Here is a 202580-nt window from a genome sequence, read left to right on the forward strand (position 1 = left end):
ATTAGAAGAGAGATAGACAGCACAGATAAATCTAGTTAGAGAGTGACAATTGAGTCAAAGCTAAATGGTGGAAAAGTAAGATTAGAGTGTGGGCACGTGAGCAAGTTAGTTGTTGCGCACGTAGACGCAACAACCAGCTTTGGATAAAAAAAATAAGGATAGAGAAAGTAGGAAGAAACAGAAAAGAGGTTACTGTCAGTTGCCTCAGACAGCTGTGTTTCAGTGAGGAAAAGATGAACTTAAGTAGAGGAGAGGTGGTGTTCTACAGATTCAAAATTAGATCAAAGACCATGAATGTTGCAGAAGTTAATGAAGCAAAAGTCAAGGGAGGTGTCAAGACATTTTGGGTCGTGACTAGGAGAGCAGTCCGACCTGGGGACACTTCTGGTTCCCTCCCCAGAAGGGAACTCCGAGGCTGGATTTGGAGTCACCATTTTGAATTTTGAATTTTAAGTGAAGGTGTGTGTGTGTGTGTGTGTGTGTGTGTGTGTGTGTGTGTGTGTATTTACCTAATTGTATTTACCTAATTGTAACATACGGGAAAAGAGCTATGCTCGTGTTGTCCCGTCTCCATATCTATTAATGTCCAGCTTTTTCTTAAAATCATGAATATTCCTTGCGTTGACCACTTCCACGTCTAAACTATTCCATGCTTCCACCCTTCTATGAGGGAAGCTATATTTTTTCACATCTCTCCTATAAGTGGCCATTTTTAGTTTTTTCCCATGCCCTCTCGACATTCTTTCATTCCACATACACAGATCTTCCCTATCCATTTTTTCCATGCCAATCATCACTCTGTATATTGCTATCAGGTCTCCCCTTTCTCTTCTGTTTTCCAGGGTCGGAAGTTGCATTCTTTTCAGTCTGTCTTCATAAGTCAAATCTCTTAAGTCAGGCACCATTTTGTTGCAGCCCTCTGTACTTTCTCTAGTTTCCTTATGTGTTTCTTTAATTTCGGAGCCCATTGTATTGTTGCATATTCAAGCCTCGGTCTTATCATTGCAGTAATTATTTTCTTCATCATTTCTTCATCTAAATATACGAACGCCACTCTTATGTTCCTCAATAAGTTCAATACTTCTCCAATTATTTTGTTTATATGTCTCTCTGGCGATAGGTCATTGGTAATTGTCACCCCAAGGTCTTTTTCTTCATGACTGGTTTTTATGTCTTCATTTCCTATCTTGTACATACTCCTGATTCTTCTTTCACTCTTGCCAAACTCTATTTTCTTGCATTTTGTCGTGTTGAACTCCATTTGCCATGTACAGCTCCATTTCCATATTCTGTCCAAGTCTTCCTGGAGTAGTTCGCAATCTTTGTCACATCTCACTTTTCTTAACAATTTTGCATCGTCTGCAAATAGGCTCACATAACTGGACACCCCATCCACCATGTCATTTATGTAGACCGCGAACATTACTGGTGCCAACACTGATCCCTGTGGAACTCCACTCTCCACCAAGCCCCATTCTGATGGTCTGTCCTTAATTATTGTTCTCATTTCTCTTCCTACCAAAAGTCTTCCATCCATTTTAGTAAACTGCCATGCACTCCTCCTACCATTTCAAGTTTCCAGATCAGTCTCCGGTGTGGTACCTTATCAAAGGCCTTTTTTAAATCCAGATATATTCCATCAGCCCAACCATCTCTTTCCTGTATTACATCTATCACCCTCGAATAGTAACATATCAGGTTTGTCGTGCATGAACGCCCTTTTCTAAAACCAAATTGACACTCACAAAGTATGTCATTTTTCTCCAAGAAGTCTGTCCATCTATTCTTCACCACCCTCTCACACATCTTAGCTACCACACTTGTAAGTGACACTGGTCTATAATTCAATGGGTCTCTCTTGTTACCTGATTTATAGATTGGGACAATGTTAGCTCTTTTCCAGTCTTGGGGCACTACACCTTCCCTTAATGAGGCATCAATTACTTCACAAACTTTTTCTGCCAGTTGCTCCCTGCATTCTCTTAAAATCCATCCTGATACCCCATCAGGTCCCACAGCTTTTCTCACTTCTAAACTCCCCATCATATTCTTGATCTCCTCCACAGTTACTTGAAACTCCTTCATAATCCCTTTCTGTTCCATTACCAGTGGTTTGTCAAAAGCAGTCTCCTTTGTGAATACCTTCCGAAAGCATCCATTCATAGCCTCTGCCATTTCCTGGGATCTTCACTGCATACTCCATTTACTTCTAAACTTTCAATACTTTCTCTATTTTTGATGTTGTTGTTCACATGTCTGTAAAAAGCCTTGGTTGGTCTTTACATTTATCAATTATATCCTTTTCTTGTTTCTTTCTTTCTTCTCTTCTAATCAACACATATTCATTTCTTGCTCTTTTGTAACTTTCCACTGCTTAATCCGTCTTTTCCTTCTCCACCTCTTCCATGCATCCTCTTTTCTTGTTCTAGCCTTTTCACATCTATCGTTAAACCAGTCCTGCTTTCCAACTTCTCTATGTTGTCTTATTGGTACAAATTTTTCTCACCTTCTTTGTATATATTTATAAATTCCTTCCACTTTTCATTTGCTCCTTAGCACTCTTGAATTTCATCCAATTTGTCTCTTGAAAGAATTTCTTTAGGTTTCCAAAATCTGTCTTGGCATAATTCCATCTTCCCACTTTATATTCTTCATTTCTTCTAGATTTCTCTTCATCTATCACCTTGAACTCCAAAACTGCATGATCACTCTTTGCTAAAGGGCACTCCACCCTCATCTCCTCAATGACCATTGGCTCTGTACTAAAGACCAAGTCCAGTCTTGACGATGCTCCCTCTCCTCCAAACCTAGTATCTTCTTTGACCCACTGAGTTAACACATTTTCCATTGCCAGTGTCAATAGTGTATTTCCCCATGTTGTCTCTGATCCTTCCATTGACCAGTCCTCCCAACACACCTCTTTACAATTAAAATCTCCCATCATTATAGTTCGTTCACAGCCACCCAACATTTCTTCCAGACATGTTCCTGTATCACTTATCATTTCTTCATATTCCTGTACTGACCATGCATTTGTCTTAGGTGGTACGTACACCACTATGTAGTGCCTCTTTTTCCTTCATTAGTTTCTGCTCTGATCTTTAGCACTTCTGCCTTTCCCATACCTTCTTTCACTTGATCCACCTTTATATCTTTTTTGACCAGCAACATCACTCCTCCTCCCATCTTACCTACTCTATTTCTTTTCCAAACATTATATTTCCCTTCTCCAACCATCATCAGGTCTTCTCCTCTCTCAGTTTTGTTTCAGTAAGACCCACAATATCTGGGTTCTTGTCCCTCAAGTAATCGTTGAGTTCTAAAATCCCGATATCACTCCATTTATGTTGGAATACATTACATTCCGCTCATACGTAAGTTTCTTTAGTCCTTTCTTGCTGTACTTTTCTGGGTTATGAACCACTTCCTCAGTCTCATATCCAAGATTCTCCAGAAAACTCTTTCTTCTCCTCTTCTGTCCTCTCTTCATTTTTTTCAAAGCCTCCTTTCTCAACTCATTTAACATTTCTCTTTCCTTTTCACCGAGATCTCTTCTCAACCAAATCTTCCTTGTTGTTTCCTGCTGGGCTAGCCTCCATGACTTCTCCACCAATTCATCTACATCCTTTTGTGACTTAAGTTTGATTCTTATTGGCCTCATACCTTCTCTTGTGAACTTTCCAATTCTATGGAAGTCCTCTATTTCTTGTACTAGGTCTTTTCCTCCTCCTGCACCACATTAATGATATTATTTATCACCTTTTTATGTTTTTTCTCTCTCCATTTTACTCGGTGTCTTATCCTCCTCCACACCAAATATCACCACACATCTCTTTTTGTCTACAGTTTCCCTCACCAATGTCTCATTTGATTTAATAACCTTCACCACTTTCTCAGCAATCTTCTCTTCTATGATCTGTTGATCTATAATTTCAGCAAGGCCCAAAGTTTTCTCCCCAGACTCTTTGATTTCCTTTTCCAGACTTGCAACTTTGTAATTTACCTCCTTTCTTTCCACTTCCTGACTTTTTTTCCATTCAGCCTGCTTCTCCATCACTTTTCCTAGAGATTCTCCACATTTTTCGCAATTCACTTTAATTAGCTTAACTTCCTCTTTCAGTACTTCATTTTCCTTCTTCATATCGGCACACTCTTTCATTACATTGTCATAACTCGTTTCCAGGCCCCCATACTTTTCAAACAGTTTTTCAATTTTACCTTCCAACTCCAGAATTTTCTTCACATAAGCGCTCTTCTCCATTATTCCTTGAAATCCTGTGAAGTCTGATTCATCTTTCGAGTTCACGGCCGCCATGTTGCGCAGATGTAAACAAACCAGCTGATGGCTCAAACGCAGGCTACAGTCTATATTCACCTTCCCTGGACATTATTTTGCTAATCAACAGTTAACATGACTATATGGAGACGGGACAAACATTACCAGCTCCTTTCCCACCTTGGTTACTCTTAGGCAATGGTAACTGTAGAATTAGAGATGATTGCTCTGGAGCTCAGCGACCACATCCGCCATCGACGATGTCCCGTGTGTGTGTGTGTGTGTGTGTGTGTATTCACCTAGTTGTATTCACCTAGTTGTAATTTTATAGGGCCTGGGTATCATACTCGTGTGGCCCCGTCTCCATATCTACACACATCCAACTTTCCTTTAAAACTATGCACACTCCTTGCTGACACCACCTCATCACTCAAACCATTCCACACCTCCACACATCTTTGTGGGAAACTATATTTCTTCACATCCTTCAAGCATATTCCCTTGGCTATCTTTTTACTATGCGATCTTGTAGTTCTACTTAAGTTTTCCTCTCTCAACATCATTTGCTCATTATCCACTTCATCCAGTCCATTCAACAGTTTATAAACCTGTATTAAATCTCCTCTTTCTCTTCTTTGTTCCAAGGTAGGCAAATTCATTTCTTTTAATCTCTTCTCATAGGTCATTTCTGCCAATTCCGGAACCATTTTTATTGCCATTCTCTGCAATCTCTCCAACTTCCTTATATGCTTCTTTTTATAAGGGGACCAAACCACTCCAGCATATTCCAATCTTGGTCTAATTACCATACTAATTAATTTCTTCATGATATCTTTATCCATATAATGGAAGGCTAATCCAATATTTTTTTATCAAATTATACGTTTCTCCAAACATCTTATCAATATGAGCCTCAAACTGCCCATGGTCTTGTATTATCACTCCCAAATCCTTTTCCTTTTCCAACTTTTTCAACACTACTTCTTCACCCATCTTATATGACCCTCTTGGCCGTCTTCCACTCTTTCCCATCTCCATCACATGACTTTTGCTCAGATTAAATTCCATTTGCCACCTCTTGCTCCACTCCCAAATCTTATCCAGGTCTGCCTGAAAAATTTCACAATCTTCTTCACTCTTCACACACCTACACAACTTCGCATCATCCGCAAACAAATTAATATAACTGTTTACTCCCTTTGGCATGTCATTAATATATACCAGGAAAAGTATTGGTGCCAGCACTGAGCCTTGTGGGACTCCACTCTCCACCACCAACCAGTCCGACTTTTCATCCCTTATTACCGTTCTCATCTCCCTCCATCTCAAGTAGTTTTCCATCCACTTTAACACTTTTCCTTTCAGTCCTCCATAAATCTCTACTTTCCATAACAGTCTCTTGTGAGGTACCTTGTCAAAAGCTTTCTTTAAATCCAAATATACACAGTCCATCCATCCCTCTCTCTCTTGTATTTTGTCAACCACTATTGAATAAAAGCTCAGTAGATTTGTTACACATGACCTCCCTTTCCTGAAGCCAAATTGATGATCCGATAATAACTTATGATCCTCCAGGAACCGTATCCAATATTTCTTTATCACCTTCTCACAAATCTTACCGACCACACTTGTTAGAGACACAGGTCTATAGTTAAGAGGCTCTTCCTTACTGCCTCCCTTATAAATGGGCACCACTTCAGCTCTCTTCCACTCTACTGGTACTTCCCCTGTTTCTAATGAACTCCTTATAATATCATATAATGGATCAATCAATTCTTCTCTACACTCCTTCAATAATTTTCCTGAAACTTCATCTGGTCCCATCGCTTTATCATCTTTAAGTTCCTCCAACATTTTATATAACTCCTTTTTAGGTATCTTAATGTCCTCCATGTGCACATTTCCTTGTACATTCTGTGGCTTTACAAACATTGTTTCTTCAGTAAATACTTGCTGAAACCTATTATTTAGCAATTCCGCTGTATTCTTAGGGTCATCTACTATCCCTTGCTCTCCTTTTAATCTTTCAATGGACTCTCTCTTTTAAGTTTACCATTTATGAACCTGTAAAACAATTTTGGATGTTCCTTACTCTTGTCTACAATATCTTTTCAAATTTTCTTTCTTCCTCCTCCTTACCCTCACATACTCATTTCTCGCCACTCTATAATTCTCCTTATTTAGTATATTCCTGCTCTTTTTCCATCTTTTCCAAGCCACATCTCTCTTTTCCTTAGCCTTAACACAAGTTGCATTAAACCAATCCTTTCTTCCTTCCTCTCTCGGTTTATACTTTGGTACAAATATTCATAACTCCTTCTTTATAATATTTCATAAAAATCTCATATTTCTTTTGCACTTCTCTGATTTGTAACATCTCCTCCCAATCTAATTTTCTGAAATAATTTTTCAAACTTTCTGTGTCCATCTTTCTATAATTCAATCTACCACTCCTGTATGTCTCGTCCTTCCTTCGCTGTGTTGTTGCTATCTGCAGTTCCATAACCACATGATCACTCCTTCCCAAAGGACACTTGTATTGTATATCTCCACACAGGTACACTTCTCTTGTTAACACCAAATCCAGTCTAGCCGGTTCATCATCTCCTCTATATCTAGTATTTTCCTTCACCCTCTGTTCCATCATATTTTCCATCATTAGATTAAGAAATCTCTCTCCCCATGCTTCCTCTCCAACACCACTTACTAGATTTTCCCAATCCACCTCCTTACAATTAAAATCTCCTACTAGTATCACCTTTCTTTTTCCAGATAATACACTTTCCAAACTCTGTAAAGTATCCTTGATCATATTGTCGTATTCCCTTAATGTCCAAGAATTTGTTTTAGGAGATACATAGGTCACCATGACTATTAATTCTTTTCCATCACTTTTTATCCTTATGCTTATCACTTCTGCGTTGTTCTTCCCATACCAAACCTTATCCACATTTATTTATTTATTCGTCATAATCATAACTCCTCCTCCACCTTTACTCTCCCTATCCTTTCTCCATATATTATATTTATTATCCAAATTTATCTTTGTTTTTTCATGCAATTTTGTCTCAGTCAAACACACTATATCAGGCTTCTCCACCATCATATAGTCTTGCAATTCCAATCTACTTGACAGTATCCCATCTATATTAGTATACATTACGGTCCACCCACTGCTCCCTCTAGGAGTTCCTCCGTATTCCTTCTTTCCACATACCACTTTCTGACTCTCTCTCCTATAAATCTCCAAAAAAACTTTCCTCTTTCTTCCTCAGACCGCTCGTCATTTTTCCTTCTCGCCTCTTCCACCAATTCCTTATATCTTCTCCTCTCTTCCTCATTTCTATTCTTTCTCACAAACACCTCTTTACAACCTTCTATCTCTCTTAACTTTGATGTTCTGTATAGGATATCCTCCGCAGATTGTTGTGACTTCAGTACTACTTTAATCGGTCTGCTCACTCCCTTCTTATACGGACCCAGTCTATGGATCTCTTCCACTTCTTCTTGTAGGTCTTTTTTTTCATCATCATTTAGATTTTTGAACAGATCTCTTACCGTTTTTAATTCTTCCTTAATTCTCTTAGGCTTATATGTTATATTTTGTTCTTTCATCCCAAATATTAACACACTCTTCTTCTTTTCTGCTATTTCCCTTATCAATGTTTCCTTATTCTTCATTACATTAACCAGTTCCTTAGACCTTTCTTTTTTGTCTTCCTTCAACTGATCTTTAATTATTTCTTGTAATCCAACCATCTCTGCTTCCCTCGACTCAGTCCATTGTGTTTTCTTCAGTTCCCATTCCCTTTCAAGCCTTTCATTCTGCTCACTAATCATTTCCTTAAAGTTATCTTTCTCCTTTACTACTCTATCCATTTTCTCCTCCAACCGTCTCTTGTATTTTTCAACCTCCACTTTCAAGTGCGTATTCTCATCCACCAATCTTTTTTCATTTTCCTCCAGTCTCTTAACTCTTTCCTTCAAAGCCTTGCGGAATTCTCTATCCTGCTCCTCCTCACTCCTCTGAACTTTTAATTCCTTCATTAACTCCTCAAATCTCTTCTCCAACATTACCAATCTGCCTTGCAATGTTGCCCCTGTTGAAGCTGGACTCATGCTTTGACTGGCCACTTTCGACTTTGCTCCCTGGGCCTCATCAACATATTTTGAATTTGGTAATTTATTCCTTACCGGTCTATCCATTTTTTCTTACTCTTCCTGGGAACATGTGGGTGTGTGGTCACTGGGGGCCAGGCCTGGTAGCTACGTGTGTGGTTGGATGCGTTGGCGGCTGCTATGGCTGGCCTTTGTGGGTTCCCGCTCTGTCGTTTGGAGTGTGGAGGTTCACCCACCTCCGATCACTCCCATGTACACGCCACCAGGCTACGTTCACTCTGTACACTCGTTCACTCTCTCTGGTCGCCCCTCAATAGTAATAACTATTCTCACTAAAAGCACATTGCTTAACAACGTGTGGAGTGTTAGTTAGATGCCGCTCTTGCGCAGGAGGCACGTCCGCTCTCCATGGAGCGTGTGTGTGTGTGTGTGTGTGTGATAGGTGCATGTAGTTGTATGTGAAGGAGAGTTGTCTTTACAGGGCAGGCAATGACTGCCACCTTGAGTTGTGAAACACAAAGGGAAATGTTTAGCGAGATCATAACTAGCTTTAATGAAAAGTTCACACTACTAGTACTGCTGTCTCACTCAGAGTAAATTATCGTTTCAGTAGATGTCTACTACCTCCATGTAATTTTACCTAGCCACACACATTTCAATGTTCCTTTTCGATCTATCTAATCCTTCTGTTTCTAATTTTGTTGTGCACTTGATCTAAAAAAATAGTTTTGATTCCTCCTTATATTTTTCGTAACATCTTTCTCATAACTTTCTTTTTATTCTCTAATAATGCTAATTTCTTACAGTTGTGAAATTTTGCTTCATATTCTGTGTATTTTCTCCTCCACCTTTCTCATATCTTTTCGCACATTTCTGATGCTACTTTGCATTTTCTATTACACCAGCTTTTGTACTTACATTTGTTACATATCTTTTCACTCCCTCTTTGTATTTACTGATGAATCCTTCCTACTTCCTTTGCAAACTTCCTGCTGCAATAAAAGTGCTCCAGTCCATTTCACCTGAGTATCTCCACATTTGTTTGAAATTAGTCTTACCTTGGTTAGATATGTTGTAGCTATAAATTTCACATATTCTTTCCATTTTTTTTTTTTTTTTTAAACATGACCACTTTTCCCTACTGAACAATCATAGTTCATATCTTCAACAAGTTCTAGAGAGAGAAACTAAAGAAATGTATAAAACTAATGTATTTTTACACAGCACCAAACTCAAGATCCCACACTATAATACAAAAGGTGAATGTTATAGTACTTAGTCAAAAGGTAACTGTGCCAACTGATGGAGATAAGTGTGTGAAATATCTTATGATTATTACATTGGCATTTGGATCTATCCTAAATGATGACTGTAGAGCTTTCTCTGAAATTTGATGAAATTCAATAGAGGTACATTTCACACACCAAAATTAGTGTCTTCTTTATTTCTTCTTTCAATACATTTCAGCAAAAATATAAAGAAATGACTCATACATCTTGCATAAACTCCTGAACTAAAGCAATTTAGCACTAATGATTTCATAAACCATTCTTCTTCGGAAGTAAGGCATGTGTTGTTGATCAAACATAATCTTAGCTCGGCGAGACAGGTAGTCAGCAAACTTGCATGCAAACATGCCACAATCAGAGCCATTCATCTGCTGTGGGATATCCTGTAAACGAGTAAAAAATAAATCAATAAATCACCACAAGCAACAAGGAAATAAAAGCAACAATGCAAGAAAAATCCTGGGTTCATATACAATAATAAGAGGGAAAATTTTTCCAAGCTGATCATGAGAATATAGTATATTTAGTCACCAAAACATTTTTTACTTTCATATACCTGAATCACACATAGCTCTGGCTTTGTTTAATCAGTGAGTCATACTCACAACACAAAAATAGATAACACAAACATACACCTTTAAATTGAATGTAACAGCTGCTCTTGGGTACAGCAGCCATCTTAGCCGTGCCAGTACACTCCAATGCTTATTACGAAAGCTTATGCTCATTACAAAATTATGGGAAATAGTTATGTCTATGAGGGAAATGAGGTGTACAGGTGAAGATGATATATACACAAAACATAATGTATTACCATGATTATTAACTTGTGCTATGTACTGGGATACAGTATCCTGAAGTGCCTATTCAAAACCCAAACTCAATGCAAAGTAACCTTGAGTAAAGGTCTTGCAAAGATTGGAATCCTGTGACTAAGTTATGTTCTATTGGGGAAACTAGACCATATCCATTATGGCCACTTCTTGGCCCAAAACAAAGATGTAACCATTTTGGCATTGAATGTTTTCGAAGAAGTGATTGGCAGGCAGATTCTGAAAAGTCTTTCAACTAGCTGCCATCAAAATGGCTGAGATATATCTTGTAGAAGCTTTTCAGATCTTATCACTCGCCCTCCTATATCCCAGCTAATGCAAACACAGATAATGGATAACTTACATGTGGAGTATGAGGTTAGCTAGGAGTGTTAGTTTTTTTTTTTTTTTTTTTTTTTTTTTAATGTTATGGCCTATAACACCTTTAGGTATACTTGACGAGTATGGGAAGTGCTGTTCAGCTTCGACCTATTAATGGCGCAAGCAATTTTATCTATAGTGGTACACATATTAGAGCCCATATTACCACTCAAGCTCATCTTTGGTGTAACCACCAAGAACCTGGGTACCATAGTGACATGCAGGTAACTTTAAACACTTGAGAAATGACGATGTTTCTCTTGATAAAAGACGTTGGTATGATTCATACCTACGCATATATGTAAAATACAAAAGTAAAACAGGGTAGTATCATCACCGTAGGAGTGTATAGGACAAGGAATTTGGTTAAGAGGGTCAATAATGAATAATAGGAAGAGGGTAGGTGATAGGAGAGAACCTTGAAAAACACCACTTTTAACAGATTTACGAGAAGAACAGCGACCATCTACCATGGCTGCAATAGAACGAACGGTTGGAAAGAAAACTTGAGATAAAGTTGCAGAGAGAAGGATAGAAACACTAAGACGACACTTTTGAAATCAAAGCTTTGTACCAGATTCTATCAAAAGCTTTTGATATGTCTAACGTGACAGCAAACAGCAACCTTGATGGAAGCCATACTGGAGTTCAGATAGAGAATTGCAGTGACAATTGTTTAAGAATCTTCCTATTGATGATAGATTAGAAAACTTTAGACAAGCAAAATATTAAAGCTATAGGACGGTAGTTTGAGGGATTAGAACGGTCAGCCTTTTTAGGAACAGGCTGAATGTAGGCAAACTTCCAGCAAGAAGGAAAGGTAGAGGTCGATAGGCATAGTTGAAAGACTTTAGCCAGGCAAGGTGCAAGAACGCAAGCACAGTTTTCGAGAACAATAGGAGGGACCCCACCAGGTCCATATGCCTTCCGAGGGTTTAGGCCTGCAAGCATGGAAAACATCTTTACGAAGAACTTTAATTGCAAGCATGAAATAGTCTGAGGGAGGAAGAGAGGAAGGAAAAGCCAGAATCATCCAAGGTGGAGTATTTAGCAAAAAATTGAAAGAAAAGTTCAGTTTATGAGACAGATGAGATGGCAGCAGTGCCATCAGGATGAAATAAAGGAGGAAAAAGAAATAAAGTTATTGGAGATATTTTAGGCCAGATGCCTGAAGTCATGAGTGAAGTTGGAGTTTCTGACATTTTCTATTTATGAAAGAGTGTTTGGCAAGTTGAAGAACAGACTTGGCATGATTCCAGGCAGAAATATAAAGTGCATGAGATTCAGAATACGGAAGCCTCAAGTACCTTCTCTAGGGTAACCTCTCAATCATGTATAGCACGAGAACAGGCTGTGTTAAACCAAGGTTTAAAAGGATAAGGTTGATAAAAAGAATGAGGAATGTACGCCTCCATTCCAGACACTATCACCTCTGTTATGCGTTCAGCACACAGAGATGGGTCTCTGGTACAGAAACAGTAATCATACCAGGGAAAATCAGCATAATACCTCCTCAGGTCCCCCCAACCTGCAGAGGCAAAATCGCCAAATGCACCTCTGTTTTGGGGGATCCTGAGGAAGAATTGGAGAAATAGGACAAGATTCAGAAATAAGATTGTGACCAGAGGAGCCCAATGGAGAAGATAGAGTAACAGCATAAGCAGAAGGAATAGAGGTAAGGAAAAGTTCAAGAATGTTGGGTGTATCTCCAAGACGGTTAGGCATACGAGTAGGGTGTTGCACCAGTTACTCTAGGTCATGAAAGATAGCAAAGTTGAAGGCTAGTTCACCAAGATGGTCAGTGAAGGGAGAGGAAAGCCAAAGCTGAACAGTGAACACTGAAATCTCCAAGGATGCAATCTTTACAAAAAGGGATGAGGAACAGAATGTACTCCACTTTGGAAGTTTAATAGTCAAAGAATTTACTATAGTCAGAGGAGTTAGGGGAGAGATGGACAGCACAGATAAATTTAGTTAGAGAATGACTATTGAGTCTAAGCCAGATGGTGGAAAACTTGGAAGCTTCAAGAGCATGGGCACAAGAGCAAGTTAGGTCGTTGCACAAATAGATGCAACATCCAGCTTTGGAGCAAAAATGAGAATAGAGAAAGTAGGAGGGAAAAGAACACGGGCTACTGTCAATTGTCACAGACAGCTGTGTTTCAGCGAGGAAAAGAAGATCAAGTTTAGTAGAGGAAAGGTCGTGTTCTTCAGATTGTAAATTAGATCTAAGACCATGAATGTTGCAGAATTTAATAAAGAAAAAGTCCAAGGAAAGCTTTGAGAAGCTTCTTGGTGGTAGGTGGAAGCATGATAGAGATATCCTTCGTCTTATCATGTTGAGGCCGAAGGTTTGTACTGTCGACGATGAATCCGAGGTAGTGGATGGAGGATACACCAAAACGACACTTAGATGGCTTGATGGTGAAATGATGTTCTCTCAGCCGTTGAAGAACACCTTCCAAAGCCTGAAGATGTGTAGGCCAGTCTTTTGAGTAAACAAAAATATTATCAAAATAGAAGGAAACGTTGGATAGTCCAGTGAGTACAAGGCGCATGAGGCGAATGTAGGTAGCACAGGAAGTAGAGAGCCCGAAGGGCATACAACGAAACTCCATTAACCCAAGGTGGGTTGGAAAGGCAGTGAGAGCTTTGGCCCTGTCGGTAAGAGGTACTTGATAATAAGCTTTACACAGATCTAACTCGCTGAAATACTTGGATCCCGAGAATTTATGTAAGTCTTCAGTAATGTTGCAAGTGGGTTCTGCATGGAAAACAGTGATGGAGTTTAACTGACGATAGTCAATGGCCATATGGTAGGACCATTAGAACAGGAGAACAGTGGGGAGAGGATGAGCATTGAATAATCCCCTGTTGAAAGAGTGTCTCAACTTCCTGTCTGAAAGATGGCTGGATATTAATAGGGATCGGATACACCTTACTCTGCACTCGGTCGGTCGTGGTAAGAGTGATGTCATGTTCCAAGGTAGTGCAGTGACCTGGAATATCGAAAAATACATCCGTAAACTCACCCAAAAGGTCTTCAATACTGAAATCCTGTTCCAAGGTGAGGGCTTCTATATGAGGCCGAAGATCAAAGAAGTCCGAGGAGCTCTGTGTCGTCAGGGTGTGGAACACTTCATCGGGAAGCGGGTCCTCATAACGGCTGGTCCATCCTTCCCGGGTGCTGAGAGTGCTTCTAGCGTAGTAGCTTCATCCAGGACCTTAACACAATGAACTTTGGGGTCGGCGATGGTATTTCTTTAAAATATTAACGCGGAAGACTTTAGGCCCTTGGGGAACATCAACAAGATAGTCAACCTTACCCCTTTTCTCCATGATCGTATAAGTGCCTTTCCAGGACACAAGGAGCTTGCTGGTATCACTGGGTAGCAGGATAAGGACCTCTTCTTCTGGCTTGAAGTTCCTATCTTGTGATTTGTGGTCGAAGTAGGTCTTGTATAGGCGGCTGCTTACCTCTGCGATCTGAACAGCAATCTTGCTGCACTCCTCCAGTTTCTGTCGAAGCTCTAGAACATACTGGAAGCTGGTCCGTTCATCTTGTGGGAGTGTCTCATTTTCCCAGAGGTCGCGAAGCACAGAGAGAGGACCACGGATGCTGCATCCATAGAGTAGCTCGAAGGGTGAGAATCCTCTCCTGTCACTGGGAGTTTCTCTAAGGGCAAACAAGATTGGTATTAGATATCTATGCCAATCACGTGGTCTCCCACTGCAGAGCTTCTTTAGGATGGATTTCAAATGACTGTGCAGCCTTTCGATGCGACCATTGCCACTGGGATGATAAGGAGTAGTAAACACGGGTTTGACTCCGAGTAGTCAATGTAGTTCCTCAATCAAGGCCGAGGTGAACTGCGTTCCACGGTCAGACAGGACAGTATTTCTCTGAAGAAGACTTTTGTCAAAATGTTAGTGTAATAAAGTGCTCCTGGGTCAGTCTGAATTTTGTCTACCACCCTCATCACTCATATATATATATATATATATATATATATATATATATATATATATATATATATATATATATATATATATATATATATATATATATATATATATATCAGATCACATAGGGACATCACAGAACACCTGATTTCTGATCTTTCTAAGATTTTTCATCGGGGCAGAGAAAACTTAGTTGTGTTCAATGACTCAAAAACTCAATTCTTTCACACATCAACTTGACACAACCTTCCATACAAGTATCCCCTCTTCTTCAGTGACACTCAACTGTCTCCCTCTTATGCACTGAATATCCTCGGTTTGTCCTTCACTAATAATCTTAACTGTAAACTTCACATCTCACCTTCTTGAGAATTCCTTCATAAAAGAAATCATGTCGTAGGAAGATGGAAATACAGCAGCAGGTAGGGAGTTCCAGAGTTTACCAGGGAAAGGTATGAATGATTGAGAATACTGGTTAACTCTTGCTTTAGAAAGTTGGGCATAATTCGAGTAAGAGAAAGAAGAAAGCCTTGTGCAGTGAAGCCACAGGAAGGGAGACGTGCCCTTAGCAAGATCAGTAGAGAAGTTAACATGAAAATAGCGATAAAAGATAGAAAGAGATACAACATTTTTGCGGCGAGAAAAAGGCTGAAGACTGACTAGTCAGTCAGACGAGGGGCGTTGATGAGACGAAAAGCTTTTGTTTCCATCCAATCAAATAAAACTGTGTGATTAGAGGCCCCCTAACGTGCGAAGAGTACTCTATACAAGGACGGCTAAGGCCCTTGTACAGAGTTAACAGTTGGAGGGGTGAGAAAAACTGGCAGAGACGTTGCAGAACGTCTACCTTCATGGAAGTTGTTTTAGCATAGGGTTGCCATACATCCGGATTTTCCCGGACATGTCTGGAATTCAGATAAAATCTGCGTCTGGGGGGATTTTTGAAAATCCCTCGAATGTCCAGAATTTCACCTTCCATCAATAACTGTTAAAAAATCACATTTATTACATTTTCTTGGGTTGAAATGATGGAGAGAGAGAGAGAGAGGGGTTCACCGAGTGGCAGCTGCTTTGGTTTGGATTCAGTCAAGACTCTGACATGTATGGGTCCTGTATGAAGTCGGTGCTCGTAGCATTCCCAACTCCGCCTCACGTCGTGCCCCAGTCTTTAACCAGCTCTGATAGGGGTCAGTTTGGATTACTGTTTGTGGACTTGTGACCTTGTTATTACAACTATTACTTGTTCTTGTCAAGATGCCCAAACGAAAGTGTAAATTCGCTGCAGAGATGCAAAACAAACTCTCGTGCTTAAAAAAAAGGCAGGGATGAGTGGGAAGCTGAGTGTTTGGTGGGTAAACAAGGAACATTTATCTCACTGGCACATAAAGGCATTAATGACTTGCAGTCACATGTGAGATCTGAGAAACATAAGATAGCAGTGCAAGAAGAGGGTTCATCAATGAAGATGACACATTATTTTGTTCAACCAGGAAGTGAAGCTGAAGATGTCAGTGCTGCAGAAGGTGCTTATGCATTTCACACTGTCAAACATTACGGTAGTTTCTTATCTGTTTTGCTGAAAAAAAAAACTTCTCCTTATTCTGAGGTGGAAAGAAAGTTTTCTAGTGCTCGAACAAAGACAGCAGCTATTATAAAAGCTGTGCTTGCACCTCATTTTGTTGATGTTGCCTTAAAAAGCCTCAAAGAAGATGAAGTAGTATACTGTGGAATTGCTACAGATGGTAGTAATCACGATGCATTAAAGCTGTTTCCTGTAATCATTCAGTACTTTGACTGGAAGAATGGTGGTTTACAGTCAAAACTGATTGAGTTTAAGAACACCCCAAATGAGACTGCAGACATTATTGCCAAATATGTAAAAGAAACCCTAGATAAACATGGACTTAATAAAAACTGTGTGGCATTTACAGGTGACAACTGCAATTTAATGTTTGGAGGACTCAAGTGTAACGAAGAAGGGATTAATGTGTTTGCAAATCTGAAAATGTTGGAAAAGTCATTAAATGGAGTAAGTTGCCCAGCACATATTCTGAATAACTGTTCATCATGGAGCAGAAAGAATGGATATTGATATTGAAAAAATTATCAATAAGATTTATCAGTATTTTCATATCTACACAGTTCGCACTGAAAAACTAAAGGAGTATTGAGAATTTGCTGAGGTTGACTACAGGAAACTTCTCTCTCATACTAAGAGTCGTTGGCTGTCACTATTTCCTGGCATCACAAGGCTGATAGAGATGTTTCCTGCTCTTAAGTTCTTCATTCTTTCACAAGAGCAACCACCAACAGTAATCAGAAAATTCTTTGAAAATGAAATGAGCAAGATTTACCTCTGGCACATGCACTCTTTAATGGCTGTATTTCACACACATATTCAAACAATTGAAAAGGAAAGTAACTCTGTTGTAGAAGTGCTGACAAATTTGGAGTCTGTGTGTAAAGTACTTACAGAAAGAAAGATTTACCAGCATTTCATGTCTTTAAAAGTTAAAGGACTAGCTAATTGCTCAGAAGCACACAGAAAGAAAAGAAGAAGAGTCTAACAGGTTCCGTGTTGAAGTAGTTAACCTGTACAACGATTGCTCAGAGTACTTAGTTAAGCGGATGAAACTAATGGAAGAGTTCTCTTGTTTCAAGTGGATGGTCTTGAGTCAAATACCAAACTGGACTAATGTGGAACCTTGTATTGTATGTATACTTGATAGACAAGGGAGTAGAGCTTGATGATGTAAAGTGTTTTGACCAAGTTTGTAACTTGAGGCAGTTTGTAGAAAGGAACAAGAAAGATGAAGACTTCAGTAAATTACCAGCACATAAAAAATGGACCAAATACTTTGAAGCATCAAAGAATATTGAATGCCACTCAGAACTGCTCAGAATTGCACAATTCTTTTTTGCTGTAACATCCCACAATGCTAATTTGCGATTATTTTTGCTGGTACAGTCAGTGGACGAAGGAAAGGAACAAGATGAGTGTTGATACAATGAAAGGTATTCTGACTGTACAGTACAATGACCGAGATCTCTCTTGCGTTGACTTCAACTTTTTAAACTCTAACAAGGAACTACTTAAAAATATAGATCTACAGAAAAATATGCATTGGCACATCAAGCAACACATGCAGTGGTTGAAGAAGAGTTAGAAGACAGCAACTAAAAGCTACGTGGAGAAACAGAATTCAAGATTATCAGCCATATGCAAAGGTAAATAAGATGAGTTTCTTTTAATTAATTTACATGTTTTCCAGTATCATATCAGGACCATAATCAGGTGTTAGTGAAAGTGTCCGGAATTTTGATAGTTCATATATAGCAACCCTATTTTAGCAAGAGATGAGATGTGAAGTTTCCTGTTAAGATTTTGAGTAAAGATCAGGCCGAGGATATTCAGTGTGGAAGAAGGAGACGGTTGAGTGTTATTGACGAAGAGGAGATAGTTGCCTGGAAGGTTGTGTCAAGTTGATAGATGGAGGAATTGAGCTTTTGAGGCATTGAACACTACTAAGTTTTCTCTGCCCCAATCAGAAATCTTAGAAAGATCAGAAGTCAGGTGTTCTGTGGCATCCCTGTGTGATCAGAAGACTTCTTGAAGGGTTGAGTGTCTCTGAGAGGACATGGAAAGATGTAGGGTGGTATCATTAGCGTAGGAGTGGATAAAGAAGTTTGGTCATTAATGATTAATGTAAATAGAGTGGGTGACAGGACAGAACCCTGAGGAACACCACTGTTAATAGATTTAAGAGAACAGTGGCCATTTACCACAGCTGCAATAAAACAGTCGAAAAGCAAACCTGAGATAAAGTTGCAAAGGGAAGGATAGAAACTGTAAGAGGTCACTTTTGAAATCAAAGCTTTGTGCCAGAATCCATGAAAAGCTTTTGATATGTCTAACATGACAGAAAAGTTTCAATGAAATATTCGTAAAAGTATGACCAAGACTCAAGTAAGGAACACCAGAAGATCACCAGTAAAGCGACCTTAATGGAAACCATACTTACGATCAGATTGAAGATTGTGATATGACAGATGTTTAAGAATTTTTCTATTGAGGATAGATTAAAAAACTTTAGACAAGGAAGAGATTAAAGCTATAGGACGGTAGTTTGAGGGATTAGAAAGGTCACCCTTTTTAGGAACAGGCTAAATGTAGGCAAACTTCCAGCAAGGAGAGGTAAAAGTCGTTAACCATAGTTGAAAGAGTTTCGCTAAGCAAAGTGCAAGCATGGAAGTGCAGTTTTTGAGAACAATACGTGTGACACCATCAGGTCCATAACCCTTCCGAGGATTTAGGCCAGCGAGGGAATGGAAAACATCATTACGAAGAACTTTAATTGTGGCCATAAAATAGTCAGAGGGAGGAGGAGACGGAGCAAGCCCAGAATCATCCAAGGCAGAGTTGTTTGCAAAGGTTTGAGAGAAGAGTTCATGTTAAGAGACAGAAGAGATGGTAGTGGTGCCATTAGGATGAAAGACAGGAGGGAAAGATGAAGAAGTAAAGTTATTAGAATGCTTTTGGCCAGATGCCAGAAGTTACGAGAGGCGTTTGAGTTTGAAAGTTTCTGACATTTTCTATTTCTGAAAGAGTGTTTGGCAAGTTGAAGAACAGACTTGGCATGATTCTGGGCAGAAATATAAAGTGCACGAGATTCAAGAGATGGAAGGCTGAAGTACCTATTGTGGGAAACCTCTCTATCTTGTATAGCACAAGAACAGGCTGTGGTAAACCAAGGTTTAGAAGATTTATGTTGAGAAAAAGAATGAGGAATGTACGCCTCCATGCATTCAACACACAAAGATGGGTCTCTGACACAGAAACAGTAATCATTCCAGGGAAATTCAGCATAATACCTCCTCAGTTCCTCCATCTGTCAAAGGCAAAACGCCAGAAGCATCTCTGCTTTGGGGGATCCTGAAGAGGGATTGGAAAAATAGGATGAAATACATAAATGAGATTGTGGTCAGAGGAGCCCAACGGAGAAAATAGGGTAACAGCATACGCAAAAGGATTGGAGGTAAGGAAAAGTTCAAGAATGTTGGGCGTACCTCCAAGAAGGTCAGGAATATGAGCAGGGTGTTGCACCAGTTGCTTTAGGTCATGGAAGAGAGCAAAGTTGAAGGCTAGATCACCAAGATGGTCAGTGAAAGGAGAGGAAAGTCAAAGCTGGTGGTGAACATTGAAATCTCCAAGGATGGAGATCTCCGTGAAAGGGTAGAAAGACAGAATGTGTTTCGCTTTAGAAGTTAAATAGTCAAAGAATTTATTATAGTCAGAGGAATTAGAAGAGAGATAGACAGCACAGATAAATCTAGTTAGAGAGTGACAATTGAGTCAAAGCTAAATGGTGGAAAAGTAAGATTAGAGTGTGGGCACGTGAGCAAGTTAGTTGTTGCGCACGTAGACGCAACAACCAGCTTTGGATAAAAAAAATAAGGATAGAGAAAGTAGGAAGAAACAGAAAAGAGGTTACTGTCAGTTGCCTCAGACAGCTGTGTTTCAGTGAGGAAAAGATGAACTTAAGTAGAGGAGAGGTGGTGTTCTACAGATTCAAAATTAGATCAAAGACCATGAATGTTGCAGAAGTTAATGAAGCAAAAGTCAAGGGAGGTGTCAAGACATTTTGGGTCGTGACTAGGAGAGCAGTCCGACCTGGGGACACTTCTGGTTCCCTCCCCAGAAGGGAACTCCGAGGCTGGATTTGGAGTCACCATTTTGAATTTTGAATTTTAAGTGAAGGGTGTGTGTGTGTGTGTGTGTGTGTGTGTGTGTGTGTGTAATTGTATTTACCTAATTGTAACATACGGGAAAAGAGCTATGCTCGTGTTGTCCCGTCTCCATATCTATTAATGTCCGGCTTTTTCTTAAAATCATGAATATTCCTTGCGTTGACCACTTCCACGTCTAAACTATTCCATGCTTCCACCCTTCTATGAGGGAAGCTATATTTTTTCACATCTCTCCTATAAGTGGCCATTTTTAGTTTTTTCCCATGCCCTCTCGACATTCTTTCATTCCACATACACAGATCTTCCCTATCCATTTTTTCCATGCCAATCATCACTCTGTATATTGCTATCAGGTCTCCCCTTTCTCTTCTGTTTTCCAGGGTCGGAAGTTGCATTCTTTTCAGTCTGTCTTCATAAGTCAAATCTCTTAAGTCAGGCACCATTTTTGTTGCAGCCCTCTGTACTTTCTCTAGTTTCCTTATGTGTTTCTTTAATTTCGGAGCCCATTGTATTGTTGCATATTCAAGCCTCGGTCTTATCATTGCAGTAATTATTTTCTTCATCATTTCTTCATCTAAATATACGAACGCCACTCTTATGTTCCTCAATAAGTTCAATACTTCTCCAATTATTTTGTTTATATGTCTCTCTGGCGATAGGTCATTGGTAATTGTCACCCCAAGGTCTTTTTCTTCATGACTGGTTTTTATGTCTTCATTTCCTATCTTGTACATACTCCTGATTCTTCTTTCACTCTTGCCAAACTCTATTTTCTTGCATTTTGTCGTGTTGAACTCCATTTGCCATGTACAGCTCCATTTCCATATTCTGTCCAAGTCTTCCTGGAGTAGTTCGCAATCTTTGTCACATCTCACTTTTCTTAACAATTTTGCATCGTCTGCAAATAGGCTCACATAACTGGACACCCCATCCACCATGTCATTTATGTAGACCGCGAACATTACTGGTGCCAACACTGATCCCTGTGGAACTCCACTCTCCACCAAGCCCCATTCTGATGGTCTGTCCTTAATTATTGTTCTCATTTCTCTTCCTACCAAAAGTCTTCCATCCATTTTAGTAAACTGCCATGCACTCCTCCTACCATTTCAAGTTTCCAGATCAGTCTCCGGTGTGGTACCTTATCAAAGGCCTTTTTTAAATCCAGATATATTCCATCAGCCCAACCATCTCTTTCCTGTATTACATCTATCACCCTCGAATAGTAACATATCAGGTTTGTCGTGCATGAACGCCCTTTTCTAAAACCAAATTGACACTCACAAAGTATGTCATTTTTCTCCAAGAAGTCTGTCCATCTATTCTTCACCACCCTCTCACACATCTTAGCTACCACACTTGTAAGTGACACTGGTCTATAATTCAATGGGTCTCTCTTGTTACCTGATTTATAGATTGGGACAATGTTAGCTCTTTTCCAGTCTTGGGGCACTACACCTTCCCTTAATGAGGCATCAATTACTTCACAAACTTTTTCTGCCAGTTGCTCCTGCATTCTCTTAAAATCCATCCTGATACCCCATCAGGTCCCACAGCTTTTCTCACTTCTAAACTCCCCATCATATTCTTGATCTCCTCCACAGTTACTTGAAACTCCTTCATAATCCCTTTCTGTTCCATTACCAGTGGTTTGTCAAAAGCAGTCTCCTTTGTGAATACCTTCCGAAAGCATCCATTCATAGCCTCTGCCATTTCCTGGGATCTTCACTGCATACTCCATTTACTTCTAAACTTTCAATACTTTCTCTATTTTTGATGTTGTTGTTCACATGTCTGTAAAAAGCCTTGGTTGGTCTTTACATTTATCAATTATATCCTTTTCTTGTTTCTTTCTTTCTTCTCTTCTAATCAACACATATTCATTTCTTGCTCTTTTGTAACTTTCCCACTGCTTAATCCGTCTTTTCCTTCTCCACCTCTTCCATGCATCCTCTTTTCTTGTTCTAGCCTTTTCACATCTATCGTTAAACCAGTCCTGCTTTCCAACTTCTCTATGTTGTCTTATTGGTACAAATTTTTTCTCACCTTCTTTGTATATATTTATAAATTCCTTCCACTTTTCATTTGCTCCCTTAGCACTCTTGAATTTCATCCAATTTGTCTCTTGAAAGAATTTCTTTAGGTTTCCAAAATCTGTCTTGGCATAATTCCATCTTCCCACTTTATATTCTTCATTTCTTCTAGATTTCTCTTCATCTATCACCTTGAACTCCAAAACTGCATGATCACTCTTTGCTAAAGGGCACTCCACCCTCATCTCCTCAATGACCATTGGCTCTGTACTAAAGACCAAGTCCAGTCTTGACGATGCTCCTCTCCTCCAAACCTAGTATCTTCTTTGACCCACTGAGTTAACACATTTTCCATTGCCAGTGTCAATAGTGTATTTCCCCATGTTGTCTCTGATCCTTCCATTGACCAGTCCTCCCAACACACCTCTTTACAATTAAAATCTCCCATCATTATAGTTCGTTCACAGCCACCCAACATTTCTTCCAGACATGTTCCTGTATCACTTATCATTTCTTCATATTCCTGTACTGACCATGCATTTGTCTTAGGTGGTACGTACACCACTATGTAGTGCCTCTTTTTCCTTCATTAGTTTCTGCTCTGATCTTTAGCACTTCTGCCTTTCCCATACCTTCTTTCACTTGATCCACCTTTATATCTTTTTTGACCAGCAACATCACTCCTCCTCCCATCTTACCTACTCTATTTCTTTTCCAAACATTATATTTCCTTCTCCAACCATCATCAGGTCTTCTCCTCTCTCAGTTTTGTTTCAGTAAGACCCACAATATCTGGGTTCTTGTCCCTCAAGTAATCGTTGAGTTCTAAAATCCCGATATCACTCCATTTATGTTGGAATACATTACATTCCGCTCATACGTAAGTTTCTTTAGTCCTTTCTTGCTGTACTTTTCTGGGTTATGAACCACTTCCTCAGTCTCATATCCAAGATTCTCCAGAAAACTCTTTCTTCTCCTCTTCTGTCCTCTCTTCATTTTTTTCAAAGCCTCCTTTCTCAACTCATTTAACATTTCTCTTTCCTTTTCACCGAGATCTCTTCTCAACCAAATCTTCCTTGTTGTTTCCTGCTGGGCTAGCCTCCATGACTTCTCCACCAATTCATCTACATCCTTTTGTGACTTAAGTTTGATTCTTATTGGCCTCATACCTTCTCTTGTGAACTTTCCAATTCTATGGAAGTCCTCTATTTCTTGTACTAGGTCTTTTCCTCCTCCTGCACCACATTAATGATATTATTTATCACCTTTTTATGTTTTCTCTCTCTCCATTTTACTCGGTGTCTTATCCTCCTCCACACCAAATATCACCACACATCTCTTTTTGTCTACAGTTTCCCTCACCAATGTCTCATTTGATTTAATAACCTTCACCACTTTCTCAGCAATCTTCTCTTCTATGATCTGTTGATCTATAATTTCAGCAAGGCCCAAAGTTTTCTCCCCAGACTCTTTGATTTCCTTTTCCAGACTTGCAACTTTGTAATTTACCTCCTTTCTTTCCACTTCCTGACTTTTTTTCCATTCAGCCTGCTTCTCCATCACTTTTCCTAGAGATTCTCCACATTTTTCGCAATTCACTTTAATTAGCTTAACTTCCTCTTTCAGTACTTCATTTTCCTTCTTCATATCGGCACACTCTTTCATTACATTGTCATAACTCGTTTCCAGGCCCCCATACTTTTCAAACAGTTTTTCAATTTTACCTTCCAACTCCAGAATTTTCTTCACATAAGCGCTCTTCTCCATTATTCCTTGAAATCCTGTGAAGTCTGATTCATCTTTCGAGTTCACGGCCGCCATGTTGCGCAGATGTAAACAAACCAGCTGATGGCTCAAACGCAGGCTACAGTCTATATTCACCTTCCCTGGACATTATTTTGCTAATCAACAGTTAACATGACTATATGGAGACGGGACAAACATTACCAGCTCCTTTCCCACCTTGGTTACTCTTAGGCAATGGTAACTGTAGAATTAGAGATGATTGCTCTGGAGCTCAGCGACCACATCCGCCATCGACGATGTCCCGTGTGTGTGTGTGTGTGTGTGTGTGTATTCACCTAGTTGTATTCACCTAGTTGTAATTTTATAGGGCCTGGGTATCATACTCGTGTGGCCCCGTCTCCATATCTACACACATCCAACTTTCCTTTAAAACTATGCACACTCCTTGCTGACACCACCTCATCACTCAAACCATTCCACACCTCCACACATCTTTGTGGGAAACTATATTTCTTCACATCACTCTCCACCAAGCCCCATTCTGATGGTCTGTCCTTAATTATTGTTCTCATTCTCTTCCTACCAAAAAGTCTTCCATCCATTTTAGTAAACTGCCATGCACTCCTCCTACCATTTCAAGTTTCCAGATCAGTCTCCGGTGTGGTACCTTATCAAAGGCCTTTTTTAAATCCAGATATATTCCATCAGCCCAACCATCTCTTTCCTGTATTACATCTATCACCCTCGAATAGTAACATATCAGGTTTGTCGTGCATGAACGCCCTTTTCTAAAACCAAATAATGCCTCCTCGTCCCTGCTAACATGAATGCTTCCTGTATTTATTTATTATATATCTGAACTTTAGCAGTTTCTGCTGCCTTCAGCTCGGTGTAGCGGGAAACTGACGCCTCAACTCCGCTATTATGATCTCAGCGTAATTTCCATTACTTACTCTTACCATTTCAGATGTTTTTGGTAACTGTTATATTGTGGTAGTGAAAACTTTGTATGACAAATAAGAATTTCCCAATCGCTTTGTTATAAGGAAAAACAAGTACATATTACTCGGAAAATATTTGCACCCCGAAAGGCAACTCCATCATGGTATCTCGTGTCTATTTTTAGCCACAAACACTCCCAAACAGCAAAACATGACATATTGTTTTTCTTTCAACTCAGGAACGATATCATGCATGTGTCCAACTCGGGGATCAACTGGTGAGAAACGAGGAAGCGAATAAACTAGTCACATAAGGCTTTGCTAAGTCACTAACCTTAGCGCAAAACATCTCGCACCAATTAATACCACTCCCAGTCAGTTCTGGGAGGAACGACTGTCATTTTCATTTGTTTCACATCATTTAAGACTGGTTTAGGATGGCCAGCAAAATCACAAAATCTCAGATCTGCTGACGCTGTATGGGTTAAGTCAAATGAGACATTGGTGAGGGAAACCGTTGACAAAAAGAGATGTGTTGTGATATTTGGAGTTAAGGAATATCATTAATAAAGAGGTGGTAAATAATAGCATTGATGTGGTGCAGGAGGGAAAAGACTTAGTACAAGAAATAGAGGACTTCCATAGAATTGGAAAGTTCACAGGAAAAGGTATGAGGCCAATAAGAATCAAATTTAAGTCTCAAAAGGATGTGGATGAATTGGTGGAGAAGTCATGGAGGCTAGCCCAGCAGGAAACAACAAGGAAGATTTGGTTGAGAAGAGATCTCGGTGAAAAGGAAAGAGAAATGTTAAATGAGTTGAGAAAGGAGGCTTTGAAAAAAATGAAGAGAGGACAGAAGAGGAGAAGAAAGAGTTTTTCTGGAGAATCTTGGATATGAGACTGAGGAAGTGGTTCATAACCCAGAAAAGTACAGTAAGAAAGGACTAAAGAAACTTACGTATGAGCGAATGTAATGTATTCCAACATAAATGGAGTGATATCGGGATTTTAGAACTCAACGATTACTTGAGGGACAAGAACCCAGATATTGTGGGTCTTACTGAAACAAAACTGAGAGAGGGAGAAGACCTGATGATGGTTGGAGAAGGGAAATATAATGTTTGGAAAAGAAATAGAGTAGGTAAGATGGGAGGAGGAGTGATGTTGCTGGTTAAAAAAGATATAAAGGTGGATCAAGTGAAAGAAGGTATGGGAAAGGCAGAAGTGCTAAAGATCAGAGCAGAAACTAATGAAGGAAAAAGAGGCACTACATAGTGGTGTACGTACCACCTAAGACAAATGCATGGTCAGTACAGGAATATGAAGAAATGATAAGTGATACAGGAACATGTCTGGAAGAAATGTTGGGTGGCTGTGAACGAACTATAATGATGGGAGATTTTAATTGTAAAGAGGTGTGTTGGGAGGACTGGTCAATGGAAGGATCAGAGACAACATGGGGAAATACACTATTGACACTGGCAATGGAAAATGTGTTAACTCAGTGGGTCAAAGAAGATACTAGGTTTGGAGGAGAGGGAGCATCGTCAAGACTGGACTTGGTCTTTAGTACAGAGCCAATGGTCATTGAGGAGATGAGGGTGGAGTGCCCTTTAGCAAAGAGTGATCATGCAGTTTTGGAGTTCAAGGTGATAGATGAAGAGAAATCTAGAAGAAATGAAGAATATAAAGTGGGAAGATGGAATTATGCCAAGACAGATTTTGGAAACCTAAAGAAATTCTTTCAAGAGACAAATTGATGAAATTCAAGAGTGCTAAGGAGCAAATGAAAAGTGGAAGGAATTTATAAAAATATACAAAGAAGGTGAGAAAAATTTGTACCAATAAGACAACATAGAGAAGTTGGAAAGCAGGACTGGTTTAACGATAGATGTGAAAAGGCTAGAACAAGAAAAGAGGATGCATGGAAGAGGTGGAGAAGGAAAAGACGGATTAAGCAGTGGAAAGTTACAAAAGAGCAAGAAATGAATATGTGTTGATTAGAAGAGAAGAAAGAAAGAAACAAGAAAAGGATATAATTGATAAATGTAAAGACCAACCAAGGCTTTTTACAGACATGTGAACAACAACATCAAAAATAGAGAAAGTATTGAAAGTTTAGAAGTAAATGGAGTATGCAGTGAAGATCCCAGGAAATGGCAGAGGCTATGAATGGATGCTTTCGGAAGGTATTCACAAAGGAGACTGCTTTTGACAAACCACTGGTAATGGAACAGAAAGGGATTATGAAGGAGTTTCAAGTAACTGTGGAGGAGATCAAGAATATGATGGGGAGTTTAGAAGTGAGAAAGCTGTGGGACCTGATGGGGTATCAGGATGGATTTTAAGAGAATGCAGGAGCAACTGGCAGAAAAAGTTTGTGAAGTAATTGATGCCTCATTAAGGGAAGGTGTAGTGCCCCAAGACTGAAAAGAGCTAACATTGTCCCAATCTATAAATCAGGTAACAAGAGAGACCCATTGAACTATAGACCAGTGTCACTTACAAGTGTGGTAGCTAAGATGTGTGAGAGGGTGGTGAAGAATAGATGGACAGACTTCTTGGAGAAAATGACATACTTTGTGAGTGTCAATTTGGTTTTAGAAAAGGGCGTTCATGCACGACAAACCTGATATGTTACTATTCGAGGGTGATAGATGTAATACAGGAAAGAGATGGTTGGGCTGATGGAATATATCTGGATTTAAAAAAGGCCTTTGATAAGGTACCACACCGGAGACTGATCTGGAAACTTGAAATGGTAGGAGGAGTGCATGGCAGTTTACTAAAATGGATGGAAGACTTTTGGTAGGAAGAGAAATGAGAACAATAATTAAGGACAGACCATCAGAATGGGGCTTGGTGGAGAGTGGAGTTCCACAGGATCAGTGTTGGCACCAGTAATGTTTGCAGTCTACATAAATGACATGGTGGATGGGGTGTCCAGTTATGTGAGCCTATTTGCAGACGATGCAAAATTGTTAAGAAAAGTGAGATGTGACAAAGATTGCGAACTACTCCAGGAAGACTTGGACAGAATATGGAAATGGAGCTGTACATGGCAAATGGAGTTCAACACGACAAAATGCAAGAAAATAGAGTTTGGCAAGAGTGAAAGAAGAATCAGGAGTATGTACAAGATAGGAAATGAAGACATAAAACCAGTCATGAAGAAAAGACCTTGGGGTGACAATTACCAATGACCTATCGCCAGAGAGACATATAAACAAAATAATTGGAGAAGTATTGAACTTATTGAGGAACATAAGAGTGGCGTTCAGATATTTAGATGAAGAAATGATGAAGAAAATAATTACTGCAATGATAAGACCGAGGCTTGAATATGCAACAATACAGTGGGCTCCGAACTTAAAGAAACACATAAGGAAACTAGAGAAAGTACAGAGGGCTGCAACAAAATGGTGCCTGACTTAAGAGATTTGACTTATGAAGACAGACTGAAAAGAATGCAACTTCCGACCCTGGAAAACAGAAGAGAAAGGGGAGACCTGATAGCAATATACAGAGTGATGATTGGCATGGAAAAATGGATAGGGAAGATCTGTGTATGTGGAATGAAAGAATGTCGAGAGGGCATGGGAAAAACTAAAATGGCCACTTATAGGAGAGATGTGAAAAATATAGCTTCCTCATAGAAGGGTGGAAGCATGGAATAGTTTAGACGTGGAAGTGGTCAACGCAAGGAATATTCATGATTTTAAGAAAAGCTGGACATTAATAGATATGGAGACGGGACAACACGAGCATAGCTCTTTCCCGTATGTTACAATTAGGTAAATACAATTAGGTAAACACACACACACACACACACACACACACACACACACACACACACACAAAAGGATGTAGATGAATTGGTGGAGAAGTCATGGAGGCTAGCCCAGCAGGAAACAACAAGGAAGATTTGGTTGAGAAGAGATCTCGGTGAAAAGGAAAGAGAAATGTTAAATGAGTTGAGAAAGGAGGCTTTGAAAAAAAATGAAGAGAGGACAGAAGAGGAGAAGAAAGAGTTTTTCTGGAGAATCTTGGATATGAGACTGAGGAAGTGGTTCATAACCCAGAAAAGTACAGCAAGAAAGGACTAAAGAAACTTACGATGAGCGAATGTAATGTATTCCAACATAAATGGAGTGATATCGGGATTTTAGAACTCAACGATTACTTGAGGGACAAGAACCCAGATATTGTGGGTCTTACTGAAACAAAACTGAGAGAGGGAGAAGACCTGATGATGGTTGGAGAAGGAAATATAATGTTTGGAAAAGAAATAGAGTAGGTAAGATGGGAGGAGGAGTGATGTTGCTGGTTAAAAAGATATAAAGGTGGATCAAGTGAAAGAAGGTATGGGAAAGGCAGAAGTGCTAAAGATCAGAGCAGAAACTAATGAAGGAAAAAGAGGCACTACATAGTGGTGTACGTACCACCTAAGACAAATGCATGGTCAGTACAGGAATATGAAGAAATGATAAGTGATACAGGAACATGTCTGGAAGAAATGTTGGGTGGCTGTGAACGAACTATAATGATGGGAGATTTTAATTGTAAAGAGGTGTGTTGGGAGGACTGGTCAATGGAAGGATCAGAGACAACATGGGGAAATACACTATTGACACTGGCAATGGAAAATGTGTTAACTCAGTGGGTCAAAGAAGATACTAGGTTTGGAGGAGAGGGAGCATCGTCAAGACTGGACTTGGTCTTTAGTACAGAGCCAATGGTCATTGAGGAGATGAGGGTGGAGTGCCCTTTAGCAAAGAGTGATCATGCAGTTTTGGAGTTCAAGGTGATAGATGAAGAGAAATCTAGAAGAAATGAAGAATATAAAGTGGGAAGATGGAATTATGCCAAGACAGATTTTGGAAACCTAAAGAAATTCTTTCAAGAGACAAATTGATGAAATTCAAGAGTGCTAAGGAGCAAATGAAAAGTGGAAGGAATTTATAAAAATATACAAAGAAGGTGAGAAAAATTTGTACCAATAAGACAACATAGAGAAGTTGGAAAGCAGGACTGGTTTAACGATAGATGTGAAAAGGCTAGAACAAGAAAAGAGGATGCATGGAAGAGGTGGAGAAGGAAAAGACGGATTAAGCAGTGGAAAGTTACAAAAGAGCAAGAAATGAATATGTGTTGATTAGAAGAGAAGAAAGAAAGAAACAAGAAAAGGATATAATTGATAAATGTAAAGACCAACCAAGGCTTTTTACAGACATGTGAACAACAACATCAAAAATAGAGAAAGTATTGAAAGTTTAGAAGTAAATGGAGTATGCAGTGAAGATCCCAGGAAATGGCAGAGGCTATGAATGGATGCTGGAAGGTATTCACAAAGGAGACTGCTTTTGACAAACCACTGGTAATGGAACAGAAAGGGATTATGAAGGAGTTTCAAGTAACTGTGGAGGAGATCAAGAATATGATGGGGAGTTTAGAAGTGAGAAAGCTGTGGGACCTGATGGGGTATCAGGATGGATTTTAAGAGAATGCAGGAGCAACTGGCAGAAAAAGTTTGTGAAGTAATTGATGCCTCATTAAGGGAAGGTGTAGTGCCCCAAGACTGGAAAAGAGCTAACATTGTCCCAATCTATAAATCAGGTAACAAGAGAGACCCATTGAACTATAGACCAGTGTCACTTACAAGTGTGGTAGCTAAGATGTGTGAGAGGGTGGTGAAGAATAGATGGACAGACTTCTTGGAGAAAATGACATACTTTGTGAGTGTCAATTTGGTTTTAGAAAAGGGCGTTCATGCACGACAAACCTGATATGTTACTATTCGAGGGTGATAGATGTAATACAGGAAAGAGATGGTTGGGCTGATGGAATATATCTGGATTTAAAAAAGGCCTTTGATAAGGTACCACACCGGAGACTGATCTGGAAACTTGAAATGGTAGGAGGAGTGCATGGCAGTTTACTAAAATGGATGGAAGACTTTTGGTAGGAAGAGAAATGAGAACAATAATTAAGGACAGACCATCAGAATGGGGCTTGGTGGAGAGTGGAGTTCCACAGGGATCAGTGTTGGCACCAGTAATGTTCGGTCTACATAAATGACATGGTGGATGGGGTGTCCAGTTATGTGAGCCTATTTGCAGACGATGCAAAATTGTTAAGAAAAGTGAGATGTGACAAAGATTGCGAACTACTCCAGGAAGACTTGGACAGAATATGGAAATGGAGCTGTACATGGCAAATGGAGTTCAACACGACAAAATGCAAGAAAATAGAGTTTGGCAAGAGTGAAAGAAGAATCAGGAGTATGTACAAGATAGGAAATGAAGACATAAAACCAGTCATGAAGAAAAGACCTTGGGGTGACAATTACCAATGACCTATCGCCAGAGAGACATATAAACAAAATAATTGGAGAAGTATTGAACTTATTGAGGAACATAAGAGTGGCGTCAGATATTTAGATGAAGAAATGATGAAGAAAATAATTACTGCAATGATAAGACCGAGGCTTGAATATGCAACAATACAGTGGGCTCCGAACTTAAAGAAACACATAAGGAAACTAGAGAAAGTACAGAGGGCTGCAACAAAATGGTGCCTGACTTAAGAGATTTGACTTATGAAGACAGACTGAAAAGAATGCAACTTCCGACCCTGGAAAACAGAAGAGAAAGGGGAGACCTGATAGCAATATACAGAGTGATGATTGGCATGGAAAAATGGCACACACACACACACACACACACACACACCGTGGAGAGCGGACGTGCCTCCTGCTCGAAGCGGCACCTAACTAACACTCCACACGCTAAGCAATGTGCTTGAGTGAGAATAGTTATTGCTATTGAGGGGCGACCAGAGCGAGTGAACGAGTGTACAGAGTGAACGTAGCCTGGTGGCGTGTACATGGGAGTGATCGGAGGTGTGAGAACCTCCAAACGACAGAGCGGGAACCACACAAAGGCCAGCCATAGCAGCCGCCAACGCATCCCACCACACACACGTAGCTACCAGGCCTGGCCCCCAGTGACCACACACCCACATGCTCCCAGGAAGAGTAAGAAAAATGGATAGACCGGTAAGAAATAAATTACCAAATTCAAAATATGTTGATGAGGCCCAGGGAGCAAAGCCGAAAGTGGCCAGTCAAAGCATGAGTCCATCTTCAACAGGGGCAACATTGCAAGGTAGATTGGTAATGTTGGAGAAGAGATTTGAGGAGTTGGTGAAGGAATTAAAAGTTCAGAGGAGTGAGGAGGAGCAGGATAGAGAATTCGCAAGGCTTTGAAGGAAAGAGTTAAGAGACTGGAGGAAAATGAAAACGATTGGTGGATGAGAATGCACACTTGAGAGTGGAGGTTGAAAATACAAGAGACGGTTGGAGGAGAAAATGGAGAGAGTAGTAAAGGAGAAAGATGACTTTAAGGAAATGATTAGTGAGCAGAATGAAAGGTTTGAAAGGGAATGGGAACTGAAGAAAACACAATGGACTGAGTCGAGGGAAGCAGAGATGGTTGGATTACAAGAAATAATTAAAGATCAGTTGAAGGAAGACAAAAAGAAAGGTCCAAGGAACTGGTTAATGTAATGAAGAATAAGGAAACATTGATAAGGGAAATAGCAGAAAAGAAGAAGAGTGTGTTAATATTTGGGATGAAAGAACAAAATATAACATATAAGCCTAAGAGAATTAAGGAAGAATTAAAACGGTAAGAGATCTGTTCAAAAATCTAAATGATGATGAAAAAAAGACCTACAAGAAGAAGTGGAAGAGATCCATAGACTGGGTCCGTATAAGGAGGGAGTGAGCAGACCGATTAAAGTAGTACTGAAGTCACAACAATCTGGAGGATATCCTATATAGAACATCAAAGTTAAGAGAGATAGAAGGTTGTAAAGAGGTGTTTGTGAGAAAGAATAGAAATGAGGAAGAGAGGAGAAGATATAAGGAATTGGTGGAAGAGGCGAGAAGGAAAATGATGAGCGGTCTGAGGAGGAAAGAGAAAAGTTTTTTTGGAGAGTTATAGGAGAGAGAGTCAGAAAGTGGTATGTGGAAAGAAGGAATACGGAGGAACCCCTAGAGGGAGCAGTGGTGGACCGTAATGTATACTAATATAGATGGGATACTGTCAAGTAGATTGGAATTGCAAGACTATATGATAGTGGAGAAGCCTGATATAGTGTGTTTGACTGAGACAAAATTGCATGAAAAAACAAAGATAAATTTGGATAATAAATATAATATATGGAGAAAGGATAGAGAGTAAAGGTGGAGGAGGAGTTATGATTATGACGAAGAAATAAATAAATGTGGATAAGGTTTGGTATGGGAAGAACAACGCAGAAGTGATAAGCATAAGGATAAAAAGTGATGGAAAAGAATTAATAATCATGGTGACCTATGTACCTCCTAAAACAAATTCTTGGACATTAAGGAATACGACAATATGATCAAGGATACTTTACAGAGTTTGGAAAGTGTATTATCTGGAAAAGAAAGGTGATACTAGTAGGAGATTTTAATTGTAAGGAGGTGGATTGGGAAAATCTAGTAAGTGGTGTTGGAGAGGAAGCATGGGAGAGAGATTTCTTAATCTAATGATGGAAAATATGATGGAACAGAGGGTGAAGGAAAATACTAGATATAGAGGAGATGATGAACCGGCTAGACTGGATTTGGTGTTAACAAGAGAAGTGTACCTATGTGGAGATATACAATACAAGTGTCCTTTGGGAAAGAGTGATCATGTGGTTATGGAAATGCAGATAGCAACAACACAGCGAAGGAAGGACGAGACATACAGGAGTGGTAGATTGAATTATAGAAAGATGGACACAGAAAGTTTGAAAAATTATTTCAGAAAATTAGATTGGGAGGAGATGTTACAAATCAGAGAAGTGCAAAAGAAATATGAGATTTTTATGAAATATTATAAAGAAGGAGTTATGAAATTTGTACCAAAGTATAAACCGAGAGAGGAAGGAAGAAAGGATTGGTTTAATGCAACTTGTGTTAAGGCTAAGGAAAAGAGAGATGTGGCTTGGAAAAGATGGAAAAGAGCAGGAATATACTAAATAAGGAGAATTATAGAGTGGCGAGAAATGAGTATGTGAGGGTAAGGAGGAGGAAGAAAGAAAATTTGAAAAGATATTGTAGACAAGAGTAAGGAACATCCAAAATTGTTTTACAGGTTCATAAATGGTAAACTTAAAAGAGAGAGTCCATTGAAAGATTAAAAGGAGAGCAAGGGATAGTAGATGACCCTAAGAATATAGCGGAATTGCTAAATAATAGGTTTCAGCAAGTATTTACTGAAGAAACAATGTTTGTAAAGCCTCAGAATGTACAAGGAAATGTGCACATGGATGACATTAAGATACCTAAAAGGAGTTATATAAAATGTTGGAGGAACTTAAAGATGATAAAGCGATGGGACCAGATGAAGTTTCAGGAAAATTATTGAAGGAGTGTAGAGAAGAATTGATTGATCCATTATATGATATTATAAGGTGTTCATTAGAAACAGGGAAGTACCAGTAGAGTGGAAGAGAGCTGAAGTGGTGCCCATTTATAAGGGAGGCAGTAAGGAAGAGCCTCTTAACTATAGACCTGTGTCTCTAACAAGTGTGGTCGGTAAGATTTGTGAGAGGGTGATAAAGAAATATTGGATACGGTTCCTGGAGGATCATAAGTTATTATCGGATCATCAATTTGGCTTCAGGAAAGGGAGGTCATGTGTAACAAATCTACTGAGCTTTTATTCAAGAGTGGTTGACAAAATACAAGAGAGAGGGATGGATGGACTGTGTATATTTGGATTTAAAGAAAGCTTTTGACAAGGTACCTCACATGAGACTGTTATGGAAATTAGAGATTTATGGAGGACTGAAAGGAAAAGTGTTAAAGTGGATGGAAAACTACTTGAGATGGAGGGAGATGAGAACGGTAATAAGGGATGCAAAGTCGGACTGGTTGGTGGTGGAGAGTGGAGTCCCACAAGGCTCAGTGCTGGCACCAATACTTTTCCTTGTATATATTAATGACATGCCAGAGGAGTAAACAGTTATATTAATTTGTTTATGGATGATGCGAAGTTGTGTAGGTGTGTGAAGAGTGAAGAAGATTGTGAAATTTTACAGGCAGACCTGGATAAGATTTGGGAGTGGAGCAAGAGGTGGCAAATGGAATTTAATCTGAGCAAAAGTCATGTGATGGAGATGGGAAGAGTGGAAGACGGCCAAGAGGGTCATATAAGATGGGTGAAGAAGTAGTGTTGAAAAAGGTGGAAAAGGAAAAGGATTTGGGAGTGATAATACAAGACCATGGGCAGTTTGAGGCTCATATTGATAAGATGTTTGGAGAAACGTATAATTTGATAAAAATATTGGATTAGCCTTCCATTATATGGATAAAGATATGATGAAGAAATTAATTAGTATGGTAATTAGACCAAGATTGGAATATGCTGGAGTGGTTTGGTCCCCTTATAAAAAGAAGCATATAAGGAAGTTGGAGAGATTGCAGAGAATGGCAACAAAATGGTTCCGGAATTGGCAGAAATGACCTATGAGGAGAGATTAAAAGAAATGAATTTGCCTACCTTGGAACAAAGAAGAGAAAGAGGAGATTTAATACAGGTTTATAAACTGTTGAATGGACTGGATGAAGTGGATAATGAGCAAATGATGTTGAGAGAGGAAAACTTAAATAGAACTACAAGATCGCATAGTAAAAAGATAGCCAAGGGAATATGCTTGAAGGATGTGAAGAAATATAGTTTCCCACAAAGATGTGTGGAGGTGTGGAATGGTTTGAGTGAGGAGGTGGTGTCAGCGAGGAGTGTGCATAGTTTTAAAGGAAAGTTGGATGTGTGTAGATATGGAGACGGGGCCACACGAGTATGATACCCAGGCCCTGTAAAATTACAACTAGGTGAATACAACTAGGTGAATACACACACACACACACACACACACACACACAAGTAATAGAGAAAAAATGTACATAGATAGTCACTAGCACTGAAAAGATAGACAAAGAAAATCTAATGCTGTTGATAGAAGAAGATGGACAAGAGGTCATATAAAAAAAATCAGGGTGAGGCAGTGTTTGAAGGATATTGGAAAATACAGTTTTCCAAACAGAACAGTGGAGAAGTGAAATGCATTCAATAATGAAGTTGTTACAGCACATAATGAGCATAACTTTAAGGAAAAATTGGATAAATGGAGATATGGAGACAGGATACTATGAGCCCTGCTCAAACCCTGTACAGGCAATCCCACCTTAACGAATGGGTTATGTTCCTAAAAAAACGTTCGTTGCGTGAATTTTCATTAAGCGAACAAATCATAACAAGTTTGACCCCTGACTTGAACTTCCATTGAGAATAAACAAAGCGAGAGTGCATCATAATACAGTAAAAGATTTAATGAAAATAAAAATTATGAAGTTAAACATTTGAGCAGTTTGATTTAAGTCATTATAATGTACACAAATGTATGTATGTAGCTTTATAATATTGATCATATTAAATTTATGAAGGGAGGGAGAGTGGAGCGAGAAAGATGCTAGCCGGCAACCTGTGGAATGTAAAGAGAGGGTGCATCATTGTACCGCATACAAAACTTATGTACCACATTTCCACAAGGCCTTCTATTTCATCCATTGCAGAGTTACAAGTTCGGGTGGTTCTTTTAGCTTGCAAGGATGATTTGGTCTCACCAGCCTTCTTAATAGAGTCAGATGACTTGAAAATAGTAGAGACAGTAGGTGGAGTCAAGCCATGGTGGCGAGCAATGCTATTAGTTTTCTCGCTTCTCTTGTGTCTGTGAATAATATCCCGCTTCACTTTGAGAGTAAGAGACTTCCTGGTCTTCTTAGCAATGCTAGGCAACATAGCAGGGTTGGTTGCAGGGCGTTTTGGTGGCATGTTGAGCAAGGGAAGACAAGCTGCTGCTGGACACTGTTATTATTTTGAACTAAGAGTGGGGAAGGGAGTGGTGTGTGTTTTGTCCACGAGAGGCGCTGGTGTATTCAAAAGCCTGTTGGCTTGCACAATACGGCGGGGCTCTCAAACTTGGAAAAAATTACCTGGATAAAATTTCGTTAAAGTGAGTTTGGTGTTCATTATACGAGCAGATGGTAGTAAAAGGAAATGTTCGATGTAGCAAAATTTAGTTGTGTGAACATTCGTTAATTGGGAGTTGCCTATACATTACAACTAGGTAAATACAACTAGGTAAACACACACACACACACACACACACACACACACACACACACACACACACACACACACACGAGACGCGGTTGAGGAAGGACGCAATACCGTCACTCCCGAAAATCAGCTGATCTTCGCTACCTTTGTTTGGGTTTGCAGTGGCCTGAGCGATTAGTGTGGACTCGTTTTTTTCCATGAATACAGTGTTACAAAATCATGAGTGAAAAAGAGATTCCATCTAAATGCAGGTATGTGACACAGGAAAGAATGAAAGCTGATGATGACTACGTTAGTGAGGGACAAAGAGAATTTGAAGGCTTTGATACGGCACAAACTTCACTATTTGATAGAGTCTTGACTATCGAACGTAAATTAGATAAATTGATAAAGGAGAGTATGGGAATGAAAGAGAATGAAGAATAGGATAAAGAGCTCCAGAAACTAAAAGAAAGGATAAAAAGAGTGGAAGAAAACGAAACTAGGCTAAGAACCGAAAATGAAGAATTAAAAGTCCAAATAGCTAACTACAAGAAAATGACGGAAGAAGGACTCGATAAAGCCGAGAAAGAAAAAGAGAAGCTAAAAGATCTAGTTAACAAAGAAGAAGAAAGAGTACAAGACGTGATTAAAAAAGAAGTGCAAGCATGGAGAATCCAAGATAAGAAAGACAAGGAATCATTTCAAGAAGTATTTCAAGAACAGTTAAAAGAAAAGAGATGAAAATATGACAAGCAAAATGATAGGAGTCCTCAAGAAAAAAGAAAATTTAGTAAGAGAAATTGCAGAAAAGAAAAAGAGTGTAATTATTTTTGGACTGAAAGAAAAAAATGTTAAATATAGACCAAGAAGGGAAAAGGACGAAATAAAATCAGTAAAAGACCTACTAAAACATCTTAATGACGAAGATAGACAGAATTTAGAAGAGGAAGTACAAGAAATCCATAGAATGGGACCATATCAAGAAGGAACAGTGAGACCAATTAAGATATTACTAAAATCACAAGCAGCAGCAGAAGTACTATATAGGAAAACAAAACTCAGAGAAACAGAAGGTTGCAAAGATATATATATATATATATATATATATATATATATATATATATATATATATATATATATATATATATATATATAAAGAAAATAGAAACGAGGAGGAAAGGAAGAGACACAATGAACTGGTGACAGAAGCAAGAGAAAAAAATAATGAAAGGTCAGAGGAGGAGAAGGCATTTTTTTGGAGAATTATAGGAGACAGGACAAGGAAATGGTACATAAAAGAGAAGGAAGAGAAAAAAATGGAGCAAGTTTAACTAAAAATGATAAGAACAACAGATTAAAAGTGATGTATACAAACATAGATGGGGTTTTATCTAGTAAATTACAATTAAAATATTACATAAAGAAAGAAGAACCAGATATTGTATGCCTGGTGGAAACAAAGTTAAATGAGGCAATAAAAATAGACATAGATAAAAGGTATAATATATGGAGGAGACACAGAGTGGGTAAAGGAGGAGGAGAAGTCATGATGATGTTAAGGAAGGAGATAGTGGTAAATCAAGTAGAGTTTGGGGAAGGAAAATCAGAAATACTGTATACTAAGATACATATTAATAAAAAGGAGTTAACAATCATTGGAACATTTGTGCCACCAAAAACAAACTCATGGACTAACCAAGAATATAAAGACATTATAAATGACATAATAAGGAGTCTTACAAGAATCATTAAGGAAAGAAGAAAAGTGATATTGGTAGGAGATTTCAACTGTAAGGAGGTGGACTGGGAAAATTATGAAAGTGGTATGGGGGAAGAAGCCTGGGGATATACATTCCTGAACCTAGTGATAGATAATTTGATGGTCCAAAGAGTAAAGGAAAACACAAGATTCAAAGGGAAACGATGAGCCGGCAAGATTGGACCTAGTTTTTACAAGGGATATACAAATTAACGATGATATAAGATATAAGTGCCCATTAGGAAAGAGTGACCATATAATATTAAAAATGGATATAGAAGAAGGAAAGGAAGATAGAGATGAATCATACAAAGGAGACCGATTAAACTACAGAAAGGGTGATATTGAGAACCTCAAGAGCTATTTTAAAAACATAAACTGGGAGGAGATGGAAAACTCAGAAATGGTTCAAGAGAAATATAACTTATTTTTGGAAATATACAAAACAGGAGTCAGGGAATATGTCCCGAAATATAGACCTAAAGAAGAAGGAAAGAAAGATTGGTTTAATGCAAGATGTGCCAGGCAAAGGAGAAACGAGATGGAGCATGGAAAAGGTGGAGAAGAAAAGAAATCCAAAAAATAAGGATAACTTTAAAACAGCAAGAAATGAATATGCTAAGGTGAGAAAGGAAGAAGAAAGGAACTATGAAAAGGACATTGTCGAAAAATGTAAGGAACAACCAAAATTGTTCTACAGATTCATAAATGGAAAAATAAGACAAAAGAAACAATAGAAAGGTTAAAAGGAGAGAACGGAATGGTGGAAGACCCAAAAAGTATGGCAGAACTGTTAAATAGTAAATTTCATGAGGTCTTTACTAAGGAATCCAAATTTGAAAGACCACAGGGTAATAGAGAGACTGTCCATATGAAAGAGATTAAAGTAACCAAGCTTGAAATAAAAAAGTTGATGACGGAACTAGATGAGGAAAAGGCAATGGGACCGGATGAAGTCTCAGGCAGAATACTGAAAGAATGTAGGGAAGAACTAGCAAGTCCTATATACATCATAAAATGCTCAATAGAAAATGGAACAGTGCCAGTGGAGTGGAAAAGAGCTGAGGTGGTTCCCATATATAAGAGCAGAAGGAAGGAAGAACCTTTAAATTACAGACTGGTATCACTAACTAGTGTAATATGCAAGATGTGTGAAAAAGTAATAAAGAAGCAATGGATTGAGTTTCTTGAAGACAACAAATTATTATCAAATAGCTAATTTGGTTTTAGAAAAGGTCGGTCATGTGTAGCAAATTTACTGAGTTTCTACTCTAAAATATTTGATAGAGTAAAGGAGAGAGAGGGATGGATTGACTGTATTTATTTAGATTTAAAAAAAGCGTTTGATAAAGTGCCACATGAAAGATTACTATGGAAGCTGGAGGAGAAGGGTGGCTTAAAAGGAAGTACATTGAGATGGATGAAAAATTACTTAAGGGGGAGAGAAATCAGGACGATAGTTAAAGATATGAAGTCCAAGTGGAGAACAGTAGACAGCGGAGTGCCACAGGGGTCAGTATTGGCGCCAATACTTTTTCTCGTATATATAAACGACATGCCAGATGGAGTGAACAGCTACATAAATCTGTTTGCGGACGATGCGAAACTGTGCAGAGTCATTAAACAAAAAGAGAATTGTGAAATACTACAGGAAGACTTAAACAAGATCTGGAAATGGAGTAAAAAATGGGAGATGGAATTCAATGTGGACAAAAGGAAAAGGACTTGGGAGTGACAATGGAAGAAAGCAATCAACCGGTAAGCCATATTGATAAAATTTTCAGAGAGACGTATAATTTGCTAAGGAATATTGGAGTAGCATTTCACTATATGGACAAGGAAATGATGAAGAAATTGATAAGTCCTAAAATAAGACCTAAATTGGAATATGCAGGAGTTGTGTGGATCCCCCATAAGAAGAAACACATAAAGAAATTGGAGAGATTACAGAAAATGGCTACAAGAATGGTTCCAGAATTTAAAAGGATGACATATGAGGAGAGACTAAAAGCTATGGATCTACCAACCATGGAACAGAGAAGAGAGAGGGGGGATCTGATACAAGTTTATAAATCGATTAACGGAATGGATCCAGTGTATAATGAGAATCTAATCCTGAGAGAAGAAAATGACATTAGAAGCACAAGATCGCATAGTAAGAAACTGAGGAAGGGAAGATGTCTGAGAGATGTTAAAAAATTTAGTTTCCCGCAAAGATGTGTTGAGACTTGGAACAGTTTGAGTGAGTAAGTGGTGTCAGCAAAGAGTGTACATAGTATTAAAGAAAAATTGGATAAATGTAGATATGGAGATGGGGCCACAAGAGCATAAAGCCCAGGCCCTGTACAATTACAACTAGGTAAATACAACTAGGTAAATACACACACACAAACACTCCACATGAAGCTCCATGGCGAGCGGACGTGCCACCTGCTCAGAGTGGCATCTATCTAACACTCCCCACGCTAAGCTGTGTGCTTGGAGCGAGAACCGTTATTGGTACTGAAGGGCAACCAGAGCGAGTGAACGAGTGTACAGAGTGAACGTAGCCTGGGCGTGTACATAAGAGTGATTGGAGGTGTGGGAACCTGCGCACTCCAAGAGACAGAGCGGGAACCACACATAGGCCAGCCATAACAGGCGCCAACGATCCCACTACACACACGTAGCTACCAAGCCTGGCCCCCAGTGCACACCACCACACACCCACATGCTCCCAGGAAGAGTGAAATAAAATGGATAGACCGGTAAGAAACAAGTTACCAAATTCAAAATATGTCGATGAGGCTCAGGGAGCAAAACCGAAAGTGGCCAGTCAAAACATGAGCCCATCTTCATCTTCAACGGGAACAACGGTGCAGGGTAGACTGGTAATGTTGGAAAAGAGATTTGAGGAGTTTGTGAAGGAATTAAAAGTTCAGAGGAGTGAGGAGGAGTAGGATAGAGAATTCTGCAAGGCTTTGAAGGAAAGAGTTAAGAGACTGGAGGAAAATGAAAAACGATTGGTGGATGAGAATGCACACTTGAAAGTGGAGGTTGAAAAATACAAGAGACGGTTGGAGGAGAAAATGGAGAGAGTAGTAAAGGAGAAAGACAACTTAAGGAAATGATCAGTGAGCAGAATGAAAAGTTTGAAAGGGAGTGGGAATTGAAGAAAACACAATGGACTGAGTCGAGGAAAGCAGAGATGGTTGGATTACAAGAAATAATTAAAGATCAGTTGAAGGAAGACAAAAAAGAAAGGTCCAAGGAAATGGTTAATGTTATGAAGAATAAGGGAACATTGATAAGAGAAATAGCAGAAAAGAAGAAGAGTGTGTTAATATTTGGGATGAAAGAACAAAATATAACATAAGCCTAAGAGAATTAAGGAAGAATTAAAAATGGCAAGAGATCTGTTAAAAAATCTAAATGATGATGAAAAAAAAGACCTACAAGAAAAAGTGGAAGAGATCCATAGACTGGGTCTGTATAAGAAGGGAGTGAGCAGACTGATTAAAGTAGTACTGAAGTCACAACAATCTGCGGAGGACATCCTATATAGAACATCAAAGTTAATAGAGGTAGAAGGTTGTAAAGAGGTGTACGTAGGAAAAAATAGAAATGAGGAAGAGAGAAGGTATAAAGAATTGTTGGAAGAGGCGAGAAGGAAAAATGATGAACGGTCTGAAGAAGAAAAAGAAAAGTTTTTTTGGAGAATTATAGGAGAGAGAGTCAAAAAGTGGTATGTGGAGAGAAGGAATGTGGAGGAACCCCTAGAGGGAGCAGTGGGTGGGCCATAATGTATACTAATATAGATGGGATACTGTCAAGTAGATTGGAATTGCAAGACTATATGATGGTGGAGAAGCCTGATATAGTGTGTTTGACTGAGACAAAATTACATGAAAAACAAAGGTAAATTTGGATAATAAATATAATATATGGAGAAATGATAGAGAGAGTAAAGGTGGAGGAGGAGTTATGATAGAGAGAGTAAAGGTGGAGGAGGAGTTATGATTATGACGAAGAGAGAGATAAATGTGGATAAGGTTTGGTATGGGAAGAACAATGCAGAAGTGATAAGCATAAGGATAAAAAGTGATGGAAAAGAATTAATAATCATGGTGACCTATGTATCTACTAAAACAAATTCTTGGACATTAAGGGAATACAACAATATGATCAAGGATACTTTACAGAGCTTGGAAAGTGTATTATCTGGAAAAAGAAAGGTGATACTAGTAGGAGATTTTAATTGTAAGGAGGTGGATTGGGAAAATCTAGTAAGTGGTGTTGGAGAGGAAGCATGGGGAGAGAGATTCCTTAATCTAATGATGGAAAATATGATGGAACAGAGGGTGAAGGAAAATACTAGATATAAAGGAGATGATGAACCAGCTAGACTGGATTTGGTGTTAACAAGAGAAGTGTACCTATGTGGGGATATACAATACAAATGTCCTTTGGGAAAGAGTGATCATGTGGTTATGGAAATGCAGATGGCAACAACACAACGAAAGAAAGACGAGACATACAGGAGTGGTAGATTGAATTATAGAAAGATGGACACAGAAAGTTTGAAAAATTATTTCAGAACATTAGATTGGGAGGAGATGTTACAAATCAGAGAAGTGCAAAAAAAATATGAGATTTTTATGAAATATTATAAAGAAGGAGTTATGAAATTTGTACCAAAGTATAAACCGAGAGAGGAAGGAAGAAAGGATTGGTTTAATGCAACTTGTGTTAAGGCTAAAGAAAAGAGAGATGTGGCTTGGAAAAGATGGAAAAAGAGCAGGAATATACTAAATAAGGAGAATTATAGTGGCGAGAAATGAGTATGTAAGGGTAAGGAGGGAGGAAGAAAGAAAATTTGAAAAAGATATTGTAGACAAGAGTAAGGAACATCCAAAATTGTTTTACAGGTTCATAAATGGTAAACTTAAAAAAGAGAGAGTTCATTGAAAGGTTAAAAGAAGAGCATGGGATGGTAGATGACCCTAAGAATATCGCGGAATTGCTAAATAATAGGTTTCAACAAGTATTTACTAAAGAAACAATGTTTGTAAAGCCTCAGAATGTAGAAGGAAATGTGCACATGGATGACATTAAGATACCTAAAAAGGAGTTATATAAAATGTTGGAGGAACTTAAAGATGATAAAGCGATGGGACCAGATGAAGTTTCAGGAAAATTATTCAAGGAATTTAGAGAAGAATTGATAGATCCATTATATGATATTATAAGGTGCTCATTAGAAACCGGGGAAGTACTGGTAGAGTGGAAAAGGGCTGAAGTGGTGCCCATTTATAAGGGAGGCAGTAAGGAAGAGCCTCTTAACGATAGACCTGTGTCTCTAACAAGTGTGGTCTGTAAGATTTGTGAGAAGGTGATAAAGAAATATTGGATACGGTTCCTGGAGGATCATAAGTTATTATCGGATCATGAATTTGGCTTTAGGAAAGGGAGGTCATGTGTAACAAATCTACTGAGCTTTTATTCAAAAGTGGTTGACAAAATACAAGAGAGAGAGGATGGTTGGACTGTGTATATTTGGATTTAAAAAAAGCTTTTGACAAGGTACCTCACATGAGACTGCTATGGAAATTAGAGATTTATGGAGGACTGAAGGGGAAAAGTGTTAAAGTGGATGGAAAACTACTTGAGATGGAGGGAGATGAGAATGGTAATAAGGGATGCAAAGTCGGACTGGTTGGAGGTGGAGAATGGAGTCCCACAAGGTTCAGTGCTGGCACCAATACTTTTCCTTGTATATATTAATGACATGCCAGAGGGAGTAAACAGTTATATTAATTTGTTTGCGGATGATGCGAAGTTGTGTAGGTGTGTGAAGAGTGAAGAAGATTGTGAATTTTACAGGCAGATCTAGATAGGATTTGGGAGTGGAGCAAGAGGTGGGAAATGGAATTTAATCTGAGCAAAAGTCATGTGATGGAGATGGGGAAGAGTGGAAGACAGCCAAGAGGGTCATATAAGATGGATGATGGAGTAGTGTTGAAAAAGGTGGAAAAAGAAAAGGATTTGGGAGTGATAATACAAGACCATGGGCAGTTTGTGGTTCATATTGATAAGATGTTTGGAGAAATGTATAATTTGATAAGAAATATTGGATTAGCCTTTCATTATATGGATAAAGATATGATGAAGAAATTAATTAGTACGGTAATTAGACCAAGATTGGAATATGCTGGGGTGGTTTGGTCCCCTTATAAAAAGAAGCATATAAGGAAGTTGGAGAGACTGCAGAGAATGGCAACAAAAATGGTTCTGGAATTGGCAGAAATGACCTATGAGGAGGGATTAAAAGAAATTAATTTGCTTACCTTGGAACAAAGAAGAGAAAGAGGAGATTTAATACAGGTTTATAAACTGCTGAATGGACTGGATGAAGTGGATAATGAGCAAATGATGTTGAGAGAGGAAAATTTAAATAGAACTACGAGATCGCATAGTAAAAAGATAGCCAAGGGAATATGCTTGAAGGATGTGAAGAAATATAGTTTCCCACAAAGATGTGTGGAGGTGTGGAATAGTTTGAGTGAGGAGGTGCTGTCAGCGAGGAGTGTGCATAGTTTTAAAGGAAAGTTGAATGTGTGTAGATATGGAGATGGGGCCACACGAGTATGATACCCAGGCCCTGTAAAATTACAACTAGGTGAATACACACACACTTGCAAGACCCTGTGCTGTCAAGATGCCTCTGAGGAACTCACAGGAAAAAGTTACAACAGGAGCTGGAGCCTGACCTAGACGTATGTACAGGGGGGAGGGGGCCATAGTTCTCCTGTCTCCATAACAAATAAGTTTAGGATTGTACAGACGGAAAGAGAAGGGAGAGAGAGAGAGAGAGAGAGAGAGAGAGAGAGAGAGAGAGAGAGAGAGAGAGAGAGAGAGAGAGAGAGAGATGGAACAGAGTAGTGCTGCCAGATGTATGACAGAATCAAAACATCTGCCACCTTGTGAATACCAGTGGTACATTGAAACACCTGTTGGACTAAGGAAACTAACTGAAGATATTATGGATGAGGATTTCTCTGGATTTAGGGACGAAAGAGGTAGTATGAGGAGGATAATCAACATAAAAAGGGAGTTAAGGTACACCTTGGTCCTGCTATAAACGTGTTTGCAATGAACGACTCTCACAATGAACGAGTGACCGAAAATATTCAGTCCAATATTTTCGTTATAATCGAGCACGTTCACTATGAACGAATCGCTTCCGAAAGTGAAGGAAATCCGAGGAGTTCTTGCTATGAACGGCGTTCGCGTCGCTTTGAACAGCGCGCGCGTGACGTCGATGCTCATTGTGACGTCATGACTGTCTGCGCCGCATGCGGATGCACTTGTTAAGGCTACCTTGAGGCATGCATGGGAGAAGCTTACTCCCTACCTGGTTATCAGGGTGGAGGGTGCCCAGAGGTTAACCGACACTGTTGAACAAGCTGCCACAGAAGCGAGAAGAGTTCCAGGGTTCAATAATGTTACAGTTGAAGACATAAGAGACGTTAATAAGGGCGGAAACGAGCAGACAGCTGAAGGAATCGTTCAGGAAATCACTGTAGAAGACAATTTAGTGAGGGAGCCTGCTGTACTATAGGAAGAAGATATGGCTGAGAAACCTTTAACAATGCAACAATTCAGTGCAATTCTTGCTAGTGCTGAAATTTTTAAACACACAGTCCTTGAGGTTGAGCAGTCTAAGTTAAAAAGGGACGAGTTTTGCTTTGACTTAGAAAAACTTGTCAGAAGTTATCGAGAGTCACATGTGGTGAAAATTAATGAAAGAAAGCAAACTTTAATAGAATTAAGGTAAGTGACAGCAAAGTTACCCTTTATTACCATTTTCTTTATGTGTGCAATGTATTCCATAAACATAACATAACATAACATAACATAAATAATAGGATAACAAAGGGCCACCAGGGCCCATCTAGGTTATCCTGTATCCGTCGCACAGCGACCTCGTCATCAGTACTTAAAGATACACTTACAAGTACACAATACATTATATACTAATTCTAAATATTTGGCCCATTAACAGGGCTAAGTCCTGCAGCGAAATCCTCTACAATTTGTGGTCCCCATACATGGAGATCATGTCTTATTTAACTATAGTAAATTTCTTATAATAACTATCATGCAGTGCTATACATAATTATAAATCTAATAAATTTAAGTGCTTATCTAATCTGTTTTTAAACATTGTCAAACTAGTGCTATTTACAACCGTCTCTGGCAATGCATTCCAGAAGTCTACCACTCTATGACTAAAGAAATATTTTCTTATATCTAACCTGCAGCCTTGCTTTCTAATCTTCCTGCCATGATTTCTAGTCCTATTTCCCTCCTCTAAGGTAAAGAAAGATCTCACATCTATGTAGTTTGTATCTGAGAACATTTTAAATAACTCTATCATATCCTCTTATACATCTCCTCTCAAATGAAAACATGTTTAATTCCTTTAATCTATCTCTATACTCCAGGCGCTTTAATGCTGGTATCATCCTAGTTGCTCTTCTCTGAACTGCTTCTAACATGTTGATATCCTGCCTATAGTGGGGTGACCAGGCCTGTATGCAATACTCTAAATGGGGCCTAACATAAGAATTATATAAGCTACGCACCACTTCCTTACTTTTATAACTAACATTTCTATTTATAAAACCCAGGATCCTATTTGCCCTATTTCTTGCTTCTAAACATTGCTTTGAAAATTTCATAGTCCTGTCTATCACTACTCCTAAATCCTTTCCTTCCTCTACTGCCTCTAGCCAACATCCCTCCATCTCATAGTTAAAGTTTGTGTTGTCTTTACCTAAATGCATAACCTGACACTTATCAGGATTAAACTCCATCTGCCACCTGTCTGCCCATGCTATCAGCCTGTCCAGGTCTCGTTGTATTCTGTAATTGTCCTTTTCACCCTGTACTGCACATGCTATCTTAGTATCATCTGCAAACTTTGATACTTTGCTACTAATTCCTATATCTAAATCGTTAATGTACACCAAGAAAAGAAGAGGTCCTAGCACTGATCCTTGGGGTACCCACTAACCACTTCCTTCCACTCAGACATTGCCCCATTTAATACTACTCTCTGTTTCCTATCAGAAAGCCATTCACTAATCCAATCAACTAACCTACCCCTATCCCATGTAGTCTCAATTTGTACACTAGCCTCCTATGCGGTACCTTATCAAACGCCTTGCTAAAATCTAGATATATAACATCTATGCTATTTCCATCATCTAACTCCTTGGTAATATATTCTAAGATATCGAGCAAATTTGTAAGACAGGACCTCCCTGATCTAAAGCCATGTTGGGTATCTCTAATTAATCTATTCTCATTTAAATGCTCCCAAATACTATCCTTAATGATTTTCTCTAGTATCTTACATACTATACTAGTTAAACTGATCGGTCTATAATTATTCGCATCATCCTTCCTACCTTTTTAAATATTGGAGTAACATTAGCTAACTTCCAGTCCTGAGGTATCTCAGCAAACCTAAGTGATCTTTCAAAGATTAACTTAAGTGCTTCAGAAATACTGTCTACACCCTCCTAAGTACTCTGGCATGTAGCTCATCAGGACCACTGGCTTTCCTATCGTCTAGTTCAAGAATAAATTTCCTAATAATTCCTGGTTTTATATCAATATTTTCTAAAGCTCTTAAACTACTCGTCGCACTGTTTGTAACAGGATTTCCTATTCTTTCCTAGTAAATACTGAAGAAAATTGTTCATTCAATAATTCTACTATGTCTTCATTTTGATCCACTACTACACCATCTTTTCTGAGTGGTCCAATCCTATTCTTATTTCTTTTATCACTGACCTTGTAATAACTATATAATTTTTTGGGATCTTTACTCCCAGCTCTAGCTAGTTTTATCTCTGCCTGCCTTTTACTTTTTTATAACCTTACTCAAATCATCCCTGACCTGTCTGTACCTAATCAAATCTACATCTTCCCACTTTTCTGCAACTCTCTGTATGCCCTCTTCTTCTCTCTGATCTGGCTACCTATCTCATGAGTCCACCATAATGGCTTCCTGCTTCTCTGCCTTATATCTTTGTAAGGGATACACTGCATCACTATACCCTTTACTACAACCTTAAAAATATCCCACATCTCCTGTGCAGTTTTATTTCCAAAACTATCTTCCCAGTTTACCTCTCCTAATAACTGACGTAACCTACCATAATTGCCTTTCTGATAGTTTGGGACTCTAGTCTTATTCACTATATTATCTCTACTGGAATTAATGATAAATCTAATTATATGATGGTCACTGTTTGCTAAAGTCTCTCCTACCTCAACTTCCTTTAAACAATGCTCAATATTTGTTAGTACTATGTCTAAAACCTTCCTCCCCCTAGTAGGTTTAACTACCATCTGCACTAAATAGTTATTCTGAAAACTTTCCATAAACTTATTTTCACTAGCATCTCCTACCATCCTCTCCCAGTTTACTGACTTAAGATTAAAATCCCCTAAGATAATTGTCTGACTAGTATACCCCCTATTTATCTCATCTACCATAAGGTTGTCTACATCTGCTGACTGGTTAGGTGGCCTATAAAAAGCTCCTACTCTAATAACCTTACTTTTGTGTACTCTAACATCCAGCCATAAGGACTCTACTCTGTTATCTACCTTAATACCATTAACCTGACTGGAAATGAAGGATTTTTTTTACATAAATAACTACTCCTCCGCCTATCCTACCAATTCTCTGGTGTAAATACATAATGTATCCATCTACTTCATATTCTTTCCTATTTTCCCTAAACGTTTCCTCATTTACCCATGCCTCTGTGACACATACAACATCTAGGTCCTCCTCAACTATATAACTAGATAACTCGTCCTTCTTGTTCCTAAGACTCCTGGCATTTACATAAAAACATTTAAGTCCTGCTACCTTCCTAGATGCTGTCTCCTTATTTGGAATCCTAATCTTATTCTCTCCTATTTGCACCTGGAAATCTTTCCTAATCTTTTCACTATCTCTGTTTATCCTATCTAATTTATGTCTAGCATCTTTCTTCTGGAATGCATTTGCTACCTCACCCCCTACACTCCATCCCAACTCCCACCTCCAGACATCCACTCAGCACATCCACACCCTTCCTACTCAGATGCACACCATCCCTAGCATCCATGCATCCATGTTTAACCCCATTTTTTTTTCCCGGGAAAACAGGTAAAATAGGGCTGAAAGTTAGGTTTAGGAGAGGGCTGATCGACCTATTAACCTTTTTTCCCATAGGATACATTATTCACTATGAACGAATTCGCTATGAATGACCCCGTTCACCAACCTATTAGACGTTTATAGTGGGACCGAGGTGTACATGAAGGAAGTGATGTCGAGTTTAATGGACAAGCAGGACAGCCTGACAACGGAAAACACAGCTGAAATTGAGATAGGTAGAATGTGAGGTCAGTGCAATCAATCAGGGATTAAATGAGGAGATACAAGAAATAAAGAAACAAAATGATGTAATAAAAATATGTCAAGACTATGAAAACTCCTTAAGGAGCTTACAGGTTAAAGTACAAGATGGGACTGTGAACAGGGTAGAAGGTGGATTGGGTGAAAACAAGCTGAAGGAACTACGAAATGCATGGAAGCAGGAACAGGAAGAGGAAAAAGTCAAATTTTTGGAGATTGTAAAGAGACAAATTCAGTAAAATAGGAAAGTCACTGTAATTCAAGTAATTAAATAGAAAGAAGATCTTGCGAGTGATACAGTGTATAAAAGAAAACGTTTTGTGATTTTTCGGATGAAGGAAATGAAAAATCCAAACAAATACTCTCATACCTCACCGAACACGAATTCGCCAAACACTAATCTCGCGTATACACGAGTCGGTAAAATATACTATATTTCGCCGAGCACAACTTTGACTCACGATTGCATGATTTGGTCTCCATTTGAATCTCCCGCTGGTCCTGTGTTACTGTCTTATACAGTAAGTCCTCGTTTTACACTAGAAATGCGTTCCTCAAAAAGCTATTGTAAACCGAACCCGTATTAACATGTATTAGATATCTAAGGAATACGTTCCAGCTCAGTATGAAAGTCAATCGAAAAAAAGTAAACAAACATCCATCTCCGTCTATTGAAACCTTCAAGGTTTCAGTAGACAGGGCCTTTTCTGAAATGAGGCTCAACGAGAGTGGGGCACTCGTTGGGGCATGCTGGCGTGTTTGGCTGCCTACCCAAATTTTAAGTAAACCCTCCATCCAATCCATAATGGGTTCCCAATGTTTTGTGAGCAATTTTACCTGCAGGCTTGAAGCATTAGCTGCTGTCTCCTTAACACTTGAACCATTCCTCAAAACAGTAGTAACTGTTGACTGTGGTAAATTCAGGGAATGGCTTATAGCTGACGAACCTTCCCGAAGTTCTTTTCTCTTGACTATATCAAGCTTCGTTTCCAATGTTAAACTTTTCCTGGCTCGTTCAACCTTACCCATTTCTTCACCAAGATCCAAATTACGTTTCGGTGACATTTTGGACAGGAATTGGTCTTAAATGCAGAGAATAATGTAAGTAAATCATTGAGCACAGTCTCACCATTATTCGTCGTGATGGCGTGAAAGTGACTGGTTTGTTGATGGTCTGACTTGGTTGCAGTGCAGCGCCACAATCACAGGCGGCGGGAATTTTAAATATCGTAAGTGCGATTTTTTTTTATCGTAAATTGAAAAAATGGTAGTAATTGTCAATTATCGTGTCTGCGAATTTATCATATACTAAACTAGTGTAAAACGAGGACTTACTGTATATGCATATATGTTCACAAAACATTTCTATTAGGTTTTTGCAAACCTTGCCCCACATTATGTTTCAGATTTATGTAAACGACATTCACATTGGGGTAAACAATTATATTAATTTATTTGTTGATGTAAAGCTAGTAAGATTTATCAAAACCAGGGAGGACTGTCTATTGTTACAGGAAGGTATAAACAAGATCTATGAGTGGAGCAGGAAGTGGAAATAGGAGTTTAATGCTAAATGTCACATAATGGAACTAGGAAAGAGCAAAAGAAGATTGGTAAGGAACTATTTGATGGGAGAGGAAAAAATAATGAAGATTAAAGAGGAAAAAGATCTGGAGTGATTATACAGGAAAATCTGAGCACCCAAAAAACACATAAGTAAGATATTTGGATTATCATATAAAATGTTAACTAATATGAGTGGTATTTCAATACATGGACAAAGATATGATGAAAAACATCATCACAAGCATGATATGTCCAAGGCTGGAATATGCAGCAGTGGTGTGGTCTCCGACCTCTAAAAAGGATACTGTAAGGCCTCTCGGACAGCGTTTTTATGCATAGCAATTTCGTGGGTAGCAACCAAGTGGCGATGTTCTCGTAGCAATTACCGCTGCACAGGTAGCGATGCTTGATGATTGAGTGTGCGAGTGGGCTGCAGCGATGCCAAGTGAAACGTTGGCAATACTGACTCAGCGCGTGGCGATACTCATACGTTAGTTTCCTTCCCATGCCACTCAACAACAAACCACAACACCTGCTTCATTGTGATTTTTTGGCTCCTTGGGGCTACATTTTCTAGCCAAGTGACCATGGCATCTACCTCTGGATTACCTGCGAGTGGTGGGCGAGATGGTGGGATGAACTGGACAAGAGGCAGGGTAAGAAAGCAACAAAACCGAGGGAATTTACTATGCGGTGTAAGCCTAAGAAGCACTGGAGTGTTGAGGAAAAAAGAAGATAATCAAAATGATTGAAGACGGAGCTAGAACCTGTGAAATTGTGAAAGTGATGGGTGTACCAGAGTTGAATGTGCGTAACATGAGAAAGAAAAAAAGATGAAATAAAGGCTTCCTTGAAAGTTACTGTGAAGTATTTTAGTGGTGGAGCAGGTGCAGCGCCAGTAGGTGTAACCCACCTCACTTTTTTTTGGCACTGTTCTTTCAATAAACTGCACTTCATAGCCCTTAAAAGTGAGTTTATGTATCCTATTGTATTAATATAAATTAGTAGTAGTAGTAGTTCTAATCTTGTATTAGATAGGTGGTTATACATGAAAAAATAAGGGGGGTCAGACTTGGAGTCTCACACTATCTTTATTTTTTTTAGGTAAGAAATTAGCCTCTCGGATAGCAGTTTCACAGGTAGTGAGGGTTTTGTCAGTCTATAACACTCGCTATCTGTGAGGACTTACTGTACAAAAAAAAAATTGGAAAGGATACAGAAAACTGATACAAAAATGGTGCCGGAATTAAAGGAGCTAACATATGAAGGATGAGTGAAAGAAATTAATTACCAACCTCACAAGATAGAAGACAACATGAGGACCTAATAACAATGAACAAGATAGTCAATGGCATTAAAAAGATAGATATGGAAGACCTGGTGCTGGTGACAGAAGATTGAAGGACAAGAAGACATGTAAAGAACATCAGGATGAGGCAGTGTATGAAGAATATTGGAAAAAAAAAAAAACAGTTTTCCACACAGAACAGTTGAAAAGTGGAATGCATTGAATAATGAAGTTGTTACAGCACATAATGTGCATAATTTTTAAGGAAAAATTTGATGAGTGGAGATATGGAGACAGGACACTATGACCCCTGCTTGAACCCTGTACAATACAATTAGGTAAATACAAACACAAAAATGTGTTCACTGAAGAAGAGGAATTTGTAGAACCAAACGGGGACATTGCATTGCTGACAACTGCAGGAAATCATAGTGTACAAAGAAGATATTGGAAGACTACAATGTAAAGAGCAGCTGTTACATCCAATTTGGGAAATGGTTACAAGATCATTAAAAGAGGAGAGTACCACTAGAATGGAAGAGAGCCAACATAATCCCAATATTCAAAGGAGGAAAGTCAACTGAGCCATTAAATTACAGACTGGTATCACTTACAAGTCTTGTGGGGGAAGATATGTAAAATTGTTATCAAAGAAAATGGGCTAAATATCTGGAAGAACAAGTTACATCAAACAGACAATTTGGGTTCAGGACAGGACGGTAATGTGTGTTAAATTTATTAAGTTTCCACTCAAAGAGTAATAGAAGGACTGGAGAGCAGAGATGAATGGGTAGATACAGTACACCTGGAAATAAAAAAAAAAAGGCTTTTTGATAAAGTCCCTCATGGCAGACTACTTTGGAAGTTAGAAAGCATACGAGGACTGAGAGAAACTTTGCTAGATTGGACACGGGATTACTTGAAAAACAGTGAGATGAGAACTGTGATAAGAGATACACACTTATCTTCAGGTAAAGTAACAAGTAGAGTGCCAAAAGGGTCAGTATTAGCCCCCCATTATGTTTAATATTATCAGCACCAACCTTGGCAAAACACTTATTTTTGCACTTACAATCTGGGCCAACCTTTCGTGCCGCCACAACCTTCCCTTCCTGACTCACATACTCCTCACCTCAGCTTCTCTTCGCCTTCCTCACGTTTTTTTTTCCATGTCTCTGGCCATCTATGCTTACTCGCCCTAAGCACTGACACCTCCCCTCCACTCTGGTCACTCATTTTGGAAGGTAAATCCACAAGAAAAATGGCTAAAAGAATGGTAGCTGCGGTGGCGAGTGGATGTGTTGTGTGTGCGCTCCGTCTTTGGCTGTGGTTTTTATAGTTAGCGAGTGGTGCTTGTGCTTGGTATCTGTGTGTGGTGCTTTTGAGTGTTAGTGAAGTGAAAGTGTGTACTGCGTGTTAGATTAGAGTGAAATAGTGGTTAGAATCAGTGTTTGTGAGTTAAAAGTATTTTGGTAGAGCGAGGAGACTAGGCTTGTAACCGTCAAGTTGACCTTGAAAGAGGATTAGTTGACCTCACTTAGGCCCCCCCCACCACCGCGGTTTCCCCACCCTGCTGTCACCAAGTATTTTTATTTGTTTGTGAGTTAACAGATTGTAAATTAGTATGGCGGTAGCTACTGAGGTATATCAGAGTGTGATTGAGTGCGTGAAAGAGAGTGTTGAGATGGGTTTGGGAGAGTTTGTTGTGTGTGAGATGTGTGGGCATGACAGGAAGGTCGTTGATTTTTCTGAGTGTATGGTGTGTAGGCTCAAGAGCGAGAATTTAGTTCTTTTTCTTGAGCACCGAGAATTGCGAGAGGAAATGAGAAAGCTAAGTGAGGGGAAAAGTGCGAACGAAGTTCTCATCTTTGAGTTGAAGGAGGAGGTTAAGAGGCTTGGGGAGGCACTGGAAAAAATTAGGCAGGAGATCAGTGTTAGGCCGAAGGTTGGACCTTCTGAGGGCGACAGGGTGGCTTGGCCCTCTGTCGGGAAGAGCAGAGTGGGGAAGAGGGAGCAGGCGAGCCAGACTGGGAAAGATAGTAGTCAGGATGGGCAGAGATGGCAGGTTGCAAGGGAAGAAAGCGGAGGCAGTTAGGACTTAGGGAGGATAGGACTAAACCTGTTGAGTGTGAAAATAGGTTCGGTTTGTTGGAGGGGGAGGGGGAGAGTGAGAGTGAGAGTGGAGTGAATGAAGTGGTTGTGGTGAGTGAAAGAAGAAAGAAGGGGGTAGAGGAGAGGAGGAGGGTTGTGCCTAGCACACCTCAGGTGTGTGTGGTGGGTGACTCTCAGGTTAGGTATTTAGATAGCACTTTCTGTGGGAAAGACAGGGATAGGAGGACAAATGTGTGTATGCCTGGTGCAAGTGTGAAGGCAGTGAGTGAGGAGCTGCAGAAGAGGGTTGGGGGGATGGAGAGGGAGGGTGTAGTAGTTTTGCACGTAGGTGGGAACGATGTCAGAGCAGGTGGGTCGGAGGAGTTAGTGGCAAGATTTCGGGAAATGTTAGGCAAGATAAGGGAGAGTGGTAGGAGGTGTGTAGTGTTAGGAATCTTGCCTCGTGTGTATGTTAGCAGGGAATGGTTGTCTAGAGCCATTGGTGTGAATGATCGGGTAAAAGGGATGTGTAAGGATGTGGGTGTCAGCTTTGTGGATGTATGGGATAGGTTCTATGGGCGAAGGGGATTTGTATGCTAGGGATGGTGTGCATCTGAGTAGGAAGGGTGTAGATGTGCTGAGTGGATGTCTGGAGGGGGGAGTTAGGATGGAGTGTAGGGGGTGAGGTAACAAATGCATTCCAGAAGAAAGATGTTAGACATAAATTAGATAGGATAAACAGAGATAGTGAAAAGATTAGGAAAGATTTCCAGGTGAAAATAGGAGAGAATAAGATTAGGATTCCAAATAAGGAGACAGCATCTAGGAAGGTAGCAGGACTTAAATGTTTTTATGTAAATGCCAGGAGTCTTAGGAACAAGAAGGACGAGTTATCTAGTTATATAGCTGAGGAGGACTTAGATGTTGTATATGTCACAGAGGCATGGGTAAATGAGGAAAAGTTTAGGGAAAATAGGAAAGAATATGAAGTAGATGGATACATTATGTATTTACACCAGAGAATTGGTAGGATAGGTGAAGGAGTAGTTATTTATGTAAAATAATCCTTCATTTCCAGTCAGGTTAATGGTATTAAGGTAGATAACAGAGTAGAGTCCTTATGGCTGGATGTTAGAGTAAACAAAAGTAAGGTTATTAGAGTAGGAGCTTTTTATAGACCACCTAACCAGTCAACAGATGTAGACAACCTTATGGTAGATGAGATAAATAGGGGGTGTACTAGTCAGACAATTATCTTAGGGGATTTTAATCTTAAGTCAGTAAACTGGGAGAGGATGGTAGGAGATGCTAGTGAAAACAAGTTTATGGAAAGTTTTCAGGATAACTATTTAGTGCAGATGGTAGATAAACCTACTAGGGGGAGGAAGGTTTTAGACATAGTACTAACAAATATTGAGCATTGTTTAAAGGAAGTTGAGGTAGGAGAGACTTTAGCAAACAGTGACCATCATATAATTAGATTTATCATTAATTCCAGTAGGGATAATATAGTGAATAAGACTAGAGTCCCAAACTATCAGAAAGGCAATTATGGTAGGTTACGTCAGTTATTAGGAGAGGTAAACTGGGAAGATAGTTTTGGAAATAAAACTGCACAGGAGATGTGGGATATTTTTAAGGTTGTAGTAAAGAGTATAGTGATGCAGTGTATCCCTTACAAAGATATAAGGCAGAGAAACAGGAAGCCATTATGGTGGACTCATGAGATAGGTAGCCAGATCAGAGAGAAGAAGAGGGCATATAGAGAGTTGCAGAAAAGAGGGGAAGATGTAGATTTGATTAGGTACAGACAGGTCAGAGATGATTTGAGTAAGGTTATAAAAAAAGTAAAAGGCAGGCAGAGATAAAACTAGCTAGAGCTGGGAGTAAAGATCCCAAAAAATTATATAGTTATTACAAGGTCAGTGATAAAAGAAATAAGGATAGGATTGGACCACTCAGAAAAGATGGTGTAGTAGTGGATCAAAATGAAGACATAGTAGAATTATTGAATGAACAATTTTCTACAGTATTTACTAGGGAAAGAATAGGAAATCCTGTTACAAACAGTGCGACGAGTAGTTTAAGAGCTTTAGAAAATATTGATATAAAACCGGGAATTATTAGGAAATTTATTCTTGAACTAGACGATAGGAAAGCTAGTGGTCCTGATGAGCTACATGCCAGAGTACTTAGGGAGGGTGTAGACAGTATTTCTGAAGCACTAAGGTAATCTTTGAAAGATCACTTAGGTTTGCTGAGATACCTCAGGACTGGAAGTTAGCTAATGTTACTCCAGTATTTAAAAAAGGTAGGAAGGATGATGCGAATAATTATAGACCGATCAGTTTAACTAGTATAGTATGTAAGATACTAGAGAAAATCATTAAGGATAGTATTTGGGAGCATTTAAATGAGAATAGATTAATTAGAGATACCCAACATGGCTTTAGATCAGGGAGGTCCTGTCTTACAAATTTGCTCGATATCTTAGAATATATTACCAAGGAGTTAGATGATGGAAATAGCATGGATGTATAGATGTTATATATCTAGATTTTAGCAAGGTGTTTGATAAGGTACCACATAGGAGGCTAGTGTACAAATTGAGACTACATGGGATAGGGGGTAGGTTAGTTGATTGGATTAGTGAATGGCTTTCTGATAGGAAACAGAGAGAAGTATTAAATGGGGCAATGTCTGAGTGGAAGGAAGTGGTTAGTGGGGTACCCCAAGGATCAGTGCTAGGACCTCTTCTTTCTTGGTGTACATTAACGATTTAGATATAGGAATCAGTAGCAAAGTATCAAAGTTTGCAGATGATACTAAGATAGCATGTGCAGTACAGGGTGAAAAGGACAATTACAGAATACAACGAGACCTGGACAGGCTGATAGCATGGGCAGACTGGTGGCAGATGGAGTTTAATTTTAAAAAGTGTCAGGTTATGCATTTAGGTAAAGACAACACAAACTTTAGCTATGAGATGGAGGGATGTTGGCTAGAGGCAGTAGAGGAAGGAAAGGATTTAGGAGTAGTGATAGACAGGACTATGAAATTTTCAAAGCAATGTTTAGAAGCAAGAAATAGGGCAAATAGGATCCTGGGTTTTATAAATAGAAATGTTAGTTATAAAAGTAAGGAAGTGGTGCGTAGCTTATATAATTCCTATGTTAGGCCCCATTTAGAGTATTGCATACAGGCCTGGTCACCCCACTATAGGCAGGATATCAACATGTTAGAAGCAGTTCAGAGAAGAGTAACTAGGATGATACCAGCATTAAAGTGCCTGGAGTATAGAGAGAAATTAAAGGAATTAAACATGTTTTCATTTGAGAGATGTATAAGAGGGGATATGATAGAATTATTTAAAATGTTCTCAGATACAAACTACATAGATGTGAGATCTTTCTTTACCTTAGAGGAGGGAAGTAGGACTAGAAATCATGGCAGGAAGATTAGAAAGCAAGGCTGCAGGTTAGATATAAGAAAATATTTCTTTAGTCATAGGGTGGTAGACTTCTGGAATGCATTGCCAGAGAGGGTTGTAAATAGCACTAGTTTGACAATGTTTAAAAACAGACTAGATAAGCACTTAAATTTATTAGATTTATAATTATGTATAGCACTGCATGATAGTTTTTATAAGAAATTTACTATAGTTAAACAAGACATGATCCCCATGTATGGGGACCACAAATTGTAGAGGATTTCACTGCAGGACTTATCCCTGTTAATGGGCCAAATATTTAGAATTAGTATATAATGTATTGTGTACTTGTAAGTGTATCTATAAGTACTGATGACGAGGTTGCTGTGCGACTGATACAGGATAACCTAGATGGGCCCTGGTGGCCCTTTGTTATCCTATTATTTATGTTATGTTATGTTAAAAATAGGGAGAGTTCCCAGGGAGATGCAACACGTGTTGTAAGAATGCCGCCACCTGACTGAAGAAGCGGGATGGTAACGTGGCTATGATTGGCTGAGCGGTGGCTTTTTCCGCAACCCGCGCTCCCATTGGCTAGCTCGCGGTGGCTCATAAGCTACTTCAACTCTGAAATTTCAGGCCTCCTCCTGTTGGTACCTGACTCTAAACCCTCTGCCTTGGGTTCATAGAGGTGGCTATTGGGTGTTTCTTTGTTGTCATGTGGCGTACGAGACTGCCATCTACCGGGAACTGGTTACACTACTTCAGCACGAGACTCCTCATATATTCATCACAGGAGGCTCCCTTGTACTTCATCTGTTAGTCTTTTACTCTTGTATAAAAGTTTAGTAAGTTTGTTATGCACGATTTTCTTTTTTTGAAATTGAATTGTGAGTTTTTTTTTATTATTTCACTTTCCTCCAGATATTCTAACCATTTTTCTTTAATTATAATTTCACATATCTTTCCCACAACACTAGTCAGTGACACTGGTCTATAATTTAGGGTCACGTTCTTTTTTCCTCTGTTATATATTGGGGACTGTGTTTGCTCTTTTCCACTCCCTTGGTATCTTCGCTTCTATCAGAGAGATGTTGATCACATCCCAGATTGGCTTCACCAATTGTTCTCTACATTCCCTCAGTAGGCATCCTCACATACTGATTATATATATATATATATATATATATATATATATATATATATATATATATATATATATATATATATATATATATATATATATATATATATATATATATATATATATATATATATATATATATATATATATATATATATAAAGCACACATACATACATGTACATAGTGAATTTATATTCTTTTCCTGTTCCAGTATTCATAACAGGAAACGAAACAGGCGAAAGTGGACCAGCCAAACACCAACAGAGTCTACAACACCCACATGGGCAGTGCAGGCCTCCTAGATAATATAGTGATGTGCTATGCCACCAGAACTCACAATTTAAATAGGCACCAGGTGCTGCATAACTGGTTCTATGAATGTCTTTTTTGTCCTGTCCTGGCATCTTTATCACAAGGTGGGAATGGTAATATGCATAAAGGGCAATAAAAACATACCTCCCTTAAAGTTTACTTGGTCATGTGTAGAAATTAACATATTCCTTATTTGTCAGATTCATGATGAAGTTCAATCTAAACTAAAATTATTTCACAAAAAAAAAAAAAAAAAAAAAAAAAAAAAAAAAAGTTTGTGATTTTGTTAAATCATATTTCTTAAAGAGCAAACATTTATTCCCAAACAATTATTAAGGTTTAATAAATATCATAATACATACAAATTTCCAGCATTTTCTTTCAGTTTTCCTACTTTGTATATTTTATAGGTTTCTTCTATGGGTTGTTACAGCCCGCCCGTAACATACTCCACTACCATCCCCTCCTCCACTTGTTACCTCGTTCGCCACCTCTCCGCCTTCCCTTCCACGTCACCGTCTCGTGAACCTTCCATGCCACTGTCTCATGAACCCTCCATGTCACCGTTTCATGAAGCCCCGCTACTGTCCCGAAGTTGGATTCACGCGGCCCCATTCGACTCCAGCAGAAGTGTTAAAGCAAGCTCGGCTTTCTGGAAAGAAAAGTCGAGGTCCAGGCCTCAACCAGTGAACACAACGCCTCTTGGGACTACCGTGGGATCAACCATCACCCAGCACTTCACCACTGAGACATCGCATAAGTATCACTTCCCCTCGTCCCATGTTTTCCACATTGCCTCCATATAAGATTAAGATTATTGTTAGGTATTAAGTTGGGTTCTTTATTGTTGTATTCATTTCTGTGTTATATGCATATGTGTATGTCATTTTCCTGTGTTTCATGTTATATATCTGTGTTTCATGTTTCATGCTATATCTGTGTGTCAGTTTCATTATGGGTTATTAAAATAGCTTTTTGAAGTGCCCCCTCTGCATTTCCTCACCAGTTGAACCTGCAGTGTTTTTTTTTTTTTATTGTTATTGTTCACCGGCTCCCCGATGCCAATCTTACCCGTTTAACCGGTGAATGTAACAATTGGCAACCGTGACAGGACCATTATAACCCTTGTTCAGTGTTCCATTTTTTCAGTGACTTTTTTTCTGTGATTACATTATTTTTTTGTTTCTGTGATGTTGTGACTTCGATGTGTTTTTTTTCTGTGACTTACTCTGCGTGTGGTTTAAATTTACCTTTGTGCGATCAAGTGGCTCCTTTTGGGTTAAAAGTGCTTCGTGACTTTCATTGGTATCGCATTGCAGTGGTAGAGCAGGAAACCAGGTAGAAAGGCGTGTTCACCGATAGCACTTATCTCTATTTTTTGCACATAGGCAGGTGTGTAATAAGTGTTATCCAAGTGTTATAATCATCATATGTTCATGCGAACCCTCAATCCCCTCACTTCGCGGATCATTTTTCTCGCTAGTTAGAATCGGCCATATTAACTAGTCTCTCAGACTAATCTGCCTCCTTATCAATAACAAGTCTCAGTACAATTCGCTCCTCACTCTCAAGTCTCGTAACTAGAGTAATCCGGATCCCTCTTAATGCCGTAATTCTCTAGTTTACCCCCCTCATTAGTGATTGTACTCATAAGTGTTTACTTAAGTATAATCTAGGTAATTTCCAAGGTTGCCTTTATTATCACTCTGCCAAGTTCCTCACTTAAGTAATTCGCTTATCATTTTTTGCTGTTGTTGTTTAACATCTATTTAATATGGCTTCCGCTCAGTTTAATGTTAAAGATTTTTGTGCCGACCCTTCTCTGGAACAACTTAAAGGTGCTAATATAAAGAAGGTCCAATGGAAAGCCATCGCTAAACATTTTGATGTTCCCATCACGTCTCAGATGACTAAAGAGGTCATTAAGAATGTAGTTGTTGAACATCTAGTGCAAGAAGGTCAGTTGCTAGGAAATGCCATAGAAGAGTTAACTCCCATGACAGCCTCTACGAGGACTATAATACACAGTCCCCAGGAAGAACAGAATAAGAGTAGGATAAGTCAGTGGGAAATTGAGAAGCTTAGACTAGAATACCGGATGCAGGAAAAACAAATGCAACTACAGGCAGAAAAAGAAGATAAAGATAAAGAGAGAGAACTACGGGAATAAAAAAGAAGAGAGAGAATTTCATTTACAACTTACAAGGCAGGAGAAAGAGTTAGAAATTCAGGTGTTAGCCCTACGAAATGACGCTAAGTTTAGAGGGGAAGAAATAGATATAAAAAAAAAGTTAGCAAGCTTTAATCCCGCTACAGCTGCTCTGCTAGTTCCCCCTTTTGATGAATCTGATGTTGACGGGTCATTTTGCGCTTTTGAGAGCATTGCTATTAGGAATAAATGGCCCAAGGATCAGTGGGTGTCTCTCCTTGTCCCTAAGCTAGTAGGAAAAGCTTAAAGGGTATACAACGGCCTTAGTGATGAGGTAGAATATGAAGAGATGAAAGGTAACATTTTGGACGCTTACTCTATCACTTCTGACTGATACAGACAACAGTTCCAAAAGTATGTAAAACCAGACTCTCACACCTATGTTGAGTTTGCTAGTACGAAACTAAGACAATTTAAGATATGGTTAGCCACCCTTAACATTACCACCTTTTCGGAGTTGCTCAATCTAATGGTCCTGAAAGAATGGAAGAACAAGTTACCCTTTAATATTCTGAGGCATGTGGAAGAACGGGGAGAGAGTGATCTTATGTCTGCCGCTAAAGTGGCTGATGCCTTTGCTTTGTTGATGGGATCCCTGGGTAGTAGAGGTCGTGGTTCACTATCTAATGTTAGGTCCTCCTTTGAGGAAGGTTTTGGGGGCATGGGTGGTAAGCCGACCGGATTCTCGCCAAATGCATATAATTCCCCCTGGTGTACATACTGTAAATAGCCAGGTCACACGATCCAGAAATGTAGACACTCAAATTGCAAGGCCTCTCAACGTCAACTTTCTTTTGTGGCCCCTAAACCTAACACATTTGAGAACAAGAAACCAATGGCCCTAGCTAACCCTGTCAACTCTCCTCTAGAACTTTATGACTCGTACATATATCAATGTAAAGTGTCCCTGACTGATGGTAAAGACAAGGCAATAAATGTCAAGGTTCTGCGTGATACAGGTGCTGCCCAATCCATCTTAAGGGAAGATGTCATCCCTAACATCAAACAGGCTTTCACTGGGGAGAAGGTGATTCTTATAGGTCTCGAATCACAGCTCTCTTATCCCTTGGCTAAAATTAGCTTACAGTGCCCTTTCATTTCAGGAGAGGTTGTGGTAGCCATTAAACCTGGTGAACTACCAGTAACGGGGGTACATCTTGTACTGGGTAATGATCTTGCGGGTAACTTGGCTGTCCCAAACTTAATTGTTCTTGATTCTCCCTTAACAGAAAGTCCCACTAAGACCCTGGATGAAACATCCCCTCACTTCTTCCCAGTGTGTGCAGTCACCAGGTCTCAGTCCAAGTCCCCTGCCCTTTCATCACCTCCTCCACCAATGATTGCCTCTACTGACAACTTGTACAATAACATCATTTCAAAGGAGAATTTGATTAATGCTCAGGAACAGGATCTCACTTTGGCTAAGATCAGACATGTTGCCAGTGAGACAAAGGATATGTCTAAATTGCCTTGTTTTTATTATCAGGAAGGAGTCCTGATGCGTGCCTACAGACCTCCTGAACTGAAACAACTAGACACGTGGTCAGAAACACATCAAGTTGTCATCCCCCTTGTCTGTAAGACCAGCCATTATAGAACTAGCACATGATGGATTGTCAGGTCATCTAGGCATCCAAAAAACCTACAAGAAGGCTCTTCAACATTTTTTTTGGCCAGGAATGAAAAAAGGATGTGTCACACTATGTAAAAACATGCCACATATGTCAAATTGTGGGTAAGCCTAACGAACACCTTGTGCCAGCTCCTCTGACGCCTATTCCAGTTCAGACGGAGCCCTTCAAAAAGATCGTTCTAGACTGCGTAGGGCCCTTACCCAAAACCAAATGAGGGATTCAAGTATTTGTTAACCCTCATGGATCCCACAACCAGGTACCCTGAAGCATTCCCTCTTAAGAACATCACATCAAAGACCATTGTAAAACATCTAATACATTTTTTTACCTCGGTAGGAATTCCAAAACAAATTCAGTCTGACATGGGTAGCAATTTCACTAGCAATTTTTTCCAACAGATAGTGAATGAGCTAAACATCGACCATGTTACCTCCTCGGCTTACCACCCCCAATCCCAAGGCTGTCTGGAGCGGTTTCACCAAACATTAAAATCCATGATGAACAGGTATTGCTTGGAGCATCAAGGAGGCTGGGATGAAAGTATCTCTTTCCTTCTCTTCGCTTTAAGAGAATCTCCTCAAGATTCTTTAGGTTACTCCCCTTTTGAATTACTCTATGGTAGACAGATCAGGGGGCCTCTCAAAATATTAAAGGATCAATGGTTTACTCAAAATACTCCTTCAAGCCCCAGTGTGTCTGACTACATCAGTAACCTTAAGAATAAAATCAGTGAAGTCAGATCTTTTGCTAAATCAAACTTCCTCAAATCTCAAACTAAAATGCAACAGAATTCTCTTCCCAAATCTGTCATGAGAAGTTTCAAACCAGGAGACAAGGTTTTACTTTTCTCCCACTCCAGGCAATGCTCTTCACAGTAAGTTCATGGGACCTTATGTTGTGGCTCAAAAACTAAGTCCATTAAATTATGTGGTCCACACTCCTGACCGTCGTAAGGATTCCAAACTAGTTCATATCAACCTAATGAAACCTTACCACTCCAGAGAACCAGAGGACGACTTGTCTCACACTGTACCTGTATGTCTGGTAGGGAAGGAGTCTTGTCCTGTGCCCCCCGAGGAAGAGTCCGACATCGAATTCCTCGTCTCGTCACCTAAAGGACGCCCCTCAAACAGTCAAATCATGTCCAACCTTGAGGTTTTTCTTTCCTTAACACCTTCATAACAGTCTGATCTTAAAAAGTTATTGCTAGACTTTTCAGAAATCACAGGTGACCTTCCAGGACTTTGTACTACTATTCAACATGACATAACATTAATATCTAATGACATCAAGCCTATAAGACAACCAGCCTATCGCATTTCACCCATTAAGAGAGACTTGATGAAAAAAGAGGTAGACTATCTGCTCTGTCATCACCTTGCAGAACCTAGTATATCCCCCTGGGCTTCTCCCTGCCTGTTAACATCTAAGCCAGATGGTAGTAGTTGATTTTGCACCGACTACAGGAAATTAAATAAAGTGACGGTGCCAGACTCCTAACCATTGCCCTTCATAGAGGACCTTATAGATAGTATAGGAGTAGCCAAATTTGTAACCACCATAGATTTACTTAAGGGTTACTACCAGATTCCCCTCTCGGACGAAGCCTGAATATTATCCGCCTTCATCACCCCCTTCGGACTATACCAATACACAGTGATGCCCTTCGGCTTGTCTAATGCTCCCGCCACCTTCCAGAGGGCTACAAATTACATCACCCAGGACTTGGAGGGAACATCTGCATATCTGGATGACCTGGTGGTGACTTCGGATGACTGGGTGACACATCTGACCCGTCTTCGGAGGCTGATGGGTCGGTTGCAGGAAGCCGGGCTTACAATCAACCTGGCTAAGTCCACCTTTGGGAAGTCTACGGTGGTCTACCTGGGACATGTGGTGAGGAACGGCAAGGTTCGCCCCAAGAGAGCTAACGTGGAGGCCATCCTTGGCTTCCCTGTTCCTACCACCAGGAAAGCTCTCATGAGGTTCTTGGGAATGGCTGGTTTCTACAGACGATTCTGTAGGAACTTCTCCACCCTGGCCGCCCCCCTAACGGACCTTATCAGCACTTCCGTCCCCTTTCACTGGACCCCGACCTGTGACCAAGCCTTCCAACATCTCAAGGCGTTCCTCTCCTCGGAGCCAGTGGTCTGGACGCCAGATCACTCCCGCCCCTTCCATCTACAAGTGGACGCAAGTGGAGTTGGAGTGGGTGCTGTCCTACTACAAACGGGCCCCACAAGCAGCATCCTCCATCCCATCACCTATCACTCCACCAAGCTAAAGAAACATCAACTCAACTACTCCACCATCGAGAAGGAGGCTCTGGCACTCGTCCTGGTGCTCCAACGTTTTGAGTGCTACCTTCATCCTGGTCCTCAAACTACGAAGGTCTTCACCGATCACAATCTTCTGGCCTTCCTTCACGCCATGAAGAACCGAAACCAATGCATTCTTAGGTGGGCCTTTTTAACTCAACCCTTCAACTTGGAAGTCCACCATATCAAGGGGGTGGACAACATCATCGCCGATGCCTTATCAAGATCTCCCGTCTCACATCCTTCATGAGCCCATTACGGAGGTCTTAGGGAGGAGGAAATGTTACGGCCCGCCCGTAACATACTCCACTACCATCCCCTCCTCTGCGTGTTACCTCGTTCGCCACCTCTCCGCCTCCCCTTCCACGTCACCGTCTCGTGAACCTTCCACGCCACCGTCTCATGAACCCTCCACGTCACCGTCTCATGAAGCCCCGCTACTGTCCCGAAGTTGGATTCACGCGGCCCCATTCGACTCCAGCGGAAGTGTTAAAGCAGGCTCGGCTTTCTGGAAAGAAAAGTCGAGGTCCAGGCCTCAACCAGTGAACACAACGCCTCTTGGGACTACCGTGGGATCAACCATCACCCAGCACTTCACCACTGAGACATCGCATAAATATCACTTCCCCTCGTCCCGTGTTTTCCACATTGCCTCCATATAGGATTAGGATTATTGTTAGGTATTAAGTTGGGTTCTTTATTGTTGTATTTATTTCTGTGTTATATGTATATGTGTATTTCATTAACCTGTGTTTCATGTTATATATCTGTGTTTCATGTTTCATGTTATATCTGTGTGTCAGTTTCATTATGGGTTATTAAAATAGCTTTTTAAAGTGCCCCCTTTGCATTTCCTCACCAGTTGAACCTGCAGTGTTTTTTTTTTTTTATTGTTATTGTTCACCGGCTCCCCGATGCCAATCTTACCCGTTTAACCGGTGAACGTAACAGGGTTGTGCCCAAACGTATTTTAAAGGCCAGGCATGTTTTCCTAATTTCTCAATGCAATTTCAAAAATATCTGCTTTTGATTTGTATTCCTTATCCCATAGAATATTATTTGTACCAAATTTCATAAAAAAAAATATTGAAATGGAATCTATGACTGGCCACTAATAATTCAGACACATTTGTCTGAATACTGATGACACCAATTCTTGAATATCTGGACAGTGGAAGGACTACTGCATAAATAGTCTTCTTGAAGTCTACAGCATTAACTGCACTGTATAATTTGTGGCATCTTCACATCATTTTGCAGTCAAAGTATTTGGAAACAATGCTCAACCTTATTGTATCAATAAAACACAGAATATAATTTATTTCTTGATTCACAAAGATATCAAAGCAAACATACCTTCTTGTTTTGTAGTTTCCAGACATCTGTGTCATATGGTAAGCCTTTTTTGTCTTGGTGCTCTGCTTTTAAGTATTCCAGTAAGGACTGAAAAAAAAAAGAGAGATTCAAAACTTACTTTTATCTTATGCATCTCATTTATTTTTCACCATAATATTTTAACTCAATAGATATTTTTAGGAACAGAAACTTAATACATAACAAAAGACATCATACGTTAATTTGGTGATGGAAAACAACTTACTATTACAATTTGAATTTAATTAATTAAAGAAACACCAATAATCTAGAGGCTGAAAATACTCAGCATATAAGTATGAATACCATGTGGTCACAACAGATCTACTTAGACTTCCAACACAGCAACACCAGCCAAAATCTCTTCACTCCATTCCACACAAATGAACTCCAGCTATGTAGCCTACCACACACCAAGTACTCAGGCACTGTTAGGTTACTTCAGAAGACTCCAAATATACTCATTCAAGGGGAATTCACTATCTACTTCTAACATAGAACTCCTTATCAATAATCCAGGGTAGTTTTTCAAGGTATATTGTGCAAAATTTTATGCAAAATGAATAAGTGAGGAAGAGTCCCAGGTCTGACTGCTCTTCAAGTAGCAATCCAAAATGTCCAGAAATGTCACTCAACTTTTTCTTCATTAACTTCTGCAACAATTGCAGTCTTAGATCTAATTTTCAATCTGTAGAATACCACCTCTCCTCTATTAGACCTCATCTTCTTTTTCTCACCGAAACACAACTATCTGAGACAACTGACAGTAGCCCCTTTTTTGTTCCCTCCTACTTTCTCTATTATCATTTTCATTCCAAAGCTGGATGTTGTGTCTATGTGCAAAACAACGTAAGTTGCACTTGTGCCCACGCTCTTGAATCTTCTGAATTTTCCAACATGTGGCTTTGACTTAATAGTCACTCTCTAACTAAATTTATCTTTTTTTATTTTGTAGAAAGCCAGCCAAGGGCAATGCAAAGTTAAAAAGAAAAAGGCCCACTTCATGCTGGTTCTCTAAAAGGTAAGAAGGGTTATCCAAAACTATGGAGTAAATGTCTTGACACCTCCCTCTTAAAAGAAGTCAAGTCATAGTAAGATGGAAATACAGAGGCAGGCAGGGAGTTGCAGATTTTACTAGTAAAAAGTATGAATGATTGAGAGTAATAATAATTAACTCTTGCATTAGAGAGTTGGACAGAAAAGGGACGAGAGGAAGAAGAAAGCCTTGCCAGCAAGACCACACAAGGAAGGGAGGCATGCAGTTAGAAAGATCAGTAGAACAGTTAGCATGAAAGTAGCAATAAAAATTTGAAAGAGATGCAGCATTTTGATGGTGAGAAAGAAGCTGAAGACAGTCAGTCAAAGGAGGAGACATGATGAGATGAAAAGCTTTTAATTTCACCCTATCTAATAAAACTGTGTGAGTGGAACCCTCCCAAACATGTGAAGTGCACTACATACAGGGGCGGATAAACCCCTTGCACAGAGTAAGCAGTTGGAGGGACGAGAAAAACTGGCAGAGACGCTGCAGAATGCCTAATTTCAAAGAAGCTGTTTTAGCAAGACATGAGACGTTAAGTTTCCAGTTAAAATCATGAGTAAAGGACAGACCGAGGATATTCAGTGTGGAAGAGGGAGACAGTTGAGTGTCATTGAAGAAGAGGGGGATAATTGTCTGGAAGGTTGTGTTGAGTTGATAGATGGAGGAATTAAGTTTTTGAGGTATTGAAAACTACTAGATTTTCTCTGTCCCAATCAGAAATCTTAGAAAGATCAAAAGTCAGGCATTCCATCAGCTGTCAAACACTCTTTCTTTAACAGAAAATGTCAAAATTTTTTGAGATCTAACTCTCCTCAGGACTTCTGGCATCTGGCCCAAAGCATCTCCAATAACTACTACTTAAACTTTTCTTCCTTCATCTGTTTATAAAGCTTAACTCTTTTCATCAAATATTTGCTAAAAACTCTACCTTGAATGATTCTGGGCTTGTTTCTCCCTCTTCTCTTCAAAAAGTCAACAAATCATGCAGGAAATGCTGAACTTCAGATGGGGCCAGAAGACACTCAGTAGTGTTTAATGCCTCAAAAACTCAATTCCTCCATCCATTAACTTGACACAAGCTTGCACACAAATATCTCTCTCTTCAGTAACACCCAACTGTCACCCTCTTTTACATTTAATATCTTAGGTTTGTCCTTTACTTATAATCTAAACAGGAAAATTCACATCTCTCTGACTAAAACAGCTTTTATGAGTCATCTCTGCCAATTTTTGTCAACCACCTTCCTCATCTGCTAACTCTGTACAGAGGACTTATCTGCCCATGTATGAAATATTCTTTGCATGTATGGGAGGGAGAGGGGTTCACTCATACCATTTCATTAAATAGGATGGAATCAAAGTTTTTTTTTTTTTTATCAATTCTCCTCTGACTGACTATCTTCGGTCTCTTTCTCGTGTCTGCAATGTTGCATCTCTTGCTTTTGTCTACCACTATTTTCATGCTAACTGCTCTTCTGATCTTGCTAACTGCATACCTCACCTCCTCCCATGGCCTCGCTGCACAAGACTTTCTTCTTCCTCTCACTCCTGTTTTGAGCCCCTTTACTGTAAAAGTTGACCCTTGGTAAATCGGATGATTAGGGGGAAAGGTTGGTCTGACAAATGCGAATGTTTGACTTATATGAATCCACCACCTCCACACACACACACACACACACACGGGACATCGTCGATGGCGGACGTGGTCGCTGAGCTCCAGAGCAATCATCTCTAATTCTACAGTTACCATTGCCTAAGAGTAACCAAGGTGGGAAAGGAGCTGGTAATGTTTGTCCCGTCTCCATATAGTCATGTTAACTGTTGATTAGCAAAATAATGTCCAGAGAAGGTAAATATAAACTATAGCCTGCGTTTGAGCCATCAGCTGGTTTGTTTACATCTGCGCAACATGGCGGCCGTGAACTCGAAAGATGAATCAGACTTCACAGGATTTCAAGGAATAATGGAGAAGAGCGCTTATGTGAAGAAAATTCTGGAGTTGGAAGGTAAAATTGAAACACTGTTTGAAAAGTATGGGGGCCTGGAAACGAGTTATGACAATGTAATGAAGGAGTGTGCCGATATGAAGAAGGAAAATGAAGCACTGAAAGAGGAAGTTAAGCTAATTAAAGTGAATTGCGAAAAATGTGGAGAATCTCTAGGAAAAGTGATGGAGAAGCAGGCTGAATGGAAAAAAAGTCAGGAAGTGGAAAGAAAGGAGGTAAATTACAAAGTTGCAAGTCTGGAAAAGGAAATCAAAGAGTCTGGGGAGAAAACTTTGGGCCTTGCTGAAATTATAGATCAACAGATCATAGAAGAGAAGATTGCTGAGAAAGTGGTGAAGGTTATTAAATCAAATGAGACATTGGTGAGGGAAACTGTAGACAAAAAGAGATGTGTGGTGATATTTGGTGTGGAGGAGGATAAGACACCGAGTAAAATGGAGAGAGAAAAACATAAAAAGGTGATAAATAATATCATTAATGTGGTGCAGGAGGAGGAAAAGACCTAGTACAAGAAATAGAGGACTTCCATAGAATTGGAAAGTTCACAAGAGAAGGTATGAGGCCAATAAGAATCAAACTTAAGTCACAAAAGGATGTAGATGAATTGGTGGAGAAGTCATGGAGGCTAGCCCAGCAGGAAACAACAAGGAAGATTTGGTTGAGAAGAGATCTCGGTGAAAAGGAAAGAGAAATGTTAAATGAGTTGAGAAAGGAGGCTTTGAAAAAAATGAAGAGAGGACAGAAGAGGAGAAGAAAGAGTTTTCTGGAGAATCTTGGATATGAGACTGAGGAAGTGGTTCATAACCCAGAAAAGTACAGCAAGAAAGGACTAAAGAAACTTACGTATGAGCGGAATGTAATGTATTCCAACATAAATGGAGTGATATCGGGATTTTAGAACTCAACGATTACTTGAGGGACAAGAACCCAGATATTGTGGGTCTTACTGAAACAAAACTGAGAGAGGAGAAGACCTGATGATGGTTGGAGAAGGGAAATATAATGTTTGGAAAAGAAATAGAGTAGGTAAGATGGGAGGAGGAGTGATGTTGCTGGTTAAAAAAGATATAAAGGTGGATCAAGTGAAAGAAGGTATGGGAAAGGCAGAAGTGCTAAAGATCAGAGCAGAAACTAATGAAGGAAAAAGAGGCACTACATAGTGGTGTACGTACCACCTAAGACAAATGCATGGTCAGTACAGGAATATGAAGAAATGATAAATGATACAGGAACATGTCTGGAAGAAATGTTGGGTGGCTGTGAACGAACTATAATGATGGGAGATTTTAATTGTAAAGAGGTGTGTTGGGAGGACTGGTCAATGGAAGGATCAGAGACAACATGGGAAATACACTATTGACACTGGCAATGGAAAATGTGTTAACTCAGTGGGTCAAAGAAGATACTAGGTTTGGAGGAGAGGAGCATCGTCAAGACTGGACTTGGTCTTTAGTACAGAGCCAATGGTCATTGAGGAGATGAGGGTGGAGTGCCCTTTAGCAAAGAGTGATCATGCAGTTTTGGAGTTCAAGGTGATAGATGAAGAGAAATCTAGAAGAAATGAAGAATATAAAGTGGGAAGATGGAATTATGCCAAGACAGATTTTGGAAACCTAAAGAAATTCTTTCAAGAGACAAATTGGATGAAATTCAAGAGTGCTAAGGAGCAAATGAAAAGTGGAAGGAATTTATAAAATATACAAAGAAGGTGAGAAAAATTTGTACCAATAAGACAACATAGAGAAGTTGGAAAGCAGGACTGGTTTAACGATAGATGTGAAAAGGCTAGAACAAGAAAAGAGGATGCATGGAAGAGGTGGAGAAGGAAAAGACGGATTAAGCAGTGGGAAAGTTACAAAAGAGCAAGAAATGAATATGTGTTGATTAGAAGAGAAGAAAGAAAGAAACAAGAAAAGGATATAATTGATAAATGTAAAGACCAACCAAGGCTTTTTACAGACATGTGAACAACAACATCAAAAATAGAGAAAGTATTGAAAGTTTAGAAGTAAATGGAGTATGCAGTGAAGATCCCAGGAAATGGCAGAGGCTATGAATGGATGCTTTCGGAAGGTATTCACAAAGGAGACTGCTTTTGACAAACCACTGGTAATGGAACAGAAAGGGATTATGAAGGAGTTTCAAGTAACTGTGGAGGAGATCAAGAATATGATGAGGAGTTTAGAAGTGAGAAAAGCTGTGGGACCTGATGGGGTATCAGGATGGATTTTAAGAGAATGCAGGAGCAACTGGCAGAAAAAGTTTGTGAAGTAATTGATGCCTCATTAAGGGAAGGTGTAGTGCCCCAAGACTGGAAAAGAGCTAACATTGTCCCAATCTATAAATCAGGTAACAAGAGAGACCCATTGAACTATAGACCAGTGTCACTTACAAGTGTGGTAGCTAAGATGTGTGAGAGGGTGGTGAAGAATAGATGGACAGACTTCTTGGAGAAAAATGACATACTTTGTGAGTGTCAATTTGGTTTTAGAAAAGGGCGTTCATGCACGACAAACCTGATATGTTACTATTCAAGGGTGATAGATGTAATACAGGAAAGAGATGGTTGGGCTGATGGAATATATCTGGATTTAAAAAAGGCCTTTGATAAGGTACCACACGGAGACTGATCTGGAAACTTGAAATGGTAGGAGGAGTGCATGGCAGTTTACTAAAATGGATGGAAGACTTTTGGTAGGAAGAGAAATGAGAACAATAATTAAGGACAGACCATCAGAATGGGGCTTGGTGGAGAGTGGAGTTCCACAGGGATCAGTGTTGGCACCAGTAATGTTCGCGGTCTACATAAATGACATGGTGGATGGGGTGTCCAGTTATGTGAGCCTATTTGCAGACGATGCAAAATTGTTAAGAAAAGTGAGATGTGACAAAGATTGCGAACTACTCCAGGAAGACTTGGACAGAATATGGAAATGGAGCTGTACATGGCAAATGGAGTTCAACACGACAAAATGCAAGAAAATAGAGTTTGGCAAGAGTGAAAGAAGAATCAGGAGTATGTACAAGATAGGAAATGAAGACATAAAACCAGTCATGAAGAAAAAGACCTTGGGGTGACAATTACCAATGACCTATCGCCAGAGAGACATATAAACAAAATAATTGGAGAAGTATTGAACTTATTGAGGAACATAAGAGTGGCGTTCGTATATTTAGATGAAGAAATGATGAAGAAAATAATTACTGCAATGATAAGACCGAGGCTTGAATATGCAACAATACAGTGGGCTCCGAACTTAAAGAAACACATAAGGAAACTAGAGAAAGTACAGAGGGCTGCAACAAAAATGGTGCCTGACTTAAGAGATTTGACTTATGAAGACAGACTGAAAAGAATGCAACTTCCGACCCTGGAAAACAGAAGAGAAAGGGGAGACCTGATAGCAATATACAGAATGATGATTGGCATGGAAAAAATGGATAGGGAAGATCTGTGTATGTGGAATGAAAGAGTGTCGAGAGGGCATGGGAAAAATTAAAATGGCCACTTATAGGAGAGATGTGAAAAAATATAGCTTCCCTCATAGAAGGGTGGAAGCATGGAATAGTTTAGACGTGGAAGTGGTCAACGCAAGGAATATTCATGATTTTAAGAAAAAGCTGGACATTAATAGATATGGAGACGGGACAACACGAGCATAGCTCTTTTCCCGTATGTTACAATTAGGTAAATACAATTAGGTAAATACACACACACACACACACGAGTGAATTGCGACAAATGTGGAGAATCTTTAGGAAAAGTGATGGAGAAGCAGGCTGAATGGAAAAAAAGTCAGGAAGTGGAAAGAAAGGAGGTAAATTACAAAGTTGCAAGTCTGGAAAAGGAAATCAAAGAGTCTTTGGGCCTTGCTGAAATTATAGATCAACAGATCATAGAAGAGAAGATTGCTGAGAAAGTTGTGAAGGTTATTAAGTCAAATGAGACATTGGTGAGGGAAACTGTAGACAAAAAGAGATGTGTGGTGATATTTGGTGTGGAGGAGGATAAGACACCGAGTAAAATGGAGAGAGAGAAAAACATAAAAAAGGTGATAAATAATATCATTAATGTGGTGCAGGAGGAGGGAAAAGACCTAGTACAAGAAATAGAGGACTTCCATAGAATTGGAAAGTTCACAGGAGAAGGTATGAGGCCAATAAGAATCAAACTTAAGTCACAAAAGGATGTAGATGAATTGGTGGAGAAGTCATGGAGGCTAGCCCAGCAGGAAACAACAAGGAAGATTTGGTTGAGAAGAGATCTCATTGAAAAGGAAAGAGAAATGTTAAATGAGTTGAGAAAGGAGGCTTTGAAAAAAAATGAAGAGAGGACAGAAGAGGAGAAGAAAGAGTTTTTCTGGAGAATCTTGGATATGAGACTGAGGAAGTGGTTCATAACCCAGAAAAGTACAGTAAGAAAGGACTAAAGAAACTTACGTATGAGCGGAATGTAATGTATTCCAACATAAATGGAGTGATATCGGGGATTTTAGAACTCAACGATTACTTGAGGGACAAGAACCCAGATATTGTGGGTCTTACTGAAACAAAACTGAGAGAGGAGAAGACCTGATGATGGTTGGAGAAGGAAATATAATGTTTGGAAAAGAAATAGAGTAGGTAAGATGGGAGGAGGAGTGATGTTGCTGGTTAAAAAAGATATAAAGGTGGATCAAGTGAAAGAAGGTATGGGAAAGGCAGAAGTGCTAAAGATCAGAGCAGAAACTAATGAAGGAAAAAAGAGGCACTACATAGTGGTGTACGTACCACCTATGGTACAGTACAGGAATATGAAGAAATGATAAGAGATACAGGAACATGTCTGGAAGAAATGTTGGGTGGCTGTGAACGAACTATAATGATGGGAGATTTTAATTGTAAAGAGGTGTGTTGGGAGGACTGGTCAATGAAGGGATCAGAGACAACATGGGGAAATACACTATTGACACTGGCAATGGAAAATGTGTTAACTCAGTGGGTCAAAGAAGATACTAGGTTTGGAGGAGAGGGAGCATCGTCAAGACTGGACTTGGTCTTTAGTACAGAGCCAATGGTCATTGAGGAGATGAGGGTGGAGTGCCCTTTAGCAAAGAGTGATCATGCAGTTTTGGAGTTCAAGGTGATAGATGAAGAGAAATCTAGAAGAAATGAAGAATATAAAGTGGGAAGATGGAATTATGCCAAGACAGATTTTGGAAACCTAAAGAAATTCTTTCAAGAGACAAATTGGATGAAATTCAAGAGTGCTAAGGAGCAAATGAAAAGTGGAAGGAATTTATAAAAATATACAAAGAAGGTGAGAAAAATTTGTACCAATAAGACAACATAGAGAAGTTGGAAAGCAGGACTGGTTTAACGATAGATGTGAAAAGGCTAGAACAAGAAAAGAGGATGCATGGAAGAGGTGGAGAAGGAAAAGAAGGATTAAGCAGTGGGAAAGTTACAAAAGAGCAAGAAATGAATATGTGTTGATTAGAAGAGAAGAAAGAAAGAAACAAGAAAAGGATATAATTGATAAATGTAAAGACCAACCAAGGCTTTTTACAGACATGTGAACAACAACATCAAAAATAGAGAAAGTATTGAAAGTTTAGAAGTAAATGGAGTATGCAGTGAGGATCCCAGAGAAAATGGCAGAGGTTATGAATGGATGCTTTCGGAAGGTATTCACAAAGGAGACTGCTTTTGACAAACCACTGGTAATGGAACAGAAAGGGATTATGAAGGAGTTTCAAGTAACTGTGGAGGAGATCAAGAATATGATGGGGAGTTTAGAAGTGAGAAAAGCTGTGGGACCTGATGGGGTATCAGGATGGATTTTAAGAGAATGCAGGGAGCAACTGGCAGAAAAAGTTTGTGAAGTAATTGATGCCTCATTAAGGGAAGGTGTAGTGCCCCAAGACTGGAAAAGAGCTAACATTGTCCCAATTTATAAATCAGGTAACAAGAGAGACCCATTGAACTATAGACCAGTGTCACTTACAAGTGTGGTAGCTAAGATGTGTGAGAGGGTGGTGAAGAATAGATGGACAGACTTCTTGGAGAAAAATGACATACTTTGTGAGTGTCAATTTGGTTTTAGAAAAGGGCGTTCATGCACGACAAACCTGATATGTTACTATTCGAGGGTGATAGATGTAATACAGGAAAGAGATGGTTGGGCTGATGGAATATATCTGGATTTAAAAAAGGCCTTTGATAAGGTACCACACCGGAGACTGATCTGGAAACTTGAAATGGTAGGAGGAGTGCATGGCAGTTTACTAAAATGGATGGAAGACTTTTGGTAGGAAGAGAAATGAGAACAATAATTAAGGACAGACCATCAGAATGGGGCTTGGTGGAGCGTGGAGTTCCACAGGGATCAGTGTTGGCACCAGTAATGTTTCGGTCTACATAAATGACATGGTGGATGGGGTGTCCAGTTATGTGAGCCTATTTGCAGACGATGCAAAATTGTTAAGAAAAGTGAGATGTGACAAAGATTGCGAACTACTCCAGGAAGACTTGGACAGAATATGGAAATGGAGCTGTACATGGCAAATGGAGTTCAACACGACAAATGCAAGAAATTAGAGTTTGGCAAGAGTGAAAGAAGAATCAGGAGTATGTACAAGATAGGAAATGAAGACATAAAACCAGTCATGAAGAAAAAGACCTTGGGGTGACAATTACCAATGACCTATCGCCAGAGAGACATATAAACAAAATAATTGGAGAAGTATTGAACTTATTGAGGAACATAAGAGTGGCGTCAGTATATTTAGATGAAGAAATGATGAAGAAAATAATTACTGCAATGATAAGACCAAGGCTTGAATATGCAACAATACAGTGGGCTCGAACTTAAAGAAACACATAAGGAAACTAGAGAAAGTACAGAGGGCTGCAACAAAATGGTGCCTGACTTAAGAGATTTGACTTATGAAGACAGACTGAACAGAATGCAACTTCCGACCCTGGAAAACAGAAGAGAAAGGGAGACCTGATAGCAATATACAGAGTGATGATTGGCATGGAAAAATGGATAGGGAAGATCTGTGTATGTGGAATGAAAGAATGTCGAGAGGGCATGGGAAAAACTAAAATGGCCACTTATAGGAGAGATGTGAAAAATATAGCTTCCCTCATAGAAGGGTGGAAGCATGGAATAGTTTAGACGTGGAAGTGGTCAAGCAAGGAATATTCATGATTTTAAGAAAAAGCTGGACATTAGTAGATATGGAGACGGGACAACGAGCATAGCTCTTTTCCGTATGTTACAATTAGGTAAATACAATTAGGTAAATACACACACACACACACACACACGTATGACGGAATGTAATGTATTCCAACATAAATGGAGTGATATCGGGATTTTAGAACTCAACGATTACTTGAGGACAAGAACCCAGATATTGTGGGTCTTACTGAAACAAAACTGAGAGAGGGAGAAGACCTGATGATGGTTGGAGAAGGAAATATAATGTTTGGAAAAAAATAGAGTAGGTAAGATGGGAGGAGGAGTGATGTTGCTGGTTAAAAAGATATAAAGGTGGATCAAGTGAAAGAAGGTATGGGAAAGGCAGAAGTGCTAAAGATCAGAGCAGAAACTAATGAAGGAAAAAGAGGCACTACATAGTGGTGTACGTACCACCTAAGACAAATGCATGGTCAGTACAGGAATATGAAGAAATGATAAGTGATACAGGAACATGTCTGGAAGAAATGTTGGGTGGCTGTGAACGAACTATAATGATGGGAGATTTTAATTGTAAAGAGGTGTGTTGGGAGGACTGGTCAATGGAAGGATCAGAGACAACATGGGGAAATACACTATTGACACTGGCAATGGAAAATGTGTTAACTCAGTGGGTCAAAGAAGATACTAGGTTTGGAGGAGAGGAGCATCGTCAAGACTGGACTTGGTCTTTAGTACAGAGCCAATGGTCATTGAGGAGATGAGGGTGGAGTGCCCTTTAGCAAAGAGTGATCATGCAGTTTTGGAGTTCAAGGTGATAGATGAAGAGAAATCTAGAAGAAATGAAGAATATAAAGTGGGAAGATGGAATTATGCCAAGACAGATTTTGGAAACCTAAAGAAATTCTTTCAAGAGACAAATTGGATGAAATTCAAGAGTGCTAAGGGAGCAAATGAAAAGTGGAAGGAATTTATAAAATATACAAAGAAGGTGAGAAAAATTTGTACCAATAAGACAACATAGAAGTTGGAAAGCAGGACTGGTTTAACGATAGATGTGAAAAGGCTAGAACAAGAAAAGAGGATGCATGGAAGAGGTGGAGAAGGAAAAGACGGATTAAGCAGTGGGAAAGTTACAAAAGAGCAAGAAATGAATATGTGTTGATTAGAAGAGAAGAAAGAAAGAAACAAGAAAAGGATATAATTGATAAATGTAAAGACCAACCAAGGCTTTTTACAGACATGTGAACAACAACATCAAAAATAGAGAAAGTATTGAAAGTTTAGAAGTAAATGGAGTATGCAGTGAAGATCCCAGGAAATGGCAGAGGCTATGAATGGATGCTTTCGGAAGGTATTCACAAAGGAGACTGCTTTTGACAAACCACTGGTAATGGAACAGAAAGGGATTATGAAGGAGTTTCAAGTAACTGTGGAGGAGATCAAGAATATGATGGGGAGTTTAGAAGTGAGAAAAGCTGTGGGACCTGATGGGGTATCAGGATGGATTTTAAGAGAATGCAGGAGCAACTGGCAGAAAAAGTTTGTGAAGTAATTGATGCCTCATTAAGGGAAGGTGTAGTGCCCCAAGACTGGAAAAGAGCTAACATTGTCCCAATCTATAAATCAGGTAACAAAGAGACCCATTGAACTATAGACCAGTGTCACTTACAAGTGTGGTAGCTAAGATGTGTGAGAGGGTGGTGAAGAATAGATGGACAGACTTCTTGGAGAAAAATGACATACTTTGTGAGTGTCAATTTGGTTTTAGAAAAGGCGTTCATGCACGACAAACCTGATATGTTACTATTCGAGGGTGATAGATGTAATACAGGAAAGAGATGGTTGGGCTGATGGAATATATCTGGATTTAAAAAGGCCTTTGATAAGGTACCACACGGAGACTGATCTGGAAACTTGAAATGGTAGGAGGAGTGCATGGCAGTTTACTAAAATGGATGGAAGACTTTTGGTAGGAAGAGAAATGAGAACAATAATTAAGGACAGACCATCAGAATGGGGCTTGGTGGAGAGTGGAGTTCCACAGGGATCAGTGTTGGCACCAGTAATGTTCGCGGTCTACATAAATGACATGGTGGATGGGGTGTCCAGTTATGTGAGCCTATTTGCAGACGATGCAAAATTGTTAAGAAAAGTGAGATGTGACAAAGATTGCGAACTACTCCAGGAAGACTTGGACAGAATATGGAAATGGAGCTGTACATGGCAAATGGAGTTCAACACGACAAAATGCAAGAAAATAGAGTTTGGCAAGAGTGAAAGAAGAATCAGGAGTATGTACAAGATAGGAAATGAAGACATAAAACCAGTCATGAAGAAAAAGACCTTGGGGTGACAATTACCAATGACCTATCGCCAGAGAGACATATAAACAAAATAATTGAGAAGTATTGAACTTATTGAGGAACATAAGAGTGGCGTTCGTATATTTAGATGAAGAAATGATGAAGAAAATAATTACTGCAATGATAAGACCGAGGCTTGAATATGCAACAATACAGTGGGCTCGAACTTAAAGAAACACATAAGGAAACTAGAGAAAGTACAGAGGGCTGCAACAAAATGGTGCCTGACTTAAGAGATTTGACTTATGAAGACAGACTGAAAAGAATGCAACTTCCGACCCTGGAAAACAGAAGAGAAAGGGAGACCTGATAGCAATATACAGAGTGATGATTGGCATGGAAAAATGGATAGGGAAGATCTGTGTATGTGGAATGAAAGAATGTAGAGAGGGCATGGGAAAAACTAAAATGGCCACTTATAGGAGAGATGTGAAAAATATAGCTTCCCTCATAGAAGGGTGGAAGCATGGAATAGTTTAGGCGTGGAAGTGGTCAACGCAAGGAATATTCATGATTTTAAGAAAAGCTGGACATTAATAGATATGGAGCGGGACAACACGAGCATAGCTCTTTTCCGTATGTTACAATTAGGTAAATACAATTAGGTAAATACACAAAAAAAAAAAAAAAAAAAAAAAAAAAAAAACTGACTTGGTGCAAGATTTATTTTGGGATTAAGATTAAGATTGTCTCTTCAAAACCTTCAGACCTTAAATTACCTGACGGTATGTATAGTTTACTTTTTGATAATTAAATTCCCTCTCCACTAGGAAGCCATTTTAAATGTCTTGTTCAATTGTGTCAGCCTGACTCATGCCCTACACAGTTTGTGGCCAGGTGTTAGAAACAATTTCCTTAAACACATAAACTGATGAGGATTAGCATCAGAAACTTCAAGAAGAGAAGACAACAAGAAACAAATAAGTAAACTATCATTGGAAGATAGCTAGACCTTGAATTCTGACCTCTCCTCTCCCCTCAGTCATGCGTGTTATCTCCCCTCTCCAAGACACCTGCCTCCTCTCTACATCATAAGACTGCTATTATCCTTTCAAACACTGTTTTTTCTCACTACCTTCATCATCACAACTATACATCACATAACTCTTACAATAACACTATTACAAAAGATTATGTTGCAACAGAGGTATAAAGCTGGAGCACATGAGTAATAAATACTTCACTATATCATTATCTCACTTCAGCACACTAATAACGATTCAGAGTGTCCAGTTCAGTAGTAAAACGGCAGATTGCCATGACACTGCTGGTGGTGCCTTGACTGCCTTCCCAACCCTCAGAAATGAGTGAATAATATTATCATTTTATCATGATCCAAGAAGCCACTATTGCATCCACAATCATGTGTGAAAATTTTATGTCAATCAAATGAATACAAATAGCAAAACAAAGACAAATTTATGGAAACTCATTATGATCGAATATTTCAAAGTGGTTCATTACACTTCAAAAGTTTTAACAAAATTACTGAAGTACACAAAACTTACTGTAGATCAATTGAAATGTGCCTCAGAATTTGTGAGGTAAATCACCTTTGCTGAATGGGAGCTTTCACATAAGACACGGTGCACTTTGCCACACTGTCAGTATTTAAAGAGTACAACCACACACGTGAATCATCACCTTCCAATCATTCAAGTCTGGAAAGTGTCATTAGAAAATCCAAGATCCACCACTTAACAAAGGGAGGGAGTGGAGAGCATGTGAAAGCTCCCATCTAGCAGAGGTGATTTGCCTTGCAAAATCCGAAGTACATTTCAATTGACCTACAGTAAGTCTCATGGACTTCAGTAATTTTACTTCAACAAATCACCTGTCTGCTAGATGGCACTGTCACATGAGATCTTAAAAGTCATGTGGGTGTTATATCCATCTAATCCTGTCAAATGCCACATCATGTAAACAGGTGTAAAGAAAACTTCCTAGAGCCCAATCTTCATTATGGAAACATAACATTACCCTCACTGAACTATATAATATAGGCAATCCCCATTTAATGGAAGGTTCACACAACGAAATTTCGCTACAACGAAGGTTTCATTTTACTACCATCTGCTCGTTTAACGAACACCAAACTCGCTTTAACGAAGTTTTATCCAGATATTTTTTTTCAAGTTTGAAAGCCGACAGGCTTTTGAATACACCAGGAGCTGCCGATACTAAGGCCTGCCTCAGGAAAAATCCTGGGACACGTGTTCAAAAGAATAACCACATCAGCAAAAGCTCGTCTTCCCTAGCTCAACTTACCACCAAAATGGCCTGCAACGTGGCCTAGCGTTCCTAAGAAGACCAGGAAGTCTCTTACTCTCAAAGTGAAGCTGGATATTATTCACAGATACGAGAAAACTATAGCATTGCTCACCACCATCTTGCCTCCATTTACTGTCTCTACTATTTTCAAATCAGCAGACTCTATTAAGATGGCTGGTGAGATCGTATCTTCCTTGCAAGCTAAAAGAACCAACTGAATTCGTGACTCTACAATGGATAAAATGGAAAGCCTTGTGGAAATGTGGTACACAAGTTTTGTATGTGATACAATGATGGGCCCTTTGTTTACATTCCACAGGTTGCCAGTTAGTGTCTTTCCTATTTCACTCTCCCTCCCTTCATAAATTTAAGATCATCAACATTATAAAGTTACATACATGCATATATTAGTGTACATTATAATGACTTAAATTAAATTGTCTAAATGTTTAACTTCATAATTTTTGCTTTCATTAAACCTTTCACTGTACTATGATGCACTCTCGCTTTGTTTACTCTCAATGGAAGTTCAAGTCAGGGGTTAAACTTGTTATAACTGGTTCGCTTAATGATGTTTCACTTAACGAAGTGTTTTTTAGGATCGTAATCCCTTCGTTAAGCGGGGGTTGCCTGTACATCAAAACATGTAAAACCCAACATAATATATACATAAACATGAATTACACAGAACCCAGCACGGCCTCTTGAAATGGGTCTGTGTCTCAGAGTATATCCTTATTATAATGCCTAGCGAACGTGGCTTCCTGCATCCAACCAGCCTTGGCCATGATTGTAGCAATTGTCATGGACAGCGCCTTGGCCATAGATGCCGAGGCAGGTCTAACACTACCTGCAGTGAACCTCTTGGTGTCAACCCCACACCTATCTAACATTGTCTTAAGCCACCTGGCCACTGTGTTTTTAGAAACATTCCTATGAGGTTTTATGTAACTGATAAGTATTTTCCTGTTTGCATTCCCAAATTCTGTCTGGAGCTTCTCAGTTCTCTCTGGCTGACACATCACCTGTGGACCAAGGTACTGAAGGAGGAAGACGTCCACAAAAAATGCCGGAACTACTTCACCACCACAATGGAAGCCTTCCACCACTACTTCCCCACCAAGAACATCACAGTGGACCCATCTGATACCACTTGGATGACGCCCTGCATCAAACGACTCCTTCGTCAGCGTGACAGGGCTTTCCACTCTAGCCCTGACCAGTGCAGGAGATTAAGGAACAGAGTTATCAGGGAAATTAAAAAAGCCAAGGCAAGCTACTACCCAGACCAAATTCACCATCTCAAGCTTGCTAACAACAGACAGTGGCACGACAAGATTAAGTCTTTGTGTGGTTTACAAAAACAAGCCTCTTCTCTTCCCTGTGTTTCACACCTTTCACCTGACAACGCGGCTGAAGAGATTAACGGTCACTTCGCTGCGATCTGTCAGACACTTCCTCCCCTTCACTCTACTACTCTCCCAGCCTACCTCCCTGCCTCCTCCCTCCATGTCCAGGAGGTTGATGTTTACAGGAAGCTTCTTAAATTTAAACTAAACAGAACCACCACTCCCACTGACCTCCCCATCAAAATTTACAGAGAATTTGCCCCAGAACTTGCCACACCATTTGCTCTATCATCAACACCTCCTTTCTCAACATTCCTGCCCCGATGACTGGAAGACATCTTATGTCACCCCCCTCCCCAAAATTTCCAATCCACAGTCACTGAATGATCTAAGACCAGTCGCCATCACCCCTATACCCAGCCTTATCTGTGAAGATTTTGTGTTCGACTGGGCCTATAACAAAATTTGTAATTCTATTGACACACAACAATCTGGCAATATTAAATCCACCTCCACATTTCACTACCTTGTCAGCTTCTTGGAATTCGTCCACAGCCACCTGGACAAACGCAACACTTCTCTAGCTATTGCTTTTGTGGACTTCAGAAAGGCCTTTGATCTTGTTGATCACACTGTTGTGATAAATAAAGCCATCACTCTGTGTTACAGCCTGCCCGTAACATGCATTACTACCATCACCTCCTCCGCTTGTTACCTCGTTCGCCACCTCTCCGCCTCCCCCTTCCACGTCACCGTCTCGTGAACCTTCCACGCCACCGTTTCATGAACCCTTCCACGTCACCGTTTCATAAAGCCCCGCTACTGTCCCGAAGTTGGATTCACGCGGCCCCTTTCGACTCAACCGAAAGTGTTGAGCCAGCTCTTGGCTTTCTGGATTGGGAGTTGAGATCCAAGCCTCAACCAGTGAACGCAACGCCTCTTGGGTCTACCGTGGGATCAACCATCACCCAGCATTTCACCACTGCGACACCACATAAGTATCACTTCCCCTCGTCCGTGTTTTCCACATTGCCTCTATATAGGATTAGGATTATTGTTAGGTATTAAGTTGGGTTCTTTATTGTTGTATTTATTACTGTGTTATATGTATATGTGTATGTCATTTTCCTGTGTTTCATGTTATATATCTGTGTTTCATGTTTCTTGTTATATATGTGTCAATTTCATTATGGGTTATTAAAATAGCTTTTAAAGTGACCCCTTTTGCATTTCCTCACCAGTTGAACCTGCAGTGTTTTTTTTATTGTTATTGTTCACGGCTCTCCGATGCCAATCTTACCAGTTTAACCGGTGAACGTAACAATTGGCGACCGTGACAGGACCATTATAACCCATGTTCAGTGTTCCATTTTTCCAGTGACTTTTTTCTGTGATTGCTTGTGTTTCTGTGGTGTTGTGACTCTGATGTGTTTTTTCTGTGACTTACTCTGCGTGTGGTTTAAATTTACCTTTGTGCGATCAAGTAGCTCCTTTTGGGTTAAACGTGCTTCGTGACTTTCATTGGTATCGCATAGCAGTGGTAGAGCAGGAAACCAGGTAGAAAGGCGTGTTCACCGATAGCACTTATCTCTATTTTTGCACATAGGCAGGTGTGTAATAAGTGTTATCCAAGTGTTGGGATCATCATATGTTCATGCGAACCCTCAATCCCCTCACTTGGATCATTTTCTCGCTAGTTAGAATCGGCCATTTTAACTAGTCTCTCAGACTAATCCGCCTCCTTATCAATAACAAGTCTCAGTACAAGCTCCTCACTCTCAAGTCTCGTAACTAGAGTAATCCGGATCCCTCTTAATGCCGTAACTCTCTAGTTTACCCTCATTAGTGATTGTACTCATAAGTGTTTGCTTAAGTATAATCTAGGTAATTTCAAGGTTGCCTTTATTATCACTCTGCCAAGTTCCTCACTTAAGTAATTCGCTTATCATTTTTTTTGTTGTGGTTTAACATCTATTTAATATGGCTTCCGCTCAGTTTAACGTTGAAGTTTTTGTGCCGACCCTTCTCTGGAACAACTTAAAGATTCTAATATCAAGAAGGACCAATGGAAGACCATCGCTAAACATTTTGATGTTCCCATCACGTCTCAGATGACTAAAGAGGTCATTAAGAATGTAGTTGTTGAACATCTAGTGCAAGAAGGTCAGTTGCTAGGAAATGCCATAGAAGAGTTAACTCCCATGTCAGCCTCTACGAGGACTATAATACACAGTCCCCAGGAAGAACAGGATAAGAGTAGGATAAGTCAATGGGAAATTGAGAAGCTTAAACTAGAATACCGGATGCATGAAAAACAAATGCAACTACAGGCAGAAAAAGAAGCGAAAGAAATGCAATTACAGGCAGAAAAAGAAGCAAAAGAAATGCAACTACAGGCAGAAAGAGAAGCGAGAGAACTACAGGAAAAGAAAGAAGAGAGCAAATTTCAATTACAACTTAAAAGGCAGGAGAAAGAGTTAGAACTTCAGGAGTTAACCCAACGAAATGACGCTAAGTTTAGAGGGGAAGAAATAGATGTAAAGAAACAGTTAGCAAGCTTTAATCCAAGTTTAGAGGGGAAGAAATAGATATAAAGAAACAGTTAGCAAGCTTTAATCCTGCTACAGCTGCTCCACTAGTTCCCCTTTTGATGAATCTGATGTTGACGGGTCATTTCGCGCTTTTGAGAGCATTGCTAATAGGAATAAATGGCCCAAGGATCAGTGGGTGTCTCTCCTTGTCCCTAAGCTAGTAGGAAAAGCTTATAGGGTATACAACGGCCTTAGTGATGAGGTAGAATATGAAGAGATCAAAGGTAACATTCTAGACGCCAACTCTATCACTTCTGATGGATACAGACAGCAGTTTCGAAAGTATGTGAAACCAGAGTCTCACACCTATGTTGAATTCGCTAGTGAGAAACTAAGACAATTTAAGAAATGGTTAGCCGCCCTTAACATTACCACCTTTTCGGAGTTGCTCAATCTAATGGTCCTGGAAGAATGGAAGAACAAGTTACCCTTTAATATTCTGAGGCATGTGGAAGAACGGGGAAAGAGTGATCTTATGTCTGCCGCTAAAGTGGCTGATGCCTTTGCTTTGTTGATGGGATCCCTGGGTAGTAGAGGTCGTGGTTCACTATCTAATGTTAGGTCCTCCTTTGGGGAAGGTTTTGGGGGCGCGGGTGGTAAGCCAACCGGATTCTCGCCAAATACATATAATTCCCCCTGGTGTACATACTGTAAGAAGCCAGGTCACACGATCCAGAAATGTAGACACCCAAATTGCAAGGGTTCTCAACGTCAATTTTCTTTTGTGGCCCCTAAACCTAACACATTTGAGAACAAGAAACCAGTGGCCCTAGCTAACCCTGTCAACTCTCCTCTAGAACTTTATGACTCGTACATGTATCAAGGTAAAGTGTCTCTGACTGATGGTAAAGACAAGGCAATCAATATCAAGGTTCTGCGTGATTAAGGAAGATGTCATCCCTTTTTTTTTTTTTTTCACATTACAAGGGCACTGGCCAAGGGAAAACAAAGTGTTGGAAAAAAAAATCTTGTACTGGTTGCCAGGCCCTGTTAAGAGGAAAGTAGGAAAAAGTGTTGAAAAAAAAAAACAAAAATCTAAAAGGAGGGTCCAGTTAACGTAAGAGGTGTCTTGACACTCCTCTTTTGAAAGAGTTTAAGTCATAGGCAGGTGGAAATACAGACACAGGTAGAGAGTTCCAGAGTTTACCAGTGTAGGGAATGAAGGAGTGAAGATACTGGTTAACTCTTGCATTAGGAAGATGGACAGAATAGGGATGAGAAGAAGTAGAGAGTCTTGTGCAGCGAGGCCGCAGGAGGGGAAGGCATGCAGTTAGCAAGTTCAGAAGAGCAGACAGCATGAAAACAGCGGTAGAAGACAGATAAAGATGCAACATTGCGGCGGTGACTTAAAGAATCAAGACAGTCAGTTAGAGGAGAAGAGTTGATAAGACGAAAAGCTTTAGATTCCACCTTGTTTAGTAAAGCTGTGTGTGTGGATCCCCAGACATGAGAGCCATACTCCATACACGGGCGGATAAGGCCCTGTACAGAGCAAGCAGCTGGGAGGAGAGAAAATGGACGAAGACGCCACAGGACACCTAACTTCTTGGAAGCTGATTTAGCAAGAGTAGAGATGTGAAATTTCCAGTTTAGATTTTTAGTGAAGGATAGACCGAGTGTGTTTAATGTAGAGGAGAGGGAAGTTGAGTGTTATTGAAGAAGAGAGGATAGTTGTCTGGAAGGTTATGTCGAGTAGATAGTTGTAGAAATTGAGTTTTGAGGCATTGAACAAAACCAGGTTTTCTCTGCCCCAATCAGAAACAAGTGAAAGATCAGAAGTTAGGCGTCCTATAGCATCTCGCCTTGAGTCATTTAATTGTTGTTGGGTTGGGCGTCTGTTGAACGCTGTTGAATAATGCAAGGTGGTATCATCAGCATAGGAGTGGATAGGGCATTGAGTCAGATTTAGGAGATCATTGATGAATAATAGAAAGAGAGTGGGTGATAGGACAGAACCCTGTGGAACACCACTGTTGATAGTTTTAGGGAAGAACAGTGACCGTCTACTACAGCAGCAATAGAACGATCGGAAAGGAAACTGGAGATGAAGGTACAGAGAAGGATAGAATCCGTAGGAGGGTAGTTTAGAAATTAAAGATTTGTGCCAGACTCTATCGAAGGCTTTCGATATGTCAAGGCCGACAGCAAAGGTTTCACCGAAGTCCCTAAAGAGGATGACCAAGATTCAGTTAGGAAAGTAAGAAGATCACCAGTAGATCTGCCTTTACGGAAACCATACTGGCAATCAGAGAGAAGGTTGTGAGCTGATAGATGCCTCATTATCTTCCTATTAAGGATAGACTCAAAGGCTTTAGAAAGGCAGGAAATCAAAGCTATAGGGCGGTAGTTAGAAGGATTGGAGTGGTCACCTTTTTAGGGACAGGTTGAATGTGAGCAAACTTCCAGCAAGAAGGATAAATAGAAGTAGAGAGACACAGATGAAAGAGTTTGACCAGGCAGTGAGCGAGTTCGGAAGCACAGTTTTGAGAACAACAGGAGGGACTCCATCCGGACCGTAAGCCTTCCGAGAATCAAGGCCAGAGAGGGCCAGGAAAACGTCTTTATAAAGAATTTTAATTTTAGGGATGAAGTAGTCAGAGGGTGGAGGAGTAGGAGGAATATGCCCAGAATCATCCAAAGTTGAGTTGGTAGCAAAGGTTTGAGCGAAGAGTTCAGCTTTAGAAAAGAAGAGACAGCTGTAGAGCCATCTGGATGAAGTAAAGGAGGAAAGACGAAGAAGTAAAGTTGTTAGAGATATTATTGGCTAGATGCCAGAAATCTCGAGAGGAGTTAGAATTGGAAAGACTTTGACATTTTCTATTGATGAAAGAGTTTTAGTAAGTTGGAGAATAGATTTGGCATGATTACGGGCAGAAATATATAGGGCATGAGTTTCAGCAGTTGGATGGCTACGGAACCGTTTGTGAGCCGCCTCTCTATCATTGACAGCACGAGAACAAGCAGAGTTAAACCAAGGCTTTTTAGCTTTAGGGTTAGAGAAAGTATGAGGAATGTATAGCTCCATGCCAGAGATAATCACCTCTGTTATGCGCTCAGCACAAAGAGAAGGATCTCTGACATGAAAACAATAATCATCCCAAGGAAATCAGAATAGTACTGCCTTAGTTCCTCCCACTTAGCAGAGTTAAAATGCCAGAAGCACCTCCGCTTAGGCGGGTCCTGAGGCTTAACAGAAAGTCCCACTAAGACCCTGGACGAAACATCCCCTCACTTCTTCCCAGTGTGTGCAGTCACCAGGTCTCAGTCCAAGTCCCCTGCCTTTTCATCACCTCCTCCACCAATGATTGCCTCTACTGACAACTTGTATAATAACATCATTTCAAAGGAGAATTTGATTAATGCTCAGGAACAGGATCTCACTTTGGCTAAGATCAGACATGTGGCCAGTGAGACAAAGGATATGTCTAAATTGCCTTGTTTTTATTATCAGGAAGGAGTCCTGATGCATGCCTACAAACCTCCTGAACTGAAACAACTAGACACCTGGTCAGAAACACATCAAGTTGTCATCCCCTTGTCTGTAAGACCAGCCATTATAGAACTAGCTCATGATGGATTGTCAGGTCATCTAGGCATCCAAAAGACCTACAAGAAGGCTCTTCAACATTTTTTTTGGCCAGGAATGAAAAAGGATGTGTCACACTATGTAAAAACATGTCACATATGTCAAATTGTGGGTAAGCCTAACGAACGCCTTGTGCCAGCTCTTCTGACGCCTATTCCAGTTCAGACGGAGCCCTTCGAAAAGATCATTCTAGACTGCGAGGGCCCTTACCCAAAACCAAACGAGGGAATCAGTATTTGTTAACCCTCATGGATCCCACTACCAGGAACCCTGAAGCTTTCCCTCTTAAGAACATCACATCAAAGACCATTGTAAAACATCTAATACATTTTTTCACCTCGGTAGGAATTCCAAAACAAATTCAGTCTGACAAGGGTAGCAATTTCACTAGCCATTTTTTCCAACAGATAGTGAATGAGCTAAACATCGACCATGTTACCTCCTCGGCTTACCACCCCCAATCCCAAGGCTGTCTGGAGCGGTTTCACCAAACATTAAAATCCATGATGAAGAAGTATTGCTTGGAGCATCAAGGAGACTGGGATGAAAGTATTTCTTTCCTTCTCTTCGCTTTAAGAGAATCTCCTCAAGATTCTTTAGGTTACTCCCTTTTGAATTACTCTATGGTAGACAGATCAGGGGGCCTCTCAAAATATTAAAGGATCAATGGTTTACTCAAAATACTCCTTCAAGCCCCAGTGTGTCTGACTACATCAGTAACCTTAAGAATAAAATCAGTGAAGTCAGATCTTTTGCTAAATCAAACTTCCTCAAATCTCAAACTAAAATGCAACAGAATTCTCTTCCCAAATCTGTCATGAGAAGTTTCAAACCAGGAGACAAGGTTTTACTTTTTCTCCCACTCCAGGCAATGCTCTTCACAGTAAGTTCATGGGACCTTATGTTGTGGCTAAAAAACTAAGTCCATTAAATTATGTGGTCCACACTCCTGACCGTCGTAAGGATTCCCAACTAGTTCATATTAATCTAATGAAACCTTACCACTCCACAGAACCAGAGGACGACTTGTCTCGCACTGTACCTGTATGTCTGGTAGGGAAGGAGTCTGGTCCTGTGCCCCCCGAGGAAGAGTCCGACATCGAATTTCTCTTCTTGTCACCTAAAGGACGCCCCTCAAACAGCCAAATCATGTCCAACCTTGATGAGGTGTTTCCTTCCTTAACACCTTCACAACAGTCTGATCTTAAAAAGTTATTGCTAGACTTTTCTGAAATCACAGGTGACCTTCCAGGAGTTTGTAATACTATCCAACATGACATAACATTAATATCTAATGACATCAAGCCTATAAGACAACCAGCCTATCGCATTTCACCCATTAAAAGAGACTTGATGAAAAAGAGGTAGACTATCTGCTCTGTCATCACCTTGCAGAACCTAGTATATCTCCTTGGGCTTCTCCTGCCTGTTAACATCTAAGCCAGATGGTAGTAGTCGATTTTGCACCGACTACAGGAAATTAAATAAAGTGACGGTGCCAGACTCCTACCCATTGCCCTTGATAGAGGACCTTATAGATAGTATAGGAGTAGCCAAATTTGTAACCACTATAGACTTGCTTAAAGGTTACTATCAGATTCCCCTCTCGGACGAGGCCCAAATAATATCCGCCTTCATCACCCCCTTCGGACTATACCAATACACAGTGATGCCCTTTGGCTTGTCTAATGCTCCCGCCACCTTCCAGAGGGCTATAAATTACATCACTCAGGACTTGGAGGGAACATCTGCATATCTGGATGACCTGGTGGTGACTGCGGACGACTGGGTGACACATCTGACCCGTCTTCGGAGGCTGATGGGTCGGTTGCAGGAAGCCGGGCTTACAATCAACCTGGCCAAGTCCACCTTCGGAAGTCTACGGTGGTCTACCTGGGACATGTGGTGGGAACGGCAAGGTTCACCCCAAGAGAGCTAACGTGGAGGCCATCCTTGGCTTCCTGTTCCTACCACCAGGAAAGCTCTCATGAGGTTCTTGGGGATGGCTGGTTTTACAGACGCTTCTGTAGAACTTCTCCACCCTGGCCGCCCCCCTGACGGACCTTATCAGCACTTCCGTCCCCTTCCACTGGACCCCGACCTGTGACCAAGCCTTCCAACACCTCAAGGCGTTTCTCTCCTCGGAACCAGTGGTCTGACGCCGGATCACTCCCGTCCCTTCCATCTACAAGTGGACGCGAGTGGAGTTGGAGTGGGTGCTGTCCTACTACAAACGGACCCTACAAGCGGCATCCTCCATCCCATCGCCTATCACTCCGCGAAACTGAAAAACCATCAACTCAACTACTCCACCATCGAGAAGGAGGCTCTGGCACTCGTCCTGGCGCTCCAACGTTTTGAGTGCTATCTTCATCCTGGTCCTCACATCACGAAGGTCTTCACCGATCACAATCCTCTGGCCTTCCTTCACGCCATGAGGAACCGAAACCAACGCATTCTTAGGTGGGCCTTGTTAACTCAACCCTTCAACTTGGAAGTCCACCATATCAAGGGGATGGACAACATCATCGCCGACGCCTTATCAAGATCTCCGTCTCACCTCCTTCATGAGCCCATTACGGAGGTCTTAGGGGAGGAAATGTTACGCCCGCCCGTAACATGCATTACTACCATCACCTCCTCCGCTTGTTACCTCGTTCGCCACCTCTCCGCCTCCCCTTCCACGTCACCGTCTCGTGAACCTTCCACGCCACCGTTTCATGAACCCTTCCACGTCACCGTTTCATGAAGCCCCGCTACTGTCCCGAAGTTGGATTCACGCGGCCCTTTTCGACTCAACCGAAAGTGTTGAGCCAGCTCTTGGCTTTCTGGATTGGGAGTTGAGATCCAAGCCTCAACCAGTGAACACAACGCCTCTTGGGTCTACCGTGTGATCAACCATCACCCAGCATTTCACCACTGCAACACCGCATAAGTATCACTTCTCCTCGTCCGTGTTTTCCACATTGCCTCTATATAGGATTAGGATTATTGTTAGGTATTAAGTTGGGTTCTTTATTGTTGTATTTATTACTGTGTTATATGTATATGTGTATGTCATTTTCCTGTGTTTCATGTTATATATCTGTGTTTCATGTTTCTTGTTATATATGTGTCAATTTCATTATGGGTTATTAAAATAGCTTTTTAAAGTGACCCCCTTTTTGCATTTCCTCACCAGTTGAACCTGCAGTGTTTTTTTTTATTGTTATTGTTCACCGTCTCTCCGATGCCAATCTTACCAGTTTAACTGGTGAACGTAACACTCTGGGTCTCTCTCCCTACCTGATAGCGTGCCTGGCAGACTTCTTCACGGGAAGGCGTCAGGCCGTTTGTTATAAGGGCTCTGTCTCCTCTTTCCAACAGCTCACATGTGGGGTCCCTCAGGGGACCAAGATGGGTCCTTTGTGCTTCCTCATCCTTATTAACGATGGTCTCGTCCACACCCCCCACCGCTGGAAGTATGTGGACGACTACACCGCGTGCGTACCCGTCAACAACACCAACCCAGACTTCTCAGCACTTCAGTCCACTCTTAGCCAACTACAGACGTGGACGGAGGACAACAAAATGACCATCAACCACACCAAGACCGTGGTGATGCACATTTGTACCTCCACAGCAGCAGTCCCCCCTCCCCAGCTATCTGTGGGCCCTCACTCCCTCCAGGTGGTCCGCAGCACCAAGCTTCTAGGTGTCTTGGTGGATGATCAATTATCATGGAAGCAGCATATTTCCAACATCATCAGGTCAGCCTCATACAAAATCTATTTGCTGCGCTGACTCAGGTCCCTGGGAGCACCAGCAGATGAGCTGAGGGGAGTGTACCTCACCTTTATACTCCCTAAGCTCATGTACGCCGCCCCAGCATGGTCCTCCTCCCTGAACCTCACACAACGACAACAGCTGGAGAGGGTTCAGAGGAGGGCATTCAGGGTCATCCTTGGGCCTGCCTACAGGTCCTACGAGGACGCCCTGACCTGCCTGAGTCTGCCGAGGCTTGCCACAAGACACCAAGAAGCCTTGGAAAAATTTGGGGAAGGACTGCTGCGTCATCCACGTCTCCGCCACCTGCTACCCCCAGATGTGCCTCCCCCTGCTCGCGCCACCCAACACCAGAATTGCGTGGCGCCCTTAAGAGCACCGCGCACTGATCGGTACCGACTTAGCGCGGTTGCCTACTATTGTGCGAGCCTTAAATAAGTAAATTAATAAGTGAATTCTTGGTTAAGTTAGATCCATAGTTAGGTTAAGCATTTCATTTCATTGTTTTAATGTCCTCCCGCCATGAACATTTTCAGTGTAATTTTTTTTTTACATTGCCAAATTAATAAACCATATATTATTATTATTATTATTATTATATATTACTTCATGGTCATCAATACAAACAGCCTGTCATCCTGTCACCAACTTGAGTGACAGGTCCTTCAAAGAAAAGCTGTGCAATGGGTCCATGGTCCTTACCCTCTGCAACACAGGTTTCATATCCCAGGTCGCCGCATACCTGGACATAGAAGGGAGCAAGTTGAAAACCCAGTGCAGAAACCTTTTCACGAGAGGGTGATTCCCTGCCCTACATCCTTCCACCATAATGCCTAGGGCAGAGGGAGCCCACCTCGCCGTGTTAATACTCTCATAGCCCACACCACTGTGAAAAGTACGAGAAAAAAAATTAAAGATGTTGGCAACAGAAGGTGTAAGGGGATTAATGTTCCCTCGACTACAAAAGTGTGACCACCTCTTGATGTGAGGACTGTATTGTCTTTCAGTCCCTGGTTTCATGATAATTTCCGTATCCTCTTCAGATACTCCATGTGCTCCAAGTTGTGTCCTGACAGCTGCCATGGTACAGTAAAATAATGTGTGCTTTGGGATCCGAGGGCTCTCCAAGCTCATGGGTTCGAATCCTGTCCATGGTCTGAGTGTAGGTTGTGCTTCCTCACTCAAGGCAACGGCTTCCTAGTGGTGGGCTTTGAGATAGGAGGTACCCCAAAAATATCTCCTTCAGCCCATAAATTCCCGCAAAAAGCTCACTTGGTAAAAAAAGTAAAAAAAATTGGCGTGCCTCATTATTAGGTGCTCCTCTGCAGAGGACAGATACAGTAGCACATTCCTACTGCTCTATATGAGCCAAGGGTCCTCCACCAGCAGCCGAAGGAGCACGCCCATCCAAGGTTATGACAGCCAGAGTGGGATGACAATCCAACCTTGAGCCCTTTCCTTCCCTAACTTCTGTAGACATCTAGGGATCAGAGAATGGAGGGAAGAGGTAAACTAATTCAAACTGTGCCCTTGGAATTGTAAAAGCATCAACATAGACAGTCTCTGGGTCTGATGTCCACGAATAGAATTGAGCAACTTGCTTGTTTAAACAGGAAGCAAATAGGTCTATGCTAAGAGTCCCAAAGATATTACACAACTCCTGGAATATCATCTTCTTTAGCTGCCACTCATGCCTGTCATTAAAGGAATGGGACACAGTGTCTGCCAACACATTGCACTTGCCCGGTATGTGAGAAGCTGTAATCCAGGCACCATTCCTAATGCACCAATCCCATAAATCAAGACAAGTGTCATCAGAAACCAGTGACTTAATGCCATCCATCTCATTCACATAATTAATTGCCATAGCGTTATCACACAGCACCTTGATGTGCAATCCTCTGAGGAGATGGGTAAAAGATTTCAAGGGGACCATCTGCCATTAGTAATTAGGCCATTGAGGCAACCTGTGATGCATTTATAAACATCTCAATATCTGATGCCTTTCTGAACATCTTTCTGTCCTGAGTCTCTAGTTCCTTAATCCATCAATTAAAATCTGTCCTAATCTCATCAGTAATATCCATCCATCCATCCATTAAAATTTCCACACATCTCTTCCAAAGCCTTGATGTTCACCCTTTCTATCCTCTTATAATACAGCTTCCCCATCTCTACAGCTAGGATTGCTGTCACCAGGAGTCCAACCACTCTAGCCACTACTCTAATTTTCTCTTTCACTTTAATAACTAAAGGAGAGCAGTGTTGCAAAATCTTATCCCACCTACACTCAGGCAGGGTAACTATCATGGCCACCGAATCTATCACATTGCCTTACTAATCTATACATGTAGTGGGAATCAATACAGATATCTCTACATTTCTCTTCCACGTCTTATTCTTCCTCAAGAAGATGGGTGAAAGGATTTGATGATCTTGTCTATGCATCACCTTGATTGCCTTTAAATCTAACAACTTAACCTCCTGATGCATAATAGCTGTCTCTTCCTCACTAAATAAATGTCCAATTCTAACCTCATCTATATCAAGATGGCAGTGTACCACTATATCTATAATTAACAGATCACTCGTAAGCTCACACCACTCACAGACAAACTTGTGAAGTTGACCAGCCTCAAACTTCTGGCTCACCTGAGTTAACGCCGAGAATTGTGCTGACCCTGGCCTTGCAAGCTTTTTGACGTTGAAGCTTGACTAGGGTAGGAGTGCCTGGAATCACCTCTGGTGGTTGTCCAGCTAAAGCCATAAGGCTGAAATCTGGAGGAGAAACCACGGGAGTGGGGCCATTGCCAAAAAAGTTCTGCTGCCTACCCCCCCAAATCTGCCAGAGCTGGAAGTCCAAATTGGGGAAGGCTTCTTACTTGTGAACTTGCTTTTCAGCCTCTCTGCCTCTTGAATTTGCCTGGTGGCTTGAGAAAGGTCACTCCCAAACAGGAGTTCAGTCATGGGAGCCTTGTCTGAGCACAAGTGGGAATACTTGGGATTAATGTCCCACTTGATGACATAGTGCCAGGTCAAGTTGTTTCGGAAGAGGGCATTACCTCGTAATATCAAGGCACCAATAAGCATGGCCACCTCATGGGCCACAACTGGATGGTCTTCATCATGAGCTACCATGTCCAGGGCTGTAAGGGACTTAACATCAATCATGGCAGCCTTGGTGGTGTCCTTTCCCACTTCACATAAGCGAAAGTCGGCTGTCCTCGCATCTGCTGGCAACACATCCAGCACCTGTGCGTTGCATTTCACTTGTGTTAATGTGTGGCAGTTACTGGGTCTCAGTGTCACATCATCCTCTATAATGGCCTTATAGTTCTCCTCTCTCATGCCACTGACAAACTGGTGGTTCATCATTGCAGCAACCTCCTTGTCAAGTTCCTTCGAGACATTTTCCGTGGGTCTATAGTTCTTGGCACTTTGTAGTAAAACACTTCCACGAGGAACATCCCCTGAACCTCCTCCTCCGCACTGCTGGCCTCCTACCTGGGCGATCTAAACCCAGAACACCCTCCTGGTGACACCTAAGAAACATGCGCTGCCTGAGAAAGTTGCCAAATCAGTAGACAGAGGCGGGGGAGCAGCATGTTGAACTTCATTAGTACTCACAGCCTTACTCTCCTTCTTAAGTTTGTCCATGTTACTCCTCAATGCAGCTAATCCAAAATCAAGGCCAGATTAGGAGCACTGCTATCTTCACTGGTAGAAGCCGGGGAGGGGAGAGATGACCAAGAAAAGCTGTTCTGCTCTTGGTGGAAATATGACTCCTCATGCAAACTCAACTGCTCATGATGGTTAGAATGGCTCCTTGACCTGGAATGGTCCATACCATACCTACTGCCCTTGTGAAGGTCCTTGACATTTGAGGAGGAGCAGTACATGCCTATAGGTCTATCTCTGTCAGGACTGTGATTAGCAATAGAAGGCGACTGAGACATGATGGCGAGACGAACACATAAACAATGTTGCTGCAAGACATTACCTCTTCAAACAGCTGTTACTCTGCCTTCCAAACAGACCACTTTAACCACTCTCTCAGGATAATGGGAAATAAAGTATTACAGGCCACAGTTAACAGGGAACCCAGTCACCCCAAATATGGAAAATAAGCTTGTAATCTGCCCACCTTTATACATGATTAATGGGGGTAGCAACAGCCCACCCCAATCATGGATAATTGGAGTGGCAACAGCCCATCCCTATCATGGGGTAATGGGTATTCACAGCCCAAGCCAAAACTGTGATAGGTTATAACCCACTCCTTTCATGGATAATGGGAATAGCAACAATGGACCAGCAGGTGGCAGGCCCAACATCCAATCAGTGTGGTGTCCATGTAGCTACTGACAGTGTGGTGAAGCGCAGCGTGTCTCATGTGACAGCACCATCTAGCAGACTGATGACTTGCTGAAGTGGAATTGGTATAAACTCTAATTGACTCTTGTTTGGTATCATTTTAAACTTTAACTAAAATTAATTCTTAGTTGATACTAGATTTTTGATAATGTCAATTGAAAATGAAAATAGGAAAGTAAAAAAAAAAAAAAAAACTGGGCGAGCAGTTCAACTTGGACTTTAGTCCCTGGGCCGGTCAGAGTCCAACTTATCGCAAAATCCAAATTATCGGGGTCCAAGTTATTGAGTTTCAATCATTCATCCCTTTCTCTGGTAAACTCTGGAACTCCCTACTTGATTCTGTATTTTCATCTTTCTAAGACTTGGACTCATTTAAGAGAGAGATTTCAAGACATTTACCCCATCCTTTTGGCTGACACTTCTGGGCATGCACAGTGACTGGCATCTAAGAGGGCAATTTTGTTTAGTTGTTTTTGTTGCCCTTATCTGGATTTCCCCTCTTACTTAAAAGAAAAAAATGTGTTGTGACTATGTGTTGAACTACATCTATTTATAGAAATTATGTTTCTAAATATGCAAACAAAAACACTCATGTACAGATGATTACTTATAAGTTATCTGATCTGAAAGACTGAGATAGCCATCCTCTATTTTCTGTCTTTTTTATTCAGTCGTGTTTTATCTTAAACCTTATATGTACATATATATATATATATATATATATATATATATATATATATATATATATATATATATATATATATATATATATATATATATATATATATATATATATATATATATATATATATATATATATATATATATATATATATATATATATATATATATATATATATATATATATATATATATATATATATATATATATATATATATATATATATATATATATATATATATATATATATATAGAGAGAGAGAGAGAGAGAGAGAGAGAGAGAGAGAGAGAGAGAGAGAGAGAGAGAGAGAGAGAGAGAGAGAGAGAGAGAGAGAGAGAGAGAGAGAGAGAGAGAGAGAGAGAGAGAGAGAGAGATGCTGAAAAAAAGTGAAGATGCTTTCATTTTCTGAAAATATTTTACACTGGCCAGCTTATACAAATTGTTTTAAAATAGGTTTGTTGTTAACCTTGAAAGTTTTTACTGACCCATGGCAAATTTTCACAGAAATTTGGAATTTGAGAGATTTATATTTCCAACCTATACAATTACAGAAGAAGCAATGTAGGAAATATTCACAAATAGAGTTTTACATCTGCAAAATATGATATGCCAAATGCTAAAGGATGCCAGACATAATAAAGAACTTGTCTGTGGGACCCACATGTTTTGCACATTCATAATCTAACATTTCACAAGATCAAAGCAAAATTCAAGACTTATGAAGTTCTTTTACATATACTGAGAGTAAAATACTGTTGTAATGTCCTTCACATGTAAAAAAAAAATGCTTAACAGAGATATAATCTTACCTCTAAACACCACTGATTGTTGTGCAGCATTGAGTCATAGTAGCTAATGCATTTTGTTTTGAAGTCCACAACAGACATGCACCAATGCATTCCCAAATGAATAGGTACAAGAAGCATGTCATAACTGAATAGGTCCACCTAAAAAAAAAAAAAAAATAGGATTAGATCCCATCAAGTGGTAAAGATATAGTAGACAAGGTATAGACTGACAATTCTTTTGACTTCAGAAATCTAGACCTACTTTAAAATGGAGCATATAATGACCATACAGCTGTTATCCCAAAAGCACAATATTTAAGTGATTAATTCATTTCATTCCTACTATAATTCTCAGTGTTACATAATTTTTTTGTTATAATTTGGATTTGTTCGTAAGGAGGAACTTTCCACTACTAATTTTTAATCTTTTCACTATAAATATGCTATGTATACCAGCAGCACAGTACCATGAACAAGCCACTATCACTTAGCATAGTGTGTAATTACTTTTTTTTGGGGGGGGCATCTTTTCATGGACTGTTTTGTCTACTTTGTTATCCTATTTCATTATATAATTGATTTCCTGTAAGAAAGCTGTGCACCAAATAATACCGTTCACAAAACTAATTATCTTGGGGTGATAGATAAAAACCAGGCAGATCACTCATAAATTGTTAACCAGCTCATCATCTAACAAAAAAATATGAAGATGTCTGAGAAAGATACATGTGATGAGTCCCAAAGAAAAAGATTTAAAAGAGAGAGAGAGAGAGAGAGAGAGAGAGAGAGAGAGAGAGAGAGAGAGAGAGAGAGAGAGAGAGAGAGAGAGAGAGAGAGATCGACGGATCAGCCATGGTTTGGCTACCGTTGCCGTGTTGCTGCCGAGGCAAAGTATGCTGCCTGGCTCCGCTACAAGAGGAACCCGACTCGGCGCAACAAGGACCTGCACAGGGCTGCATGCAGGAGGATGGTGGTAACCAGCAAGTGGGCCTTAAAAAAGTGGGAGGAAAGCCTGCGCCGGAAACTGTGTGGCACTGGCGTAGGAAACAAAACTTGGTGGTCTCTTGTTAAGGACAAACAAGGAACTGGCCACCAAGAATCCATCCTCCCTCAGCAAGCAGGACGGTACTGTCGCCACCAGCAGTAAGGAGAGGGCACAGTTGCTGGCTTCCTTGTTTGCTGGAAAAATGAAGGTCGGTAATCCACAGCAGCCACCGCCTCAGCTGGTCCAGCAATGTGAGAAGACTGTCACCATGGTGGAGGTGACGCATCAGCAGGTGAAGCGATTATTGCGGGGGCTGGACACACAGAAAGCCACCGGCCCTGATGACATCAGCCCGCACCTGCTGAAGCGATGCTCCCAGGAACTGGCTGCCCCTCTCACCCAAGTCTTCACAACTTGTGTACGGAAAACGTCTGGCCTTCAGTGTGGAAGGAGGCTCGAGTAGTTCCGTACACAAAAAGCTCCAGGACGGACCCAAAAACTACAGACCCATATCCCTGTTGTCAGTGGTGGGTAAAGTGTTTGAGAGGGTCGTGGCAGAGGTGGTGTGTAGCCATCTCAAGGACAATGCCCTCCTCTCAGACCAACAGTTTGGGTTCAGACCTGGAAGGTCAACCTCCGACCTAATGATGCTTCTCACCAGGCATTGGCAGGACGCCCTCGACGACGGCAAGGACACTATAGTGGTTGCTTTGGACATAGCAGGAGCTTTTGATAAAGTATGGCACAACGGATTACTAGAAAAGCTTCGTGCTAAAGGCATCCAGGGTGGCTTGCTACGACTCTTGGGAAATTACCTGCAGGACAGAAGCCTCAAGGTGGTTGTCAACGGGCAAACATCTGAGTCCCTGCCTGTGGAGGCATCAGTGCCACAGGGTTCAATTCTTGGCCCACTCCTGTGGAATATCTACGTGGATGATCTTCTCCAGCTACTGCCAGGAGTCATGGCCTATGCTGATGACTGCACCCTCTCCTATACCTATCCACGCCAGGACAGTGGGCGGGCTGCTGAGGCCATCAATCAGCAGCTACGAGTGATAAAGGAGTGGGGTGCTCGCTGGCAAGTGACATTCGCGCCGGAGAAGACACAAGCAATGGTTGTCTCTCGGTCCCCAGCCGCCATGGCAGCAATGGCAGGAAAGTTGTCTTTTGGCGCTGCTGCTCTCCCACTCCAAGATGACGTCAAGATACTTGGAGTGGAGGTGGATCGAGGGCTGAGGTTTGACAGGCATGTCAAAACCATTGCCAAGAAAGCCTCTCACAGGATCTCCGCTCTCAGAAGGATCGCCAGTTTCCTCGACAGGAAGGGAGACTGCTGCTGTACAAGGCACAGGTGCGGCCCCACCTTGAATACGCAGCTCTCTCCTGGATGTCCTGTGCCGCCACACACAGAAGGAGACTGGACAGCATCCAACGCCGCGCCATACGGCTAGTAGATGCTGCACTACCACCTCACCCAGAGCCTGAGCGTCCCCTTGATTCACTGGAACACCGCAGAGACGTGGCGGCGATCGTAGTGTTCCATAAGGCACAGGTGCAAAGAGTGCCACATCTGGCAGGGCTGCGTCATCCTCTAAGAGTCACCGCACGGAGCACGAGAACGGTGCTCAATGGTGGTGACGCCGTAGAGGTGCCGCGATCCCACGGGTGTCAGCATCAACGCACCTTCGCAGGACGCGTCTCCAGGATGTGGAACTTGTTCACGGCCGCGGTGCCTCACGTCCAGGAGATGAACACTCACAGTGTCAAACTGATGGCACATAAGTGGAGACAGACACTGCCAACTCCTCTGACACTCTTTGTGACGTGACACTCAGTGTAGTGCAGTGCGTGAATAGTGCTAGTGAAGTGAAACGAATAGTGCTCCATTTGCATGCTGACCATCTTGTATATTATCTATTTTTAAGTCTTGTAAATATTGTAGAGAAATAGATTGTAGTACCCTTAGAATAGGTAGCACACGACAGTGCGCCTTTGGGTACATGTTCCTTTGTATTAAGTTTTGTTTAAATAAAAAAAAAAAAAAAAGAGAGAGAGAGAGAGAGAGAGAGAGAGAGAGAGAGAGAGATGGGGGAAGGGGAGAAAAACTGTTACAGTCCACATAACAGGCAGTATGTTAATTATGGTGGGGCAGAGGCCATTAAGACCACAGATTATATCAGTCTTTAAGGGGAGGCGACGGTTTTTACTTGAGAGGTGTAATTTTTTTTCGTCAGATTCTCATGAGGTATTAGTACCTCAATTACAAGAATCCCAAATATTATTGAAATATGATCATTAGTTTCAGAGAAAAAAAAAAATATAATACACAATGAAAACGGTAATAAATAGCATCAGCATTCTTTGCTATTTCTCGAATGTTTTTCAACCTACTACAACAATACTCCGCTCAATGAACGTTCGTTTAATGAATTTCCGGTTTAAAGTACTATATAGTTAGACCAAAAATCCGCATAACATACAACCACATCCGTTTTAGCGAATTTTCTGGGTTTGAATTTGCTGAGTGAGTGACTGACCGAACGTGGTAGTTTCGTTGCGATTGGCTGGCTCCCTGCCTCTGTCTCTAGCACCCCGGGAGCTGGATCCAAGATCCTTTAACATCAGAGCAACCTCTTGCAGCGAAATGGCATCCATGAACACGTGGAGGGACGGTGAGAAGGTTGCTCTGAGGTTGCTGGGAACACCACTTCTCCAGGTGGTACTACTGTCTTATATAATGCATTTATGTTCACAAAACAACATTTCTATTAGCTTTTTATGATCCTTGCCCCGAAGAAAGGATTGTTTTGTAATGCATAAAGTGAAATCTTACATGGAATACCAAAAAATAACGCAGAGATGAGATGAGCCACAGACGAAGAGGGAGACTCGCCGCCACTCGGCTGCTTCTTCTTCTTCTCGTGACCTTTTTGCTTGCGTGTTATTTTCATCGTGTTGTTTGTGTTTTCACTCCTCTATTGCCTGCTATAATGGATATCATATTTTAGTATTCATATACGCTCATGCCACGAGGATAACCTCAACTCCGTGGCACTGAGTGATAGTGAATTACTAATGAAATACTGCAGTATTTAATTAATAATTCACTATCACTCAGTGCCACGGAGTCGAGGTTATCCTCGTGGCATGAACGTATATGAATACTAAGATATGATATCCATTATAGCAGGCAACAGAGGAGTGGAAACAAATGTCATGGAGAAAAACAACACGCAGGCTAAAATGGTCACAAGAAGAAGAAGCGGCTGAGTCGCCGTGAGTCTCCCGTTTCGTCTGTGGCTCATCTCATTTCTGCTTTATTTTTTGGTATTCCATGTAAGATTTCACTTTATGCATTACAAAACAATCCTTTCTTGGGGACAAGGTTTGTAAAAAGCTAATAGAAATGTTGTTTTGTGAACATAAATGTGAGAATGTGAGAGAATTTGTATGTAGCTCCTCTAACTTCCAATGACTCATATGACATCATAAAAGTAGTGGTACGCCAGTGGCCCAATGTGCTGCCAAACATATATATATATATATATATATATATATATATATATATATATATATATATATATATATATATATATATACAGTAAGGTCCCGGGTTACGTCGGTCTCGAGTTACGTCAAACTCGTAGTTACGTCAGTCCACTATAAGGCAATTTAAGATAAAAAAATTGAAAATTTATAAATCGTAAAGTGCGGTATTTATTGTTATTGTTGGCCGCCAAGCGTCACTAGTAGTTACCCGTCACACCGCCAGCCTCACGCTTGAATACAATAACAATTATAACACCCTGCCTCAGTTCCACCACACCGTCGCCCCTGGCAAGAGTGTTTTCCTATTTTTGCGTTTACTGACTCTTCTTAGTATTTTGCTCAATGGAACCAAAGAGAAAACTTAGTGACAGCAGTGATGCTAAGAAAAGGAAAATGGAATGAGTGAGCGAGTGAAGCAGCAGGCAGTTGTGTGTGAGGGAGAGAAGAAGAAAATGGGAAGCCCGTTACCATGACAACAGGGAGGTTGACGACCTTGAGGGCTCGTGCACCTATCACAACAATAACAACTCCCGGAGCCTTCGCCTGGGCCACACGACACTCGCAGCTCACTTGCACTGTCTGCGCCTGTCTGCTGATCCCTATTGCCCTTTCCTATTGCATTTCCTGCTCCACTGCCCACGCTTCTACTCCCACCACACTGCACTAAGCTCCCAGCTGTCCACCCTGGGCATCACAACATTCGACCTGCCCACCGTCCTGGTGGCCTCAGGTGTCCACCCCTCTTGGCAACATGCCGACCTTCGCGTTCGCGGCCCTAATCAACAACAAAAACAAGCTTGTGTTTCACATTCCTACATAGTTGTAAATAATATAACAATATAACCTTTTACATACCTGAATGACCATAAACAATGATCTGTTGAAAACTCAATAATATGCTTTGAAATGTACGGAAACTCGTGTTACGTACAAAATCGACTTACGTCATGTTTTAGGAACGTAACTGACGTAAACCGAGACCTTACTGTATATATATATATATATATATATATATATATATATATATATATATATATATATATATATATATATATATATTTATCTATTTTTTTTTTTTAACCCATGTGGTATGTTGGGGACCAGCCCAGAACACATTCCCCCCTATTTCCATTATTTCCTATGGGAAAATTACATCTGCTTAACAAATTTTTGTTAAGAGGAGTATTACTGTACAGTACTCTGAAAATAAGTGTACATGCTGTAGATGTATGTAGCTTTTTTTTCCATCATGAAACATTTTGATTATCGTAATTCATATATGAAAAAAAGAAAAAATTAATATCCATGACAAAAAACTACCTTCTTTTTTTCCTTTTTAAATTTTTTCAGAGACATACCTATAGATTTTTTCAAAATGCCTCACGATGAAAAAAATTTCCTATATTTCCCCTTTCCACTGATACCTTTATATCTGAAATTACTTAAATATTAACAGAGATATTGAGCTTGAAATATCAGTAACTTTAGTTTTGAGATATGCGCCGTTTTCTGTTGAGCAGTGCATGTCACATGTTTGCTGGCTACATGCTTAGTTCCTGGGCAATTATGTTCAATCCTGCACAGCTAAGGTCATTTATTACCTCATATACAAGCTTGTAGTTTATATAGAAGCTTGCCGTTCAGCTCAGTGAAGTCTCTTTCCTTCCCAGCATCATCTACCAAGTGACGTGGTGTTACTGGCATGTCACTGTCACTGCATGTTGAACACGTGACAGTGACGTAGGTGTCATTTGTTATTTGTTGCCTCTATTGTCTTGGTACCCCAGCATTTGGTACATGTTCTTAATACCAGACTTTCAAGTTGTGACAGAAAAATAATGCATTTTTCATCTTCACAAGGAAGAATCTTTCTTTTCATAAGATGAAAACGTGTATCCATCTTTGTTGTTTTTCATGACTCGGTTGTTGTTTGTGATGGTGAAGCTGAAAGATGTGAGGTTGAGGGAACAAGCTGAGGTGGTGGTGGTGGAGAGGACACATGTGTGACCAGGGTCAGGTCATGAGTGGGTGGTGGCGGATGTCACTGCGATGAGCGATTGAGATCTTTGCCTTCTTCCTCTCTTCTCCAGTCATTCAGCTTCATCCTTTCTTCCTGGTTGGTCTTCATCTTTGATTGATGACCCATGACTTTCAATGTTCTAAAGTGCAAGGAAAGTGTGGAAAATCAAAAGACGATTAGCTGCAGAACACTACATATCTACATTCTAAGACATCCAGCAAGACACTGCCTATGACTGCTGACCTCACAGCGTACTACAAAGTACATAGCCTCCCTCCCGCTCTGTCCTGATGTTACTATATGAAGGTCTATAACATAAATACACTAGAAAATAACAAAAAAAAAAAGAAAAAAAAAAAAAGAAAAAAAAACTACAAAATCATAAGCAATGACAAATCATGCTGCCTACCTCTACCTCTACTAAACCTCATCTTCTCTTCCTAACCGAAACACAGTTGTCTGTGACTACTGACAGCAGCCCCTTTTCTGTTCCCTCCTACTTGCTCTATCCTCATTTTCAATCCAAAGCTGGATGTTGCGCATACGTGCGTAACGACACCACTTGCTCTCGTGCCCACAATCTTGAATCTTCAGAATTTTCTACCATCTGGCTAAGACTTCAATGTCACTCTCTAACTAAATTCATCTGTGCTGTATACCTCTCACCTAATTCCTCTGACTATGTAAAATTCTTTGACTATTTGACTTCCAAGGTGGAGCACATCTTATCTCACTTTCCTTTTGCTGAGATCTCCATTTTAGGGATTTCAATGTTCACCACCAGCTTTGGCTTTCATCTTCTTTCACTGACCAACCTGGTGAACAAACCTTCAACTTTGCTATCCTTCATGACCTAGAGCAGCTAGTGCAGTTCCCTACCCGTATTCCTGACCGCCTTGGAGACACGCCCAACATTCTTGATCTTTTCCTAACCTCCAACCCTTCTGCTTACTCTGTTAAACTTTCCTCTCCGTTGGGCTCCTCCGACCACAATCTAATTTCCGTTACCTGTTCTATCACTCCAGTGCAGCCTCAGGACCCGCCTAAGCGGAGGTGCTTCTGGCATTTTAACTCTGCTAAATGGGAGGAACTAAGGCAGTACTATTCTGATTTCCTTGGGATGATTATTGTTTTCATGTCAGAGATCCTTCTCTTTGTGCCGAGCGCATAACAGAGGTGATTATCTCTGGCATGGAGCTATACATTCCTCATACTTTCTCTAACCCTAAAGCTAAAAAGCCTTGGTTTAACTCTGCTTGTTCTCGTGCTGTCAATGATAGAGGCGGCTCACAAACGGTTCCGTAGCCATCCAACTGCTGAAACTCATGCCCTATATATTTCTGCCCGTAATCATGCCAAATCTATTCTCCAACTTACTAAAAACTCTTTCATCAATAGAAAATGTCAAAGTCTTTCCAATTCTAACTCCTCTCGAGATTTCTGGCATCTAGCCAATAATATCTCTAACAACTTTACTTCTTCGTCTTTCCCTCCTTTACTTCATCCAGATGGCTCTACAGCTGTCTCTTCTTTTCTAAAGCTGAACTCTTCGCTCAAACCTTTGCTACCAACTCAACTTTGGATGATTCTGGGCATATTCCTCCTACTCCTCCACCCTCTGACTACTTCATCCCTAAAATTAAAATTCTTTATAAAGACGTTTTCCTGGCCCTCTCTGGCCTTGATTCTCGGAAGGCTTACGGTCCGGATGGAGTCCCTCCTGTTGTTCTCAAAAACTGTGCTTCCGAACTCGCTCACTGCCTGGTCAAACTCTTTCATCTGTGTCTCTCTACTTCTATTTATCCTTCTTGCTGGAAGTTTGCTCACATTCAACCTGTCCCTAAAAAGGTGACCACTCCAATCCTTCTAACTACCGCCCTATAGCTTTGATTTCCTGCCTTTCTAAAGCCTTTGAGTCTATCCTTAATAGGAAGATAATGAGGCATCTATCAGCTCACAACCTTCTCTCTGATTGCCAGTATGGTTTCCGTAAAGGCAGATCTACTGGTGATCTTCTTACTTTCCTAACTGAATCTTGGTCATCCTCTTTTAGGGACTTCGGTGAAACCTTTGCTGTCGGCCTTGACATATCGAAAGCCTTCGATAGAGTCTGGCACAAATCTTTAATTTCTAAACTACCCTCCTACGGATTCTATCCTTCTCTCTGTACCTTCATCTCCAGTTTCCTTTCCGATCGTTCTATTGCTGCTGTAGTAGACGGTCACTGTTCTTCCCTAAAACTATCAACAGTGGTGTTCCACAGGGTTCTGTCCTATCACCCACTCTCTTTCTATTATTCATCAATGATCTCCTAAATCTGACTCAATGCCCTATCCACTCCTATGCTGATGATACCACCTTGCATTATTCAACAGCGTTCAACAGACGCCCAACCCAACAACAATTAAATGACTCAAGGCGAGATGCTATAGGACGCCTAACTTCTGATCTTTCACTTGTTTCTGATTGGGGCAGAGAAAACCTGGTTTTGTTCAATGCCTCAAAACTCAATTTCTACAACTATCTACTCGACATAACCTTCCAGACAACTATCCTCTCTTCTTCAATAACACTCAACTTCCCTCTCCTCTACATTAAACACACTCGGTCTATCCTTCACTAAAAATCTAAACTGGAAATTTCACATCTCTACTCTTGCTAAATCAGCTTCCAAGAAGTTAGGTGTCCTGTGGCGTCTTCGTCCATTTTCTCTCCCTCCCAGCTGCTTGCTCTGTACAGGGCCTTATCCGCCCGTGTATGGAGTATGGCTCTCATGTCTGGGGGATCCACACACAGCTTTACTAAACAAGGTGGAATCTAAAGCTTTTCGTCTTATCAACTCTTCTCCTCTAACTGACTGTCTTGATTCTTTAAGTCACCGCCGCAATGTTGCATCTTTATCTGTCTTCTACCGCTGTTTTCATGCTGTCTGCTCTTCTGAACTTGCTAACTGCATGCCTTCCCCCTCCTGCGGCCTCGCTGCACAAGACTCTCTACTTCTTCTCATCCCTATTCTGTCCATCTTCCTAATGCAAGAGTTAACCAGTATCTTCACTCCTTCATTCCCTACACTGGTAAACTCTGGAACTCTCTACCTGTGTCTGTATTTCCACCTGCCTATGACTTAAACTCTTTCAAAAGAGGAGTGTCAAGACACCTCTTACGTTAACTGGACCCTCCTTTTAGATTTTTTTGTTTTTTCTCTTTCTCCTACTTTCCTCTTAACAGGGCCTGGCAACCAGCGGGATTTTTTTTTTTCCAACACTTTGTTTTCCCTTGGCCAGTGCCCTTGTAATGTAAAAAAAAAAAAAAAAAAAAAACACATGGAGGGGCATTTAAAGAGACTTTTAAAGTGTGTATATAAAAGGCAATTTAAACAAGATAGGAACTTGCTGTTTTCACAGAAAATTGTAGACATTTCAAGGGTAACAGTAGTATTAATAACTCAATTTTGAGGTTTGGGTAAAAAAAAAATTGCATATTTTTTGCCGTCACCTCCCCTAAGTTGCATATTTCATGGTCTATTTTCTCCTCAATTACAACACCATTTGCTCTGAATATATCTATTTTATATTTGTCAAGTACAGTTTCTAAGTTTGCATTCTCTTCCCCATTAAACAGTTCAGTGAAATAATGCTGAAACTCCATCAAGATCACAGGTTCTATCAATCTTCAAGTTGACCATTTCATGGTCTATTTCCTCCTTAGTTACAACACTATCTAGTATGAATACATTTATTTTGTATTTGTTAAGTACACTTTCCAAGTTTACATTTTCTTTCCCATTAAACAGTTCAGAGAAATAATGCTGAAATTCCATCAAGATCACAGGTTCTGTCAATCTTCAAGCTTCATGGTGGGGGTTGACAACTGCTACTCAATCACAGACTACCTTTCAAACCTAGCTTTGGAAGTGACTAATGATTGTGTACTGCAGCCTATTTGGGGAAATGATTACCCTAAACTTTTTGCAATGTACGAGTGAATAATATTTTCTAGAGAAGCAGGGACCTGATGCATTATCATCCTATTCTGCTCCAGGTGGTCACCATTGAATAAACAATCATGTGTGAAAATTTCATGTCAATCAGACGACAAAAACAAGTAGGAAACCAAGAATGAAATTATGAAAAAACTTTTCGAGCGAACATCTCGAAAAGTGTTTTTTACACTTCAAAAATTTTCACAGAATTGGTATAAACTCAGACTGACTTTTGTTTGGTATCATTTTAAACTACAAAAAAAAATCCAATTTTTTTTTTTGTTGGAATCAGATTTTTTATAATGTCAATAGAAAATAAAATAAAAGAAAGTGGGAAAAAAAAAATGGGCGAGTAGTTCAACTCAGACTTCAGTCCCTGTATCGGTCAGAGTCCAACTTATCAATGACATTTTTATAACTAAAATGTATTTTTTCACTTATCTGTTCCTTCTATTATAGGCAATGAATGCACTGTCTCCTTGTGTCTGTCAGTGACTAAAAATCAATCCCCCCCCTGTGTGCAAGTCAATGTGCTGTTTCCCTTATTCCTCCCTGTGGTAGCCATCTTCACACCCCACTCCTCTATGACCTCAAGAAAAAACTCAGCAGAGAAGCATTACATGGGGAGGAAGGGTGGGAGTGTGTGTAGAAGGAACAGGTAAGTGAAACAATCAATACATTTTAGTTATAGAAATGTCATTTATTTCACATAAGACCTGTTCCTTCTACTACAGGCAGATTCCCACACTTGACCCTTAAAGTATGGTGATCGTATAGGTATGACTGTAGCATCGTATGTGGAGAGGTGGGGATCGTACCGATAATCATGATTTTTCCGCGCTAAATGTTAGAATCTCTCCCCCTCACTATTGGTCCTGGGGTAAGTGGAGGTATCTGGCATCTTTTCTCACTCACCTGCTTGAGCCTTGAGACATGTTCCCTCACACTAGGTCATCTTTTCCCATTTTGAGGCGACATCTGGCAAACCCCATGACCCGGGGGGAGGAATCGGTACTCCAAGTGATGTTATGTCAGTGTTACTCAGTAATGACATTGAGGAGTGATGAAAATGAAGACAGTGATTTTTCTATTGAGACCGAAGAAAGTGAAGACTCCAGTAGTGATTCTAATAGTGATCCGGGAGACAGAGACCAACCCTCACAGCGACGTTCATAAACCTCCTCAAGTAGCCTATTCCCCTTGAGCAATGCACCGATGTGTGTCACCCATTGTTCTAATTATTATATTATCATCATTATTATAGAAATCCACAATACTTGTAATATGTGGTTTCTTTTTCTTTTCCTGTTTTACATCATCATTTTCTTGACATGAAAGTGCAAAAGTTCCTCCTCATACATCAAACTAAAATGCCCAGAGAGAGAGAGAGAGAGAGAGAGAGAGAGAGAGAGAGAGAGAGAGAGAGAGAGAGAGAGAGAGAGAGAGAGAGAGAGAGAGAGAGAGAGAGAGAGAGAGAGAGAGAGAGAGAGAGAGAGAGAGAGAGCGGTATTCTCGGAATTTGGTGGGTATTTTTTAGCGGTGGGTTCTGCCATGAATTTTTTTATATGCAATAACTTTGTTCTCAGAGGTCATAACATGTTAAAAACTACATAGTTGTACTCAGAATAACACAAAGAAATATGTTTTTATAAGGAAAAAATATTTTTAGCAATTTTGACAGGTGTGATTTTTCCCCATTGTAACAGACGAAAAGTAAATCAACCCCCCCCTACTTTAAGGCCGGGAGCACACGAGCCACTCTACAGCGCCACGGCATAGCGGGGATGTGGTTTCCTATAGGTTTTCATCGTTTTGTGGCTTTCCCGCACACACGAGCGTCTGTGGTCAGCGGATGTAGCAGGCTGTCACTGATCCCCGCCACGGCGTGGCACGTTTTGACCACAAAGACCCGCGCACACGAGCCAAGCCACAAAGCCACATGCTGCCACTATCAGTCAGTCTGCATTTGCTTGGGGACCGAGTGGCATTTTTTTTTTATCTGCTACCATGAATACACTCGACGTTGATCGCTTTATAATATAAATTGAAGATAGACCAGCAGTATGGGACGTAAGCTGTGGTCTCAAAGGGGACGGGGCGTGGCGCAGAAAACGCGCCATGGTGAAGCGCCACGCCCTGGCGACCACAGAGTGGCTCGTGTGCTCCTAACACACCACGCCGAAGCGCCACGCCGTGGCGACCACAGAGTAGCTCGTATGCTCCCGGCCTAAGGGTTAAGCAGAGGGGCATTGCCAAGTATGCGGTTGACCATGGGTGATAATGTCTACAAGATGCATGACTTTTACCAGGCATATGTGGAAGTCACACAGGGAAGAACGCTGGGCAGTGCCATCTTAGTGCCATGACCCTTAAACTGATTTGGAGTGTAGGATGGTGTGGCATGAAGCAGCAGACGTCAAGGGACGAAGCTGCCAGCTGCCATGACAGGTCCCAAGGAGAAGATCCCATCCTGGACCTTGTGGACTGCCTTAAGGTAGTGAGAGGCAAAAATAGAATGCGTTTGCCAGCAGGCCATTACCATTACATCAGCTAATGTCTTGTTAGTGGACCACAGTAGTGACATTGCCACATACATCATGTTCTCTTACCTGGAGGTCAGCCCCAGATGATCAGGGAAATCCTCATGAACAGTCTGTATTAACTGCCAGAGGAAGTAAGAGATAGCCATCTTGGAGAGGGTACATGGGGTCCCAGACCGAGAGAAAAAGGTGCCTAGGCCTAGATGGGGACCATGTCCAATGAAGGTAACACCGCAGAGCATGAACAGGACAGAGGAGCCGTTCATTGTCATCAGAGCAGACAGCCTACGAAAGAATTGTCAGGACGAACTTCCGGGGAAGTGGATTAGATAGAGTCTCCATTTTGACCACAAAAGTCAGGAAGATAAGACAGCACCATGTCATCATCCTAAGCCACAACTTGAGCAGAGAGAGCCTGAATTTCCCCAACTCTCTTGGCTGCTGCCAGAGCCAAGAGAAAGAGAGTCTTCTGGGTCAAGAGCCAGAAAGAGGACTGGTCTAATGGATTGAAGGGAGAGCAAACAAGGTGTTGTAAGACGATGTCCACATTCTATGGGAACACTATGGGCATTAGCCTGCGTGCCCTCTGCCCACAGGCATGAATGACCTCCCATAAGACCAGTTGAGAAGAGGTCAAAACTTTTCAGGTGGAAGACGCTGTTAAGCATAACCTTGTATCATTTCACCAAAGAGAATGAAAGGTGACAGTCCTTGTGCAAATAGAGAAGGAAGTCACCAAATTTTTGACTGGAGGGTGTCAATGCACCACTGACAGTTATGGTTCTACTTATACTGGTAGCTCACAATGGTTGAATGCTGTCGAGATCCCACCAGGAACTTTGCAACTTTTTGGGAATAGCCTTGGTAACGGAGTTGCTGGACAGTTTCCACGCAACCAGCCAAAGTGTGTGGAGACTGGCGTGGAAGCGATGGAAGTGAGACTGCTGCAGAAAATTTGTCTGTGCTGGGAGGAGGTGGGAGTGTCGATGGTCGCCTGTAGCAGATCTGGGAACCATTCCCTGCATGGCCAGAACGGTACAATGAGGATGATGGATGTCCCCCATGACAACCAGAACTTGGAAAGAAGTTGCCTGATTGCCAGAAACGGTGAAAAGGTGTATAGATCCATGTGATCCCAAGGATGAGAAAGGCATCTGTTGCGATGGCCATGGGATTTGGGAGCAGAGAAACAAATGCAGGGAGCCTGAAGTTCTGGCTGGTGGTGAAGAGATCCACTAGAGGCATCCCCCAAAGTTGCCACAGAGTCCACTCCATGGAAATGACCTGCGACTCCTGGCTGAGGGAATCCGCCACCGTGTTGTGAGACCCACTGATTAATTGAGGCCTGAGAACAATAGCTCTGTCCTCTGCCCAACGCAACATCCGTTGCACCTCATCATTGAGTGTCAAAGAGTGAGTGCCCCCATGGTGAGAGAGATAAGCCAGAGCCGTAATATTGTCCATAAATACTCCCACCATCTTACCCTGGAGCACCAGGTCCTGGAGATCCCCTGCCAGTGAGAAGATTGGATTCCATAGTCCACCACTGTAAGTCCACCAGATTGTCAAGAGTCCAGCTGATCCAGATCGAGTTGTCTTGCATTGAGCTGGACCATTGAGATTGAAGGCAAAACTGCAGGCTCTAGATTTGTAACTGAGCCCCTGGAACCAGGTGAGTGAGGGATAAAATGTGACCCTGTAGGATAAACTACTCTTTGGCAGTCGGGAGTCAGGAATCCATGAAAGTTTGTAGATGAGAGAGAGGATTGCCCACCCGAGCCTATGTCAGGAAAGCTTTTAAAAGAGGAGTCCGAATGCTGACTCCCAAGTAGACAATTTCCTGGGCCGGCCTTAACAAGATTTGTCGTAATTGATGCGGATCCCTAGGTGGGCACAAAGCTAAAACAGGACTTGGGCTGAGTTAAGAGCCTCTTGGTAAGACAAAGCCAAGAGAAGCCAGTCATCCAGATACTGTAGGATGTGGATGTCCCACCTGTGTAACTCTGTGAAAACAGGTGCTATAATCCTGGTGAATAGCTGGGGCTGTATACAGGCTAAAGCACAATATTTGAAACTGGGGTGTAGATCTGCCCCAATTAAAATTAAGGAACCATCTGCTCTGGGAATGGACAGGAACTTGCAGGTAAGTGTCCTTCAGGTCAATGAACACCATCCAATCGTTGACATCCAACCGCACGCAGCTGGTGATAAATATAACACTGTCTGTTAGGTGATCTGCACCTTCCCTCAGTACTAGTACGTCACTTTCAGCAGGGGATGCTGGAAAAGAAGCCACGTGAAAAGACATTTAGATGGAAAAAAAAGCACTGACAGCAGAATCAAAACATGGAGAGCAGTACAGGCAACCCCCGCTTAACGAAGGTTCGAACAACGAAATTTCGCTACAACGAAGGTTTCATTTTACTACCATCTGCTCATTTAACGAATACCAAACTCGCTTTAACGAAGTTTTATCCAGGTAATTTTTTCCAAGTTTGAAAGCCCTGCCGTATCACGCAAGCCGACAGCCTTTTGAATACACCAGCGCCTCTCGTGGACAACACGCGCACCACTCTCACTCCCCTTCCCTTCCCCGCTCTTGGTTCAAAACAATAACAGTGTCCAGCACCAGCTCATCATCTCACGCTCAACATGCCACCAAAACGCCCTACAACCAGCCCTGCAATGTCACCTACCATTGCAAAGAAGAAAAGGAAATCTCTTACTCTCAAAGTGAAGCTCGATATAATTCACAGACACGAGAGAGGTGAGAAAACTACTAGCATTGCTCGCCACCATGGCTTACCTCTATCTACTGTGTCTACAATTTTCAAGGCAGCAGATTCTATTAAAAGGCTGGTGTGACATTAACTTCCTTACAAGCGAAAAGAATCACCCGTACTCGTGACTTTGCAATGGAGAAAATGGAAAGTCTTTTGGAAATGTGGATTAATGACCAGGTACGTCGCCGCATGGCTGTATCTACCGCGCTCATCACTGCCAAGGCACACTTACTCTGGGAAGATATCAAAGCACAATTACCTGAGGAGGAAAAAGCAAAGACTCCCTTTGGTGCAAGGTTTGATTGTTTCCGTGAGCGAGCTGGTTTACACAACATACAGATAACAGGTGAGTCTGCCAGTGCTGATCGTCCTGCTGCTGATGCATTTCTGTTTGTCTTAAAGCAACATATCTCAAGTGGTGGCTATTGTAGTAAACAGGTAATTAATCTAGATGAAACTGGCCTGTATTGGAAAAAAAATGTCATCAAAGACCTTCATCTCCCAGGAAGAAGAGAAAGCTCCAGGATTTAAGGCAGCCAAGGATAAGCTAACTCTCACACTCGGTGGTAATGCTGAGGGCGACCTTAAGCTGAAACCTCTCGTTATTTACCAGTCAGAGAACCCTAGGGCACTGAAGGGCTTCACAAAGGCACAACTTCCAGTTATTTGGAAATCAAATAAGAAGGCCTGGCTCACTTCGTCCCTTTGCCAAGATTATGTGTGTGAGTATCTCTCACCAACATTAAAGGAATATGCAGCAGCAAATAACATAGCTAACCGATTCCTGCTGCTCATTGATAATGCACCAAGCCATCCACGTGCCATGGAAGATTGGGCTGATAACATTGAAGTCCTTTTTTTGCCACCAAATACTACATCCTTAATCCAGCCCATGGATCAGACTGTCATCGTTACCTTTAAAGCCTATTACCAGCGACACACTATGGCTCAGCTGGTGCAGGCACTGGACAGCAATCCTGAGCTCACCATCCAGCAATACTGGCAGAATTATAACATCAAGAAAGGGATTGATAACATCACAACGGCATGGAATGAGGTGGATAACAAAACTATGAATGCAGCCTGGAGTAAAGTTTGGCCTGAAGTGGTCGCTAACTTTACTGGATTTGTCCCTGTCAGCGTCACCGACCTCCGTAAAGACATTGTTCGGCTGTCACACCGTGCTGGCTTTGAGGAGGTGGATGAAGAAGATGTTCAGGAGTTGCTGGACAGCCACAGGAAACCCCTGACTAACAAAGAACTTGAGGAAATGTTAAATGAGCGAGCTTACCAGGAAACGACCGAACCTGAGAAAGAACGAGTGCTAACAATTAACTTTTTGCAAGAATTTTTTTGCAAAATAGAGAGTGCCATTGATTCATTGAAAGAAGTGGATCCAAATTATGCCAGGAGTTCTACTGCAGCCCATGAGATAGAAAAAGCACTCGGTTGTTACAAAGAAATATTGGCTGCGAAGAGACGCAAGGCTCCATCAATCGAGTCTTACTTCAGGCCATCCACTCCTTCCACCAAATCATCAGTGTCACCAACACCTTCACTCTCAAGAGATATTGCTCAGTCCATCTCTTCAAGGTCATACACGCCCTCCTCTCCTATGGCGTCCACTTCATTCCCCCGTGACCAAGACTCACCAGCTGCTGACTCACCAGACATCATAAGCATCAGCTACTCATCAGATTCTGACTGAATGTGTAAGTAATATTTGCACTACTACTTATAATTTGTTGTAAAATAAGATGCTTAAATGGTGCGTAAGTTTTGTATGCGGTACAATGATGCGCCATTTCTTGACATCCCACAGTTGCCGGCCAGTGTCTTTCCACTCTCCCTCCCTTATGTCTCAGTGTCGCCTGCAGGCCACCGCATACTGCACTTTTGAGGCACTAGAGGCTGTGACATATAGCCTGCACGGCCCCAACCTACCTCCAAGAAGAAGACGACTCTCCCTCCCTTCATAAATTTAAGATAATCAGCCATAAAGTTAGTTACATAGATACATTAGTGTACATCATGATTAAACTGCTTAAATGTTTAACTTCATAATTTTTACTTTCATTAAACCTTTCACTGTACTATGATGCATTCTCGCTGTGTTTACTCTCAATGTTAGTTCAAGTCTAAAAAAAAATAAATAAATAAAAAAAAAAAAAAAAAAAAAAATAAGGGGTCAAAATGTTATAGTTGCTTCACTTAACGAAGTTTCGCTTAACGAAGTGTTTTTCAGGAACGTAACCCCTTTGTTAAGCGGGGGTTGCCTGTACATGTAAATGTGATGAGTGTTAGAAAAGAAGTGGAGTGTGAAGATGGCTACCACAGGAAGGAATAGGAAAAACAGCATATCGACTTGTGCACAAGGAGACAATGCATTCATTGCTTATAGTAGAAGGAAATTATCTCATGTAAAATAAATCCAGGTTATCGGGATCCGAGTTATCGTGGTTCAACAGTATATATATATATATATATATATATATATATATATATATATATATATATATATATATATATATATATATATACAGGCAACCCCCGTTTAACGAAGGTTCACACAACAAAATTTTGCTACAACGAAGGTTTAATTTTACCACCATCTGCTCGTTTAACGAACACCAAACTCGCTTTAACGAAGTTTTATCCAGTTAATTATTTTCAAAATTTTAAAGCCCCACCGTATCACGCAAGCTGACAAGCTTTTGGATACACCAAGAGCTGCTTGTACTAAGGCCTGCCTCAGGAGAAATCCTGAGACACCTGTAGAATAAAGATCAAGATCAAGATCAAGCCTCTCGTGGACAGCCTGCGCAGCACTCTCTCTCCAATCAAAACATAAGAGCATCAGCAGCAGTTTGTCTTCCCTAGCTCAACTTACCCCCAAAATGCCCTGCAATGAGGCCTAGCATTCCTAAGAAGACCAAGAAGTCTCTTACTCTTGAAGTGAAGCTGGATATTATTCACAGACACGAGAGAGGCCAGAAAACTAAAAACATTACTCGCCACCATCTTGACTCCATCTACTGTCTACTATTTTCAAGTCAACAGACTCTATTAAGAAGGGTATTGAGACCATATCTTCCTTGCAAGCTAAAAGAACCACCTGAACTCGTGACTACAATGGATAAAATGGAAAGCCTTGTGGAAATGTGGTATATAAGTTTTGTATGCAGTACAATGATGCGCACTTTGTTTACATTCCATAGGTTGCTGGTTAGTGTCTTTCCCGTTTCACTCTCCCTCCCTTCAAAAAGTTAAGATCATCAACATTATAAAGTTACGTACATAGATACATTAGTGTACATTATAATGACTTAAATTGTTGAACATATATAAACATACATATAATGTATACACGGTGGTGCCTTATGATAACAGAATTCACAGTAACAGATTTTGCTGAATAACAGACTGGTCAGATACTAACCAGATTTTTTTTTACCCTAGCAGCAGTTTGTTATTTCATGAATCTACAGTTCCCATGCCGCCACATAGATGAATATACGTATGACACGATAAAGGAGTAAAAAAATGCCCACGTTTATCTACTTCTACATACTGGATACCACTGTAGCTCCTTTGGTTTAAATATGATTTACATAACCTTCAATAAGGTGGGGAGTAGTGACTGCTTGCCTGTGGGTCACTACAGTGACACTCATGGTGAACTGGGGCCTTGGGCTGGTTGGACCTGTGGCCTGTCAGTGTGAATTGCTAGTTAAGCATTTCCATTTGGATGTTGTTTGGTAAGTGAGGATAATGATACTACCACACTGGGCAGGAATGGAGAGAGAGAGAGAGAGAGAGAGAGAGAGAGAGAGAGAGAGAGAGAGAGAGAGAGAGAGAGAGAGAGAGAGAGAGAGAGAGAGAGAGAGAGAGAGAGAGAGAGAGAGAGAGAGAGAGAGAGAGAGAGAGAGAGAGAGAGAGAGAGAGAGAGAGAGAGAGAGAGAGAGAGAGAGAGAGAGAGAGACTTTACTCCCAGCTCTACTCAAATAACAATGAGTGAAACAATAACACCATTAGAAAGGATAAGGATAAACAGATTTAAAAAAAAAAAAAAAAGGAGAGAGAGATGATTCCTGTACTAAAAGCCCATTACTAAGAGGTTGAAAGACTTTCCCAGGGGTTTCACAAGGCATAGAAATTTTTCCTTTCTAAAGTCTCAATATAAGTATGGAAACCAAGATGCACTCACCTTCTTAGTCCATCTGCGAACAGAGTGATATCCACTCTTGGATAGCTTAGGATAGAAGAAAGTGTTGAAGGCATATACTCTTGGGTAGTTGACATTTTTCTGACTTCGCTCCATTAACAAATTCATATAAAAGTTGATAACCTGGAAAAATCAGATCTTAAAAAAAAAACATGAATAAAATAAAGAAAACACAATGTCATAAAATAGTCTATGAAAATCTATATATTAGGCAGTAGCTGATGTAAAGTGACTACAGGTATGCACTCAATAACAGTTATATTCACAATAATTTCTCAATATACCATCTTATCATCAAAACAAAAGAATTCTATGTTTTTTTTGTCATGTGTTGTTTATAAATGCCATTCGATGTCTTGCTTGTACAGACTCGGATACCAGAGGTCTATATATGCATATTTGTCATTGTGTAGTGGCATATGCATTCTCCTCTGTTCCAGCAAAGGGTAGGAAGCTGGTATTGTCATCTGGGAGACTGTACATGACACTGCTCAACTAAGGGGCTGCAATAGTCTATGGGCATGGGTGACGTGTCTCGTTCTCATGAGGGCAGAAGTCCACAGAATATTATAATCCTCATAATTATATGTTATGTAATATAATTGTTTCCTAGCAAGGAGTGGTGTGTGGAGGTGTTAATATTCCTAAACTGTTGGTAGGTTAAACAGGGTGGTGACTTCGGTGTGTTATATGATTGTTTGTATACCACACTTAGCTATGTAAGAGGTATTTCAGAGAGGTTGGCTAAGGGTAGTGACAACTATAGAGTGGGGGAGAGCCTGGCCTGCAACCATTTTGTACATCCCTACAAGAGGTTAGAAGCCACTGTAGGTATATATTTACACTTTGCACCAGACTGTTGAGGTGACAGTCTGAGCAAAGATAGTCCAGTTGAAACAGCTACTTAAAGAAGACCAGTGTATGATCATAACAGTATGTTTCCTATTTTTCAAAGCTTTACAAGAGCATTCTTCACCAAAATTGTAACATAACCATCAACCCCTCGGCACCATCACATGCACATGCACATGATAGAGAATGCACTACAATATACTCTCTTATACATGTGTACGTGAAACTATCCTTTGTTTCAAAAGGCTGGTAAATAGAGGGATTTCTAGATCTACATGCAGGATACATTCCTCAAGTGATTGTGTAATTGTGGGATACAATACCTATATCAAAATGTAATATAAAAAGGAACAAGAATTTTTTTTTTCTGTTTTTTTGCAGGAGGGGTAACTGGCCAAGGGCAATAAAAAGAAAATGGAAAAAAAAAGACCCACTTGGTTGCCAGTTCCCTTAAAAGTCAAGAAAGTTAACCAAAACTCAAGGACAAATGTCCTGAGACCTCCCTCTTAAAAAGTCAAGTCATAGGAAGATGGAAATACAGAAGCAGTCAGGGAGTTCCAGAGTTTACCAGAGAAAGGCATGAATGGCTGAGAATACTGATTAACTCTTGCATTAGAGAGTTGGACAGAATAGGAATGAAAGGAAGAAGAAAGCCTTGTGCAGTGGGGCTGCGCTGCAGGAGGGGAGGCATGCAGTTAGCACCATCAATAGAGCAGTTAGCATGAAAATAGTTAAAAAGATAGAGAGATACAACATTTCAGCAGTGAGAAAGAGGCTGAAGACAGTCAATCAGAGAAGGGGAGTTGATGAGACAAAAAGATTTTTGTTCCATCCTATCTAATAAATCTGTTTGAGTAGAACCCCCACAAACATGCAAGGAGTACTTCATGCAAAGACGAATAAGGCCCTTGTACAGAGTTAGCAGTTGGAGGGGCGAGAAAAATTGGCAAAGACGCTCCAGAACGCCTAACTTCATAGAAGCTGTTTCAGCAAGAGATGAGATGTGAAGTTTCCAGTTAAGATTATGAGTAAAGGATAGACCGAGGATATTCAGTGTGGAAGAGGGAAACAATTAAGTGCCACTGAAGAAGAGAGGATAATTATCTGGAAGGTTGTGTTGAGTTGATAGATGGAGGAATTGAGTTTTTGAGGCATTGAAAACTACTAAGTTTTCTCTGCCCCAATCAGCAAGAAGTTTGATTGTCAAGATCATTAATGAAATAGAGTGGGAGACATGAGAGAACCCTGGGGAACACCACTGTTTCGACTTCTACCTTTCCTTCTTGCTGGAAGTTTGCCTACATTCAGCATGTTCCTAAACAGGGTGACCATTCTAATCCCTCAAACTACCATCCTATAGCTTTAACCTCTTGCTTGTCTAAGTTTTTTATGTCTCCTGAATAGGAAGATTCTTAAACATCTGTCAATTCATAATCTTCTATCTGATCACCATTATGGCTTCCATCAAGGTCACTCTACTGGTGATCTTCTAGAGTTCCTTACTGAGCCTTGGTCATCCTCTTTTAGATATTTCGGTGAAACTTTTGCTGTCGCCTTGAACATATTGAAAGCTTTTGATAGAGTCTGGCATAAAGCTTTGATTTCAAAACTGCTCTCCTACGGTTTCCAACCTTCTTTCTGCAACTTTATCTTAAGTTTCCTTTCTGACCATGGTAGACGGCCACTGTTCTTCTACTAAATCTTTTAACAGCTTATTAAGTAAAGTCCAATTCTGATATCTCAGTTTGGATTATTTGTTATAGAAAAGTTTCATGTTCTTGTGAAGGAAAAATGCTAGATAATATAGTTTTTTTTTTTTTTACATGAATTAGAAAAAGAAAAAAGTATTTTTCAGTTGATTTTTATCATAGATATTTTTCATTTATTCTGTTTTGTTTCTTTATTTATGTTTATTTATATATGCAACTCAAAAGGGTCACCAATGGCAGCTTTTTTACAATGTCCAAATAATATCAGAAAAAAATATAAAAAATCAATAAAAAAAATCAGTGAAGCTTGTCAAGGAAAGTCCAATTGTGATATCTACTTCAATTATTTGTTAAAGAAAAGTTTTGTTCTTCTGAAGGAAAAAAATGTAAGATGATGTAGTTTTTTACATGTATTAGAAAGAAAATATGGAAAGAAGAAAACTATTCTTCATATAGTTTTTATAACACTAAAAATTAAATAAGCTTCATATTATTTATCAATAAGTGTTTATTATGCCCTCCTATACATACTGTTTTTTGCAATTTTTCTATATAATCCTATTTCTTTTAATAGTAAGATTAAAATATGATGTATGTGAAAATTGTTGCATGACCCACCGATGTATTGCATCACAACAGTGGATAGTAACTGATGACCAACTGGTGGATTGTATTGCAAGGAACATGTTAGTGGCATTTCAATGCATTGTAAGGAGAAAAAATGTTTTGAGATATGAGCTCTGTTATGAAATGAATTAAACTTGTATCTTGAAGTACCACTGAATACTGGGTGGTGGCAGCACTACCATTATAGTCTTTTCCATCATTGAAGTCCATTCTAGGTGTGGCAGATTCCGGAATTCCCATGAATGCAGCAGTGCCATTTCGACCATCAATTAACAGATTAAAATTATCTTCCTACGTGCCTATCTGCAAGCTCTCTCTCTCTCTCTCTCTCTCTCTCTCTCTCTCTCTCTCTCTCTCTCTCTCATATACTATATATAATTTACATTTCATTTATTTTGTATTTATTCATTATTCATTTTCAACTTTTTCCACACCATCTATACGTATAAGGTAAAAGTTGGGATAGCTTTCATCTCGCCTGGTAGCCTGAGAGGAAATGAGGCGTGAGCAGTGACACTTTACCTGACTCCAACCGGGTAAGGGACCCCAGATGGACACGCTGACCACCACCACCACATTGTGGCAACATTTGAAAAAAAACCCTGCCACATGTCATAGAATTTATATAAATTGTTGTTATAATCTTAAACATCAACACTAACTGTAATATGTAGCAGCCTTTACTATATACAGCATACATAATATATAACTTTCAAATAGCACATGGATGGGAAATATGTGAGGGATGGACATAAGTTTATTGATTTGGCAATATGGCTTGAGATAAACGTGACCTACCACACCCTGAACAGACTTTATAGATGGAACTGACTATAGCATAGTCAGTTTGTTCTATGTGGATTCTTTGTTTTATGTGGTACACATTGTCACTACAGTAGTTAAGAAATATTTTTGTTAGTTACATGATCAATGTATTTATGTAAAATATTGCTCAACATCTTACCTGGTTAAGTGACTCTGATCAAGTGGAAAACTGATCAAATGTCCTGACCCTAGCTAGGAGCATGGCAACAATCCAGATTCAAAACAAAGTGAGAATAGCTGATGTTTATCCCTTGCCAACAGTGCTAGCATCACTTGAATTTGTTAAATCTGGATGCCTTTGGATTGTTCCAAGTCCAAAATTTGTTCCAATTTAGCTATACACATATTTGTTCCAACTCAAAGGGTCCAGTGTGTGTGTGTGTGTGTGTGTGTGTGTGTGTGTGTGTGTGTGTGTATTTACCTAATTGTATTTACCTAATTGTAACATACGGGAAAAGAGCTATGCTCGTGTTGTCCCGTCTCCATATCTATTAATGTATAGCTTTTTCTTAAAATCATGAATATTCCTTGCGTTGACCACTTCCACGTCTAAACTATTCCATGCTTCCACCCTTCTATGAGGAAGCTATATTTTTCACATCTCTCCTATAAGTGGCCATTTTAGTTTTTCCCATGCCCTCTCGACATTCTTTCATTCCACATACACAGATCTTCCCTATCCATTTTTTCCATGCCAATCATCACTCTGTATATTGCTATCAGGTCTCCCCTTTCTCTTCTGTTTTCCAGGGTCGGAAGTTGCATTCTTTTCAGTCTGTCTTCATAAGTCAAATCTCTTAAGTCAGGCACCATTTTTGTTGCAGCCCTCTGTACTTTCTCTAGTTTCCTTATGTGTTTCTTTAAGTTCGAGCCCACTGTATTGTTGCATATTCAAGCCTCGGTCTTATCATTGCAGTAATTATTTTCTTCATCATTTCTTCATCTAAATATCTGAACGCCACTCTTATGTTCCTCAATAAGTTCAATACTTCTCCAATTATTTTGTTTATATGTCTCTCTGGCGATAGGTCATTGGTAATTGTCACCCCAAGGTCTTTTTCTTCATGACTGGTTTTATGTCTTCATTTCCTATCTTGTACATACTCCTGATTCTTCTTTCACTCTTGCCAAACTCTATTTTCTTGCATTTTGTCGTGTTGAACTCCATTTGCCATGTACAGCTCCATTTCCATATTCTGTCCAAGTCTTCCTGGAGTAGTTCGCAATCTTTGTCACATCTCACTTTTCTTAACAATTTTGCATCGTCTGCAAATAGGCTCACATAACTGGACACCCCATCCACCATGTCATTTATGTAGACCGCGAACATTACTGGTGCCAACACTGATCCCTGTGGAACTCCACTCTCCACCAAGCCCCATTCTGATGGTCTGTCCTTAATTATTGTTCTCATTTCTCTTCCTACCAAAAGTCTTCCATCCATTTTAGTAAACTGCCATGCACTCCTCCTACCATTTCAAGTTTCCAGATCAGTCTCTGGTGTGGTACCTTATCAAAGGCCTTTTTAAATCCAGATATATTCCATCAGCCCAACCATCTCTTTCCTGTATTACATCTATCACCCTCGAATAGTAACATATCAGGTTTGTCGTGCATGAACGCCCTTTTCTAAAACCAAATTGACACTCACAAAGTATGTCATTTTTCTCCAAGAAGTCTGTCCATCTATTCTTCACCACCCTCTCACACATCTTAGCTACCACACTTGTAAGTGACACTGGTCTATAGTTCAATGGGTCTCTCTTGTTACCTGATTTATAGATTGGGACAATGTTAGCTCTTTTCCAGTCTTGGGGCACTACACCTTCCCTTAATGAGGCATCAATTACTTCACAAACTTTTTCTGCCAGTTGCTCCTGCATTCTCTTAAAATCCATCCTGATACCCCATCAGGTCCCACAGCTTTTCTCACTTCTAAACTCCCCATCATATTCTTGATCTCCTCCACAGTTACTTGAAACTCCTTCATAATCCCTTTCTGTTCCATTACCAGTGGTTTGTCAAAAGCAGTCTCCTTTGTGAATACCTTCCGAAAGCATCCATTCATAGCCTCTGCCATTTCCTGGGATCTTCACTGCATACTCCATTTACTTCTAAACTTTCAATACTTTCTCTATTTTTGATGTTGTTGTTCACATGTCTGTAAAAAGCCTTGGTTGGTCTTTACATTTATCAATTATATCCTTTTCTTGTTTCTTTCTTTCTTCTCTTCTAATCAACACATATTCATTTCTTGCTCTTTTGTAACTTTCCCACTGCTTAATCCGTCTTTTCCTTCTCCACCTCTTCCATGCATCCTCTTTTCTTGTTCTAGCCTTTTCACATCTATCGTTAAACCAGTCCTGCTTTCCAACTTCTCTATGTTGTCTTATTGGTACAAATTTTTCTCACCTTCTTTGTATATTTTATAAATTCCTTCCACTTTTCATTTGCTCCTTAGCACTCTTGAATTTCATCCAATTTGTCTCTTGAAAGAATTTCTTTAGGTTTCCAAAATCTGTCTTGGCATAATTCCATCTTCCCACTTTATATTCTTCATTTCTTCTAGATTTCTCTTCATCTATCACCTTGAACTCCAAAACTGCATGATCACTCTTTGCTAAAGGGCACTCCACCCTCATCTCCTCAATGACCATTGGCTCTGTACTAAAGACCAAGTCCAGTCTTGACGATGCTCCCTCTCCTCCAAACCTAGTATCTTCTTTGACCCACTGAGTTAACACATTTTCCATTGCCAGTGTCAATAGTGTATTTCCCCATGTTGTCTCTGATCCTTCCATTGACCAGTCCTCCCAACACACCTCTTTACAATTAAAATCTCCCATCATTATAGTTCGTTCACAGCCACCCAACATTTCTTCCAGACATGTTCCTGTATCACTTATCATTTCTTCATATTCCTGTACTGACCATGCATTTGTCTTAGGTGGTACGTACACCACTATGTAGTGCCTCTTTTTCCTTCATTAGTTTCTGCTCTGATCTTTAGCACTTCTGCCTTTCCCATACCTTCTTTCACTTGATCCACCTTTATATCTTTTTAACCAGCAACATCACTCCTCCTCCCATCTTACCTACTCTATTTCTTTTCCAAACATTATATTTCCTTCTCCAACCATCATCAGGTCTTCTCCTCTCTCAGTTTTGTTTCAGTAAGACCCACAATATCTGGGTTCTTGTCCCTCAAGTAATCGTTGAGTTCTAAAATCCCGATATCACTCCATTTATGTTGGAATACATTACATTCCGCTCATCGTAAGTTTCTTTAGTCCTTTCTTGCTGTACTTTTCTGGGTTATGAACCACTTCCTCAGTCTCATATCCAAGATTCTCCAGAAAAACTCTTTCTTCTCCTCTTCTGTCCTCTCTTCATTTTTTTCAAAGCCTCCTTTCTCAACTCATTTAACATTTCTCTTTCCTTTTCACCGAGATCTCTTCTCAACCAAATCTTCCTTGTTGTTTCCTGCTGGGCTAGCCTCCATGACTTCTCCACCAATTCATCTACATCCTTTTGTGACTTAAGTTTGATTCTTATTGGCCTCATACCTTCTCTTGTGAACTTTCCAATTCTATGGAAGTCCTCTATTTCTTGTACTAGGTCTTTTCCTCCTCCTGCACCACATTAATGATATTATTTATCACCTTTTTATGTTTTCTCTCTCTCCATTTTACTCGGTGTCTTATCCTCCTCCACACCAAATATCACCACACATCTCTTTTTGTCTACAGTTTCCCTCACCAATGTCTCATTTGATTTAATAACCTTCACCACTTTCTCAGCAATCTTCTCTTCTATGATCTGTTGATCTATAATTTCAGCAAGGCCCAAAGTTTTCTCCCCAGACTCTTTGATTTCCTTTTCCAGACTTGCAACTTTGTAATTTACCTCCTTTCTTTCCACTTCCTGACTTTTTTTCCATTCAGCCTGCTTCTCCATCACTTTTCCTAGAGATTCTCCACATTTTTCGCAATTCACTTTAATTAGCTTAACTTCCTCTTTCAGTGCTTCATTTTCCTTCTTCATATCGGCACACTCTTTCATTACATTGTCATAACTCGTTTCCAGGCCCCATACTTTTCAAACAGTTTTCAATTTTACCTTCCAACTCCAGAATTTTCTTCACATAAGCGCTCTTCTCCATTATTCCTTGAAATCCTGTGAAGTCTGATTCATCTTTCGAGTTCACGGCCGCCATGTTGCGCAGATGTAAACAAACCAGCTGATGGCTCAAACGCAGGCTACAGTTTATATTTACCTTCCCTGGACATTATTTTGCTAATCAACAGTTAACATGACTATATGGAGACGGGACAAACATTACCAGCTCCTTTCCCCCCTTGGTTACTCTTAGGCAATGGTAACTGTAGAATTAGAGATGATTGCTCTGGAGCTCAGCGACCACATCCGCCATCGACGATGTCCCGTGTGTGTGTGTGTGTGTGTGTGTGTGTGTGTGTGTGTGTGTGTGTGTGTGTGTGTGTGTGTGTGTGTGTGTGTGTGTGTGTGTGTGTGTGTGTGTATTTACCTAGTTGTAGTTTTACAGGGCCTGGGCTTTATGCTCGTGTGGTCCCGTCTCCATATCTACACTTATCCAATTTTTCTTTAAAACTATGTACACTCTTTGCTGATACACCTTCCTCACTCAAACTGTTCCAAGTCTCAACACATCTTTGCGGAAACTAAATTTTTTAACATCTCTCAGACATTGTCCCTTCCTTAGTTTCTTACTATGCGATCTTGTGCTTCTAAAGTCATATTCTTCTCTCAGGTTCAGTTTCTCATTATCCACTTCATCCATTCCGTTAATCAATTTATAAACTTGTATCAGATCCTCTCTCTCTTCTCTGCTCCAAGGTTGGTAGATCCATTGCCTTTAGTCTCTCCTCATATGCCATCCCTTTAAATTCTGGAACCATTCTTGTAGCCATTTTTGTAGTCTCTCTAATTTTCTTATGTGTTTCTTTTATGGGGAGTCCACACAACTCCTGCATATTCCAATCTAGGTCTTATTTTAGTACTTATCAATTTCTTCATCATTTCCTTGTCCATATAGTGAAATGCTACTCCAATATTCCTTAGCAAATTATACGTCTCTCTGAAAATTCTATCAATATGGCTTACCGGTTGATTATTTTCTTCCATTGTCACTCCCAAGTCCTTTTTCTTTTTTACTTTCTCTAGTTCTACTCCATCTCCCATCTTATAGATTCCCACTGGTCGTTTTTCACTTTTTCCCATTTCCATGACATGGCTTTTGTCCACAATGAATTCCATCTCCCATTTTTAGCTCCATTTCCAGATCTTGTTTAAGTCTTCCTGTAGTATTTCACTATCCTCTTTTTGTTTAATGACTCTGCACAGTTTCGCATCGTCCATAAACAGATTTATGTAGCTGTTCACTCCCTCTGGCATGTCATTTATATATACGAGAAAAAGTATTGGTGCCAATACTGACCCCTGTGGCACTCCGCTGTCTACTGTTCTCCACTTGGACTTCATATCTTTAACTATCGTCCTTATTTCTCTCTCTTGCTAGTTCTTCCCTACATTATTTCAGTATTCTGCCTTAGACTTTATCTGGTCCCATTGCCTTGTCTTCATCCAAATCAGCCTTTCTCTAATTTAATCGGTCTCCCTTGTATGAATCGTCTCTATCTTCCTTTCCCTCTTCTATATCTATTTCTAATATTACATGGTCACTCTTTACCAATGGGCACTTATATCTTATATCATCATTTATTTGTATACCCCTTGTAAAAACTAGGTCCAATCTCGCCGGCTTGTCGTTTGCTCTGAATCTTGTGCATTCCTTTACTCTCTGGTCCATCATATTGTCTATCATTAGGTTCAAGAATCTTTCTCCCCAGGCTTCTTCCCCCATACCACTTTCATAATTTTCCCAGTCCACTTCTTTACAGTTGAAATCTCCTACTATTATAACTTTTTTCCTTTCTTTAATGATTCTCGTTAGACTCCTTATTGTGCCATCTATCATGTCTCTATATTCTTGATTGGTCCATGAATTTGTTTTTAGTGGCACAAATGTTACAATGATTGCTAACTCTTTTTTATTAATATGCATCTTAACATACAATACTTCTGCTTTTCCTTCCCCACATTTCACTTGGCTTATCACTATATCCTTCCTTAACATTATCATGATTCCTCCTCCTCCTTTAACCTCTCTGTCTCTTCTCCATACATTATACCTATTATCCAAGTCTATTTTGATTTCCTCATTTAGTTTTGTTTCAGCCAGGCATACAATATCTGGATTTTCTTTCTTTATGTAATCTCTTAATTCTAATTTACTTGATAAAACCCCGTCTATGTTCATTTACATCATTTTTAGTCTCTTGCCTTTATCATTTTTAGTTAAACTTGTTCCACTTTATTCTCTTCCTTTCCTTATCCTGTCTCCTAGAATTCTCCAAAAAAATGCCTTTTTCCTCTTCTGACCTTTTATTATTTTTTTCCCTTACTGCTGCTGCCAGTTCATTGTATCTCTTCCTTTCTTGCTCATTTCTATTTTTCTTTATATATATATATCCTTGCTGCCTTCTGTTTCTCTAAGTTTTGTTGATCTATATAATATTTCTTCTGCTGCTGCTTGTGATTTTAGTAATATTTTAATTGGTCTCGTTTTTCCTTCTTGATATGGTCCCATTCTGTTTATTTCTTCTACTTCATCTTCCAAGTTCTGCCTATCTTCATCATTTAGATTCTTCAGTAGGTCTTTGACTGATTTTATTTCTTCTTTTTCTGTTTTTGGTCTATATTTTATATTTTTTCTTTTACTCCAAATACGACTACACTCTTCTTTTCTTTTGCAATTTCTCTAACTAGATTTTCTTTTGTCTTGAGGACTCCTATCATTTTGTCATATTTTCTTCTTTTTTTTTAAGTTGTTCTTGAATCACCTGAAAATCAGCCTTATCTTTCTTATCTTGGACTCTCCATGCTTGTACTTCTTTTTTAATCACGTTCAGTACTCTTTCCTCTTCCTTGTTTACTAAATCTTTCACCTTCTGTGTGTGTGTATTTACCTAGTTGTATTTACCTAGTTCTAGTTTTACAGGGCCTGGGCTTTATGCTCGTGTGGCCCCGTCTCCATATCTACACATATCCAATTTTTCTTTAAAACTATGTACACTCTTTGCTGACACCATTTCCTAACTCAAACTGTTCCAAGTCTCAACACATCTTTGCAGGAAACTAAATTTTTTAACATCTCTCAGACATCTTCCCTTCCTCAGTTTCTTACTATGCGATCTTGTGCTTCTAATGTCATATTCTTCTCTCAGTATTTGTTTCTCATTATCCACTTGATCCATTCCATTAATCAATTTATAAACTTGTATCAGATCCCCTCTCTCTCTTCTCTGTTCAAGGGTTGGTAGATCCATAGCTTTTAGTTTCTCCTCATACGTCATCCCTTTAATTTCTGGAACCATTCTTGTAGCCATTTTTTGTAATCTCTCCAATTTCTTTATGTGTTTCTTCTTATGGGGAGTACACACAACTCTTGCATATTCCAATCTAGGACTTATATTAGTACTTTAGTACAATTTCTTCATCATTTCCTTGTCCATATAGTGAAATGCTAATCCAATATTCCTTAGCAAATTATACGTCTCTCTGAAAATTCTATCAATATGGCTTACCGGTTGATTGCTTTATTCCATTGTCACTCCCAAGTCCTTTTCCTTTTTTTACTTTTTCTAGTTCTACTCCATCTCCCATCTTATAGATTTCCACTGGTCGTCTTTCACTTTTTCCCATTTCCATGACATGGCTTTTGTCCACATTGAATTCCATCTCCCAATTTTTTACTCCATTTCCAGATCTTGTTTTTAAGTCTTCCTGTAGTATTTCACAATCCTCTTTCTGTTTAATGACTCTGCACAGTTTCGCATCGTCCGCAAACAAATTTATGTAGCTGTTCACTCCCTCTGGCATGTCGTTTATATATATGAGAAAAAGTATTGGCGCCAATACTGACACCTGTGGCACTCCGCTGTCTACTGTTCTCCATTTGGACTTCATATCTTTAACTATCGTCCTTATTTCTCTCCCCCTTAAGTAATTTTTCATCCATCTCAATGTGCTTCCTTTTAAGCCATCCTTCTCCTCTATCTTCCATAGTAATCTTTCATGTGGCACTTTATCAAATGCCTTTTTAAATCTAAATAAATACAGTCAATCCATCCCTCTCTCTCTTGTACTTTATCAACTATTCTAGAGTAAAAACTCAATAAATTTGTTACACATGACCGACCTTTTCTAAAACTCTTCAAGAAACTCAATCCATTGCTTCTTTATTACTTTTTCACACATCTTGCATATTACACTAGTTAGTGATACAGGTCTGTAATTTACAGGATCTTCCATCCTTCCGCTCTTATATATGGGAACCACCTCAGCTCTTTTCCACTCCACTGGCACTGTTCCATTTTCTATTGAGCATTTTATGATGTTGTATATAGGACTTGCTAGTTCTTCCCTACATTCTTTCAGTATTCTGCCTGAGACTTCATCTGGTCCAATTGCCATTTCCTCATCTAGTTCCGTCATCAACTTTTTTATTTCAAGTTTGGTTACTTTGATGTCTTTCATATGGACAGTCTCTCTATTACCCTGTGGTCTTTCAAATTTGGATTCCTTAATAAAGACCTCATGAAATTTATTATTTAACAGTTCCGCCATACTTTTTGGGTCTTCCACCATTCCGATCTCTCCTTTTAACCTTTCTATTGTTTCTTTTTGTTTTATTTTTCCATTTATGAATCTGTAAAACAATTTTGGTTGTTCCTTACATTTTTTGACAATGTCCTTTTCATAGTTCCTTTCTTGTTCCTTTCTTACCTTAGCATATTCATTTCTTGCTGTTTTAAAGTTATCCTTATTTTCTGGATTTCTGTTTCTTCTCCACCTTTTCCATGCTCCATCTCGTTTCTTCTTTACCCTAGAACATCTTGCATTAAACCAATCTTTCTTTCCTTCTTCTTTAGGTCTATATTTTGGGACATATTCCCTGACTCCTGTTTTGCATATTTCCAAAAATAAGTTATATTTCTCTTGAACCGTTTCTGAGTTTTCCATCTCCTCCCAGTTTATGTTTTAAAATAGCTCTTGAGGTTCTCAATATCAGCCTTTCTGTAGTTTAATCGGTCTCCTTTGTATGATTCATCTCTATCTTCCTTTCCTTCTTCTATATCCATTTCTAATATTATATGGTCACTCTTTCCTAATTGGCACTTATATCTTATATCATCATTAATTTGTATATCCCTTGTAAAAACTAGGTCCAATCTTGCCGGCTCATCGTTTCCTCTGAATCTGGTGTTTTCCTTTACTCTTTGGACCATCAAATTATCTATCATTAGGTTCAGGAATCTATCTCCCCAGGCATCTTCCCCGATACCACTTTTCATAATTTTCCCAGTCTACCTCCTTACAGTTGAAATCTCCTACCAATATCACTTTTCTCCTTTCCTTAATGATTCTTGTAAGACTCCTTATTGTGTCATCTATCATGTCTCTATATTCTTGGTTAGTCCATGAGTTTGTTTTTGGTGGCACATATGTTCCAATGATTGTTAACTCCTTTTTATTAATATGTATCTTAATATACAATATTTCTGATTTACCTTCCCCAAACTCCACTTGATTTACCACTATCTCCTTCCTTAATATCATCATGACTCCTCCTCCTCCTTTACCCACTCTGTCTCTCCACCATATATTATACCTTTTATCTATGTCTATTTTTATTGCCTTATTTAACTTTGTTTCCACCAGGCATACAATATCTGGTTCTTCTTTCTTTATGTAATCTTTTAATTCTAATTTACTTGATAAAACCCCATCTATGTTTTTATACATCATTTTTAATTTGTTGTTCTTATCATTTTTAGTTAAACTTGCTCCATTTTTTTCTCTTCCTTCTCTTTTATGTACCATTTCCTTGTCCTGTCTCCTATAATTCTCAAAAAAATGACTTCTCCTCCTCTGACCTTTCATTATTTTTTTCTCTTGCTTCTGTCACCAGTTCCTTTTGTCTCTTCCTTTCCTCCTCATTTCTATTTTTCTTTATATATATATATATATATATATATATATATATATATATATATATATATATATATATATATATATATATATATATATCTTTGCAACCTTCTGTTTCTCTGAGTTTTGTTTTTCTATATAGTACTTCTTCTGCTGCTGCTTGTGATTTTAGTAATATCTTAATTGGTCTCACTGTTCCTTTTTGATATGGTCCCACTCTATGGATTTCTTCTACTTCCTCTTCTAAGTTCTGTCTATCCTCGTCATTTAGATATTTTAGTAGATCTTTTACTGATTTCATTTCATCCTTTTCCCTTCTTGGTTGTTAACTAGATCTTTTAGGTTCTCTTTTTCTTTCTTGGCTTTAGGGAATCCTTCTTCCATCATTTTCTTGTAGTTAGCTATTTGGACTTTTAATTTTTCATTTTCGGTTCTTAGCCTAGTTTCGTTTTCTTCCACTCTTTTTATCCTTTCTTTTAGTTTCTGGAGCTCTTTATCCTGTTCTTCATTCTCTTTCATTCCCATACTCTCCTTTATCAATTTATCTAATTTACGTTCAATAGTCAAGACTCTATCAAATAGTGAAGTATGCGCCGTATCAAAGCCTTCGAATTCTCTTTCTCCCTCACTAACGCAGTCATCATCAGCTTTCATTCTTTCCTGTGTCACATATCTGCATTTAGATGGAATCTCTCTCTCACTCATGATTTTGTAACACTGTATTCATTAAAAAAAAAGGAAAAAAAAAACAAGTCCACACTGATTGCCCAGGCCACTACAAACCCAAACAAAGGTAGCGAAGATCAGCTGATTCTCGGGAGCGACGGTATTGCGTCCTTCCTCGACCGCACGCGCGTGTGTGTGTGTGTGTGTATTTACCTAGTTGTAGTTTTACAGGGCCTGGGCTTTATGCTCATGTGGCCCCGTCTTTATATGTACACTTATTCAATTTTTCTTTAAAACTATGCACACTCTTTTCTAAGGAATATTAAAAATTCTATCATTAATATGGCTTACTGGTTGATTGTTTTCTTCCATCGTCATTCTCAAGTTCTTTTCCTTTTTTACTTTCTCCAGTTTTACTCCATCTCCCATCTTATGGATTCCCACGGGTTGTCTTTCACTCTTTCCCATTTCCATGACCATTGAATTCCATTTCCCACTTTTTACTCCATTCCCAGATCTTATTTAGGTCTTCCTGAAGTATTTTAGAATCCTCTTTTTGCTTTATAACTCTGCACAGTTTCGTATTGTCTGCAAACATATTTATGTAGCTGTTCACCCCTTCTGGCATGTCATTTATATATACAGTAATACTCCGCTTAACGAACAGGATAGGGGGTGTAAAAGCTGTTCGTAGAGCAAAAATTCGTTAAGTGGACATAATTTACCCATAGGAAATAATGGAAATAGGGGGAGATATGTTCTGGGCTGATTCCCAACATACCACATGGGTTAAAAAAAAAAAAAATTAAAAAAAATTAAACATATTTTTGGCAGCACATTGTGCCATACTCCACTTAACGAACAAGATAGGGGGTGTCAAAGCTGTTCGTAGAGCAAAAATTCGTTAAGTGGACATAATTTACCCATAGGAAATAATGGAAATAGGAGGAGATATGTTCTGGGCTGATTCCCAATATACCACATGGGTTAAAAAAAAAAAATTTAAAATTAAACATATGTTTGGCAGCACATTGGGCCATCGGCGTACCACTACTTTTATGATGTCACATGAGTCATTGGAAGTTAGAGGAGCTACGTACAAATTCTCTCACATTCTCTCATTTATGTTCACAAAACAACATTTCTATTAGCTTTATTCAAACCTTGCCCCCAAGAAAGGATTGTTTTGTAATGCATAAAGTGAAATCTTACATGGAATACCAAAAAATAAAGCAGAGATGAGATGAGCCACAGACAAAACGGGAGACACGTGGTGACTCGGCTGCTTCTTCTTGTGACCCTTTTAGCCTGTGTGTTGTCTTTCCCCATGTTATTTGTTTCCACTCCTCTATTGCCTGCTATAATGGATATCATATCTTAGTACTTATATATGCTCATGCCACGAGGATAACCTCAACTCCATGGCACCGAGTGATAGTGAATTACTAATGAAATACTGTGGTATTTCATCATTAATTCACTATCACTCAGTGCAACAGAGTTGAGGTTATCCTCTCATCTATATACTAAGATATGATATCCATTATCAGGCAACAGAGGATCTTCATAAACATCATGATGAAAGTAACACGCAAGCAAAAGGGTCAAGAAGAAGAAGAAGCGATCGAGTGGCAGTCTCCCTTAGTCTGTGGCTCATCTTATCTCTGCTTTATTTTTTGGTATTCCATGTAAGATTTCACTTTATGCATTATGAAACAATCCTTTCTTGGGGGCAAAGTTTGTAAAAAGCTAATACAAATGTTGTTTTCTGAACATAAATGCATTATATAAGACATTAACACCACCTGGAAAGGCAGTGTTCCCAGCAACCTCAGAGCAACCTGATAGCAACCTTGTCACCGTCCCTCCACGTGTTCATGGATGCCATTTCGCTGCAAGAGGTTGCTCTGACATTGTTAACGAATCTTGGATCCAGCTCCACGAGCGCTAGAGACAGAGGCGGGCAGCCAGCCAATCACAGCGAAACTACTGCGTTCAGTCCCTCACCCGGCAAATTCAAACCCAGAAAATTTGCTAAAAACGGATGTGGTTGTAACGTTATGCAGATTTTTGGTCTAACTTTATATAGTACGTTAAACCGGAAATTCGTTAAACAAACGTTCGTTAAGCAGAGTATTACTGTATAAGGAAAAATATTGGCACTAATACTGACCCCTGTGGCACTCTGCTTTCTACTGCTGTCCACTTGGACTTCATATCTTTAACTACTGTCCTTATTTCCCTCCACCTCAAATAATTTTCAATCCATCTCAATGTGCTTCCTTTTAAGCCACCCTTCTCCTCTAATTTCTACAGTAATCTTGCTTGTGGCACTTTATCAAATGCCTTTTTTAAATCCAAATAAATACAGTCAACCCATCCCTCTCTCTCTTGTACTCTATCAACTATTCTAGAGTAAAAACTCAGTAAATTAGTTGTACACGATCGTCTTTTTCTAAAACCAAATTGGCTATTTGATATTAATTTGTTGTCTTCAAGGAACTCGATCCATTGTTTCTTTATTATTCTTTCACACATCTTGCATATTACACTAGTTAGTGATCCTGGTCTGTAATTTAAAGGCTCTTCTTTTCTTCCGCTCTTATATATGGGAACCACTACTGGTACTGTTCCATTTTCTATTGAGCATTTTATGATGTTGTATATAGGACTTGCTAGTTCTTCCCTACATTCTTTCAGTATTCTGCCTGAGACTTCATCCGGTCCCATTGCCTTCTCTTCATCCAGTTCCTTCATCAACTCTTTTATTTCAAGCTTGGTTGGTGTGTGTGTGTGTGTGTGTGTGTATTTACCTAGTTGTATTTACCTAGTTGTAGTTTTACAGGGCCTGGGCTTTATGCTCGTGTGGCCCCGTCTCCATATCTACACTTATCCAATATTACTTTAAAAGTGTGCACACTCGTTGCAGACACTACTTCTTCATCTAAACTGTTCCACGTCTCAATACATCTCTGCGGGAAACTATATTTTTTAATATCTCTCAGACATCTTCCCTTTCTCAGCTTTTTACTATGCGATCTTGTGCTTTGGGTGTCATATTCTTCTCTTAGGATCAGTTTCTCATTATCCACTTGGTCCATTCCGTTGATCAATTTATAGACTTGTATCAGGTCTCCTCTCTCCCTTCTTTGTTCCAAGGTTGGTAGATCCATAGCCTTTAGTCTCTCCTCATATGTCATCCCTTCAAGTTCTGGAACCATTCTTGTAGCCATTTTTTGTAGCCTCTCCAATTTCCTTATGTGTTTCTTTTTATGAGGGGTCCACACTACTCCTGCATATTCCAATCTGGGTCTTATTATAGTATTTATCAATTTCTTCATCATTTCTTTGTCCATGTAGTGAAATGCTACTCCAATATTCCTCAGCAAATTATATGTTTCTCTAAAATTCTATCAATATGGCTTACTGGTTGATTGTTTTCTTCCATCGTCACTCCTAAGTCCTTTTCCTTTTGACTTTCTCCAGTTCTACTCCATCTCCCATCTTATAGATTCCCACAGGTCGTCTTTCACTCTTTCCCATTTCCATGACATGGCTTTTGTTCACATTGAATTCCATTTCCACTTCTTACTCCATTCCCAGATCTTATTTAGGTCTTCTTGCAGTATTTCACAATCCTCCTTTTGCTTTATAACTCTGCACAGTTTCGTATCATCCGCAAACAAATTTATGTAGCTGTTCACTCCTTCTGGCATGTCGTTAATATAAATGAGGAAAAGTACTGGTGCCAATACTGACCCCTGTGGCACTCCGCTTTCTACTGCTCTCCACTTGGACTTCATATCTTTAACTACCGTCCTTATTTCTCTCCCCCTCAAATAATTTTCTATCCATCTCAATGTGCTTCCTTTTAAGCCACCCTTCTCCTCTAACTTCCACAGTAATCTTGCGTGTGGCACTTTGTCAAACGCCTTTTTTAAATCCAAATAGATGCAGTCAACCCATCCTCTCTCTCTTGTACTCTATCAACTATTCTAGAATAGAAACTCAATAAATTAGTTACACAAGACCGTCCTTTTCTAAAACCAAATTGGCTATTTGATATTAATTTGTTGTCTTCAAGGAACTCGATCCATTGTTTCTTTATTATTCTTTCACACATCTTGCATATTACACTAGTTAGTGATACGGTCTGTAATTTAAAGGTTCTTCTTTCCTTCCGCTCTTATATATGGGAACCACCTCAGCTCTTTTCCATTCTACTGGCACTGTTCCATTTTGTATTGAGCATTTTATGATGTTGTATATAGGACTTGCTAGTTCTTCCCTACATTCTTTCAGTATTCTGCCTGAGACTTCATCCGGTCCCATTGCCTTCTCTTCATCCAGTTCCTTCATTAACTCTTTTATTTCAAGCTTTGGTTACTTTAATCTCTTTCATATAGATTGTCTCTCCATTACCCTGTGGCCTCTCAAATTTGGATTCTTTAGTAAAGACCTCCTGGAATTTTTTATTTAATAGTTCTGCCATACTTTTTTGGGTCTTCCACCATCCCGTTCTCTCCTTTTAACCTTTCTATTGTTTCTTTTTGCCTAATTTTTCCATTTATGAATCTATAGAACAATTTTGGTTGCTCCTTACATTTTTCGACAATATCTGTGTATTTACCTAGTTGTATTTACCTAGTTGTAGTTTTACAGGGCCTGGGCTTTATGCTCGTGTGGTCCCGTCTCCATATCTACACTTATCCAATTTTTCTTTAAAACTATGTACACTCTTTGCTGATACCACTTCCTCACTCAAACTGTTCCAAGTCTCAACACATCTTTGGAAACTAAATTTTTAACATCTCTCAGACATCGTCCCTTCCTTAGTTTCTTACTATGCGATCTTGTGCTTCTAAAGTCATATTCTTCTCTCAGGATCAGTTTCTCATTATCCACTTCATCCATTCCGTTAATCAATTTATAAACTTGTATCAGATCCCTCTCTCTTCTCTGCTCCAAGGTTGGTAGATCCATTGCCTTTAGTCTCTCCTCATATGCCATCCCTTTAAATTCTGGAACCATTCTTGTAGCCATTTTTGTAGTCTCTCTAATTTTCTTATGTGTTTCTTTTTGGGAGTCCACACAACTCCTGCATATTCCAATCTAGGTCTTATTTTAGTACTTATCAATTTCTTCATCATTTCCTTGTCCATATAGTGAAATGCTACTCAAATATTCCTTAGCAAATTATACGTCTCTCTGAAAATTCTATCAATATGGCTAACCGGTTGATTATTTTCTTCCATTGTCACTCCCAAGTCCTTTTCCTTTTTTACTTTTTCTAGTTCTACTCCATCTCCCATCTTATAGATTCCCACTGGTCGTTTTTCACTTTTTCCCATTTCCATGACATGGCTTTTGTCCACATTGAATTCCATCTCCCATTTTTTGCTCCATTTCCAGATCTTGTGTGTGTGTGTGTGTGTGTGTGTGTGTGTGTGTGTGTGTGTGTGTGTGTGTGTGTGTGTGTGTGTGTGTGTGTGTGTGTGTGTGTATATATATATATATATATATATATATATATATATATATATATATATATATATATATATATATATATATATATATATAAATGTGTGTTTACAGGTTTTCCTTGCTATTCAATGGTTCACTATCCAATAATTTGATCATCCAATTGTCATCCCTTTTATCCACTTGTCCATTTTCCAATGTCAAGGCTTGTTTATCCAATTATTATCCAGTCACCAGAATGTAAACAAACACACCATGATCGCAGCGCCACCCATGCCACAGCAGCCATCCATCATAACTTATTCCTGCTAGTCTTTAAGCTATGTTGACTCAGCCAGCCAGTGTTTGTGTTTTGCTAAAATTCACACTTATGGTGGGTATTATGAATGATACAAGCATGATGTCTTCCAAGTGGAGTACAACACCTACTGCCGGTGAATTGAAGGCCAAAAGACAGAGGAAAACCCTATCTTTAGAAAAAATGCTTGAAACTGTACAGTTCTATGAGGGACCTGAATGTGCTAACTTCATTGCAAGAACCCTGCAGTTGTCCCAATCCCTTGTCTCCATCATTATGAAACAAGCAGCAAGTGTGAAGAAAACAGGGGAGACAGCTTCTACATTAGTGGCAAAGAAGTTAATGAGGAAAAGGGAGCCAGTAATGGAGAAAATGGAGAGACTCTTAGGCTGTAGATTGATGATAAGACTCACTGCAGCATGCCTCTTTCTTCCTCCTTTGTGATAAGAAAGGCCTGTTCCATTCACTTCAGATGACGAGAAAAGTTTTTTTTATAGATTTTACAAAGAATTCAGCTACTCTAAGTACAAGTAATACCTGCTAACTTAACTGAAGCTAATTTTTCTTCTTTGCCAGTGGATATAGGCCTATAGGGGAAACCACTCTTTAAAAGAAATAATGAGTCTATAACACTACTTCTTTGGGTGGCACAGAAAAGTGTTCTGTATCTCTAATACAAGCTAGGCCAAGTCTGCTCTTTCCATTAAATCAAATCCTATTGAACCTTAAGTTCGCTATTCGATCCCTTATAAAACGAGGGAAACCTGTTAGTCATGAAATGAAAAAAAAAAAAAGAAAAAAAAAGCCTGTCATCTGTTGCAAGCAGGACCAAACACATGAGTTTGTAATAGTGTCATCAGAACATAAGCCCACCAGAAAATATTGGCACACTAACATGGTATGTTAAAATAGGTGCTCTGACATATTGGAAAACTTATGTTTCTGGTATATCAACACACAGATTTTTTAGTCTACTGTATTTGCCAAGTGTGAAATTATAGTTACCAAATAAAAATTACACTGACATTCTATGGTAATCACCAAAGAAAATGACCATGGCATGAGCTTCCAAAAAGAAAGAACTAAAAAAAAATCTGAGATCAGTTCAAGCACAATTACTTACCTCATCATTGAGCCAATTTAATCCATCCAGAGTTTTAATATCTCGTTGGGTGATTTGAATGTGGAACTTTTCAATCAAGACTTCAGATTGTGGAGTTTTGTTCAGGGCATCATTAATCTCATCCTGAAAATCATCTTTCATTTAATGTTTGGTGATGTAATAATTGCTAAACATGAAAAATGTTTGTTTCCTACTGTAGATACATTGCAAATGAAGGAAGGTAATCTGCCTATTCATGCCTGACACCTATTTTTAGGCTATCTCTCTCAGGATAATACAGTAAGTCCTCCTTATACGGTACTTCCTTATCCGGTAAATTCACAGTTATGGCGTTTGGTAATTACTACTCTCAATTCTAATTACGGGGTAATTTTGATTTGTGGTAAGGTTTTCAGGAACGCACATGTACCATATAACGAGGACCTACTGTAGTTCTGAAAAAAGGCTCCATCAATGGTTCTTTCACACCTGCTTTAATCCTCACTCTCACATACAGTACATCTTTTTCTTTCCCACACACTCCAACATTGTCCTCAAATTTCTTTCATAGCAATTCATTTGCACCAAATGCATTTTTGGTACCTAACTCATTTCACTTCCAGGTTTTCTTTCTATACCAGGAGTTCTCAATCTTTTCTCATTAAGAACTCCCCTGAGTTATAAGACCATCTACCAGAACCTCCAGTAATCTGACATCGAAGAAAATAATCAGATCAGCCATCTAAATAACCCTGGAATGTTAATTGAGTGACTGACACTAACTCAATATACAATGGTATATTGCAAAGGATATCATTAGATCAGCCATCTAGGTACTCCTGGCAATCTTCTTGTGAAACCCTGGGAGTTTGCAAATCCCAGGTTGAGAACCCTTGTTCTACTCGTATATAGTCAAACAATCTTATGGTGCTACACCTGATCTTCACAATCATGTCACATTTAAAAGCTAACTTTACTTCCTAGTAAAACTTCATTATTTTCATCATCCATGTTTTGCATATCACAGGTAGTTTTGAAGGATATAACTTATTTCCTTTGTTTAAGATGCATACTAATGGCAGAAAAGCCTGAAAATGAGAGCAGATAGGTCTCTATCCTTACTGCTTCCACACATTTGAATTCAATGGCTGAATGATATAGGATGATATATTATAAAGACAAACCATTTACTAATTCCAATTCATTAATTTCTCAACGGCCACCGTGGTACAGTGGAACTATGCGTGCTTTGGGGTCCGAGGGGTCTCCAAGCGCACGGGTTCGAATCCTGTTCACGGTCCAAGTGCAGGTTGGGCTTCCTCACTCGGGGCAACGGCTTCCTAGCGGGTGGACTTTGAGATAGGAGGTACCCAAAACAAGTATCCCCTTTAGCCCATAAATTCCCGTGAAAAGCCCACATGGTGTAAAAAAAAAAATAAATAAATAAATAAAAAAAAAGGATTAGTCACCAGTTATGCAGCCATCTACTGTCTGTTTCTGGAAGTGTGCAAAACACACAGTTTGAATAAAATTTTTGGCCGTTTGACTCAAATTATTAAATTATTATCTGGACACTGTCCGGATAAACTGAAATTTGGATAAACAAGGTCTGGATAAAAAAGAATTGAGTGTGTTTTGCTTTGGTATTACTGGTAATACTGGTATCAGAAAGGGACATTGGTGGAATTGGGAAAGGAGAGGCCAGAGCTTTATTCATAACTATGTATGCAGCCGTTCAATTACCAGATATTTTCACCACTAATAAGCCTTTGGTGTTAATGTAAGGGTTCACAGGAATCACACCAGATGTTTTCATGGATAGTGACTCATCCTCCGATGACTTCCCTCCTCCTCCCCTCCTCTTCTACATTATCCATCACCAGCCTTCATTTACAGTATGTACAAATAAAAAATGTAAAAAAAAAAATATTACATTGAATTTTTTTTATAAACTTGAGGTTTTGCTAAAATTAAAACGAATGACCTCATTTATAGGTATCGATAGTCAAACCTTTTGATACTTCAACAGTCATTTGGAATTAAATAACTTTGAGTATTGAGTCTCCACTGTATTCTATACAGTGATTATTGCAAAGGCTGTACTGGAACTTTGAACCTTGGATTGGCAGCTCCTGCAGAGGACAAGCACAAGATAAGCAAAAAAAAAAAAGAGCAGTATCCTGTTTACTAATTTGACTTCAGCAAGCCACAATGCCTGCTAGGGGGTGCAACACATGAGATAACACTGCGTTGCTCCACACAGTCAGTTGCTACGTAGCTTTCACACAAGTTGGAAGTGGTTCTGATTCACTCCTGCTGACCTGTGATCCAAGATAGGAGCGGGCCTGTCACCTGTCCATGATCCATGATAGGAGCAGAAGGTGCAACGACTTCCCTTCACGTGTTTTTCTTGCCTTTTCCCATTATCCCTGCTAGTGAAGCGGGTTACACGTGTCCTGTTGGTAAGCAATCAGCTGCTGCTTATGCTGTCACCGCGCCAGCTGATTCGGCGGTGTTGACATCACGCGTGTCGGTGGCGGCTGCCAGGTATGTCCTCCTCTGATGATCATCGCCACTCCGGCGTGAATGAAGGCAGGAAACGCCATGCTTCTCATTCTTCTGATGTCCCTAGACGATCATCTGGGCATGGCAGGACTATGTCGAGGTCCAGGAGCCCTTCTGTCCGCCGTGATAGGTCGGAGCGAGGAGATAAGGCTGGCCACTTCAACGAGCGGGAGGGAGGCAGGAACTAGTCTACTCCTGCTTCTACCCCTACACATCACAAAGGTAATGATGACCCATGGACTGTTGTTATGGATGCTACTGCCAAACTTAGGCATGATATGGCTTTGCTTAAAGGGGAGATATGGGCAGCAGGAGCCGGCTCGGTTTTGGGGGCTGACTCACCTCCCCACGATTCACGGATTGGCACGGCGGCGGACACGGCTCACTCTGTATCCTTTAATGTCCCGCCTCCACGGCCTCGGGGCTCGACTGGGAGGTTTTCTGGTTTCAGGTCTGACCCAGCTGTTAGTGATGAGGAAAGGGAACTGGTTGAGGAGGCCCAGTCAGGTAGTGTGTTACTTCAGGCTGCTAAATCCTTTCGCCCTACTGACGATGTCTCCGAGGATGTGGACAAGGACGTGGCAGGTATAGTTAACTATCTGTTCACTAATGGCATGTGGACAGTGGATTACAAAGATATATTGGATGATGACATCACCAAACGACCTAGTAATTGCCAGGCGCTTTCCCCTGTTGAATGCAATGTGCAGGTCTTGGATGCCTTGAACTCTGAGGCTACGAAATCAGACTTTCGCCTGAAGGAGGTTAGCAAAGACATTGTTAAGGCGGCTTCTATTGTGGTGAAGTCTCTGACTATCCTGGACCATGTTGCAAATGATGAAGGACACTCTGTGGTGGCACAGGGGGTCGCCAGGCTCAATGGGGCCCTAGCACTGATTGGCAACGTCAACTTCAGGAATAACTTGACTCGACAACACATCATTAAGAGAGAAATTAATCAAAAGTATGCTCATTTGTGTTCTTCCAAGCTACCCATAACCCAGCTGTTGTTTGGTGATGATATCTCACAATCTGCCAAGCAAATCGAAGAAGCGGAAAATCTTCGCAGCAAGTTCTCCTCCAAGAAGCACCACCCGATTTGGACCTTTGGCTCTAGGCAACCTGGTGGGGTTAGACCTCGGGGTTTCTTCGGGAAAACTCCTTTTCACGGCTCCTCATCGAGGTATCATCCCTATGGACAACGCAGAGGCAGCCCGAGGGGAGACAGCCAGCAAACCACTCCACGCCCAGCCTCAATGTCAAAAAATTCAAGGGGCCGGAGACACAGCAATCCCCAGCACTAATCCAGGTGGGCCTACAGTTTGAGGCAGGTCAGCTCCAATATTTTCTACATGAATGGTGCAAACTTACACATGACCCTTATATTCTAGACATCGTGAAATACTGCCATCTTGATATTGATGAGTCTCAGATAGACCATTTATTTTCAGATGACATTGTATACAATTTTAGCAAGGCGGAGCATATCATTGATCGTGAAATTCAAAAGTTACTTACCCCTAAAGTCATTAAGCTTACTCAGAGACAGGATCAGCAAATTCTCTACCCCATTTTCTTAACCCCTTCGCGCCGGATGTTAAAAAAGCCCGCCTGTATAATATACGGGTGGTAGTGCCTTCAGGAAACTCGTGCAAGCTTGTCATACTTGTCGTCTTTGTGTATTATGCTGCTATTTTTAGTCACTATATCGCCTTGAAGAGGAAAGTGGACGCTTCTCTCTCGGAGAAAGAGAGAGAGAGAGAGAGAGAGAGAGAGAGAGAGAGAGAGAGAGAGAGAGAGAGAGAGAGAGAGAGAGAGAGAGAGAGAGTGACATTTGCTAATATTTTAGACACAAGCGGGACGCATGTAGCTTATCTTCGAGGGAAGAGGGGGGAGGGAGGAAAGGATACAGAGAGAGAGAGAGAGAGAGAGAGAGAGAGAGAGAGAGAGAGAGAGAGAGAGAGAGAGAGAGAGAGAGAGAGAGAGAGAGAAATTAGAAAATTTTGTTTTTGTATTTGTGTGTATTTACCTAGTTGTATTTACCTAGTTGTAGTTTTACAGGGCCTGGGCTTTATGCTCGTGTGGTCCCGTCTCCATATCTACACTTATCCAATTTTTCTTTAAAACTATGTACACTCTTTGCTGACACCACTTCCTCACTCAAACTGTTCCAAGTCTCAACACATCTTTATGGAAACTAAATTTTTTAACATCTCTCAGACATCGTCCCTTCCTTAGATTCTTACTATGCGATCTTGTGCTTCTAAAATCATATTCTTCTCTCAGAATCAGTTTCTCATTATCCACTTCATCCATTCCATTAATCAATTTATAAACTTGTATCAGATCCCCTCTCTCTCTTCTCTGCTCCAAGGTTGGTAGATCCATTGCCTTTAGTCTCTCCTCATATGCCATCCCTTTAAATTCTGGAACCATTCTTGTAGCCATTTTTTGTAGTCTCTCTAATTTTCTTAAGTGTTTCTTTTTATGGAGAGTCCACACAACTCCTGCATATTCCAATCTAGGTCTTATTTTAGTACTTATCAATTTCTTCATCATCTCCTTGTCCATATAGTGAAATGCTACACCAATATTCCTTAGCAAATTATACGTCTCTCTGAAAATTTTATCAATATGGCTTACCGGTTAATTATTTTCTTCCATTGTCACTCCCAAGTCCTTTTCCTTTTTTACTTTTTTCTAGTTCTACTCCATCTCCCATCTTATAGATTCCCACTGGTCGTCTTTCACTTTTTCCCATTTCCATGACATGGCTTTTGTCCACATTGAATTCCATCTCCCATTTTTTGCTCCATTTCCAGATCTTGTTTAAGTCTTCCTGTAGTATTTCACAATTCTCTTTTCGTTTAATGACTCTACACAGTTTCACATCGTCCGCAAACAGATTTATGTAGCTGTTCACTCCCTCTGGCATGTCATTTATATATACGAGAAAAAGTATTGCTGCCAATACTGACCCCCGTGGCACTCCGCTGTCTACTGTTCTCCACTTGGACTTCATATCTTTATTTATTGTCCTTATTTCTCTCCCCCTTAAGTAATTCTTCATCCATCTCAATGTGCTTCCTTTTAAGCCATCCTTCTCCTCTAACTTCTATAGTAATCTTTCATGTGGCACTTTATCAAAAGCCTTTTTTAGATCTAAATAAATACAGTCAACCCATCCCTCTCTCTCTTGTACTTTATCAACTATTCTAGAGTAGAAACTCAATAAATTTGTCACACATGACCGACCTTTTCTAAAACCAAATTGGCTATTTGATAATATTTTGATGTCTTCAAGAAACTCAATCCATTGCTTCTTTATTACTTTTTCACACATCTTGCATATTACACTAGTTAGTGATACCGGTCTGTAATTTAAAGGTTCTTCCTTCCTTCCGCTCTAATATATGGGAACCACCTCAGCTCTTTTCCACTCCACTGGCACTGTTCCATTTTCTATTGAGCATTTTATGATGTTGTATATTGGACTTGCTAGTTCTTCCTACATTCTTTCAGTATTCTGCCTGAGACTTCATCCGTCCCATTGCCTTTTCCTCATCCAATTCCGTCATCAACTTTTTATTTCAAGCTTGGTTACTTTAATCTCTTTCATATAGACAGTCTCTCTATTACCCTGTGGTCTATCAAATTTGGATTCCTTAGTAAAGACCTCATGAAATTTACTATTTAACAGTTCTGCCATACTTTTGGGTCTTCCACCATTCCATTTTCTCCTTTTAACCTTTCTATTGTTGCTTTTGTCTTATTTTTCCATTTATGAATCTGTAGAACAATTTTGGTTGTTGTGTGTGTGTGTGTGTGTGTGTGTGTATTTACCTAATTGTATTTACCTAATTGTAACATACGGAAAAGAGCTATGCTCGTGTTGTCCCGTCTCCATATCTATTAATGTCCAGCTTTTTCTTAAAATCATGAATATTCCTTGCGTTGACCACTTCCACGTCTAAACTATTCCATGCTTCCACCCTTCTATGAGGAAGCTATATTTTTCACATCTCTCCTATAAGTGGCCATTTTAGTTTTTCCCATGCCCTCTCGACATTCTTTCATTCCACATACACAGATCTTCCCTATCCATTTTTCCATGCCAATCATCACTCTGTATATTGCTATCAGGTCTCCCTTTCTCTTCTGTTTTCCAGGGTCGGAAGTTGCATTCTTTTCAGTCTGTCTTCATAAGTCAAATCTCTTAAGTCAGGCACCATTTTGTTGCAGCCCTCTGTACTTTCTCTAGTTTCCTTATGTGTTTCTTTAAGTTCGAGCCCACTGTATTGTTGCATATTCAAGCCTCGGTCTTATCATTGCAGTAATTATTTTCTTCATCATTTCTTCATCTAAATATCGAACGCCACTCTTATGTTCCTCAATAAGTTCAATACTTCTCCAATTATTTTGTTTATATGTCTCTCTGGCGATAGGTCATTGGTAATTGTCACCCCAAGGTCTTTTCTTCATGACTGGTTTTATGTCTTCATTTCCTATCTTGTACATACTCCTGATTCTTCTTTCACTCTTGCCAAACTCTATTTTCTTGCATTTTGTCGTGTTGAACTCCATTTGCCATGTACAGCTCCATTTCCATATTCTGTCCAAGTCTTCCTGGAGTAGTTCGCAATCTTTGTCACATCTCACTTTTCTTAACAATTTTGCATCGTCTGCAAATAGGCTCACATAACTGGACACCCCATCCACCATGTCATTTATGTAGACCGCGAACATTACTGGTGCCAACACTGATCCCTGTGGAACTCCACTCTCCACCAAGCCCCATTCTGATGGTCTGTCCTTAATTATTGTTCTCATTTCTCTTCCTACCAAAAGTCTTCCATCCATTTTAGTAAACTGCCATGCACTCCTCCTACCATTTCAAGTTTCCAGATCAGTCTCCGTGTGGTACCTTATCAAAGGCCTTTTTAAATCCAGATATATTCCATCAGCCCAACCATCTCTTTCCTGTATTACATCTATCACCCTCGAATAGTAACATATCAGGTTTGTCGTGCATGAACGCCCTTTTCTAAAACCAAATTGACACTCACAAAGTATGTCATTTTTCTCCAAGAAGTCTGTCCATCTATTCTTCACCACCCTCTCACACATCTTAGCTACCACACTTGTAAGTGACACTGGTCTATAGTTCAATGGGTCTCTCTTGTTACCTGATTTATAGATTGGGACAATGTTAGCTCTTTTCCAGTCTTGGGGCACTACACCTTCCCTTAATGAGGCATCAATTACTTCACAAACTTTTTCTGCCAGTTGCTCCTGCATTCTCTTAAAATCCATCCTGATACCCCATCAGGTCCCACAGCTTTTCTCACTTCTAAACTCCCCATCATATTCTTGATCTCCTCCACAGTTACTTGAAACTCCTTCATAATCCCTTTCTGTTCCATTACCAGTGGTTTGTCAAAAGCAGTCTCCTTTGTGAATACCTTCCGAAAGCATCCATTCATAGCCTCTGCCATTTCCTGGGATCTTCACTGCATACTCCATTTACTTCTAAACTTTCAATACTTTCTCTATTTTTGATGTTGTTGTTCACATGTCTGTAAAAAGCCTTGGTTGGTCTTTACATTTATCAATTATATCCTTTTCTTGTTTCTTTCTTTCTTCTCTTCTAATCAACACATATTCATTTCTTGCTCTTTTGTAACTTTCCCACTGCTTAATCCGTCTTTTCCTTCTCCACCTCTTCCATGCATCCTCTTTTCTTGTTCTAGCCTTTTCACATCTATCGTTAAACCAGTCCTGCTTTCCAACTTCTCTATGTTGTCTTATTGGTACAAATTTTTCTCACCTTCTTTGTATATTTTATAAATTCCTTCCACTTTTCATTTGCTCCTTAGCACTCTTGAATTTCATCCAATTTGTCTCTTGAAAGAATTTCTTTAGGTTTCCAAAATCTGTCTTGGCATAATTCCATCTTCCCACTTTATATTCTTCATTTCTTCTAGATTTCTCTTCATCTATCACCTTGAACTCCAAAACTGCATGATCACTCTTTGCTAAAGGGCACTCCACCCTCATCTCCTCAATGACCATTGGCTCTGTACTAAAGACCAAGTCCAGTCTTGACGATGCTCCTCTCCTCCAAACCTAGTATCTTCTTTGACCCACTGAGTTAACACATTTTCCATTGCCAGTGTCAATAGTGTATTTCCCCATGTTGTCTCTGATCCTTCCATTGACCAGTCCTCCCAACACACCTCTTTACAATTAAAATCTCCCATCATTATAGTTCGTTCACAGCCACCCAACATTTCTTCCAGACATGTTCCTGTATCACTTATCATTTCTTCATATTCCTGTACTGACCATGCATTTGTCTTAGGTGGTACGTACACCACTATGTAGTGCCTCTTTTTCCTTCATTAGTTTCTGCTCTGATCTTTAGCACTTCTGCCTTTCCCATACCTTCTTTCACTTGATCCACCTTTATATCTTTTTAACCAGCAACATCACTCCTCCTCCCATCTTACCTACTCTATTTCTTTTCCAAACATTATATTTCCTTCTCCAACCATCATCAGGTCTTCTCCTCTCTCAGTTTTGTTTCAGTAAGACCCACAATATCTGGGTTCTTGTCCCTCAAGTAATCGTTGAGTTCTAAAATCCCGATATCACTCCATTTATGTTGGAATACATTACATTCCGCTCATACGTAAGTTTCTTTAGTCCTTTCTTGCTGTACTTTTCTGGGTTATGAACCACTTCCTCAGTCTCATATCCAAGATTCTCCAGAAAACTCTTTCTTCTCCTCTTCTGTCCTCTCTTCATTTTTTCAAAGCCTCCTTTCTCAACTCATTTAACATTTCTCTTTCCTTTTCACCGAGATCTCTTCTCAACCAAATCTTCCTTGTTGTTTCCTGCTGGGCTAGCCTCCATGACTTCTCCACCAATTCATCTACATCCTTTTGTGACTTAAGTTTGATTCTTATTGGCCTCATACCTTCTCTTGTGAACTTTCCAATTCTATGGAAGTCCTCTATTTCTTGTACTAGGTCTTTTCCTCCTCCTGCACCACATTAATGATATTATTTATCACCTTTTTATGTTTTCTCTCTCTCCATTTTACTCGGTGTCTTATCCTCCTCCACACCAAATATCACCACACATCTCTTTTGTCTACAGTTTCCCTCACCAATGTCTCATTTGACTTAATAACCTTCACCACTTTCTCAGCAATCTTCTCTTCTATGATCTGTTGATCTATAATTTCAGCAAGGCCCAAAGTTTTCTCCCAGACTCTTTGATTTCCTTTTCCAGACTTGCAACTTTGTAATTTACCTCCTTTCTTTCCACTTCCTGACTTTTTTCCATTCAGCCTGCTTCTCCATCACTTTTCCTAGAGATTCTCCACATTTGTCGCAATTCACTTTAATTAACTTAACTTCCTCTTTCAGTATTGCATTTTCCTTCTTCATATCAGGCACTCTTTCATTACATTGTCATAACTCGTTTCCAGGCCCCCATACTTTTCAAACAGTTTTCAATTTTACCTTCCAACTCCAGAATTTTCTTCACATAAATGCTCTTCTCCATTATTCCTTGAAATCCTGTGAAGTCTGATTCATCCTCCGAGTTCACGGCCGCCATGTTGCGCAGATGTAAACAAACTTCAGCTGATGGCTCAAACGCAGGCTACAGTTTATATTCACCTTCCCTGGACATTATTTTGCTAATCAACAGTTAACATGACTATATGGACACAGGACAAACATTACAAGCTCCTTTCCCACCTTGGTTACTCTTAGGCAATGGCAACTGTAGAATTAGAGATGTGTGTGTGTGTGTGTATTTACCTAGTTGTATTTACCTAGTTGTAGTTTTACAGGGCCTGGGCTTTATGCTCGTGTGGTCCCGTCTCCATATCTACACTTATCCAATTTTTCTTTAAAACTATGTACACTCTTTGCTGATACCACTTCCTCACTCAAACTGTTCCAAGTCTCAACACATCTTTATGGAAACTAAATTTTTAACATCTCTCAGACATCGTCCCTTCCTTAGTTTCTTACTATGCGATCTTGTGCTTCTAAAGTCATATTCTTCTCTCAGGTTCAGTTTCTCATTATCCACTTCATCCATTCCGTTAATCAATTTATAAACTTGTATCAGATCTCTCTCTCTCTCTGCTCCAAGGTTGGTAGATCCATTGCCTTTAGTCTCTCCTCATATGCCATCCCTTTAAATTCTGGAACCATTCTTGTAGCCATTTTTGTAGTCTCTAATTTTCTTATGTGTTTCTTTTATGGGAGTCCACACAACTCCTGCATATTCCAATCTAGGTCTTATTTTAGTACTTATCAATTTCTTCATCATTTCCTTGTCCATATAGTGAAATGCTACTCCAATATTCCTTAGCAAATTATACGTCTCTCTGAAAATTCTATCAATATGGCTAACGGTTGATTATTTTCTTCCATTGTCACTCCCAAGTCCTTTTCCTTTTTACTTTTTCTAGTTCTACTCCATCTCCCATCTTATAGATTCCCACTGGTCGTCTTTCACTTTTTCCCATTTCCATGACATGGCTTTTGTCCACATTGAATTCCATCTCCATTTTTGCTCCATTTCCAGATCTTGTTTAAGTCTTCCTGTAGTATTTCACAATCCTCTTTTTGTTTAATGACTCTGCACAGTTTCGCATCGTCCGCAAACAGATTTATGTAGCTGTTCACTCCTCTGGCATGTCATTTATATATACGAGAAAAAGTATTGGTGCCAATACTGACCCCTGTGGCACTCCGCTGTCTACTGTTCTCCACTATGACTTCATATCTTTAACTATCGTCCTTATTTCTCTCCCCCTTAAGTAATTCTTCATCCATCTCAATGTGCTTCCTTTTAAGCCACCCTTCTCCTCTAACTTCCATAGTAATCTTTCATGTGGCACTTTATCAAAAGCCTTTTTTAGATCTAAATAAATACAGTCAATCCATCCCTCTCTCTTGTACTTTATCAACTATTCTAGAGTAGAAACTCAATAAATTTGTCACACATGACCGACCTTTTCTAAAACCAAATTGGCTATTTGATAATATTTTGTTGTCTTCAAGAAACTCGATCCATTGCTTCTTTATTACTTTTTCACACATCTTGCATATTACACTAGTTAGTGATACCGGCCTGTAATTTAAAGGTTCTTCCTTCCTTCCGCTCTTATATATGGGAACCACCTCAGCTCTTTTCCACTCCACTGGCACTGTTCCATTTTCTATTGAGCATTTCATGATGTTGTATATTGACTTGCTAGTTCTTCCCTACATTCTTTCAGTATTCTGCCTGAGACTTCATCCGTCCCATTGCCTTTTCCTCATCCAATTCCTCATCAACTTTTTATTTCAAGCTTGGTTACTTTAATCTCTTTCATATAGAGTGTCTCTATTACCCTGTGGTCTTTCAAATTTGGATTCCTTAGTAAAGACCTCATGAAATTTACTATTTAACAGTTCTGCCATACTTTTGGGTCTTCCACCATTCCGTTTTCTCCTTTTAACCTTTCTATTGTTTCTTTTGTCTTATTTTTCCATTTATGAATCTGTAGACAATTTTGGTTGTTCCTTACATTTTTCGACAATGTCCTTTTCATAGTTCTTTCTTCTTCCTTTCTCACCTTAGCATATTCATTTCTTGCTGTTTTGAAGTTTTCCTTATTTTCTGGATTTCTGTTTCTTCTCCACCTTTTCCATGCTCCATCTCGTTTCTCCTTTGCCCTAGCACATCTTGCATTAAACCAATCTTTCTTTCCTTCTTCTTTAGGTCTATATTTCGGAACATATTCCTGACCCCAGTTTTGTATATTTCCAAAAATAAGTTATATTTCTCTTGAACCGTTAATGAGTTTCCATCTGTGTGTGTTTGTGTGTGTGTGTGTGTGTGTATTTACCTAATTGTATTTACCTAATTGTAACATACGGAAAAGAGCTATGCTCGTGTTGTCCCGTCTCCATATCTATTAATGTCCAGCTTTTTCTTAAAATCATGAATATTCCTTGCGTTGACCACTTCCACGTCTAAACTATTCCATGCTTCCACCCTTCTATGAGGGAAGCTATATTTTTCACATCTCTCCTATAAGTGGCCATTTTAGTTTTTCCCATGCCCTCTCGACATTCTTCCATTCCACATACACAGATCTTCCCTATCCATTTTTCCATGCCAATCATCACTCTGTATATTGCTATCAGGTCTCCCTTTCTCTTCTGTTTTCCAGGGTTGGAAGTTGCATTCTTTTCAGTCTGTCTTCATAAGTCAAATCTCTTAAGTCAGGCACCATTTTGTTGCAGCCCTCTGTACTTTCTCTAGTTTCCTTATGTGTTTCTTTAAGTTCGAGCCCACTGTATTGTTGCATATTCAAGCCTCGGTCTTATCATTGCAGTAATTATTTTCTTCATCATTTCTTCATCTAGATATACGAACGCCACTCTTATGTTCCTCAATAAGTTCAATACTTCTCCAATTATTTTGTTTATATGTCTCTCTGGCGATAGGTCATTGGTAATTGTCACCCCAAGGTCTTTTTCTTCATGACTGGTTTTATGTCTTCATTTCCTATCTTGTACATACTCCTGATTCTTCTTTCACTCTTGCCAAACTCTATTTTCTTGCATTTTGTCGTGTTGAACTCCATTTGCCATGTACAGCTCCATTTCCATATTCTGTCCAAGTCTTCCTGGAGTAGTTCGCAATCTTTGTCACATCTCACTTTTCGTAACAATTTTGCATCGTCTGCAAATAGGCTCACATAACTGGACACCCCATCCACCATGTCATTTATGTAGACTGCGAACATTACTGGTGCCAACACTGATCCCTGTGGAACTCCACTCTCCACCAATCCCCATTCTGATGGTCTGTCCTTAATTATTGTTCTCATTTCTCTTCCTACCAAAAGTCTTCCATCCATTTTAGTAAACTGCCATGCACTCCTCCTACCATTTCAAGTTTCCAGATCAGTCTCTGGTGTGGTACCTTATCAAAGGCCTTTTTAAATCCAGATATATTCCATCAGCCCAACCATCTCTTTCCTGTATTACATCTATCACCCTCGAATAGTAACATATCAGGTTTGTCGTGCATGAACGCCTTTCCTAAAACCAAATTGACACTCACAAAGTATGTCATTTTCTCCAAGAAGTCTGTCCATCTAGTCTTCACCACCCTCTCACACATCTTAGCTACCACACTTGTAAGTGACACTGGTCTATAGTTCAATGGGTCTCTCTTGTTACCTGATTTATAGATTGGGACAATGTTAGCTCTTTTCCAGTCTTGGGGCACTACACCTTCCCTTAATGAGGCATCAATTACTTCACAAACTTTTTCTGCCAATTGCTCCTGCATTCTCTTAAAATCCATCCTGATACCCCATCAGGTCCCACAGCTTTTCTCACTTCTAAACTCCCCATCATGTTCTTGATCTCCTCCACCGTTACTTGAAACTCCTTCATAATCCCTTTCTGTTCCATTACCAGTGGTTTGTCAAAAGCAGTCTCCTTTGTGAATACCTTCCGAAAGCATCCATTCATAGCCTCTGCCATTTCCTGGGATCTTCACTGTATACTCCATTTACTTCTAAACTTTCAATACTTTCTCTATTTTTGATGTTGTTGTTCACATGTCTGTAAAAAAGCCTTGGTTGGTCTTTACATTTATCAATTATATCCTTTTCTTGTTTCTTTCTTTCTTCTCTTCTAATCAACACATATTCATTTCTTGCTCTTTTGTAACTTTCCCACTGCTTAATCCGTCTTTTCCTTCTCCACCTCTTCCATGCATCCTCTTTTCTTGTTCTAGCCTTTTCACATCTATCGTTAAACCAGTCCTGCTTTCCAACTTCTCTATGTTGTCTTATTGGTACAAATTTTTCTCACCTTCTTTGTATATTTTTATAAATTCCTTCCACTTTTCATTTGCTCCTTAGCACTCTTGAATTTCATCCAATTTGTCTCTTGAAAGAATTTCTTTAGGTTTCCAAAATCTGTCTTGGCATAATTCCATCTTCCCACTTTATATTCTTCATTTCTTCTAGATTTCTCTTCGTCTATCACCTTGAACTCCAAAACTGCATGATCACTCTTTGCTAAAGGGCACTCCACCCTCATCTCCTCAATGACCATTGGCTCTGTACTAAAGACCAAGTCCAGTCTTGACGATGCTCCTCTCCTCCAAACCTAGTATCTTCTTTGACCCACTGAGTTAACACATTTTCCATTGCCAGTGTCAATAGTGTATTTCCCATGTTGTCTCTGATCCTTCCATTGACCAGTCCTCCCAACACACCTCTTTACAATTAAAATCTCCCATCATTATAGTTCGTTCACAGCCACCCAACATTTCTTCCAGACATGTTCCTGTATCACTTATCATTTCTTCATATTCCTGTACTGACCATGCATTTGTCTTAGGTGGTACGTACACCACTATGTAGTGCCTCTTTTTCCTTCATTAGTTTCTGCTCTGATCTTTAGCACTTCTGCCTTTCCCATACCTTTTTCACTTGATCCACCTTTATATCTTTTTAACCAGCAACATCACTCCTCCTCCCATCTTACCTACTCTATTTCTTTTCCAAACGTTATATTTCCTTCTCCAACCTTCATCAGGTCTTCTCCTCTCTCAGTTTTGTTTCAGTAAGACCCACAATATCTGGGTTCTTGTCCCTCAAGTAATCGTTGAGTTCTAAAATCCCGATATCACTCCATTTATGTTGGAATACATTACATTTCGCTCATATGTAAGTTTCTTTAGTCCTTTCTTGCTGTACTTTTCTGGGTTATGAACCACTTCCTCAGTCTCATATCCAAGATTCTCCAGAAAAACTCTTTCTTCTCTTCTTCTGTCCTCTCTTCATTTTTTTCAAAGCCTCCTTTCTCAACTCATTTAACATTTCTCTTTCCTTTTCACCGAGATCTCTTCTCAACCAAATCTTCCTTGTTGTTTCCTGCTGGGCTAGCCTCCATGACTTCTCCACCAATTCATCTACATCCTTTTGTGACTTAAGTTTGATTCTTATTGGCCTCATACCTTCTCTTGTGAACTTTCCAATTCTATGGAAGTCCTCTATTTCTTGTACTAGGTCTTTTCCTCCTCTTGCACCACATTAATGATATTATTTATCACCTTTTTATGTTTTTCTCTCTCCATTTTACTCGGTGTCTTATCCTCCTCCACACCAAATATCACCACACATCTCTTTTTGTCTACAGTTTCCCTCACCAATGTCTCATTTGACTTAATAACCTTCACCACTTTCTCAGCTATCTTCTCTTCTATGATCTGTTGATCTATAATTTCAGCAAGGCCCAAAGTTTTCTCCCTGACTCTTTGATTTCCTTTTCCAGACTTGCAACTTTGTAATTTACCTCCTTTCTTTCCACTTCCTGACTTTTTTTCCATTCAGCCTGCTTCTCCATCACTTTTCCTAGAGATTCTCCACATTTTTCGCAATTCACTTTAATTAGCTTAACTTCCTCTTTCAGTGCTGCATTTTCCTTCTTCATATCGGCACAGTCTCTCTTTACATTGTCATAACTCGTTTCCAGGCCCTCATACTTTTCAAACAGTTTTTCAATTTTACCTTCTAACTCCAGAATTTTCTTCACATAAGTCGCTCTTCTCCATTATTCCTTGAAACCCTGTGAAGTCTGATTCCTCTTTCGAGTTCACGGCCGCCATGTTGCGCAGACGTAAACAAACCAGCTGATGGCTCAAACGCAGGCTACAGTTTATATTTACCTTCACTGGACATTATTATGCTAATCAACAGTTAACATGACTATATGGAGACGGGACAAACATTACCAGCTCCTTTCCCACCTTGGTTACTCTTAGGTAACTGTAGAATTATAGATGATTGCTCTGGAGCTCAGCGACCACGTGTGTGTGTGTGTGTGTGTGTGTGTGTGTGTGTGTGTGTGTGTGTGTGTGTGTGTGTGTGTGTGTGTGTATTTACCTAGTTGTATTTACCTAGTTGTAGTTTTACAGGGCCTGGGCTTTATGCTCGTGTGGTCCCGTCTCCATATCTACACTTATCCAATTTTTCTTTAAAACTATGTACACTCTTTGCTGATACCACTTCCTCACTCAAACTGTTCCAAGTCTCAACACATCTTTATGGAAACTAAATTTTTAACATCTCTCAGACATCGTCCCTTCCTTAGTTTCTTACTATGCGATCTTGTGCTTCTAAAGTCATATTCTTCTCTCAGGATCAGTTTCTCATTATCCACTTCATCCATTCCGTTAATCAATTTATAAACTTGTATCAGATCCCTCTCTCTTCTCTGCTCCAAGGTTGGTAGATCCATTGCCTTTAGTCTCTCCTCATATGCCATCCCTTTAAATTCTGGAACCATTCTTGTAGCCATTTTTGTAGTCTCTAATTTTCTTATGTGTTTCTTTTATGGGGAGTCCACACAACTCCTGCATATTCCAATCTAGGTCTTATTTTAGTACTTATCAATTTCTTCATCATTTCCTTGTCCATATAGTGAAATGCTACTCCAATATTCCTTAGCAAATTATACGTCTCTCTGAAAATTCTATCAATATGGCTAACCGGTTGATTATTTTCTTCCATTGTCACTCCCAAGTCCTTTTCCTTTTTACTTTTTCTAGTTCTACTCCATCTCCCATCTTATAGATTCCCACTGGTCGTCTTTCACTTTTTCCCATTTCCATGACATGGCTTTTGTCCACATTGAATTCCATCTCCCATTTTTGCTCCATTTCCAGATCTTGTTTAAGTCTTCCTGTAGTATTTCACAATCCTCTTTTGTTTAATGACTCTGCACAGTTTCGCATCGTCCGCAAACAGATTTATGTAGCTGTTCACTCCTCTGGCATGTCATTTATATATACGAGAAAAAGTATTGGTGCCAATACTGACCCCTGTGGCACTCCGCTGTCTACTGTTCTCCACTTGGACTTCATATCTTTAACTATCGTCCTTATTTCTCTCCCCTTAAGTAATTCTTCATCCATCTCAATGTGCTTCCTTTTAAGCCACCCTTCTCCTCTAACTTCCATAGTAATCTTTCATGTGGCACTTTATCAAAAGCCTTTTTTAGATCTAAATAAATACAGTCAACCCATCCCTCTCTCTTGTACTTTATCAACTATTCTAGAGTAGAAACTCAATAAATTTGTCACACATGACCGACCTTTTCTAAAACCAAATTGGCTATTTGATAATATTTTGTTGTCTTCAAGAAACTCGATCCATTGCTTCTTTATTACTTTTTCACACATCTTGCATATTACACTAGTTAGTGATACCGGCCTGTAATTTAAAGGTTCTTCCTTCCTTCCGCTCTTATATATGGGAACCACCTCAGCTCTTTTCCACTCCACTGGCACTGTTCCATTTTCTATTGAGCATTTTATGATGTTGTATATTGGACTTGCTAGTTCTTCCCTACATTCTTTCAGTATTCTGCCTGAGACTTCATCCGGTCCCATTGCCTTTTCCTCATCCAATTCCGTCATCAACTTTTTATTTCAAGCTTGGTTACTTTAATCTCTTTCATATAGACAGTCTCTCTATTACCCTGTGGTCTTTCAAATTTGGATTCCTTAGTAAAGACCTCATGAAATTTACTATTTAACAGTTCTGCCATACTTTTGGGTCTTCCACCATTCCGTTTTCTCCTTTTAACCTTTCTATTGTTTCTTTTTGTCTTATTTTTCCATTTATGAATCTGTAGAACAATTTTGGTTGTTCCTTACATTTTTCGACAATGTCCTTTTCATAGTTCTTTTCTTCTTCCTTTCTCACCTTAGCATATTCATTTCTTGCTGTTTTGAAGTTTTCCTTATTTTCTGGATTTCTGTTTCTTCTCCACCTTTTCCATGCTCCATCTCGTTTCTCCTTTGCCCTAGCACATCTTGCATTAAACCAATCTTTCTTTCCTTCTTCTTTAGGTCTATATTTCGGAACATATTCCTGACCCCAGTTTTGTATATTTCCAAAAATAAGTTATATTTCTCTTGAACCGTTAATGAGTTTTCCATCTCCTCCCAGTTTACGTTTTAAAATAGTTCTTGAGATTCTCAATATCAGCCTTTCTGTAATTTAATCGGTCTCCTTTGTATGATTCATCTCTATCTTCCTTTCCTTCTTCTATATCCATCTCTAATATTACATGGTCACTCTTTCCCAATGGGCACTTGTATCTTATATCATCGTTAATTGGTATATCCCTTGTAAAAACTAGGTCTAATCTTGCCGGCTCATCGTTTCCTCTGAATCTTGTGTTTTCCTTTACTCTTTGGACCATCAAATTATCTATCATTAGGTTCAGGAATCTATCTCCCAGGCATCTTCCCCATACCACTTTCATAATTTTCCCAGTCTACCTCCTTACAGTTGAAATCTCCTATCAATATCACTTTTCTCCTTTCCTTAATGATTCTTGTAAGACTCCTTATTGTGTCATCTATCATGTCTCTATATTCTTGGTTAGTCCATGAGTTTGTTTTGGTGGCACATATGTTCCAATGATTGTTAACTCCTTTTTGTTAATATGCATCTTAACATACAGTATTTCTGATTTTCCTTCCCAAACTCCACTTGATTTACCACTATCTCCTTCCTTAACATCATCATGACTCCTCCTCCTCCTTTACCCACTCTCTCTCTCCTCCATATATTATACCTTTTATCTATGTCTATTTTATTGCCTCATTTAACTTTGTTTCCACCAGGCATACAATATCTGGTTCTTCTTTCTTTATGTAATCTCTTAATTCTAATTTACTAGATAAAATCCCATCTATGTTTGTATACATCATTTTAATCTCTTGTTCTTATCATTTTAGTTAAACTTGCTCCATTCTTTTCTCTTCTTTCTCTTTTATATACCATTTCCTTATCCTGTCTCCTATAATTCTCCAAAAATGCCTTCTTCTCCTCCTCTGACCTTTCATTATTTTTTCTCTTGCTTCTGCCACCAGTTCATTGTGTCTCTTCCTTTCCTCCTCGTTTCTATTTTTCTTTATATATATATCTTTGCAACCTTCTGTTTCTCTGAGTTTCGTTTTTCTATATAGTACTTCTTCTGCTGCTGCTTGTGATTTTAGTAATATCTTAATTGGTCTCACTGTTCCTTCTTGATATGGTCCCATTCTATGGATTTCTTCTACTTCCTCTTCTAAGTTCTGTCTATCCTCGTCATTCAGATGTTTTAGTAGGTCTTTTACTGATTTCATTTCGTCTTTTTCCCTTCTTGGTCTATATTTAACATTTTTTCTTTCAGTCCAAAAATAATTACACTCTTCTTTTTTCTGCAATTTCTCTTACTAAATTTTCTTTTTCTTGAGGACTCCTATCATTTTGCTTGTCATATTTTCATCTCTTTCTTTTAACTGTTCTTGAAATACTTCTTGAAATGATTCCTTGTCTTTCTTATCTTGGATTCTCCATGCTTGTACTTCTTTTTAATCACGTCTTGTACTCTTTCTTCTTCTTTGTTAACTAGATCTTTTAGCTTTTCTTTTTCTTTCTCGGCTTTACCGAGTCCTTCTTCCATCAATTTCTTATAGTTCGCTATTTGGACTTTTAATTCTTCATTTTCGGTTCTTAGCCTAGTTTCGTTTTCTTCCACTCTTTTATCCTTTCTTTCAATTTCTGGAGCTCTTTATCCTGTTCTTCATTCTCTTTCATTCCCATACTCTCCTTTATCAATTTATCTAATTTACGTTCGATAGTTAAGACTCTATCAAATAGTGAAGTTTGCGCCGTATCAAAGCCTTCAAATTCTCCTCCTCCCTCACCAACATTGTCATCATCAGCTTTCATTCTTTCCCTTGTCACATACCTGCATTTAGATGGAATATCTTTCTCACTCATTATTATTTAACACTGTATTCATGAAAGGAAAAATGAGTCCACACTTATCGCCCAGGCCACTGTAAACCCAAACAAAGGTAGTGAAGATCAGCTGATTCTCATTGGGGAGCGACATGTAGCTTATCTTTAGTGATGGAGACAAGGATGGTGGGAGGAGCGTCCTTCCTCTGAACTGAAGAAATCTCGTACGTGTGTGTGTGTGTGTGTGTGTGTCAGAATTCATTAGTCAAGGTGACTACATGGCCTCCACTGATCTCTGCCATGCTTACTATTCGGTGAAAATTGCAGAACAACAACAAAAGCATTTATGCTTCAGATGGTCAGGTAAAATTTATCAATTCACTTACCTTGCTAATCGTGTCGCTGATGGGCCGCGCCTCTTCACTAAACTTATGAAACCCATTTATTCAAAGCTTAGAATAATGGGACACAATATCACTAGTTTTATTGATGATTCATTCCTGTGCAGTAATTCTGTGGCAGGGTGCTATGACTGCATACAGGACACCCTTCATTTGCTTCAGAAAGTGGGATTCTGCATTAATCAGGAAAAATCTGTTTTGGTTCCCACTACACGTATTGAGTACCTAGGCAATATTATTGACTCAGTGCACATGACAGTTACTCTACCAGAACATAGGAAGGAAAAAATTTCACAGAACTGCTTGCTTCTGATTCAGAAAAAGAGAGCAAAAATCAGAGAAGTAGTGAGGGTTACTGGACTGCTGGTTGCTGCCATCCCAGCAGTGGAATTTGGAAAGTTGCATTACAGGAAGATAGAAAAGGCTAAGATTAAGGCATTAGAACATGTGAATGGCAACTTTGATACCTGGATGGCTAATCTAGATGAGATTAGGATGGAGTTGCATTGGTGGATCAATGAACTTGACTCTCAGGACAGGAAAATTTTTAGACCAGCACCTGCAATTGTCCTCTTTACTGATGCATCGACCTTAGGTTGGAGAGGATGTGTCAATGAAGTTACTACCAACGGCAGGTGGTCGGATGAGGAGAGTACTCTGCACATTAATGCGCTGGAACTCAAGGCTATCTTGTTTGTGCTGTGATCCTTTACTTACCATCTTAGAGGGCAACATATTAAAGTTTTGTAAAATAACACTACTGCTATTAATTATGTTCATGAAATGGGAGGTATTAAGTCCCCTGTTTGTAATGACATTGCCTTGGACATTTGGGATTGGTGCATCAGGAACTCTGCGTGGATTATTGCAGCCCACATTCCTGGTCGGCTGAACACTCCAGCTGACACAGCGTCACGTACCTTTAATGACAGGCACGAATGGCTGCTTAACGTCGAAATTTTTCAGCAGTTGTGCCTCATCTTCGGTACACCTTGTATTGACTTATTTGCCTCTCACCTAAACAAACAGTTGAACTGTTTCTGCTCCTGGAGGCCGGACCCTGAGGCAGAGCATGTTGATGCTCTTAACCTGAATTAGGCACATTTTCAGCTGGTTTACCTTTTTTCTCCCTTCTCTCTGATCCCTAGATGCCTCCAGAAGCTGCGGGAGGAGGAAGCGATTGGATGGATGGTAGTGCCCCTTTGGGTATCACAACCTTGGTGGGACACCCTTCTTCGGTTGCTGGTCGACAATCCTCGTGTCATCAGATACCAGGAGAGGGTCCTTGTGCACTCTTCGTCAGCAGAGGTGCATCCAATCCTGAGGCACACAGAACTGATGGTTTGCCAGCTCTCCGGAGACAGCTGCAAGAACGAGGCATATCGGAAGAGGGTACATACATCATTTTGGCCTCCAGGAAACCAGGGACCGAGAAACAGTACCGTCCCCAGATCAACAGGTGGAGAAACTTTTGTTGTGGTAGGAACCTCAATCCCTTTAATCCCTCTGTAACAGACATAATCAACTTTCTGTCTGACACCTTTCACAGAGGGGTTGGCTACGAGTCCGTCAACACGACAAGGGGAGCACTCTCAGCCCTCGGCATTGTGGTGGACGGATGCAGAGTAGGCAACCATCCATTAGTTAGCAGATTTCTGTGAGGGGTCTTTAACTTGAGACCGCCCAAACCCAGGTATGCTGAAACCTGGGATGTATGGCTGACGTTACAAAAACTTAGGCACATGGACTTAACACTCAAGTTGATGGTGTTGATGGCGCTGACTCAAGCCGCCTGGGTGCAGACCTTGCATTTATTATTGAGGGATGCAATTGGTTTTGGTAAGGCCTCTGTTTCAGTCCATTTAGGTGGCAATATAAAAAATGGACGGTATGAACGGTCATCTCGCGTAATATAGTCTCGCGAATTTAGCATCTCACGCCTATTTCAAATTTCCTGCCTTCTGCCATCTAGCGGTGGTAAATGAACATCTCGCGCATGTGTATAGGCTGGAGCGCCAGTTTAATGGTTGGCTTGGGTCGGTCACATCAGGACAGAAGCTGGGTCAACAACAATTTTGCAATTTTGTTGTGTTGTGATGCATATTTACTTTTGTTGTTATAGTGAAAACGTTCTAGTGGAAGTACAATAACTTGAAATAACAAGTAACATGAATTCTGTGAGTGGTAGTGGCGGAAATCATGGTGGAAACTCTGGTGAAAACGTGGTGGACGTGAGAAGCGTGAATATCGAAAGGGAGTGAAGCTCAGAAAATATACACTCCAGGAAAAGGAAGATGAAGCTCAAGATGATCCTGAAGAGGATGGACAGCAGGAGCAAAATGTTCAGCCAGGCAAACCGACAACTCGGCAACTGACGGAGATTCTCACCACCTTCTCATGGCTGACTGAACAACTGAAGGAATATGACAGGCGCCTATATCCACACAGCATATTACAGCCATCTCTTGATCAAGTGATGAACATTTATACAGACTTCTACATGTCTCGTGTTAATGCTCGCCACCAGTCACTGATCACAGGATACTGCAGTCAATCACAGGCTGCCAATGCTATGGCTAACGTAACAGCAGAACCAGGTAAAGATGAAGAGGATGTCAACAACCTGCTGGGCTTTTAACAGGAAGATGACATCGCTCTGGATTTTGATGGCTTTGAAGCTGAGATTGCATTCAGTGCTGGGGGTGATGCACAAACAGTGGAGGAGGAAGCGAGTAGCCACCACTACTACGCCAGGCCACTCAAGCCAGTCACAGACTCTCGTAATGTAAGTAGAAAAATATTCTAATCTTTATTATTATGTTGAAAAGTGTTTAATATTGTTTATTAATATACAGATTATGCATAACCTTGTTTATGTGAACAATTTTCAGCAAAATATTTTGTGTTTTTGGAGGGTTATTTGGAGTTATAGGATGATCATGTATCATACCTAAGAACCAATTATGTTATTTACATGTATTTCAATATCGCTCATCTCGCGATTTTTCATCTTGCGGCCAATAGTCCAGTACCAATTTACCGCGAGATGACCAATCTTACTGTAGACCCAAATTCAACATTCAACTAGTTCGGTTTCATGCTTACTTACAGGATGTGAGATTGTGTGTGGTCATGACTCTGAAAAAGTATATTGAATACACTGACAAACTAAGGAAGGATTTTGGTAATGACCATGGCAAACTTCTCATAAGCTGCATCAGGCCTCATAAGTTTGTGTCAAAGGACACTGTGGCAAGGTGGCTAAAGGTTATGTTCGGCATTTGTGGGATTGACACCACAAAGTTCACAGCAGGCAGTGTGCGCCCAGCATCCACCTCCAAGGCCAAAGCCTTAGCAGTGCCCATTTCTACCTTCATGGCCAAGGCCAGCTGGACACAGGAGACCACTTTTGCACAGCACTACAACAAGCACATCATTCAGGAATCTGATGCTTTCCAACAGGCAGTTCTTGGTTCTGTGTAAGTTCAGTATGTATTTGTGACTTAAATACATGTTACACTAAGTTTTTGTTTCTTTAATGAAGGTGTAAGCTACTTGACATGCGACTTTTATTTTCATGCTTTCCAGCGATGGGAAAGTTTATTAGAAGGTTCAGTACAACACCCACATAGCTCTAAAATCTCATGTGTTGCGCCCCCTAGCAGACATTGTTGCTTGCCGAAGTAAAATTATGCAAGTGCATGAGACTTACCTTCAGTCAGTTGAAATGTGCTTCTGGTTTTATGAGGCAAGCCACGTCTGCTAGAGGGGTGCTTTTACATGCCCTCCTTGTCCCCCTTTCGTAAAGCAGCAGTATTTGCTATTTCATCTGGCTTCCTTTACGACAGGATTTCTTCTTACTATAACATACACATTCATGTAGGTGCTTGTCCGCTTCAAATTCTGACTGTGTGGAGCAATGCGGCATTATCTCAAGTGAAAGCACCCCTCTAGCAGACGTGACTTTCCTCGTAAAACCAGAAGCACATTTCAACTGACCGAAGGTAAGTCTCATGCACTTCCGTAATTATCCCCTCTTATAGAGAAAATGAGCTTTGATGGATGGTGGCTCTAGTGTGGGAGGCAATATGATTGCAGTGTGCTTGGTTTGTTTACAGTCTGGTGATCATTTGAAAAATTGGATAAATGAACCCACACAACAGAAAACAAAAGAGTGAACATAATCTATAACGATCGGAAAACAAAAGTATTGAAAAATGAGGCATCGAATAGCGAAAAAAACCTGTATAGAGAAGTTCTGGAAGACAACAACACCAAGAGGCCAGGCCATTGCCCTACACTGCACCCTGTTGAGTGTAACTCACATATTAGAGGTGCTAAAATCAAACACCAACCGGATTGATTTTTGCACAAAGGAGGTTGGTACAGATTTAATCAAGGCAGCTACTATTATTGTCAACTCGTTCACTGTGCTGGACATCTTCACACAAGTAGAAAGAAACTCTGTGGTAGCTCAGGAAGTTAGTCTCCTCAATATGGCTTTAACCTTGCTAGATGATGCCAATCATCATAACAACCTGGCAAGATGCTTTATCATCAAGTATGAAATCAATCATATGTATGCTCACTTATGCTCAGACAAGGTTCCAATGAGAAGGTTTTTGTTTGGAGATGATGTCTCGCAGTCCGCCAAAAAAACTGAGGAGACATAAAAGACTCTGTTAGGGAACAAACGTATCAGTAGGCTTTTTCTTTCTTTTTGTTGCAATTTCTTGTTGATCTTGGCCAATGTCACTCCTAAATAATAAAAAATAAAGAAAAAATTGATAAAATTTCTCCTTCTCTATTATAAACTCTGGAATTCTCTGTCTGCTTTTATACTTCCTCCTTCCGATGACTTGAAATCCCTCAAGGAGAATGTTTCAAGAAACTTATCATCTCATTTTTTTTTATGATCATTTCTGACTCTGGAGACCAGCACATCAGTAAATCTTTTCCTTTTTTTTTTTCTTTTTCCTTGCTGTCTTTGACCAGTGCTTCTTGAACACACAAGAAAAATGAAGCATAAAAATATCAACAACTTTGACATGTTTAGCCTGCCTACTCCTTTTCTACCTATTTTCAACAATTTCTTTAATAAATATTCACTCTCCATCCTTACCTCATTTATACTGTCCAATACTGCAAGTTCTGCTGTCTTTAATTTCATTAAATATTCAAAGTTAAATTTCCATGAACTCTTTACTTCTTTCTTGCTACTTTAAACGGCACCTTCTGTTTACTCTTGTACATCTCTCTCTCTCTCTCTCTCTCTCTCTCTCTCTCTCTCTCTCTCTCTCTCTCTCTCTCTCTCTCTCTCTCTCTCTCTCTCTCTCTCTCTTCCTTTTATAATAATAATGTGAGATTTCTTTTTCTCTCTTTTCTGTAATAAATATCTCATGATGACAAGTGAAAGTGAGGTTACAACAAGTAATCATACTGTACCTCCATCTCTGGAGTTAGAGGCACAAGTATATCTTCTTCTTCCTCATCTGGAAGCTGTACTTCAGTATACTTGGATGGATAGGTGAGATCAAGGAGTTTCAGTCCCTGTGTAACTTTCTCATGCAGAGAGACTTTTTTGCTCCTTCTTTGCTGCAATTCCTCAATAAGTTCTGATGCAGCGTCAGCATTCTTCTGAGCAGTATATGCCCTATCTTCATATTCTTTCTGCCTGGTGTAGTAAAGAAATATGAAGTTAGTAATTTACTCTGTATTAAAAATAAATAATCTCCAGCTTTGGATCTAAAGTCAACCAAACAATGGTCTTCAAGTAAAATGGAGATTAAATCATATATTGAGTATAAATGGAATGCAAAAATTGTCACTTAGGGAGAAGAAAGGAGGTGGATGAACATTCAGTAAAATTTTCCAATAGTCTGAGTTTTTTAAGGTGGGGTGCATAAAATAATTCATGGCCAATATTAGGTCTCTGCTCTAATTCAAACCAAGTACCAGAAGCATCCTAGTGGTTACTGATGACTCCTGCCTATAAGTCCATAACAATAGACAATGCAGTACAGTAATGAATTTTTATAAATAACTGTGTTACTTGAGAGAGAGAGAGAGAGAGAGAGAGAGAGAGAGAGAGAGAGAGAGAGAGAGAGAGAGAGAGAGAGAGAGAGAGAGAGAGAGAGAGAGAGAGAGAGAGAGAGAGAGAGAGAGAGAGAGAGAGAGAGAGAGAGAGAGAGAGAGAGAGAGAGAGAGAGAGAGAGAGAGAGAGAGAGAGAGAGAGAGAGAGAGAGAGAGAGTGTGTGTAGAGAAGAATGAGTGAGATCAGTGCAGTTAGGCTTGGAGAAGCAGCAGTGTTGATATTTGGGTTTCCTTTTTGCCGCTATTATAGTGGTTTAACCCACTATAATGGATGGTAACTGCATGAGCAGTAGTGGGCTAATCGAAGGCTCAGCATGGCTGTAAACAGGTGATGACACAACGCAATTACTTGCTAATGTTTCACATTTACTTACTTCAAATTAACACATTTTTTCACAACTGGGCACAAGTTCATGGTACCCACAAACTTTTATGCACTGTACATTACATGGGATGCATGTTTATGGTACTCAACACCGCCAACACATGCACACACCTAAATAAACATAACCAATCCTTCTTATATGGTGACACCCAATCCTGTGCAACTCAAAACCACTACAAGGGATTTACCTAATGTGGGTCAAATTTACCTCTGCAAAGAATAAATCCCCTATACTAACTCAATCTTACACCATAAGTATAGTTATGGTATAAGCCTCCCCATGCTTCTTCTCTACTATGTTACCCTATTTCAATCACCTCACTAGGGTTTTAGTAACATATTTTCACTATCTCTTCTTCAAAGTGCACAGACATTTCTAAAGTACAATACTTGGTGAGAGGGCAAAGTCCAGCAGGGATAGAACTGGTAAAAGTAAGTGGAACTGATGGTGTCTTTTCTGTAATAGCAGGTGGCATTATGTTCCATGCCTCCTCAACCTGCTACCTTGCAGAGATTCCCATAAGTTACAAACACATAGTTTGAATTATGAATCCAAAGAGGAGTTCAAAATGTTTCATGGAACAATACCTTGATGTTTCACAGTTGTTACATAGCAACCCTACCTGGGGAAAGCATTTCAACTTGTCTTCGATTGAAAAATTTTGCATTTACTCATTCTAACAATTCAATTACAACATGATGTTTTGAACTTCATACGAGAGTCATAGGTGACTTGGCTCTAGACAAGAATAACCCTAGCTCACAAATCTGTCACTGGTATTCTGACAGTGAACAACTAACTATGGTAAACATCACTCTCTCAAAGGGATTTCATTTACAGAGTACATCTGTGATATTTCATTCATATTTTACCAAAGGAAAAAAAAATACAGAACAACACACATCCAGCATTTAACCTCAGGTAGTACATCTGGTTAAGAGATTTCCACTTATGGTCCTAAAGTGACGCAGATTCTTGCTCAGTGAGATTAGTCATCCTTACAAGACACCCTATTCTTGGATCAATGTCAAAGTGCTTATGACACTAAGCACATACATTTCACATTATTCGTCCAACATAACACAAAACCAGAAGTAAAATATTCCAAAAAAGAACAACCAAAAAGAAAGTAACAAAAAAATACAGTAATACTCCGCTTAACGAGCATTTGTCTAACGAATTTCCGGTTTAACGTACTATATAAAGTTACAACAAAAAGTCTGCATAACGTACAACCACATCTGTTTTAGCGAATTTTCTGGATTTGAATTTGCCAGGTGAGGGACCAAATGCAGCAGCTTCGCTGTGATTGTCTGGCTCCCCGCCTGTCTCTAGCACTCCTGGAGCTGGATCCAAGATTCTTTAACAACCTCAGAGCAACCTCCTGCCGTGAAATGTCTTCTATGAACGCTTGGAGGGACGGTGACGAGGTTGCTCTGATATTGCTGGGAACACCACCTCTGGAGGTGGTGTTACTATCTTATATATGCATAGGGAGTGAAGTACAGAGGTCCACTTTAGTGCACACCTTGGTTAATGCATTTCCAGCTTTATGCACACCCTCATTTTGTTTCCATCACTTTTAAATGCGCAAAATTTCTGACTTTATGTGCACTTAACAAAAGAAACTTTCATTTGAGAACAAAATATATTTGCTGAAAATTATTTATTTCTGCAAAAAACAATAAAATAAATTAAAATAAATTAAGAAATGATATTTTAGCAACAAAAATAATAATTTGATGTCAAAATCTAAATTAAACACTACATAACGAAAAACCAACAAGACAGTTCGATGCCATGCTTATGTTTTGGTCCAGCCACACTGCTCCAGCTTGCATGTGTTGCAGTTTCATATTACAAGTTTAACATAATGATATTTTTACCTTTGTAGGTTGGTGATATGTGACATTTGTGATTTTTAGTATTTTCTGCATCTTTGATCATTGGATGATTCACCAAATCTTTGTCGGTGAACTGGTGCATAGTCAAACCATTTTTTATGTTAGTATACTCACTGTACTTCACATCTATGTATTTTTTTCTTTTTTTCTTTACGCTCAGCATTACTGTTAAGTTAGTTTTAGGGTTAGGTTAGTTAAGATTACGTTTGTTTTGGTTTAATTGGTCGAAGAAACCATAATAGACTAAATTTCACATTTCCTTAAAATGTCTAAGGAGACAAATGTCCATATTTGATAAACAAGGGACCCATTAATTTTAACTGTACTATTTCAATATCCATACTAGTGCTTGCACCATTTAGTCCAGAAAAATGATGGTCAAGTCCATATACAGAAATACCTTGAGATACCAGTTTTTTGAGATACGAGCCACAATTTGGTCCTTTTTTTTTTTTTTTTTTTTTTTGAGATATGAGTCGTGCTAGGGGACGCTGCCACTAGTCGGCGCATTACCCCAGCATCAGCTGAGCCAGTATCTACCTGTTTCGCGCTGAGCTCATGCATTGTGATTGTTCTTTCATTATTTTCACACTATTTACTTACTTTGTTTTAATAAATTGCAGTTTTAGTTTACGTTTGATGTTTACATGTGAATAATTCCTCCATCCCTTCCTCCCTCCCTCCTCCTCTGCCATTTACCACTATTAGCTGAAAACATGTCTCCAAAGTAACAACACTAAATTAAACTTTTGCTTTTATTTTACATATTCTTTATGAATTGTTTTTTTTGTTTTTTTTCAAGCAGGAAAGATGACAGCCAAGGCCAACATAACATAAAAAAAATAACAAACCAATTAAGTGCTGGTTCCCTAAAAGAAAATAAAAAGTTAGCCAAAATTAAGGATTAATGTTATAACACCTCCCTCTTATAAGAAGTAAAGTCGTAAGAAGACATAATAAATTACAAAAGCAGGTATGGAGTTCCAGAGTTTACCAGAGAAAAGTATAAATGATTGAGAGTACTGGTCAACTCTTGCATTAGGGAGTTGGACAGAATAGGGATGACAGGAAGAAGAAAACCTTGGGTAGCATGGCCTCAGGAGGAAGGGAGGCATACAGTTAGCATGAAAATAGCAATAAAAGATAGAAAGAGATGCAACATTTCAGTGGTGAGAAAGAGGTTGAAGACAATCAGTCAGAGGAGGGGAGTTGATGAGATGAAAAACTTTTGATTCCACACTATCTAATAAAACTGTGAGTGGAATCCCCTCCAAACATGTGAAGAGTACTCCATGCAGGAGAGGAAAAGGCCATTCTACAGAATTCGCAGTTTTAGGGATGAGAAAAACTGGCAGAGACACCTAAGAACACCTAACTTCAAAGAAGCTGTTTTAGTAAGAATTGAAATGTGAGGTTTTCAGTTAAAATTAGGAGTAAAGGTAAGACCCACAATATGTAGTGCGGAAGAGGGAGACAGTTCAGTGTCATTGAAGAAGAGGGGATAGTTGTCTGGAAGGTTGTGTCAAGCTGATAGATTAAGGAATTGAGTTTTTGAAGCATTGAAAACTACTAAATTTTCTCTGCCCCAATCAAAAATCTTAGAAAGATCAGAAGTCAGGCGTTCTGGCTTCGTTGTGTGACCTGTTGATTTCCTGTAGGGTTGGTCATCTCTGAAAGGATGTGGAAAGATGTAGGGTGGTATCATCAGTATAAGAGTGGATAGAGCAAGAAGTTTGGTTAAGATCATTAATGAATAATAGAAAGAGAGTGGGTGACAGGACCGAACACTGAGGAACACCACTATTAATAGATTTAGGAGAAGAACCGTCGGAAAGGAAACTTGAGATAAAGGAGAGAATCCGTAAAAGGGCAGTTTGGAAATCAAAGCTTTGTGCCAGACTTTATCAAAAGCTTTTGATATGTCTAATGCGACAGCAAAAGTTTCACCGAAATCTCTAAAAGAAGATGACCAAGACTCAGTAAGGAAAGCCAGAAGATCACCAGTAGAGTGACCTTGATAGAAGCCATACTGGCAAACAGATAGAAGATTGTGAAGTGACAGATGCTTAAGAATCTTTCTATTCAGGATAGATTAAAAAACTTTAGACAAGCAAGAGATTAAAGCTGTAGGACAGTAGTTTGAGGGATTAGAACAGTCATTCTTTTAGGAACAGGTTGAATGTAGGCAAACTTCCAGCAAGAAGGAAAGGTAAAAGTTGATAGACAAAGTTGAAAGAGTTTGGCCAAGCATGGTGCAAGCATGGAAGCACAGTTTTTGAGAACAATAGGAAGGACCCCATCAGGTCCATAAGCCTTCTGAGGGTTAAGGCCAGCAAGGGCATGAAAAACATCATTATGAAGAATTTTGATTGAAGACATGAAATAGTCAGAGGGAGGAAGAGAGGGAGGGATAAGCCCAGAATCATCCAAGGTGTTGTTAGAAAAGATTTGAGAGAAGAGTTGAGCTTTAGAGATAGAAGAGATGGCAGTGGTGCCATAAGGATGAAACAAAGGAGGGAAAGATGAAGAAGTGAAGTTATTGGAGATGTTTTTGGCTAGATGCCAGAAGTCTTGAGGGGAGATTGAGTTTAAAAGATTTTGACATTTTTTATTTATGATGGAGTGTTTGGGAATTTCTAGGAACTGACTTGACATGATTCTGGACAGAAACATAAAATAAAGTGCATAAGATTCAAGAGATGAAAGGCTCAAGTACCTTTTGTAGGCAACCTCTCTATCATGCACAGCACAAGAACAACCTGTGTCAAAACAAGGTTTACAAGGCTTAGGTTGAAAGAAAGAATGAGGAATGTACGCCTCCATGCCAGATATTATCACTTCTGTTATGCATTTAGCACAAAGAGAAGGGTCTCTGATATGGAAACAGCAATCATTCTAGGGAAAATTAGCATAATACCTCCTCAGGTTCCCCCATACTGGCAGAGGCAAAAGTTTGGATGCCACTGCCTTTCCAAGAAAACAACAAGGTAAAATGATGCAACAAAATTTATTACTGAACATTTACTCCTTTTTTAGTACTAGGTGACATTTCCCTTCTGTTTAGTGATTTCCTTCAGTCTGCTTGGGGCACTATCTGTGAGATTGTGAAGTTTTTCTACTGAGAACTCTGCCCATATTACGCGCAGTGCTGCTTCCAACTTTGGGAGTGATGAGGTGTCATACTTCTCCAGACCTTTTTCATCAAACTCCAAAGGTTCTTAACCCCTTCAATACGGTGACGCCTATGTAGGCGTCATGAAGCCCCAGTAGCAAATACGGTGACGCCTACGTAGGCGTCATATTTCTTTTCTGAGCTTTCTTCAGTTCAGTTGTCCCGTATAGTGTGTTGGATACCAACTACACACGCCGTATGCTGTCTTTGAAATCCTAGTGCTCCTCCCACCATCCTTGTCTCCACCAATCACTAAAGATAAGCTACATGCATCCCATCTTGTGTCTAAAATTATCCAATGGCATAGACTGTTCCCATCTCTCTCTCTCTCTCTCTCTCTCTCTCTCTCTCTCTCTCTCTCTCTCTCTCTCTCTCTCTCTCTCCCTCTATCCCCCTCTCCCTCTCGAAAGATAAGTTACATGCGTCCCGCCTTGTAACATTCGTGAAAACACACACACACACACACACACACACACACACACACACACACACACACACACACACACACACACACACCCGAAGCACAAGATCGCATAGTAAGAAGCTAAGAAAGGGAAGATGTCTGAGAGATATAAAAAAACATAGTTTCCCGCAGAGATGTATTGAGACGTGGAACAGTTTAGATGAAGAAGTAGTGTCTGCAACGAGTGTGCACACTTTTAAAGTAAGATTGGATAAGTGTAGATATGGAGACGGGGCCACACGAGCATAAAGCCCAGGCCCTGTAAAACTACAACTAGGTAAAACTAGGTAAATACACTCACACACACACACACACACACACACACACACACACACACACACACACACACACACAAATACAAAACAACAAGTTTTCTAATCTCTCTCTCTCTCTCTCTCTCTCTCTCTCTCTCTCTCTCTCTCTCTCTCTCTCTCTCTCTCTCTTTCCTCTCCTTCCCTCCCTCCCCCTCTTCCTCTCGAAAGATAAGCTACATGCGTCCCGCTTGTGTCTAAAATATTAGCAAATGTCACTCTCTCTCTCTCTCTCTCTCTCTCTCTCTCTCTCTCTCTCTCTCTCTCTCTCTCTCTCTCTCTCTCTCCGAAGAGAGAAGCGTCCACTTTCCTCTTCGAAGGCGATATAGTGACTAAAAAATAGCAGCATAATACACAAAGACGACAAGTATGACAAGCTTGCACGAGTTTCCCGCGCTCGGGTGTGCGGCACTACACTATCATACAGGCGGGCTTTTTTAACATCCGGCGCGAAGGGGTTAATAGGCTTGAGGTCTGGAGAGTTGCCAGACCAGTCTTCAAAGTACTTTACTTCACAATTTTCCAATCATTTTGTTACACTTTTAGCAGTGTGGCAGGAGGCACTGTCCTGCATAAAAAAAAATCAGCCTCGCACCTATCGAACGAGTCAGGAAGGTAATCACAAAACAACTTTAGGTAATTGTTCTGATTCATTTTCTCATTTTTAGGTAGCACTACAAGATGCTCCACACCACAGTATGTAAAACACCTGCATATCATTAGCGAATCAGGGTGCTTCACAATAGAGGTGATGTACTGTGCCTGAAGAGGACCTCTGCCAGGCTGGCGGTACATGCAACCAGGTCAATTGCTGGTTACAGTGAAGGTACTTTCATCACTCCAAAGTACCTTCCTCCGCTGTTCAATGCTCCATTCTCCATACCTCTTTGTGAAATTCATTTGCTTAAGTTTCTGTACTTCAATAAGGAGGGGCTTCCTTCTCCCCTTAAAATGCTGGACACCGATGTCTTCATGCAAGCAGCGTTGCACTGTTTAAAGAGACACACTGCCTAATAACCAAGGGTTTTCCTGCTGAATTTGCTTAGCAAATTTATGAGGAGACTTGCCTATGTGATGCCTAATAACATTCAAAGTGTGTGGTGTAAGTTTTCTGGGTCTGCCACAGTGCTAAAATGGGGTAGGTAGTGATGCCCTGCCACCATCCCTGAAACGTTTCAACCAATGCTGTACTAATTGCACTGTAACTCCAGTATTTTCAGAGATTCTCTTCACAGAATGCCCTTCCTTAACTCTTAAAGTATGGGGGATCAATTTACTTTCCGTCTGTTACAATGGGAAAAAATCACCTGTCAAAAATGCAAAGATATTTTTTCCTTATAAAAACATATTTCTCTGTGTTATTCTGAGTACAACTATGTAGTTTTTAACATGTTATGACCTCTGTGAGTAAAGTTATTGCATATAAAAAAATTCATGGCAGAACCCGCCGCTAAGAAATACCCCCCAAGCTTCGAGAACACCGCGTGCATGCGTTCTCTCTCTCTCCTTTTGGGCATTTGAATTTGATGTAAAAGTAGGAACTTTTGCACTTTCATGTGAAGAAAATGCAAACTCAGATATATGAAATGATGTGTAAAACAAGAAAAGAAAAGAAACCACATATTACAAGTAATTGGAATCTGGCAGCTCTTATTAGCAATGGGATTCACATGACTTGGACAACAAGCACAGTCCTGTAGAGGCAACCATGGGTGACACACACCAGCGCATTGCTCGATGGGAATAGGCTAGGTTTATGAACGTTGCTATAAGGGTTGGTCTCTGTCTCCCAGATCACTATCAGAATCTATATATATATATATATATATATATATATATATATATATATATATATATATATATATACTCTGCTTAACGAACAGGATAAGGGTGTCAAAGCTGTTCGTAGAGCGAAAATTCGTTAAGCGGACATAATTTTCTCATAGGAAATAATGGAAATAGAGAGGATGCATTCTGGGCTGGTCCCCAACATACCACATGGGTTGGAAAAAAAAATATATATATATATATATATATATATATATATATATATATATATATATATATATATATAAACATTTTTTTTTATTTATTTTTTTTTTCAACCCATGTGGTATATATATATATATATATATATATATATATATATATATATATATATATATATATATATATATATACAGGCAACCCCCGTTTAACGAAGGGGTTACGTTCCCGAAAAACACTTTGTTAAGCGAAACTTCGTTAAGCGAACCGATTATGACAAGTTTAACCCCTGATTTGAACTTCCATTGAGAGTAAGCAAAGCGAGAGTGCATCATAGTACAGTAAAAGGTTTAATGAAAGTAAAAATTATGAAGTTAAACATTTAGGTAGTTTAATTTAAGTCATTATAATGTACACTAATGTATGTATGTATGTAACTTTATAATGTTGATGATCTTAACTTTACGAAGGGAGGAAGAGTGAAACGGGAAAGACACTAACTGGTAACCTGTGGAATGTAAACAAAGTGCGCATCATTGTACTGCATACAAAACTTATGTACCACATTTCCACAAGGCTTTCCATTTTATCCATTGTAGAGTCATGAGTTCAGGTGGTTCTTTTAGCTTGCAAGAAGGATACGGTCTCACCAGCCTTCTTAATAGAGTCTGCTGACTTGAAAATAGAGACAGTATAATATGGAGTCAAGATAGTGGCCAGCACTGCTATAGTTTTCTGGCCTCTCTCGTGTCTGTGAATAATATCTAGCTTCACTTGGAGAGTAAGAAACTTCCTGGTCTTCTTACGAACACTAGGCCAATTGCAGGGCATTTTGGTGGTAAGTTGAGCTAGGGAAGACAAGCTGCTGCTGACACTATTATGTTTTGACTGGGGAGTGAGTGTTGCGCGTGTTGTCCACGAAAGGCTTGATCTTGATCTTTATTCTATAGGTGTCCCAGGTTTTTTCCTGAGGCAGGCCTTAGTACCAGCAGCTCCTGGTGTATTCAAAAGCCTGTCAGCTTGCGTGATATGGCGGGGCTTTCAAATTTGGAAAAAAATTACCTGGATAAAACTTTGTTAAAGCGAGTTTGGTGTTCGTTAAACGAGCAGATGGTAGTAAAATGAAACCTTCGTTGTAGCGAAATTTCGTTGTGTGAACCTTCGTTAAACGCGGGTTGCCTGTATATATATATATATATATATATATATATATATATATATATATATATATATATATATATATATATATATATATATATATACTGTATCTCCTGTCTCATAAGATGCACTTCTTTTTCCTGAAAAATGTCCCCAAAATCACCCTGGGTCTTTACACTGGAAGGTCAAGTTGATAAGGGTGTCTGACAAGCCTCCAACGCCCCAGGAATGACATAGAAACACTCACACTCAACAAACATACAATGTAATCCTACAATTATCATTTACTTTGATACTACACTTTGTTTAATGAAGGTACAGTATACGAAGACATCTATTTTAATACTGCAATTTTTATGATAAAGGTAACAAGATATTTACTATACTGATTGTTATGAAGTGAACTGGTTGTTTTGATGACTCACCAACGCCATCTACACACAAATATGCCAACTAACGGTATCCTAGCAGACGTCGCAACTCCCCTTGCCTTCCCTGTTATTCAGCAGACAATACTCCTCCAAGAATGGCATCAAAGCAGAGAAGGAAGGCCTATACTGTCGGTTACAAGCTATTTTAGCAGTATTTATTTTGTAAGATTTTGTTGATATTTTGTAATAAAGCAATATCTTGATGCTGTTATTGGTGCTGTAGGGTCGCCGACTTGGAAATGATGCTCAGGTAAGTTGTAAAACCCTAAAAACTTTCTTTTCCAAAAATTGCTTAGCTAATTATAAGGTGCGTTTTACCACTTGTAGCGTCCTATGAAACGGGAAATACGGTATATATATATATATATATATATATATATATATATATATATATATATATATATATATATATATATATATATATATATATACACGTTTGGCTGCATATTGGGCCACCGGTGTACCACTACTTTTATGATGTCATATGAGTCATTGGAAGTTAGAGGAGCTACGTACAAATTCTCTCACATTCTTGCATTTATGTTCACAAAACAACACTTCTATTAGCTTTTTACAAACCTGGCCCCAAGAAAGGATTGTTTTGTAATGCATAAAGTGAAATCTTACATGGAATACCAAAAAATAAAGCAGAGATAAGATGAGCCACAGATGAAGCGGGAGACTCATGGTGACCCAGCCGCTTCTTCTTCTTGTTGTGACCCTTTTAGCCTGCGTGTTGTCTTTCTCCATGATATTTGTTTCCACTCCTCTATTGCCTGCTATAATGGATATCATATCTTAGTATTCATATACGCTCATGCCATTAGAATAACATCGACTCCGTGGCACTGAGTGATAGTGAATTATTAATGAAATACCGCGGTATTTCATTAGTAATTCACTATCACTCAGTGCCACAGAGTCACGGTTATCCTCATGGCATGAGTGTATATGAATACTAAGATATGATATCCATTATAGCAGGTAATCGAGGATTGAAAACATAAACATCACGATGAAAGTAACACGCAAACAAAAGGCTCACAAGAAGAAGAAGCGGCCGAGTGGCCGCGAATCTCCCGGTTTGTCTGTGGCTCATCTCATCTCTGCTTTATTTTTTGGTATTCCATGTAAGATTTCACTTTATGTATTACAAAACAATCCTTTCTTTGGGGCAAGATTTGTAAAAAGCTAATAGAAATGTTGTTTTGTGAACATAAATGCATATACGAGTATAAGACAGTAACACCACCTCCAGATGTGGTGTTCCCAGCAACCTCCGAGCAACCTGATAGCAACCTTGTCACCATCCCTCCAAGCTTTCATAGATGCCATTTCGCTGCAAGTTTTTTTTTTTTTTTTTTTATGCAGGGAAGAGGGCCAGCCAAGGGCAAAAAAAGAAAGTTAAAAAAAGGCCCACTTGAGCGCTGGCTCACCAAAGAGTTAAAAAAAAAGCCAAAACTGCCAGCCAAAATTAGGAGAGCAAATGCCTCGATACCTCCCTCTTAAAAGAAGACAAGTTGTAGGAATTCGGAAATACAGATGCAGGGAGGGAGTTCCAGAGTTTACCAGTGAAAGGGATGAATGATTGAGAGTACTGGTTAACTCTTGCATTAGAGAGTTGGACAGAATAGGGATGAGAGGAAGAAGAAAGCCTTGTGTAGTGTGGCCGCAGGAGGAGGGGAGGCATGCAGTTAGCAAGATCAGTAGAACAGTTACCATGAAAATAGCAATAGAATATAGAAAGGGATGCCACATTTCGGCGGTGAGAAAGAGACTGAAGACAGTTAGTCAAAGAAGGGGAGCTGATAAGACAAAGAGCTTTCGATTCCACCCTATCAAGCAAAGCTGTGTGACTGGAACCCCCCCAAACATGCGAAGAGTACTCCATACAGGGACGGATAAGGCCCTTTTACAGAGTAAGCAGTTGGAAGGGCGAGAAAAACTGTCGGAGACGCCTCAGAACACCTAATTTCATAGAAGCTGTTTTAGCAAGAGATGAGATGTGAAGTTTCCAGTAAAGATTATGAGCAAAGGACAGACCAAGGATATTCATTGTGCAAGAGGGTGACAATTGAGTGTCATTGAAGAAGAGGGGATAGTTGTCTGGAAGGTTGTGTCGAGTTGATAGATGGAGGAATTGAGTTTTTGAGGCATTGAAAACTACTAGATTTTCTCTGCCCCAATCGGAAATCTTAAAAAGATCGGAAGTCAGGCGTTCCATGGCGTCCCCGCGTGATCTGTTAACTTCCTGAAGGGTTGGACGTCTCTGAAAGAATGTGGAAAGATGTAGGGTGGTATCATCAGCATAAGAGTGGATAGGGCAAGAAGTTTGGTTAAGATGGTCATTAATGAATAATAGAAAGAGAGTGGGTGACAGGACAGAACCCTGAGGAACACCACTATTAATAGGTTTAGGAGAAGAACAGTAGCCGTCTACCACAGCAGCAATAGAACGGTCGGAAAGAAAACTTGAGATAAAGTTGCAGAGAGAAGGATAGAAGCCGCAGGAGAGCAGTTTTGAAATCAAAGCTTTATGCCAGACTCTATCAAAAGCTTTTGATATGTCTAACGCAACAGCAAAAGTTTCACCAAAATCTCTAAAAGAGGATGACCAAGACTCAGTAAGGAAAGCCAGAAGATCACCTGTTGAGCGACCTTGACGGAAGCCATACTGGCGATCAGACAGAAGATTGTGAAGTGACAGATGTTTGAGAATCTTCCTATTCAGGATAGATTAAAAAACTTTAGACAAGCAAGAGATTAACCCTTACACCCCGCCATAAAATGAGTGGGCAATTCAAAAATACATAGATAAAAATGGGTTGCAAATTGCAAAAAGATTTTCCTTGATTCCTTTAGTGTTCAGTCTGATTATTTTAACAAACACTGCCACAATTATATATCATTAGAAAGCTTCGAAGTTGCTCTTTCTTGTGGTACAAAAAAATTAGTGACCAAATTTAACTTATACATGTATGAAAAAATCAAACAAAAGTGAAAAAAATTGAGGGCAAGATAAAATTATAAAGGTATTCTTTTATTTCCTTCAGCAAAGCTCATGATTTCTGTATCATTTTGAAAAATAATGAGTTTCCTTTCATATAATGTATTCATTATGAAAAATAAAGCAAGCAGATATGCATAATGTAGTATAATAAAAATGAAGACTTGGAGGAGAGAATGAACAAAGAATGCTAAGAGGTTTCTCTCTCTTACCAATTGGATTCACTAATTTTTCAAAAATTTAGAAGGTATAAAATGCTTTGTGACATGACTTATTCAAAATACAGAAAATAAAGAACAGGAACTATCCAAAAAATTAGCATTTGAGAATGGTAAACCAATTGGAAAAAAAATGTTTTCAAAACTTCCCAACAAAAATAATAATACTAACATTTCAAGCTAATCATGAATGGTGCAAGAATGTGGAAAAAAAGGTCAAGTGAAGTGTGCAGCCTACCTATTCCTGTAGCTTCTTATGGTAGGATGGGAAGCATTCTGGGCAAAATTCCTTGTTACACTTGGGGCACATGTAACAAGTTCTGACACGTTTTGCATGAGGAGCAGCACAGTCTCTCTTCTTGCCTACAGGTAACCTTTTCATATCATGATCAATATCTAGTGGTGATATTGCATGACTAGGACCTGCTGCTGGCTGGGGTGAGAGTCTGCTGGCTTGGATTTGCACCTGAGTGTGGCGAACCTTGATAGGCTTTGGTGTAGAGTATTTGTCAGCAATTGATTCAATAATGTTGACCATGAACTGGTATCTTGAAAGAATGGGTTTATGAGATGTGTTTTATTTTATATATTATGTAACTGTTGAGACAAGCTGTACCAAACAAGGAAAAAGCACTCTTTGTTGTCCATTTCAGTGTTTTTCTTTCACTAAGGTATGCATACAGCTTTGTGTCTTTCAGGTCGACACCTCCCATTACCTTGTTATAGTCTGCAACAATGCAAGGTAATTCCTTGTTTCCTTTCCATGGCCTTTCCACAGTAGTGAATCCTACTTTGGCCACTGTAGGGAGAAGCACAGGGGTCTTTTTGCCATCCCTGTATGCTACACAGAGTAAGGGTCCTTTTCTTCTCTCTGAAACCTGATGTTGCCCTAACTTCACACGTACAGCTTCATCAGGCAGACCTTTCCTGTTCACCTTAACTGTGCCTGTCGCTGTAGTATGTTTCTGCCACAAGTCCTCAAACAATTTAGGTGAAGAAAAGTAATTGTCTAAGCCAAGGTGGTAACCACGGTAAAAGACATCTGCCTTACCTAGAAGTCTCATCACAAGATCATACGTGACACCCTCTTCACTAACTGGTAAATATTTTTTTCCTTTGTACACCTCAAAGGTTACAGTGTATCCTGAATCAGCTTCACACAAACACCACACCTTCAACCCAAAGCGTGCGTGATGCTTATTAGGCATATGCTGTCTCAAATTAGGGGTTTTACCCCGGAACCCAATGATGCTTTCATCAATAGAAATTTTGCGTCCTGGGATATAATTATCCTTGAACACTTTCTGAAAATTATCTATAAGGGGTTAAATTTTGTATAAAAATGCCTCTTTTGGAGGCATTTTTCTGTTGTCATTGAAATGAATAAACTTTAGCAGCAGCTCAAACCTTTCCCTGCTGAGGTGGGCACTGAACCAGGGAGTTGACTGACTAGTGTTAGAGCAGTCCCAGTATGAACTGAGAGTTGGTTTCCTAATTAGTCCCATATTCATTATGACTGCTAAAAAAGTCATAAACTCTCCTGGCTCTGTCTTACCTTGTTTGATCCATAAATGGACCAAAGACCTCGGCTTTTCACGTAGGTACGTGGCATTTTCGTGAATCCACTGTTCTGCATATCTGTTCGTTTCCATGACCATCTTGTCTATTATATCACTAGTAAAATACATTCTGGAATACTCAGTAGGCATGGCATCACTCTTGGGTGGATGTTTGAGTCCACTGGCTCCTGTAAAAGGAACAGGAGGAGGCCCAACATCACCTTGCACTGACGCCCACCCTCCCGTCTGCACAGTCTGTGCAGACGACGCATCAGCTGACTGGCTTGCCTCACTATCACTACTATCACTGCCACTGCTTGTTGTGACAGTAGCAGAATCATCATCACTTTCTACTTCCCTGACAGCTAAGTCGTCTAAATCTATTTCTTCCTCACTGGTGTCGGCATAGTCATCAAATTCAACTTCTTCTAGGTCAGAAACACAGAGTCACCACTCCCTCCTCATCCACCTCCATCATGCCAGCTGAACCTTGCCCTCTTATCTAAGCCAAGAAAAATACAAAAATAACAAATCTCAGTCTTGTCATGCATTGTAAAATGTTACTGCAGTACTTATCTACCAATGGAAATGCATGTCTATCCTCTGTCTCGCCTAGAAATTGGTAAAAATTTATATAACACAGCAAACTCGCGATGGCGTACTTGCCTGAATCACGCCTGCCGCCTGCAAAGCTTCATAAACAAATGCTTGTAAAAGCTGACCCGTGATTGGCAAAGCATCCAACATCTTGAAAACAATAGGCCAATCACAGGCCTTGATGTATGAAAGATAGACTCAAACATAAACAAACTCTACGTCATAAAATACGCGCAGAATTTGAAACGCGCCACGATCGTGCCTACTGGGGTCTACCCTAAAAGCCACGAACGTGCCTACCGGGTTATAAGGGTTAAAACTATAGGACGGTAGTTTGAGGGGTTAGAACGGTCACCCTTTTTAGGAACAGGCTGAATGTAGGCGAACTTCCAGCAGGAAGGAAAGGTAGAAGTCGATAGACAAAGTTGAAAGAGTTTGGCGAGACAAGGTGCAAGCACCAAAGCACAGTTTTTGAGAACAATAGGAGGGACCCCATCAGGTCCATAAGCCTTCCAAGGGTTTAGACCAGCAAGGGCATGGAAAACATCATTACGAAGAATTTTGATTGTAGACATGAAATAGTCAGAGGGAGGAGGAGAGGGAGGGACAAGCCCAGAATCGTCCAAGGTGGAGTTGTGAGCAAAAGTTTGAGAAAAGAGTTCAGCTTTAGAGACAGAAGAGATGGCAGTGGTGCCATCAGGATGAAATAAAGGAGGGAAAGATGAAGCAATGAAGTTACTTGAGATGGTTTGGCTAGGTGCCAGAAGTCATGAGGAGAGTTTGAGTTTGAAAGATTTTGACAATTTCTATTTATGAAAGAGTGTTTGGCAAGTTGAAGAACAGACTTGGCATGATTCTGGGCAGAGATATAAAGTGCATGAGATTCAAGAGATGGAAGACTCAAGTACCCTTTGTGGGCAACCTCTCTATCATGTATATCACGAGAACAGGCTGAGTTAAACCAAGGTTTTAAAGGTTTAGGTTGAGAAAAAGAATGACACTAACACCTCTGTTATGCGTTAAACACAAAGAGATGGGTCTCTGACACAGAAGCAATAATCATTCCAGGGAAAATCAGCATAATACCTTCTCAGGTCCCCCCAACTGGCAGAGGCAAAATGCCAGAGGCACCTTCTCTTTGGGGGATCCTATGGAGGGATTGGAGAAATAGGACAAGATACAGAAATGAGATTGTGATCGGAGGAGCCCAAGGAAGATGAAAGGGTGACAGCATAAGCAGAAGGGTTAAAGGTGAGGAAGAGATCAAGAATGTTGGGCGTGTCTCCAAGACGGTTGCTCTGACGTTGTTAAAGAATCTTGAATCCAGCTCCAGGAGCGCTAGAGACAGAGGCGGGGATCCAGCCAATCACAGCGAAACTACAGCGTTCGGTCCCTCACCCGGCAAATTCAAACCCAGAAAATCCACTAAAACAGATGTGGTTGTATGTTATGCGGACTTTTAGGTCTAACTTTATATAGTACATTAAACCGGAAATTCGTTGAACGAAAGTTCATTAAGCAAAGTATTACTGTGTGTGTATATATATATATATATATATATATATATATATATATATATATATATATATATATATATATATATATATATATATATATATATATATATATATATATATATATATATATATATATATATATATATACGGTCACGGCTGCGGCTGCGGTTAACTGCTACAGCTCACTAGAGTGTTATCCTGGCGAGGTCGCCAACTTTGTTACGGTCAGTACAGTGGGGAATATAACACTCCACAGAGTCCCCACTACTATAACTCACAGTAGCCGTAACACTCAGGAATCTCCTCAGCAACTCCTTCTCCTCCTGTACCCAACCAAGTACAATTTATAAATGGTAGATGTTATGTTTAACAGGGCGAGGCCTTAATACCCCCTAGAGAAACTGCCCACAAGGACAATTCCACCCACTTCTCTATGAAGTAGTAATGCCTCTCCACACGCCTTGCCCACAGACTGTGATAAATCACAGACTGGGACAACACGTGCAGTATATTACTATACTATCCTACTACGACAAGTGCTTCCTAACACCTGTCAGACTGACACCCCTAGCCTACGACTACTACAATACATGATGTGTACAGCACATCTGGTGGTGTACACACAAGCCCAGACACCACCTACGGGTAACAACAGCCATACAAGGAGTCCAGATACTCGTCACAGACAAGTCTGACGGATGAGAACCACGTACAAACTGGCCAACAATACGAAGCTTCTCAGCTTTCACTAGCGTGCGTGGCTACAACCACTACAATACAGTATACTACTGAAGCTATACAAAAGATGATGGGGGCACACAGCCGCCCACCAAACCCCACTGGTGACTACAGCCACCAACAGCAACAACGGGACGCAACACCAACGCGTTCCTCCGCGTCACCACATCCGAGTGGACGAACGCACGAGAAATGCAGCCAACTTGCCATGCTTCTCTCAGAACAACAAGCCCGTTGCTCTAACAGTCACGGTCTACCAGTAGCAAGCCAGCTACTCAAACAGGAGGGCACAACTCCCAGACCAATGACTACTGAGTACTTCTTAACACACAGCCCAGCCACACGTTGTCTCTACACTGTGCCCCGAGCGTACGTGTTAACTCCGCTGAAGACTGGCCGGTACTATAAACAGTATACTACTGATACTACACAACAGATGATGGGGGCACACAGCCACCCACCAAAACACACTGGTGACTACAGCCACCAATAGCAACAACGGGACGAAACAATAACGCGTCCCTCCGCGTCGCCACACCCGAGTGGATGAACGCCAAAACAGAAGCGCAGCCTTTGCCATGCTTCTCTCAGAACAACAACCCGCTGTTCTACAGCCACGGTCTACAAGTAACAAGCCAGCTACTCAAACAGTAGGGCACAACTCCCAGACCGATGACTACTTGAGTACCTCGAAAAGCCCAGCAAACATGTAGCTCTCTACCCTGTGCCAGAACCATGAGCATCTGTGTCCACCTCAGCTGAAGACTATCTTGGTACTGACTCGCTCGCCAGACAACGAGAAACAGGGAGAGGGAGGCGGGTTGTCTGCTCAACAGAACAGGCCGAGGGGCCTGCGCTGGGTGGCGTCACACATACGCATATAATGTAATTAAATAAAGGGGAAAATAATGCGGTGCCCCTCACATATATATATATATATATATATATATATATATATATATATATATATATATATATATATATATATATATATATATATACAGTAAAGTCCCGGTTACGTTGGTCTCAAGTTACGCCAAACTCAGAGTTACGCCAGTCCACTATAAGGCAATTTAAGATTAAAAAATTGAAAATTTATAGATCGTAAAGTGCGGGATGTATTGTTATTGTTGGTGGTTGCCCGCCACACCACCCGCCTCACGCTTGAATACAATAACACCCTGCCTCAGTTCCACCACACCATCGCCCCTGTCAAGAATGTTATCCTACTTCATGTTTACTGACTCAAGTTCTTAGTATCTTGCTCAATGGCACCAAAGAGAAAACTTCTTAGTGACAGCAGTGATGCTAAGAAAAGGAAAACCATTATGTTACAAGAAAAAGAGGACATAATTAAAAGACATGAGAAGGGAGGCAGCAGCTGTGTGTGAGGGAGGGAAGAAGAAAATGGGAAGCCCGTTACCATGACAACGGGGAGGTTGACGACCTTGAGGGCTCCCACACCCATCACAACAATAACAACTCCGGAGCCTTCGCCTGGGCCACACGACACTCACAGCTGACTTGCACCGTCTGCGCCTGTCTGCTGATCCCTATTGCCATTTCATATTGCATTTCCTGCCCCGCTGCCCACGCTTCTACTCCCACCGCACTGCACTACGCTCCCGGCTGTCCGCCCTGTGGGCGTCACAACATTCGACCTGCCCACCCTCCTGGTGGCCACAGGCATCCAACCCTCTTGGCAACCTGCAGTCCTTCGCATTCGTGCCCCTAATCAACAACAAAAACAAGCTTGTGTTTCATATTCCTACATAGTTGTAAATAATATAACAATATAACCTTTAACTTACCTGAATGACCATAAACAATGATTGGTTGAAAACTCGATAATATGCTTTGAAATGTACGGAAACTCGAGTTACGTACAAAATCGACTTACGTCATGTTTCAGGAACGTAACTCTGACGTAAACCGAGACCTTATTGTGTATATATATATATATATATATATATATATATATATATATATATATATATATATATATATATATATATATATATATATATATATATATATATATATATATATATATATATATATATATATATATATATATATATATATATATATATATATATATATATATATATATATATATATATATATATATATATATATATATATATATATATATATATATATATATATATATATATATATATATATATATATATATATATATATATATATATATATATATATATATATATATATATATATATATATATATATATATATATATATATATATATATATATATATATATATATATATATATATATATATATATATATATATATATATATATATATATATATATATATATATATATATATATATATATATATATATATATATATATATATATATATATATATATATATATATATATATATATATATATATATATATATATATATATATATATATATATATATATATATATATATATATATATATATATATATATATATATATATATATATATATATATCTATCTATCTATCTATCTATCTATCTATCTATCTATCTATCTATCTATCTATCTATCTATCTATCTATCTATCTATCTATCTATCTATCTCATCTATCTATCTATCTATCTATCTATCTATCTATCTATCTATCTATCTATCTATCTATATATATATATATATATATATATATATATATATATATATATATATATATATATATATATATATATATATATATATATGTCTTTGCAGGATGTCTTAGGACTAGGTATCTGATAAACATTCATATATAAAAATAAATGTCTTCCAAATGTTACATTATAGAAGATTTATTTTTTCCCCAGTGCAACAAAAACTACCTGAGTCATCATCCCACTATTTCCAATAACTAATCTCTGTTATATAAACATGTCTAAGGTTCATTAAAAAATAACATCAATTCCTTGATTAACCCCAATTAATTTTTGGATAATACCACATTTCCTTTCAGTGGCATACAAAAATGTAACTGAAGAATTCTACATGTGATCTTCATATGAAAAGCATTAGCTAGGAACTAAAGCACTTACATAGTTTTGACCCACTCAAGATCATAAGTTGGATGTTCTTTGAGTCTTTCCTCAAGGGAGTTCCTTTGGTCTTGGGGTGAAAGCAACTCCTTGATCATTATCACACTGTCTCCATCAGAATCTGCCAACAAAAGAAGAGTGAACAATATGAAAACACTTCCACTGTATATGACAAACTAAGACTCATTTACATATACAAGACATGATGAGCACTAGATAAACTATATAAAATTGAAAGCTGGCTAGATGGGCTACTCAATAAATAACTCAGTTTTGTCCAGTACTGAAATCAAATGCAAGATACGTATAACCAATTTCAGGTAGTTGCTAATTAGATTAGGACCATAATTCAGTATATTAATTGAGAAAATGAGAAAATAATGCTGTTGCTGGTCTCAATTGCTCATATAATATAATGTTTTAAAATCCATGAACATTCTGAGTATACACTGTACAGAGTTCCTTATATATATATATATATATATATATATATATATATATATATATATATATATATATATATATATATATATATATATATATATATATATATATATATATGGGGTTTCCACTCACAGTTTTGTTAGATAAGGTAGAATCAAAAGTTTTTCATCACATTAAGTCCTATCCTCTGAATGAGTGCCTCTTTCTCACCAATGGAATGTTGAATGCCTTGCCATCTTGTACTGCTATTTCTATGCTAACTGCTCATTTGATCCTGCTAACTGCATGCCTCCCTTACTCCTACAGCCTCACTGTATAAAGCTTTCTTCTTTCTCCCACCACTATTTTGTCCAACTCTCTAATGCAAGAATTAAGCAGTACTCTCAATCATTCATACCTTTCTCTGGTAAATTCTGCAACTCCCTACCTGCTTCTGTATTTCCAGCTTCATATGAATTGACTTAATTTAAGAGGAAGGTTTCAAGACCTTTATCCTTACATTTTGGCTAATTCTTTCAGACCTACAAGAGGTATACTTTTTTTTTCATTTCATGTTGCCCTTGGCAAAAAATGAGAAAAATTATAGATTGCCTACTTTTGGCCATTTTCTGAAGATGACAAATGACAGAAAAATGTTCATTTTCATGATAAACTAATCTACTTCTTCATTAATAAAAAAAAAAATCACATTAAATTATTTCCAGGAGGGTGCATCAGTACATAATGATGAAAGTGAAGTAAGCCATCGAATCATATATGCACTACATTCTAAAACATCTCATTTAGGACGCAGTATGAGTGTCATCAGATATGTCATGAGTGCTCTGAGAACGCAAAATACACATCCTCGTGTTGAAGAGTTTAAGTGTTTTACTAATGCCACAATAGACGCACAGTAATTATCAGTTTTCTTTTAATTAAGAATGTTTAATGCACAAGAAAATACAGCACTTATGAGTTACAACATACACCAACAAATTGGTTTACAGTGCACTGTAGGTACTCCAAACTAAGTCAAGGACCCCTTGTATTTTAATTAAACTCTATTTGCCACAATGTCCAGTCCGTCAATTTGGCATTTCTTCCTATAATTTCTACCAGCAATCTCTATTTATAATTACAGGGTCAAAGAATGACTAGAGAATATAATTTTACACTTACCTCTATCAGTGGTGTTTTGTTCTTCATTGTCTTCTTTGGACAAATCCACCAAAGGCACATGAATGGAGTTGCTCTTCCCTTGGTTCTCATATTTTCCACAATTTTCATCCAAGCTAATTATTTTCTTACTTCCCAAAACTTCCTCTAACCTAAAGCATTGTGTTTTGTATTAGTTGTACATTAGCAATAATGATGATTAAATGATTAAATTTAAACACTGTTGAATCTGTAAATATGAAACATGATTAAGTCTTTTAATACCAACAAAATAAAAATAAAAAATGGACAGTACTGTGGTAATAAAACTAAAGCACACCTTATTTTGGCCATTAGCCTCTTTGTGGCAATAATAATATGTTATCACTTCTCTATATCTGCTATAGACTTCAAGAAATTAAAAATTAAATTCTACATCCAGGATCTTGATACTAATTCTTCAAGTTTTTACGTAAGAAGGAAAGCTGTCCAAGGAAAAAAAAAAAAAAGTAAAAAGCATTCAGGATCCTATTAACACAAAAGCCTTTTTACAGATTCCAAACAAGGTTTGAATTACAGAGACTATTATGTATCAGACTTGATGATATGAACTACCACTTTTATGAAAGATAATAAGATTTGTACACAAGATGTATGAATACTCAGATTTCAACACTCTAGAAATTGTAGTCTAGTATATATATAGTGATAATTCAGTCGATGCAATCCTGAAAAATACAAATGTTTAAGTTATTTTATATATGGCAACTATTTGCATGAAGTCAATACCAAAATAGCTTCACTCTTGGCAACTTAGAATCAGCATGTGATATTAAGGCCAAATTAGAGCAGAGTGCACCAGTTAGTAAGTAATTTGTAAAATAAGTTGAGCCCTGAGAAAATTTTTGCCACATTTCAAGAGAGGAAATACACATTACAAGCCTGATTCATTGACACCACTAAGCTGGCACATTTCCCAACAAGCGTGGCCTCCGCTCATTCATGTCGTGTGGATATCTCATTGTGGAAGAATCTCCATTGTGTTTTCCCAGTGTTTATTTGGCTTTTATCTATTTTCTAATTAATAACATTTTTCTATGTTCTATCCCAATAGTACCACAGAGCATTTTTTGCCCTTTCATAGAGTAATGTTAAGCCATTAGGCTGAGAGTCTTGATAACTATAATATCATCCATGTCATCTGATGAGTTGTCTGAATCATTAAACACAAAACAGCTCATTAGCCAAAACACTACCAACAAATATATCGATATTTACACAGCAAACAGCAACCAGGAGGTAGTGTCTACCACAGCTAAAATTAGCATAGGAGATATTTTGTTCAATGTGTGTATTTACCTATTTGTGTATTACAGGGCCCGAGCTAAGCGCTCTGTGTCCTGTCTCCTTGTCCACTCCTGTCATATCTCTCTTTCATCTGATTGACACAGACCGTGTCAACGACATCACTGCTCAGTTTATTCCACTTATCAATACTACGATGCTGGAAACTGTACTTTCTCACGTCATTTAGACAGATGTCCTTTATTAGTTTTTTTCCATGCTCTCGGAGATAATTACTTGCGGTCAACTTTATCAATTCTCTGTCCAGTATGTCAATCTTGTTCACCAATTTATACATAGTTATCATATCTCCTCTTATTCTTCTCTCCTCTAGTGTGGTCAACCCCAGCTTCCTCAGTCTTTCCTCATAGTCTAACTCCCTGAGTACCATCCTTGTTGCCAGCCTCTGTACCCTTTCCACCTTCTTCACATTATTCTTCATATGCGGTGACCAGACACAAGCTGCATATTCAAACTGGGGTCTTATTAAGGTGCATAATATCTTCTTCATCATTCCTTCATCTAGGTAGTGGAATGCAAGGCCAATATTTTGGAGCATGTTATATGTTTTCCTAAATATCTTGTTAATGTGTTTCTCCGGTGATAGAGAGTTTTGCACGGTTACTCCTAAGTCTTTCTGCTCATTGGTCTCTTCAATCTTCTCATCACCCAGTCTGTAATCCCTGTTTGGTCTGTATCTACTTCTTCCCATTTTCATAACATGGCTCTTGTTTATATTGAATTCCATCTGCCATTCTTTACTCCACTCATATATTTTGTCAAGATCTTCCTGTAGCTTGTTACAATCTTCCACATTCTTTACTCTCCGCATAATTTTGGTATCGTCCGCAAACATATTCATAGTCTTCCCACACTATTTCCTTACAATTAAAGTTCCCGACTATCATCACTCTGTCCTTTCTGGTGAGTTCCTGCTTCATTCTGTCTACAGTATTTCTCATCACCATTTGATACTGTTCATATTCCCAGGCACTGGTTCTGGGTGGTATGTATACTGTTATAATATTAATGTCTCTCTTACCATCTGTTATAAGTATACTTATCACTTCCTCATTTCCCTTACTATAGTTCACCTCCTTCACTATCAGATCTTCCTTAGTAAGAACCATTATACCACCACCTCCTTTGTTTTTTCTATAATTTCTCCATACTCTGTAGTGTTTTACATCAAACCAATCTAGCTTTATTTCAGGCCTTAACTTTGTTTCCACCACACACATTATGTCAAGTTCATTGTTTCTTAGGTACTCCATAAATTCTAGCCTCTTAGACAGAAATCCATCTATATTCGTGTAAGTCACTTGAAGTCCATTCCTAATCTCTTTCTTCGATGTTTCTGTCAGTGTAATGTCTATTCCGTCTGTTTTATCCACCACTTCTTTAGCCTCCCATTTCTCATCCTCCAAAAAAACTTAGTCTTTTCCTCCTCGGTTCTTACGTCATTCCTCTCCCTCACCTCAGTTACAAGCTCTTTCACTTTCATCTGTTCATCTTGTGACATATTTCTTCTTATGTAAACTATTTTTGTCTCCTCAGAGTCCTTAAGTTTCAAAGCCCTCCTCAGCAAGGCCTCAGCTGCCACCTGAGACTTTAATTTCAATTTCAATGGTCTACTTTTGCCTTCCTCAAAAGCTCCTAGTCTAACACTTTCTTCAACCTCAGCATATAGGCACTCTTCCTCTTCTGAGATCTTATTCAGTAAAGACTTAATCCTGTCATTTTCCTTATCTCTCCTATCTTGCCAGTTCCTGTTAGTTTCCTCCCTCAATCCTGTTATGATCACGCATTTTTTTTCTTTTCAGCAATGTCTCGCTTCATATTCATTTTCTTTTAATGCCTTTACCATTTCACTCTGTTTAATCACTTTATTTTCTTCTTCCTGCTTTTTCACTATTTCCCTAAAGGACTTTGTACTTCCTGGTGTTCTTGCTTCACTTCTTTCATTTTAGTATCTATTAGGTTAAGGCATTCCTCCTTCCCCAGGTCCCCTTCAGCTATTTTCTTCTCCATTTCGAGGAGTTTAGCCTTCATCTTGTCACATTGTTTCCTTAGCTGTTTGTTTTCTTTCTCCATTTCTACTTTTTCCCTCAACAACTCTTTGTTTTCTATCATTAACAAATAGATTTCATTCTTGAAGGACTCATTTTCTGCTATGACTCTATCCAGTTTTTCTTCTATGGAACTAATGCTTAGAAACTTACTTTCCAATGCCTGAATTCTTGCGTCCATGTCAAATTTTTCAAGCCCTCTTGGAGTGGTAACAAAACCTTCAAAGTCTCTTTCAAATTCTATGGATGGAGTGGACGCCATGGTATTTATTGCCAGCTGTTGTTGTCCAAAACAAACACCGTGTACAATCTCCACTCAGGGACCACCCCCCTTATCCCGCTTGAAATGTTCCACTTTTTGCACTTTGCGACAGTAGGACATTAATAGGACATTAACACAGAGATACCCGTGGCCTATAAACACCATAGGTATTTTCTCCTCTTCCCCGTCCACAGTCAGAGACGAGACGTCCTCAGACCACCTGCTTCGGCTGTGGCTAGTGAATGTATTTACCTAATTTACCTAATTGTATTTACCTAATTGTAACATACAGGAAAAGAGCTATGCTCGTGTTGTCCCGTCTCCATATCTATTAATGTCCAGCTTTTTCTTAAAATCATGAATATTCCTTGCGTTGACCACTTCCACGTCTAAACTATTCCATGCTTCCACCCTTCTATGAGGGAAGCTATATTTTTCACATCTCTCCTATAAGTGGCCATTTTAGTTTTTCCCATGCCCTCTCGACATTCTTTCATTCCACATACACAGATCTTCCCTATCCATTTTTCCATGCCAATCATCACTCTGTATATTGCTATCAGGTCTCCCCTTTCTCTTCTGTTTTCCAGGGTCGGAAGTTGCATTCTTTTCAGTCTGTCTTCATAAGTCAAATCTCTTAAGTCAGGCACCATTTTGTTGCAGCCCTCTGTACTTTCTCTAGTTTCCTTATGTGTTTCTTTAAGTTCGAGCCCACTGTATTGTTGCATATTCAAGCCTCGGTCTTATCATTGCAGTAATTATTTTCTTCATCATTTCTTCATCTAAATATCTGAACGCCACTCTTATGTTCCTCAATAAGTTCAATACTTCTCCAATTATTTTGTTTATATGTCTCTCTGGCGATAGGTCATTGGTAATTGTCACCCCAAGGTCTTTTCTTCATGACTGGTTTTATGTCTTCATTTCCTATCTTGTACATACTCCTGATTCTTCTTTCACTCTTGCCAAACTCTATTTTCTTGCATTTTGTCGTGTTGAACTCCATTTGCCATGTACAGCTCCATTTCCATATTCTGTCCAAGTCTTCCTGGAGTAGTTCGCAATCTTTGTCACATCTCACTTTTCTTAACAATTTTGCATCGTCTGCAAATAGGCTCACATAACTGGACACCCCATCCACCATGTCATTTATGTAGACCGAACATTACTGGTGCCAACACTGATCCCTGTGGAACTCCACTCTCCACCAAGCCCCATTCTGATGGTCTGTCCTTAATTATTGTTCTCATTTCTCTTCCTACCAAAAGTCTTCCATCCATTTTAGTAAACTGCCATGCACTCCTCCTACCATTTCAAGTTTCCAGATCAGTCTCCGTGTGGTACCTTATCAAAGGCCTTTTTAAATCCAGATATATTCCATCAGCCCAACCATCTCTTTCCTGTATTACATCTATCACCCTCGAATAGTAACATATCAGGTTTGTCGTGCATGAACGCCCTTTTCTAAAACCAAATTGACACTCACAAAGTATGTCATTTTCTCCAAGAAGTCTGTCCATCTATTCTTCACCACCCTCTCACACATCTTAGCTACCACACTTGTAAGTGACACTGGTCTATAGTTCAATGGGTCTCTCTTGTTACCTGATTTATAGATTGGGACAATGTTAGCTCTTTTCCAGTCTTGGGGCACTACACCTTCCCTTAATGAGGCATCAATTACTTCACAAACTTTTTCTGCCAGTTGCTCCTGCATTCTCTTAAAATCCATCCTGATACCCCATCAGGTCCCACAGCTTTTCTCACTTCTAAACTCCCCATCATATTCTTGATCTCCTCCACAGTTACTTGAAACTCCTTCATAATCCCTTTCTGTTCCATTACCAGTGGTTTGTCAAAAGCAGTCTCCTTTGTGAATACCTTCCGAAAGCATCCATTCATAGCCTCTGCCATTTCCTGGGATCTTCACTGCATACTCCATTTACTTCTAAACTTTCAATACTTTCTCTATTTTTGATGTTGTTGTTCACATGTCTGTAAAAAGCCTTGGTTGGTCTTTACATTTATCAATTATATCCTTTTCTTGTTTCTTTCTTTCTTCTCTTCTAATCAACACATATTCATTTCTTGCTCTTTTGTAACTTTCCCACTGCTTAATCCGTCTTTTCCTTCTCCACCTCTTCCATGCATCCTCTTTTCTTGTTCTAGCCTTTTCACATCTATCGTTAAACCAGTCCTGCTTTCCAACTTCTCTATGTTGTCTTATTGGTACAAATTTTTCTCACCTTCTTTGTATATTTTATAAATTCCTTCCACTTTTCATTTGCTCCTTAGCACTCTTGAATTTCATCCAATTTGTCTCTTGAAAGAATTTCTTTAGGTTTCCAAAATCTGTCTTGGCATAATTCCATCTTCCCACTTTATATTCTTCATTTCTTCTAGATTTCTCTTCATCTATCACCTTGAACTCCAAAACTGCATGATCACTCTTTGCTAAAGGGCACTCCACCCTCATCTCCTCAATGACCATTGGCTCTGTACTAAAGACCAAGTCCAGTCTTGACGATGCTCCTCTCCTCCAAACCTAGTATCTTCTTTGACCCACTGAGTTAACACATTTTCCATTGCCAGTGTCAATAGTGTATTTCCCCATGTTGTCTCTGATCCTTCCATTGACCAGTCCTCCCAACACACCTCTTTACAATTAAAATCTCCCATCATTATAGTTCGTTCACAGCCACCCAACATTTCTTCCAGACATGTTCCTGTATCACTTATCATTTCTTCATATTCCTGTACTGACCATGCATTTGTCTTAGGTGGTACGTACACCACTATGTAGTGCCTCTTTTTCCTTCATTAGTTTCTGCTCTGATCTTTAGCACTTCTGCCTTTCCCATACCTTCTTTCACTTGATCCACCTTTATATCTTTTTAACCAGCAACATCACTCCTCCTCCCATCTTACCTACTCTATTTCTTTTCCAAACATTATATTTCCTTCTCCAACCATCATCAGGTCTTCTCCCTCTCTCAGTTTTGTTTCAGTAAGACCCACAATATCTGGGTTCTTGTCCCTCAAGTAATCGTTGAGTTCTAAAATCCCGATATCACTCCATTTATGTTGGAATACATTACATTCGCTCATACGTAAGTTTCTTTAGTCCTTTCTTGCTGTACTTTTCTGGGTTATGAACCACTTCCTCAGTCTCATATCCAAGATTCTCCAGAAAAACTCTTTCTTCTCCTCTTCTGTCCTCTCTTCATTTTTTCAAAGCCTCCTTTCTCAACTCATTTAACATTTCTCTTTCCTTTTCACCGAGATCTCTTCTCAACCAAATCTTCCTTGTTGTTTCCTGCTGGGCTAGCCTCCATGACTTCTCCACCAATTCATCTACATCCTTTTGTGACTTAAGTTTGATTCTTATTGGCCTCATACCTTCTCTTGTGAACTTTCCAATTCTATGGAAGTCCTCTATTTCTTGTACTAGGTCTTTTCCTCCTCCTGCACCACATTAATGATATTATTTATCACCTTTTTATGTTTTCTCTCTCTCCATTTTACTCGGTGTCTTATCCTCCTCCACACCAAATATCACCACACATCTCTTTTTGTCTACAGTTTCCCTCACCAATGTCTCATTTGATTTAATAACCTTCACCACTTTCTCAGCAATCTTCTCTTCTATGATCTGTTGATCTATAATTTCAGCAAGGCCCAAAGTTTTCTCCCCAGACTCTTTGATTTCCTTTTCCAGACTTGCAACTTTGTAATTTACCTCCTTTCTTTCCACTTCCTGACTTTTTTTCCATTCAGCCTGCTTCTCCATCACTTTTCCTATAGATTCTCCACATTTTTCGCATGTGTGTGTGTGTGTGTGTGTGTGTGTGTGTGTGTGTGTGTGTGTGTGTGTGTGTGTGTGTGTGTGTGTGTATTCACTAGTTGTATTCACCTAGTTGTAATTTTACAGGGCCTATCATCTCTGTGGCCCTGTCTCCATATCTACACACATCCAACTTTCCTTTAAAACTATGCACACTCCTGCTGACACCACCTCCTCACTCAAACCATTCCACACCTCCACACATCTTTGTGGGAAACTATATTTCTTCACATCCTTCAAGCATATTCCCTTGGCTATATTTTTACTATGCGATCTTGTAGTTCTATTTAAGTTTTCCTCTCTCAACATCATTTGCTCATTATCCACTTCATCCAGTCCGTTCAACAGTTTATAAACCTGTATTAAATCTCCTCTTTCTCTTCTTTGTTCCAAGGTAAGCAAATTCATTTCTTTTAATCTCTCCTCATAGGTCATTTCTGCCAATTCCGGAACCATTTTGTTGCCATTCTCTGCAATCTCTCCAACTTCCTTATATGCTTCTTTTTATAAGGGGACCAAACCACTCCAGCATATTCCAATCTTGGTCTAATTACCGTACTAATTAATTTCTTCATCATATCTTTATCCATATAATGGAAGGCTAATCCAATATTTTTATCAAATTATACGTTTCTCCAAACATCTTATCAATATGAGCCTCAAACTGCCCATGGTCTTGTATTATCACTCCCAAATCCTTTTCCTTTTCCACCTTTTTCAACACTACTTCTTCACCCATCTTATATGACCCTCTTGGCCGTCTTCACTCTTCCCATCTCCATCACATGACTTTTGCTCAGATTAAATTCCATTTGCCACCTCTTGCTCCACTCCCAAATCTTATCCAGATCTGCCTGTAAAATTTCACAATCTTCTTCACTCTTCACACCTACACAACTTCACATCATCCATAAACAAATTAATATAACTGTTTACTCCCTCTGGCATATCATTAATATATACAAGGAAAAGTATTGGTGCCAGCACTGAGCCTTGTGGGACTCCACTCTCCACCACCAACCAGTCCGACTTTGCATCCCTTATTACCGTTCTCATCTCCCTCCATCTCAAGTAGTTTTCCATCCACTTTAACACTTTTCCTTTCAGTCCTCCATAAATCTCTAATTTCCGTAACAGTCTCATATGAGGTACCTTGTCAAAAGCTTTCTTTAAATCCAAATATACACAGTCCATCCATCCCTCTCTCTCTTGTATTTTATCAACCACTCTTGAATAAAAGCTCAGTAGATTTGTTTCACATGACCTCCCTTTCCTAAAGCCAAATTGATGATCCGATAATAACTTATGATCCTCCAGGAACCGTATCCAATATTTCTTTATCACCCTCTCACAAATCTTACCGACCACACTTGTTAGAGACACAGGTCTATACTTACGAGGCTTTTCCTTATTGCCTCCCTTATAAATGGGCACCACTTCAGCTCTCTTCCACTCTACTGGTACTTCCCCTGTTTTTAATGAACACCTTATAATATCATATAATGGATCAATCAATTCTTCTCTACACTCCTTCAATAACTTTCCTGAAACTTCATCTGATCCCATCGCTTTATCATCTTTAAGTTCCTCCAACATTTTATATAACTCCTTTTTAGGTATCTTAATGTCATCCATGTGCACATTTACTTATACATTCTGAGGCTTTACAAACATTGTTTCTTCAGTAAATACTTGCTGAAACCTATTATTTAGCAATTCCACTATATTCTTAGGGTCATCTACTATCCCTTGCTCTCCTTTTAATCTTTCAATGGACTCTCTCTTTTTAAGTTTACCATTTATGAACCTGTAAAACAATTTTGGATGTTCCTTACTCTTGTCTACAATATCTTTTTCAAATTTTCTTTCTTCCTCCCTCCTTACCCTCACATACTCATTTCTTGCCACTCTATAATTCTCCTTATTTAGTATATTCCTGCTCTTTTTTCATCTTTTCCAAGCCACATCTCTCTTTTCCTTAGCCTTAACACAAGTTGCATTAAACCAATCCATCCTCTCTTGGTTTATACTTTGGTACAAATTTCATAACTCCTTCTTTATAATATTTCATAAAAATCTCATATTTCTTTTGCACTTCTCTGATTGAGTAACATCTCCTCCCAATCTAATTTTCTGAAATAATTTTTCAAACTTTCTGTGTCCATCTTTCTATAATTCAATCTACCACTCCTGTATGTCTCGTCCTTCCTTCTGTGTTGTTGCTATCTGCATTTCCATAACCACATGATCACTCTTTCCCAAAGGACACCTGTATTGTATATCTCCACATAGGTACACTTCTCTTGTTAACACCAAATCCAGTCTAGCCGGTTCATCATCTCCTCTATATCTAGTATTTTCCTTCACCCTCTGTTCCATCATATTTTCCATCATTAGATTAAGAAATCTCTCTCCCATGCTTCCTCTCCAACACCACTTACTAGATTTTCCCAATCCACCTCCTTACAATTAAAATCTCCTACTAGTATCACCTTTCTTTTCCAGATAATACACTTTCCAAACTCTGTAAAGTATCCTTGATCATATTGTCGTATTCCTTAATGTCCAAGAATTTGTTTTAGGAGGTACATAGGTCACCATGATTATTAATTCTTTTCCATCACTTTTTATCCTTATGCTTATCACTTCTGCATTGTTCTTCCCATACCAAACCTTATCCACATTTATTTATTTATTCGTCATAATCATAACTCCTCCTCCACCTTTACTCTCTCTATCCTTTCTCCATATATCATATTTATTATCCAAATTTATCTTTGTTTGTTCATGCAATTTTGTCTCAGTCAAACACACTATATCAGGCTTCTCCACCATCATATACTCTTGCAATTCCAATCTACTTGACAGTATCCCATCTATATTAGTATACATTACGGTCCACCACTGCTCCCTCTAGTTTCTCCTCATTCCTTCTTTCCACATACCACTTTCTGACTTTCTCTCCTATAACTCTCCAAAAAAACTTTTCTCTTTCCTCCTCAGACCGCTCATCATTTTTCCTTCTCGCCTCTTCCACCAATTCCTTATATCTTCTCTCTCTTCCTCATTTCTATTCTTTCTCACAAACACCTCTTTACCACCTTCTATCTCTCTTAACTTTGATGTTCTATATAGGATATCCTCCGCAATTGTTGTGACTTCAGTACTACTTTAATCGGTCTGCTCACTCCCTCCTTATACGGACCCAGTCTATGGATCTCTTCCACTTCTTCTTGTAGGTCTTTTTTTTCATCATCATTTAGATTTTTGAACAGATCTCTTACTGTTTTTAATTCTTCCTTAATTCTGTTAGGCTTATATGTTATATTTTGTTCTTTCATCCAAAATATTAACACACTCTTCTTCTTTTCTGCTATTTCCCTTATCAATGTTTCCTTATTATTCATTACATTAACCAGTTCCTTGGACCTTTCTTTTTTGTCTTCCTTCAACTGATCTTTAATTATTTCTTGTAATCCAACCATCTCTGCTTCCCTCGACTCAGTCCATTGTGTTTTCTTCAGTTCCCATTCCCTTTCAAACCTTTCATTCTGCTCACTAATCATTTCCTTAGTCATCTTTCTCCTTTACTACTCTCTCCATTTCTCCTCCAACCGTCTCTTGTATTTTCAACCTCACTCTCAAGTGTGCATTCTCATCCACCAATCGTTTTCATTTTCCTCCAGTCTCTTAACTCTTTCCTTCAAAGCCTTGCAATTCTCTATCCTGCTCCTCCTCACTCCTCTGACTTTTAATTCCTTCACCAACTCCTCAAATCACTTCTCCAACATTACCAATCTATCTTGCATTGTTGCCCTGTTGAAGATGGACTCATGCTTTGACTGGCCACTTCCTTTGCTCCTGGGCCTCATCGACATATTTTGAATTTGGTAATTTATTTCTTACGGTCTATCCATTTTTTTTTTTTTTACTCTTCCTACATGTTGTGTGGTCACTGGGGCCAGGCCTGGTATCTACTGTGTGTGGTATCGTTGGCGGCTGCTATGGCTGGCCTTTGTGGTTCCGCTCTGTCGTTTGAAGTGTGGAGGTTCTCACACCTGATCACTCCCATGTACGCCACCAGGCTACGTTCCTCTGTACACTCGTTCACTCGCTCTGGTTGCCCTCAATAGCAATAACGATTCTCACTCAAGCACATTGCTTAGCGTGTGGAGTGTTAGTTGTGCCACTCTGAGCAGGAGGTCCACTACTCCATGTGTGTATTACCTAGTTGTA

General features: G+C 39.7%; 1 protein-coding gene across 5 annotated transcripts; it reads right to left on the bottom strand.

Annotated features, from left to right (window-relative positions):
- Positions 1-9823: 9823 nt before the first annotated feature.
- LOC123510116 (sentrin-specific protease 1-like) lies at positions 9824-191021 on the bottom strand. 5 transcript variants are annotated; one of them, XM_045264929.1, is made up of 9 exons: positions 190850-191021; positions 189245-189365; positions 168083-168311; positions 141848-141970; positions 120157-120297; positions 100112-100249; positions 68066-68152; positions 50583-50676; positions 9824-10067 (listed from the first exon to the last, which is right to left on the bottom strand). In XM_045264929.1, the coding sequence occupies exons 2-9, from the start codon at positions 189340-189342 to the stop codon at positions 10039-10041; spliced, it is 939 nt and encodes a 312-aa protein (XP_045120864.1). In that variant the 5' UTR covers positions 189343-189365; positions 190850-191021; the 3' UTR covers positions 9824-10038. The 5 variants fall into 5 exon arrangements, with proteins under 5 accessions (XP_045120864.1, XP_045120867.1, XP_045120863.1 ...); XM_045264932.1 differs by lacking the exon at positions 100112-100249; XM_045264928.1 differs by lacking the exon at positions 50583-50676 and having other exon boundaries at positions 190850-191020.
- Positions 191022-202580: the final 11559 nt, after the last annotated feature.

Source organism: Portunus trituberculatus, chromosome 28 (genome assembly GCF_017591435.1).
Source record: "Portunus trituberculatus isolate SZX2019 chromosome 28, ASM1759143v1, whole genome shotgun sequence".
Taxonomy (NCBI): Eukaryota; Metazoa; Arthropoda; class Malacostraca; order Decapoda; family Portunidae; genus Portunus; species Portunus trituberculatus.

Bases quoted from the DNA above. Each gene is read 5' to 3' on its own strand.
- LOC123510116 (XM_045264928.1), bottom strand. From the start codon at position 189,342: ATGATCAAGGAGTTGCTTTCACCCCAAGACCAAAGGAACTCCCTTGAG. The intron at 141,971-168,082 runs GTACAGTATGAT...GATGATTTTCAG, and splicing joins CTCTAACTCCAGAGATGGAG to GATGAGATTAATGATGCCCT. The intron at 120,298-141,847 runs GTAAGTAATTGT...TGATTTTTCCAG, and splicing joins TAAATTGGCTCAATGATGAG to GTTATCAACTTTTATATGAA.